Genomic DNA, 279,844 nt, shown 5'->3' with positions numbered 1-279,844 from the left:
GAGTCAGGATCAGCTCTTCCAGTGCAGGTATAACTATCTAATCTATGATTCTAGTTTAAACTGAGCATTGACAGTATTTAGATGATCCAACTCAGTATCCACGTCCTGTTAATTTCAGTGGTTCTCATAGTATTTCTTGTTATTATAAGATGGGATGCTGTGAGAATTACACCATCAAAAACTGAGAGACAGATTTTGTGGTCAGAAGGCAAGCTAAGTGCTTTACACTGATATCCATGGGTAATTAATGGGTAATCACATGAATTTGTCAGTCCCTGTCTAAAAGCAACATAGGATGTATGGAACTACTATAAATAGCACAAGGTAATTTGTTGAAACTGATAATTTTTGAGATGAAGACCAAAATAATTATTTGCTTTAGGAGGAATTTTAATAAGACAAATACTATGTAAACCTGTTTCATTACAACAAAGATACTAATCTAAAATAAAAAGATAAAATGTCAGTATCGATTGCCCTTAATGACTTAAAATTTAAATAAAATGCAACTGCTTGTCTGTGCTGAAGTAACATGTCAATACAAACACATATTTTTTTTGAGCTATGAAAAATATATCACAGTAAAAATATAAAATTAATTTTTAATTCAAAATGAAATATGAACTTCTAAAAGACTGAAAAATTCTCTTCCTTCTTGCTATCATGATCTGTCTCTCTTCCTTCAAGCCCTCCTTTGTGCCTTGTCTTCCTCTATCTTTTGCTATCTCTAGTCTTCCATGCTCACCTCTGATGACCTCAGCCCCCTTAGGGGTGCTGTGTCCTTACCCTGACTGCTTTTTCAGGCCCTCACATCTCCATACAATTTGCAGCCTGGGTTCAAACCTCTGGTGTGCTGAAATGGCTGTTTACTTGTTAGTGCTCATCAAGGGCTCCCCTCTTTGTGATCTCTGTTGCTGAGTCATCTGGTCCCTCTCGGCATTGCCTCTCCTCTGTCCCAGCTCTACTTCATTCCCAGGCTCCCCTGGTTATCATTATGACAACCCTATTTGGTGTGACACATGTGTTTGCTACTTCTCCCAACTGCCCATCTTGCAGCAGAGGTTTCAGGTACCTTCAAGAGCTGCAAATGAAGTACCTACTCCTGCCATCCAAGTCTTTGATGACACCAAATTTCAAGAAGCCTGCTTCTCTCTTCCCATCCCTGCCTTTAACTATACCCCTTTGCTTCCCTTGATGTTCTCTTGTTTGCTGGTTTAACAGTGGGATGCCCCATTTACTCTCAGTGTGCCACTGAGGCATTCTCTGCTGTATCTGCCAGGGTGTTTGTTCCACCTCCCAGCAGAACACCTGCAGAAGATCCTTGTCATCTGTCCTGGCAGGCCAGCAGGGAGGTTTTGTGTGGCTTTGTCTGCTGGGACTGCTTCATTCTGGGTCAGCTTTTAATGGGGTATGTTTCCTATGCTCGGACTCTGGGCTGTACTGAAGCGTTACAAGAATGTAGGTAACAGCTGCAGATGTGGGCATTTAAAAGTGCTTTTTGGTTTTGCAGGTTGGGAGTGTCCTTCTTTACAGGGAAGAGGAGTGACTTCATGGAATTCTTCTTTGAGGGAGAAAACTAACTAGAAGGGAGAGAAGCACTACAAAAATCTAGGCCCATGCTGTATCATGGTGTCAATACCAGCAGGAACTAACTTAACTTTTCCTAAATGTTTTAATAGATAGAGCTCTTGGTACATGTGGTGATGGGAGCTACAAACACTAACATGCTGACCTCCTTAGTTGTAATTAGTATGTTTTGAATCTTTTCTGTGTCTGTCTTTTCCTTCTTACCTATTCATTATCTATAGTAAGTGAAGGGATTAGCATGCAATTGCAGCTGTGTCCCAGCCCTTCTGATTATCACAAAGGTGCATGAAGAACTGGGCAGCTCAGTGAGATGAGTCAGACCACAGGAACCCAAGGAAAGCAGCAGTGGGATTCTTTAACTCCTCATGAGGCACATGAGAACTTGGGCAGTGGGTGAGTGCCTCTGAAGAAACAGGAACGAATGGGATGGTTGGCAGCAGTATGTTGTGCTGTTCTGTAGTGTGAGTGATCAGACAAGAGATTATTGCAAACATTCTGAGTGAAGTGAGCTAGTCATTCGTGAGACTACAGGTTGCACCACGTGAGTGATGGAAAATGTGTTTGCCACAGCAGATACAGGAGGATGTGGGTGGTAGAACAGGACTCCCGTCTTCAAAATCCCGTGCTAAAATCTGCTCACATGTAAAGCTCTGCTGTGTATGTGCAATATCCCACTGTCTTACTAGCAGAGGATGCCATCAGGGCCTTATTTCCTCATGCCCTGGTCATGGCGTGCTGGTCAACAGTTAAAATGGCTGAGAGTTCTGTGTCATTTATGCCATTGAAGCTACGTACCTTTGAATTCCTTGTGAAAATCTCTCCCTTGCAGGGTTCCCCTGAAACCCAGCACTCCTGAAGTGTTCATGAAGTACTTCTCCAGCACTCCTCCCACACCTTCATCTCATGCTGTCCAAACTCTGGGATGTGACATCTTGTCATGTCTTGTGTTTTTTCCCCCTTTGGTCCTGAGGTCTCCTTTGCACTCCCTCCAACCCACTATAGTTTATCTCCTGTTCTCCATGCAGCTGGATATCTCATCCAGATGTCACAGCCTGATCTCAGGTGCCCTAACGCTTGTAGTATTCATGCTTGTTCCAAATATGACCAAACCTCTATCATTCAAACCTGAAGCTTCTGGATGAATAATTACAGTACAGAGATATGAGACAAAAGGAAAGATTAGGAATGATTAAGTAAGATTAAGATGGTATAAAATGTGAGGAGGGAGAAAAAATAGAAAAAAACCCAAATTATAATACCCGAGAAAAAGGGAAAAATAGCATTTTAGCGATGAAGTATTGAGATGGACAAAGAAAGAAAACACATACTTGGAAATCCAAGAAGTCAATCATAAAGAAAATATGACAGGGAATGGAAAGAAGAAATCAGGAGCTAAAAGGTGGTGGACACAAACATTTAAAACAGAGATAAAGATATATCACTCCTCTGTTTTTTCAAAGCAGTCTTAATAGGCTGGTCCTTTAAAAAGAAAAGCAACTAAAATCTAAAATAAAAGCAACTCTTATCTAGAAAATTTCATGGCACTAAATCTTACTGCTGAGGTTCTGACCATTTGGGCTTATCTGATATGCACACTGTGAGTACTTCCTAGCTTCCAGCTCTCTTCTTTTTTTCTGCCCTTAAACAGTGGGAAAAGATGGTTCTTTGGCCCCTAGCAGTCTAACTTTTCTTGCCAACTACTGCTTATTGCAGCCTTCTCTCTCTCAGCTAATAATCTAAGGTATATATTAGTGTATTAGTTTGCTCCCTTCCTGTTTTCCTTTCCTTCTGTTGAGGAAATTGAGCACCATTAGAGACTGATAACTATCAGGTAAGGAGCTGCAAGTTTCTACATACATTAATATGTGCTTTTAAATCTTGAGCAAGTTATTTCTTCAATTTTGCAGTTTCTGATTATTCAGCTGGATGACACCTAGTCTTAAAAGCAACTCATGCTCCACATTCCTCCTTGAACTGCCTTTCTTTTAACTTAATATCTATTTTGCAACTATCAGATATAATTTGGTTTTGACATTTAACAGATGATATGATAGCCTAGAATGTGTTGAAAATTAAGTGCTTTGGTCCCACATTGAGAAAATAATTCAGAAAATCCTTCACAGATGTTTAACAAACACCTTTTAAAGTAACTCTTAATCTCTAGTGCATGATCTCTGCTGATGGCCTGTACCCCACAACTGGGTTTAGGCACAGGGAGGAAGTACTGCGCTGGTCATATTGCACTTGTGACGGTTTTCAGCTCATGGGGATATGATAAACTTGCATGTGATCTGCATCAATGTGGAGAATGAACAATGATTCAAAAAACTTTGGGAACTGCTCTCATAGAACTGTAGTCCTGGGAAACTTTCTCCAAGTACAGAAAAACATCCCAAAGTGAGAGAACTCCAGGCACAGAGGACTTTCTCACTCTACAGGTAACCACTGAGGACTGTACATTTGTGATGTGCACAAAATCTGAGAGAGATAAAACAGAGTATAAATTTACACTTCAGTTAGGCAGCACTAAGACTGGCATGGTAAGTTCCAGGCTTAATCCAGTGCATCAGTAACTGTAACATGAAAGAAATGTATACAGGTATTCAACTGTGAGTGCAATGGTGTACAAATTCATTAAAGATGGTAGCTTCTCTACTGGGAATTGAATACTTCTCCGTATCAGAGGTTTATTCTAGCTATATGTTAAATGCATACAAATGCTAATGCATCTATACAATGGATATAAAGTGCCATATTTTTCTCAGTATGGTCTTAAGAATACATTCTAGTACTTTCAAACTTTTTGGTTTAAAATTTATTTCCCAGAAGATTAGTTTTTACTTTTTTCAGGGGTAAGATAACATACAGCAGTAATAGCCCTGTCTCGTATGAGTTTTCTCTCCTGCTCCAAATCTCGTTCCTTCACTACCTGCACAAGTGACGGCCTAACACTCCTCTCCTGCAGGAAGAGAACATAGCTGTGCCAGAACTCTGCTCTGCTCTCCAGTGTTGTTTTTGGTATATAAGTATTTACATGTCTGAGAAGGTGAGGTGGTCACAGCCAGTCCTGGTTGTGCTTCCACCATGTTAGAACAATCTCAGGCTCATTTTGCCCGGCCTAGAATCACAAAGCTACACTTTAACTTGTTGAAAATTTTGTCATATAGGTCCATTTCTCCACAGCTTGTCTCTGCAGTCAGATGTAATACAGGTACCTTTGCCAAGTGAGTGATGCTTCTGCAAACTGCATTGCAGGATGAGTAAGAAACCTAAGCAGTAGAGGAATTACAAGGTTGTGCTGGTTTTGGCACATTCTGTGTGATAAACAGATAAGACTGTGATATCACTACGCTGAAAGAGTACTGTGCAATTTGCTGCCAGGGCAGCTACATTTAGATCTTTGAAACAGGTGGGTTATTTTCCTTCATCTAACCTAAAATTACTGAATATTTACTAAATTATCCTTAAATTACTGAACACTGAGTATTTCCACTTGAAGCATCTGCTTTTCATTCTCCAGGTTGAAACCATTCAGCTTTGTACATTCAGATTTTAAATGAGATGGCATTAGTTCAGTTATTAATGAGAACCTTGCAGTTTTCTTTCTGTATGCCATTCCCTGTGGAGTGACTCAGATGGGAGCAGAGTACATTGATTTAGCTGAAGGCCATACAGATCATTATAGATATCCAAGTGTGCCTGTAATGGGGAATTCACTCTGCAGACATGGAAGTCTGTACAAAGAATCCATCTTTCTTCTCCATAGGCTTCCTTGATGACAGGGAATCTCAGCTTTCTTAAGGTTCACCAACTTTAGAGGGAGGCATTTCTATCACTTATCATCAGATATGCTAATGGCTCTCTGAACTAACCAGCCTTTGGAAAGTTGTTCTGCTCTAATGACAAGTATCCTGGTGTTTTTGGTGTCCCATGGCAGGTTTTCCAAGGTTAACCAGGTCTTCTTTTCTGACTAGATTCAACAAAACAAAACAAATAAACCCCCTCCCCTCTGAATGATTGATGTTCTCTAAATTAAGCTGCAAAAGGAGTTCTCCAGGATGTAGCTCAGAGTGTCTGTGACCTGAGGCCAAAAGATGTTCTTGTACTTCCAGTGTGGGCAGAGCTACTTTTCATGCTGGGAATGCAGATGCTATGACACAGCCTACTGTTACTGGAGCTTCTAGTTTGTTATTCATTTGTTTTTCTGTGTTTGAAGATGGTAATTTCCACTGGGTAAGCCTAGAGATTTTAATGTGCTCTTTCGTCCATGTTCTTTGGTCGAACAAATCTCTCTGCAAAATAAAAGCGATAAACTTAACCACTGGATACTGTATTCCATTCATCCCAACAGGAGTTTCCCACACTTGTCATTTAAAGCTCAATTGCCTTTCTCTGGAAAATGTAAAAATAGCTCTGCTTTGTACTGCTGTCACGTATTTCCTTGTGCATTTTTTGCTCTATTTAAGGTACTGCTGGGTGCCTTAGCATCACTGCTGGAGCCATAGGCATTGATTCCAAGATCTCTGCTCCCCACTGCAAGTGTGCACCTCTTTCTCCCCTGCTGCCCTGTCACACCCCGGGGCTGCAGCTCCCAGCCTGTCGACCACCTCCTCTACTGCAGCTCACCTCTACAAAATGAAGCCCCGGCCCTGTACGCACACCATGGCCTCCCTCCCCTGGGGAGAAGGAAGAGGAGCTGGGAGCTGCATGCCCACGCAGTGATCTGTCAGACGATGGGGACGGCCATCTCCAGGGGTCACTCTGTGGCCCAGGGCTCTGCCCCTCTGTAGGCACTGAGCTCAGGCCCCCCGCCTACGGGGAGACATTGACCAAAGTGCACAGGGCTGTGCCAGCGTGCAGGGAAGCCACCACCAGTGATTTAGATGTACAGGCCTTTTTCAGGGCCCAGCTTTCCCCCCACACAGGAGCTGTCCCTGCTCAGGGCAGGGAAGCAGCCTTGAAGGAGCAGGCCCTGTGGCAGCACCCTCCACGCTGGCACTCTGCACACACAGAGAAGGCTGGCAGCAGTGCGGGACCCATGGGGCAGGGGCAGACTGGGAGAGGTTCCCAGCCAAAAGAAGGTACCACATTCCTTTTGGCTGTGGTGCTTGTGCTGTAAGGTCCTTCCCTGCAGCAGTCTTGGTGCTCCACTGCCTTCGCTGTGGGAGGGGAGTCCTTTACTTAGAGAGATGAGATGGGTGGGGCCTCAGGTCATTTTATAAAACAACAAGTCATTGACTCCCACGGGAGTACATCCTGCAAACATGTCTTGGGAAGTGCTGCCAGTGGAGGTACCAGGAGTAGATACTGAAAATGTGTCTCTAGAACCGCTGCCCACGGAGGTGCCGGGAGTAAATCCTGAAAATATGCCTCTAGAACTGCTGCCCACAGAGCTGCCAGGAGCAAATCCTGAAAATATGCCTCTAGAACTGCTGCCCACAGAGCTGCCAGGAGTAGAGCATGAAAATATATCTCTTGAATTGCTGCCTGTGGAGGAGCCAGGAGTAGATCCTGAAAACATGTCTAAAGGATTCCTGTCCATCGAGGAGCCAGGACTATATTCTGAAAACATGTCTAAAGGATTCCTGCCCATCGAGGAGCCAGGAGTATATTCTGAAAACATGTCTAAAGGATTCCTGCCCATCGAGGAGCCAGGAGTATATTCTGAAAACATGTCTAAAGGATTCCTGCCCATGGAGGAGCCAGAAGTATATCCTGCAAATATGTCTCAAGATTTGCTGCCCGTGGAGGTGCCAGAAACACTCTATTACATGAATAAAGGGAAAACCATGATACCATCAAATGCACTAGAGGTAAGGAAACAGCTTGAATGTTTCACTTAAGGTCCTCTGCATTTGACAGAAAACAAAGTCCTGCTTTGTGTGTTTGTATTCAAGGTAGTGTGCAAATTTATTGTCTGATGGGACTATACAGCAGTTCCTCTCCTGAAGGAGTTTAAGGTGAAATTTTCTCTTCAAGGCTGTCAGTGGAAAAAGTCCTTCTGAATCCACTGGAGCCAAAGATCTCATCTTCATGGACAAAATGAGAGAAGTCAGAGTAGCATAGTGACAGAAAAAGATAAGAAAAGGGGAAAAATTAACAAGGGGAGAAACTTTCTTCAGGGACTAATTGTCAGCCTTTTTTCTTCTGCAATTAAATGCTACTTTTATTAAAAATTGCATATTTCTGTATAAATAGCAAGATTTTGATGTGTATAATAATGTGTCAAACCCATTTTTTTGTTATTAAAAATGGGATAAGGACAGGATAGAGACCAGGAATAGAGAACTGAATTTCACATACACATTCCCTTTTTGATTCTGATTTTTTTTTATTTTGCTTTACGTTCTCTGCATTGTTTCAAGATTTGCATTTAGTTAATACATTATGTAGTACTATAGTACATTTTGCATTGTTCTATGTGCTCCCTAACTGGATGAAGGCATGTCCCTTCAGGAAGTGCTTTGGAAATAGAAACAGAACATTTCTCTGTAGAAACTCTCCTTTAATGGTGCTCTATAATGTGTTCAAAAGGGTGCACCCCATTGTAGAAGTGTTTTGGAACTTCTCTTTCCTAAAGAAGATTGGAACAACGGATTTAAAATTTTGCAACTGCAGTGCTTCACATTCTGTGTTCAAACAGAAGACATTCTGGGTTATTTTAAACTGAGGTTTATTATTGCTAAGAGCAGGAGCAAATTGCCAAAAGATCCCATTCAAAACAAAAAGAAAACCTTTTCCACTGGATAAATGTAGAGACACCTTCTAGGTATCTTACAACTGTGATGATCTTCCTTCATTTTCTCACTGAAAGGTTACCCCTGACATGGATTTTGTACCAGTGTGCACCAAAACATGTGGTGGTTTATTCATTAATCTGAGTGCGGTAACACAGCTAGGTGTAACCAACAGCCCTTCTAATTGAGGTTTCATCATAAATTATTGTTAGTTGAAATTAATTATCTATCCTGATAATGCTTCTGCTGTTGTTTTAACCTTATCATTTATTGTTTCTTCCTTCCTTTCTTCAGGATGGAAATTCAGGCCTTGGTTCCTTGGGAGATGCTGACTGGCAAAGAAGGAAAGAGGATAGTACTGGGCCAGACCAAGGTGATTTCAAGGTATTAAGAGAATTTAGACCCAAAGAGTGCTAAGAGTTTTGTTTTTCTCAAAAGGGGAAAGGGCTCAGGTAGATAAAGAATGATGGCAGCAGCTTGAGTGTTACAAGGGAAATGCCCCTAGATCTATTGCTTGACTCGTTTTATTCCTCTTATGTTTATGATTTTCATAGAACACGGAATAGTTTGGGTTGGAAGGCACCTTTAAACGTCATCTTGTCCCAAATTCCTGCCATAAGCAGACACATGTTCAAGTAGACCACATAGCTCAGTTTCCATAATTGCATATTTTATTCCACTGATGCATTTTATTTGGAACAGGCTGAATATTTAATATTTTAATGTCTCGCTTACTTGTCAAAGAAGTGAGAACTGGTGAACTTTCTGTTCTACAGTAATTTTTGTGACTGAAAGGGTCAAAAGTAACAGTGAGACATGCTCTGCTGCCATGGCTTTGGTAGCGTGACCTCCATCCTTGCAATTTATGAGGTGGTCCTGGATTATTGAACTGATCTTTCACAACTTCTGTGCTCCATCAGGAAAAAAACTGTAGCGGGATTCTGTGAAAGGAGTTATACTTGAATGTGCTAGGGCTATTTCTTTGAATGTCAGTCAAAGTGGGTTTTTTTGTTAGAAATTGCTGGGTTTGGTGGGAGTTCTCATTCTACCACTGTGTGATGAGTTTGGACATTATTTCCTATCTGTCAATGGAGAAGTTTAAGAGTAATTAATATAACAGTTTTGTCCCATGAAGTGCCTACTTCTCAGGCAGATAATTCTGTGAAAATTTGCACTGTAGTCTATGCAGACAAGTTCTATTGAGACAAAATGAAGCTGAAAATGAGCTTTGTGTGAAAGTTGAAATCATACTGTGAACAGGCAGCCCAGTGGGCTTTGTGAGAAGCTGCTTACCAAGTAGTCTGGATGCAATTTGGGTGCTCACAAATTTAAACTAATTCTTATTAATATTCACAATATTTTTTTGGTTTTTTCACATGCACTCTTCAAAATTTAGCTATTGTGTTTCCCCAGTATTAGGATTATTAATATAATTTTAAAGAAATAATGGTGTTAAAAGATTACACTGTATTTTCACAGGATATATTACATAAAAAGTCTACAGTCTTTTTGGCATTTCATCTTGCAAATATTTAGTTTAAAATACCTTGTATCTCCAGCCTGGGGAGATACTAAAATTCTAAATATCTAGGATGAAGAATTCTGTAAATAGTAAAAAGAGGCATAAAAAATTATGGATCAGGTTCTGGTATAATGGCTGTTCCTTACAAGGGGTCAGGAACTTAAAAGCATGATGAGAGAAAGAAAAAAAATTTGAGCTCCTGGGTTATAATTACTTATGATAATTATACGTATGACAAGTAACTTCTTGTCTCTATTTCTTAATCCGTCACAGTGATGTGTTTGTTTTTCTATTGGGTGCTCAGGATATAGGCTGAGATCAAAGATATTTAGGGGTCATGAAATTTCAAGGGGATGGATGTGACAGTAGCGGACCAAAAGGATCATCTGATATCTGATAACCTTCCACTATATTGGCCCTGTCTTACACTGAACGATAATTTTTTACATTATGAAATTACAAAATTCATGACAATGCATTGGTGATGGACTGAGTTGCTTTTGCATGTGGTTACAGAGTCACTGTTTTTGTCTGTGTTCAGAATTCCCCACTCCATCCTATGCACTTGCGTGATCATTATTCGGCTACATCAGCAATCATGTGTTCATGTAAAAGATGCAGATACATTTTTCTCTCCTCCTGTTGTTTTCTCAAATATTAATTTTTCATCACTGAAACTACCAGAAGACTTAAATATGAGGGTCTCTGCCTGCTCAGAGGGATTGTCTGTTAGAAACCTATGACAACATTTGCCAGCAACTGCATGTGTGTTTACACCAACAGCACCAATTTAATGCTGATTTTTATCTGCATTAAGAAATCTGTATTACTGGGGCCTTGATTGGTACTTAGATCCATGCTAAACTAACAGGGAGGGCCAGCTCTGGTGTTTCAGACATCAGTTTTTATACCAAAATATTTGAGGATTGCAGCAGGTCTCATATAATAATGCATGTAAGGGAAGGGGAGGGAAACAATTATGGATGCATAGTTCTAAATTCACCATGACCCATGTTTTAATAACACTAAGAGGCATCACATTTCAGGTCAAGTCATATCTCATTTCCCTGCCAGACATGGGCTCCTTGTTCTTGCAGGATTTGTGCAGCTGGGACAGCTGCAGTCTTTAAACAGAAGAGGGAGAGGTTAAGCTCTCACCCTTGTGCAAAGCAAGGAGGTCTTTTTTCTGCTGGGTTTTGGAAGTTGGAAGCAGATCTTGAGATCATGGGGAGAGTGGGGAGCTGCCACGCTGCTGAGCAAGATTAGGAGCAAGTTGTGACATCTGCTTCTGGTGCAGGTTTGGCTTGGTAACATGAAGGGGAGCTGAGGCAGGCACAGGGCTGGGTCTCTGCTGGTGCCAGGCTCCTGGGCATGGCCTCCTTGTCTCTCACAGGGGCCAGAGCCTCCGATCAGGAACAGCTCCAGCCCCAGGCTCAGCATCAACTGGAAAGGCAGGAGTCAACACTCCTGAGCCACCCCCAGCAGCATGCCTCCAGCAGTGGCTCTGCTCAGCTGCAGAAGCTGGTCTGAGCCCAGGTGCTTCCTCTGCCACCCTGAGTGTTGGTATGGGGTTGCCTAAAGTACAGAGTGCTGAAATTACACGTTCCTGCACACCTCCCACTTCAAAAATGAACCTCATAAAATAAAATGAGGCCACTCCTCATCAGCTCAAAACTTTGGAATATGGTTTGTCTAATATGTATTTGACATCAAAAATGCAAAACATCTGTACCTGGGATAGACCTATAAATGCCCTTGAGAATCAGTAGTCAGAAAGAGAGATTTTCAGAGTGTGATGCATGTCCTGCGGTAATGTCTACCTCAGAACGAGAATCCAGAAATGTTCAACAGCTGTTAGATGTAAACACTAACTTTACAGCTATCTGGAATTAGGTGTAAAGAGTCTCAACCCTCAGATGGTTCATGCTCAGCCTTGTTTCTTTCTGTCATATTGGTTCTACTGAGGGAGGGCAGAGCACTGTTAAAGGGCACTGGTTTTTCTTAGCATTGACTATCCTATTGCTCTGGATACAGTTTTACATATGGAAATAATTCTGAACATGCAATTGAACAGTTGAAATTTCTGAATAGACCTATTAAAAATCTGAAAAAGTCTGATTGTTAAACATCTGCAAACACTAAGAGGTGAAGGAAATGTTAACAGTACTGAAAGGGCTATGAAATTAGCCTGAGTTACCAATCAAATAAAAAAAATCTCTGCAGATTTATATAATAAGTAATATAAATAATAAACAGTGTTTTTATTTATTAAATATAATTATACATCCCTACATTTATGGGATCACTGTGCAGTGAGAGTATCCATCTTGTGTTGATCAGTATTTGAAGTTTTTGTTTTGGAAATGTCTTTCAAGCACAGTGTAATGTGCATAGTCTCATTCCTCAAAAGTTTTCTGAGTCCCATGATGGAAATATGTATGAGGAAGCAGTCATCTAAAGGACACAATTCTTGTGATCTTGCATATACCTGTCATGCTCCTGTGGATGTGGAAAAATTTCCCCTCCTGGAACCAGGGTTACTGTGGCTGTATGCCTGAAAGGGGCTTTTCCATCTGGGTGTGGGCATTCTTAATTCATTGAATATCCAACCAAGATTTCTGCTACTCCTTGTGAAAAGGTGGTCTGATTAGAAGAAGGAATGTTACTAATAAAACCCACAAAGCATACAGCTTTTGAAAAGCACTGCTGTGGCAGCAGTGATCATCAGCAGCATGCCCACGCACAGCCCCATAGCCCTCAGCTGAAGTGCCCTGCCCAGCCTGGAGGAGGTGAAGGAAGGAAGCAATTAGAGCATCTTTTCCATCGTGGAGACTGATTCTTCCTCAAGAATGAGGAAGAACTTCAGAGAGGTGGCCAAGAGCAGCAGGTCTGGGCAGCCTACCACGGGGGATCCCAGCACATCCCACAGCATCCCATGGCTGTAGCAAGCTGGGGCAGGGATTGGCGAGTGATTTTCACAGCCTGAAGCATCCTGACTACAACTGCAAAAAACTCACATGCACTCTTTAAGGATACCTGATCTCGACAGCTCAAGACAGACTTTCACACAACAACAGCTCTAGATGTACTATCAGGAGGGAACGATTTGGTCCCTGGTTACCATCTAGTTAAATTAGGACTTGGAGATGAAGAAAGGAGTGTCCTGCAACATCCTGGGAGTGATTTCATCTCAACAGAATGCTTCTCCAGGCTGGGAATGCAGGAATACCTTAGACAAGGCAAGGAAGCTATCTTTGCCAGGAAAGGCTGCTGAGCTAGTAGATGACATAGAAACACATGGAGGAATTATTACTGGGTGATTGCAGGAAAAATATGTGGATAGAGAGGAAGTTTTTTATGGGTTACATAGATGACACATGTTTTTTCAGGTTGGTGTGTAGAAATGGCTTTTTCAGCCATTGTAAAAGTAAATTGATTGTGCTAAAGATTTTTTTAAATCTTGTCTGATCTTTGCAGGATGGTTTGTGGAATAGTATGCAGTGCAGTTGCACTGAAATAGGTAATGGTACCAGCACACTGTGGCACAGTTTTCTTTGCTTCATCACAGTCTTGCACCCAGCATGTTAAAGACCACCTACTCATGAGAACAGATGGAAAACATTCCACATTTCATGTAAGAATCAGCAGCTGAGTATCTGTTTGGAGGACACCTGCTTATTGATGATGATACAGTTTTCATGTACTCAAACTGAATATGAATTTCAGGATCTCTGCATTATTCTTCTGTTAGTTTATCACTGCTTTGGAATAAATACCAGTCTAAAAGGAGCAACAGTCAAGTCTGAGAATGTGTCGATGGCTCCTGAAAGTTCAAGAGTAAGTTATTTTCTCTGGATCAGTGTTGTTGATGACTGATCTCTGTTTTGGGAAGGCAGCTACAATATTCTGCTGACTGTTCGAGCATCTATCTAAACCAAGCACCTAACACTAAAAAAAAGCTGAAAAGCATTGACCCAGCACACATTCGACTGTACTGTAGAATTGTCTGACTGGGGTAATAAGTGGAGGGATGAATGTTCATACTATTGATAGCACAAGCTGTAAAGATGTGGCTTAGTCTCTTAGAGTTTGGCATGAGTCTGTTAGATGAAGAGGCTTAAAGGCTGAAGAAAGAAAGCTACTGAGAGAAAAGCAGGTTAAAAAAAATAAAAAGAAAGGAGTAAAGAAGTAGAGTCACCCTCTGGTCTCATGGACTCTTGCCTCATCAAGGAGTCCTGCTATTTTAGAGCTCCATGGCCACTTGTGATGTGACAGGATGTATTATACAGCTAAACTAGTGGAGTAATTTACAGCAGTGCTCCTTGAGATGGATGCATGCCACACATACCTACATCTGAATATAAGCATGACTTTAAAGAGGGCTGAGACAGACCTGCAGAAGCACAAATGTTCCAGGAATGCAGACAGCCTGCATCACCAGAGTGCTCATGACAGAAAAATTTCTGTTTTCAAATTCTTACTCCTCAGCTGGGAGAAAGTGGGGATCATCCACATGACAGATGAATCCCTTACTTATACCAATGTAGTAACTTAGTATCAAGTATCATATCATGTTGTTCTTTTTTATGGAAAGTACAATAAAATCAGAAGAAGAGACTATGAGGTCTGTTCTACGTTGGGTGGAGCTGCTGTTTGGAGAATCCCAGTAAAACTTCATTTCCCTGGGACTTCAGAGAAACTAGCACTGTACACCCTACTCATGCACTGGCACCTCAGAATGCTGTACTGCATGCAGCTTTGCTACACACACATGAGCACAAGTTGGGAAGCACCAAATTGAAGACAACCTGACAATTTGCTGTGGTGGAAACCTCGTGACATAGCAGCAGTCTTTATTTTTGTTGTTAAAGATATCATAATAGGTGTTAAGTAAACAAAATAACAGAACCTCAGTCTTTTGTTTTATACATGTGTGACTGCTATTTCCTTTGTCTCTATAACTAGACCCCAATAGATCAGGTTATAGTTGTTACACTTGCTATTTAAATAATTTTCTTTTGTCTAAGATGTTACTGGAATTAATTAAAATAGCAAATCCTGCAGGGAGCAGAAGAACTAGCTAGGCCTGATCACCGGGTGAATTTACTCTCCTGATTGTCGTTGCTGCCGCCACCAGCAGGTGCCAGGACTGTCAAGATGACTGACGCCTGACTCCTGCCTTTTCCTTGGGAAACTGGCTGGTGGCATCTGCCTCTCCCCTACTACAAGCACAGATCCTGATTTCTGTAGCTTCTGTTAAGCCACTGTGGTTTTTTTGGTTTTTTGGGGGGTTTTGGGGGTTTTTTTTATAAAATTTCTGTAAATCCTTCTGTGAATCCTGTGAATCCATCTCTGAGAATCGGTTTCCCCATGCCAGGTAGGGAAAATCTGGCCAACGAGTTAGAAAATCATTGCATGGGAACCAGGAAGAAGGTGATGAGATGGCGGAAACCATCTAATATTCCTTAAAAAAAAAACCCAATCCAAGTTTTCTCCTGTCTAAGAATCACAAATTGCTTTGCAAATAATGAATTCATTGATTTCCTCTCAAGCAATGCCACTTGTCAGAGGAAGTGTTGCTGGAGCTCATCCAGGAGCTGGCAGCACCTTGTGCAATCTCTGAAGATAAATGCCTACTAGAATTTCCCCCATGTTTATACAGATCCTAAGGAACAATGAGTTTCTGCCTTCTAGGGCATATGCTGAGGTGCCTAAGCTCATTCCTGACCTGTGAGTGTGGTGATCCACCTTTACTAATTACCCAGCTGAGAAGAGGGGTAAATTAACAGGGTGTAGAACTGTATTAACATGGTTATACTGCTTCTAAAATCTGAACTAGTGTCTTTGCATGGGGTAGCTCTGAGGACATGTCCTTCCACCAGTTGTCTGCACATTTTGCAGCTTCTTGAGAACAATTTAAATAGAGGGTAAATAGATTTTGTGGGTTGAATTTCATGAAGAAGCACTAAAAAAAGAAAAAAAGCCATAGAATTCCTGAGACACGTATAAGAGGAGTGGAAACAGCAATGGTTTTTAAGAGCTCTGTAAAAAGATTTTAACATAACATGATATGTTAGAGGAGAGAATAGAGGATTCTAATCATATATTGGAAAAGCAATTTGTTGTGATGAGAGAGGCATAATTATCTTTCCATCTGTAAATAAAACCCTTTTGCTCTGTTCTCTTGAGAAAAAAATTGGTTTAAGTGAGGTTCTTCCAGCTTCTGTCTTAACATCTATTTTGTCTTCTTGTTTATAATTGTTATAGGAAGTCTCTGAAGTGCTATAGAAGTAGAAGGATGCTCCTAAATTAGAGGAAACCTGTTGATAAAAGTAGCAATTGTCAAAAAGAATGATTTGTGGGGCTCTGCTGTAAGCACTTATGCTGGTGGAAATTTTTCTAGGAGTGTGAGGAAATAACCATGTGTCACAGCCACAGGAAATGCTGATTTACTTTTTGGCTTGGTCAAAATAGCCTTTGCAGGTAGCTCTGAGCCAGAGACAGGTTTATGGAATGAGCCAGCAGGAAATTGTCTTCCTTAGAAGAAGGAGCTCACATTTATCTTCTAATAATAAATAGGAAGAGGTCCCTGCAGCCACAAAACCTGGAGAGACTTGCTTTATAGAAGATTAAGGCTGAGATATTGGAAGGGAGCAAAGGAAGTTAAGCACTTTCAATCTTCAGGGTTTTTTTGGAGGAAGGTAGTATGCTTTATTTTTCTCCAAGGGCAACCTATACCTAAATCTTTAGATCGTAAGTCCTCTGGAAACAATTTTCAGCCATTGGCTTATCTCATAGTTGTGATTTGCAAAAGCTCACATTACTGTTACCATTTTTTCCATACAATTGTAAATTGCAGGAAATCTATGTTTTTGAAGCAGAAGGCAAAAACACTTTTTAAAAGTGGTCCTTCAGGTTTATCCCATGGGAGTCCACAACAACAGATATTCTCCACAGCACTTTTTTGCAAAGCCATGGGTTGTTACTAGGGGGATTGACTGTAACTCTGACTGAGACTGATGGCATTTTGACAACTTCATCATGGTTCTCACCAGTGCATTTAATCTGTTCAAGAGACTTACTGTAGTTATGTTGTGGACTAGACTCGGCAATTTCAGAGTGAAAGGTTTTGCAAGTATCTCACAGGCTGCAAATTGTCAGGGATTTTTTCGTATATTTTCTGCTCTGATGAGCCATCTGGAGTCTCAGAGTAACAAAGGAAAAAGGCAGTGAATTATATAAAATGTTAAGACATTCTTAACAACAGGAACTTCATCTGCAAAATAGTGAGATAATTGACCCAAGTTTAACTAACTGTGTTTGTGCTTTGTGGCACCCAGTTAGTTTGCACATTTGAGTTTTTTTGCCAACAAAGGCTTATTCCCCTTTTTACTGTTCCTCTCTAGATAGAATCCTCTCCTTGCTACCTGTTGACTGTAAGGGTCATCCGGATGAGAAATCTCCAGCGAGTGGATGCCTGTAAGTATCTCCATTCTTACTGGTAACTCAGGAAACAGGATAATTTTATCTTTTATAATTTTGTAACAACCTTTTCTTAGTGTTGATGAAATAACCCAGTGTTTATATACACCAGGTATAAACCAGGTCACTCCTTGCTGCTGTTTCATTCTTTTCCCTGTGCTTTCTGACTGTTTTCAAGACTCAAATGTGTTTCTGGGGATAAGTGCTTTCTATCAAAGAAAGGAGAGTTTCTGACAGAGGTAGATGAAGGACTCCACTCCATGTTTTCAAAAACAAGGGGTAATTCTGCTGATGGGTTTGTAGCACCTTGGGAAATGGAGGTGGGAGGAGCAAACCCTTTCAACATCCTCAGTCTTGGTTCTGACAAAGAATTGAACAGGAAAAAGCTTTTTACAATCATTACCACCAGGCTAATGCCATCATTAATTACCCTGAAAGGACTGTTAAAAAAAAAAAAAAAAAAAAAAAAAGTGCTGAAGGCTGGATGCTTGGTCCCTTCTAAGGCTTCTGCAGCAGTCTTGCAGTTGTGCAAGAGTGTGAGTCACATGGCAGGAAAGTGGTGAGAAGGGAGTAAGGTGGAAAGGAAAATACCACTGTTTAATGAAAGGACATGGACTATCCATATGTGTGCTGAGGAGAGGTGTTTCACACAAAATAGACAAGTGAACAGTTTGTTTTGTTTGACTAAATAGAGCTACGTGACCACCTGTGAAAGGATGCTGAAACTAGTTTGAGAGTGAGCGGGGAAAGGAAATTATGTAACCCTCTTGAGATTCTCTTGTTTCTCCTGTTTTGCTGTGAGCAGCAGTGACTGGCTCTGTAATGTCTTGCCCATAAAGAGGCAAGAAAGATTTTCTGAGAGACAAAGATCTGGATTTACCATTCCTGTCTTACCTTGTGGATGTCACGTGTTTTACTGGAAGGTGTATCAGAGGACTTCCCTGTGTCAGAGCTCTGAGTGAGGGAGACAACAGCTGTATCCCGGGTCATGTTGCTGGGTTACATGCTCTTCACCTCCCTTCTGGTCTATGGCTGGGGCACGTGTGTGGTGGTGCAAGAACACAAAAAGGTCCCATCAGGGGCTCATCTCAGATCTTGTGCGTGTCAGGCAACAAGGCAAATAATGAGGTTGTAGAAAGAGATTGTGCAAGCAGAACTGAGGCAACATTTTGCATTAAATACACAGCTGACTAGTTTGGCTGCATCTACTCATGTAATTAAGGATTTCTTGATATGCTTTGTATCTCAAAGTACAGTTAAGATACAGGGATGATGAATCACATCATTCCAGCATAAACTACTTGGCAGCCAAACGGCCATCAGTCATTGATCTCGAATGATAAAGCCTAAATCATATGGTAGTTACAAAAATCACTTTTAATGCATTTTAAAATAAGTACTATTACTTCTAGATTCTCCAAATATATTCAAATACATATTTTTGCAGTTTCAGAATTCTTCAAAACATTATTGTCTGCATGAAATTTCCCAGATTAGCAAAAATAAATAAAACCCCTTGAGGAAACAGAATAACAACTGAAGCAACTTTTACATCCAGAGGTACTGAATAGGCTACAGTCCTTGAGAGTGAAAGTGAAATTACTGGGGAGGACACGGGAGCTCTCGCTACAAAAAGGAAGAGGCAAAGAAGGTGAATGAGGAGTCATTTTTCACAAGGACGTTAAGAAACAAGAGTGGTGGGAAGGTAGAATTAAAGCAGATGATGTCTCTCTAGACAAGTACAGTGAAATTGCTGCCAGAATCTCATTTTTAAAGCCAAACTAAGACATAAAATGTGAAATAGAGCAGGAGAGGAAGAAGGCTAGGGCCTACTCGATATTTTCCAAACAAACTTTTCCATCAGAGGATTATTTTTTTTTTACTCAGTAGGAATATGTTGATTTCTCCACAACTTTTTTTAGAAAAAAAGTTGGCAGCATTAAACTTTGTTGTTGTTGTTTCTACATGATAATGTTAAAAAGTAGAAACCAAATAATTAAGGTGTCTATTGACCTATCACAATGTATATATAATTTTTCAAGCAGTCTGGATTTTTTTCCCTCTCACTTGGACAGAAAAGCAGCAAGGCTTCTTGAACACTTTCAACAGCATAAAATGCAGCCTCCAACCAGTTTGAGACAGTCAGTAGCTGTAGGGTGAACATGGAGCAAAACCTGGTGGAGAAGGAAAGAAACAAAGAGAAAAAGGTCCTGTTATAGACAGGCAAGATTTTGCTTTTCCCCACAGGTCAGTATACAAGCTCCTGTTCCCTGCTCTGCTTGCAGAGTCCTTATCTGCTGCTGAAGGATTATCTCCATTTACTGCTGCCATCACTTGTCTCTCTCAAAAGTCCCAGGACATCCATTCTCAAAACTAGTTACCTTTTTCATTTCATAGTAGCTGATCATTTTATTGTTGAAAACTGCATCAGAGAGGTTTTCAAGATGCTAAAGTACATTACATAACCTCCAAGAAGAAACACAGTTGCCTTTTTTGTCTGTACCTGTTTGAGATATACTTCAATTTAGTTGCCTGTGACAAAGGGTAAGGGTTCACTAACTTTCTCCTGGTGCCTTTGGGAGAGAGACTTGATCCCTCTCTTTCTGTACATGGCAATTAGTTAAATTCAAATGTCTAATTCAATGAGTTCCTTCTGGAGTAAGCCTCTGCCATCTCATACAGCAGGTGTAGTTCCGCAGCTCCTTTCACAAACCCTCACAGAAAAGATCCCTGAGGGCAAGGCAGAGCTTTTGAAGAGTTTTTGCAGTTGTTCTCAAAGAGTGAGAGTTGTTCTCAAAAAGCAGCTCAGGGTTAGTGTGTGTGTGCATTTGTGTGTGCATGCATGCACACATGAGCACAGGAAAGCTTGTTGGTTGAGAAACTGAAGTGGATGACTAGAAGAGAAAGTTCTCAACCTTCTTTTTTTATACACAATATCACTGTTGTCTGTAATTTTCTTGGGACCCGTCATGCAAGGAAGAACAGAAACCACCTCCTCTTCTAGGTCATCTTATGGTCTGTACTTTCTCCCTCTCAGAAGGGAATCTTGAAGTTACATTGCTTTAGACTTTTCTACCTTTATATGTTTGGTTTTGGTACCAGTAGCTGTGGTAACCTTTCCACTGTCCTGCAGCACTGCTGCCTTTGCCGGTTTAGCAATTGTTTAGGAATTAGCAATTGTTTTGCCTCTCCCCTCCCCAGTAAGCCAGGCTGATTGCTACGTGTCCTTGTGGCTGCCGACTGCGACGTGTGAAAGGTCACGCACTAAAACTGTGAGAAACTCTGACAATCCAGTGTGGAACGAAACCTTCTACTTCAGAATCCAGAGTCAGGTCAAGGTAAGGAGCCAGAGTTATCTGCTTGAAGTAGTCTGAAGATTTCGTGTATATATCTACTGAACTGTGCCCAGGAATTGTTTAAGAGATGCCACAAAATCAAGAGCTGCTCAAACCATTTAAGAGCAGAGATGACAGAGTTCCTGTGTCTGTCCAGTGATGCTACATAGGAGGGCTAGAAAGCAAGGTCAGTTTTGAAGTTTTAGGGAAATGAGAGACTCTTATGAGTCAGTGTAAGAAGGATACAGAATCTGGGAGTTACCCAAGCTATTGTATAGCTATAGCCGATGTATTTTGTTACAGCAATTAAAATGAACTAGGCAAGAATGAATAAGCAGTTCAAGTATGTTTTTCCTAAGCAGGATGATACTTAATTTCTCAACTTTTACTCTCAAGCACATTCTCAGCAATACTTTTTGCCTGGAGCTAATGATGTCCAGTGTGAAAAGCTATAACAAATTTTTCTCCCTCTTTTTCCAGAATGTGCTGGAGCTCACAGCATATGATGAGGATTTTGCTACTCCAGATGATCATCTCCTCTGTGCACTCTTTGATACTGCTAAACTTCCACTTGATAGAACAGTGATCCTGTCTTTCAAGTCTGGCCCAAATGTAAGAGCAACTAAAGTAACTGAGAAACCGGCAGAGAGATACAGTTCCAAAATCTTTGGAACTGTACAGAGAGAATAGTTCCAAAATCTTTCTGAACCTGCCATGGATTACTTACCCTTATAATGAGTACATGAATTGCCATTCAAATTATAAGCACAAAAATATGGTAAAAAAAATAGTCAGAATTTGAGAGTCTGAACTCTTCTTTTATACTTCATAAATTATTAAAGATCATAGGACTGAAACAGTGCATTGAGTAGGGGAGGGATCTAATAGTGAGCTACCTCTGAACAACACCAAGGCCATACTGCGGATACAGGGTGAATGATGTATATATTTTTTTTCTCCATGTAATTAATAATCTGAGTAATCCCATGATTTATAACTCCCTGCCCCTTTGCTTGTGTCTACTTTCACCCAAAACGAAAGATGAGGTTGTCTCTGTGTGTATCCCCTTATGAATGGATGATGATTCACTCTATTTCTCAGTTTCCCGTCTATAAAATAGGAAAAATAGTGATTACCTTTGAGATCTAAGGAGGAGATCAGCAAAATATTATTGCAACCAATAATTTCAATATTGCCTATCAAGGACTTGAGTTTAGACTAGGGACAAAGCATTCTGTAGCTGCTTCATTTAATATCTTGTTCTTGCTTTCAGGCCAAGGAGGAACTGGAGGTTGAATTCAAACTGGAGATTGCGTAAGTGATACAGAGATTTTTTTTAAAACCGCAAAAATCATTACTGATAGAAAAATGCCCCAGTATTAGAAGTCATGCTTTGGGTATTTCTGTAAATAAGTGCCAGCCTTCTCCTACATTATTGCTGCAATCCTTGACCCCTGACTGATTAACTTGTTCTGTAGCTTAGCTGCTCTCAACAATGCACCTACCAGTTACCCAGAAAACTGTGTGGATGCCCCATCCCTGGAACTGTTCAAGGTCATGCTGGATGGAGCTTTGAGCAACCTGGTCTAGTGGAAGGTGTTCCTGCCCATGGCAGAGGATTGGAACTAGATGACCTTTGAGATCCCTTCCAGCCCAAACTAGTCTATGGTTCTATGATTTATCTAGCTGGGGACATTTCAGAAGGCTTTCTGAGTGTATGAGCATTCCTGCCTATCAATTTTTCCTTGCCTGTTTCAGGCTATGTATTGGACACAATTTTAGTGTTGAAACATACTACCTAGGTTTTAAGTGTATCTCCTGTTCTTCAGTTTTCCCTTGCAGCACTCTTTGAATCTTAGTGATTGTGGGGGTTTTTCTGCCTAACACAATCACAATGGGTTGGGAACTCTTGTAAGGATGTAAGGCTCCTTCTCCAGCATGGTCAGCCTGCCACCCATGAATCACCATTTTTGTCTTTGTGTTGCCACAAGGTAACTAAGGCATGGCAGAAATAAAGTGACTAGTCTAAGGCCAGCTCTCCTACTTCTGGGGAGCCAAGGCCAGAAGTCAAGTCTCTCCACACCAACTCCTGATTTCACCTGAATGATCTGGAAAGCTTTTGGTTTATTCATCCCCATTTAATTGATACTGGCTGCCCTGTGCCACTTTGAAACAGGCTCCCCAGGGAAGTGGTCACAACACCAAACTTTTCCGAGTTCAGGAAGCATTTGGACAATACATTTGGGCACATGGTGTGACTCTTGGGGTTGCCCTGTGCAGGGCCAGGAGCTGGACTCGGTGGTCCTCCTGGGTCCCTTGCAAGTCAGAATATTTGCATGCCAGCCAATACATATAACTGTCTCCCCAACAAGGACATACTGGTGTATCAGCTGAAATACATTTATTTCAGTGTTACATTGAGAAGAACTTGACTGCTTAAGAGGAGACTCCATTTTAGATGATCATGAGATTGCCCTGTAAAAAAATAACCAAGATACACCTTGCTCAGCTTTGCTACAGAGATGAGTCTCCTCAGAGCAGTGCTTAGTCCATGCAAGCAAAAAAAGGAGCTTGCTATGTACTTGTTGGGGTCTCTCAGACTTTTAAGGGGAAAGAAAGGGCAACGTCCTGGGTGAAGATGAGAGGTATTAGTTTAACCTTTAAAAACTATGTTTTTCATTTTGTTTCCCAGACCCGGTCCTCATGAAATGATTGCTAGTAATGGAGTGCTGGTGGTATGTGTCTTTCCCAAGATGTTTTCTTTAAATGGTTCTTTAATGTAAAGGGAAAGGGAGGGTGGAGGTTAAAGAAACCAGTAGGCTAGGTATTTTTCTTTCTTTTCTCTTTCCTGTTTAGATACATTCAGAATGGTATGTTTTATATTTACCTGTTCATTGAAGATATCCCATTTGTCCTATATTTTCCTATTTCTCATTTTTCCTATACTTCACCATACCACACACACACAGAATTTTTCTCTGGTACTAGTACTTCAAAGAAATGCACTGCTGTCTATCAGAACACGATGATAAAAAAGCTGTGAAGTCACTTATTGATAATCTACCCTGCCCTTTCCTTCCCATGGAAATGACCCATGCACTATGGGTAAGTTCTGCATGAAATACTGACTTGTCAAAAATACAGTATGTTGAAGAAGAGTGAGCACCATAAAAAAGAAAAATCAACCCCCAAAATGCTAATAGCAATGCTTCTTCAGAAAACCCTTCCTACTACTGACTCTTGATCTCTCAGAGACATAACTTTATTTATTTCCTCATTTGACCCCTTGTATTTATGCTGCTGTCTTGAAAATGGTCCTGATTTTCTTCATTTGTATATTCCTCTCACTGTGCTCAATCTTAAGTCATCGTCACACATCCAATTCCTACAACTCCCTCCAAAGCCTTTCCTTTTTCTTTAGTCAGCAGCTAGTGAGAAAAAGCCCAGAGAGGCCAGGGAATTCAGAACTCCAGGTTACTCCAAGCTGAGAGGTCCACAACTCCCCACAATGAGGATGTGATGTGTTGATCATTCTCACAAAATCCTGCAATCTGTCTTTTACAGTGTAGGGAACTTTGCTGCTTGGAAGTCGAAGTGGCAGAGAAGACGAAGCAAAAATCAAGTAAGGTTATTACTTTGTTATCTATTCACCAGTAGTTTGCATGCTTACATATTAGAAGATGCCCCTTTAATATAATGTGTTAGTGAAATGAATAGTGCTTACAGTATTCAGTGAAGTTAATGTCAAGTAGCTGCATTAGTTGTTAGAGACTCCAATGACCTCATCTAGGTATGTGTTAATAATGCCTATTAAATGCACAATAAAGTTGAAATCCCAGTTCTGTATCACAGCAGGAATTTTCAGAGTCCCATCTCTATCAGAGGAGCATCCACTTTGCTCCTTTCCCTTTAGTTCCAGCACTTTGCACTGGGGAAAGCTGTGCCACCTGCACCCCATATTTAATCAAGCTAGCACATTTTTCTGGTTAATCATATTAACATTAACATGATCTTTGTTTTGCTCCTTTAGAGAAAGAGCTTTCCCTGACTGTGAAGGGCTCCTTTGAGGGGACACAGGATGTTGTGCTGGGCCCCAATGGTGTCATCAGCCCATCATGTCCCACTGAGTTCCACTACATCAAGTATGCAGAGCCAACTCTGGATGTCATGCTGCCAAAGAAGAGGCGCTACCACCCGGTATGTTGGAGTGGCCTCAGTGATAGAGGGACTGTGAGTCGCTCTCAAGAAAGTGGGAGGAGGGAGAGAGGGTAAACCTGTTCCTGGTTTTGTCCTAAAGCATGTTGTTTTCCCAGTGGTCCTGTAGGTACAGTACAGAGACAGGCTCCCCAGTTGTGATGCTGAACTCGCTGCCCATGGGAAGGAAAACAACCATTGCAGAGGTAAGCATCACTTCCAGGGGCTGGTGATAAAGGGCTACTCAAATAGAAACCGTTCCTCATAATGTTGTCCCAGACGGCCACTACAATAGTCAGAAATATTCTGATTTTCTATTAGACTTTGAGAAAACAAGAGCATTGTTTCTCCGGATGTTTTCTCCACAGAGGCAGGTTGTCCCTGTATTAATCTCCATTAATATCCACGTGCCAGTGGAGACAGAGACCTACAAGGATGTATGAAAATATCATGCTTCCTTCAGAATATCTCTCCCTGTTTACGCAATGACTCCCCCTTTGCTTAGGGCGCAAACTGAAAGTTGCTCCTTGGGCACAAAATAGGAAGAAATCAATAAACCTGTCCTTAGTCAACCATGTATTTAAGAGGACAGTATATTGAAATATGCTGAAAATATTAGTCATAAAGGATGCATTTTAAATAATACAATGAGAATATTGATTTAAAAGAACCATCCTCTCAGAGCAAAGCACATTTTGTCACTTAAAATGAAGACTGAGATAGTGATTATTAAGAGAGGACAAAGTGTGAGCAGAAGCAAACGCTGACTTTGCAGTCTTTTAACTGTGAGACTATGGCCAGGATGTCAAAGATGTGCTGTGTAGTAGAGCATAAAGAATGGAAAACACCCAAAAAATGGTAATTCAGCATGCTGCAGAAAGCTTATGAGTAGTACAGGAAATGGGACCTGCTTCCTGAGTCTCAGAAACCTCTTATACCAGGATGCTTAATGGTTTCTGCAGCCTGGAGTGATTTAGGATCTGTAGATAGGGATGTTCCACCAATGGTAAGTGGATGCTTTTGGAATTATATGCCATGATCTCAGATATTTAAGTCTGTGATTGCCAGACCTTGCTGGGATATATGTCAAGCTCTGACCCCAAGACAGAAACATAATATAGAAAATTTAAAATTAAAATCCTGCGCATTCTTGTTTTCCAGGAGAAAAGATTTGACTTGAATGTGACAGCAAAAGCTTGGTAAGAAGTTTTCTTCTGTTCATTATTGCTTGGTTCTTGTTTTAGCTGCATGGAAATGACACAAGCAAGCATTCTCAATCTGAAAACTAGAATTGCTTATAATAAAACATAAAATACATGCACAATATATAATACATAATTAGCCTTAGGAACATTTGGCTTTAATAAGATGATAAAACATTCAAATAAACATATGTCTATTTCAGCATTATCCCTTTCCTTCTGACCACAGAATATTTTCTTTGGTCAAAATCAGTCTCTAAAATTCACAAAAAAACCTAGCTGATAACAACAACAAAAAAGAAAATTCAGATGTAAGCATTTAATTTATTCAGGAATTGAGAATTATTTTTGTTTTACTGTCAATATTCAATGGTGATGAACCTTGTATTCTATTAAGTCCAGTTATACTATATATTGAGTAGAAACTAAGACAAATTAACTTGTGGTTTGACATCTGTTGACTGGCTCATTAATATTCTTCACTAAACTAATATTCTTCAGGTTATCCGTAGCTATATGGAACACACAGAACTGGGCAAACTGGTATTTTTGAGTGTGTCTGACTAAGAAATAAAAGGAAAAAATAATTCAGTTCCCATTGTGTGCCCTCATTTACAAATAAAGTTATAATAATTTCTCTGATTTTATCCAAATCTGGTGGTGGAGAAAGCTAATAATTACATTTTTTAACTAGTTTCATAGAAATTATGGACCCAGTAGAAGAGAGACAGATTCTGTCGCTGGAAGAAAAAGCAAAGCCCTGGCATTTTACAATACCTATCCAGGCAGCTCTGACCTGATCATGACCATCTCTTGCCTATTGATGTCTCGTAGGAGCAGGGCAGGAAGAGCCAGGAGGGAGATTAGTGAGCAGAAGTGCACAAATGCCCAGGAAAATAAACTACAATTGTGGGGCCTTAATCAGTTTTCAAAATAGACACCAGTGAAATAGACACCACCACTTCTCTGGGAGAAGATGAGACTTATAATTGAGTCAAGGTTGATGTGGAACAGAACTTGAGCGCTGTCCCCTGAAGCAGCCTGTGCAAGTGTAGACACCACAGGGTGGCAGGGGTGGAATCCTGCCCGGTGACCCATCTCTGCCCATCCCGGGGCTGGATGTCACCAAGCCATGTTCCGTGCCACCCTCCCCGGCGGTGCTCGCCGCTAGAGGGGGATGCCTTCCCACTCCCGTTGGTCAAAAGAAGAATTTCAGTTCACCTTGGAAATGCCAATGAAGATTGGGTGTTATTTTAGATTTCGAATGAGAAAATAACATGTGAAATGGGAATCAATACTTTCACTTTTGACCATTTGCATGGATTTTCTGAACTTTTCAGTCTTTTAGTTGTAGACTATTTATTTAAATTTTTAAAATTTGTAACTACTGTACATTGTTTCTTCCAATTAGCAATAATTTGGCATAATGCCACTAGTTAGTCTTACTAATTGATATAATTTTCTTACTTTAAAAAATATTAAAATTATTCTCTCTTGCTCTTGTCATGTTGCATCATCCTGTTTGAATGGAAGAGTGCTGTAGATTATCTTTGATCAAAGTCTTAAGATTGATATGGGTATGTTAATATTTAATGTATGTGTCTGTTTTTATCTTAGTAATTGTTCCTGCCACCAAGATCTGGATATGCGCTTTGGGTTCAACTTATGTTCTGAAGAGATGGCGTTCCTGGGGAAAAGGAAGAGATATGTAGCAAGTGCTCTCAAAAATGTTTTTCACCTACCACATGATCTGCAGGATCGAGAAGTATGTGTGTGCTGATGGGATAGAACTTGAATCTCTAGTGCTTTCAAGTACTCCTGTAAATGAGTGGTCAGCAAAACAGGCCACACAAATCTGTTGTGCAGGTACCAGTTGGTCCATGTGTCTTAAGTACATTTTCTTCTGCTGCCAAGGTTTGTTATTTAAAACACTAGTTGCAGTCATTACCCTTCATTACTATGAATTTGGAATTTGTCATAGTTGAGATGTTTCCAGCTGATGATTCCTGCCATGCTGAGCTGTAACTGGCTTGGTTCAGAAATACTGAATACATTACACAGCAAAGACTTTTTTCCCCCTTATTTCAATTTCTCTACATTGTGAGAAATTAGGACAAACATCTTTGAGTGCTTCTTATATCTTTGGTTTCTTGCAGTTTTGAAATTCCTTAAAATAGATAAAAGTAATTTTAAAATAACTTCAAGATACTGAAAAATAACAGTATTTCTGAGGGTAGCTTAACAACAGTGGCTGTGAACTAAGTGTATTTCTTCATGGGATTGCATGCAGATTTTCATACAGAAGTAGTCAGTGTGTGTAATAAAAAGAGTGGAGGAGTGAGAGGTGCACAGAGAATACATTGTTGCTTCCACAGAAGGTTTCTTCTTGTTCATCTGTGCCTGTATTTGCCCTAGAGATGGGCAGTAATCCAAGTTTGAGTTAATCTCTGAACCCATGTTTATTCAAAGGGAAATAAAGGGTATTAGCAGTTGTTGCTTCATTTTGGAATCTTTCCTTCTGAAAAGGGAGCTGGGCTGGCTGTGGTGGCCAGACCCCACTGCAGTGTGGGATGCAATGTTGGATGCTGTCAGTGAGAATGTCCCATCCTCCTCTGTCCAACAGGTCCCCGTGGTGGCTATCATCACGACAGGAGGAGGACTGAAGTCAATGACAGGATTGTATGGCAGCCTCATGGGACTGAAGAAGTTAAATCTCCTGGACTGTATAACATACATCAGCGGGCTGTCTGGCACCACATGGTAAGCCAGCGCGAGCAGGAGGCCTGACCAGGCCTTTTGAGGGTCACACTGCATCAGAGAGTAGCTTCTAAAAGCAGACAAGATCAGGAGATTTTCTTCAAGCATCATATAAACCAGTTTCTCACTAACAAGCCATTAAATATTAGCTTGATTTGGTGCATGCTTTTTCTACGAGCAGTTCTTCATTGTTCTTATTAACTCCACATGTGCAGCAGTTAAATGTGCATATGACAATTACACTCATCAAGATGCTTTCTAGGTAAGTAGATGCTGTGGATGCCCATAGCATCATGCCTCTTCCTTTCTCCACTGAATCCCAGCTATTGTGCTCCCATTAACTTCTGAGACTGGCTCTGATTTATAACTGGAAAAAACTGCTGGACAGCGCAGTTACCGCTGCATCCTGCCAGTTTTGTGTTTCCCTGCTCATAGGACCTACTGCTGCCTAATGGCTGATTGTCCCATGCAGAGGAGGTTGGTAACATAGAGGATGATGTTAAAATAAATAACAATGGTATCATAAGATTAAGTGAATCAAGCCAAGAGAGAGCAGCTAATATGAATGAGTTTAAGGTTACGAAAAACAAGCAAAGAAAATTTATTGTAGTTTTCTGCCTAATTTGTGGTTCACAAATGTACCTATGTCCATTCCTGGCAGTTTTATCCCTTAACCTTCTTCCAGTTCTGCTTTAAAAAAAAAGGTCAAGAAGATAAAAACCCTACCTCATTCTTCAGGGCCATTTTTAAAAACAGTCATAGAAAACTCTGGAGTGTTTATTCTGCTGGATGGAGCAGCTAAACCAGAGTATGTGTGAGCAGAAGGGAATCTCTAAATGTAAACCTCTGTTCTGAAAGCACAAAATTTCCAGTCTTTTTTTGCTCCTTTTGACTTTTGCTATTTGTATTGTCCTTCTCCAGGACCATGGCCAACTTATACAGAGATGCCTACTGGTCACAGAAGGACCTGGACTCACATATCGGTGAAGCCCAAAAACAAGCAACAAAATGCAAGATGGGCTGTTTCTCTATGGATCGCATGAAGTATTACAACAAGCAGCTTTGCCAGCGGAAAGAAGAAGGATACAGGACATCATTTATAGATCTTTGGGGTCTCATGATTGAGTACTTACTAAATGATGGGGTATGATGTACATTCCATTTCTTAGAGAACCATCTGTTTTTCCCTTAGTCGATGGAGAGGAAACTGTCCATCATTTCAGAGGCTATGGAAAAAAAAGCTGAGATGAATTCTCTGTGTTAACAAAAAAGTCATTTTTAAAACTCCTTTAATAGTTTGCCTAGAAAGAAATGCATCCTCTCTGCTAATAAATTCAGTTGTGGATGCAACCATTTGAACTCTGGCTGGTATTTAAATGAAAGTGAAAGCAATCTTGGGAAGTGCATTTGAGATGCAAATTACTCATGCAAAAAGGGTTCAAAATACAAAGCAGAGTAATCTAAACAATGTGAAAACTATCTCAAGCAACCCTGACACAACTAGAATGTTCAGCAAATTGCATCCACTGGCAGGTAACTTGATATGCAAATACACTGGAGGCAAGTACATATTTTGCTTTTCCTCAGAAGCACTACTGACATGGTTTAAGTGATACTTAATTTTGTAAGTAATTTCAAATTGGCTTTTCTGTTACTTGAAGGGGTTTCTGCCCCTACAGTACAGCAGACCACTTCTTTTTCTTCCCTTCTGGATCACAGTTCAATGGTGTGTGTTTTGGCACTTGGAAAGTGGAAAAGGGTGAGTGGTTGAGGATTGAACAGAAGTATCCTCCATTGGGGGCAGAAATACTACAGTCATTAAATCATTCATTTGGGTTTATTTTTATGTAAGTACATATATAACATTATATATATATAAACAGAACATAAAAGCATAGAGAGGAATACTAGGTATTAAACAAAAGTGTGAGTTAAATAGATGCCTCTCTTTTAATCTCAGCTAGATGAGGTCCCTCTCACAATTTAACCAAGCATTTTTTCCTTTGAGCTGTGCTGACTATTTCTGTGTAGCCATTAACCTCTCCCTAATCTTGCAGAACTAGCTACTCTTAATTTTTTCAGTAGTTCATGAGATTTCGTATTTTTTATAAACCTCTTCAATGGGAATATGCTTTTTAGAAAAGAAGCTGGGTGGGGTGCAAAAAATTTGCTGCTGAATTTTAGTCCCTTTGCAAGGCTGGGCTGTGATAGCTGTTGTGTGGTAGGAAAAGAAGTTAAGTATCAACACACTCAAGGGCTTCCTTCATGTTCAGGAGAACAAGGATGGCTCACTGCGCTCCTCAGCCTAAGGAGCAGTCCACCTCTCCTTCTACTTGTCAGGACAGTACTTCCTAGGACATATAGACGTGCAGGAATAGTTGTCTTCCTCCTCATCTTTTTGTGAATCCATTCACAAAGCAGGCTGGTCTGTGGTGGTTGGTGGGGTACCTGCAGTGCTCTGTGTGCTGGAGCTGCCACCACAGGTCTTTTCTTTTTTTCAAAACCAGAAAGACCCCCACAAGCTTTCAGAGCAGCAAGAAGCACTGTGTGATGGCCAGAACCCACTGCCCATCTATGTATCAGTCTGTGTCCGGGACAGTTACAGCACCAATGATTTTAAAGGTAAGAATGTTGTTTTGGATCCTCTGAGGCTAAAATTGGCAGCTGAATTCCTGTCATCACTCTTCTCTTGGTAGCACTTGGAGAAAATAATCCTGATGTGTTAGTTCATTTTTGGAGAAATAACCATCACCTCCATGCCTTCCAATTTTAATACAAGTGTTCTGAGGAGCAGCATTTCACTATCTAGACATACTCAGTAGAAATTCTGCCAGAAAGGCCACTTTGAGAAATATTGGAATTATCCGATAATTGCTTTAATGATCAGTTATTGTTTCAATATGAAGAATGACCACATAGTTACAGTAGAGTTTGGGAAAGCTCCCAACTGAATCTGTTGCTTTTCTCATTGTTTTGTTTGTTTGTGTTTTTTTTCCTATGGAGGATCAGAAGGAGAAAAAGGGGAAGAGCAAAATTCAGATCAAATTTTTTATTGTTGAGGCAAGAAAATGGACCATTTCTGAATGAAAATGAAATTATGGTCCATGACATTTCTGTCCCAGTTTTCACTCATGCTGCAGTTATATCTGACAACTGCACTTCATTTGGAGAGAATATCCAAAAAAGTCGAGAACTAGTTCTGTCTCCATTAGTACCACACATAGAGAGTAAAACTGGTCTCTTGCAGAAAAAATGATTTCTGAAAGCTGAGTACCCATCTTTATGCATAAACAATTATTTACAGAGATAAATTAACTGTATTGGTGAAGTACTGTACCCTGGATGTAGTGTATGGAAGGGCAGAGCAAAACCACACACATGCTGGAAAACCCTGAAGTGGTGTGTGCACACGGGGTGTGCAAGGCCTGAAGCCTTGCCATGCCCCCAGTGTGCCACTTGTGCCACCAGCAGCACCACCATGACCAGCATAACTTCTCCTGCCTCTTCATTTCCACCATGCCCAAGCTCAGACACCTCCCTGGAGTTCTGCATTTCAGAGTGAGGCTTTGCAAAGGCAGCATATTAAACATGACTCAGACCAATGTATGCTCAAGTTCCCCTCTCCCCACACCTGTCTGGGAGCCCTCTAAGTGTCCTGTTGTGGCTGTATTGCAGAGTGGGTGGAGTTCACTCCCTACGAGGTGGGGCTGCTGAAGTACGGCGCGTTTGTTCGCACGGAGCATTTCGGAAGCGAGTTCTTCATGGGCCGCTTGTTAAAAAAGCTCCCTGAATCCCGCATCTGCTACCTTCAAGGTGATGTATAGCATTGTCCTGGCACAGAGGCACTTTGGAGAGGTGTAATGCTGTTAACCAGTGGGTAGATAGTTCTGTCCTAACATACTGAGCACTGCCTGCTGGGAAATGGGAGTGGTAGTTTATCCAAAAGAATACAGTAAAAAGCCCCACATATTTTTTCAGTTTCTTGTCACTGTTTTGGTAGATGAGTTGTCTGTGTCTAAGAGATGGAATAGATGAAGACCCTTAATTCTTTCATTGCAAGTAATAGCTCCCACTTCTTTGGTTATTCTTCTGATTCCTCTCTGAATACACTCCAACCTATGTCCAATTGTGATAGACTTTAAATTTACAATGACTGATGATATGGTGACACTCTGTTTTGTCAACAAAGCCACTTTTTGTCAAAAAGTGCCCTTTTGTCAATTACTCAGGGGTAATCCTGGATGGAGAAAACAGTGTACAGTGGAGCTGGAGCCCATTGCATGTATGAGCCTTTACAAACTGTGGTGTAAGATCTTGTCTTACATGCAAACATCTGAAAAGCCAGTTCCTCCCCTTGTGAAACAATTCAGGGTGTTTGAAAGAGTTACTGATCAAAGTACAGAAAAAGACAAACTGGAGAAAGGAAAATGGGGATAGGAATGATGTCTTTGTGGTGTATGTGTTATCTGAATTCTTTATTTTGCCCTGCAAGCAAATGTGGTTTTTTTTCTCGTTTACTCGCCTGACATTCTTTGCTCTCTTCACCACGCGGCAAAGCCATGTAGTAGATTAGGCACAAAGATGATGGTAGCATGACCTGAATCAGTGACATAGAAAGTTAAGAGGATTTTAAGAGTGTGGAAGTTTGGAAATATTTGTGTTAAGCCTATTAAAAAATTAAGCCAGGAGGTCAAAATAGAAGGAAAATGGCATTTTTGTGTTAAAATGTGTCCTTGTGTTCACTAATTTCTTTTGCAGGTATGTGGAGCAGTATATTTTCTGTGAACCTTTTACAAATATGGGGACTGTCCCACAGTTCAGAGGACTTCTGGAAGAGATGGACACAAGACAGAATAGATGAAGTTGGTGAGAAATTATAAAGCCTTTCATTTATGGTCATTTATTTTCCTGTGTGACTTTCGGCATTTTGTCAGCTTTGCTGAAGCTGGCAACGTAGGATCTTACTAAGAGATTGTGACTTCCTTTCACACTTAATCGAGTAAGAGGAAGAGGATAATTGGGGAAAAGCTGCTGTAATTACAACATTCACTAAAGCTCTACTGGTTCCTTCAGAGGAAGTTTTGGAGGGGTCCGACATTTCTCAGGAAGTGTTCTGGCATTACAATTCTCACTTAGCCATAGAGAACCAAGAACTAACAGCAGAGAATATGGTATTTTTACTGCCTATGCAGAGAATAAGCCTTAATATCAGTTGGTTAATCAATGTTTCCTGGGTCTTTATTTTATTACTCAGTACAGTAATTACTGCACTGGATTCATATTGACACAAAGATAAATGAGTCCCAGAGGGTATTTTCTGAAGCAATACAGAAACCATGATTTTATTGCCAAATCACTTGATATGATAGTAACTATAATTACAGACATCCTGAAAAATACAGAAATACAATGTGCAATCATGGAAACCACCAAGTCTCTCCTGCTGCACTGTCAGCCTCTTGGGCTGGCAAAGCTTATTGTCATTTCTAGAAACTACGCCTTGTGCTACATTTCTGCTTTTCACCCATATGCCATCTACCCACCCTCTAAACTACCCATAGTTTCTGTATATGAATGTATGCCCCAGGTTTTCCTGGGCTCTCTCAGTCTGCTGACTAAGCATATACTCACGTAGCCGTGAGTGACTATTGGGTAGCAGCTGTCACTGTTGCAATAGATCCTGTGGTTGCTGTTGTTGCCCATCTGGCTGAGCAGTAGGGTGTTCATCAGCCCCATTTGCTCCATGCTTGCATCTGTTGCATGTTATCTTCCTGTGAGGATATTTAACTTCTGACAGAGCATTTTCTGAATTGCATAATTTACTTAAGGTGTCCTTTTTCCAAGATTAAAGATTGCTTCTGATGAACTGTCTTCAGGCCAAAGCTTAAGGCCATCAGCAGAGCTTTGTCCAGCAGTCATTCCTTCCCCTCAGAAGAGTTTGTGTTTTCAGTGAATCATCTCAGAAGAGCCCCTGAGAGCTTCTTTGCACCCAGGCAGCCAGACAGGAATATAAGCTAACAAGCAGCTCACCAGTTGTTCTCCCCTCCTCTAGATGAAGACCCGGTGCTGCCCACGAGACCCCACGAGCTGCGGACCCGCATGTACACCCCGCCTGGCGCCCTGTCCAGCGCCCTTCGGGGAGCGCTCACCGACCGCTTCTCCGTCGCCCAGCACCACAACTTCCTCAAGGGCTACCAGCTGCACAACAACTACATGGAGAACGAGCACTTCTGCCGCTGGAAAGGTAGGTGATGGCCACTTATATTTACCTGACTTCATTTTCAGGCAGTTTTGGGGTGGGGAATTTAGGAAAGAAGCCTGTCAGGCTTGGTAGGGGATAAAAATCCTCCCAAGAGAACGTTTATGTTCTGAATAGAAAGAAGACACTAAGACTGCAGTGTTGCCAGGAACTGAAGACTTAACATTTGTATTTGTTTGCTTCACCTGAGACCTCTGCACTCCAGACTGAGAGGGTAGACTTGAAGCTGTCAGAATCAAATTTAAAGCAGCAGAGAGCAGAGTGAACATGGGAGAAAGCTTAGTTTGTCAAGGGTATACCTATAACTTCAGATGGGGCTGAAATATCCAAGAAAATACCTATAAGAGAAAACTGGAAAGGAATGGGGCTTTCTAGTCCAAAGGAGAGGGGCCTGAGTGGGAAGCATAAGTCCAAATGTATAAAGGATTGAAAAAATTTTGCTCTCAAAATCACTGACAGATAGAAGGTGAAACAATGACTGAAATGAAGCAAGGCAGATGTAGGTTAATTACTAGACATAGGTTACTGGCACTAATAGGTGTGACATGTTAGTGCAATATATTGCCTGGAAACTCAACACAGATTTTTCAGAACAGGAACTTAGGTGTTTTGTGGTGTTTCTCATGCCTGTTTGACGATGTAGTAGTGTGGCAATTAAATTAAACCAGGCCCTGGGATGGTCAGTTCCACCATACATTTCTTTTTTCAGTCAAAATAACTGCAGATATATTCTTACTAAATTTTTTTTTCTTTTTTAGATACTGTGTTAGACTCACGTCCCAACCAGCTGATGCAAAATCCTGATCAGCTGGGCATGATAGATGCTGGATTTTTCATCAATACCAGCAGTGCACCACTTTTAAGGCCACAGAGGGAAGTGGATGTCATCATATATCTAAGTTATACTACTGGATCACATACATCGGTGAGAATGTTCTTGTTACCATGTGTTTTATCTCATTTTACTTGTAAATTCCCAGCATGTAGCATCCAGAACTGCTGGTTTTATCAGCTGTTTGGTTTATAACTTCTGCATTCCCCTAGACTTTTCATTGTAGTGATTAATACTGTTCCTGTTTCTTCCTGCCATTCCTGGACTTTTTTTTTTTTGCTGGTTTATGAACATATTGAATTATTCAAGGGGGTGTCAGCATGGTCTTTTCCAGAATGATAGGAGGAGCTTCTTCTGCTTTATGCTGAATCAAGCAGGCTTCCAGATTGTGCGTAGGAACATTCATAAAGATGAGGTGATTTCTTCTGATTTAAGTTAGAATGATAAAGGGTTAAGTGGATATCAGCTGCAGATAAATTCTGGGCTGACAAGTAAGATGCTACAAGTAAAATTCAGTGATGAGCATCTGCCTGCACAAAACCCATTTCATGGAGATAAAGTTAATTAGCTGTCTTTAAGAACTGGCAGAAGAGAAGCTTGGATCTTTTTATGTCAGAAATTTAGGTTAGTTGAAAACTCACTGTTAAACACTTTGGCCTTCCTAAGTAGAAGTGCATTTTGAGAATGACAGTAGCTGTGCTACTGCTAATAAGCTGCTTGTTGGGTGAGAAAAATGCAATGCAATTTTATTTCAGCCTCATTCATTGTCTGGATAAAACTTATAAAAAGAGGCTGCTATAATTTTAAGTACTTTAGTGGAAACCTTTTACTGCTTGCTAGTTTTCACTATTAGATGGTGCAGAGTAAATAACATGGTATATATTAGGACATGATATTTTATTAAACATTTCAGGGAAAAGCATAGCCTAATACTTTTCTCAGTAAAATAATAATCTCAATTAGTACTATGCCCTAATGACTGCACAGGCAGAGATATAATTGCACATTCAAACTTAACTTTCTTATCTCCTGGCTTCCAAACACATAAGACACCTTAAAAATTTTCTTTTCTCTCTTTGCTTGCTGTGATTTCCTTCTCTAGTTAATTCTACACAATATATTAACACAGGTTCTTTCATTTGCTAAAACTAATGCTTCACCCTAAACTTCTGAAAATTGCTTCAATTTTTTTTAAAAAAAGCAGTGGCTTTGATGAATTCTTTAATTCTGAAATTGTGTTTACAGCTTGTGATTAGCAATGTGGTTACTACGTGTGGTAATTATATATAGAGTAACCCTTGAAAGGAAGCTACTCACCCTGTGGATCTGAGTTACTAACCCTTAATAGTAGATGACAATTTGTGGCCTTTAGACAATGAAGTTGATTTCCAGTGGTGACCACTTTTTGTGATCCTCCAGTCTCTAGATAAGGCATGTAAATACTACTCAGAGCAGAAAATCCCATTCCCAACAATTTCTTTGACTGATGAAGATAAGAAGAATCTGAAGGAGTGCTACATCTTCCAAGATTCAGATTTGCCAGGATGTCCAATTGTGATTTTTCTTCCCCTTGTGAATGATACCTTTCAAGAGTACAAAGCACCTGGTAAGTTACAAGTAGTGACAAAGCATTAAACAAAAAACACCACTGATTGCCTGACTCTGACAGAAACTTATTCTTTGCTGCTGGCTGTCTTTGCTCACTGGGTTCATGGGGGAGCACTTCAGATAATTAAACTTGTTTCCTCCACCCTTGCCAAAGCTATCAGGTTCGCCCATGTCTTCAATGTGGCTCTAAGACAACCAACACAGCCCATGTCTTCTGGATGGTGTTTACCTTCACCTCTTTCCCATTTGTTATCTGAAGTGTTCCTACCTAATCGCAAAAATGTTTTTCCTGTGAAAGATTATGATTTGCAGATTATTTCCTGCTGCATATATTGTCTATTGTTCAGGTATTTATTTCTATGCTTGAGGAACCATAGTGTCACATAGGAGTGGTGAGGGAGAAAGAACCTGGCTTTCAGGCTGAACTCCTGCCATGTGGGTCATTTTGGTACAGCATCAGCCCAGGGATCATTTTACTGACTGTTCTGTGTTCAGGGCCTGTCACTCCTTTTCTGCCAGGCCACCTGCTTTGTATGCCTTTACTGCAGGTTACCAGGTTGCATTTGCTCTGCTCCTTGATAGCAGGGAGGTTAAGCCCAAAATACTGCTGCTGTGGAATTTGTGTGACACAAAAATCAAAAAGACAGGGAGGGATCCTGGTGGCAGGTGCCCTGGACCTTATTCAGCATGCAGGAACTCTCAGTTTCCACATGTTTCTATTGTTCATTTCTCACTTAAATTCTATTCTCTTACTAGCAGTTAATCTTCCTCAGCTGAGATTCATAGATATCCCACTGCCCAGGGAAGGACCTGCATTGCATGGACAGTGGCTTTTGGAGTGCCCTTTCAGGCTGACATCCTTGTCTGATCCATGGCTTTAATGAGACAAGTATTTCTGAGTAAGCTGTAGATGAACATCCCTCACTTCTCCCTTGTGCCCTCCTTTCTTCAGACTCACAAGGTTCTCTTGACTAGGGTGGCGACATATGACCTGCACTGTTTGCATTTAAACCCTATGAATTTTCTTCAGGAGAAAAGTCCTGCTCTTTGATACTTAATGGACAGTTTGACACTGATTAATATAAGCATCATGTCACAGCAACAACTCTTTCTCTTCAGGTGTCAAGCGCTGTTGCTCAGAGATGGAGGAAGGCCAGCTTGACTTGACCAGCTCCTGTTCCCCCTACTGCATGTTCTCTGTCAGATACAGTGATGAGAACTACCGCAAGCTGCTGAATCTCAGCGAGTACAACATCCTCAACAACTCTCAGATGATTATGCAGGCCTTGCAGACAGCCATGCAAAGGAGAAGGCAGAAGATGTGCTGATTGCCTATCCAACTGCCTTTATCTTCTCAGAGGAGCTTTTCCTGCTCTAGGACCCAGAAGGGACATAGGTTTTTCAAACACTCACCATTCTGCACTACAGAAACTACCCCAGCTGGCGCAGTGGTATGCTGGGGTTTTTCCATTCTCAAGAAGTGGTCTCCATAAGCAAAGACATCATGTGGAAAACTCTTACTTATGTTTTGTTCCATAAATTGAGGTGTCTGTAGAACACTCTTTGCCTAAAATACTTGTTAAATTTTTAAACAGTGTGACTTTAAGCCTAACTTATTGTAATATATGACATAAAGGAAAATAATTTTTTACCGCCACAGTGCTACAGTTATTCAACACAGCCAAAACACCTACAGGCCATAAGAAGAAACTTCTTCTCCCACAATTCTGTATTGTGGAACACAAGGTGTGACCAGCCCTGGAAAACAAAGAGAACCTGAGACTCAGCTGGAAGCTGGTATTGGATCCCTGGGTCAACTCTGTTTTGGAAGTGTCCTAAAGAGCAGCCACAGAGGCTGGAAATGTAAAGAGGGATAAGTGTGTGGACACAACTAGCCCTATGATTTGTATCCACATCCTGGGCTCTCTTGGGCTGTGAATGAATCATATGTGATGGAAAGGAGCAACTTAGGAGGAAGTGGCATAAGACTTTTCACATAAGGTTTTTTTTTTTTTAAAGCAAAGGGTGTAATTTGGGCGCATCAAAATTCCCTGTTAATTTATATCAGTTTTAATTGTTTTGTACTGATACAGTATATAAAACCTCAACACTTTAATCTGAAGCATTCAAAATAAAACACCCTGGATCTTGTTTTTCTTGTTGAACTACTTCTCATAATAAAATACCATTCTTAAATTAAAAAGAAAAAATACTTGAAAATATTTTACTTCCAATAGACAATGAAAACTTTTCTGTGTTACTCAGTGTAACTGTTTAGGTCATATGCCTATCAAAAAAAATCTTATTTGTTTAGTTCTGCCTGTGCAAACTGAGTAGAAGTGAGTAAGTAGCCTGAAACAACTAGGGCCATCTTAAAACAATCTAAAGACCATGCATGGAATCTAGCACAAAAACAATTACATTTGTTACGGGCTTACATTTTTAAACTTCCTGCCTTTTCCCTTTTATTGAAGGTGCCTTTTTAAAAACTGTTCTGAACTGTGCTGAGGGTGAGCTGTAAAAATTATAAATACGTAACAACTTTTGCATTCCAGGAGCAAGTCAAGTTGAAAACACACTTATTAATAAGTTATGTGTGCCCAAAGACAACTGGGAAAATTTTGAACAAAGAATCTATTCAGTCAGAAAAAAGTCTGTCAACTACATATTATAATGTAGGACTAAAAATAACCAGGGAAAATGCTTGGGTAAGTTGAAACATTTCATATTAACATTTTACAAAACATCTTTGTTTTGAAACATAACTTCTTTTTAATAGACTGCCTACCTCTTCAGCCCAGGGAACCCAACCTGAAAATAACAGAGTTCATTCACAGCCAAATAATATTTGGCTTGTTACAAAATGACACTTTGAGGATTTTTGTTTTAGCAAGGAGCAATGATAAATTATCTTTACAAATTGGTTCAAAATGACGTTTCCAACACTTTGGTCATTTATTACGCCAAAACAAAACTTACATTTTTGTGTAGCCTAATGTTGCCAGCCCAAAGATTATGGCATAAATATTAAAGTTTGAAACTCTTTAGGTTTTGAAAGACTATGTACTTTTATTTTTTTTTTCCCCTGTGGTAGTTTCACTAGTCATAGTCAGAAATATGACAGTATGTGCTCTCCATATAATCCTGGGAATTGCCTCAATTTTTACCTGAAAACCCTGTTGTGCAAAAGTAAACACAGATTTTAGCCATAAATTCTTGCTGCCTCCAGTTCTGAAGAAATGTTATTTACATGCAGAAATTTTGTGTTTACAGTACAAGACAATAAAGACTTGTTCGCAAAATGAAAATTCTGCCTTGCTGCACATATTCAGGCATTTCAGTAATATGCTTCAGGTTCACAGTGTGAACATTCCTTGTTCCTGGAAAACAAAACTGTTTTTTATCTCGGGAAAGAGCATACCAAATACTTGCTGTGAGCATCGTGGAGAAAGGAATGTCTCTGAGACAGATTGCAGGAGTATAGAGTGAGCCGTGGTCCCTCCCTTGTGCAAGGGCTGTGTCTGATACGGATTGCAAATGTCCATGAAAAGGAGAGGTTTTTGGGCACTTATATTGTGGGAGTGAAAGCCTCAGAGGCCCAGTCCTGGTGGACAGTCTGGTTCATAGTTTTAACCTCCAAGGACATGTCATAGTAATGCACTGTCTTTAAGCATGACTGACAGATGCCAATGTTGCCAATTTTCTGTGACCTAATGAAAAATTAATTTCATGAAGCTAGAGCATTGAGCTGGCACACAGAGGAAACATGCCACGTATATGGACACATCCCTTCATGGTGTCACAAAATGCTGTACCCTATGGCAAAAATTTATTCTAGCAAATTAGCTGTGATGACTGTTGATATTATTTTGCATGGCAATGTGCAAAGGGGATCTGTGCTGGATGTGGCAATGTTTGACCAGTAGGCTCAAGAATGCTCAAGGAATGAGCATCTTCTTGCTCAGAGATGTCCTGGGGAAGCAGGGAAGCCAAAAGGATCCCTTTCCCCAGAAAGTTTTATCTGTTATGATCTGCTGATGATGCAACAGTCTTTGGCTGCCTTTTCTAATCCTCTTCCAGTGAGCTGTACCAGTTGCAATGGTACAGCAGTCAGCCATGTGTGGAGAGGGGCAGGTGTCCTGCCCCAGCAGAGGTGTCACAGCTGTGTCAAGGACTTTGGGGAGGGCAGCGTGAGGTCAGGGCTGAGTTTTGCATCTGGCTGACAGGTTTGATTGGGTCAGACACAAGCACTTAAATGCAGCTATTTTGCAGGCAGAGTCAGTCTGAGCTGGAAAACAGTGCAGAAGTATTAATGGGTGTGGAGTTAAGCTAAGGAAAGTCATTGCTTCAGGACTCTACATCTAATCACAAAAATAATAATAACAAACCATAGGAAAGGAGAGGGAAGGAAAACAATGACTTGAGGAGAGACTCAGCCCTGCTGGACCTTGGATGAGTAGATACAAACCACCATGAGTGTGCTGCTCTGCATGCCTAGACCTGGGACTGTAGGGGCATGTGGTTCAGAAAGCCTTAAACGGGTTTTTTGCAATAACCAGGTTAGTCTGAGAACAATAGTGTTTTGGTTTTTTGTTTTGTTTTGTTGTTGTTTTTTTTTTTTTTTTCCCTCATTAGCTGTTTTTACTGTAACTGCCTACTATCACAGATAACCTAAATTCAATTTATGTACTCGTGCTGTACCTTATGTGCTCTGGTAAGAGGGCATCCTTCTCTTATGTTTAGTTTTGAACCTGCCATTGGCCAGTATAGAACTAGTCACTTGGTATAGAACTAAGTGACTCAAACACAATACCTCCCTCTGCTATATAGGCAAAGGTATTTTTTCCTACCTATTTGACCACAGGATTCAGCTTCCTACCATAAGAAAATGGGAGGGGAGTAACTGGTTTTAATAAACCAGTCAGAGGTGGGGCTCTGAGTCAGTTTATAAAATAGTTGCTCACCTGCATCTGGGACATTTGAACTATTGGTGTCTGTGGAAGCTGGGAGATGTGAGATTGTATTGCCACAGATAACTGGACGTGTGTGTGAATACAACCACAATGGACCAAGATAGCATTTTGTCTCAGGTAAGAAGGGTGTAGAGCAAAGCAAGGCATCTGGGATCTCAAATGGTTGTGCTGCACATAGTGTAAAGATGATACTACTTTCTTGACCTACCATTGACTATAATGATTCTATGCAGGATGAAGAAAGTCAAGGCTTCAAGACCTCAGTATTGAAACTTTAAAAGTTATAGTAAACTACAGGAAGAAAATGAAAACTACTTGTAAAAGCTTATTTACAAGGGGAGCATTTTGAATATTTAAGGGTTTTATTAATTTGAGATATATCATGTATGCAACTTTAGAATATGTATTAAATAACACAGAGGTGTATTTCAAGGTGAAAGATTAATGACTGGGTGTGTTTATGGGAGACAGGTTTGCTGTTCCTTTAAAGGCCAGGGCCAGGAGCTGCTTCCCTTCCCCATGTGTCATGAAGGGCGGACCTTACCTGGCTGCTACGCCTCTGCTCAGGCTTAGTGGGGCAAGCCCAGCCCAGGCAGTGGCACCGGGCACCGAGGAAACCCCAGTTCCTGACAGGGCTCTACAGCCAGCACTGGCCATGGGCTCCCTGTCCCTGTGGCTCTGAAGTTCCCAATTCCCAAAGCGGATTGTCTTTAAGAGAAATGATGGTTTTTCCAGGGATAACACTGGCCCTTCTTGTTCCAGGAGCTGATTGCTCAAACCTCTCAACAAGGAGACGGAACTATGCAGCTGAATTCTGATGGAAAACAGTGGACTTCTCTTACAAAGGTACCACAAAGGAGAATTTCAGACAGAAACTGTGAACGGGACTTTCCTGATGGGTGGAGGCTGGGTGAAAACAGATAGGGTTCAGCATCTGCCAAACAATTTAATTAGCTACTGTAACCCATTCAGTTCCCTCCATGAGACACTGCCTTGCTTATCACTTTGATCATTCCACTTAGATAGTCTTGCTTCATGTTAAATTCCTAGTGTGGCTTCCTGTCCTTGGCACTTGGGGAACAATCTCTGTTTAAACAAGACTAGTATCTTTAAAAGGATGGGTTTCAGTAGGCTTTCTCTACACATCTTGCTAAAGCACAAGGACAAATTTCCTGCCACTGTAGATAGCAAGAGCTGGGAAATTATGCCATTTATTCTCACAATAGTATGGCAGATCTTAAAGTGGTTTTCAACACCTGATTTCCTGAATTAACCCCTCTTCTGGCCTCTAGTAAATACTAATAGATTTCCAAGAGCCTTCAGACATGAAATCTCTCCTCTAAGAAATGAGAGGACTATATGTGCTAGAAATATTCTTACCCTTCCTCTCTCTAGCTTGAGGCCATTTAGTAATAATTAAGAACTCTCTCTTCTGTTTTGTGATGAGTACAGTTGCTGAGCAGCAAGTGTTGTGCTCACAGTATAAGGAGCAGCCAACCTTTTCCAGATTAGCTGAAAGGAAAACCCAAAGATGAGAAAATACACCCTGCAATAAAACTCTCTACACTTCAGGGGTTGCAGCTGTTTCAGAACACACCAAACATCTCAAATTTTTTTGGCAAAACTCACAAAACTGACAGGGTTTTGGTCATTTGTTATTTATAGCTCTATGATGTCTAAGCCAAGGCTCCTTGGTCATGACAGGGCACATCCACATGCCTGAGTGTTTTGTTCAATCTGCACTGCCTTCTTGGCACATTGGGATTACCATGAAGGTGGCTCCAGGGGATTTGATCCATGAAAACTGAGTTGAGCCCTTCCAGGAATTGCCTTCTCCAAAGCCAGACACTGGCAGCATCAGTTATTTGTTCTGTAATTACTGAGCACTTTCTGTACCTGCCTCATTTCTGTGTCTTTAGGAGGTAGGTTTTAGACATTAATTCAAGTGCCCTTGCTAGTCAGATACACAGCTACCTTTGGAACCCTTAGCAGTGGTTTAACACCCTTGAACAATACATCCATTGACCTGCTTGGTGTCTTTTCCCACAGCAGGATACTTTGGTTACTTGGAGGCTGATTTTACCTATTTCTTCATTAGCCTACTTGTTGACTGCCCCCAGTCTTAACAACATGTATTCCTTAGCCCTGGCTGCCTGCATTGATGCACTCAGGTTAAATATTTGGAGAGACTTCACATGGGCATATATTCCATTAAGCCTATGAACACTGATGCACTTCACTTCTTATGAATGGACACTATTAACAGAGTACATACCAAATTGTTCTGCTCAGACAGTCCAGCTAAAATTATTGCTCTCCTTTCCTGCAGTAACAGTGTCACACTTCTTTCTCTGTGGCTCTAATGAGGTCAGTGTCATGCTTCAGGGCTGGCAATGGTTTTTTATAGTAATTTTGCAGTATGGGTGAAGTCTTTACCTGTCTTTGGCCCTGTAGTTTGCTAAGTGCCTTTTAGGTCTTTTGGAGCAAAATCTTCCTGCGGATTTATATTCCAGCATGTTGTGTCTTTTCCCCTTCTCTATGATGGTAGAAATAGTAAGTTATGTGGAAGTTATTTATTTGTTTATTTTATGGTAAAGGGAGAGGAGATATGAACTCGTATCTCCAATATGAGATCAGAACAGCAATATGAGAGGCTAAGAAGTCATACATGAGGTCAGAAACATGGGCTAATATGAAAGAGTAACAAGAAAAAATAAGAGTTTCTCATCAGGTGTAAAACACTGTTTACACTTCGTAGAAAAACAGTGCAAAGAACCTTGAGATGTGAAGAGTTTGCATACTTCCAAACTAGAGAAAAATTTCTCACCAGGAAAAGTCAGAGGTGTCCTTAGCTCAAGAGGGCAGCTGTATCCCTGTAAACGAAAAACTCATGCATAGTAAGTAGCATGGTTGAAGTACAAAGCAAAGTGATTTCTTTCTCAGATCTTAAAATTGGTTTGGGGATCAGAGGTGAGCATTTAACTCTGCAGAGTACTGTACTTTTAAAAAAGCAGAAATATGGGAAAATCATCTCATAGCCCAGGAGACCAAATATATTTAATGACTGGATAAAAGGTAATCACCACAATAATAATTTTATCACTTGAGAAAGGTCTAAAGCAGGTCTTCATTTTCTGCCTTGAAAATTTAAAAAATAAACCTTCTCCCAAGCTGGGAACAAATTTTTGCACTTTGTGCAGTCAGATTTTAGATAAGAAACAAATAAATGCTATGATAAGATAAATTCTTATATCATGCTACAGAAGAAAAGAAGTGTTTCAGTCTAGTACATTATTTAGAGATGTTAGCAGAAAAATAAATGTATTGGCCATTTTATAATCAAATGGAAAATTCAGTGAAATTGTTCCTGAGTTGGGTGTTTATCTCTCTTGATCACTTCTGTCTTCTAAATATGCTGTCTAACTTCAGCATTCATTCCTGTCTTTTGTATGTTTGTTTTTCCCTGTAGATAGAATCCTCTCTGTGTTACTTACTGACTGTAAGAGTCATAAGAGCAAGAAATATCCACCAGGCAGATGTCTGTAAGTATCTGTAGCCCCTCTCCCCTCCATGGACTAGTAGCTAGTCCTACTCCAAAAATAGGTGCTTTCTAGATTTTTTCCATGAATGGAGAAAGTTTTGTTGTTGATGTGCTAGTTCCAGCAGTGAACATGGTGTGTGTTCTCTTCTCTGCATCAGCCCTTGTTCTGCACAGAGGTGACTACATAGGTCACATCTGTGTCTATCACACACATTTCTCTGTGTCCCCAAACGGAGCAGTAAAAGCTCTGCAATCTGTTGAAAGTAAAAAGTGTGGAAAGATATCCCATGTTTTCCACTGGTGTATATTTATGTAACCAAGAATGCAAAATAGTTGCACTAATTGAGTAAATACTGAAAGATGAGAAGCCTTGTCTCAAATTTAGCTTGTATTCAAGGTTTTCTCAATGCTAAGTAATCTAAACTACCATACCCTAATTCTCTGTGTGCCAGAATTCTCAGATAAAAGCCCATCAGGTGTTGTTACATTTTCATTTACATACATTAGCTCCTCTGGCTTCTGCTGGCCTGGAACCAAAATATAAAAGAAGATTGTATCTTTACTTACGCAGAAATCGGAAAGCTTTTTCTTCATATTCTGTTTGGCTAAAATAGAAGATACCACTTTGTTTCCTTAATGCTTGCTGCATTTGTCCTGGATTTTTTTTTATCCTTGGCTAAACTGATTGTTTGATGACATAGAAAGAGGTGAAAACTCTTCATGTAGAATGTACTTATTGTATTTCTAATCACATTTATTCAAAGAAGAGTCATGTCACCCTTCCTTTTTCTCCATTCCTCCTACATAAATTGTATTGTTTATGTTGAACAAATAAGCCATTTTGTATCATATTATAACTCTTTGAAAACAAAACAATATTGTTCAATTTATTCTTTCTTCTAGAGCAAATGCTCATTTCAGATTGTGTTTGTATTTTTAATACAGTGAGCCAGACTGATTGCTATGTGAGCCTGTGGCTGCCAACTGCTTCAAATGAAAAATTTCAGACTAAAGCCATCAAGAATTGCAAAGATCCAGTCTGGAATGAAACCTTCTACTTCAGGATCCAGAGTCAAGTTAAGGTACTGAACTAGCACTTATCTGGTAACTGACCAAGGGAGCTACTGAGAGGTTTTATCCTTTTGCAAATGGACATGAGCAATTTTCCCAAGAGGCAAGGAAAGAGGCAGAAAGATGTAGAAAGATGTGAGAATAATTCGTACCCTCATGATGGTTTTGCATGCCGTGGAAGGTGATTGTCTCTCTCAGCCGTAGGTAGAATATGGCACTTGAAATGTCTGTGATTTCTTCTCATTCCACCTCATAGGTGCTGACATGGTGATTTCTTCTTCACTTCCTTCCCTTCATGTTCTTTTTCTTTATGTCCTCCCACTTCTCAGAACAGCTGACTAGAACAGTTATGCCCAGGATCTCCTTCCAATAAAACCTGACACATTTCTAAAGTCCTTTCCTTTCTTTCCCAGAATGTGCTGGAACTGGCACTCTATGATAAGGATGTGGTTACTCAGGATGACCACCTCTTCACAGTGTACTTTGACATAGCCAAACTTTCCCTGGGAGAGGAAGTCTTCATGCACTTCAAGTGTGATTCTCAGGTGAGGTCTGAAATAAGAAATAGAATAGCATGGCAAGAATGTGTTTGTTAGCTTTTCTGTCTAAAATGTTATTTGTAAAATTTTGCCTTTTTTCCTTCTTGTGAGTCAGCTGCCTAGCCACATAAAAATAAGTTGGTTTTCACTCTGATGTGGGAAAACCTCTTCATGCCTGGATCTGTAGACACACTGAAGGATTTGGTGTTGGCCACAGAAGTTCACAAATTTCAGGTGTATTGGCAAAATTGTCACTTTGCTGAGCCTGCCCCCCATCAAGTGTCAGGGAGGGTGTCCATGCCAGTACCTGATGTTTTCGTCATAGCCTATTATGACAAACCTATTAATTAGGAAGTAAAAACTCCGTGATCAGAACTAAATGTCAAACCAAACTAGTTGCTAATTATGGAAGGTGGCATGGGTGTTTAAATAAAGTCTAAGTCATGCCACCCAGCTTGGCAGTAAGAAATAATCCTGTCTTGAATGTCCAGGGAGACTTAAAGTTGTACATCCCATCTCCCAGTATGTCCTGTCTAGGATTCTCCTGTTCCAGTTCCCTTCTGGTTTCTTGTGCTTCTGTTGTGTGCAGCTCAGTGGAGGAATTACATTATCTACACACACCCAAGCTCCCCCCTGCACTTCCTTGTCTTTAAATGCCTTATTTGACAATTTCGTTCCTTGCAAAATACCAAAGGAGCAGTGTGTGGACTTCTACTAAGCTCTGGTGAAATTAAAACTTTGGCTAGCTGTAACCCAGCTGATCACTTTGAGCGCTTACAGTGGCTTGGCCATGTCCAAGCCATTTCTTTTTGTGTCTGCACAGCTACACTAGTTAGAGCTCATACTCTTCAAGCCTTTGTCCTGTATTATCAACTTTTGGTGTCTTTAATTCAGTGGGTAATTTGAGCGACTAAGTAGCCTACACCATGATCTTACTTTGCCATCCATCATCCCTTCTGTCTCCACTTTTGTTTTCCTCTTGCCTGTGCTTTCTTCCCCCTGAGGATTATTCACCACTTCACAGACCAGGCCTAAATGTCAGATTTACCTCTGTCCCAAAGCCCTCAACTTGTTGGCAGACAAAGAGGTTTTCCTCTTCCATAACTGCTTTGCATGTCACCATTTCTCTTCCTGACACCAGAAGGCTTTCACTCTCCATTTCAGCAGGTCTGAGCTGGCAGACTCAGAATGAGACAACGTATCCTCCTATGTCTGTCCCTTGGGCCTCAGCAGAGGCAGGCAAGCCGAACAATTTCTGTGTTAAAAACTCTTATGACAGCCATCCACAAACTTCCTATCAGTAGATAATCCTGAGGCTCAAAACAAACATATGTGAGATGGTGTGTGCCTCTGTTGTAAATGCTCTGCTGGTCACAAACAGTGCATGCATACCCAGACTGTGAGAATGAGAATTTGCACTATGAGAACGGCCAGTAAACTAGTACCTAAATCATTTTCCTTTCTTCATTGTACAGAGACAAGAGGAGTTGGAGGTGGGATTTGCCTTGGATAATATGTGAGTAAACATGAAATGCAACATTATCTGGAACAAAAAGAAACAGCAATTCAGAGACATGAAATAGTCTAGTCTGATTGTTCAGAGTGCATCATTCCCAAGGAATCTGTACCATGAGCTTTGTCAACAAATGGGTGAATGCCAGGACGACCTCCCATGAACTTACCACAAACTCCCACAAACAAGAACACCCTAAAACCTTTTCTTTCTCTAATATAGTGAACATTATTTAAGGCCAGAATGTTGCTGGTTTGTTATGCACTTGTCTTTGAGAACGGCAAGAGGCTCCACCTCCCTTCAAAACACAAGATGGAATAATGCACTGGATTTCTGATCCACAATCTTTATTGTTCCATCTCCAACGAAGTGCGATTTTTTAAAAAATTGGATTCCATGAAACCATCCTTGGCCTCAGTTTGGGACTCAGCATAAAATCGCTACATGATTTGGCCTCAGAGGACCTTTGGCATTTTTTTGCTGAGCTCCAGGACTGGATGAGCCAGTAGGATGACAATTGTGCCTTGACATAGTAGAGTGAGGAAACTTGTACAACAAGTCTCCTGGGACTTTTCTTTCAAACCCAATATGCATGTAAAAATATGCAAGAGGAAAATCAGGAGAAGGGTGGGGCCCATGAACTATAGTGTAATTTTAATGAGTTATTGTAAATGCATTTTTCTTTCTGTTTCCTAGTTCAGGCCCTCCTGAAACCATCATTACTAATGGAGTGGTAGTGGTGAGTGTTGTATTTCATCACCTGTCTTATCCTGTTGCCACACGTGTTTCACTTGACTCACAGTCATCAGGACAACATACCCCTTGACTGACATTGAAACGTTGCCATTTCCCACTTCATCATGACACATCCTTGTAGATGGCACCTCTGGAGACGCTGTGGCTGGAACAGCATGGAAATCCCCCATCCCAACACCCCTTTGCTATTGCAAAGGAAACATATGGTAGTGGTTTAGGTCTGAGACATCAGTGCATCAGTGAATTCTTCCTTAGACATCACTCCTCCCACATTTCCATATTGCTGAAGTGAGAGGGTTTGTCCTGTCTCATGCACGTATCATTTCACACATTCAAAACAGTGCTTTTTTTTTTTTTGCACAGGGACTTCCCATCCCTGACATTTTCTTTCTTTTTATTTTTTTGCTTGCTGATGAATTGTGTTTAAAACAATCTTCACATCTCTGGGATCCTGAAAGTGCTGTTTTTTATTTTGTCCTCATCTTCTCCCTTCTGCAAACCCTGTTCATCCACACTGTACTCCTACCTTGCCCTGGTTGTGTCCCGTTTAGACTAGGAAACAGAACATCATATTGGAAAATTCCCTGCCATGATGTATTTTACTGTTCACATCTCTTACAGTCTCGCAAAATCTGCTGCTTAGAAGTTCAGGTGGTTGAGAAAAAGAAAAAGGAGAAGAAATCAAGTAAGATTATTTCTCCATCAGCTATTTTTAACTGATGTGCTAATATTATGAGCACAATTCACTTATGTAAGAATTAAAAAAACCCAAAAAATCCAAAATGTGAGAACAGCCTTGTGATAGACTCTGTAAGAATTTTTACCAGTTACCAGTTTTGATGAGAAAACTAATCTGTGTCTGCTTTTGTGTCATTTCCATAGAAAAAGCATTTTCCTTTAAAGTGCAAGGCTCTTACGAAGGCACCCAGGACATTGTGCTGGGATCTAATCTGGTGTTCAGCTCTTCCTCTCCTGCCAAATTCCACTATGCCAGATACAAGCAGCCAACGCTGGATGTTACACTACCAGGGAAGAAACGACCTCCCTCCTCAGTATGTTACAATTAAGCTTTAAAAAACATAATAATGGCATGTAAAGTATTAGACACCATAAATAGTATCATTAATTTGCATTGTGGGCAGAGAGTGACATTCCTTACAATATAAACCTGGGTTTATTTGTATTTTTTCAGCACTCATGTGTGTATGATACAGGCTCTCCAAATGTGGAACTTCATTCCATTCCAAGTGGAGAAAACATGATCTTAGCAGAGGTGAGTGCCTGCTTTTTTGTGGGAGAGGCTGAGAAACCTGGATGTGGAAGCCTACCTCCCCCTGATGATTACCTTGGTACTTTCTGACAATGAAAGCCTGCCGAAAAAAAATACCTCAGCCTAACTGTGGTAGGTCTTTCAGCAATTAGGCCGGGTTGTGCTTTGTTCTGCTTGAATAGATGTGGGGTATCTGGATACTCCATCCTGATCTTCGCACTTCATGTTGAAGCTCTGCTCCTCCCCACACACCAGCAGGGCACCTGAACTGGCTGAGGTAGTGTCAGACTCCTGCTGACGCTGACCATGCTTTACAAAGCACTTTTAGCCTCAAGGTTAAAAAAAATTCACGTAGAATGAAAGAATCATGACTGTTGGGGGGTATAAGCCATAGAAAGTGTGGAATAAATGCTGCTGTTATAATCATAGTCCCAGATGGCTGCCTAAGAGGTACTGTTAGCAGAGATGGGTAAGGTGTATGTTATCATTATTCTGTAAACAGCAGTTATCCTCAGATGTTACTCAGATGTTACAGTTACTAGAAAACATTAAAAATTTTTGAACAATTTCCCTTTCAGTAAAACACTGCAGTCATTTTGCATAGGCTGCTGGATTATCTGACCTCCTGATTATTCAGGGCTTCTGATTTGTACCCACATTGCTAGGATGGCACAAGATAAAATTTCACCTCAGGCTGCAGGGAAGAAGCAGGTTGTCAGCATTCACATTGTTCACATTCTTGCTTTCCAGGATAAAAGATTCAATTTATATGTGAAGGCAGAAGACTGGTAAGAGACTTGGCCACTCTTGGAGGGTAACTTTTACTTAGCTGAACTCATCTAGGCTAACTCACCCTAGGCTCTTTACTGGGGAGGAGGCACTCGCAGCAGGACTGTAGGTGGTGTGACCAGGTGATGTGGGATTCACATGAGCTGGAAGCAACTGCTTGTAGTGTGGTGTAATACATGTAGATAATCCATACTGAGACATCAATACCGAAAAATTATGCATAAAATAGAAGAATAATATTACAAGTTAATTATGCTACCCAGTGTTATGCTCAGCACAGTCTTTTACCTTTTCTTTAACACTGGGCAAGAGCACAGCCAATCACCTGTCATTGTTGATTATGAAGCAGGAAAGATTTCCTACTTCCAGAAAGTATTCTGAATTCAAGAAAGTACGAGAAGTTTTTCCTGTAGTTCTCAGTTCACTAAAATATGAGAGAATCCAGATAGCAGATATCTCATAAATTAGTTGCAGGAATGTCTTTCCTTTGATTTTATTTTGATAAAAATAAGAATAAAAATAAAATTTCTGCTTAGAAATTTATCAGTCGTTTTTTCTATCCCTGTTTCATGCAGCATTATATACTTGCATGGGAGTGTAGGAAAGGGACCTTGTATAAATGTTGTATTTTGTGGATCAGGTTAATTTTATTATGTTGGGAACTCTGTGCTTGTCTACCAATAATAAAATGGGAATATTCTTTTTTCCTGATCTCTGCTTCAGCCCAGACTGCCTTGATGTGCGTCTAGGATTTGACCTCTGTGTACAGGAGCAAGACTTTCTCTGCAAAAGGAAGAATTATGTTATTCCTGCTCTGAAGAAAGTTCTGCAGGTGGAACAGGATCTGCTGGACCATGAGGTCTGTAGGGAAAACATTTAAAACATCTCACCAGTGCTTAGCAGTGAGAGCATAATGGCATAATACAATCTCTTTTTCTTCACAATTAAATTTTTTTCTGATCTTTCCTTATCTGAAAACTTATGTATACCTCCAATACTGCCCCATACCCCTGCTGTTTGTGTCCTTTGCAGTTGCTATCCTGAATTTAACCCTTTTCCTCTTACACCTTCCTTGGAAGCCAGATCAAATATTCCTTATATAAGAATGGCTTCTTCCACACTCTTTACCCTATTATTGTTATCCTTTTTGATAGTCCCTCCTCTCTTCAACCTGTGAGATTTCTTTTTAATTCCTGCATTTTCAACTGATTTTTTTTTTTTTCTCTCTTACTGTCTCTTTTGGTTTGAATTAATGTGTTTTTAATTTTTTTCATACCAAACATTTATGTTGAACACACTGGAGACAAGTGTCAGATATCTAAGCAAAAATGATCATTCCTTCTATTCCTGTTCTCCTTTATGAAATAAATGATAGGTTTTATCTCATTAGAAATCGTTGAGAAAGGAGTCTGTGCCTGGGCACACGTGGTGGTGTCAGGCTGTATGTATCAGGAGGTCTCTGCTGAGGGCTGCGGTCGGGTGCAGCTGCTGTGTGACACTGGCCCTTTCTGTCCCTGTGCTGCACAGGCCCCGGTAGTGGCCATCATGACCACGGGAGGAGGGATGAGATCCTTGACTGCACTCTATGGCAGCTTGAGGGGGCTCAAGAAGCTCAATGTCTTGGACTGTGCCACCTACCTGACTGGATTGTCTGGTACTACATGGTGAGTGGGACTGGGCAGCCCTTGGCTGGAGTCTCCCTGATGACACCAAAGGATGAAGGAGGCTGGGGCTGGTGTACAGTAGTTTAACTGTAATAACTTCTCAGCAGTCCTACTTCTTGATCTTCTTCCAAAATTGACAGAATAAAGTCTTTTCATGGGGGAAAGTCACATAATTTGCAACTACATGAAAGCAAGTGTTTTTCTAAGAATGGTTTATGGAAATTTTTTCCAGCTGTTTTGACAGGGGTAATGACTGTGACTTCAAAGGGAACAGTTCCAAAGGAAACTGAAGACAGGAAACGCTAATTTCAAATCAGGAATTTAAAACAGGAATATAAAATGTAGCTATTGCCTACCTTAAACCCTGGTATGCTTTTTTTGCCTCTTCAATATGTATTTCCTCTTCCTAGGACCATGTCAAACTTATACAGAGATGCTGACTGGTCACAAAAGGATCTCGACAAGCAAATCAGTGAGGCTCGAAAACATATGACAAAATGCAAAATAAATTCCTTTTCCTTGGAATATTTGAAGTATTACAAAAAGCAGCTGTGCCAACGGAAAAGAGAGGGCCGCAAAACGTCTTTTATAGATCTCTGGGGGCTTGTCCTGGAATCTTTTTTGCATGATGGGGTACAGTATAAAGCAGCATTTACAGTAGCTTACCATTTTCTAAAAATTTATTTCTGGAGAAGATATTTTTCTATTGGCTCTAAGAAAATCAGTTTGTTACGAAACTGTGCAAGCAAATGCAGAGCCATTTCCAAAACATTTCATGTCAGCCTTGTAGATACTCATCCACAGTGGAAATCAGGATTCTTGCTTGTGAAATTTTGAATATGTTTTTCTGAGAAAACTCCAAGACTAACATTTTGAGACAGTATTACGATTTAAGAAATGTTTTTCATATTCTGCAAGTTACTTGTTTAGAAATAACAAAATTGCAAAAATTATGGATGCCCATGAGAGGTGTTAACAAAAGGACCTGCAGAATTTTAAAAGGTCAGAGGTCTTCCACAAAGTTGCAGCATAATACAATACATGTTTCATATCAAAAGTATATCAAAAGCAATATCAAAAGTATTGCTTTCTCCTCTTTTTTTATTTCTTTCCATTTCCATCTTAATGCATCATCAAATAATCTGGCATCACATTGGATGGCTGCAGGTATTTCAGTAACAGAATACTTATGGGAATTTTGAAAAACATGGAACATTTTAGAAGATAAGCCAAGCACACTTTATACATTAGAGGCAGGAATTTTTCTGCCCTGCAAGCTTAGATGCAGAGAAAATACTGCCATGCCAATTTTTGTCTCAGTGTAACCATATTTCTGGAATCACAGAAAGACAACCACAGACTCTCTGATCAGCAACGGGCCATTGATCGTGGTCAGAACCCACTTCCTATCTACACTGCAGTCAATGTCAAGAACAACTACAGCACTCTGGATTTCAAAGGTAATAATGAGACTTCTGAGAGTCATTTGTCTTTATATTTAAGGTGGTAAATTGTGGAACAGTCTTTTTGGTCAGCCTAAAAACCCCCTCTTATTTGAAGACCAGAATCTCAGCTGATGTGTATTCATATAATACCCTTGTGGTCAGGTAAAAGTTTGACTAACTATGCAACAGACTCAAAAATATTCCAGAGCCTTCCCATGGTCATGAGTTTTCATTTGTAGCATGCTTATAACTCATTGGTATTGGTCAAAAATATTAGACTCAAAAATTATTTTGAGGGCTGTAATAAAACATTGTTCTCTTCATTCTTTTTTACAGAATGGGTGGAGTTCACCCCATATGAGGTGGGATTGCAAAAATACGGAGTTTTTGTTCGTACTGAGGATTTTGGCAGTGAGTTCTTCATGGGACGATTGATGAAGAAGGTCCCTGAGTCCAGGATCTGCTTCTTGGAAGGTAAGCTATTAAAAACAACAAATTATTTTATTGCTTGTTTTGGGGGGTTTGGGTTTTTTTATTTTGGTTGGGTTTTGTTGTTGTTGTTTGGTTGGCTTTTTTGTTTGGTTGTTTTTGTTTTGTTTTGTTTTGTTTTTTAATGTGAGCTATAGAAACTACACAATAATAAAGAACTGATGCAGGACTAACATGGTAATACTGCCAGAGAGGATAAATATATCTTTGCTGAATTAATACTCACTATAATGGATTCCGTTTACAGTAAAGTAGAAAATTCAAGGGGACTGTCAAATAGTCTTTTACACTTTCAAACCTAGTTTTGAATTTAAATACAGTATGGCTTCCAGTATAACAATAAAATTGAGGTCCCTAGGAATCCATGGTTCAGCTCATGCCACCCCAGAAGGGTGAACTTCGAGCCTATTGCCTATCTCACAGGTAGTCAGTATTTTGTACGCTCCCTATAAACATTTTACATGAGCCTTCATGCAGATTCTCCAGTGCATCAATGCGTTTGAGCACACCAGTCCCTCCTGCTCCAGAGAGTCCTAGGCCACATGTCACTGGCTCCAGTTTCCACACTGCCTGGGCAAGGTTGGGGGGAAAACAACACAGCCATCCTCAAAACATTTTTGCTGTTGACTGAAGCCAAGCATGGATATGTGTTTTCCTGACAAAGAGACAAGCTGTCAGCCTGTGACTGATTTCACAAGCAAACTTGCCTTTGACTGGCCACTCCACTGAGCAGGAAGGTGACACTGTACTATTTTAACCTCAGTCTGTGCTGGATTGTCACACATTTGCACTCCTTGAATAAAAAAACAGTGAGAACTTGTGCCCTATTGGATAACCAAAGAAATTGCTTTTCAAGCTCAAAAATGCATGGTCAAAACTGATCCCTTGGTGTGTTAACAGGCTTATTCTCAAAAAGGGAATCCTACAAAAGCAGAGATTGCAAGATTATGTTGTAGTTATGCCCTTAGAAATATAATTCCACATCAAATCTCTTGGATAGCAAACTTTCATCCTTTCTTTTTATACAAGCTTTGTTTTATTCCTAAAAATGCAAATTCCACATTAATTCGCAAAGATCTCCATCCCTATGGTACCATAAGAAAAAACTGGATGCCAAAAATAGGGTTTAAAAACCAGCAGCCAAATAAAAATGACACACCATGCTTTTAAAACAAAATAACGAGAAACAAACTTCACAAGTTCTATTTCATCACAACAGTTTGAGATTCATGAAATGTGAGTGTTTGAGTTAGAAAGCTCTTTTCTTTTACAGGCGTGTGGAGTAGTTTATTTTCATTCAACTTGTTATATATCTGGAATTTGTCCCATTCATCAGAAGATTTCTGGCACAGATGGACCCGGGACCAAATTGACAATATAGGTACACAACCATACTTCTTTTTTACTGTGTATCTATTGTTAAATGGAGATAATATGGACATATTGTTATATGTCTCATACTGCAAAGTACGAATGAATAATTTAAGAATCTCCAGTCCTGTGATATATCAGGAGTCAACACTAATGTTGGTAGTTGATTAAAATGTTCAGAAATAGTAAGATTGATCTGTAAATTATTAAGAAATCAAAATTATTTTGACTGCTTCAAGTGAGAAGTAATACAAAGAAGCACAACAGTTGTCCTTTTCCAAAGCTTGCACTCAGTCTGTTCCACAAATGTGTGTATGCCTGGAGAAGACTTTTATTGCTGTTTGACACTGTATCTTGGTTTGTTTTTGTTTTTTTCCCAAGCCCAGAATATGTAAAAGAAATGGTATTTGCTAGTAAGAGTCGCTTTTTATTTTCTGTTTTATTTGGTCACTTACGCTTGTTGATCCTTTTAAAAAGAGAAAGCGTCAGGGTTTATTCCTTACCTTGACCTCTGGGGGGCTGGCCCTGCCCCGGGCAGGTGGGATTTAGCAGCTTTTCCCCGGGCAGAGGAGGAGCCGCCGCTGGAGCCGCCGGAGCTGCGGACGCGGCTGCTGACGCCGCCCGGGGCTTTGGGCAGCGCCGTGCGCGCCGCCCTCACCGAGCGCGCCTGCATCGCCCGGGAGCACAGCTTCCTCAGGGGCCTCCAGATGCACAGCGACTACCTGGAGAACGCACACTTCCGCAGATGGAAAGGTAGCGGCCAGACCTCTGGGCCTGGGGGGAGAATAAACAAACCGAACCAAACAAAACCCCGGATTTGATATTAAACCCGTTCTCTGGGGTTGGAGGCCGGGTTTGGGCAGAATCTCTGTTAGATCAATCTGTGACCGATCATGCTGCAGGACATAGCATGGTGTGGCGTTGAGCTGTGTGTCAGTAGTTTGCTGGTGGCACTCACCTCCAGAGGCTGGGCCACCAGGTCCTTCCTCTCTTCACAGACACACTTGGTGGGGAAGCATGGTAAAACCTTCAAGAATGTTGTTAGTGCAGGTCCAAAACTGCATGTGACTGGAGCTGAGAGGGCAGAAGAGAAGGGATATGGCAAACCTCCCTTCCCCAAGGACTGTAACCAGTTAAGGCTCTGTGGATATGGTGTAAGGGTGGAAAAACAGAACAACAGGTTTTGCAGTATTGCACTTACAGCAAGAATTTTTCTTTTCTTTCAGATACCGTCTTAGACACATTTCCCAACCAGCTGACACATTCAGATGAATTCCTATCTCTGGTAGATACTGGATTTTTCATCAATACAAGTGTCATGCCACTTTTAAAACCAGAGAGAAAGGTGGACGTCATCCTGCATTTAAATTACAGTGCAGGATCCCAGATACAGGTGAGACTAATTGAAACAGTCTTTATTTCTTCTTCGATATGTGTGTATCTATCAGTTTTTAACACTTTTGTAACACTTTTATATTAGTACTACTAAAAGTGTTAAACTTTAGCATTTTCAGCTTAATGATGAAGTGTGATACATCTTCTATAGGCTGCACGTAGTTTCATGTGTTTTTCTTTTATGACAAACTGTGTTGTGCTAAGACTCAGAGGAAAAAAACCAACCCAATAACAAAAAACTTCTGTCCAGTGACAGTGTTTTTGATTAGGGGTTAAGAGCTTTTACACAAGCAGCTTAGAAAATATCTACTTCATTACTGTACTCTGAGAAATCCTGAGCCTTGAAATCCTATTTTAAGTCTTAGTACTGCTTTGTTCCTTGATCCAGGCTTTGGACCAGACCTGCAAGTACTGCTCTGAGCAGGGAATCGTTTTTCCCAGGGTAGACTTGAGTGAAGAAGACAGGAAAAACCTGAAGGAGTGTTACCTCTTTGATGGTGCTGAGACTCCAGGAGCACCAGTACTGCTATTTTTCCCACTAGTTAATGATACCTTCCAAAAATACAAAGCACCAGGCAAGTACTCAAATACGTTAAAAAGAAGGTTTACATCGTGGACAGCCTATTAAAAGGAATATATTTAATAGTCCAACTCTTGAGCTTCACTGTTGATTCTTTTCAGTACATCAGATGTTTCTGTTGCTTGAAGTTAATTTTTTTAGCCATATGAGATTTGATGCCAGGGCTGTGATGTCTCAATCCCTAAGCTAGCTATCTTACAGGTAATTAGTTCTCAGGTAGTTCTCAGGTAACTTTGATGTATCTACCAATGTGTACATCCACAGATACATACTGTAGGTGCCTTCAGGTACAGCTAAGAACTACATTGCAGACCCATGTAAGAATAATCACCCTTTTCTCTCCCCTCATCCTGCAAAGCCATTGGTATGTGCTTGAGCCAGGAACTGAGCTGTCAATTTGAATAAGAATTATTTGCTTAAAAAAAAAATTAAAGCTAAATGAGTAATTTGCACTGGGAACTCTCTCTAGAGAGACACCTCCTTTCCTTCCTTCCTCTGGTAAGACTTTGTTTATGACCAGGGGGGTTTCTCTCAGCAGTGATTTCTCACTCCTTCCTCCTAGGCCAGAAGCGCTCAGAGTCAGAGATGGAAGATGGCAAAGTTGATCTCTATGGCTGCTGTTCCCCATATTCCACATATTCCCTGCAATACTCTGAGAAGGCCTACGACCGCCTGGTGCAGCTGGGAGAGTACAACATCCTCAATAACAAAGACCTGATTATACAGGCCTTGTGCACTGCAGTGGCACGGAAAAGGCAGATAAAGAAATAATGTCAGACTAGAGAGGATGCTTTAAGTCCCTTATGAGAGACAGAAGGTCCCTTACTATTAGCCAGCAGGCTTCAAAGCATTCCTGCTCAGTCACACTGAATGGTAGTCTCAGGTGAACAAAAAAGACTGAAGAAGAACTTTTTCTCCGAAGAATTTCACCGCAGCAAATCATTACAATTCAGTTACAACAATGGAGTATGAATTGTTGAATGGTACAGAGGATGGGCAGCCACAAAGAAGAAGGTGCTAAAATTATAATAAACATTGTGTTTATTGCCCTGAGAAAGAACTTGAAGTGTTTAAGCCTGACATCTTCAGGACAAACCACATTAAAAGTATGTTTTATTAAATTGGCTTGTGTTTTGTATTTGCAAGGTGGTGCTGAGACAAACCTTTGGGGCAGGTTTGTGACTGGGATCATGACACACTGAGTGTTTAGAGAAAAGCACTTGCTGTACAGAGAATAGTGTTGTGGAAAGGGACCTGGGGGTCTGTGGCAAGTTGAACATGAGCCAGCAGTGCCCTGTCAGCTGGGAGGGCCAACTCTGTCCTGGGGTGCATCAGGGACAGCTTGGCCAGCTGGGCGAGGGAGGGGACTGTCCTGCTCTGCTCTGCACAGGGGTGGCCTCACCTCGAGTCCTCTGTGTGGTTTTGGATGTTACAAGGCAACAAGAAAGATACTAAGCTGTGAAAGAGTGTCTAAACAAGGGCATTGAAGACCATGAAAAACCTTGAGGGGAAGTTGTATGAGGAATGGCTGAAGTCACTTGGTCTGTTCAGCCTGGAGAAGGAAGAGTCTGAGGGGAGACCTCATTGCAATCTGCAATGTAAATATCTTGTTGTTTTGTCAGGTTTGCGGTTGGTTTTTTGGTTGGTTGGATATTTTTTGTGGGTTTGTGGGTTTTGGGGATTTGGGTTTGTTTGTTTTTTTTTTGATGTAGTCCTTTTAGAAAGTTAAGGTTGAAAGGTTGAGTTAGGTTAGTCTACTATTATGTACACTGAGAAACTCAGCTTAGGTTGAGTTCCTCAATGTACATAACAGTAGACTATCTACATTTGTAGCCTGCTGAAACCACCTGTGGTAACATTTAAAATTCTTTGGAATGCAGGAGATAGACTGGAATATGAAATGTTGTGCTTGATGCCAGTGCACACGGCTGGCCCATACTGAGCCTGCTGCTGACCAACACCCCCAGCTCCCTGTTCTGCAGTCCTGCTCTCCAGCCACTCCTCTCCCAATTTATACCTGTCTCTGGAGTATCTTGTGTCTTCCTGTATTGGGTTTACATGGCAAAGTGTTGGTAGCAGGGTGGGCTGCTGCTGTGGTGGCCTCTGTGGCTGCCAGCTGCATTTCAAGGCTAATGTGGAGGATTTCATCTTTGCTTTCCAAACAAGTAGATAAAGATATTCACTGTGTGCTTGTCTGAGTCGTGTCACTCTGAAGCTTTAAACAGCATCATCAGTCTGGCAGAGGGAGCAGGACACGGGGTTTCTGCAATGACAGGCCAGCCAAGGACAATAGTGCTCTGTGCAGCTCAGTTTTAGAGTACAGAGGAGAAGAAGTGTCAATGACAGGGAGGGGTCCCTGTGAAATGCCTGCCTTGTTCCTTCAAGGGAGCTCTCTGGATATAGTCATTCTTTTATTTCTGTACAGCTGAAAAGTTGTAGTTTTAATAGTGTGGCTTGTCCAGTGTAGATTCTTGGAAGATATTTTTGTAGATTATGAACAGGTTCTGTCTCTCAGCAATTTTTACTTTGCACATATCCTTCCAGAATTAAAGTCTAAGAATTGATGTTGTAGCGAGGCTGGACTGATTTTCTCATGATCAGTTCACTTTCTTACCATTGTATCACCACTGTTTCCTTATTACGATCAACTTTGTAAAATATACCTAGTTTACATCAGTCTTGTTTTTGTCAAACCAGTAGATGCAACCCTTCAAATTCTGATTATAACCCCACTTTTTCTGATGTATCCAGCTGTATCTCTGCTCTTGCACTCCCTTCATTGTCCCTTTATCAAATGCAAACTCCAGTGCCCTTCCCACTACTGCTGCACACTGAGATTAGCATTGCTTTGTTATTCTTATATTCTTACATATAAATGAGTTCCTAGATTCTATATATAGACTCCAGTTGTCCTCATTTGCCTTTAAAGGCTTCTGACAAGTTGTCTTCCCTAAGCTGGTTAGTTAGTTTTTTTCCACACTCCAGTCTTTCTTTTCACACGGGAGAGTAAATTGTAACATCCATTTGGGAGTCCTTTAACCATAACTTGCACTTCAGTGTGTTAGATTTTTACCATGGTTAAGCAGGCCATTCTATCAGGCAGGTGAGATCATTCTTTATGATTGCCCTGTCCTTAGTATTACTCCATCAATCTTTGTTCTTCTGCAAATCTGGCCATTCAGGGTGCATTGTTTATTTCCAAAGCATTCATGAAAATATTCAATAGAGTATGAGACTTGTAAATTCTTAAAAATTCCTTAACAGAAAACTTTTCAGTGATATTTGTGACTGAAGACTACTTCTGAGATCAGTTAGAGAAACTATTCTTTACCTTCCTAATATATACTTTCTTTTCACTCTTTGCATTAAAAAATCTTACTATCTTTGGACAATAGACTAAAAAAATTGTGATACTTCACAATAGACAAAAATCTGTTTCTTCATATTGAAAAACACTATTTCCTACTGACTGGCTCCCAGAGACAGCTCAGGGATTACCAAAACTGCTCATCACCTCACAAGGAACCCCAAAAAGATCTCTTTTCCACGCAGTTACCTTGCACCAACATTTTGCTATGTCATACACGTTTCTGGGAGGACATCCTGTGATTTCTTTGGCATCCTTTGCGGCCTTATTGCACTCTGGTCACTTAAAGATGGCTTCAGTAACCTGCCTTGCAAGATCAGTGCATCCATAGGACAGCACATATTTTGGTCACAGTGGCATCACCTCTATAATACACCTAAAAAAAGGCAATTAAAGAAGAATTTCTGTGCATAGTCCAAATATAAGTAATACTTTTCCAAAGTTTAATAAAGAAAGGAAAAAAAAAAAAAAAAGGGAAAGAAAAGAAACAGGGAAAGAAAAGGAAAATAAAAATAAAAATGAAAAGAAAAGAAAGACAAAAGAAAAGAAAGACAAAAGATAAATACACAGTTATATCTCTTTAGTAATAATATTTTCCAACAGCTTTCCTGTCCTTTTGCCCTGCTCTTTTATTTCCCAGCTACATGGTTCTTAAACTCTTTACTGAACCACATGGCTAGGCATTCTGTTAGCATGCAAGGGAGGTAGGTGTTTTACTTCTACCTTCATGTGAAGTCTTTCAGACATAAATTTTTACTCCAAATCTCCCCTGGTGTCTCTATACACACACACACGCACACACACATATATATGGAATTTGATTGGGTGGAACCATGTGCTGTCCAGACAGTAAATTGTACTAGTTAATGACTATCCTAAGGCCAGCTAATTACACATCAACAATCTTTTTTTGGCAAAACACTCCCTTGTTTGGTGGAGTGCAGTTTTCAGTGTATAATTGCTTTGTATGCCAAAAGTTATATATAATATAAACATGCATAGATTCACAAATGCAGTACAAAATGTTTGAAGCATAAATTTAAAGAATGTATGCAATTTGAAACCAACTCTTCATTTAGCACAGGTCTTTTCGATAGAGCATTTGGCATGCATGAATACCATCCCACATTTTAAGGAATAGCAAGAAAAGCCAGAGTGGTAATATATGATAACTGCTTTTTAGTTAGTCAGGTATTGTGTTCATTATGGCAATGGCAGCCAGGGTAAACAAACTATTGTGCCATTACTATATTCCACTTGCTACTTTTTTAAAATTGGCACAATACTCACATTCTTTCTGTAGCTCTGCAGTATAACAAGAATTAAAGTAGCTGAAGCATAGATAGTCAAGAATCATATACTGTGTTTTAGAAACTAATTGGTAAGAATGATCTCTGTTTTGTCTTATTACACGTTGTATGAATATGTGGTCATTTTCATTATTCATTGATGAAACATGTGAAGTGTCTTCTTTTTGAACATAGAATACAAGTGTTTTATTATCATTCCTGATTTAGCTGCACAATTAGTAATTATTTTGCTTTTTATTTGAAGTAATAAGTCCAAATCTTTGATAGCATTTTGCTTTCTCTTCATAAACATTTCATTTCTATTTGCACATATGAGCTTATTATTATCTTGGCGTTGTGGAAATACAGCAAATAATTAATTTTCCTTTCATGTCATATCTGTGCAATGTGATCTAACTGAGTAGGTTTTAGTTGTTACATCACATAAGGTCAAAATATCAAACCCATGTGAGAGTTTATGCAAGAGCTGTTTAGACAGGTTTCCACATGCTTTAGAAATGTGTGGCTCCCTTACATTTATTATAATGGGTATTCAGCAATGTTTGTCACTAAGAATTTGTTCTTCTTTAATCTGTGTTTTCTTAACCTGACCTAGGAGTCACGCTTGACTTTGATGTCTGTGAGTTTTGGCAGAATATAATGTTGCAATGGTGATTTAATTTAGCATGTAATAGGATGTACTTACATAGTTGCCTATCTCGATCTCCTGGAGAATGTTTCTTTCCTTACGCGTTTCTGAAACACTTCCTTAAGATGTTTTGCAATGGTTTCTTTAAAGCCTTTCCATACAGAGCTGTTGACACAGCTTAATCTTTGTGATCGGCCCTTTTGTGAGTAAGTGGCCGCACTAGATTCCTGCACAGGTTTGTATTTTGTTCAGCTGGTGCATATGAAATGATAGTGAGACTCTTTTGCTTACTCCCAAACTCTCCCACACTTGGCTCCACAGACAACAGTGAAGCCCTTTGGAGTCCCTGAGAAATGGCAATGTTTTGTTAATACCCATGTGAAGTCATGTGCATAGCACCACTGAGACCCCATCCCACAGGCAGCTGGCACAAGGCACGTGTGATAGCTCAGATGGAACAAAGCTTTGACTCCCAACAGAGCCTGGGTTTGTTAAGCAAAGCTGCTTACATGACCTGCCAGGTGCCCTGGAAAGGCTATCACTCCATCTTCCCAGTGACAACATGCTGTACATGTGGCAAGACTGGCTGCCATGCGCACCAGTTCAGATTGCACAATGAATGAGCAGGGCTTCAGCACACACGGGAGATACTGGATGCAAGAGCTTCTGCAACAGCCAGGCCTTCCTCATACAAGGAAGAAGCACAAGGAATTTCAGCACTGCAAGATGAGCTGGAGTGAGTACATCACCTAACCCTGTGTTTCCTTTTCCTCTACAGCTGGCAAATGGGATGGGAAATGCCCATAGTGGCTGTCAGCCTTTCCTCGTCTAGGGTATGACTTCCCTAAGGATGCCCTCTCCCCATAGCTTGTGTTTTCTCACCAGAACTCTCATACCAGAGACATCTGCATCAGATGTGGGCTGTGTTCTCAAAATGCACTGTTCTATTATCTGTTGTAACATAGAAAATGACAGAAAAATAAGGAATTTAATTATACCAAATCTTGAGGCATTGCTGTGTTGAAAAAGGCAGTCTCCTAATGTGTGCTGAAACAAGCTAGCTGTACATGTCTTGGCTGGAAAGGCAATGCATTCAGAAAGGTGCAGTGGCCATTTTTACACTGAGGAGGTAAAAGAGACTCTGCTTAACAATGGGGAAGGCTTGGAGGAAATGCCAGAATCAGGGCTGAATCTGTCGCCTGCATTGGTGTCCTCTTGATCTTGCCTGGGACTCTCAGTAACAGTTCCCACGGGAAATGGCATTTTTCTCCCTAGAATCAGGAAATGCACTCTGGTGATTTATGCATCAACTAGTTTTTTGTGATGTACTTTATCCTTTGGAGCTAACTGCAATGAACACTGGAAATTTAAAGCTGATGATAGCCTATGATGTCCCATATGTAAGGCAAGGATAGTAAACTCAAAGGCATACCTCTCCAGCACTTGCTGATTTTAGTAAGATAGTAAGATACCATTAACATCCTACAGCTGAAAAAGTTTAGAGGCCAGTTATTTCTGAGTAAGTTGTTTTAGCAGTCCCAACGTCTTTTAGTGTTTCACTGTAGTATCCCATAGTGAGGCTGGCAAGAACTAGAATACTCAAGACAGGGCGTGCCTTACAAAGAAAGACTAATTTAAGAAATTGATATGTAAGCTTCATAATGAAGAGGTATTGCATTTATGCATATGCACAGGTCTTCTATGAGTCAAATCAGAAGAGTGATTATGTTCTGGGAAAGAATAAACAGACCAAATAACCCTGCAAATACGAGCTACTATCAGTATTTGTCCAGGACATTAAGTACTTCTTGGAGAGTTTCTGAAATATTTTCTGAGTACACATTTTTTCTGAGTTCTGTGTAGCATATATGCAACAACAAATATCTGTACTCCCTATTTGTCATGGGGAGGAGCATATAGAGACCTTTTAAAAGCAATTTAATATTTCTAATGGTAGAAACACTCCTTTTTCTTCTGATTTTACCTTATGGTCCAAATTTTCTCCAGCCATTTCATTTTTCTATCCTAATGCCTTCATGGTTTAGTGGTAGACTCAGCAGTATTAGATTAACACTTGGTCTCAATGGTCTTAGAGGTCTTTTCCAATCTTAAAAGATTCAACTAATCTATATTTGATTTACAGATAAATATATTTATGTATACCTTTCTCATTATGACATATATATTTGTCTTGTTTAAATAAAGATTATGGGTCACCAGAAGCAACTATGTGGATCAGGCACAGTTTCAGTCATTGCCATATCAAAACCCATTTCTTGCAAGTGATATTTAGCATTGCTGTCATGGGGATTGTTATGATTGCTTGATTTCTGACTTGGACTTGAACATTTTTGCTTTTATTCAGATGGGCCACAATGTAATGATACTTTTAATGCCTGAAGCATCACACTGATGCACATTAGCTGCATTTACCTGTATCTCTTAATAGAACATGGCTGTTTGTAGTAAAGATAGTAGTTACAAATAAACCAGCAGGGCTTTCAGTGCAGCTCCCTTTCTCCTGTGTTCAGAAAGGCGGTCTGGAAGATCTGAGAGAATTGTGTGCTGAAGCACCTGATATCAAAAGTCTGTGGTACAGGGATAAGACATAAGATTCTGTAGACTGCAGAGAAGCTGTTAAAGGATGGGAAAGAGGCTGAAGAGACCAGTCATGAAGAATAATCGATAAAAGTGGAAAGAAAATACAAAATCTATCTGACCTTTTATTTGTCCTTAGCAGTCACTTTAATAAATCTTTTAATAATTAAATCTGATCCAACCCATATTTTTGAGCATTAATGTTGAATTCCTAACTCAGTTGTAGTTATAGTTTTAGAATTGTGTTTACTGTAGTCTTAGACAGCATCAGACTAGTCAGGGGGAAAAAATCATTGCAGAAAAAACCTTAAATGAGAATCTTTTCAAGGCAGAGCAATTTCAGGTGAACTGTGTCTCACCACTAGTTCATCATCTGGCAGACAGACCCCCAAATTGCCATAGTGGTGGTATCTTGGGATGTCCCAGTAAAGTTTCTTTGTTCCTTGAGCTGCACTGTACGTAAGATTTGACCACTGGGGCTCTACCCCCCAAGTCAGGAGTGCATTTCCTTAGAGTTGTTGCAGTCTTCTCCTGTCAGTCTTTCCCTCTGATATTTCCCATTTGTTCCAAACTTGTTTCAGATGCTTATAAAGCTGCTGCTGAACTACTGCACATTGCAGTCTGAGGTTTCACAGAAAACCCAGCTTAATATTATCCCCTTAATGCACCTGGACATGAGCACATCAATGCACAGCCTGTGCTTTATGGGCAGGGGTCCCAAGTCAGGCTGTCTGCTTCACCACCAGAGGGGCTTTTGGTGATCCTGAACCTGAATATGGCTGGAAGTTTGTACCAGTACTAGCCACACTGAATTTTGCATTCTCTGCCACCTTGGTAATCACAAAACTCTTCTTTGTTATTTGAATGGATACCAGAGAGGATTTTTCATTTATATGCTAATAGAGCTCTTTTTGCCCAAGGGTGTTTTGCAGCTTCACATTGCAGCAGGGTGAATCGCGTGCTAACAACAAAACCAGGCTCCTCAATGTCAGGTTCCCTCAGCACCAGTAACTTTGGAAACAAGTGACTAAAGAGGACATGCTGATTACCCAGGATTGGATTCATCTCAGCTACCTTCAAACATTCAGAAGTTAGGTGTCAAGTGTGGTCTGAACATTTAGACTTCTCCAGAAGAATACAATGTGGAGGTGTTTAGTCACTACTTGCAGTTGCAGCCTTGGGGTTTTTTTGTCCACTCAATAGAGAGAAAACACAACCAGCTTCTACTATGAATTTAACTTTCGGATGAATTAATAGTCAATTGTATCCTAAGTGCACACCTTGTGAAAGTTGTGTACTTGACTCAAAAGGAATAGTGCTTCATAGCAAAAAGCAATTTTGAACTTTGAACTAATTTAGGAAATTCAATACCAGTGCCAGCTTTGAGTCAAAGGTACTTTTGGGTACCTCTGACTTGAGCTTAAAGAACAGGTATTTCATATAGAGAAGGCCTGAGTAATTAGAAAGAAAAATTAGTTGCTAGGCAACAAGCAACTCTTAGATTCATAAGAGATGCTGAAGCCTTCTCCCCCCACCTCATTTCCTTTTGTCTTAAACGCAAAGGTACAATATGACAATGTAAATGAAAACAGGATCTCATGCAAAAAACTCACACCCATTAGCTTCCATACATTTCAGAAACAAGACCTTGATCTGATAATCTTTGTGTGGCACAATTACAAAGAAGTTATAACAAATGTTCTCATTCCTCAGTTGTGGTACTGAAGCTCTTCTAGGCACTTCAACCAGGGACACAGATAGGTTGTAGCAGAAGAAAATGTGTGTGCCTTTGTGTATACAGTTACTTTTGTCTAAACTGTTTCTTGTCACCACTCTCACAAAAAAGAAAAGATTCTTAATTATTTTTTTTTTACAAAAATGTGGGTGCTCGCATTAAATAAACCATCAGCCAAGGAATGGGAGAGGCTTGTGACTCTCCGTAAGCTATTGCTATAGATTATCTAATTCTGGCTTGAGTTGACCGGTTCCAGAATATTTCAATACAATGAAGGTGAAAAAGGAAGTTAAAAGCAAATTTTTCACTTGCATTTCGTGATGAAATAAATGTGCTTATTTCAAAAAGAAACAACAAAAAATTGTAATGTAGATATAAAATTAAACCTAAGAAATCAAACATTTGGAAAGATGGAATACTCCATGTAAGATGATCAGATTGTCTTAACTTGTTCATCTTGTAAGAACAACTTTTCCTATTGATTCCTCTGTTCACATAAGAAAAGTATGTAATGAGACCTCTAAAAGTCATTGGGTTTGTGTCTGGTTTCGGTTAGTCAAGGTCCTAGTATAAAACTCATAGCCACAGTCAGAGGGGCAGTGATTTCACATGTCTGCTCATTTCTAAGAGGAAGCAGGATGCTTTGTCATCCTATTAATCTCAAGCTCTTTCCTAAGCACTAATTTTAATCATTCAGGAGGACTTTCAATGCAAATGTATGTGTGTCTAATAATGCTTGCATAATGTCCTAGAAAAGTTAATCTCTAAGCTTCCTAGAGGTGTGCTGAACACATACAGATCCTCATTATAGTAAAAATATTCCAGCAAAAAAATGTTGGGTCAGTCCATTGAATTTCAATAATCTGTTAATAGCGTCCAGCCAGATGACTATTTCAATACAGTTGCTAAGAAATCTAGACCCTTTTTGCATCAGAAATTGATATTTTAGTTTGTGGAAACATTTAATGATTTTTCAAGGTGAAATGTTTGAAACTAATTTAAATTTTTTAAGCTGCATGCTGTATTGAATGTGAAGCCCAGAAATAAGAAAGGAATTTTTCAAATGGAAAACATTATACAAAGTGGTTTAGGGAGCAGAGAAATGTTGTTTATCATACCTTCTTTAATTTCTTTTGAGATGGAACACGTCAAGAAAAATGACTATGTACACAGAAATCACGATGCAACAACACTTTTCAGGGAAAAATGTTGCTTAAAAAGAATTCTTATTATCTTCATATGTAAATGTCCTCATTCTCATGATCATCTCTATAGCTGTTTTTAAATTTGTTTTTTGTTATAGGTGTGATCACGTATGGAATTCTGGTGTGTGCATGGAGAAAATATTTTGATCTGTTTATTAGGCTATTGCTATTCTCACTTCTAGAATATCACTAAGGCTATCTTGGGTAGACGATCCCTATCATAGCATCAGTCAGGTTACAGCTGCTACTGCATTTCCTGGAGCCCCAGGTGGGAACAATTTGGTCTCTCAGCAGGCTCTACTCAGCCACAAGACCTGCAGATATGAAGGCTCACACCTCACAGCAGCTGCTCTTTGGATAAATAATGTGGGTGGGAAATTTCCCTGTTTCAGAAATCATGGAGGGGTGGAGCTCTGACTCAGAGCAATAAAACACCTGTTCAGCAACTTCTGAGACTTCTTCAAGATTGTAAATTTGTTTCAGAAGGCACTGGCACCTGTGGAGCCTAGTACTAAGGTGCCATTCACAGCAGCTGCTTTTAATGTAGCAGTGATCTCGATGGCATCAGCCTCTGCCTTACCTCAGGTAAGTGAAAAACAGAACAGCCCTGGCAGGAGTCTTGAGTTTCGATTCAGATTTGCCCCTGAACTACAACAGGTAGAGACCCCTGTTATCCATAGGACATAGATTTCCAGGAAAATAAGATTGTCCTTTTTTGGATATTTGCAGTTCCAGGACCTAGAGTCAGAATCTTTCTATGTAGCACGGAAATGGTGCATTCATTTTATTCACCACAACGAGGAGGTGCAAATTGCCTGTTCCAGATTGGAGTGCTACAGTGGGGAATTGAAATAAGTAAAAAAAAATTTGATCTTTACTGTCTTTTTCATCCCCTGTTCTTCTTCCCTCAGCAGCACTCAAGCAGAAAATCAAGTCCCTTGGAAAATGAAGAAAGAAAATGGATGATGCACTATGTAGCTTCAAGTAATGATGCTAAGGTACTATATTTCAACAAACTAAAAATATGAGGGACTAAACCAATACCTTTTTGAGAAGGGTATGATCATCCCCCCCTGCCCCTGATTTGCTTAATAAATATTTACATGATTATGTAGAAATATGTAGAAATAGAAATATTTAACAAAAGAAAAAAATTCTTTAGATGCAACTTCTGCATAGTATTAACAACATAGAATGTGTTATTTTCGTGGTTTTATTCCTTAGAGAAATCCCTTAGTGAAAATATTCTTGATTTTCTGTTAAAATGAGACTGACTTTGGCCTTCTCATGCTATCTGTTGATTTAATAAAGCTTTAGCCCAGAACAAATATAGAATTATGGCAGAGTTGTAAAGTCAGAGCATGGTTTTTGGTGAACCTTTGGGGTTTGGTCATTAAGGTCAGTTTCCAGAAAAAATTCCCACTTTGCTCCCTGTGCACTCCTGCACAATGAAAGAACAGTTCTGGAAACGTTTGCAGGGCCTTTGGCAGAGATATAATTGCATCAAACTGGTAGAAGCTCTATCAGGGATGATTTTTGCTGCTGGCATTGTGTCAAGCTACTTCAAAGTAAAACATGGGGGCTCCAAAGAAAACTTATTTTTGATGGCATATTAAATAATGCATTATTCAAGCATCTATAGCTCATATATGTTTGGTTGGTTTGTTTTATTTTTTTGTGTAACCAGACTACCAAATGAACGGAAAACTACAAACGTTGTTTTGCTGTGTATGTCACAGCCTTATCAAACCGATCGATCAAACTGATCTCTTGTTAACAGCATGCTGGCAGCTACTACAGATGGATATTAGTGCACAAAAGGTACAAACACCAGTAGGGAGTGAAACTTGCTATGAAGGGCAAAGCAGCATAATCAAAACTGACATGGCATTTACGTGTTCCTAATTTGCTCTGTGTGTGTGTATGCTAAAACTCAGCAACAGAATGTACTAAAGCAGGAAAAGCAGCTGTTGGGGAAAACAATGACCCAATCTCCTTAGCAATTTTGTAATGATTTAATGTATTCATACTGAAGTTGTGTTTTGGTTTAGAATATTCATGGCTAAAAGCCACCAACCCCTCTTTACCTCTAACATAGTTACATTTACTAAAAGATTGGTACGATCCAGCGTATGTTTTAGAACATACATGAAGTAATAATAAAACTCCTGCGTAAAGGGGGCTATGGGATCCTTTCCACAGCTTCAATTCATTATTCATGCCATAATTTCTCTCTGCCAGATGAAGTTCTGAAAGTTCTATTTGCTGTCCACAGGCATTTAACAACAAAGACATTCTCAGACACTCTTCATTTGCCTCCTGGCTTTGAATATATCTTCTCTCATTCGTAGTAAATCTTGGCAGAAAACTGCCAAGTCACAGACTTGTCTAAACTGGCCATTTTCTGCCTCTAACAGGTATTGGGTTTCCTGGGTATCTTTTGGTAATTGCCTCAATTTTTGCAAGTCACAGCTTGCCATCTTCAACAGGACAACAATCATTAGGTTAGAAAGGATAATGTGCTTGTAGCAGATCTTGAGTTCCAGAAGAAGTAAACTGGTATAAACTTTTCTTAATGCAAATGCTCAAACATTTGCCTAAGTGCTTGTTTCAATTTGAGAAGACTTTGCATAGCTGTGTTATAAACTGAATAGTTACTGGATTTGGTTTAGGAAACATGCTGGGCCTGTGCATGGAATTTAGCTGTTGCCTACCTATAGTGCAAAGCCAAATATGCTCCACTGCTAAATTTTCAGGAAAATGTAACAACAATTCACAATTATGTGGAGCTGGTTCAGCCTGTGTTCTGATAATGCTGAGATCTTACCTCTTCTGTTTAGGATACAGCCATGTAAAATAGCCTGTGCCTTGCATGTAACTTCAAGCAATAATGATTAACTTATTTTTGAGTTTTGGAATACACCCACCCAGAAGCCAAGATATTCATTCTTTGTACCCTGATGATGAGAATGCTTTTTTTTTTTTTGGCACTTAGCCCACTTGTTGTTTTGGATGTGCTGCTTCTGTACCTTAGAGCAAAAAGTGTTAGCATTTTAACCAGACAGCTTGCTGAAGACATTCTGATACAATTCCTGGTCATAAGCTTGAGCTCATGGGCAAGTCTTGTGGTTATATGAGGCACTGGCTGCTATCTAATATGCCATTCAATTACCCAGTGTTTTATAAAAATATCAATCTTTCCACTTTATTGGATGACTTCATAGCCTGGAAATTACTGCAATTTTTTGCTATTTCTTTTTATGACCTTCACGTCTTTCATTCTTATAGAGATGGAAATTATTTGAGAGGTTAAGCTAGATTTTGTCATGATGAATTCCCCATGGTCCAACGCTCTGCACACCTCAGCTGATGTACTGTCTTGTATCACTGATTTCTTACGCTTTCACCTTTTGATCACTCTTTGACTTTTGTCACAATAGCAGCACCTTTGTATGTGCTTTCTCTTATTTCACTCGAGAGTTTCACCCTCTTATTTTAATTGAAGTTTCTCAGAAAATAGATAACATTGTCTAATTATTTCATTATCTTCTGCCATCTCTCCTCTATTTCACTTTAGATTGTCTTTTCTAATTTTTGTTAGCTTTCATAACAGCTTCTTTCTTTGGCGACCCCTTCTTGATAATGTTTTACACTGTGACTACTAAGAATTACTGATCTATTTGTCTTCTGCCATTATCTGAACTTCTCAAGCTCTTTCTGAATATCAGTGACCACCTACCTACTGATCACTGAAGTGGCCACCTATTTCTTGACCCACTTTATACTGTGCCTTCAGTATTATTATTCTGAATATCTTTTTGCAAGTATGCAAGTGGCATCATAATAAATTTGGCCATTTTATAACTTCCACAGATCCTTGCTACTAGAACTGCAAAGTTACACTTCACTGTTCCTAAATCTACCTCATTTTAATGCTATATTATTTTGTTTTCATTAATGCTTTGCTCAGTATTAAAAGATTCCCTATCATTTCATAGCCTGACTAACTCAAGTTAGTCTGGCTAGATATATTTTTACATATGTACTATTTATTGATATACTAGTCATACCTTCCCCTTTTATTGGAGATACCCAATGCAGGATCTGCTGATAATGTATTTGTATGAAAATTAAAGCTCTTCACGTATCAGTATTTGACTGAGTTTGCATTTTCTTTACTGTGCAGAGCCTCATCCTCAAACATTTACTGTAGTAATTTTATGTTACTCCTTCAATCTAACAAGACCTGTTACTACTATAATCATACATAAACTCCAGAAATTATTACTCAATACAATCTGAAATTTCTGAAATTCCTTCTTTTCTTCTGCTTCCATTCCTAAACCATGAGAGAGGGAGCCATTCCTAGACCCATTTACCCTTTTCATTCAGTCTCTTCAGTACAACCATCATGCAGCTCTCTTTCCTTTCTACAAACTTGAGCTGTTTTGATAAATTTTCCCCAACTGTGGGAACAGTTGGGGAATCATTAGAAGCACTTGTGCTGCAGCCATAGTAAGCACTGTCTATATTCTCCTTCTATTTTGCTGATATCCTGCTTGCTCTAGCTGCTGCTGGGGAACATGATGAACATGTTCTCTAAAGATGTAAAATCCATCAAGAACACGTGATTATCACAGCTTTTACAGCCCCAGATGGTCAGGCGTGGCACCTTCAGGAAGGTGCAAGGAAGGCAAAAGGAACTGGAGATAATCATCTTTGAAATTAAGGATTGTAGTCAAAACTATTACATGTTTATCAATTAGAAAACCATCCTTGGTAAGGAAAACCTCTGTTCCCACAAAGTAAGCTAGGAGTGTTTGTCCAAAGCTGTGTGTTGTATAGTGCTTAGACATTGCCAGAGGTGCTAACACTCATTCTTAATCATCTCTCTCTCATGAAAATTATTCTTTTAAAAACAAGCAAGAAAATATAAAAAGACCTGTATTTTCCCCTCCTTCTCTCAATTATCCAAGCATTGCATTAGAAGAAGACTCTTCTGTGTAGGCCTTGATTCTACCTACAGAACAACACAGGCTCTTGGTCAATAGCCAACCAAATTTGAAGCATCTCTGGTTTCTGGATTCACTGAATTTTGTCTTCATATTGGCTGCTGATGGTCATGTGTACAATTTAATGTTACTGGCTAAATTAACTTTTTCAGCTTATTTATGCCATCTTAACTTTCTTATTTATCCTCTCTTTCCACCCCTTCTCTTTGTGCTTAGATAGCTACAGGCATTAGGGGTCAATGAAGTTTGTGGAGAAAGGGCATTCTGCTGCCTATTGTTTTTTTGATGTCATGCCAAATGGAAGAGACAACTTTAGCAGAACCTTGGTTCTTTTCAATGTTTGGTTGCATTACAGTCAATACACATATTCAAAACTTTAAAATACCTCTCCTCCTTTTTTGTTTCAGCAGGAAGAAATGACACCTTACTCCTTGCTTACTGTAAGAATCATAAAGTTGAAAAATGCCCATCAGGCTGATTTTTGTAAGTACCAGGTTTTTTTATTGATGATACATCTTTCTCAAATTATTCTATCAGCCCCTGCTTGTGCTAGATACTGCCCAAATGCAAAACACAAAAGTCACACTAGCTAAGAAATTACTGCTGAAGGCAATTTATGCCACAGAATATCTATTTGCAATTTCAGAGGTTTATTTAGTTTGAAGGGGAGGTTCCCCATTTTTTATTTGATAAACTGGCTGTTTCAGGGGCTTGAAAGTATCTTAACACCAGTTTTAACACAGAGATGTTTATATAACATGTCCATGACAAATGCATAGAATATCAAGCTTACACACCAGTATACTCTGGAATACTTACACACCAGTTCCTCTTAATTCTTTGGTTGTCCTGAGCATCATGACATCAGCTGACTCTTGCCCTCGGTGAAGGTTTTTAACAGAAATCTTTTGGGGACTGTTGGTACATGCTACATTACAGCTGACATGCAAAGTGTTCTGAAAATGTGTGATATTTGGACAGCCCTTGCTTGGTGGTTCACGTTCCCAGAGCTTTTTCTCTGAGAATTTTCTCCTGCCCCTCCTACATGTGTCTCATGAACTTGGCACATCACTAATAATACAGTTTTGCATCTCCCTTTACCATACTGTTCTTCCTTCTCTTGTTTTGCATTTTCTTTCCTTTTAGGGAGATCATGATGAAGTTTGTTTAAACCATAAAATGATACAGATAAAATTTCTCACCATCTCTTTGTATTTCACTCACTTTGGTGTTTCAAGAGCATGGATGTCACCCTTGTCAATTTTCCAATCAAGTGAAGTGTTGTGTTCATATTATCTGTAATATTGTGTTGCAGAGAATAGAAAAAATATTATAGTATAGCAGACAAGTCAAATAAATTTCTATTCCCTTTGAGAGCTATGTATGTGCAAGACCTCACTGTCATTCCTTCGAACTGTTGATTTAGTTTCTCTAAGTATCGCCTTTGATCTAGAACGAAAATTGAACAAGATAAGAACTATGATTCAGCTGCTTATGCAAAGGGGTTGCACAAAATAAAATGATGCTGCATTCTCAGAAAATAGTGTTACAGCTGTAACCTCATCCTTCATCCTGATGATAGGGAGATTTCTGAGAAGTCTCACTTAATGAGATGTAGATGGTTTAAAAATTCCTGTTATCACCAAAACGTACACCCTGGAGTAGAGCTCAAGACACGTGGGCTCAGTTTTTAGCTTTGTTCATGGACTTGTTGCATAAGAAGTTTAGGCAAATTTATATATCAAAACATTCTGTGCCCGTGTTGTCCTGTCTACAAAATATAGAATACCTTCTCCAACACATTTTCTCTGTCTCCTATCTATTTAGGTGATGTGCTCATTTTGATTCTCCTACTATTGTAGAGAGATTTTAATTTAAGATGTTAGGAAAGGCCTAGAAACAGTGGGAAGTATTTTCAGGTTCCTTGTTAATGACCAGTAAATAAGGCTTGGGGACCAGCTGGTGAAGATGTCTTTTCTTTCTGTCAGTAATTCCCCAGCTATTCTGTGATCCTGTTTGAGCCTGTTTCTTAAGGATGTCATAGAATGAAGTACTGTAGACCAGGATTCTGTTGAACATGGAAGATAAACAAACATCAGATAGCTCTTTGTTGACGGAGTATAACCTACCTCTGCTTTCAAAGAAGTTGAAGTCTCACAGAAAAAATAGCATGATAGTCTGTGATTTAAAAACTTAAGTACAATTCACATAAGATATATTGTAGCTTTCAAGTGCTTGATTTTGCACTTTTATTGATGTTCTTTTATCTTAGTATTTTTATTTTAACATTCGACTGTAGTTGAAGTATCAGAAAATTAAAGCAACTAGACATGCTACCGTGTGCTCGTAAGAATAATAAAATGACATTTACCTAGCCTTTTCTCAGCAATATGATCTTTCCCCTGGAAAACTGATCTTAAGTATTTGATACAGATGCTTTCTGACTGTGACATATCTGTAGAAGACTGACAATTTTTATAATTATATATTTCAGGCTTCTATAGATTTTCAGTTTCCCTGTATCAAATTGAGGAACAAGCCACCTTTTCAATCAAGTGCAGTTGCTTCTGACTTGCTTTTTCTGCCTGCAGCTGAAAAAGCAGTTTCCCATCTTTTAGAGCTTGTGCAGTGCTCCATTCCATGATTTTCTCTCTGTTTATTGCAAGTGCAGTCACATCAGGTTGTTTGATCATAAAGTTTCTATACTTTTCTTTGCCTTACGTGACATATCCTGACTTCAGAGAACACCACTTCTGTATATTTCCACTGATATTCCTCACTGTCACATGCACCAAACTTAATCTTGGTTGGTTTTTTTTAAATATACATCTCAAGATCCATGGGATGTATGTTTCACAAACCTGGGATAAAATCCAAGCTTACCCTGAAACCTGTAAGGTTACACTTTTGCCTGTAGACAACACAAGCTGGTGAAGTTTGGCATGCAAAGAAAAAAAATTAAACTGAAACCAGTTGACTCCTCCTGAATTGGTCAATTGGCCCCTCTCACATTTCTGCTGTCACTCTTTTTCAGTCTCCTCTATACTTGAGTGATGTTCCTCTCCAACATTTGCTCCATGCCACACATAATTGGTTTCTGTCTTGTCTTACCATGCAAATGCTCTTGACAGACCTGGGCTAATTATTTTCTGCTGTACTCCTAACTAACCTTTATACCTATTAGTAATCATGGGTCAGACTGAAACATTTCTGGCACTCCCTGATCTCACTGTGGGCACTGGAGAGAAGGGCACCCAGATAAGATCACTTACACTCATCCTGCTGCCCTGCAGGCACTGAGTGTCATCACCAGGCTCCAGTGCTCTATGCAGTTTGGCTGTGAAGGTGGTGTGGGTACTAGAAAGGAATAAATAATTCCATTGAAGTTTGAGTTTTTTGCAGTCCGCACCACTTTAGCAGTGGTATTCCCCTCCTCAGTCCAAGACTGCATACAGCCTTCAGTAAAAGAATGACTTTTTAGGTCGTAAGTGTGTCCATGTGCGCCCTCTAAACTGGAAGTCAGTGCTAGTGCTTTTACAAAAGTTCATGTTTCCTAACTCAATTCATGGTGTCACTTCTTCTGCAGAGCTCCCCATATGTGGGAGGAATATCTGGTCAGGATGAGATGTCAGGGAAAATGGTGTATTAGCTTATTTTCTTGCTGCTGACACTCCTTCCAGTGACTGTTTCTCAAAAGTATTGAAAAGGAGCTGGGTGATGGAAGAGGAGGACCATGGCAGCACAGACTCTCTAACACCTTCCAGCTGCTCTCCTTAAATGAGTTACTGAGTGCCACACAGAGCTGGCACCAAGCTCTCGGCCTGGCCCACTTTCACCATCATTAGCACTTACTTGTTTTATGGCAGCCCCTAAACCTCACAGCTGAAGCTGACACCGTGTCCCTGCTCCACGGACAAACAGAGGATCAGTGAGGGGATCTGCCTCATCTGCCTGAAGCCCAGGTACCAAGAGAGGGGATTTGTCCTGAGGCGACAGAAGTGGGAGCAAACCTCTTCCAGGTCTTTAGACAGCACAGGTGAACAGACCCGCAGTTGTGTCATCCCTCCACCACTACTCAGTTCCATGTGAAAGAACAAAACTCTGCTGGACTCCACTGGATCTCACCTAATCCTGAAGACCTGAGTCAAGAGGTCTCTGTGACAGTGCTGCTCTCTGAAACTGTGGTAGCCTACATGGGTACCAGCTGATTCCACCTTCCAAGAGATGACCTTTGCTGCTGGAGTGCATGTTCAGGCTCATTAACGCAGATGGGTGAAGAGTGGTGGCGTCAGGTCTGGCTTGACGCATTTAGCCTCATGGTGCTGAGTGTTTGCAATGCTCTTACTGGCCTGCAGAGGTGAATTTGAGCCCTGTGTGCCAGTAAGAAATTACTTAGAGTGAGCTTCAGGTTGACAGATACTTTTTTTTTTTTTTTTTTTTTTTTTTTCTGAGACACAGTAACTTATCTGAGAGAAATCTTGCCAGATCAAGAGGCTTTCAAAGCTGAGGTAGGAAAGTCAAAGTCTTGGGCTGAAATGTGACTGCACTCAGGTGTATTTTCTACTGTGGAAAACAGGCACGTGTGGAAACTTTGTCAGCTGTGGAAACAAACCTGTTAATCTTAGCTGGGATGTCAGAATAATCACTACTCTCCCTCAACTGTTCCTTTTGTTTTCAGATCTTCCTTTGGTTTTTCACCTTTGAATGAAAAACACCTTGCATATTTATAAAAAAAGAGCTCAGAGACTTTGTCCTCTAAGGTCTTATGAAATTATTTTGTGGAAGCTTTTGTATTATCCCTTCAGAAAAAATGAGTTAGTTCTACAGCAGTACACTTGGAGCCTTTGCAAAACAATCATTCTCCAGAGACATTTAGGGTGATTTTTCCTACAGAAAATAAGTGCAAAAAAAAAAAATTAATGAGATTTCAGCTAGTGCAGGTAGTACTATTGGCTCTGTCCCAGGAAAGCAAGTGGTGCCAGTGGGAGCACAGTGGCACAGGAGGGAGAGGTGAAACTTTGAGCTGAGACTGCAGCAGGCACTGCACCCACTGAATCTGCTCCCGGGAGAAAATCCAACTTTTGCCACTTGACTTAGATAACTGTACTGGGTAAAGTGTTCATTCACATGGGGACTCCGTTCATCCCTGGTCAGAGACATCACTGCTTAAGCACAATAGGTCTATGAGCTTTTGTTATTTCCACAAGTAAACCACAGACAGTAATATTGTGCTCTACAAGTGAGTGTTGCACCAGGCTGCTGGTAGAGCTCTTAGCTGAGTTCAAATCCTCTCTCAGATAGCAGTAGGAGGTAAATCCTGAATACTCCTTGTACTCTACTAAGCTAGTAAGGGAAAATGTTCCCAAAGATCATGTCCAGCAATTGAGAAATGGGGGTGGTTCTCCTCCTCCTCTTAGGTGAACTGCTGTAAACTAGGATTCGAGGAGAACCTGTCTGTGCAGGTGAAGAATATTTCGCTAGGAGAAAACAATTTCTTAGTTTTGGTGTTATGAAATGCAGTAACAGGACAGATGGGATTTTGTAGTTTAACTTCACTGTTCTTATGAGACTAATTTTTCTTATATGCTTTGGTTTTCAATGTTGTAACTATCTCCTTACCTGTGATGGAGATAAGTGATTTTAGCACATGATGGTTCATCTCACATACACCTCACAGGACTGTACTCTCACAGAGTAGCACACATGGCTGTAGTTCTGGGCTGCTTCTTTTGGTCTTGTATTTTTTATCAATCTTTAGCACTAAGACGAGTTGAGAAGCAGTCTCACCATCATACAAATTAAATCAGAAGCTACAAATTGGAAAAGGACATCAGGGTCAATTAGTGCTGACTGTCAAAGAGACTGAGTTCAGATGTCTCAGCATTCACATGAGGTGACATTATGTCATCAGGGAAGTTGCAACACATGCACTGCAGTAAGGGCCTGGCAGGGCATGACACTGCTAATGAAGCCCAGCAACTGCATTACAACTAGGGCATGAAGAAAATGAAAATAGAATTCTTTTGTATTAGCTCTCAGGTAGCAATAAATAAACTGGAATGTTTTCAGTAGCTCTCTTGTACGCTTTCTTCAGTGGTAAGAGGGAGCAATGTAAGCTGATTAGTCATTTCAAGGGTTCCCATATAGTAAGGGTATAATAGCCATCATAGTATTCAACTATCCTGTTATTTTTTTGTCTGACTCTTTGCCTCACAGTTGAGCCTCAGTTCAAGTGAACTGCCACTTCTACAGAAATACATAAGACCTGTTAGGGTAATAGCACGGTAATACTGTCTGCAAAATTAAAGAAAAACATAGAAAATCACAGAAATCCTATGGAAAAAAATAACCTCTCCATAATTGGTAGGAACTGTAGATGAATTGTGGCAAAACCACATGTGGGCTATCCTTTCGTCACAGGAAGAGAGTGTACTTTGTCCTAGTTGTATCACCTCACCCCATCTTCAAGGTCAAATTTGCATACAGGAGTTACTAACACTATTATGTCATTTGTCTGTGACCAACTAGTCTTGTTGTGCAGGCTCACAAAAAGTGGCTGAGGCGTGAAGGCACTTCTGGAAATTTTGTAGTCCAGAGCCTTGCCCTAAAAAAGATTGGCTTCAGGAGGTTGTTCAGAGCCATATCCATTTGGGTTTTGAACATCTCCAAGGGTAGAGGCTTCACAACCATTCTAGGCAATCTGTGACAGTCTGTGACAGTGTGTGGCAGTGTTTACAGTGTCATGGTAAAAATGACATTTTTACTTATGTTTCAGTGGGATTCCCTGCGTTTTGGTTTGTGTCCATTGCCTTTTACCTTTCACTGGGCACCATGGAGGAGGGTCTGACTCAGACTTTTTTATTTCCCTCTCCTCTGATCAGGTATTTACACAAATTGATAAGATCCCATAAGCCTTCTCTGCTTCAGGTTGAAGATTCTCAGCTCTCTCAGCTTCTTGCCATTTTCTTTCTGGACTTTTTTGCTCAGTTCACTTCAGCACATCCTTACTTCTCTTATACTGGGGAACCCAGAGATGTGGCCTTGTCAGTGCTGAGCAGAGAAGAACCACCTTTCCAGCTGCTGGCAACATTCCTGATGCAGCTCAGGAGGCTGTTGGCCTCTCTTGCCACAAGGACACCTCACTGGCTTGTGTTTAACCTGGTGTCCACTAACTTGCCCAGATGCCTCTGCCACTCTGCAGAGCTGCTGTCCAGCTGGTCAGCCCTCAGCCCATCCTGGTGCTGGGGTTTTGCCTCCTTATGTGAAGGACTTGTCATTTCCCTCAGTGAACTTCATGAGGCTCATGGTGGCCCAGTCCTCCCACCTGCCCAGGTCCTTCTGAATGGCAGCACAGCCTTCTGCTGGGTCAACCCCTCCGCTAAGTGTGGCTCCACCTGCAAGCTTGCTGAAGCTGAACTCTGTCTCATCACTCGTGTTGTTAATGTGGATGTTACACAGCCCTGGCCCCACTATCAGCCTCTGAGTTAGGCCAGTAGAGACTGTACTCTGTGCTGCCAATCACAATCCCTTGATCCTGGTAGTTAAACCAGTTTTCGATCCACCTCACTTTCACTTTCCATTTATCTATCTTGTGTTTCATCACCTTGACAAATAATTGTCCATAGTTGATTTTGCATAAATATTTATGAAATCAACACACATACTCAACAGTAATTTAGAAAGTAGTCTCATGGAGATATTTTGCAAAAGAAAACACTCCAGAAAACCAGTAAATTTCAGATAAAAGACTAACAAAAGACATTCATAAGTGCTTCAGCTGTCCATTCATGGTTGTCTGAGAGATATTGCACTGTCAGCTTTCTCAGTTCTATCGCAACTCTTATTTTATACAGTATGTGATGGAAAAAATGGAATTTAATATAAGGGCAAAGCATTTTGGTTTTCAAGACCATTTTGGGTTTTTTTTTAGGAAAATGAGGAAAAGGAAGTGTGCCTTTGCAAGTACAGCAAAAATACAGAAATATGTCCTTCCTGCACCCTATGATAATTAGAAACTAAAAGGGAGAGAAATTATGTCTTAAATCAGTTCAGAAATGTTAATTTCTGAATTACATCCAACCTCATCCTCTTTGGCAGTTTTGGAGATGCTGGATTCATGGTTTTGGAGCACTTGACACTGGCAGTTGTATGTGCTTCAATGAGAGGAGGGATGGGCCAGATATGCTGATACCACATTCAGTTCTTGGCGACAGGCTCTGCAGATCAGAGACAGCAGTACCATTTATCAGGATGAGTTCATCACAGCTCAGCAGGCTGTCAGGCAGCACAGGGAGGGCAGAACTTTCAGATATCAGACAGATCAGCAAGCACAGCCCTCTTGCTCCTAGTAAACTAACTATTATACAGGTAATTGCCAAAGTCAACATATTGTCCAGTCACCTCCATTATGTTAAAATCTGAGACTCTGAAATGTTGTCAATAGAAATCATTTCAAAATCATGCAATCTACTACCTTCTAGAGAGAAAACTCCTGCCAGTGCCAAGAAATTCCTTCAAGATTCAGCATGAGGTGTTACATGGGGATCTCCCTAATTGACAGGCATCCCCCTCTGAGGATGTCCCAGTCACAGGGTCTCTGGATTTCAAGCAACATCTTATTTTTAGGCAAAATATCCCAAAGCAACATATCCTGAACAAAGATATGGGGTTGAACTTGCTTTTAACCTTGAGGAGCTGGCTCAAGACCAGAACCATGCTTACAGACCATAGGTGCTCTTCTCCCTGCTCATGAGGTGGTTCTCTCTGTTGACTGCCACGGCACTAGACTCTTTTTTTTCCAAAGCCCAAGTTCACAGAACAGGATAGATCAACCCTTCTAGCTGCCACTGGAAAAGTTCCTGCCCAAGGTCTGAGAATCTCTTTGGTGTCCACTTAGTTCAGTGATGGGAGATGGTGAATTAGAGCAAGTGCAGCCTCACTCCACTCCCTTCATGCACAAGATGCACATCCTTTCTGCCACTTCGCTTTTCCTGGGAAGAGATGTGAAATAGAGATTAAATTCCAGGTCTTTCAGGCATCAGAAAACACCAGGAAAAGGCTCCAGTTCCTACTGAGCTCCTGAAGCAGCAACTGTGCTGCTGCTAGGCCTCTCCCTTCCTACCCCGCCTAGGGAGACGATGATCAAGGTCACTGGAATAATTAATTTTCTGTCATAAAGAGTTAATAACCAGGTATGTCAGACATGCACTATCTGAATCAGACTTACCTGATTCTTTTGGTATTTCTCATAAAGTTAATTTGCTACAGAGACAATTTATGCACAATCCTTCTCAGGGTCTGAAGTTAATGCTGTGCTGCCTTTGTCACAGTTTTGCCTGCCAAATTTTGTTGATATGGAGCAATAGAAGGCTCTTGAATATACACACTGTTCTATTTGCTAGCTAGGATTGTATTTTTTCTTTGAATGTATAAGATCATGCATAATTGTTTGAATACACTGCTTATTAAAAGAAGTGTTGTGATGAACAAATTAATTTTATCCAGCAAGCTGTGTGATTTCTATCTTCCTGATTTGGCCAATGTTTATCAGAAAGAACTGGCCATCTCTCACCCATGTTGAAGCTATAGGGCATTTCAGTGTCTCCACTGTTTGTATCATGCCTGCTCTGCCAGCTATTTTATGCCTATATTTCTACAGTAAGCCAATCTGATTGCTATGTGAGGCTCTGGTTGCCAACAGCTTCAGATGAAATATTCCACACCAAAACCATCAAAAACTGCAGAAATCCTGTGTGGAATGAAACTTTCTGCTTCCAGATACAGAGAAAAGTCAAGGTAAACAACCCAAAATCTCTCTTTTTTATCTAATCTCTTCGCAGTGTCTTTCAGTTTAGCCCCAAACCCCTAAACTAGAAATGTCTTCTAGTGCATTTCTGAGTTTACTTAAAATTCCCCATGCAAGCTGAAGTAAAACAATTCTGGCTTTGCTGGAATCCAGTTTACTCCTAACTGATAGTTATTATTTATGTATGGGTAATGAGAGCCTGGCTTCCTTGGGGAAGACTGATGGCACACATGAGAACTGAAATGAAAATATAAAATAACACTGTAACAGAAAAACACATCTTTTTCTGAAAGGACATGAAGTAATGGCAGGAGATAATGCCAAATTCTAGTATGATTAAGATCTTTACTCAGTTTGCTGCTAATAATTCAGCTACAGTCAAAATACCTGTTAACAGGTGGCTGAAAGCAGAATGTCCAAGGACCTAGAAAGGTGATTATTGATTTGAAGTCATCTCTATTGCCCCTGCTGTGAATGTGAAGCAATGTGGGACTTTGGCCAATCCATATTCATCCCTAGAAGACTGCATTTTTTATGAGATCTACTTCAAAGCATAACAGCTGACCCGAAAGAGATCTCAGGTCAGCTTTAATTAGTAAGACTAAGACCTGGCTCTTTATACTTGCTTTCTTACTCTTCCTTCTCACACTTTTTCATCAATACTTTTCTATTTCCTCCCTATAAAGCAGACACTAAGCCTGGAAAGCCTGCAGAACGTCATATTTCTTGTGTCATGCATGCTAGTGAACTGAATATTTTTAATTTCTTTTCCCAGAATGTTCTGGAAATTACTGTTTCTGATGATGACATCATTCGTGATGATGACCGTGCAATTGTGCTTTTTGATGTGGCTAAAATCCCCCTTGGGGAAAGAGTTTTTAAAGCATTCCCACTAAACCCAGAGGTAAGGGCATGGTCAGACATTTAGTACAGCTTGATGTCCATTCTCTCCCTACTGTTTAAAAAGGTGTACCGTCTCTTTGGGTTTTTACCACCAGGATCACCTTAGCGGTAAAAATATAGCAAAATTTATTAACATCCTGGAAACTGCACATCAGTGACAAAACAGATGGCCTTCTCAAATTCCTGTTGGTTTCCTTTGGCGCAGGTCATGGCCAAGTTCCCAAGCCCCAGAGTACATGCAATTTTAGGGAAGCTTTGCACTTCCAATGATCTGATAGAAAGTAACAGTTTAGCTAATCCTCACAAAGACAATAAAAACCAAAGCAATGCAAGCACAGGGAAATGCCCTGTTTCCACAGCATTTTCCTGAACGCTAAGCTTTAGCATATCATGTTAAGGACATGGAAGCTGGCAGAAAAGCACTTGTGAAATAGGTTTGTTCTGGAGATTTATAAGCACCAAACACCCTTCGTCCTGCAAGTACAATTGGAAACCTTTCCTTGGGGAAGAAAAAGCTGCCTCTGTCATTTCATACTGACAATAGTAAGTACAAACTAGAGTATTTTTATTTATTAAATGCAAAGGGCACAGTGCTTGCAAAAATTAAGGTCACTTTGAAAAACTCTGCACATGCCATTTGAGACAGCTCCATTATTTATTTTCAGGGGAAGGAGGAGCTGGAAGTTGAGTTTGTACTGGAGACCATGTGAGTAAAACCCCATTATTATTATTATTGCAACGTGGAATTATGCATTAGTGCAGGGAAACATTTTGTAGATCCAGTATTGCCTGCCTTAATAGCCAGAGACAAGTTTTTCCAAACTTAATATGGGCATTAAAAATCCTTGTATGAAAGGATAAATTCCATGATGTGGAGAGGAGTTGAGAATTTTTAATTCTGTGACTTTCTCTTAAGAACTTTGTCTTACACAGTTCAGCGTTGGCTGATAAATCCTACTGCAGTAAGTCTGCAGATTTACTGGAGAGTGTTCTCTGGAAAAGTCATGGCTGAGGAGAATGTTGCTAACCTGTGTCATGCCTGTGCTACTAAGGCTGTTGCAAGGACTTTCCAGGCAACTTACAGCAACTCTGCTGGGTCATTATGTGGCATTTAGTGTGAAGGGTGCACACTTACATAAATAATAATAAAGAGTAAAGAAAATAATAGTTATAAAAATTTAAATAGTTATAAAAAAAATTAAAAAATAATAGCTATAAAAAATTTAGGACACACTGAATGTGTCCTGTTTAGGACACATTCAGTATCCAGAACTTTTATATTGTTTATAAAATACATGTTATTTGTTCTTGTTTGCCAGTCAGGGTCCTCCTGAAACCATCATCACAAATGGGGCAATTGTGGTAAAGTAACATTTTGTTCTTTTATATTCTTTCCTACATCATTCTTTACCATAGCTGACTCTAATATCAGTGAGGGAAGCATTGCAAGTCTCCATTCTTTAGTGATACTTTCTCTTAGGAGCTTTATCTTTAGGAAGACCAGCAGGATCTAAGAGGAGCCTTCTTACTATTATCATCTTCCCTTGTTTTGTCTCCATCCATTGAAAATGACAATATGTTTAGCATAACACCATCTTCTCATGTAACAATAAATTAATTCTCGCATTCACCGTGTCGGGCAAAAGTGTCCAACACAGCTGGCCCTCACATTCAAACAATGACCTTTCCTACAATGATTCTTTCAACATTTGCCAGAACTGGTTATGAGGTGGCTGGATAAGTTATCTAATTCTCTGTCCTTATCACACCTACCGTAGTGTCGTGAAGAAGCCTGTTTGGAAGTTCACTTGGACAGCAGGAGGAAAAATAAGCGTTTTTCAGGTAAGATTGTTACTTCTTAAAATAAATATTGGTGATTTTGCTGTCTCTATCAAGGCCTGGACATTGCATCAGCAAAATACTAAGGCTTTAATTGATCACATTTAAGGTGATTTTTACAAAATTTGCAGTAGGGACTGCCACCAGTCCTGCAGCAGGTATAGGTTCAGGGGTCTCACTTCATGGAGAGTCTTGTGTCAGAATAAAAACAACTAGAATCAGTTGCTTATACAGAAAGTATCTAAAACCCAAGCTGAGATTCTGCAAAACTCTACTGCAGTACTGCTAAACTCTGAAGAAGCTTAATTCCTCAAGTGTTATAGTCCATGGCATTAACTTTGCTCAGAATCTCTGTCACTTTGACTTACGCATATGCACAGAAACACCTCATTTTTTGCAGGGGTTAGCCACTCAGCAGCTGGCTCCTGCCTGACCCTGGTCAAGATTCAGAATCTAGAAGTTCCTCTGCCCACATCCCCTGAGGGGCTGGATCTGGTAGGCAATCTCAGAGCATGCATAATGCACACTGGCAGGATTAGCTAAACTATTCATATAAATTGGGTCATCTGCTGCAGAGTCAGATCTTATTTTAGGGGACTGAGAACTTCTTCAGCTCATTATTTGGCCTGGGATGAGGATGATTTACTATGCAAAGTACCTGGTTGTATTCACTGTGTCATGATTAAATTGCAACAGAAAAGCAGCAATCTAAAATTCAGTGCCATGCACGTCACATTTCCATCTGACTTCCTGCTCAGCACATTATAATGATACAGTCACCTGAAATGTTTGGGGTTTGGATCACTTTTAGAAGACAGCTTTCCAAATATAAGAGGAAAAGGAATTTGTTCAAAGCTACTTTTTGCTTCTTTCTCTCTCTCTTTTTTTTACAGTTATAAGTAACCTTGTGTATGTGTTTTATCTCATTGTTTTAGAGAATGAGCTAACCTTTACAGTGAGAGGATCCTTTGAAGAAACCCAGACATTTTCAGTGGGCTGTGACTCCCGTTCCCCTCTCCCAGATCCCACTTTCTTCCACTATGCCAGATACAAGCAACCCTCCCTGGATATTGCACTCAGAAAGAGGACAAAGCTTCCCACCTTTGTACGTTACTCCAGAACATGGTAGACAACACAGACTGTTCTATGACCTGACATTTACATGTGAGTAGGGAGCAAGAGGAGAGCATTTCTGTTTTAACCAAAAAGCACTCCATGCTCCTTTTCAGTGTGCTTGTATGTCATGTGGACCAAGGAGGAGAAGTGTCCCCTTGACAATTCCTCTGAAGTCACTCCCCTCCGAGCGGGAAGTAGTTGATGAGGTGAGTGTCTGCTGGCCATGGGGAATCCTAGGCAAGCTTTTTGAAATTCTTTCTGATTTGCATGAAGCCGAAACCAAGGGCCACTTCCCTTTATACAGACACAGTTGTTTTCTAACCTCCCTCCAATCTAGGGCAATACATAGTGAAGTGAATTATTCGGAGCAAAATAAAATAGGAAATCAAGGGAAAAGGAGGAAGAAGAAAAATATCCAAGCTGTTGTTCATGCTGCTTGTACTGTCCACATACTTAACCAGGCTGGAGGTGACTGGGAGCCACTGAAATGGAGTGGTGAGGCTGCAGCCTGGCCCACTGCCCCAGGAAGCAAACCCCAGCCACACGTGGGGTGCTCAGCCTCTCTGGCTTCCCCTTGTGTCTGAGGTTGTTGTATGAGAGGCTCTGGTTTCAACACCCATCTTCAGTGGTGGATCCTTCCAGGGAGGTGAACTGTAGCACTGCAGCTCTTCTGGTATTTATTTGTGTGGCTAGCTAATTCCATATAAGCTACACTGAGTTTTATGAGAGAGATAACACACAGACTACAGATGATAGTGCACTAAAGTATTAGTCTATTAAATCAGTGCACATCTCTCGTTACTACTGAAATATTGAGATCTCAGTTTTTTGAGATTCTGAGTTTTGTAGGTGTAATGATCACCCAAAAGATCTGTTTCAGTCTGAATGGGGAAAAGAGACTATTCTAAATAAAATATCAATATTCATTATTTCATGTTTTCAATTTTCAGCACAGAAAATTTGATTTGCTCCTTAAAGTGAAGAAATGGTAAGACATCTGTGGGTTTCCCCTTGGTTCTTTGTATTTAGATAGTTGTAAATCAAGTTCCAATCCCTTTGCTACTGCCTTTGTCCTGAATGCTGGTCCATCCTCATTTCAGACTATGAAATAATATGCGCTCAGTACATAATGCAAAGATTTTCAGCAACAGTTTTTGTAATGAGACAGGGAGTTAAGAAAAGGTTTTATAAAGAACACACCAATTTTCTATTCATACTGTGCTGCAATCAATATTACATGGTAAAGGCCACTGTAGACCTGCTGATACCTCTACTATTTATTGTCAAATGCAGATTCTCAATAAAAGCAAAATTTCAAAACTAATTGAAAAAACCCTTTCTGTTTCCCAAAAGGTACCTTTAACTGTTTTCTTCCACTAAAAGATCAAAATCACAGTGCCTGGGTACTCTAAGATGTGAAAAAATTTTGAAATAGTAAATGTACCTGCATTTATTGTTTTAATGTCTACTCAAAGAGGTGAATGCAAATCAACTCAATGAAGTGATTGTTTATTTCTAAACCAAGGAAATACACTGCATGTTTTGGAATATTGTTCAGGCCTTAGTAAAGTTTATAAGATGGATATGTTACATTATGTACTATATTGTAACAGAAGAGTACCTCCAGAAAAGCAGATGCTTTTCCCACCGTACTGATTATTTTCAGTAAATATGCTTTGAAATAAGCATACAGTTTACAGCTGTCATTTAAAAACTTCTTCCTTAGAACTCCTATGCAAGATTTTCATGGAAGCTTTCAAACAACAAATGTAGTGCTCATAAACATCAAAAGAACATCTGATAATGTAAATCTACGACTTTAGTAGAATGTTTCATGGGTATCAGTGGAAGTTTGCATTCTAAAAGCCACCTTTGAAACACTGCCCTCTGCAGGCTTCTGGATTCATGTCTGAAAAGAAACGGCTGTTACTTGTGCTATATTTAATTCCAGGCATCTTTGGCAGGGAGAAAAAAAATCCCTTTCAGTTCAAAGACATATTGACTCTTTTTCTCCAAGAACAAACCAGAACATTTAATATCTTCCTGCTTTGCTTTATATAGATCTGGTAGTGAAGACATATCTATTTATGGAGTAAAGCAATTAAAATGCCGGATTAGACTACAAATGTGATGTATGATACCTGATCCTTGTTCCAGCAAGGAAGACCTAGATGTGCGCCTGGGGTTTGATCTGTGTGTCCAGGAACAGGAGTTCATTTGCAAGAGGAAGAAGGTAGTTGCAGCTGCTTTGAAGGACATTCTCTACCTGGAAGAGGAATTGCAGGACGATGAGGTATGAGACATAATTATTCTCTGCTTTCTGCACAGATGAGTGCCAAAATATAGCATTGATGTTAACTTTTGTTTGGAAATCTTGTAGTTTCGTGTACAAGCTACACATGAGTTCTTTTCTCAGTGGCTGACTTCTTTTCTCTAATCTAGGGAAGAAATGAGTACTCATCATAAACATGAATAAAAAGCCTGTGGCCCTGAAGCTAGAAGATCTAACCTTGTGTTCAGAGGCAGTCTGCCCCATAACATAGGGAAGGGCTGGGTGTTCTCAGAAGGCCAAAGTTTCTTTTTGGCCGGATCTGAACAGTGTATTCAGCACTTCATTCCCTCATGGTTAAAACTATCTTTTTTATTTGGTTTATCCTTTGTGCCACCATTTAGGTTCCTGTTGTGTGAGCACAGCATACTGCCAAGCTGACTTCATCTGTTCAGCATATTCTTGCTCAGTAAACAGGGTTGATAGCAGAGGTTTTAAGGCAGGGGAAAAGTCAGGTTTCTTTTTTTAATAATGCACCCATATCTGGAGTGGGAAGCCTAAACTCAAATGCAGACATGATAATTTTTTTCTTGTTTTGACCTAAAGTGAGTTCAGCTGTTCTTGCACAGCTGGACCTTTCAGGCACAAGACTCTGCCTTTAAATGCCAACACTAAGCCATAGGTCATTCCCTTCCCCTCAGGTGCAGAGCCCATACTTCCCTGCAGAACATATAGTCTCTCTGTATTCTTCTGATTTGTTCATTACGTTCATCCACTCCAATGCACAGTAGCTGTTTTTACTGTCAAAGAAGCAAATTCATGTTTATGAATTAATAAGTCTTTTCTAAGGCTGCCAGTCCCTGGATTTCTGTATGACCACCGAAGCAAGAAATTGCAGATCACTTGCATACCTAGCACTCTAGATACATATGTGGTGGGTGGAGTGAGCATGGTTTCTCTTTTCCTCCAGCAACTTTAAAAGGGAATGGTGTCACCAGTCTCTGGTTTCAGGGGTCCTGAACTGTCCTGTGCTCTTTAATCTTTAAGTCGTGACATTTCTAGTATGGCCGGTGGAATAACTGTACAATAGTTTCAGCAAACTTCAGGAAAAGAGAAGCTATTACTGCTCACATGAAAAACGTGAGAGAGCACTGATATTTTCTGTTTTATTGTATCTGATAACAATCTGATTCAGATAAAAGAAGGTACCATTTCCTCTAATTTTTTGCTGCTCTGTGTTAATGATTTTCAAACAGAGCACTGAAAATGTAATAATGGATTTCATGTTCTAATGCAGAGCTGCTTGACAGAGGAAAACATGAAGTGTTTCTTTCTCCTTACATGCCCCATTATTAATTCAGGTTTTTCTTCGCATTGGACTGGTGGAATATTTTTACTACTTTATCAGTACTGTAAGTTTCTCCTTCTAATCAGAGATGTCTCTGTCCCTTCTCAGACCATGTCACTAAATGCACGTATTTTGGGATTGAACAGGTACCTGTGGTGGCAATCATGACAACAGGAGGTGGAACCAGAGCTCTGACAGCCTTGTATGCTCACCTCCTCAGTGTGCAGGAAATGAATGTCTTGGACTGTGTCTCATATATCACTGGTTTATCTGGAACAACATGGTAAGACCAAGATAAGAACACAGGAATTTTTCATAATTGACATCAGGGAGTGATCTTGAGTTATATGATCTTAACTGTCAAGATATGGCTTTCTTTTTCTGCTGTGGCTTTTTTGTTCTTGTTGTTTCTTTCAGTGGGTATTTTCCCTCATTGCAATTAATTAAATATATGGATACTACCAAACACATGGTGTTTTGCATATAAATGAAGACATAATACACAAACCTCCAGAACTTCCCAAATCTCTAGAACTTACTTCCCAAATCTCTTCAGAACTTACTCTTTTCCTTGTGGTTTTTCATTTGGCTTTTTTAGGACCATGTCAAACCTCTATGAAGATCCTGAATGGTCCCAAAAGGATCTCAAGGAAACCCTCAATGATGTCCGAAAGCATGTACTTAAAAACAAGTTTGTTTCTTGTTTTGCCCCTGATCGTCTGAAATACTATTTGGAAGAGTTATGCCAGAGGAAACAGGAAGGACATCAGCTGTGTTTCACAGATCTGTGGGGACTCATCATTGAAACCATGTTACATGATAAGGTACCATAACAGCACCTTTCTCTTCAGATTTGAACATCTAGTGAATACAGTACTGAGGAAAGACAGTAAATCAAAAACTAGTTGAGATTGGAAGAGACCTTTAAGAGTTCATCTTGTCCAAGCCCAAGCAGGACTAAAAAGGGCCAGATACCCTGAACCAGATATGGGCTTTGAATATCTCCACAGCTGAAGACTCCACAAATTCTCTGGGCAGCACATGCCAGTGTTTAACCACCCTTATGCAAAAGAGGTTTTTTGCTTGTTTGTTTGTTTTTCATATAGATGCCTAAAGCATGTGCCTTGGCAGTACAATTCATCATGTTTGTGGGCTGTATTACACAGATCTTGACATCACACCTGGTACAGAAAGGATGGGAATGAAAGATATAACGGGAAACTTACAGTATGAACAACTTTTAATTTATTCCTCACAGAATCTAAAAGGGGCTTACAAGAAGCTTGGAGAGGGACTATTCACAAGGACATGTAGTGGTAGGACAAGGGGGAAATGGCCTTTCGATGAAGGAGGGTAGGTTTAGATTATGTATTAGGAAGAATTCTTCACTATGAGGGTAGTGAGGCACTGTAAAGTTGGGGACCCTTTTGAGAGGTCGGGCTGAGTCATGACTTTCACACCAAGGCTGTGTTCATGTCGCACTGACGTTTATTTTTTTCTCTTCATATTTATTCTCTTGCAACTTTATTGACATTACAAGGCACTTAAAAAATGTACACACTTGCTGCCTTAAGGAGGCTTCCATATTAACACTATAAAACTACATATGAACACCCGTTAGAACCTGGAACACCTTAAGGGAGAAAGGTGAATTTTTTTTCTGCGCCACAACCTGAATTTTTACTGCGTCACAAAGGCCCACCGGTTCTGCAGGCCAAGGGCCCAGTCTGGAATTGCTCACCTTATTCCAAATATTTCTGCAACAGCACTGGAACATGTTCCAGAGAGGTTGTGGACTCCCCATCCCTGGAGATGTTTAAAACCAGATGGGTGTTTAAAGCTCAGATGGGGAACAACCTGGTCTTCTGGAAGGTGTCCCTGCCTATGGCAGTGGGATTGGAACTAAGTGATTTTAAAGGGCCCTACCAACCCAAACCATTCTGTGATTCTGTGAATTCACATGTAAATATTTGAATGAAAATTCTGCTGTTCTTTTAAAAGACCTGCCCAATGAGGCAAGGCAAAAGAAAATCACAAGCCCAAAGACAGTATCTCTGAGCTGTTAATAAGACATCACCTTGCAAGCATTTCCACCAAGGGCCATGTTCAGGTTACATTTTAATCTTCATGATTATTTCTTTCCCTCTAGGCCATTTATACTTTAGAACAGGAAGATATTCCCCCTGTAATATGATTAACCCTACACACATCCACATTTCTATTGCCTGGTCACAGCACAGTGGTAGAGACTCCCTGGGATCGTGTTCAGCAGGAAGCTGTGAGTGTCCCCACAGCTCTGTCCCCTGACCAACAACAGCCCAAGGGAAGCCTGGTGGCACTGGTGGCACAGCCATCCTTCCTTGGGCTGCTCTGGTGAGGGGAGCACCTGCAGCTCTGCCTGTAGGAGCACATTCACAAACCTTGGTTCTGTTTCCAAACCATCCCACTCTTTCCACCCTGCCTGAGCTCTGCAGCAGAAGGGCCAAGGCTTGCTGAACATTAACTCTGCATGAGCCTCATCTCTGTCACAGGTCTGAGACCTTTCTGGGCAGTCAGAGAAGGGTTTACTCTTTCATAATGAAATATATCCTGTCAAGAGTGCTTTTCAAACATTCCCAGATATCTTTTCTGAAATCAAAAATGTGGATAACGGCATTTTCTCCTTACTATATTCTTTCAACATATGAATTTAGGATTATTTGTGTGCTGAAGTGTTGGGGCGGGGGAGGGGCAGGGATGACAGCACCTTTCCTGAACTAAGCAACTGGGGAGCATCCTAGTTGGAGTCATGCATGCACTGCATTGTCAGAACCCAGGTTTAGATGAAGTGGGAAGCTCTTTGTATCATCCAGTTGTCCTCAGTTACTGTCATTCTTCAAAACAGGAGGACTGCCATAAGCTCACAGATCAGCAGCAGGCACTAAATCAGGGTCAAAACCCTCTGCCCATCTACCTCTCTCTCAATGTGAAGGATAAAATCAGCGACCAGGATTTTAGAGGTAACAATACTCCAGAATTTCATTTAACATTTAATCCCAGTTGGGGTCAAATTAGGATTAGATGAGGATATCAATTCAACGTACAAATACTCTGAAAGGCTAATACACCTCAGAGGGGAAATTCAGTAGTTAATCTTTTGAAGACCTTAGTATTCAGGATCAAAAGCAGGACAATAGAAGACATTATGCACTCTTTTAGAAACTGTCAAAAAGTTTATAGACACATAGAGATGTAAGAGGACAATTTGTTCTGCATGTTCACCACTGTGAAAAGTACTGTGAATAAATGCCTGCTTGCAAAGTGCAATAATTAGAAACCAGTCTGCCTTAACCTGGCCAATATCACGTTTTATTAAAAGAATTTTGCCTCTGCTGCTGTAATCAGTCTGTCTTATGCCTTTTCTTTTAGAATGGGTGGAGTTTACCCCTTATGAGGTAGGATTCCCAAAATATGGCGCCTTCATTCATACAGAAGATTTTGGCAGTGAGTTCTTCATGGGCCATCTGATGAAGAAAGTTCCAGAATCCAGAATCTGCTTTTTGGAAGGTGATTTGTTATTCTGAGAAAAAGTAATATAATACAATCTGCTCCTGCACAAACCCCTCTTCTGAAATTAAGCAGTTAATGTGTTTTTATCTGCCAGGAGCAGTATATGGTAAAATACCAGAACGGATAACAGGTCACAATCTGCAGGGTTTTCCATTTTCTCTGTGATCTTATTAATCTAAACTGATTAATTGATTTAATCTGTGGTTATGCTCACTAACATGAGACCTTTGCAAAACATGTATGTGTTTGTCAGCATCAAAAGTTGTGTATCATTGCTGCTAAGTTAAGTCATCAGTTTCTTCTGCAGTCTGAGAATGCCCCTTTTTATCTACAAAGTTCCTGCCACATCTAGCCCTGATTAATTCTTAAGATAAAATTTCCATTTCAGAGTGCAAGCAGGTCGTAATATTTATCTTTTTTCCTTTCTTGCATAAAAAAGTGAAAGCAGTAAGGAAATCTTTCTTCCCTTTGAGAAATCCATCTCTTGCCTCATTGCTCTTTCTACTTCCACCAACTGCAGAGAGGAAAAAGGAAGTTTCAGGGGTTTTTTTGAGAAGTTGAAACTTTTTGCTTGAGTGGAGATTTCACTACAGCTAATGGTGAGGTGTAAGGAAGCAACTTAGAATCTCTCTATCCCTGGCTGCAATTTCAGATAAGGATTCAGGTCTTCTCTTCTGTGGCCAGAAATGCTGTCAGGTCACCACCCCCTTTCTACACCTTGGCACTTTCTTCCTACCTTCTCTAGAATGATTCAGGGACATTTCTGCCCCTGTTCCCTGACATGTCCAGTGACACAGTTTTTTGAAAGGTTTACATCAAATTACTTTGCACTCCATTTATTTTCTCTCAAATACATCCTGTGCTACAGGGATCTGGAGCAGCGTATTTTCCTTGAATCTCATGGATGCTTGGTATATATCTGTCAATTCAGAAGACTTCTGGCACAAATGGACACGAGACAAAATTACTGACATAGGTAGGTTATTCTTATGTGATTATTTTATTTTATTTTATCTTTTTTTCCCTCTGTGCTGCTATTCTCTTATTGAATTTTTCAAAGCCCTTTTAGAGCATTCTTTTCAGGAATTTCCATTATCCACATGTAAACCAGAAGGAAATTCATGCAGCGTATTAATAAGGCAATTATTTCAGTTGTATGTGAAAAGAAACCAGAGGATCCATCACGGAAAAATAAAAATGACAGTGACTCTCTCATGAGATGTTTTCTGAGCATGAGGGTAAAACTGGAGAAAAAATCCCTGTAGATGGAAGAAGCTCACATAGCATTCCACAGTCTTCCAGCTCCTCTCTCTGAAGTTGAAGCATCAGAGAAACCAAACAACATCCTTGCATCTCTGAAGTCTACAAAACATTGACACAAGCTTCAGTACTACTGGAAGTCATTCCAAATTAGTCATAAGGATGAGATTTGCAAAACATGATACAAAATTAAGAAAGATCTGCAAGGTCAGGTTACAAGGACAAATACACAAGACAAACACATTACAAAGAAAAGATGACAAGGAAGAGACGTATTTCAAAAAGGTTTACTTATTTTGTCTTTTGTCCCTACACTTGTAAGGGAGTAATTTCTCATTGTTTAATGAAGGATTTTGTATTTGCTAGTGAGGAGCAATAATTATGTTTGTGTGGCTGAGAGATTGTTATTGTGTGGCTTTTTATGCATCTGAGAGAGAAAATGTGGCATGGAGTAGCAAAGATAAGTGCAAGATATTTAATGGACAAAATCATAGCAAAGCAAAGAAATTTCTAGTAGGTGAGGCGGACTCTTTTGCAGTACAAAGTCTTTTTGACTATGAAGTGAGAAGAAGAAAGGGATTTTTCAAAGCTTAGCTAAAACACATGAGATTTGTAAAAATCCTGGAAGCAAAAAGAGAAAGAAGTCCAAGTTTTCCAAACATATTAAACCAAAGGATGACTGCACAGGATGACTTCAACAGTGAAACCACATATATAAACTATTATTCTTTCTTCTGCAGATGATGAAGCCCTATTCCCTACAAGACCAAATGAGCTGGAAACTCGAGTGGTTTCTCCTCCTGACAGCTTTTCAGAAATTTTCCGAGATGTTGCAATGCTACGTCCAGCAGCCTCAGAAATCCATAATTTCCTGAAAGGCCTCCAAATAGACAACAACTACCTAGAGAGCGAATTTTCCAAGTGGAAAGGTATGGTGGCAACAACCTGCTTTGAGTTATAGTTTAACCATCCTTGTGAAAAAGAAACAATCCTTAAAAAGTTATCAAGCTTTTTGTTTCATTCTGATAGTATTTGAAGCTGTTTGTCACTGAAAGCTAAAATTTGGTAGCAGGAGGCTTCAAAATAAGTTATTTAAAAAAAATCATGGAGTCCCATGACTGATAGGTGAGAAAAATTCCAGTTAGTCACCCAGCATATGTCTGTCCCAGCCAGCTGCTGCTGTGCCTGTGGCATGGCACTGGTGCTACCATACACCGTCTCTTGCCTGGCCAATGCCCAAGAGATGTGGCAGGGAGCTTTGTTTCCTGTTATGTTTCTACTTCTAAGTAAGATATAACCTTTGTAACAGTATTCCCTGTCATCCAGGTAGGGAATTCTTTTGTTCAGTCTGGCACCAGATACTCCATGTAAAATTGTAGCTGTGTGCCTGCTCTCATAGTGAGCAAGGCACCCAACATATTTAGTCATTTTACTGTGTTGAGAGTGTGAGGTGCCATTTTAATTTGTTTCATAATAACAGTAAAGGAAAAAAAAAAAAAAAAAAAGCCCACACCCCACGCTAGTCTGGTCAGAGTCACACACAAGATTAATTAAGTCTATTCTCCTGAGCCTCAAGTTAATCCCTTTTAGTCAGAGGAAAGCCAAAGAAATTGCAGAGTAAAGAGTGAAAAGAGGAAGTCAGATGAGGAACTGAGAAATGACTGAACTGCAGTCATCAGTCTAGGTCTAGGACCCAAGAAAAGTTGAAGTCCCTTTTTGTTAACAGTAGACTTTCCTCACTTCCCTTGCACTGGGCACCTTCTCTGAAAAACGTGCTTCTTTCCTAGACTGTGAGCTGGACTCCCAGCCCAACCACCTGACAACAGCAACAGACTACCTCATCTTGATTGATACTGCATTTGCCTTTGCTACCAGTTACCCACCCCTCATGAGACCAGAAAGGAAAGTGGATGTCATTTTGCATTTCAACTACAGCTCAGGTTCACAGACAGGGGTGAGTCTTGCACATTCTTTTTCACTGATTTCTTTGTTTCATCACTGAATTCCCAGAGCAGCTGATCCTCTGCTCACAGGAACTTCTGTTTTTCCCCAGTATCTGGGAAGTGTTGATAAGTTTTAACAGTTTGCTGTTAACTGGGGGCCACATATCTTTATGGAACAGTACAAATGTTATCAGGAAGTCATAATTTAGTAAATTGTACCCACCCATTTTTACTTGTAAGTAGTTTTGGCTGATTTGCAGGCAGTCAGAAGAACATTTTCTAATATTTCTCAATGCAATCATACATATTCCTATGCAAGGGAAAATGTACCTTCAGGACAATATAACTGCAACAATAGAAGGGTTTGATGCAGAAGACCAGATATGCAAATAAATGCAACAACAGTTTGTGTTTAAGAATGTTAAATCAGAATAAAAATTATCTAAAGGCAACGTTTTAATAGTCAAATGTGAAACATAGCCAATGTAGATTTTCAAAGACAGGAATGTGGATTTCAGATCCATTTCACTTAACTCTGGCCTGCCAAGTCTTGGCTCCATAAACAACCTATACTTACATCGGGTAAGTACCATAATCTGTCAGAACCTGACTCTTGCCCCACAAATATTCCCAGAGAAATTAGATTATGGTCAAATTCAATGTTCTTCCTACATGTTCTGATGTTCTCTTTTGTTTTGTTTTTCTGTTATGGCAACAAGCCCCTGAAAGATGCCTCTAAATACTTCGCAAAACAGGGAATTCCTTTCCCTACAAAGGTGCCAGATGATCAGGAAACTCCACATCTGAAGGAATGTTATGTTGTTGGTGATAAAGAGAGCCCAGAAACACCGATCGTGATATTTTTCCCTCTAGTAAATGACACCTTCAGGGAATACAAAGCACCTGGTAAGTTAAGAATCACCCATCACATTACCAGAGCCAGTGGCCACTTTCTTCCTCTTTTTTAAATGGATAATATCTGTTTTCCAGATTATGCTGTAATAACATACTTGAACTCTCTTTGCTTAGAGCTGAACCATATCAAGCAACTTAAAATATATGATTTTCCTGGACAGTAGGGAAACATGTGGGATTAGCCTTTGACACATATTTTCCTCTTCATTTTTTTTTTGTTTTTGGCCTTTCATAAGCAGATTGAAGTTAATTGAAGAAAAGAATATTCTGTTTATCCGCAGTAGCAGAAATTAGCAGGGGTAATTTCCTCTCATACTCGTCATTCTCTCCTGTTAGAGAATGCTCTAAGGAGTCTAAGGATTTCATTGTTTAAAATAATTTCTGGGCTCACAGTTAGGCAGATAACCTTGAAAACAAAAGTATGAACTAGCAAAGTGATGAAAATGTAACAGTGAAGCATAGAGAAGTGATGAAAGTACAACACTGAGCCATTCCAACAGTGTCTGTTCACTTTGAAATTTAAAGAGCTTCAACAGCAACATTGCCAGTCACTTCTAAACAGATGAATTCTATGTCCTGGTACCATATCCCACATGCCATTATAGTCTCTTACTGCTACCAAAGTCTCAGTTACTCCTTCTCCAGATGCTAAAATTCCTAATTCAGATTGTGAGTTCACTTCGAAGCCAGTATACTTGAAAGTCGGAAGTTCTAGGTTAATACATGGTACATTTGATTTAAAACCAAAACAAATGCATCAATTGTATCAATTCTTATCATTATCTTAAGTAAGTTGTAAAAAATACTATGGTACTTTTCTTTTGCTGATTGAGTTAATTGTCCATTTGAGGAGAAAAACTGTGGTTTTTATCCATATTCAAATAGACTAAGGGTATTTATGCATGTACACACATCATTCTACTCCAACTCTCTCCAGTGATCAGGTAAATGAAAGGTTGCTTTCTGCGGTTGCCATTTGTCAGGAAAATTAAAGAAAGAAGAAAAGAAGAAAGAACTAGAAGAGCTGAGATTTAGCTTCTGTACTTCTCTTCTCTTTTGTATCACTCTGTGGGGGAGTTTGCTTGCCTTCTTCCCTCAAGAATTTCCAGAAATGAGTGATGTCTAGCCTAAGTCAGTTACCTACTATCAGGTGTACATCTGATAATGTGCAGATGCTAAATGTCAATATATATTACCAGGGAGTCTAAAAAGGGGTGTTGCTAGGTATGAAGGAAATTACTTTGAAGACCTGCATGATATCTGCATATTGCATACACTTGAGGCAAGCTTGTGTTGCCCAACCGGTTCAGCTGGTAGCTGCAAGACGAGACTAAACAGGAAGAGAAAGAAGGAGGGTCCTTGTCATGCCCCCTCCAGCAAAGTGTCAGCTGAGCTGGCAGGAAAGGGCTCTGTGCAGGCAGTGTGTTTGGAGGACTGACACCTTGCAGCTGTGACCTGACCTCCAGAGCAGCAGGATGGATGCTGCAGAAGGTCCTGTGAGGCTGGAAAAGGGTGTCTGCCCTTTGTTAGTGACAGGCAGAGATCAGCTGAATTTATAGGCCTTCAGTACTATAGGGCTTCAGTACCTAGCCCACACCTAAATTTTACAGCACCTGAAGTTTTAGTACAGTCTCATGAACAGGCAGTTTTTCCATAGGCAGCTCATCCATCAGCTTGTCCAGAAGGGGAATTTAGAGTCTGGGCAGTGAACAAGTAAAACTGACATATTCAAACTGGTTAACTTCTGCACTGTTAGGCTATTCCATAATCAAGTAGAAAGGGAATTCTCTGTCTCAGACTTAGACTGCTTCAGCTGAAGACAGAGTGCTTCTGTCTGCATAGCTGAGAGGAGTACATCTATTGGACTCTGAGAGATCCTTCAAGGAAAATCAGAACCCTTTCATCAATGTTGTTAGATCCGTGTTGGTAGAGAAGATTCCTCAAATGCATGAGGTCCTGTCAGTGAGATGCTGACTTTTCCCACTGCCTGCCTCCCCTCCATGGCTCAGTGTGACTGTGCAGGGTGTTTGTTTGCTATAGTAACACCCTCTTGGCAATGTGGTGGTCTCTCTGGAGGCTGACAGAAAAATTCTCATGTTTCTGATAGTCTCTCTGACAATACTATCTACCATTTTTGGGTTGCTAATGCTCTCTTTCCCTCATGCCAGCTGCCAGAAAACCAAAGGGTCTGTGGAAATTATGGGGAAGCATACAAATGTATGTGAACCTGGTTTCATCTGGGAAAGAGTTAATTTTCTTCCTAGCAGCTGGTATAGTGCTTGTTTGGGATCTGGAATGACAATTATGTTGTTCTTCCTCTTCTGTCCCATTAAACTGTCTTTATCTCTCCACTTGCATTTTCTCACTTTGCTCTTCTACTCTCTTCCCATCCAAGTGGTCAGGGTGTACTGAGCAAGCAGCTGTGTTACTTAGCTACTGGCTGGGGTGAAACCATGACATGGATTACAGGATCCACAGCAGTGGATCTCCACATCCTCGGGTCTCTGCCCCACAGGCAGGATCTTCAGCCGTCATTTAGCAGCCAAAAGCACATAGTGGAATCCAGTAATCTTCAGAATCCAACAAAATTCATTCACCTCTGCCCTTCGAAGAATCCATTTATTCTATGTACTAGCAGACAGATAGAAACTCAGCCCGCTCATGTACTGTGTCTCATTGGTGCAGAGTTGAGCAAAAAACTGATTTAGTTTAGGGTTGTGATCCACTATTTGTGCATGCCTGAGAAACACCCAGACCCTAATGGGTTTTTTGCAATTAACCAAGTCCTTGCTTCTCTGTTAGGTGTGAAGCGCAGTCCGTCAGAGATGGCAGAGGGAGAGGTTGATGTTGCCAATGCCTGTGGCCCATATTACATAAACAACCTGAGCTATTCAGAGGAAAATTTTGACAAGCTGGTGAATCTAAGTTACTACAATGTCCAGAACAACAAAGATTTGATTCTTGGGGCCTTGCGTACAGCTGTGGAGCGGAAAAAGCAGCATAAGAAAGAGCAAGCGCTGCAAAAACCACCCGATGGCTGCGGCACGCCTGTGCCTGACAGAGAGGGAACCCAGCACTTGGCTGACTGCCCGGCACCGGGGAATGTGAAATAAACTATCTATGACTCCTGTTGATGAAGAACAAAAGGGATCTTATTAGGAAGCGAAGAAAAGCCAAAGAACGCTAAGAATAGCACTTCATTTGTCATCAAAAGTGTTCAGCCTGTCTGTCAGTGGAAGGAATAAACTCAAAAAAAACCAGCTCTTCCCTAATGAACTAATGTGCTTCCCTCGTTGACAATGTCAGGAGCACAGCTAGGTGAGGCTGTGCTCCGCTGCATTTGCAGAAGTGACCTTCCAGGCCAGGGCCAAACTGTGTGGACAAGGAAGTGTGAGGAAGTTTACACTGTTTGTGTTGTACCTGTGCTATAGAAACAGAGGATTTCCAGTCCAGAAATGCAGCAGAGAACAAAATCCATTGTCTCTCTAACAAAATCAAGAAAGCCATTCGCAAACTAAGCAATCTTTATGTGAATGTAAATAAATATTACATTTATATAATAAACCACTTCTTTTGAGTAGGAGTTACAGCAAATAAATAGTTTTCATACCAAATACATGTTTTGGCCACTTATTTCAGGTGCTTTTCCCTCTACTAGCAAGACAAAGATGACATGCAGACATTTCATAGTTGTTGAAAACTTATTAAAGAAGAAAGTATACCTGCTCCAGACCTAGATGTAAGCTAGTTCAGGATCCTGGGACCTCTTCAGTTTAGGATTACAACTAAGACCCATCTCTACAAGAACCAACTCATGTTAATTCATTTTAGCAAGCTGGATATAAATGCTGCTGATAATACCAAATGTTCTTGAATATTGATAGTATTTAAGTGTTTGAGACAATTACATCAAAAAAGACACAAGAAACACAGACAAAGCAAAACTAAAATTGTATACCTAATATCACTCATGCAAATGTGATTTTTTAACATGCTAGAGAGTATGGCAACTGAAGTTAATAGAACATCAACTTTCAAATTTCCGATGCTTTGGTTGTGACATAAACATGTCACAGTAAGCAGTCTGGGGGTTTGGCAATGGAATCTGTAAAAGTCTACATCTATTCTTCTTCTATTTTTTTAAAATTCAATGCTATTGTTTTATTTATTGGACATCTTATATCCACAATCCCATGTTTCCTACAGGCTTCCCCACTCCTCAATTCTGCTGTAGTATTCTTTGTTAAGAAATCCTATTACTGTGGGCCAAAAATGGAAGTCTCACAAATTCATTTGCTCTCAAGGTTGAAGGTCTCCTGCAGGTAGTGCACAGAGATTTAACCTTCTGCTTGCCACCTAGGTCAGTGAACATATACTTACATGTTACAGGAGCCCATAGAGCTCCTGGACTGTATGCCCAGAGTTTATCTCCCATGGAAACGAGAGAGCAGAGACAGCAGTCATGCTGATGAATGCTGGATCTCATCACAGCATAGGACGAGATTTAGCCAGAGGGCACAGCCAGACCTGGGAATTTGGAAGCACTCCCAGGTTCCCATGTGCAGTTAGAGCATTATTGTCTGAAGGGCAAAAATTATTTCACCGACAGCAGGAAGCATCTAGGCAGGAAGTCTGAGGACAAGCAGAATGAGGAGTGTGAGTGCAAACACTTCCCTGCCCTTCCTGCTGCTTTCCAGCAGACACGAAAGGGTCATGGAGAACAACAAGCACTTTACCCCATTTCAAAAATCTTTCATGAAATAGTTACTCAATATCTCAGTTTTCTATGTTCAACAAGAGTACAGAGGAAGATGCCAGGTCTGATCAAGGAGGTGAAACTGCTTCCACACAAGGTACTAATAGCTAAGGAATCTGCAACAGATTGCAACAGATCTGCAGAAAAAAAGAACAGGTGGAGTGAAAGGCAGGGAAGAGAGAGATGTAAGAAGTCAATGCACCTCTCTTCTATCACAAGACTTAGAAAGGATGAGACAAAACTAACAAACAGCAGGTTTAAACAAATTGAGTAGTTCAGCACAAATGTAATCAAGTTTTCTTGTTGATAAAATTTTATGCATTCAAAAAACTGATTGAGACATCACTGGAAAATTTTTAAGGACTGAAAAAACACAATGGCTCTGCATTTGCCTCAGTCCTGCACTGAATCATGAATTCCCAGAGACTTGGAGGACAGTCTGAGGCAGTATCATACCTGCCCTGTGAGGTATGTGAGCTATGTAAGGTTGCCCAGTCACTAAATACTGGATTTAGCACCACGGTCAAGGGGGAAAGGGACCTCACTCCACACTACAGTACTTAGGTTTTCCGCAGCTCAGATATTTTTGCAGACAGTTAATAATTAGGAGCAATCAGACCTCTAAAGATGTGGTGATACAAGACTAATTTAAAAGAAATTATTGAAGCAAAATAGAGAAGGTGTAAGTAATTACAAGGATAACTACATATCCATTAAGCCATAGAGAAAAGTAATGACAATTAAAGGAATACAAAACCAAACTATGAAAAGGAGATTTTTAAAAATGAGGAAATCAGTCAGCAAGACCCTGTGTGAAACGGTATAAAATCTTTGGACTCAGCATGGAAATTGCAACAAAAGAGTTGCAAAATATAAGCACAGCCCTAAATAAAATACAAAGCAAGGAACCAAGAAAATGCAAAGTGGTTAAATGGCCAGAACTGAGCATTGTTAAGTCTAACAGCTGTTCTTTGAGGAACAGCATAGAGAGGAAGGAGAGGAAAAGAGCACATCTAAACCTGCTGATGTATTTAGAAAAGACCTGGACCATACCGAGAAAATGCAGTATTTAATATGGAAATGAGGATGAAGAAAGGTACATAGATAAAAATGTGAAACGGTAGATGTCCTGGACCAGCAAAAGGGGATTTAAATTATATGGATGCTGTGAAGGAGTCATAAGTGTGTCACACAAAAGGTACTTTGTAATATAATGCTTAAAAACAGTTTCAGCAAAAATTTCCACTCCTTTTCTTTTAACTGAGATCCCAAGGTTGGTTTTTGGGTTTTTTTGTTTTGTTTTGTGGGGTTGTTTGTTTGTTTGTGGGTTTGTTTTTTTTTTTGTTTTTTTTTTTTTTTTTTTTTTGTGTGTGTGTGTGTGTGTTAGTGAGCATAAACCTTAATGTCAAAGGACAAAAAATTACTTGCTTTATTGATTTCCCCAAGGTTGTAGTGAAACCGGTGGTACACTTGGTTAAAATCTCCTGTAAAATCAATGGGCAAGGTGATCCTCCTGCGTGGCCTCGCCCAATGCGGGACCTAAGGCTAGAACCAATGGCCGTATCTTCTACCCACGCCTCGCAGAAAGATTTCCATGCAATACTAAGATTTCTCACTGCGTTTAAAACAGTTGCCTGATGTCGTAGCTAAACACCACGGCGCTTAGTCACACATTTCTTTTCCATCCAAAGACAGCAACTATCATCAGAAAAACACGAAAAGCATTTGGGCGATTCTACATTCAGATCGGAGCTGTCAAATTGTTTCCGGATTTCATGGCAAGGGGCTGAGGTTTCAGCGCAGACGAGCAGCAGGTACGATTAACCTCCAGAGGCGGACTTGTGGCAAAATAAAATAAAATAATAAAATAAAATAAAACATCCTCGGATTCGGAAAAAACCCCAGACCACCTTCCCCTCGAGAAAACCCCCAACCGCAGCCGTCTCCACGGGCGTGTGCCGCAGGAGAGGGCCCCGCCCGGCCCCGCTGCGGCACCGCCTCTGGCCGGGGCTGGGGCGGGCCCGGGGCTGCGTGCGCGGCGGCGGCGGCGGCGGCGGCAGTGCGGCGGGACGGCGGCAGCGGCGGGATGTTCAGCTGGCTGGGGAAGCAGGGCGGCGGGCGGGAGCGCGGCGGCGGCGCCGATGTGGTGCAGACGGTGACCGGCGGGCTGCGGGACCTCTACCTCCGCAAGCTGCTGCCGCTGGAGGAGCACTACCGCTTCCATGAGTTCCACTCGCCCGCCCTGGAGGAGGCCGACTTCGAGAACAAGCCCATGGTGCTGCTGGTGGGGCAGTACAGCACCGGCAAGACCACCTTCATCCGGTAGGTGACCCCCGGCGTGCGCGGCCCCGCCCGGCGCCCTGCCGCCTCGGCCCCGCCGGCCGCTCGCTCGTCGCGGCTCATCCCCTGCCCCGGCTGGCGCTGCCCGCGGCAAATCCCTCCCACGCTCCGGCGGCGCTGCCCGTGCGGGGCCCAGCCGAGGCCGGGCAGGTGACGGGCGGCCGGAGACACTCCCGGCCAGCGGGGCTTCCCGGGAGCCTCCGTGCCGTGCGGGGCAGGGTGCGCTCCCGACCCTCTTACACGCTCTGTAGCTCGCCGCTTGCTTCCTCTTCAAGAGCATTACTCTGTTTCATGTTCTACTGAGAACGCGTAACCCCGTTCTCTACTTCCTCCTAGTGCTTTGAATCTCTATTTTATTTCAAAGGAAAACCGTGATAAAACCGACTGTAATGAGGGATCATTTAACCTGATCTCTTCCACTTTCTTTCTCAAAAGTAGCTTAATGCACAGATTGGACCTGATCATAGAATAGTATGATGAGAATCATCACGATTCTCATCTCTGGTGATGAGAATCATGATGAGAATTTTGGGCAAAAAACTCGTGGTATCTGGAAAGTCTTCCCTTCCATGTGCCTTTATTTTGATCAATTGCACCGAAGAAGCAGTGTCGCTACTAGGCAGCTTAACAGTGTTGTTCCTGTTGTAGTATCTTCTGTCTTCCCTGTATTCCTTATTTCTAAGTTTCTTAGTAACTCATTTTTAGGAAGCTGAAGCATATGTCAGATAAGCACAATACTACGAATCTGTACATATTTTGCATATGTTTGCGTTTTCCTCTCACATGCTCCTTACAAATCAGTCTAAGGTTTTGCCCAACTCTGCAAAAGACACTGAGGAGTTGCTTCGTTCACATTTTGACCTGGTTATTTTTGGAGTTCATTATAGTCCTTTTGTAAAATTTACAAACATTTATCTTTCAGTCCCAAAGATTACAGGCAGCCTTTCCATAATACTGTTTTCTTCTGGCAGTGCAAAATACCTACCTCCCCTCTGCACTGAAGAGCAATATTTACCTTTAATCACCTGAGAGCTTTTCAGATGTTTACAGAACTAATCATGTGTCTTTTCAGGTTTTACAACTAGCTAATTGAAAGCATGAGGTTGAACATGGTTTCTTTACTGATTATTACTGTATTCCCACAAACACATAAGGAGGTGTTGCTCAGAGGAATATTTTAAAAATAGAAATAGGGTTGTAATTACAAGAAAAGAAACCTAGTTTCAGGGTCTCCACAGACAGTCACAAGGCGGTATGTGGGAGAGGGGTTGTTGCGTTGGATTTTTCCAACATTTCTCTAGGCATACTCATTCATTTTCTTCATTAAAATTACAGTTGCCTTGTTAGTCTGTATATATTTCCAGATAAATGTTGTTACTTGGCTTGTGGGTTAAGGGATGGGGAGAGCACAGGTAATGCAGAGGGAGGCAGGATGGTCCCAAATATGTGCCCACCAGAACTTGTTCTGCCTGTCAGCAGCTTTGTTCTGTTATTTGCAATTCAGAGAAAACTCTGTGTCCTGCTCCTGAAAGAGTTTGCCTTGGTTGAGGACACAGGTTTTGATTTATGGACATTCAGCTTTTCTGTCCTTTAGAGCTACCCATATTTGATTGATGTACAAGTCAGTATTGTGCTTACAAACATTAATATTCCTTGCAGTGCCTTATGTGTATTTTTTCTACTGTTGCTTTTTGATTAACTTGTTATCACTGTAACAATGAAATAATGAGCAAAAGGGTTGATTGATACTAATGTACAGTCTGAATTAGAAAAGTCCTATACTTTATCACAGCTCCTGTGAGCTTTTTTTTTTAGCATTTGTCAGTCTTGGATGAAGATACCCAGACAATTTTGACAGATGAAGTTTTCAAAGATGCTTTCTCCTGTGTTTTATTAGAGCACCAACTTGATGCAAGAGGTGACTTCTATGTGCTGTGCCCTTCCTTTTACCCTCTTACCCCTTTCTGCTGTGCACATTTTAGGTAGCTTGTAGAGCAGTTTAATCTTGTACAAAGTATTGGAGAAGACAAGAATTGACTGTAGAGCCCAAATCTGTAGCAGAATATCTTTTATTGCTTCTAAAGGCTTTTACTATGATCAACATTCATTACCTCAGTGTTCTTTCTCTATAGCATAGATAATAAATTGGCTGAATCAGCATGAAAAAATGCTCCATTGAAGATGGGCAGCAACTTAGATAATAGTGTCACAGTGACTGTAACTCAAAGTCCAGTTTAGAGGAGGAAAAAAAGGGCAAAAAAAGAGAAGTTCATGTATACTGTGTGCAAGACTTAAAAGAAGACATGGGAAAATATTGTAGTGTCCAGGTCTACCAGAAAGAAAATTTCCCCTCTGGTGGGCTGAATCTCCCATGGAAAAATGTCATACCCTCTCAAGATTGTTATAATCCTATATTTATTATAGATTACTTTTCTTAGAATGGAGTAGCGCTATAGGGGATTTATTCCTCTAAACCTTTTAATAATCAAACACTATTTTAAGTCTTAAATAAATCATTAAAAACTACTTAAAATACTTTAAACTGCTTTTTGTTCTTGACTTCATAGGAGGGCATGTTAGGTCTACCTAAGTGTTTACTATTGGGTTTATGTGTGAACGTAACAATTTTGTTTAGCTGTCAGATATTCATTTGGGATTTACTTTGATTGAGACGTTATCGTGAGACCTTCACATTTTCATACCTCTGACACATCCATATCCACCCAGTTCCTTCCACGAAGTCTTAATGGAAAACACTGATGTACCAGTGACTAAGTGTCCCTGGGGATTGAGATATGCAAACAAACATTTCCAGGTTTCTTACAGCTCTTATGTTTTTTCACTCAATGCTGTTTATCCGCTTTGGCACTTGGAACAATGTGGTGAAACCAGTCATTTTTGCTGTCTAAGCTGTAGTGTGGTGATAGTTTTATTCATCTATTTGACAATGCCGACAAGTTTTATTCACGTATTTGACAATGCTGACAATTCAAACAAATACATCCAAATGTTAATGCTTGTCCAGTTGTGTTTAATGAAGTGGGAGTATGGTGACAGCCAGTTCTTATCTTACATGCTTGGCCTTGCAGCTTCTGTAATTTTCTTAATTTCTTGTTCCTGTTTTAGAAAAACAAGTGGGAAAAGGAGGGACAGGACAGGAGAATTGTACTGTATAAAAAAGAGATAGGAGGCAGTCAATGCAAATAGGTAGTTTCTTTCATTCTGTTTTGAAAATGTAGGAGGCCGATTTTTTTTTTAAGAACTTATCAACCTGAGACAAACCAGAAGTAAATTCCTCAGATTACCAGGCTGTGCTTTTACTTTGCTTGCAGGTATTACTCAGATGTTAAAAATGGTAAACTTCCTGCTATTTAACTCAGCCAGAGCTGACTTTTGTGAAAGCACCCTTTTGTATGCAAAATGTCTTGAGTCTGCAAGTAGCCTGCGATCACTTGTGCAGCTGCATCTATTTCTTTGAGAGGAGTGGGAGAAGTGGGAGGAAGGTCCCTCTTAATTTCTTTGGATGAAAGCTGTAACTTCTTCACTAGCTCTGCATGAAAGCTTTGAGTTATTTAGAGCAGAGTTCTTACACTAAAGCGGACATCTGCTAGTTTTACTGTGTTAAAAAAAAAAAAGGCGGAATATTTGGTGCAGTAATTAGTATGGAGGTGAGCAGCCCTGTAAAGGAGCCATGAGTTTATCTCCCAGTGCATCACAGGATGTCCCTGTTCAGTGCTGCTCTGTCCAGCTCACTTGCTTTAGTGCATTAGTGTGGCCTAGCTAATGCATTTAGACTTCACATGATAATGATTATCTTCAACTGTGAGTAATCTTTTCTATCTCTGGAACTTTGTAAACTAGTTTCCCATAGTCTGGCTATACATCTTGCAGAGGAACATAGATGAACGTTTATTGGCAAAGCTGAAAGGTTATAGCCCAGGTAAAAACAAAGAGAGAAGAATCAACAGGATGTCTGTTGTTTGATCTAGACTGTCTTTAGGGCATTGGCTATTTTTAAGCATTCTTCCTGTGAGCCTTTTTGAACTCCTCCTCTGCTGAAAATTCCTGAGAAGAGCATGTAGTTGTAGATGCTGAAAATCCATGTATTTCCCTGGGCTAATGTAACATTTGGTACAGAAACATTGGCAGCTTTTCACTTTTAAGGAGATCACTCCTACCTTTTGTATGGGTAAAAGTAAAAGTGTTCTTTCATGCTGAGAAGTGTGATACTGGGTGTTGTGGCTTAGTCCACCCCACAACTCCAGCCAAGCACCACAGAGCCACTCACACCCTGCACCGTGGGATGGCGGAGAGAATCAGAATGGTAGGAGTGAGAAAACTCATGGCTTGATATAATGACATTTTAGTAGGTACAGTAAAAGCATCATAGGCAAGGCAAAGCAAGGAAATCATTCACTACTTTCCCTGGGCAGGCAAGTATTCCCAGGAAAGCAGGGCTCTATCATATGTAACAGTGACTTGGGAAAGAGAAAGTGCTGTAATTCCAAGTGTCTCCTTCTTCTTTCTTTCCCTGTCTTTATATGCTAAGCACAATGCCATATGGTACAGGACATCCCTTGGGTCAGTTGGGATCAGCTGTCCCAGCTGTCTCCCCTCTTAACTCTTTGTCCATAGGGTGGGGTGAGGAGCAGAAAAGGCCGTGATCCTGTGTAAGTGCTGCTGAGCAGTAATGAAGACATCCCTGTATTGTCAACACTTTCCAGCACAGATCCAAAACACAGCCACATAGTAGCTATTGTCCCAGCCAAACCCATCACACTTGAGCACAGCCAGTGCTCAGGGAGAGGTTTATTTTAGTCTGTACTCACTCTTGATTTGCAATTGTAGCCAATCTTAATGGAAAATACCTGTGCTGCAAAGTGATCCCTGTGTCTGTTGAATAGTTGTACCAGGCAGAGCGCTGTGGCTGTTGGGTGGGGCTTGGTATTTGGAAGGAGGTCTTGCCTTCCTGGCTTGTTATCGCTATAAAAACCTGGTTTTTAATGCTGCCTTTATGACATCAACTTGGGAGTATCATTGCAGTTAAGTAGCATTTATTCTGGCTTAGTCATTTCCATAAATAGCTAATCTGAATTTGCACTATTGAGTTCAGAGCATGAAAAAGAGATGTTGGAAATCATGAAAGATACTCCATCCATATTTTTAACTCTTTACATGTGCAGCAAATTCATGAGCAGGTCATGAAATTACTTTTTTAGGCATATGAAAGACCATCACCACTGAATTTCCATAATCATGCTGTAGTTTATGAGTTTACAATAGATGGCACTTACCCTGTTACCTTGGAGGTGTCTGCTCCTGCATTTAGATCCCACCATGTAGTTTTCCTTGACCTGGTATGTGGGACTTCACTCTTGTGCATTTGATTCAGTGTATGTTCCTTATCATAACTGCTGCTCTTGGACCATCTTCTTCTATATGTTGTCTGTCACCTTATGAGTTGCTACTTCTGTCAGCGGAAGTCTGGGAATGACAATTTCTATCAAGAGAAGAGCTTATTTACAAGTCTCTCAGAGACCCTTTTTTTAAAAAAGAAGGACAAGGAGTAAAAGCAATGTTAGAAATAAAACATTTTATCATGGCAATTTAAAACCCTTATTTTAGAAGATAAAAGTATAATTGATACTTCAGAATCAAAGCCATGGATAACTGCAGTCTGGAAATTTTTAGTGGCTCCTGTGTTTGCCTTGGTGTCCTGTTTAAGAGAACTCTGGTCTGCAGATATTTTGTGAAGAAGTGGGAACACACTTTGGAGTTTCATGTGTTCTGCTGTTTGCCACAATATTTGAAAATCCTGGATTTCTAGGAAGGGTTCAACTGGTGACCAATTAAAGGAGTTTTATCTTAATTTCATTTAGATCATTTTATTATCTAATTTATACAGTGAGGGATCTCCTGCATTTTATAAGTCTGTGTGAGCAGAGAGGGTTTAGTGTTTTTTTCATTTGCTTTTGGAGAGTGGTCAATTTTATTTCCCTGTTACATTTATTACCCTGTGCATTGAGTACAGCTTATTCTAGAGATAAAATAGATTGACTTTGGCATGTTCTAGCATGATTGTTCTTATGTTCCTCCTTCTTCACAAGTTTTAGTATTGATATTTTTGCAGTTACTTTTTTTGAAAGCAGAAAGCTACAGGAAATCTCATGTAAATAACTGTGTATGTTCCCTGATCATAGATTGGGTTAGTTTGAGCCAGTTTGCGAATATGTAAACCAGTTTGAAATATGTAACATATATTTACTTCCTCAAATTCAGCTTCTATGCACTGGATCTATAAAGTTTGTGAATGCTTGGATACTTTATTTGAAGTCAGAGATTGTTCAGCAAGTATAGATACCATGTAAAATGCTTTTTGCAGCAAAAGCAGCCAGCAAGTCCTCTCAAATCAGTATTGATTTAAGAAATTATAGCAGAATAGGCATAGCACTGTTGGATTAAGTCCAGAATAAACCTTCATAAAAAGAGCAGTTTTAATATAAATTTAACAAAACTAGTGCTGTCATTGTATGCAGAACCACCATCTGTGCCTGAAGGAGAATTGTCATGTAAATCCAGTTTTGGTTATGTACACAATTAAATTGCACTTGATTAAAATTGTATTGGTTTGGGGTTTTTTTTTAAGAATTGCAGGGTGGCATTGGAAACACTTTGTTTTAGTCTTGAGCGCCAAGATGGTGCTGTTGTGACTGAGAATAATAACACTCGTGCTTTAAAGTTAAGCAGTGTTGTCTGTGTCTCTGTGAAGGATGGCAGTTGTCACAGAATGTGTGCTAGGGGGAGGTTTGCTCAAAGGGCTTGGGGCTGCTTTTACATCGCACTTGTAGTCCATGAAGGGATGCAGACAGGCTTTTTATGTAAATAAGTGCGCTGGTTCCATTAGGTTTTAATACTTAAATACACACTTAATTCATTTCAGACCCTGTTGTCTGGAAAGTCAAAGCTTGGCTCTCTGAGTATGTGCTGTCTGTCTTCTGTCAGTTGACTACTCAAAGGGAGGTATAAGATGGTTTCTGGTGGTATACCACTGCCTGACTTGATGCCTTTTGGAAGTACTTTACTCTTAGGCCTAAATTTCTGCAGATCTGACTTAGTCAACAATTAATTTATGATGTACAGGTCAAAAAAAAAAAAATTCCTCACTCCCAAGCAGATAAAATTTTATTGTCTCATAATGGTTCTCTTTGCCTCTGATAGGATGAGTTAAAGTTAGTGAAATCAAACCAAGTTGATTAAAGATCTGTCAGCCAGCTGAATCTGCTCACATGCAGCTTCAAACCATTCCATTTTTGTACCAGCAACACTGGCATAGGCTTGAAAACACTCAGAAAAGCAGACGTATTGTAGTGTAACCTACAGCACTCAGATCTTTGGTAGAAGCATCCACTTAAATGGTTGAGGTGCTACAGTTGAGGGAGTGCTTTCCACACTGTGTTTGTAAAGAGATTTACTTTATCCTTTTACCTAGATGTTGTGCAAGACTAATTCAGTTCTCTTCCTCCTTCCCCAGTTAACAGAAATAATAAAATGCAGGTAAATGTAATCTTGCTCTTATAGAATATGCATATCCTTGGGAATTTCCAAGTAAATTGTAGGTATTTGCTTTTGCCATGGATTCCAATCATTCATTCTTTCAGAATATTTAAGTATAAATATGGGTCTTGTGTATAAATGCATTTATGTATTTTCCACCTTCAGATACCTGCTTGAGCAAGACTTTCCAGGCATGCGGATTGGTCCAGAGCCTACCACAGATTCCTTTATTGCTGTAATGTATGGAGAAACAGAAGGAAATGTTCCTGGAAATGCCCTAGTTGTTGATCCTAAGAAGCCATTCCGGAAACTCGGCCGCTTTGGAAATGCGTTCCTGAACAGGTGAGATCATCTTGCTTTCTCTGTTCTGATGATTACACTTGAATTTTGGCATGTTGCAGCATGGAATAGATGTTCAAATACAAGCAGGAGTGATGGCAGTTCGGGTGAATTAAATAAAAAAGGCAGTACTAGGTAGGGTGGCATTATGATAGAGGTACTCAGTTATCTGAATAGAAAATAGTTGTTACAACCAATTCACAGAAAACTGTAGAAATGATCCACTGGGTGACTTGTTTGTGAGGCATGACACCAGGCAGAACTCAGGATAAGTTTATGCAAAACTTCTACTCAAACTGATAGGTTACTAACTAACCTGTTAAAAACTATCATTCAAAAAAAAAAGCAAACAACTATTTTCCCTTTGGTGTTGTCTTTCTCTTGTCTGCTGATTTCACTGGATATCTTGGGATAGCTATTTAAAATTTTGAGTTGCTGGGATATGTAAAAAGACCTAGAAGAATGGAAATCATTCGAATGTGCCCCATGGATAAAATAAAAACTCAAGCTGCTAAGTGTTTATTATCAACTACCTGGCTGTTCAGGTACTTCCATAGACCAGGGAGATAGTGTTAGCTTCTGCTGTGTATTTGTAAAAAGGGAAGAGATGTTCAGGGACTGTGAATATTTTGGTAGTAAACTTAAGCAGCATGCTAAATATTTCCAGTTGAAAGTTACTAATAACTCCGTTCTCATTGTCTGAGCAATCACCTTGTTTTCTTCCTGTATTTGATGGTAGCTTGACATGGAGGCCTCACTTTGCAAGCCAATTAATCTAAATTGGTTCTTTTTAACAATAAACTTTCCTGTTTGGCTGATAAATACTGGCGTGCGTGTTAAAAGTTCATCATGTACAATTTTATCTCTTGCTGTGCTTACTCAAAGAAGAAAGTTTATAGCTGCTTACAGTTGGCTTGGCTATCACTTCGCAGAGATAAGAATATGTGCTGTGGGAAGCTGTAGTCAAGTCCCATTGTAAGTAATTCTGAGATTATTGGCTAAATTCTGTCTTCCAGATCACTATTATGTTTCTCCCTTTCCTCGCCTTCGTGCTCTCTCTATAAAAAAATAATATAATACAAATTATATAAATTGTATTTTGCATAGCATTCAAATATTTGCACAGAACATTTAATAATGGTATGTGTTTGTTTGTACGAGTGGCGGTATAATTTTATGCCTCAGTCATCTAGCTAGTTGTGTCAGGTTCCAACTGTTAGGCAAGCAAGATCATGGGCTAGCTAAAAAGATGTACTTTCAAAGTAACTGACTAAATTATTCCAGTTCTTTTGGTGACTGTGGTATTGTTATATTGTAGTGCTGTGAGCACCCTTATCTTCCCCAACAGTCCCACTTATGTGTTAGTTATTCACTGGAAATCTAGGGGCTTATCTTTCCCTAGCATTTTTCAAAACTTACCGGCTCCTTTCTCTTTATGACTTCACTTAGATGAAACTGTCTTGGGCTTCAGTATCATTGAGTTCCTACTAGGTTACCTGTAATCATAGTACATATTTGACTTTGCTCCCCTCACCCCTATATTTTTTGAAGTTTTCCCACTCCTAGTGTTTTGTTTTATGGAGGAACTTAAGGCTATGAACACTTAGACTATGAAGTTGAGTGCCCTTTTCATCCAAGTGTAACAATCCAACTGACAGGAAACAGGGACTGAGGTAATGGAAAAAATGAAACAAACGAGAACACGGTATCACAATCAAGGCTTGTACTTAATAATTAGCTGCATTAATTTATTGATGTTACCTTGCTTTTGTCTTTTTCCATGACCCCTTCTAATTGTACCCTGTATCTCTCTGCTTGTGGGAGGTGTTCTTCTATTAACCTCTTACTTATCCTGTATACGTTTTAGAAAAGCTGGGGAGGAAATAGAAGGGGGACAGGACCCAGTGTGCCCTTCAGTACTGGTGAGGGAAGAATACTGCATTGTACCAGAAAAGCACATAAACAAATCAGTGCCGTTGAGAAGAAATGCATGGTCCTAGTCCATTTTGATGTGTCATAAGAAATTACAATCATCTCGTTCATACTGTTTTTGTAACACTGTTCTTTAAGTTCGTCATTCAGGTGGATATTATGTAGTTCTGTTTTTTATGATGCAGCACTTATATGACCTGCATGAAGTGGTATGCTAAGAAATAAGTCTCAGTGTGAAAAGAGATATTCAAATACCACTATCATTACAGTTTTAAGTTCTCTAAAATATTAGTTTGACGCAAGACTTTTAACCCATCCTTCATCTTTATCTTACGGACATATTCTAAAAGCTGACAGGCAGTTAATTCTGAGTTCATGCTTTTATTTCCTATGTGGTTACCATGTACTTTTCTCCTTCCATTGCCACTAATGACTACTGCAAAGATGGCAGTGTCTGCATTTCTGAGGCCTGTAATTCTCTATTTTCTCCCATGGTCCTTTCCAGCTGTCCCTGTTCGGGTGGTGCCTGAGTCAAGACACTGCTGTATTGTTGCTGTATTGTTCAGCTGGCATAATGGTGCCTTTCTTCCCATAAGATAGGTCTGGAAACATCTTGGTGATACTGAACAAGCACTGGGCTTTCTAAGGTTGAATGAGAGTAATAAGAAAAAATATCCATGAAAATCCAGTCTTCACACTTCCAAATTTATGCAAGCTGCTTTATGCTGTACATACTAGAGATATAAGTATTTTTGTCATGGTTCACGTGATTAAATGTATTTTTTTGTCACTTATGCACATTCACTGTGCTTCCATGGAATGTGTTTGCTTTGACATAAAAAAGGCTTTAGGTTTTGGCAAGTTTAAATAATGTGATTTTCTCAAATAGCACCTCACTGCTCTTTCAAAAATATTTCTTAAGCTAGTAGAAAATTAGCCCTAGTGGAAGAGTTGATATGAGGTAATTTCTACAGCTGGTGTCCCACTAAAATGAACAATAAGTTTTACATTATGTTTACATACCGTCAGGTTCTATCAGGTGTGGATGGCTGCTGTTTCCTTGTGCCCTTTGGGGTTTCAGGGAGAGACACAGGTGATGCTGCCATTTCTGTTTTAACCAAGAAGGCACGCTGTGTGCTTTTGTTAAAGGCTCTTTGCTACAAGGTCTCTTGCAGAGCAAGGTGAAGTGAGGTGCTAGGACTTCTTTTCTCCCCAATTTCGTTTGAATAATTTGTACTGTATGAAATAGCATCTAGACTTTGATATAGTTTACATTTTGTATCTGATATTTGACTGGCTGACTCAGATCATCCAAGGCCTTAAAGGTCTTGTTTGATCTTGGCACAGCTCTGATTTGCTGTCCGTGATACCTTGTTTTTTGAGGCAATGTGCTTTGTGAAGCCATAGGTTGATGTAGGGCAGCCGCATCTCGGAGCCTGAGGCTGCAGCTTAACCCTGTGTGGGGCAGCCTCACAGGAGGAGGGTGGCTAACTCTTTGTGCTAGTTAGTATCTTCAGCTGCTCCCTGATAAGAAGATTAAGCTCTTATGCAAATCTCTTAGATTGCAGATTGTGATGAAGGGCAGTGAGGTTCTTCAGTCATTAACTATCCCAGAAGCATCATTGTAGCTTGCATGTAACACACCAAGTGTTCTGCAGGGCTCTGAGTCCTCGTGAATTATTTATTTTTCCGTAATACCACCATTGAATTTGCCTCCTGTTGCTTAGGCAGGAGGTTATTGTTTAGAGCATACTGTGTGTAATTTGAACTCTTGCTTCTGGCAGTGTGATCGTTTTGGCTTTGTGGGAGAGTTTGTGAAAAAAATAGTGGTGTTTTTCACTGTTTCACCACTCTCCAGCTAAAGAGAGTAGTGGGTTAGGGACTAGGGATCACTCAAACACTGCTAAAGCAGGCAAGAGGGAGATGTGGTAGGAACTGGAACATAAACATATTGTCAGTATGGCTTTCTACTTGCTCCACTTTTCAGTCTTTGAATTTGGGCATAAGCTGGCGTACATGAAGATTTTTCTCTTGCGTGTACTGATTTTTGTCCTAGCAAAATGGTGGTTTGATGGAGTCTTTTTAATGTTGCGTTTAAAGCCCAAGTTGTTAGCTCTTGCAAAATTTGAATTCTTACCAGCACTTAGATGTACAGTTTTACAAGGTTTCCCTGTGTTTCCTTTATGAGAAGCTCTTTTCATAATTTTTCTTAAACATGTATGGTTGCAAAACAGAGCGGTTTTGCCAGGATTCTGAAACTTTCTTGAACATCACTTGAGTCTTCCTAAAATCATATCTATAATGGGGAGCTCTCAAGCGACAGTCTGTGAGCTAGAGCTGTTGTTAATGGATTTTCTTCCTCCTTTCCTGCAGGTTCATGTGTTCTCAGCTACCAAATGAGGTCCTGAAGAGCATCAGTATCATTGACAGCCCTGGCATTCTCTCTGGAGAGAAGCAGCGCATCAGTAGAGGTGAGTTGCAGAGCTTTAGAGTAACCAAGCTCACTGAATTTTTTCTACTCTACTGGACAAATCAACAGCCTGATCTTTGGGGAGCCTGTTTTAGTGGTACTGTATGGTGGTCTGTCCCACACTTTTGTACTGCAAGCCCTGTACAACCCATGCTTTAAGGCTGGATGTTGGCTTTGGGATTTTTTCTCTTGAAAGCTGGTGGGGGTTGGTATTTCTGTCATCCTGCTGCTATGGCTGCAAATGGCTACAGTTGCATGGTCTGTTGACTAATTAGTGCTTTGTCACTCCTGAGAAAAAGCCTTGTTTTCATAATTTTAATTGCATTCCATGAAGTTATAATGACTCTTATATACTACTGAAGTTCATGAATGAAGAAATATTTCATAATAGCTGTAGGTTGGTCATGTCTGAAAAATTTGGGGGTGGGCCTATAAATAAGGTGGGTGTTTTGTGGGCACAGTTGCTAGAGCTGCTTCTTCAGGTTGCTCAGTCATACCATAATATAATGCAGTCAAAAGAGGAAGTCAAATGGTAGAAGGAGAAAGAGCAAATGAGATTATTTTTAATAATATGAAAATTCTGCAGAGAACTGAGCACTGTTTATCAAGCTGTTTTAAACATTAGCCTGTCTTGAGAAACTGTTTAAACAGAACAGTATAATGTAAACAACTCTTTTCCTTGCATTCTTCAGCTGCATTAAAGTGCATGTCATTTTTCTGTGGAGTTGTAAATGGTAGTGGTGCAGGGTGTGGCTTATTCTGCCCTCTGTTTTCAGACATTTGCTTAGAAATGGAAACTTGTGTTTCATGTCTCTGTCACAGGAAATAAGCAATTCTTTAACATATCACACCTGAGATTTTTTGAGGAAATCCTGGTACCAGCACAATATATGGCAGCTGTGGATCAATAGTCTTTATAATAAACTGACAGAATAAGGGACTAACTTCTCAGGACTATAATCTAAATTATGCTTACCTAGTAAACTGGTCTACCAGATGCTTCTGGATTCTTTGTTCAGTGATGTTTTGTCCTCTATATTACTCATAGTCATGTAAAGCATTCATCATGGGGAAAGTGTTGGACTTTCCTTTATGTGATGTGTTGGTGAAGTAGTAGAGATGAGCAGCATGAGAGATCTGCATCTTTGCAGGGAAAAGCTTGAATGTTGTGGAACCAAAAAGAAAACAAATACTGTGCGTTGGAACTCTGATTTTAGACAGAAAAAAATTGAGTATATAACTAATAATCATTAGTTTTATAATAATTATAATTAATGATTATAATAAAATAATCATTTTAGTCCTGAAAAAATCTGCTCGTAGAATGTCCACAAAATATTTAGATCCCCAAAAATCGGTGTTGGTCTGCTTCTCCATTGCAGATTCCAGCTCCCTTTTTCCTCCTCAAGTTAAAACTACGTGCATCTTACCCCTTTTTTGCTTGTTAAATCAAGAGTTTGCTTGTTAATCAATGTGTTTGGCAGCATTCAAGTATCTGTAATAGTATGGAAGCGAGCATGTAATAAGCAGAAAATGAGAGTATCATACTATTATGCCACTGAAAAACTGAGCAGTTGTGTAACCAAATCCAACACCACTGGTAATGCTGTGGAAGTCTCAGACTTCCAAGTACAGGACAGAGTTGTGTTTCACTCCAGGTTATGTTTCACTGTGGTAGTACTGTGTTGTCTGAAGGACCATGAATCTTCACTACCATCTAGAATTGTGATTTAACAAAACATGACTCTTTTCCCCTTATTGCTCAGAAACTCCTTATCCTGATGGTATGTGCCTTATCAATTATTATAACCTAGCTGGCCTGCCCTTTGATATGATGGACTTTCACCTAAGTTGATGTAGCTCAGTGATTACCTCAAACTCTTACCTGTTTCACAGGCTTTAACTTGATTAGATTGCATTTCATTAATTTTTTCCATGTGTTAAAGATTGTCTTAAATGGGTGCCTTGTCACAGTTCTTTGATCCAAGTGTGTTTCTCCTGTATGCTGTTAGGTTTAATTATGTTTAAAGTGTGGTTCTACCAAATAGGAGGTTTTGGGAATTGGTTTTAGAGCACCGTTCTCTCAGTGTCCCAGGCTTTGAGGGCAGGTTAAATAAAGGTTTCATATACTTAGGCATCAGCATACAAGAAGTTATCTACAAGTGCCTAGGCATTTATTGCATGCACATATTCCACACTATCATGATTAGAAATTACTACACTCAACCTTGGCTGAAACACCGCATAGTCAGATACGTTTCCTGTAAATGGCTTTTGGGCTGCTTATGCAGTTTGCATATAGGTGGTTTTTGTGGAACACAAACTTGACTTGTCCTGTGACGCTGCACACAGCAAGGTTTGTCTGACAGGCTTCCTGAAGGAGTCAGTCTGACTTAAACATATTTATACTCTAAGTCCAATTTAGTATGTTTTGAAGTTTGAGTTGCTTTGATGACTTTCTAATTTATTGTGTGCAAATGTAAGCGTGGTTGTATAAGATGTTTTCTGCTATCCCTGAATGTGTCCCTGTCAGGCAGGATTCTGCTTTCTAGAAGTTTACTTTGTGTCTAACATTTGTAAGCTGCAACTTTTTGTATTTAAAATGTTTGATGAAAGAATAACATTACAGGGCCTCAGTGTAAGACTTTGTATCTTTGCTGTTGGTGGTTTTTTCCCCGTCTCACTAGCTACTGCTTAACTATTTTCCTATGAATGAATGTAACATCTGTATAATACTAAAATTTGACAGGTATCACTAGGAGTAAGTTGAAGCCTTCTGAGACCAAAAGTGTACTCAAATACTAACTTTCATTTTAACACGCAGGAAAACAGTAAAGGAACTATGTAAAATTAGAGGACATGCACTATTTCCCAGCATGCTCTATTTTTAACTCTGGAAAGCATCCAGGCCACAGATGAAGGAGCTGATTTCTTGAAGGGTCAAAAATATACACAGAGGGCACCATTCAAAGATGTCTCAAGACACACCTTTCCCGCTCCTGTTGTCAGCAGGAGGATGTGCCAGAAGCTTCCTGCCTGTCAGTTCAGGGACAGTGTAAGTGGCTGTAGGAGAATGTGCAGATGTCTGCCAGCATTGTCCCCTGGTCAGACAATGCCTGTCCCTGTTCTGCTTCTGCAGCATCACTGGTGATGTTCACGCCCTTGCAGACAGAAATGTCTGTGTAGTCTGCAAGATTTGAAAGGCAAAATAAGTGTCTGGCAGGATGTAGGGAGGAACCTCTTTTAGGAAGGGAGGGGGTGTTTCATTCATGATTGAGTGATGTGAAGGCAAGTGTTTCAAAAAATAGGGGAAAGGAGTTCAGGGGAAAATAGATACTGTTTTTTTTTAAAAAGCAAAAAGCTCACAGTACGTACTTTGCTGTTCCTTACTCATACTAGATGAGTCACATCATGCCAAACCCAAAGCTGCATCACCAGTGGTGACTCTGCGGATTAGATGTGTCACTTCTGAGTAGGGAGTTCCTGAATCCTGTTTGCTGTGTGGATTAGGTACCAGCTGAACCTGTAAAAAGCATTTAGATGGGTGCTATGAATAGCTTTCCTTTATAACATGATAAAGCTTGTTTCAGGTGATCAGAAAGGTCACTGCTCATGTTCTGTAACCTGCCATGCCCTCAAAGCCATCAGCAATGCAGTCACTACTTGTAAATTGTACTTCTTAGTCTGCTGGGGCAAAAATAACAGCAAGTGTTGCAATGTAAGGAGAGATGAGTATGAAAAGGGTTTTAAAATCCAAATACTTCTGGTTGCTGACTTGCACTGGAATGCTGCACTTACACCATTTACCTTGTTAATTCAGATAAGCAATGCTATCAAAGTGACTAGTATTGGCAATGATGAAGGGAGATTGTGATCAGAGCCCCACAAACAAAAAGTCCTGTTTAGGACAGTCCTGGGGGCTGTGCTGGAACTAGATTCCTGGAAAGAGGCAAATGTGGGTGTGAGACAGAAAAAAATGGCAGTGATAAAAAACAAAAGGTGGTAATAGCAGCACTGGTCCAAGGAAATGCAGGATACAGTTATCTTGACTTTGCTGTCCACCGACACTGTCCTCCTGAGTAATATATTTCCTTTTTGTCCCCAGGTAGAGGCTGTTACCCTCTTGTTCTCTATCCCCAGCCCTACCTTCTCCAAGACTCACCTTTCGAATGGTAACAGTGTGTTCTTCCTTCAGGCTACGACTTCTGCCAAGTCCTCCAGTGGTTTGCTGAGAGGGTTGACCGAATCATCCTCCTTTTTGATGCCCATAAGCTGGATATATCTGATGAGTTTTCGGAGGCCATTAAGTCGTTCCGGGGCCAGGATGACAAGATTCGAGTGGTGCTTAACAAGGCTGACCAAGTGGACACACAGCAGCTGATGAGGGTCTACGGTGCACTGATGTGGTCCCTGGGCAAGGTGATCGACACGCCGGAGGTGCTGCGGGTCTACATCGGCTCCTTCTGGGCCCATCCTCTGCGGAACACGGACAACCGGAGGCTCTTTGAGGCCGAGGCGCAGGATCTCTTCAAGGATATCCAGAGTCTGCCGCAGAAGGCTGCTGTGAGGAAACTCAATGATCTCATTAAAAGGGCAAGGCTTGCGAAGGTAAGAAAACAAAATTGAATGAGCAGTCTCTGCTGCTCTCAGCGTGTCCTTTCTTAACCTTCCCAGTTTTTCTCTTGCTGTAAATTGTGTCTTTTTAGTGGAGTTTTTAATGTTGGATTGAATTGTCACTTTTTCAAGGAAAAGATAGTCACTTGGGGAGAAAGCTATTGGTAGCAGACAGGAACTCTAATTTCCTGTGCAGTTGTCAAACAAAATGCATTTTCCTTGAAACACATTTTAATGTGAACTTCTAATCAAAAATTAAGAGAACTTGCAATTCCATTGGCATATGAATAGTTGTTTGGGGGTGTGTACCACTTCCTTTGTTGGCTTATTTAACTTTTTGAATATGAAGACAGACTTTCGTGGTTTTTTGGTGGGGTTATTTTTTGGGGCTGGAGGCGGGGCTGTTTGTTTGGGAATATTTTTGTGGCCTGAGCTTTAGGGCACTCTGTAGAAGTTGCTTGTTTGAAAATTCCATTTAAAATCACAATGGTGTTGTGTTAAAAGTTGCTCTTTTCCCAGAGCAGCCTCAGATCCAGTCTGTTTTGTAAATGTTGGCAGCATTTTTCTCATTTGTTACAATCGTTTTGGTGTTGAGGGAGTGTCAGTCAAGTAATTTTTAGATATTTTTATGAAATGTAAAATAAAAATGGATAAAGGCAAATACAGAATGCAGTGCTCTTAGGAATATGCTAGACAGTCACGGAAGAGGAATAAACTGTTTATCTGCAGGAAAGCAGCAATGTAATCCAGTGTAATTTTTCTGCCTTCCAAACTGTTCTCATAGTACTAACAGTGAAAAATCACTTTTTACAGCATTCAGTGTAGGGTTTCTTTTACCCTGTTTCTGTGCTACCTTCTTCTTAATGTTTTCTAAAGTACTTACAGTAACTAGAAAAACTAGAAACAAAGGAAATTCTTAACATGCTGTCAAATTTGGGCATTAGACTTTTTTTTTTTTTTTTTTTTTTTTGGTGTTGTTTTTCCTTAGGTCCTGTGACTCACTATCCCATTTTGAAGATGGGGACTGTTCTTATCTACAAGAAACACATGTGCATACTGGCAGACCTTAGGCCACGTAGAATACACATGTGAAACTGTTAGCGCTTATGAATTATAAACATACTCTTCTGGGTTTGATAGAAATACTATTTTAGACATAAGATCCATAAAATTACTTACAATTGTTTACAAATACTCTGAAAAATACCCTTATTGAATCCATTCTGTATTTCTGGAGAAATACTCATATCTGTACTCTTTAAAAATTTTCATGGATTTTTGCTTCTTTATGCTGGAGTTTTTTCTCCTCTATAGAAATGTAAATTTATTTGCCATTAAAATGCATACACTCTTTTTAGATATAAGGAAGTGTTGCTGTGTCAAAGTTATGAACTTAAGATGTCCGCATAAAAACTGGCTACATCATTTTTCTTTCAAAAGCAAAGTTTTTTTTCTGTTTCCTCCTTAACAAGTAAGAAAATGAATGGGAGAGCAATTGCCATGTGCAGACTGTGTAAGGTTTGTGTAGAATGCTATAATACACATTTTGTCGTGGTTTGGTAGGTAATTAAGTATTATACAATGCCAAAGCAATCACTTGTTTTACTGATGCTTTTTAATGGTAGTTTGTCTTCCTCCAGTCTTCAAAATTTCACCTGTTTATTGCTCAACAGTTTGATAGACATACCTAATTTTTAACTCTTTCTCTCTGTGTGTGAAAATTTTAAGTAACTTCTGTTTTGTGGACAGCTACATTCTTTTCTAATGAACAAGGACCTCAGTTATGTAAAGACATCCTGTTGTGGAGGTCATTTGTCTGCCATGGTCCTGGCCAGGTCAGAGCTTAGGAGAGCAGTTTGGTAAACATCAAATCATGGTAGCCATTCATTACTCCTAAGAGAAGGCTCTGCCCTGGTGCCTTCCCTGTTGTGTGCAAAATGAGTATCAATGTCCACACGATGAGCTGGATAGGTGAACTCACCTCAGTCGGGAAGTGCAACTACTGTTTCTGTTCTGGAGCCGATCACATGCTCTGTGGCCAAGTAGATCCTTTTGGTGGGGAAAGCTGGTGGGAGAGTGGCAAGGGGGAAGAGATGAGTGGTTCAATTAGAGGCATAAGGAAGGTGGGCAGGATGCTTTTTTTGATGGCAACACAAGAATCAATGTGTTTAAAGACATCCTAAATTAATGTCTTTCCCTATAAGCTAGAAAGGCTCAGCTTCTCTACCTAGAGCTTCACAAGGCAGCCATGGCATACTGCTCCCATTGGAGCTGGCTGCTCTATCATCTGCATAGGTGGCTGCATATAGACTACAGGTACTCACTTTTCTGTGAGTAAATAGATAGGAATGCAATATCACTTCAAATAGATAGCCCTGCCACTTGGGTTACTGGAGGAATTGTCCCATTGATTCTCACAATGGGTGGTGAGGCAAATGAGTTACAGATCATATGGATGGACCAGTCTGGCTGGAGCTCTGTGAATAGTGTCAGGAGGTAGGGTTTGGGGTCCTGCTTTTTCTCTTGCTGTTGGTCCTCATAGAATGCATTCTCCTTAAAAGAGCAAGTGTGCATCTGTATTTCTTTGAAATGTGTTCCCTTTCTCTCTGCCCCTCAAAGAAATGCTGAAAGCAGCAACAGCTAATAATAACTAACTAATAGCTAACTGTTCATGTGAACACACAGTTCCAGAAACAGTAGTTGATAATATCTTTTCTGGTTTTTTGTTTTTGTCGGTAAACAGTAGTTTTGATTTCAGTTTTACTTCTTTTTAGGTTCATGCTTATATCATCAGCTATCTGAAAAAAGAGATGCCCTCTGTATTTGGGAAAGAGAACAAGAAGAAAGAACTGATCAACAAGTTGCCAGAGATCTACATCCAGCTGCAAAGGGAACACCATATTTCAGCAGGGGACTTCCCTGAAGTCAAGAAAATGCAGGTAAGATGGTAGATTACCATTTCACTGAAATAACTCTTAAGTGTATAGCAGGATTGCCAAATTGGAAAAGGTAGAACAGAGTATCTCAGCATTGCAGCTTAGGGTCTTTGGCAGTAGAGCAGTTGAAATGACAGTCATTTGACTGATAGGACATTAGAGTGACTTGGAAGTGGTACAGACCAAAAAATAATGGTAACTTGCTTAGAGAGCATTCACTGATACAGGCCTACATAAAGAATATGAAGGTAAGGAATCTGACCTTCTGTCCTTTTAGTCAGTACTTTGTCTCTCCTGGCAGAAAGTACTAAAGGCTTTGTGCAAATAAAATGGCAGTGAACACTCACAGGTTAAGGGTCTTCTTATTTTGAATCCTAAATGTGGTTATATTTATCATTTTTGTAATGTATCAAATATTTGTGTAGGTGAAGATATCCTTAGTCATAAGTTCGTTTTTACTCTACTCTGCTCCTGTTTTTACTGGTCGTGTTGCCTAGTGAGTAATAAAGGCAGTGTGTTACTTGAAAAGTTCAGCTTAAAACCTCTTGCCTCTAAAAATAGTATTTTGCTTTTTTCCTGTCCTGTTAAGATTGTATTCTGTGAAGGAGAGAGAAGTTCTTGCTTTATACTCACAACTAATTTTTAAATACATTTTGTCTCTTCCTCTTTTGGACTTTCTGCAGTCTTTCAGCCAACTTTTTGTCACGTTCTTGCCTATTTTTTTCTGTTCTCTGATTTGAGATGAACTGCTTAGAAAATATCCTAGGGAAAAACAACTAATGTTGTGTTAGCAGTGATTTCAAGTATCAGTTGGCAATTTTTGTGTCTCAGATCATAGGCTTCTTAAATGGCCTTTGAATTAGAGGGCAATTCAGCTTGAAAGCTGAAGAACAAGAGATCAGGAGCCTGCAGCTTGCTCTGACCATGGGCTAGTCGTGAGTGTGATGGAGGATGTTTTCCAGATGAATCATTCTGACAGTATATGTGGTACACTTGCACAGCTAATCATCAGGAGTGATGATTGGCTGATTATCTATGGGAAGGCACAAGTTTCTTTCATTAACTAAAATATTTAACCTGGGAATCAGCTATTGGCATGAGATAGCAAATTATAAATGAAGCACGAGATGTATTTTAGCTAAATTTGCACAGGCAGGATTGTTGGAAGGGTTTCATGAGTTAGGCTTTGAAAGGGGATTTTGTGGCAAAAATTGACTCTCTCTTCTCTTGCTGCTTTTGTTTGTAATGCAGAATGAGAAATCTGAATATTGAAACAAAATTTGAATAAAACTCTTTCAAACTTACAGTACATGTCAGTTAAGCCTCAGCAGCAGATGGCAGCAAATATATGCAGGAGAGATCAATCACCTCTGTAATGAGCAAAATTGTGAGAAAGCAAAAGTGTGTGAAAACAAAATTGTGTCAAAACAGATAGCAAGTTGACCTTTGCTTCCTGAGATTTATTGCACTATATAAATTTATTCTGTTCGGGTGCAGTAAATCAGGTGATTGAACCTGAACAGAGCTGTTGCTTGACTGGTTTTACCCCATGCTCCAGGTTTCTTGGCTTCATGTCATGATCATTTTGATACGTATAGAAGAAGCTCTTTGAGGTGATAGATGGGGTTTGTTAAAGCAATTTAACATCATTTAACAGAAGAAGGGAGGTGGTAGTAGTGGTGATGTTTGGGTTTTTTTAACCTTTTCTACTGTAACTTTCTCTCCCTGGCAAGAATTTTGCATTTAGAAAAAAAATAATAATTGCCTAAAGCATTTTTAGTTTTCCTATGCTGTGGAGTAAAACATGCTTGGGCTTGTGTTGGAATAGTACATATCACCTAGGTAAACATCTCACTGGTGTTAGTAGAAAGAAAACTTCACAAATTCTGCAGAGACCATCTGACTTCATGAGTTCTGGCAGTACTGCTATAAAACACTGCTGCTGTTACCTCAACTCAGCTTTTCTTTATTGATAAAGGACACTTCTTCCTGACCTAACAACAACCAAGAAGTCTAATCTATAAAATCAGATCATTCCTGCAAACATTTGATTTTATTTTTAACTTTAAGCATTTGCATAAGTGCTAGCAAGACTGAGGACTTTCTTGCATGCTTTCTTTGATGTTTGGAAAAAAATCATCAAATGGAAAGTTGCTGGGTAACATTTATCAACTGTTGTGGTTTTATCCACTGCACTTTGAAAATTGTATTGCAAATGTAATTTAATAGACAAACTCATACACTGTTACAAAATTGTCTTAGTGTGTTTGATCAAATATAGTGGTTGTATGGTTCATATGTGTCACCTTCTCCTTCAAGAGGAGTTTAAACTATAGAAACAGCTTTGAAAGATACTTATTTTAATTGAATTGCTACTTGATTATTTTAATTTGAAGCCCATTCTTTAAACTTTTAAGTGTATTGGAATTGTTTTTAACTACTGTCACTTGTCATTCACAGGAGCAGTTGGAGAATTGTGACTTCACTAAATTTCATTCTTTGAAACCAAAGCTAATTGAAACTGTGGATAACATGCTGGCCAACAAAATCGCCTCCCTGATGAACCTAATCAGACAGGAAGAGAGCAACATGCCCACAGAGATGGTACACGGTGGAGCATTTGATGGCACCATGGCAGGACCTTTTGGCCATGGATACGGGGAAGGTGCTAAGGAAGGGGCTGATGAAGAGGAGTGGGTTGTTGCCAAAGATAAACCTGCTTACGATGAGATTTTCTACACTCTGTCACCAATCAATGGCAAAATATCTGGGATTAGTGCAAAGAAGGAGATGGTGACTTCTAAACTACCCAATAGCGTCTTGGGGAAGATCTGGAAACTTGCAGACTGTGATGGCGATGGGATGTTGGATGATGAAGAATTTGCATTAGCAAAACATCTCATCAAGATTAAACTGGATGGATATGAACTGCCTGGCACGCTCCCTTCCCACCTGGTGCCACCGTCTCACAGGAAACCTTTCCAGACAGCAGAATGAACAATGCAAAGAGAAGAGTGAGGATTTTGAAAATCCCACAGGAAATGTGTTGAAAATACCAAAATTTGAAGTTAAGCTTAGATCCTTAAACCTCACAGCACATTTCATGCACGCTGAAGTTATGAGCGTGGCAGCAGGGAAACATTGGTGTCGCTGTCCCTGCTGACCTTCACTCAGACATGCTTATCACAAGTGCCTTATAATAGCTCTGTCATAAGGTGAAAATGTTTTTGTAGCCCTGTGTCCATGTCTTGCTGCTGTTGCAACCATAAAGCAGAAAAGACCATACATAAAAATTGCTGACCTTCACGAAATCTAAATACTTATCAACCCTAAGTGTCTCCAAACCATTCTAAATAGCACACTGAAGCTCAAAATGTTAAATTCACCTGCCTATGCAAGGAATATTTAGATGCTAAAAATGTACTTAAGCCATTGAGTGAATGTTAGCATCTCTATAGTCTAGGAAAAGGCTGGTATAAAAGGAAATTCTTTTTTTTTCTTTTTATTATTTAATTGGAGTTAGAAAAAGAATGTGGAGTTAGAAAAAGATTGATGAGGACAGTCTTGTAAATGCTCAGAATATGAGCAAACTTGTTTTAAAACTTTAGAATCTAGCTGGAACTGCAAAATACTAAAATTATTTTTTGATCTGTCATTGTGTCTTATCTGAAGAACATCTTCTTCAGTTTTATGCAGCACTATATATTCAGTATTATCATTAGAAGAACTGAGATCTCCTTTGTTTCCTGGATTTATAATTTTATTTGCGGTTTAAGCTTAGCTCCTCTGCAGACAATGAATCTCTGAATGGTTCAAAGTGACAGCAGAATGGTTTCTTAAGCTAAAAACCCCATGTTTGCATTGAAATTAAGCCTCACTTTCTGTTCAGAAAAGGTATATTGCTCAAAGTCAACCTCTTCAAAGCACATCAGATTGTCTTGGGGTATTTTCATTGGTATTTAATTTCTATTTACAGCTGATTATACAGTTATGTCTGTTTATTCTTTAATATATAATATATTTAAGAGAAGTACATGGGCAACATGTAGCTGACAACCACAAAAGAGATGAAATTCCCATGGTGGCAGATTTGAAGGATGGGGAGGCTAACAGGAACTGTTACATTGACTGTAATAAATTATAGACTCATTCCTCCAGATATTACTCCTTTATTGAAAATAATCCATGAAAGGAATGGATGCTTAGTAAACATTTATTTCCCAACAACACACAATCGAAGTTGAACATGCTGTCTGCTTACAACTGATTTTTTTCAGTACCTTAAAAGAAGACAAGTCTTTGGCCTTGTGAACTTGGGTCTTTCAGGGAGGGCCAGTTCTTTCCTAAAATCAAATTTGGCAGTTGGTTCTGGTCTGTGTGTATGAGCAGGAATTGACTCATATTCCATTTGTTATAGAAAAGACCCTACATATCAAAGGTACTGTAGTTTTGAGCACTTTTTTGTTACGTCTCAGTACATGACAGCAGTAATGCCTTCTGAAACAGAGCAAGCCAAAAAGTGCTTTAACATCCTTGCAATAGGGGTGGGGAGGGAAATAGTTTGGGTATTGTCTCCCAGTTAAGGTTTTAGTCACACTTCCATGTGCGGTTTTGTGGGTGATCTAAGAAAAGCTTCTTTTTTCAAATCATATATTTGTAGGTTGTCAGGTTTAATACTTCACATCTTTCTGGACCTCTCATCTTTCCGCATCTGTTCTATTCTGAGGTGCAATTTCCATGAACTTTGTCAGGGCTCTTCCATGGGGAAACAATGATGCTATTTTAAGTAATGGCAGAACACCACTTCTACCTTGCCAGGTTTCTGGGCCTGTATCAAGGACTTAATTTTTTTTTTTTAAATCCTTATGTGTTTTCCCTGTCATTCAAGCATACCAACTTCATTTTTGTTAGACCTAAATTAGGAGCCAAATTAACCTTAGTGCATCCCTGTGCACTTCAGTAAAGCTGTGAAACTTTATGCTGAGTCTACCTGTGTGACTGTACATCTGCAGAGTAGCTATTTCCTATGTAATTTATTTTTGATTGAAGAAAAAATAGTCTATAGATATTGCAGGTGTCAAGAAAAAGAAAAAGGCTGCAGAAGTAGTACCGTGTGTTTGTTTGTGGGTAGTGTCTGCAGTCAGTACCACTTTATACACTACTGACCAGTTTAATACTAGTGAGTGGCTTGATCAGGAAAGCCACCAGGGGAAAGAATGCAAGCTAGTGTATTGTGACTACTGTAGTGTAGGCAAAGCTGAGAGATCTGGGAAGCAGCTGATCTTCTGACTCTGCCTTACCTCACTTTGCAGCAGCACAGGGCTGCAGGGATGGACTCATGCTTGAGTTCCCACCACATGTAGCTTCCAGGGGTGATGCTCCAGATATATTGGAGCCATGTGATCCCATGCCATATCCTCCTTCAGTGAGAAGAGCAGGATAGTTTCTGTGGTTTTATTTTGTTTTTCTAGTTTCGTTGGTAGTAAAATAGAGAACACAGTCTTTTCCTCAGTCTCTGTGACAATATGCTAACTTGGTCTTAAGGCAGACGAATTGAAATACATCATTTGGATAAGTTAAAATATTTTGCCTAGATGGGGTTGTAGTATGTTTCTTTGTGTTCCTGTAGAATTTGGAAGATGAATGCATGAAGCATGTATAGGAGTAGAGGTGGATTTTCTCTGGCTGTCTGGAGAAATAGAAGTGTTTCACAGTCAGTATCCACAGCTACATAAATATATTTCTAGGTATGTGGTACAGTGAACTGGCATCACAACTTAGGTGATAGGAATAAAGTACATTTCATGTGAAAAAAATGCAGTTTCTTGCACAACTAAACTGAGGGAGTAGGTTGCTGTTGCTCAGGGGAGGAATCTCTTCTCACTACGTCCTTGCAGGTCCATAGACCTCCCCCATTTGCCTTTCTGGCTGTCTGCAAGCCCATTCAGTTAAACCACACACAACTGTTAGGATTATGTTCTGTGGAGTTAGTGAAGGTGTGTGTTAAAAGCATGAGGAATGAGTAGGATTGCCTTCTCTCAGGATAGTGTGCTCTAAGTAGTTGTTGGTAAGAGCAGTATGAGGTAATCTCTGGTGTTCAGTTTGTCACTTATGTCTGCTGAATAAAGGTGAAGATGTTGGATTGGTTGGACATTTTATGCCTAGGATTCTAGTAACGTTTTCTGCAGGATCATTCAAAGCTGTCTGTAACTCTTCCTGGGAAATCTGTGCCCACTGATGTAACCTACTGTCTTAAACTAAAGCAGAAACTGCTGCTTATCTTTTCTCCAACTATTCCACAACACAGTTTTAATTTGCAACCCTAGTTCTATTCCTTCAGAAATTGTGGGCTTTTGTTGTAGATTGAAGCTGAAAATGAAGGGCTACTGTTCATAATAACCACAGTTCAGGACACTGAGAGACTTAAAGGCTATGACAGCTTGAAATTGGAGAGTTCACAAAGATTTTAAGTCAGGGTGAGGTCCCAGTTGTTAATTGGCTGTGGTGTGAATTCATGTGGAACCTGGTCTCAAAGCAACACATATGTGGTCCCTGACTTTCAACACTGTTTTTTGCCAGCACTTGAAATGCACCCTCTTTTTCTTTCTGTCACTTCCTTCCCTTCACAATGTGCACTTGTTTTGGTGGCTCTTGAAATTGTTGGATCTCAAGCAGAGTTTGAAGTGTATGGTTTGATGGATATGTGTAACTTAGCACTGAGAGAATGATCATGAACTTCATTTTCTATTTCACATGCTCATCTTTTCTAATATTTTTGTTAAACACTGTTTTCACTTAAAAGGCACTCTTGATTTTTGAGGGAAGGCTTGATCTGTGCAGTGTGCTTCAGTTTGTCCAACTAGGCAAGCAGAGTTGTAAGTTCATTATTGTTGCACTTTCATTACACAGTAAATTCTTTACAGATACTGTAATATATTTTAATCTGCTTTGTAATCATTTTTAGAAAGCACTGATAAAAAATTGCTGATTTAATAAACTAATATTGAACTACCTGAGATTTTGGGTTGTGTGCTTCTTTCTGGAAAATAATCTTTCAGTGATTGGAATTTTGTAATCCTGCAACTTAAGAGTCATAGGCAGAGTTGTTATTTGGCAAGCTGCTGATTTTCCCACCTCAGTTTATGTATCCATAATAGGTTCTGGCTATTTCTTTTCTGTGCCCTTGAACATGTTGCTGAAATTACTGCTTGTGCCAAGGCTTGATTCCAGAATTAAATTTATCTGTAAAGAATGTTAAAAACTCCCACAAACCTCCAGCACCTCTCTGTAATTACCATGTTATACCAGAATGTAATTTTGGAGCTTCCTAATGTCTAAATGTGGAAGCTTTGTAAAGTCCAAGTGTGGAACATAAGTCTACAACTTCCTCTGTGGATTGGAATTTTGAAACTTGATCTGAGAGGTGGTGCTTTTAACTTGGGGGGGGCAGTAACCTTAAAAAGTAAGCGTATATTGAATAGCAGCTTAACAAAAAGCACTTTGATGCGTTTTTCCCAAAAAATCCAAGGACATCTTCCACACCATGCTGCGTACTACTTGAGAATAACCAATGGTATCAACAGAAGAACATTCATTGTAACATTGTGCTGAAATTAATTCCTCCTCTCCCTCTCTTTCTCCTCTGTGCACACATCTTACTTGAGGCTTTTCCAAAGGGTATATCTGTACCATCAGGATACTACAGTTCAGCCATTGCTCCTGCTGTGGTCAAATTTCAGCTGCTATTGAGCTCAGCAGTTGCAGTGTTGGCAAATTGGGCTGTTTGGCTCCTGGTGCCATATGTCACGTAAAAGCAAGTGTTTCTCATGCAAACAACATGTGGGTTCCTGCAGGCTCTGTAGATCTTCAACTGCGGCAATTGCTGGAACTGCTCCTTATTAAAACTCCTTATAAAAAACCAGCTCCTTATTAAACTGCTCCTTATATCTGAAGAAGGTGAGGTCTTAGTGTGGTTTGGAGGTGGGAGGGGTTGCTCTTTGGGGTTTTATTTTTAGTAGACTGTTGTTCTGCATATTCCGCATTTAAGACATTTCCGACTTTGAAAAAAATTACAGCACACTTCAGCAGTTGTTCTCTCTAATCCACAATTCGTATTTGGATAATAGGAAAAGTAGACAAGTGTCCATGCTACCAGTTTGTAAGTTTTGCAGTAATTGTTGCATCTAATATTTGGCAGTTTTAAACTGTGAAACATTCCTGTTTTAACTCCAGTGGCAGTACTAACCTTGGAAAGTAAGAGTACTAGTGTGCCACTTAGTTTCTCCAAACCTTATTTACTCCCATGTCTGGTGCGTTTGTAAGGTCTTTGGAGCAGACACTGCTCTGGGTTTCTCTGATCTTGCCATGCTGCAAGTACTAACTGTGAGTGCAGGGGACCTTTTGAAGGCTTGGCCCTTGAGCTTGTCTGCATGACTTGGGTAGGAAACACAGGAGAAATACTTGGCTGCCTTGCCCTGCTCAGAGAGGTGAGCAAATGCATCTGCTGATAGTGCCTTCTTTTGCTCAGGGATCACAGCAATGAGCTGGAAATAAATGTCCATGCCAAACAAACACCTGTTGTGATCAAAACACAGTTAGGAAGATGAGGTGGTTTTTCAGTAGTATGTTCAGAAGTCTTGAATCTGTGCAGCTTTTCTGACCTGAGGGAAATATGGATGGAAACTATGGTTTTGAGGCAGACTCCTCTCTCTTTTCCCATTGGAGGACTTCACGCTAGCACAGATAGCGGGCTGTGCCTGGTGATAGACTGGACTCAGTTTCTGGTCCAGTGAATGCTGGAAGCTCACTAATGCCATATCTAAGTTGTTTTCCCACCTATTCTTTTCTCTGATATGGAGCTTGTCCACGTTCTTTCCAAAGTCTTCCTAGCTCAGCAGCCCATATTCCTCAGCAACCCTTCATTCTGGAGCTCTGAAGATTTAATTGTAGTGAAAGTAGCTCATGACTGGTATGTATCTCTCACCAGGTGTTCTATTTCAGATATACTGTAAGATTTCTATGTTCACCATTTTTCGATTTTTGAAACAAGGAACTGCTGTAACATGCTGCTCATGCTTAGTGATTTTCTTTTCAGATAATCCTGTGGGTTTTTTCTCAAAATGCATTATTTTGTGTCTAGTTCAAAAAGTAAGAAATTAACAAACAGTGTAAGTGTAACCAGTAAGCTCAGGGCTTGGCAATTTTTGCCTACAATGGAAAGTAATTGCCATTTTTATTCATTTTGCATTACTGGGTCTTAGCTCTCATCTGCTAAAACTTGCACCTTTAATGTTAACTAACTGTTGCACATTTTTGTTAAACGTTTATACTGTGTTTTTGCCAATGAGCCATTCCACATGATTGGACATCTTCACAAGGAAACTGGGATGGCTGGGCTGGTTTACAGTCAGTAATCTGTGGGTCAGGGCAGTGGGGGGACCAAAACCAATACCATGGTGTGCACTGTCCCTGGGGGTAGATGCAGTGCTCTGGCACTAAGGGTGCTGGGAGCCACTTCCATATGTGAATCCCAGTTTTGTTTCATTTATAAATGGAACTAAATGCTTCATCAGTCTGATATAAAAATGACCCCCTAAAATATAGCTGTGAATAAGAAGTTTCACTCTCATGCAACAGTCTTCATTAGTAGCAATGAAAAAAAATGGAAATATCTGAATTAAATTATAAAAAATACACTAGTTAGATCTGGCATTACCAACGCAGTGATTTCTAAGGCCTAGTTTCAGTTTGACGTTCAAAATATTAAGGCCATTCTGTCACTTGAAACCTTTAATCTGTGTTTGTATGAAATGGAAAGAGACTGAGACTTTATGCCATGTGTTGATCTCAAAAAGCCTTTGAAGCTTTTATGTTAACTATTTGAGGTTCAGAAACAGAAGGGAAATTTCAAGATAATATAAACAGCTCCAAGGAGAAAATACGTTTAACTCGTGACTAAACAAGCAAACATATATTTTCTTTTTCAAAAAGATGACTGAGCTTCTTCATGCCAGGAAAAATAAATCCATCTGATTTTGCTTTAAGCTGTCCTCTTTTTCAAATGCAGTGAGGGGCTCCAGCTCCTTTGGATGATGTAATCCGACTGTTCTGCTTGAGTTCGGCTCCCTGTTGATGTCATGTCACTGCTAGCCAACTATTCAAAGAGAAAAGCAACTTCTAGTTTCGACTAGAGCATGAGGAGGCTGAGGTTTGTAACAACCCAGCATGCCAGGATGCCGGGTTAGACCCTCCCAGGCAGAGCTCAGCTTTAAGAGAAGCTCCATCCGCCGTGGACCCCGCTGCCTGCAGGTGGGTGGCACCCCGGGGTGGCTGGTGACAGCGGTGCTGGCACTGCAGGTATGTAGGGGGCAGGGAAAGGGGCGTACCTGGGGGTGCTGTGCTGAAGTCCTTTGGGAAAGGAAGCTGCGAGAAATACGTGACTCTTTTGGGACAAAAGTTCAGCTGAGAGGCCTGTGAAAGCAGAGAATCTGTGCAGACTGAGCTGGAGGTTGTCATGCCTCTCCTCAGCTGCTTTTGGCTAACTCCTCCCAACTTTTCTTCAGCTCTAGTATTCCGCTCCCAATGGAGTGAACAGCTTCTTGCAGTAACTTACTGTCTGCTCCTCTCCAGTGTTCTTGATATCCAAAGTACAGTTCCTCTGTGCCACAGTGAGGTCTAAGACTATGTGTAATGTGTGGTTAGGAATGTGGTTAGATGTGGACAGAAAACATTCTGGGGTCAGGGTTCAGCTCACCTGTGTCCACACTAGTTGATGAGACTGAACATCAGCTTTTTCCTGGAGCTGGGGAGGGTGGCAGAGGGAAAAGGGCCACCTGTGGGACCCGGATTGCTGGCCCCAGGCAGCAGAATAATTTCTGTGCTTGCCTGGCACACTGTGAGCTACAGGACTGTAGCCCCGGGAGTACATAGCCTTTATACCCCATGGAGTCAATGTCCAGATGTTTTGAGACTTACATGTGGAGGTAACACGGCTGGAGACACAGTGGAGGATAAAGGGCTGAGCTGTCATGCACATTTTTACATTTAACATCCTTACTTTCTTTGAGATTTGGGGAATGTTTCCCTCTCCTTAGCAGGGATCAGTGAGGATTTTCTCGTACCTTCAGAAAGGTGTGTATGCAGGGCTTACGTAATGGAGAGTGCTGGACTGTGCCAGACCTTTCACCTGAGCCATGTGAATAGACTCGGCCCCCCGCAAGAGCAGGCACCCGTGTGGTCACAGGGCTTTGAAATCGGAGCTGGCTTTGCTCAGTGGCTGTGCAGGGCACGGCTGCAGCAGCTTGGTGCAATGAGGGGCTAGTTAAAGTACCCGGGAAGGCACCTGCACTGAGCTGTGTATGTGTGTTCCTCTCTGGCAGACTCCTCCATCCCCTGGGCAAAGGCAATGACGAGGGGAAGCCAGTGCTGCTGCTGCAGAGCACAGCCTGTGCTGCCCTGGGGAAGCTCATGGTGATCATCCCTCACTGGAGATCGGGGTGGGAGTGGTAGCAACAAACTCAGCATCTGCAGCCCGGTGACTGTCACTTTTATGCTTTTTATGTCAGGGGAACTAAACATTTCTTCCCATCTTAGAAAGGAGTTGGGAATTCACATGCATGCTATGAGAGGAGGACAATGATGACATTGAAGAAAAAGAATTCAAATACATAGAAATAAGTGTCATGTGTTTCTTCGATTTACATGGTGTTCCAGGAGTGGAGGAGCAGGGGGGACAGGCTGGGAACTGTGGAGTTTTGGGGCTGCAAGACAGGCTGCTTGTGTCTGATCTCCACAGTCTCCATTTTCCTCTTAAGCAGGACAAAACTGTGGGGAGATAAGGAAGGGTGGTAAGACATCCTAACACATCTCACTGACGGCTATTTTGTGAAGGGGAATCTGGCATCAGCATTCTTCCTGTTAGGAAACAAAGAAACACATCTGCCAGCATGGAAAACCACTTCAGGGTGGAAACAAGGCAAGGGAAGGGTACTCTTTGGGTCCTTCTTCCTGAGGTCTGTGGAAAGGTTTCCTTCTCTGCAAAGGCAGCAAGAGAGGGCCCATAATTAGCCTAGACGGGTGATGATTTTCCTGATCCCTCCAGGAAACTGCACACAAATATTGTTGTGCCCTTCCTCTTACTTTGTTATGATATAAATAACTGAGGAAATGGCTTTATTTATTGCTGTCACATAAGGGTCCACCATTTAACTTTGAACTTTATATAGATATTGAGGAGTTAGTGAAATTTTATACCATGTCTTGGATTGCCTTGTATCGTCATAAAAAGCAAAGACAGTGATTTGCACATTTAACCATATAGATAATAATTAACTCGCAATAGGGGAAATGCCTGCGTCCAGGACCAATTCACCCACTGGTCCATTGCCTTCTATTTGAAAGGAGTAAAGACATGTTTTCAACATGCACAACCTAACCAGCCTGTGCCAGATTTAAACCAACAGCTTACAGTGTTAGTTGTCTAGTCCAGGATATAAATCCAGGAATTTGGGGGGAATATTTTGAGAAATACCTGTAATATAAATACTCAACTTATTTGTTTTTAGCAATTTTATGTAACATTATATATGATATTTCTCTAGTGTACATATGAAGACACAGAATCTACTGATCAAGTTTTATCTATCCTGAGTTTGGGTGGGTTCCTAATTTCTGCTTATGTTTCCTCCTGTGCCTTTTGGAGGCTAGCTAAACTACATGTACTAAAAGGGAAAGCACTGCTATTCCCTTACCTCATCTCTAAGCTTGACATCTTTCCTTACAGCCTCTGATTTCAGATGCCTGCCCTTTTTCCACTACTGATTCCCAGCAGCAACTTTCTGATTCCTGGCAATGATGCCAGGTAAATGCACCCTGTGCATGTGTGACCTTGTAAAGGCCAGAAAGGACTCACTGCTATCTATATAAGTCACCAGAATTATTTTCCCTTTTGTTATTAATGAGAAGCCCATGAATAGGAAACTTTGGAATCAGCTGGCACTGCCAGCTTGACTGCAGTTTGCCCTGCCAGCAGCAGGTATCTGTGCACAAAAACTTCCTCAAAGCAGTGCTAAGCAAATTCCTAGCACTTTACAGTTTCAACTTCTCATTTGCTGTGTCTCAGTTTAACCACTTGGCTATCGCTCTGATCTTTGTACTCTCTGCTGTCCTTTCATTTCCTGAGTCCATTGTCAGGTTCAATTTTCTGTGTAAGAATTTCTTTAGAAGGGCAGAACCTCCAGTTCAATTGTGCAAGATGCTCATTACCAAGCCGTCAGAGCTATGTATGACTTTTCAACTGGTTTATAGCAATTTTGGTGACATTCGTATGTTATTTTTGAGCGTAAGAATTGGACAAGTCCTATAACAACCTTTACTCATTGTGTTCTGATGGGTTAACTTCTTTCAGATCAGATGAAAGGTTCATAGGTAGATCATAAATACTCGGTCTCTGTTCCTGAAATCAAAGGTCACTCTGCATTAAAGCAGTGAGGTGAATGTAGGAGTGGATCTAGTGGAAGTCATTCCTCAGAAGCAGCTGCTGAACATCAGAAAGGGCTTCCTCCAAAACTGGGTAAGTCCTTTTTTCTCACGTTCTCTGATCTTTTCTTTTCTTGTAATGTACCATTATGACTAGATTTGGCTCCTAGCACTGTTTATGCATCCTGCAAATGCAGATAATCTATTACAGATCTGTCTTTAGGTAATCATCTACCCATACAGGGAGTATTTCCAACTTGATGAAACAGGTGAACTCTTGTGTGAGGCAACAGCTCAACAAATAAGCTTCCTTTGTCCCTAGATTAAACTAGGTCCAACATTATTTGGGGTGTTTGGGTAGCAATCCTTAAAAAAAAAGGAGCCTGCAGGTGTTCTGAGAAGCATTTGGCAAACTCAGAAATGGCATTATGATGTAGGTTACCTATTTGGGTTATTGCATGGGAGCGAGTTAATATTACCTCTCCAGCAAGGAAAGGCAATGCTTTGAATATCTGCTTTTCAAATAGAGAGAGTAGGCAGTGCTGAACTAGCCCACAAGATAAGAAAATGTTGAGAGGATGTTCTCCATAATTCTATTTCAGAATCTGCTAAATTCTTGCTTTCATCAGGCTTTCATCAACTGTCATAACTCTTTCCTGTATTGTTGCTGAACCATCAGGCTTCAGGGCTGTCCCTGTTCTGAAGAAATCAAGCATTGAGGGTTAAGAAATACCTGCCCCAAAAGGAAATAACAAAAAATGCAGTAAAAAGAAATAATTGTTTCTGCACTTTCCACAGCTTACAATATTATCAAATGACAATTATTTTTATACTAATCAGAGCATAGAAAACTATCAGGCAATGGATTTCCAATTTGCAGTGGCTGCTGTTGTTAGTTCCTTATTGCTGTCTTCTTATGCTAGGACAGATAAAATTTTCTTTCCCAGTATTTTATGTTTTATGAATTAAATGGGTACAAGACATGTGTTTTAAAAGGGTGAGCTCAAGTAAGTTAAAAGTAAAATTGGTGGAATTAAAGTGCAAAGAGTAAGCAAAAGGAAATTAACATATTACACTGGGTGTGGTATTGCATCTTGTACCTGTTGGTGCTGGGTTTCCTATATACACTGGGCATGTGGCTGTTTTTTGTGGGTGGCCTGGCAGATCTCTTCAGCACTCAGCAGCCTACTGAGGTTTCTGACTTCCTAGGTGACCATGGGCACCGAATATGAAAAAGATCATATCAAAAAGCTGCAGGAGCAGCGTATGTCCATGCAAAAGAAAACCTTCACCAACTGGATGAACAATGTCTTCTCCAGGAATAATGTAGGTAGCTTCTTCAATTTGAAGCTTTTTTTCTGGGTTTTGTTTTATTTTATTTTACTCATTGTATCCTTTTAATGTTTTTTTTATTTGGAGGGGCGGTGGGGGGGCGGTGGTTCCGAATGTTGTCACATGCAAGCAAGGAAGGATTTGACTAATCAGAGTACTCCATCCTCTATCTTTTACCTCACATCTGTCTCCTTTGTCCATATTACCAGTCTTCTCTGAAATCAAGGTTCATTTTGTAGACTGTATAACCCTATCATATTTCGGTGTCCGTTGTAAATTGGAGATCCTCTCAGACAAAAATCCTTATTTGCTTCTTTTTCCTGTAAGTAAAATATCTGCAGATGTCAGGGTTTCCCCAAGCAATGCTCAATTTTTAATTGGCTGGCCGAAAAATTCAGACTTTGTGTTTTGCCTGATCAGTTCAGTTTGAGTTGCTGCTCAAAGGATCTAAAAAAGTAGCCTTAATTTTAGCAGTTTCGTGCTGCCATGTAAGTACAGACCAGTTTGTTTTCAGTAACTCTCACACTTTAAAAGTGCTAGTGTGCAGTCGATTTGTGTGTGTATGGTAATGCCAGCATATTCCTGTCTCCAGACTGACTGCAGATGAACTTTCAGGCACAAATGATGTAGCTGTGCACAGAAAGGAATGACATCATCCAAAAAAAAATTCTTTTTTCTAGAGTTTGTAGTAGATAGTAATGAAAATGGATGTTGGGGACTGCAAGCAGGACCAGGCCATTGGGTCCACTGTAGCTCATCACCATGTTTCAGTAACAGATGTGTTTTTTCAGTGTAATGTTTTAAGTTTGTGAGTCATACAAAGGCAGCTACAGAGCACAACAAACTTTCAAATTTATTTTTCTTAATGGGAGCAGACAAATCGCAAAGCAGTTGCTTGTTTTGCCACCTGCAGAAAGCTAGGTTTTCATGGAGTAGGTAATTAGTTCTGTTTAGCTGTAGACATATACTTTCTCATTTCACAAATGCCTTCAAGTTCAGAGATAAAAATGCCAGCCTTAAGTTCCTGCAATGTATTTGTTCACGTATCATAGAAGCCCGTGAGAGCTTTCCACACCATATACGGTAGAGACGGCTCAGAGCTTATCTGGGTCTTCCTGGCAGTGCAGTCCCAGCTTTCCAAGGCACACTTTGAGGTGATTGGATCATACTACAGGACACTGAAGTGCTCTCAATTACACTGTTGTCTACTTCAAGTCTAGCACTAAAGATGCTATTGGACTGAATTTGTTAAGCTATCTGTGGTTGGTATCTTTATGAGAAGAATGAGGCAACAAAGCTATTAAAACAACAGCTGGGTGAGACATAAAGCAGATATATGAAACCTATCTTTTTTACAAATTCAAAGTGAACTATTCTTCGTTTATGGAAGTGTCACAGAATAAAACAGCTTTTACTTTTTTATTGTAGTTCATAGTCAGAATTTTAAGTTTTATTTAATATGCAAAATGAAATAAAGTTGGCAATTAAATCAGGAAGGGTTTTTTTATGGAGATAATCAGTAGAGCAAGATGTAAATCCTTGTGCTACACGCATTAGATACTTCAAGACTCTCTAACTTGTTTTTACACTTTCAGTGTCTTTTTCTTTCTCTGGAGAAAAGATTTCTGAAGCTAAATTAGTAACTGATCAGAAATTAGGAGATGCATGCCTGTTGTCTGTCTTTTTTCCCCTTAACATATAAATATTCCCTGAATTTGAAAAAATAATAGCTTTGGCTCCCTCTCCCCCTCTCCCCCTCTCCCCCTCTCTCCCCCTTCCTTCCTTCCTTCCTTCTTCTCTCTCTTTCTCTCTCTTTTTTTTTTATGAAATTAAGATTATTTACTATAATTTCAAAATCACAGTAAATTGTTCTTGGTGTTCTTGGGTGTGTGATAAGATTTAATGTCACTTCTAGATGGCCAGTGGCATAAGGCCAAAAGGAAACACCTAAAGCAAGTTCTTGTTAGAGTCAGAGTACAGACTGTGTCATGTTGTATCACCTAAGCACTGGGTGACCTCATTACTGGCAGCAATAAAACACATTTTTGTAAATGATTCTAACCTTCCACTTAGTGTGAGACTCTGACTAAAAATACAGAGACTTTGGGTGGTAGTGCAGGTCCAAGCAGGACGTGACAAACTTTGTTGAGACTATGGAGTAAAAGATGAGTCATTGAATGGGATTATCAACTCAACTTTTAAATTAAATGCACAGCTCAGAATAAAATTATTCTGATAAAATAAAAGATTCACTTGAATTGAAATAAAAAATGTCAGCATTTCCAAAAGGTTTGATTTTGAAAATGCTTTTTTTTTTTAACTTTTAAAAATCTGCTTTTTTCTTTTTTACTCCATTGTGGGTTTGTCTTTTTGTTTGTTTGTTGGGGTTTTTTTAACTTCAGACTACTTTCATAAATAAAGTAAGTTCTCCTGCAAACCCATTTTTTCTGAATTAGGACTCACCACTCTGTGTATATACGCACTGTCCTAGAGAAGACTCAAGAAGGTGGTTGGTTTTCATTTTAGAAGTAGAGGGGTCTCTACTGGTGCCAAAGGTTAAGCTGCAGTCTGTATTGTCTGGCTGGTCTTTATAGGTAAAGATTGAGATAGTGGACATTTACACAGACTTGAAGGATGGCATCTCTCTCATGAAACTCCTGGAGCTGCTCTCTGGAGAAGCCTTACCCAAACCAAGCAGGGGAAAGATGAGAGTGCATTTTCTAGAGAACAACAGCAAAGCCATCACATTTCTGAAATCCAAGGTAAGTTAATATTGATATTAGAGATCACAACCATTTATATATATTATTTATTAATTATGGCATCATGTTCATTGTAGTTTCCCCCTCTAGTACACCATAATATATCCTCTGAAGACAGGCCAGGGATTTTTTGAAAAGAAAAAAATCCATCAAATTTTCATTTCTTTTTTATTCCAGTAAGCTGTTCTAGAAACAGCTAATATTCCTCTCCTTTGGAGGAAAGAAATGTGTTTCTTTCCTCTCCCTAACCACCTGTTTTCAAAAAAAAAAAAATTGGAACTTTAAATCTTTGAGGCCACTATCTCTTTGCCAGACTTTTGCTGAAATTCTTCATGAGCTGATATAGGAGCTTGCAAGTCTGTGGAATAATGAAAAGATGTAAAAAATAAACCTCTTTCCTTAAGAAAATGGCCTGAACACCCTCTCCAGTAGCAGTTTGTTACACTGAGACACAGGCACTTTTATATTGAACAGATACTGTTTTATTAGCAGGTACAAGTAAAAGTGATTGGTCCTGAGAACATTGTAGATGGTGACAGAACCTTAATCCTGGGCCTTATCTGGATCATCATACTTCGATTTCAGATTTCATCTATCAAACTTGATAAGGTAAAACTGTATCTTTGTCTTTTTGCTTGTGCAATTGAATCCATGGGTTTTTTCTCAATTTGATGAAACAGTGACTTGGAGATAGAAAGAACATTCATGTTCCTCACTGTTGCCCTGTTCTACATTTTTTTTTATGGACTTCTGACTTTATGTCTGATTTCTCTGTCAACAGTTCTTTCTAGATTTGAGTTCCATAATGCTGCTTTGTTCTTTCTCTGAAGAAGCACATGCTTTTAAAAATTATTAAACGTGTACTCTAATAACATGAAAAAGAAGATTCTATAAAGGTATTATGAAATCAAAGTCAATAATTTCTAGCAGTAGACCTGAATACATCATATTTTGTTTCTGAGTTCTATTTCACAGCTAAGGAAGCAAATAAACTGAACTTTTCCTTCTGCCAGATTTCCACAGACATTACAGAAGAGAAACGTTTAAAAAAATTCGGCACCTGCATTTCACCTTACAACTTCTGCATTCATTCAATTCACTTATTTTTAGTAGAAAACTTCTGTTTTCATGTTAAATCTTTCTGCCTTTATGGCAGATACAGTCTTTAAGTCATGACTTTGAGGACATCTGTGAATTGAACAAAAGTAATACAAAGTGATCTCTGGGAATATAAGTGTAAACTCACTAATACTACTTTCATATACTTTCTTATATTGTTGACATGGATTTTTCTTTTCCCCACTCTCTTCACAGGAAGAATTTGGAGGCAGAGCTGATGTTCTATTTGCCAATGAAGCCTTATTACTCTGGTGTCAGCATAAAACTGCCAGCTATTCCAATGTGAGTGTAAAGGACTTCTCCAAAAGTTGGAATGATGGCCTAGCCTTCAATGCACTCATACATGCTCACAGGTAAGTTTTGATGGATCAGTTCCAGCAGAGTTGCTCATTGCTGTTTCTAGCTCTGACAAGAGTTGTTCCAGGGTCTGAATTACAAGTTTTTGTCAAGAAACAGTCAAATACTCTCTGCGTTTCTCACTGAAGACTCTTCTTTCTTCAATGGATATTCTCTCTCTCCTTCTTAGAAGGAAGGACCTAAAGGTCCTGCTTCATAACAACTTTAGTTAGCTGTAGCATTGAATTTGCAGGGGAATATCACATATCTGAACAATACTGTCCATTTGGTCTTAGCCCCTGAGTCACATTCCCATTTCTCTTACTTTAAAATAATTCTTTTAGGCACTAGTTTTATTGTATGAACTTCTTGAGTATGCATATCTTCTGGTTCTGTAATAGAGTAAGCAACTTCTCAGTCTCTTTCTTTCTCCCTTCTCTGCCCCTTGGAAAAAGGGTGAAGAAAAGAGCCAAAAGCAGGAGAGAGAAACCACCTATGATAACCTTGAACACTTCTTTGTCCTCAACAGTTCTGCTATATCTTACATGAGATACCGTCACAGGATTTTGGAACTTCCTCAGTTGGGAGTCACCTCCCTTTCCACAAGTGCCTCTCTAGTGGGCTTTGGTTTTCACCCATTGGGGAAGAGGAGAAATAAGGGTAGAGATTTGCTGGGAGTGGTAACTCAATTTCATGGAAGACAGTTCTCTTCCTGCCGTGTAGGCAAGGGGCAATGCTCTTGAATGGAGTTCAGGGTCAAAGTAATTTCAGTGTTAATGTCACATAACATTAACAGTTATGTGACTATTAACTTAGTCTCATAAATAGTTTATGGTTTATGATCTGGAAGAACTTACTACAAACATAAATCTTCCTTCGTGTCCCTGCCCTCTTTTTCTCCTTGCCCAGGCCTGATCTTATCCACTATAGCTCACTGCGGCAGGACCAGCCCATTAAAAACCTGAACAATGCCTTTGATGTTGCTGAGAAAGAGTTTGGAATCAGCAAACTGCTTGATGCTGAGGATGTGGCAGTGCCTTATCCAGATGAGAGATCCATCATGACTTATGTGTCACTCTATTACCACTACTTCTCCAGACTGAAACAAGGCCAGACAATACAGAAGAGACTTAACAAAGTAAGTGCATTGCTATCTTTGGAAGTTATAAGTTAAAAACATAAAGCTAAATTTCATTTGGAAGTGTGGAGGGTTTGTGCAAAGCTCAATTTCAGGATCATTTGAACCGAATTAAAAGGCACAGCCATCTGAAAGACGTTGCACCTTGAGACTTGTATCTGGCACATGTACACTCTCTGATCTCCAAGATGGTTGCAATTATCTTACTGGAAATCAGTCCATTTTTGACCCCCAGTTTCTGTTTGAGAACTGGTATGGTTCCAAGGCAGCTTGTGGCATAATCTCAATAATATTGGGAGAAGATTAAGACTAGGCAAAAGCAAACCTTGTCATCAATTTTCTCATTTAATAGGAACCATGATCACTGATTTCACAGGAAATCAAAATCCAAAGTAGTTCAATGGAACTACATTGGATTTTGATTTCCTGTGAAAATCCTCATCCTTTCTTTCTAACTCCTTAGGCAGAAAATGAAAAAACCACAAACAAGCAAAAGCCCAAACAAATGAAGCAAAACCAAAACAACTTAATACCACCACCACCACCACCAACAACTACTATAATTGAGAGAATGCTAGCTAAATTGGCTAAATTAATTTTTTTATTATTTTTTAATTAAATTTAGCTAAGTTAAGGTTTTTTCTGTTTCTACATATGCTTCACCTCACATAAAATCATGGGCTATATTAGAAATTACTTGCATCCACATGGAAAACTAAAAGAATTTTGTAGCTGTTCCACCGAAGACCGCTTCCCTTGAGAGAATTTCTCTTCTATCTCTAGAGAAATCTGTTCTTGCTTTGACATAGCTCCAAAAGAAATAGCTTGTAGAAGACCTATGCATTCAGGATGGTATATGAACATCTGGACTCAGAGATCTGCCTGTGCAGTTGACAGGGGGAGTACATTGCTTAATGAGAGGCACAAAAATCCAGACTGAGGCTTCCCTGGTGGTGACAGGGTAAAAAGGTTTTGCAAAGTAGGGTTTAGTCAACTAAAAATGTGGTCTGGGGAAAGGATTATATGATCCTGTAACATGGCTCCCCACAGCACCAAGTCTGTTAGTGGGGAAGGAGTGTCTGGAGTATGCTCTTTGTCAGAAAACTCAATGTTAGGTAGTCCTGCAAGGAGCAGGGAATTGGACCTGATGGTCCTTTTGGGTCCCTTCCAACTCAAGACAGATCTAGGATTCTATGTCTTAGAACAGCATGTTCTCCAAGAAGATGAGTTAGATGAGAGCAAGACTTGAAATTCAGTCAAAGGCTGGGCATCAGTGAGGAGAGTAGGCAGTAGGACTTCACAGCTCCATACATGGACCACTGGATTTTGGCCAGGAGACATTATTTATCTTTCAATCAACACAAAATAGTCCTTGAGTCCACATGCATGTATTGGATGAACTGTAAGGAGCAAGTAGGCCATAACTTTCATATTTTATGAATAAACAGTTTGCTTACTCTGTCCTTTTTCAATTCTCATTGTGCTCCACTGCTTTTACCATTTCTTCATGTATCTTTATTCTTTCTTTTTTTTTCTATCCACTTACCTGCTTCTTTTTGTCTCTTCAACTCCTTCCCTATTTTTAGCCTGTCTCTAATATTGCATTCCTGTCCTCCTGCTTTTCTGACACACACAAACATTCAGAAGGAGAAGGAAACAGATGTTAATCTCTTCATGTCCTTAGTCTGCTCAAATAGCTGGCTCTGAATTTACTAATAGGATTGTGAGGGAAGCCTGAATGTGCCAACTTAGCTCAAACTAAGTGTGTGACCAGGATGGCAGAGAGAAAAAGCTTGGGGAGGCAAATCTCTCTCCTATCTGAAGTGACCATGCATTTGCTAGTATCTTTCAGCAAGAACTGGGTATGATGGCAGAAAATACAGAAGAGAACTCTGATGTCAAGGGCTGCTATTCCTGCACAAAGGTTGGAGCTATTTTACTCCTCTTACAACACTGCAGCACTGAGTCATTTCGAAGTGCACTTTCTGGTAGGCAAAAGCAGATCACCACTTGGAAGGACTAGGTCTTTTCTCAGTGCCATCTCCCTCACTAATCTGCCCAGCTGGGGCAGGCAAACTCAGCAGAATGATAGAGGCAGACAACATTGTTCAGCACTAAACCTGACATTTGCAGCAGTAAAGATCTGAGTCTCTACTAAGTCAAGGGGCAGAAAAAAATAATGTGAAGTAAAAAGACAAAGAAGGAAGAAACCTAAAATGGAAAAAAAGGATGATTTCATTTTAGCATCTTTTGTTTCATTAGGGAATTAGTTCTCCAGTTTGCTCCAGTATTTACCTGGACTTTAAGTAAAGGCAAATCAAGCCACAAGTGAAACAGATAAATGTCTTCAACTTGGAAATTAGTGTTGAATCAGAGTTAATATCCTCACCAGAGCCCTGTTTAGCCATGAAACATTTTCTAGTAATTTTTATAAAGAGAAACAGTTCCAACTGAAGAGATTGAGAAGGGCCTGTTGGAATACAGCCTGCTGCCTGCATGTGAGAGAACCAGGATCTTGTCAGATCATCTCCTAGGATCCTAAGTGGTGAGGCTAAGAGGATGTAATAACACATTAGGATAGAATTATTTGGGGTTGAGGAATGAGACTGGGAAAAAAAATGGGGTTTTTTTGATTGTGAAAACAAAAAATGTGACCATGCTGTTTATTCCCAAGTATTTTTTAAATAAAAACTGAATTGAAACATTAATTAATTAATTAATATTCATTTATCTGTGTTTTATGGAAGGCTGTTCTAGGATTTCACCTAGCCTCAGCTGTGACAGCTATCACCATATCAGCATAAAAATGTGATGACTTCTGAAGACACTGCTTTCTGTTCACTCACCTTGCTCCATTCTGTTTCTTATGGGGCTTGTAACTTTATATTCCCATCACAGATTGTGTTCTTCCTGATGGAGATAGAGGACTTAAAGCTTCAGTATGAGCAGATGGTCTCTGACCTCCTGAAATGGATTAAACAGAAGGTGGTAGAACTGGATGACCGTCATTTCCCCAACTCCCTTCAGGAAATGTGGCTGCTCATGGCCAACTTTAAAACCTTCCGCACTGTGGAGAAACCCCCCAAATACCAAGAGAAGGGAATGATTGAAGCCCATCTCTTCAACATCAGGACCAAACAGAGAGCCAACAACCAACGGCCATACTTGCCCCCAGAGGGGAAGATGCTGCAGGATGTGGAAAAGCACTGGATCATCCTGGAAAAGTCAGAGCACAACCGGGGAAAAGCACTGCAAGCGGAGATGCTGAGGCTAGAAAAGTTGGAACAGCTAGCCCAGAGGTTCCTGAAGAAGGCAGCCCTGCGTGAGTCCTACTTGGAAGACATGAGGAAAGTGATTGGCAAGCAGGACTTCTGGCCAGAGAGCGTGGACAGGATGGAGGCTGCCAGTAAGAAGCTGGAAGCCATTGTGGCAGATGTACTGCCCAGGAGGGAACGCTTCACAGCCTTGGATGAAATGGCCACCATTATTAGCCAGGAGAACTATCATGGCAAAGATCAGATCTTGCAGAGGTGAGGGATGGCTGAGAGATTGTGTAGACGCAGAGGTCAAAATTACTTGAAATTCTGGGGTGTGGTGGAAGAAAACTAACTGTAACTGTGAATCTTGTCTTTGCTCCTCATGAGTAGAACTGTCAGGAATTTCTTCTACCTGTAAATAGTTCCAGCAGATAAGGCAAACACTTAATCTTCTTCAAAATTCTAATTTTTTTCCTTGGATGAGCAAGGGCTCAGACCAATTTAGGGTGCAAAATGTTTTTAAGACCTTTTTGTTATGTATGAAAACGCACCTACAAGCTTCTACCAAATATCGTATCTGCCACCAAAAAGCTTAGAGAGATACTATTTTTTCTCCCAAATCAACATATTTCTATTTCAGTCTGCAGTTTGGGGAGATACCAATCGGTTAAGGCACAGTATTCTCAGATTTACTCCATTTTGGAGCATATATTGAGAAATTATAAATGCTTTGATTATCTCAGGTTATCAGGTTATCTCAGGTTATCACAAATCACCCGATTTGTGAGTATCTAAGAATGCCATACAAGTAACTTCTCTCATGGTATTTTATTGTTTTTCTAAATCTAGACAAAATCAAGACCTTATGTGAAAACTCAGGAAGCCAGTTATAAAAGAGTAAATCAAACTATGAGTTCAATTGTGACTTATGATATGGTTTAGATTAATACTATACTTTAAGCAGCTATTTAAAGAACATTTCTTTGTTTCCAAGCCTTTCCACTTTCCAGTATCAAGCAAAAGCACTGTAGCAAAAAAAAAAAAAAAAAGGTGTTTTAGGAACATCCTTAAAAACAATGTCTAAATTTTTAAAAAGTCAGTACAGTTAATGTGGTAGTCAAAATTCCTCTAATTACACTTTTTTGACCTCTTTTGTGTTCCTGGCCTGTCGTCTTACACTGATGTCAAGAGTCATGTGTAACCCTCTAAAGCTGCAAGCACTGACAATCCTCCAGTGCTGCCCAAAACCTTTGGTCCAAACTGGTAATTTCTTTCTCTTCCTTTGTAGGCAAAAGAGTATTTCAAAGCAATGGCAGGACCTCCTGGATCAGCTGCAGAGACGAGAGCAATCTGTGGGAACAATGCAGGAAATTCTGGGCCTCCTGAGGGACATAGATGCCATTACAGAAGAGCTGAAAGAGCTGCAGGTACTGAGCCCTCTCCAGCAGCACACGACTTGCAGTGCTGCCAACATGTGTCCCCATGTTCCAGGGACTGGTTGGTGCCAACAGGAGATAAGTCTGTCAGCTACAGAAAAAATACACAGTTTTTACCTAGATGCCTAATCGAGCATTTCAGTTCAACATCACAGAAAACTACACAAGGTAAAACAGGCTTTGCTATAGAGGGTTTCCGTAATCAGAAAGCCAGGTATCCTATTACATGGAATGTACTACAGGTTCAAGTTACATGGTAAAATAAAGATGGGAAATAATATTTACTAAATTTACGAGTGCAAAAGCAAAAGTGGAAGAAACACACCTCCTGTTTCCATTCCACATAATTCTTTTGAATTAGCTTCTAGAAGTACTTGCAGTAATTTTACAGATGGGAATTAGCTCAGGCTTACAGGTTTACAAGCTCATGAGAGAGGAAAGTTCCACTGTAAATGCATAGTGGTTGCTTTAAGCAAGAATTTCCAGCTGTCACCAGGGTGTCAGAGCACAAAGTCTTCTCTTCAGCATGAGAAATATCTGGGTTCATATTGATTTTGTAATGGAAGAAAGTAGGTTTAGGTACTTTGCCTTGAAGACAGAAAAATCTTCATGACAATAGGTTGCTTTGTACCCAGGCTGAAAGAGTTAGCATGCTATATGAAGTTGTGAATTTCAAATTAAAGACAGGAATTATAAATATTTCTATCCTAGTGTTAGTAGGTATAGAAGATCTAATGGTAATAGTGTCATTGGAACAGCAATAGTCTGAGAATATGGGAAAAGATTGGTAAGGAAAGATAGTACCCTAGGATTAATAATTGTATTCATTAACACAACTAGAAAGAGGACAGACTGATAAACCCTTCTCATCAGTCACCAATTAAGTACTATGAAGTACTTATTTTCATTATTTGCATAGACAAGTAGGCTCCTCAAATTAAACATTGCAATTAGAACATACCATAGAATGGGATATTGTGGAATTCTTCAACTACAGATTGTGACTCAATCTGCCTACAGATGGTTCTATAGCAAAAGGATATTCATTGCACCCACAAATTTTGAAACCTTGAGTGCCTAATCAGAGGAAATACCTTAGATGCAAAAATAGATGCTTATTTGATGAGACCATTACTTGCACTGCAGCAGATGGAAAGTCTGGATTGTTGCCATTAGGTGGTGGAATTGAAAAAATGTATATAATTTAGTATAATTTTTTCTAAATAGGCAGCTTTTTTGCTTTACCTAGCTGACATTCTTGGACATTTAGAAGCTATGGGAGACAACAGGAGCCTTTCAACTAACTTATTTGTATTGAGACCCTAAATGCACTCTCTGAAAATGACGGTTTTTTTCCTTCTCATTTTGTAGGTGCTAGTGAATTCCCAGGACTGTGGGAAGCAGCTCCTGGAAGTAGTAGATTTGCTGCAGAATCACAACTTGATTGACTCGCAGATCTCTTCCTATGATGGCAGATTAACACACATCACCCAGAGGACAGCAGAAATCAGCAAGGACAGCACAGTTAAATCAGAATTGCTTTATGCAAAAGTTCAGATGCTTCGTCAGCTGTACCAGAACCTCACAGCTCAGAGCAAGTCACGGTAGGCCTGTGCTTGTGACTCTTCTTCCTGATTAGGATGCCCAATCTTAACTCTTTAATCAGAAGGCATATCTTCCCAGCATCTGAAATTTTTCCATTTCTCCATTTATAAAGACATAACAAAAGCAACTTGAGTGTCTTGATTGCAATTGACTGAAAGCATCACTCGCTTTCCTAGATGAAGAACAGCTTCATTCTCAGCATTTATTAAAACTTGCTTTATGTCAAGTCTGAATAGCAAATGGTTATCTTCTCATCTCCTGGAGAAAGAAGGAAATGTAATTTTGTTTCTTTTGTCTTATTCCATGAATAAGTTAATATATGACGAAGAGGAACTAAAGGCATTCAAATTCTGGATTTTTAAATTTTTCTTTGATTACTTTACCACTGTCTTGATGGAATCCTAATTCTGACTGTCACACACTGTTTACTTCCTTGGTTCAGTAAATCTCAGCTAGAAGAGGCTTTGAAGCTTTTTGAATTCTTCCGTGACTGCAAAGAAGAAGAATCATGGATCTCTGAGAAGTGGAAGCTGGCAAGAATGACAACATTAGGGAAAGATGTCAGCCAGATCACAGCCTCTATTCAGAAGAACAAGGTATCTTACTTTGCTGCTGGTGCCTTGTCTCTGTATTAAAGCAAGATTTTAGAACATCAATGTCTTTCAGTTCAGTAATTGCAGCACTTACATAAATGCTGTCAAACTAATCCTTATCTCAAGTATCGTGACCAGAGTTGGAATTTTTTAAAAAAATGTGTAGGTGCAGGCATTTTTTCCCCAGAGAAGGGAAGGAAAGGGTAGAGAAGTAATATGCTACATACTGGACTAATAGTGGGGCTTCTTGTTAAGGCATTGGGCTCCTAATTACGTTACCTAACATTTAATGGGTAATAAAAAATGTTGCTAGTTTCTGTTTTTCTCACCTTCTTTTCCTGCCCAAGAGAGATGAGGGTAAGGGGGAGAGGTGGTGAAAAGAAAAGACATGGGGCTCTTGGAAGTGCATGCTACTCTGGAGTAGCAGATAGTAGGAGCCACTTCTCCCTTGGCTGGTGGGGAATGAGCTGTGCTGACATGTCTCCTGTCCTTGTGCTAGGCTCTTGAAGCAGAGTGCAATTCACACAGGGCCGTATGTGCCGATGTGATGAGGAGGGGCTGGGAGCTCAGCCAAAAGAACCCCACGCGCCAGGACGACATTCTGAGGCAGACAGACAACCTCCAGAAACTGTGGCAGCAGCTCCAAGATGAGGTGGCAGATCGCAAAAGCCGCCTGCAGGCAGCAGCCCTCATCAAACAGGTAAGAGGGTTCTGCTGGGGTCTGTGATGTGTGGGACACAGATGTAGTCAATTCTGCCCCATGCCCCCATGTGGAGGACAACAGTGGCAGGAAAGACTTCATCTGTTGGTCTTCAAAAAGATCCATGGCAGTGAAGTCTCAATCCTCTGCAAGCCAGACACGTAGGAGATCTGAGCAGCTGGGAGATGCTCCAAAGGTAAAAATGCTAATGGAAATAACTCACATGATAGTGCTAAGGCAGAGTCTTTTTAGAGGGTGGATCAGGTGTGACATATTTCAAAATGAAAAAATATTCCAAAACCACCAACAAAAGAAACATGTTCTAAGATTTACATTGACCATGAACTTCACAAATCCTGAAAAGTGTTTGACACTTCCATGCTGACCTATGAGTTTACTTCCACAAATATTCATACATAGGCAAATAAAGAATTTGTATAAAAGCAACATTCTTAAATCATATCACATTATCCCAGGTATTCTTATTCTCTTCTTCTTAAGATTTTGCTCAGTCTGTTGTTTCCATGAAATGTTTGAAAAAAACTAAACAGCTTTTTTCTTAAGAAAGTCTAAATTCTCTCTTCTCTCTATTAAGTTTGACACCACTATCGTGTTTATTTTTTTCTTTGTCCCCCATTACTATGGGTATTCTTTTTTTCCTGTTGTACCTTTATTCTATGTCTCAAAATTTTGTTTTACCCTTCTACATCGTACCCAGGCAGATTGCAAATTCTGGAAAAAAGTTAACTTCTGTTGTAGATCAAGTTCACTACTTGTTCCTTGAACATTTAGAAAATATCTGTTGGTATTACATAGTGATGCCTATCAGTATCATACATTTTGGGTTCCTTTTATTGCTGCTGTTATGCACCATGAAGTTTTATCTAGTTAGGAGTTTTCAAACAGCTATATAGGCAATCCTTGAATCTCTTTACTCACTGTAATTCTGTGAATTAGCTGTGTTGTGAGCATGAAATACATCACGAGTTTAGAATTACCTTATCCATAGCTTTCACAGCATCTGGAAGCAACCTTATGGCTACAGACCTAATGGAATTTCTCCTTATTCATAATTTTACAAAGAGGAATGAGCAGGATATGATCCTTCCAGGATGAATCCAAGTGTTTTCCTCCCTGCGTTCCTGCAGTACTTCGCTGACGCCGATGAAGCGAACTCGTGGTTGCGAGAGAGGCAGCCGCTGCTGGCCAGCAAGGACTACGGCAAAGACGAGTCGAGCGCCGAAGCGCTGCTGCATCGCCTCTTGCGGCTGCAGGAGGAGATCGCAGCCTACTCCTCCGAGATGCGGCGCCTCAAAGAGCAGGCGGACATCGCAGCACAGCAGGCTCCAGCCGCAGTAAGTGGAAGAGGGATTGTGTCACGTTGTGTTAAAGAATGCAAACAAAATGGGTGTTCAATATTTTTTTTAAAATTTATTTAGCCCAAATAGAATATTCCAAATTAAGTTTTTCATTAGAATTGAGGCAAATTTTCAGGTGAAAAAGATGTTCCTTGTTTACTCATAGCACACCTAGTTAGTATTCTTTGAAGTGCTAGAAATGTTCTCATCCATGTTAGTTCCCTCTACTGGTTCTCACAAATATTCTCACCCTTTATTCTCATAAAATTATTAATTTCAGTAATCTCTGAAAAGGAGACATTTAATCAAAACATCCTTACAGATTCTTCTGGTACCCTAATGTAGTGAAGAACTATCCCACAACTCCAGGGGTAATTCATACCATGCCTTATTTTTAAGGCAAATGAGATGAAGTCAACCCTCTTTGTCACTGACTAGAAAGGGAGCTTTTGACCTGAGATCAGCTCATTTAAAATCAGAATTTAGGGGAGATGAAAGAATGGCACATTTCATAGCTTGCTTCTTTAGATGTTTGTATTCACTCAATGTTTTGCACAATAAATTTGAGAGCGATGGGCATCACTTGTGGCCTTTCCTTTACCTCATTAATCCAACATTAATTTTATTAGAAAAATATTTTATTGCTCTGCTATGAAATGTGAAAAAGCACGTGACAAGGTGGTGTTGATGTACAAATAGAAGTATCGATTCACTAGGGCACTCACAGATTTTGAAACTGGAAGTGTTCAGATACTAAAACATCACCACGAAGAGAACTATGAGCACAGTCAATTGCCTTGCTCTGTTGGCACTTCTGAAAATAAAAAAGCTCCTCCAACCAAATAACTTTGATTTGTGAATAAAATGAGAATTTTTAGTGAATCAATACAGTTTAAAATGAGTTGAATTAAGCTTCCTCTTTAAACAAAACCAAAATGTTTTTCAGGTTTTTTTGATTCTTTTTTCAGAATAAAAGAGTGGGAACGGTTCCCCCAAAATACTGTAAGTTTTTGGTTTAAAGGGTCAGAATGCTGAGATTTGAACTAGGAAGTCAAAATTTTCCTTCCAAGTGAAATTTTTTATCCAAATCAAAAATTTTCATCCATTGATTTTGTTAAATTTTTCTCAACAGATGACACAGAGGGAAGCCCCAAGTGACTTAAACCAAAAGAAAACTAAGCTACAATTCAGTCGAACCTGGGCGACATCTGAAACTGCATTCACTGGAACCTCAAGTCTGGATGATCATTTTCTTCCAGAGAATATCTGGAAGACCCAAGAAGAAATAGATTCGCTCTATGAACATCTGCAGAGCATGGCTGAGGTATAATACCCGCTTCTGCTGTGCAGTTCATGAAAAAGCCCAAACCAGTGAAAACTGAAATTGAGTGCTTTGCTGGCTTCTGCTTTTCAGTTCAATAATGTGTGTCAATTCTGTTAATTCCAGTAGGACTTTAAGCCTTGAGATTATCACTGAAGTTTTGTATCAAAACAGATTTTATATTGGCAAATTTCCCATCTACATTCCAGTATTTTTAGTCCAGGAAGAGCAGATTCTTTTGTCACCTTTCCCAACATTTTGTGTAATCCTTTTTTTCTCCCCTTAATGTTTGCTTGTTGTAGGTCCTAAATCACTGGGGTGTCTTGCCTGACACCAGAAAAAATAAACTGTAACCTGCATTTTGTTAATATGCTGCTCTTCACTCACAGAGCTCTAATCATGCCCTAAACACAAACACAAACACGTTGTATGTGACTTTGACATATTCTAGAGACAACTGCCTTATGTCTTCAGCAAGCAGCAGCAAGTAGCACAGCAGCCTTCCCTACTGTCCAGAGGCTGGACACTCTCCAAATAATTCTCTTATGCTTTTAAACCACTGTTACTCTGGGAAGAAGTATTGTGATCTTAAAACTTCATGTTCCGATCTCTTTCAGCACTGTCTGGGAAAATTACTAAGCTACCACCTGTGTATTGTAGCTTAAACAGAAAGTTTTTCTGTTGCTTCAAATGGTGAGGAGTTATTAGAACAATAGTTAAATCTTCATCTCTTTTACAGAACAGAAAAAAGGCTCTGGAGGAGATGATTGGATATTATCGCTTCTGTAGCTCTTGTGAAGAATTTCAGTCATGGATGAGAGATAAAGAGAACATTTTCCGCACTCTTCAGCCTCAAGCAGACAATGTAGAGGCCATGCAGCAGAAATATCAGGTACCCCATTTTCCTCTTCACACATGACAACTTTTAAATCAATTTTTACCTTAAGAGAAATTATAAAGTTGAGAAATTATGCTTTGAGAGCCTTTTCATTCATTTCAACTTAGAGAGTCATACACAGACCAGATATTTCTTTTGTACAGACTTTGCCAAATTACTGAAGCTGATGTGACTCTGTCCCTTTATCTTCCTACCATGAACACAGTATCCTGTACAAATATCTTGGTACACAAGGACTCTTTCTGTGGCTTCTGATACACCACTTTTAAAAACAAATTACAAAAAAAAAAAAAATCCATCAGTGGATCCCAGTGGAGTGAGACATACTTTCACAGACATAGTGTGCACACCAGGGAGGTCAGGGGGCTGCAAGGGAGTTTTGTGCATGGGTATGCATGGAGTCAGCAGGCAGGCAAGGGGAGAAGCCAGCCCTGAAAGTGAGATATGAGTAGATATCAGAGATTACTGAGAATTGTGTCCACAGAAATGGAAAAAGCTCATGTTCTTCATTCTTTTATTTTTCCATTTTAGAGATTTTTAACTGAACTGACTGCAGGCAAAGGGCAGCTGGAAGACATTGAAAACTTAGCTGCTAAATATGGAAAGATCAGTCCCAACAAATATTTTGAGATCCAGACTTGGATGGAAGAGATCAACATCAGGTAAAAGTGCTACTGATGAGCAGAGGATTGTCTAATGGGGGTAATTGCAGAGCTGACCATTCATATCCCTTCTAGACAACAGTGCCACCAGCAGGAAAGGGGCAGCCCTGACCCCAGTGCCATGTCCCCAGGAATGAAGGGGGCTCCTGACACCAAATTGCTTAAACTGTAGAAATTTGTGTGTGCATGTTAAAACACAAAGTGAATTCGTCCGTGGGTGACAGTGTTGTATTCAGAGTAGTTCAGCAGCACTGCAGCTGATTTGGTTACTTAAGCATCAGGGTGAGGACACACTTCACAAATCTTGAAAGGACCATCAAACCATGTTTGACTTCACCAAGAGTATTTGGTACCTGTTGTGAATGTATTCATGCTACCATGTCACTCAGTGGCCATAGTCAGGCTCTGATTTTGGCCATGGTTGTTTAATTGCATCATGGTCAGAATGTTCTGGTCACCTGAGCAGGTCCCCTTGTTTGAGATGACACTGATATGAACTTTCATGTTATGAAGGAGTGCCAGTGTTCACCCCCACCCAGCACATTTAAGTACTGATGAAATCTTTAAACAAGATGTTTTCTGAACAGAGGACAGATAAAGTTCATGCATAACAATGGCAATAAATTGTTATCTCACTTCAAGATGGCAATCCATGGAAACACTGAAGGAGGAGAAAGGCTCTGAGCTGATTGGAGTGGCTGATGTGAGGACATTTCTTCAGGACTGTCAGAGCATAGGAGTGCTACTGCAGGACAAGATGGTCCAACTCAGGGATCTGGAACCAGGAAACCTGCCTGCTGGACTGGAGTCAGACAAGCGCAAACTGTACACAATTGAGAGAGAGGTCCTGGTGACAGAGAGGAAAATTGAATACTTGAGGAGTGTTGCAAAATCGTAAGGAGCCTTCTTTTTGTTTTCACTTTCTTTTCTAGTTCTCTAAGATCATGCTGGAAATTATGGCTATAAAGAGAAACTTTTAAAGCTTCTCTTTCTAGAAATCCAAAGAGCTCACTTGCCTGCTGGACTGAGCTGATTTGAGTGTGGCTGGGTGACTGGGGAGTTGTTTCTTTCCAGACTTCATGGTTGTAGAAGGAGGAATACCACAGGATTGTTTTTGGCTCTAAAAAAATTATTTCTATTAATGTTAGTTACCTACTTCAAAATCTGGAGGTATCACTTAGGTCCTGAAAGAGGGTAATCAGGGGAAGCAAGAGTGATGGTGGGAAAATAGCAGATAATTGTGCACAGCAGGTCAGATTTGAATTATTAAAGTTTTTTACTTCTTTAACTTTTCTATACATTCACAATGGGAATAAGTTATCCCAGCTGGTAGATGGGTTCCGCCGCTTGGGACCCAGAGAGCCACAGCCACCCCAAAGGATGTCTCGCTAGAAACAGCTCCTTGGGGGGTCAGGGCGCTCCTCAGCTGGCAGAGGGGCTTCTCAGCATCGGGCAGAGCAGTGATTTTTCAGCTCAGTGATTTCAGCTTTCAGTGATTTCAGCTCAGTGCTCTCAGCTCATGCCCTTGTGAGTTAGCCCCTCTTTTAGCCGGCCATGGTGAGAGAGAGAGAGGTCTCGTATGGAATTTCCGCAGGTGGTACTTTATTGCAAGGGTACCAGCGAAAGGGTCCAGGGACGAGGAACCTCTGCCGACCAGAGGAAACCCAGGGGTTTTTATGGGACACCAGGGTGGGAGGAAAAGGGTACAGAAGCAATCAATTGTAAGAGATCTACATAAAATCCCGAGGGGGCTTGTGGGTCTCCGGACAGGTTGCCGTGACTAGAAGGTTTGTCTTTGTCTTAGGGGTTTTGGGTAAAATTGCGAAATTCTTCCTGAACTCCTCAGCTTGGCTCCCTCCAGGGCAAAGCAGCCGGGGCTCCGCCCACTCCCACAATAAGTTGCCTTAGCTGACTTTCTTTTTAATGGAACTCTAAATATGCAAATCCGTTCCTTTTAAAGAGTAAAATCCATTACTTTTAAAGAGTACTGGTTGAAGCTCTAATTAAGTGTTCATACAGTTGAATGTATTTTATTGAAGGATCAAGGACACCAACCCTGCAGAGAGCAGGGCCATCACCGAGCAGGTAGAAAACATGGAGAGGCTTCTGGCACAGCTCAAGCTGCAGATCCAAAAGAAGCAGGACATTCTGCAGTGGGCCCAAGACCAACAGTCCTTCCTGCAAGACAGTCGTCGGCTCCTGCTGTGGGCAGAGGGCATGCGGGAGAAACTGAGCAGTGAAGAAATGGGCCTGGATGTGGCATCTGCAGAGCAATTGCTGAAGGAACATCAAGACCTGCTAATAGAAATTGACTCTCAGAATGAAAGGTAGAGAGATTCTGGCAGGATAGGCTGAGTGGGGTGATATGACAACAGTACTGTGAAAATGAAACACGTAAATCATGTGCATGAAGGTGATACCGAAATTTTATTCACATGCACTTGAACATTAGTGACAAAAGGAGACTGCAAAACCTAAAATCTGGTCAGCTTTTGCATACTTATCCTGAAGGCTGGTGAAGAGGGAAGGAGGAGCTGTATGTTTGCAGTAGTAGAATTCCACAAGCTCTCCTGACACTCTCAGAGAGTGACATCTGTACTTTATTCCAGGTCTCCCATTCCTTCTCAGGCCTTATGCTTCCATTTGCCATAACTTTCTGTTTTCCTTTTGCACTCATGAATTTCCAGATACTGTTGGCCTTCCTTTTCCTTTTAATGTGAGAGCCTGCTTATGTGGGTATTCAGTCCAGATGGGGAAATCCTCACCTCCATGCCTCCAGCATGTATCTCTGAGCAATAGAACAGCTCCACTTTGTAGTGCATAACCTGCAGGGAAAAGGCAACAGGGAGGGAGGGAAACTTGGTGTGTGGGCAATGCCAAGAGAGCAAAGAGCTCTGATGAAAGAGAATTCATATTCCCTGATGCCACGAGGTCTCATTTTTCCTTTTGGCTCTGGGAAGATTTCTGCAGCTGGAAGAGCTTGGACACAAAGTAGTCCACCAACAACCCAGTAACAACAGGAGCAGAGATGTCCACGACACCATGGAGAGACTTGCCAAGGAGAACAAAGAGCTGGTGGAAATGTGGGAAAAGCGATGGAAAAGGCTGCAGGATGGCCTGGAATTGCAGAAGTTCAATAGGGAGGGAGACCGTATCAATGCAGCCCTCTCTGGCCATGAAGCCTTCCTCCGTGGGGATGACCTTGGGGTATGTACAGAAGCTCATGTTGTTTTCTCCTGCTTCTTCTCCCCTCCAGGCAGGAGCAACAATCTTCATTACTAGATTTGCTTCTTCATTCTTTTGATCACGACATTTCCATGCCTGGGAACTAGACTTTCAGGATCTTACTAACATTTATGTGTTCTTCCTCATCTTAATGAGAACAAAGCTCATTGTCCCTCAGAAAAAAAAGAAATTAAAATACCTAGGGTTGTGATTTGTTGCTATTTGTACATGTCATATGGTTTATATAAAATTGACTCATCCATTAAAAAATGTTTCAGCTTAAACATAGTATTTTTTTCAAGTAAAAATGTAACCTTATTTTTTAAAGAGCTTTTTCTTTCATTAATTTAAGAATATTAAGCATATGAAGCAACAAAACAAATGCAGGCAATATTCACAAAATCAGTGAAGATGGAGGTTGTGGTCCCTGACTGCCTTTTACGTTCTCAGCTGAACCCAAAACATTGATACTTTGGGATCAGCTGAATGGAATAAAGTTTTAGAAGTCGGTCTTTTTGTATTGCATACCCGTAGATGGGCCAGAGTGCTGGCTAAATTTAGAATGCAGATTTTCTTAAAAGGTGAAAATGGAACCATAATGGAAACATAGAACAGAGAATCCAGATATGAAACAGACCTGCTGCTTGTTTGTAGCCCTGAACATCCTTGGGCTTATGCAAAATGTTCACTGTATCTTCTGCCTCAAAGATAAGGAGGAAAGTAGCATCCAATATTTTTTTTAATTGCTACAGAAATAATATGAGCAAGAAAAGTCTTGATCAAATTTTCATTTTCAAATGCAGGACCATGTAGATGCTGTTCGAAGCCTGCTGAAGCAACATCAGGAATTTGAACAACTGCTGGTGGCACTGAAGAGACGAGTGGAAGCACTCAATGAAAATGGGGTGAACCTAATAGAGAGCAGGCACTTTGCATCTCATGTGTGAGTCAAAACCCATTCCTTTTCTATTCAGCTTTAATAAATGATTCAGTGTGATCAGGTGAAATGAAATATTTTCTCTGAGGAGAAATCAGTTGACCTCCAATCCACAATTTGATGGATAAGGGAGTCAAAAGGAATTCTTTTAAAAAAATGTATTTCCTGTGCTCTTAGGACAAATGAGCTTTAGGTTAAAAGTGGCATTTGGCAGAACATAAGAATAATTTGTTTTGTGTCATAAATTACATACAGTGATAAAACTCCCCTAAAGTGAACTCTTTGAACACCTACAGAAAAGTAATTCCTTAATTTATCAGTATCACATATTAGAAAGACAGTTTGTTTTTAAAAAGTTACTGAAGTCCTCACAGGAAAACTCTTCAGGAGCAGCTCCTTTGTGTTTTTGTCCAAGCTGAACTGTTACCTGTAATTCCTTTTTCTGCACTAGAACCACTAGTATCTAGTGAGGGGACCCCTTTGCAATCAAGAATTAGAAAAAGAGGGTTAGAATGGACCTCTTGGTTGAGAAGACCATGTTCTTGTGATCATAAGTGAGAATGTCTTGAACGCTCCCCCCACCCCCCCATCTACAAAACTGCTCTCAAGGTCTGATTTCTTGCCAGCACTACTACCATTAGAAAGCCAGTCCAAAGCCTCATTGCATTTACACCAAAGAAGAAATTATTAGTTAATTGTAACTAATATAGCAATACTTTGGAACATTTGGGGCAGAGGGAGGTCTCAGTGTTCCAGTGTATGACTGCAATTCATTAAGGTGACACAGCCATACAAGAGGAAAATCCAGAGCAGCTGGCAGGCAATACCTGCTCTCCAGGTGAGCCCAACATGGTGATGGGACCAGGCCATACATCCCTTCTTCCTGTCAGCAAAGTTGTAGAAACTAGATTACATTTATATCACAGTCATGACTGCAGGACAAACAAGGGGAACCAATATTAGTACAGCATTGGACTTCCTGTTTTTCTTGGTAGTATTGAAGAGAGAATGGCCACTCTCCGGAGAAGGTGGGAGCAGCTGATACAGAGCAATGCCAAGAGAAAACAGAGATTGTTGGATTCCCTACAACTACAGGTAACTGATACTGCAGATTTCGTTAGGCATCGTGAGTTTTGAATTTTGCGCCTTGTCTTAATGTGAACCAAAAACTCAAACCACTGAGCATTCCTACTGCAGCTCACTTTCTCTTTGGCTGTGGGACAGAGCTTCATTCTCCAGGGAGCAGATGATGCACTGGCGATAGAACTTATGAAGCTTTAATCATAGAAAATTTAAAAAAAAACAGAAAGGAGATTCTAAATGAAAAATATCAACAGAATGCTTTGTCAACTGGTTAAGTTTATTCTGTTCATTACTTACTATTGTTCTGGGCCTTAATTACTTAGTATAGTTAATGTAAGTTTTGGCACCAAACTTAGTTTTCCATGCTGAGATACAAAGTTATACTGGAGGATTGGTCCTCTTGGTTAAAACATATTCTATCAGCAATGCAAACCTTCAATGGCAATTACAAGCAACAGATTAGTAAATGTGGTAAAGAAGAGACCAAGAGATATTATGATGACTTAAAACCTCATCTATAGTTCAAGATCATACTTCTTCGTTAGTTAAATCAATTTAATCCTTTTTTTATTCTGTAAGGAGTTTAATCGTGATGCTGCTGAGCTTTTGATATGGATGGAAGAGAAGTACAAGATTGCATCAGATGAATCCTATCGTGATCCAACAAATGTTCTACGCAAGCTGAAGTGGCATGAGGCTGCTGAGAAGGAAATGCTGGCTAATGAGGAGCACTTTACAACACTGATAAAGGTGAAGGCAGCTTTGGAGCTAAGTTTTCCATCTTATACCAAAATTCATATATGCTGATCTGCTATAAATAAAGTGGTGCACTGTGTTTCTCCAGAAAGGAAATCAAATGATTCAAGAAAACCACTATGCTGCAGTTTCTGTCCAGGAGAAGATGTCAGAGCTTCAAAAGAAGTGGAGGGAATTGTATGGCAAGATGATCGAGCGAGGTGACAAACTGAGACAAGCTGGACAGCAGGAACAGCTCATGGAACTGCTGCAGGTCAGGAAGTCATGAGGAACAGATGGGAGGGATGGCTTAGAAGCCTGGTTCCTCCATTGTGTGGAGAGGGCATAAAAGAGCATACCGTCAGGACAGAAGTGGTTTTTAATGTCTCCATTTTATCTACAGTCCCAGGAAAGAAACCCCAATATTATGCTGTCCAAGCTCACTTCAAAGTTATGGGCACAATAGCAGTGCCAGCAAACCATCAGGCTGTTGAACTCAGGCTCAACAGTGCATCTGTGTGGCCATCCTGTACTGGGGAAACAACCCAAACTCTGTAGGGGTCAATGCTGTGCAGACATAGCTGCTTGCCTGCAGGCAGTCTGGGGGCTGCAGGCATGGCACTCTATTAAGCACACCATCATCCAGTCAAATTTTATAACAAGAACAATATGCTGTGAAGCTGTTTTGAGACCATTATGAATGGAACTGCTGTTGTCTTATAGCTACAATCCAAAGTCTTTTAAGATTGTTTGACTCTTTTATATTATGTTGCTGATGATATTTTAAAGAGGCTGTTTTCAGTGATGTGCTTTAGTGTCTCAGAGAGAAGAGTACTCAAAAATAGTTCACAAAATATTCCCAGAAGATATCTCTTAGAGACATCCAGCCATCATATTACCAAGAAAGGACAATTGTATTTAAAAATTGTGTCCAGGAAGCTGTCATAGAAGGGGGTGACTGAAAGAAAATGTTATTAGAAGGACAGCATGAGTATGGTGTAATCTTTTCCTGGCAGGATGCCAAAAAGAAGATAGAAAAAATTGAGAAAGTTCTTCAGGAATCTGAGACAGGCCATGATTTGCGCTCCAGCCGTGATCTGCTCAAACAGCACAGACAGCTGGAAAATGAGACACATGAGCTGGCAGAGAAAATGAATGCCATTGTATCTCATGCAAGGAAAATGGCCACCAATCACTTTGACTCCCAAAGGATTCTGGATGAAACTCAGAAATATCTGAAAAGGTACTGTGTCCCTCTGTTTTTTGTCTCCACCCACCTCTTGTGACAAATAGCATTTTTTATTCTACCTTCTGAAAAATTCTCTTGGTTGATTAAGTTTAACCTATACTCAGGAATGATTTCTCCTCCCAGCTGGAGCACAACTATGCTTTGATCTGCACCTACACAACTGCCTGTTGACCCACCTCAACCTATATGATTGAACATTGCTCCTTGCCAGTTGCACTCCTCCTCTAGTCCCTTTCTTATCCACAGCTCATCCACTGGTTTGTAAGAGGCACAGTGATTCAGCATTCAGTATATCATAGTACCCAGGACAAGCCTAAAAGTGTAAATAATTTTTTCTCTGCTTACATCTGGTGTTATCATATAGGTCCACCTGCCAAGGGATCCTTGTACGTGCAGCCATGTACTAACCATTGAAATTAGTTGCAAACTTCAGTGTTTTGAGATCTTCATAATGGTGCTGTAGCCTAATTCCCTTGGCAGAATGAAGATAAAGCTTTGTTTTAACCTATATTTAATGGATGACCCCTAGGTTTGAGTCTTTGCAAGCACCTCTTTATGAGAGGCATAAGTTGCTGGAAGCTGCCGTGGATCTTTATGAGTTCTACCACTACCATGACATGGAACTGACCTGGATCAATGAACGCTTACCTATTGCCCATTCCACCAACTGTGGGAAGTCCTTGGATGTGGCTCAAAATCTGTTGCAAAAGCACAAGGTAACTCCTTTAATCAAGTTCTTTATAGCATGGTGACACACTGCACTTCACCTCAGCCTACAAACCTGCACCTGCCCCTGCACAGTCAAAGCTTCCAGTGAGTACATTCACTGATTCTGGCTCTAGTCCAGCTAAAATGGTTCAGTGGATAGACACAAATCAGCAGAGTGGTGATGATCTTCAGAACAAATCTGACATTCCTGTGAGAAATGCAAAATTTATTATATTATGGGGTATTATTAATCTGAGAAATCTCATAGCTCTTCCCATTAAAAGAGGATAAAAACTAGTGTGTTTGATACTAAATAGAAAAAAAAGGAGTAAACAAAATAAAACTATTGTAGTTTTATATTTATGGCATCATTATACATTCAGTCTTGAGGTTTATGCATTCTGGATTTTCTAGGAGAAAATATAACAGGCATTTAACTATTATCTTAAATCTCTATAGCTTTTAAAATTGTCTGAACAAGGTACAGTCACTGTATTTATAAGGAGAGGTTAAAAATTGATTTCTGAGGAATTTGATTCTTTGCAGCAGCTCCTCACAGCCAGAGGGGCACCTCAGCTGTCCTGCACCACAAGCAATGCTGAATTTTGCAGCGCCCTAATTGCAGGTTTCATGAGAATGGTTATGAGACCGGTGGGGTGAATTTGTGGAGCAGTAGTCCAATAGTTTTCAGGGTACTGATGACAATGGCTCTCTTTGCATCATCATCCAGCTCCATCATCTTGGATATTTTATTTTTCCATCACCAGCTCAACATTTTTTCTGATTCCCCCAGGTTTGTGCCTCATCCTGTGTTCTGCTCCATCTCTCAAACCTCTCTGGCTGCTGGACAGGGGAAGGGGGCAGGACATGGTAAAGAGAGGCTTTGGTGTAGAGAAGCTAAAAGGATGTGTGCCTCTTCCTTGCACACCTTTCCCTCCTCTCTCCATGGCAGTACCAAGAGCAGAGCATTATGTGAGTGGGGCTGGCACTGATGACCAAGGCTGTAGCTGTGGTAGAAATAAGACAGTCCTGGTATCCACCTGCTGTACTCTAACCACTGTAACCAGCTGCCAGTTTTGCTTAGGATTACTACACAGAATTTGCTTGTCCTCACATATCTTGCTTTATTCCTGTTTTTTTCTTTTATCTCATTCCCAGGAGCTGCAGGCAGAAGTGAATGCCCACAAACAGCAAGTCCAGAGGGTCCTGGATAAAGGAAAGACAATGATTGTAGGCCAGCACCCATCAGCTCAGAAAATAAGTGAGAAATGCCAGGAGCTTGTGACTGCCTGGCAGGGCTTGGAGAAGTCCTGTGATGAAAGAATGAAGCAGCTGCAGCACTCAGTTGGCTTCCAGGAGGTACAAATTAAAGCAAAGGGCTTACATAGTGGCTTCTTCAGACAAACAGGAGCACCAAAGGGTTAAAGTGAATTTTAAAAAAGCTTTGCTGGGACTGGTACTCTTCAGCTGCTTTAGGCCAGCCTCATGGGAATGGAGGTCTGGATTACATAGTTGAATGCAGCCCCCACTCTCAACCTGCTGTTTTGCAGGATTCCCTTGGATTCTATATCCATCCCATATGGCTGTGCACAGAACACACATTTCTCCTAGCAGTAGCTTCTTTCTCTGTGTCTTTACACAGTCTCGGGCTTTGACTTATTAATGTAAAGGGTTCTAAAGTGGCCCTTCATCCTGTAGAATTATGACATGCAAATCAGAAAAGAGAGGATTTGTTGTGCTATCCATTCTTCATCTGTTTCATGCAACAATTTTCCAGGCAATAAAATGATACTGAGGAACAGATAACATTCATTCACTCACAGAGCAAGATAGGGATTTTGGCTTTATTCCTTTCTATAGGCTTCTGGACCTTCATGCTTAGCCTGTTAAAAAAAAAAAAATTGTGTGCAAATATTTATATCGATAATCCAAATTTTCTGTGATCAAGTGGATCATGTAGGAGTGCAGTTACTCCGATAGCACATGCAGTTTTGTAGACATAAACAACATTTTCATGGAGTTCACAGGCCCAGCTGAAGTATGTTCCCTGGGCTATTTGATCATCTGGCCTTTATTTCCTCTGTATATGAAAACACTTGTCAGTACTGTAGATTTTATGAAGCCTGATTCTTATAGTGATTTGAACTTCTCAGGCAGAGGAAGGAGAAATATCCCACTGATATTATACACTTACTTATCCTGCATTGAAATCTTCCATCTGTGACCCCTTCACTATTTTATGATTTCACTGAGAACAGTGAATTAAATATTTAATAAAACATTACAGGAAGCCTTACAGTGCACCATCTATTTAGAATTTATTAGATTTTTTAAAAAAATGTCATTAATGTTTTGAAAGTTGAAGCTCATTTGTTTTCTCCTTAACTGATAGTTTTTAATGAATATGTCAGACCTGGAGGCTTGGATAGCAGAAAAATACCCACTTGTGACAAGCAAGGACTATGGTAAAGATGAAGATGGAACACTGAAACTCATCAAGAAACATAAGGTATTTCTCTGATTAATTTCTGTAGGCTAGCCTGATCTTTTGGTATCTCTGCAGTCATAAAATTGTTTGTCTCATTGGTAGTTGAGTGCCCAGCCATCTACAAGGTATTTTGCACTGATATATGTCTACATATGGATAGACTGATAGAAGAGATCAGTGCAGTTTACTAACCTGGTTGGTAAAATGCAGTTTGTAGAAAAGGAGGATGGTGAATATTCTCATATTCTTCTGAGGCCAAAACTGACTATCTGCTTTTCAGTTTCCACAGATGCATGCAGAAGCCTTGTAATTTTTTCCTAAAATCAAAAAGATACAGATGAAGTATTAATAAAGAGTACTTTTCTCTACCTGATATTCCATCAAGGAAATATAATTGTCTTTACTCATCTAATTTGTTTGAATTTCTGTACAAAAAAAATTTTTTTTAAAAATGTTGCTAGAAAATAACCTAAAATTGATCAAGTCTTGGAATGTCATGTCCTTCCCAGAAGTATTTCTCTTTCAATCACTACATCCTAGGCTGTTCACAAAGAGTGGCTATCTCAGACAACTGACTCTTAATTTACTGTTTTTCTTTGTCAGGCACTGGAGCATGAGATTGCCATTTACCAAGATATGTTGAAAGAACTGAATGAAAGTGTCCAAACTCTTCCTCTTGTGGGCTCCATCCAGTATATTGAGGTTGATGCACCAAAGGAACAGGTTCATTCAAGACTCCAGGAGTTACAGGAGCTAGCAGCAACAAGGTATAAACCAGAACTTCCCCTCGGATCCTAGATTAGATTCAAAGCCCAGTGAAAACAATAAAGGATATCTCCGGTTACTTCACTGGAATCTATATTCATTATATTACAAATAAGTTATTAATTATAATTATAATTTTATTAATTTTTAATTTTACCTTTATAATTCTGTAATTGAATTATATTATCTCCTCTTTTCACAATTATATTTAGGAAAATGCTTGTTTCTATATTAAATTTCTGTGCATTTACAAGCTTTTCATTTTACTAAATGAGACTTCTACAATTTATTCAAGGAGTTTTGCTACATATAAAGGATTTGATACCTACAAATTTCCTCTTTACCTTTAATCATCCCCCTGTAAAGTGACTTGAGATGTCAGATCCTGGCTTGCATTTGTGATATTTAGAATCTACCATCAATAGGAATAAATATTTTTAGAATGTTCCCTTAACGTTACTTGAAAATTACTTGATTTTTACAAGGGAGACAATAATGGACATGCTTATTTATATGCTCAGTGACCGTGCTAGTGTAGGAAGGTTTTTATTCTTGAATTAATAATTTACTTTTAATTTCACTTTCTTTCAGTTATTATTACAGCAAGATATATACAGCAGGACAGTTGGCTTGTACAAAGAGTTTTAACTCTTCTAGTTTGTTTTCAGAAGGGAAAAAAATGCCTGAACATCTTAGATTTTCCCCCCACAAAGCTTCACTCAGAAAAGGAAGAGGGTGCTGCAAGCAGAAAAACAAATAAATGAATCTGAATATTAGAATCATTAAACCTAAAGAAAATTCTGGTATTCTACCTTTCATTTTTAATCTTGTTTACAGTTACTTTTAGAAAGACAAATAAGGACAGATCTGGAAAATAATGAAGTGTATTCTTTGTCATGGAAAAAAAAAAACGCAGCAAAAGCAATAATGACAAACCCCAACCAAAATCAAAAACAGAGCAGAGAAAGAGCTCAGATAGGCACAGTGCTCTTCTGAGAAATTCAGCTGAGATGAGCATGACCTGGCTGACAGCTGTCATCCTACAATCATAATTTCCAAATCTGAGAAATAGTCAGCTCTTTTGTTACAGGGAAGGAGTCTTGATGGTGAGAAGTTTTGGAGATTCATTGGAAGAAATTTACTGGTTACCCTCCTCTTATATTATTAATTATATTATCTTGTCTCCTTCCTCCAACAGAGGGAAGAAGCTTGACCAAACTCTTGTCTTGCATGAGTTTCTACGAGAATATGAAGATCTGGAAGACTGGATCACTCAGCAGAAACAAACAGCCAGCTCTGAAGACTATGGAAGTGATTATGAACATGTTTTGGTGAGCTTTTTGAGTAACAGATAAAAAAATCAAATAAACAATATGTAGTGATACTGCAAACAGATACTAAGGTTGTCCTTGAAAACTTAAAAGACAGAATAAGAAATAATTATAAATAACTGGAAGATGGGAAGAGAAAAGGGTGAAGGGGATGGGAAGGATTGAAGAACAGGCAGCATTGCATCCTGTTACAATGAGGGCTGAGCTGTCTGAAATGTCAGCACCTTCAGAGTGCAAATCCTTTCTATTCATAATAAGTAGATATTTCAGTATGGTATCCATTTAAGATTTGTTCTGTTGTTTTTTTTCTTTTAATTGTGATTGCTGATATACAGACCTCTCTAGGTACACATCTTCACATGGCATAGAAATCAATCTAATGTCAACCTGTTACAAATCACTAGCCATTGAGAATCTTAATTTTTGTAATTTATTTCAAAATAGCTTTTGTCCTAAAAAACTGACTACATTATCCATTTACAGTACTGAATAGACATTTGCATTCATTAAGTAAAAACACATCATTTCATGACTGAAATTCACTGTACATAGAATGCTTGTTTCTGTCCTCAGTAAAAATGTTTCTGCCTCCCATCCACATCACAAACCTCATGTTTTGCTAAGAGTTTGAAGCTCCTCATGGTCTTTGAAGGTAAAATCCAGTTGTTCTCTGTAGTTTCTCCATCTCCAAGTGTTATCAGCTTATCATCTGTTTCTTGGCTGTGTTCTGATAGATGAGCAGGTATGTTTGGAAAAAGAGTACTCAAAAGGGTTTTTCTTGTTTTCCCTTCTAAAGCAACTTTGTGCCAAATATGACACGTTCCGACACCAGTTGGAGGCATCTGGGAAAAGAGTTGTGGCTTTCCAGCAGCTGGCAGACAACTTGCTGAACCAAGGGTATTCTGAGTCCTGGGAGATTCGGCAGATGCAGAAACAACTAAGGTAGGAGCCTTGTGTTAGGTCTAAAATGCTTTGTCCATTCCATTTGCTATTGAGGAGGAGGAATTAACAAGAAACTAGGAAAGGATAAGGCATGTCCTTATGCAATTCTCTAATCGCAAACTAAGTGTTTTACTCACTGATACAGACTTGCTTTCAGCCTAATTTAAAAATAAACGTCATCTACTTGCTGTTTTGCCTTCTTGTAAGTTGCTTTGGAGGTGCTTTACCAGGTCAACTTCCTCTGCATTTTGAAATATGACCACCAGCTGAAAGGCTCAGAGTTTAGATGCTTTTTATTGCTTCTTATTTTTGAGCTTGAATCCCATGACTCTTCTGCAGAATAACATTAAGATGCTCTGAGCTTCTTCTGGCATCAGTCCAAACTGGCCCAAACGAGAAGTGCGTCTGCAGACAGTTGTGATCACCACGATATAATACAGTTATTAAGCTATTAGAGAGTGTGAAATGCCACATGAGGAGTGGCTAGGGCCACTTGGTCTGTTCAGCCTGGAGGAGACTGAGGGGAGACCTCATTACAGTCTGCAACTTTCTTGTGAGGGGAAGAGGAGGAGCAGACATTGATCTCTTCTGTGTGATGAGCAGTGACAGGACCAAGCTGAATCTGGGGAGGTTTAAGTTGGATATTAGGAAAAGGGTTTTCACCCATAGGGTGGCTGGCCATTGCAGCAGGCTCCCCAGGGAAGCAGTCACATCACCCCGGCAGAGTTCAGAAGTGTTTGGACAAGGCTATCAGACAAATGGTGATTCTTGGGGTGTTCTGTGCAGGGCCAGGAGCTGGACTTCAATGATTCTTGTAGGTCTTTCCAACCCAGGATATTCTATGACTCCATGACTCAGTCCTCCAAGTACTGCATATAAAACCTGAAAAGTCAGTTGAGGGAGGCACTCTTAAATAGCACCATTTCTTGAAGTTCCTGGAGCAAACAGGGGGACAGATTAGGGTGAGAGAAATGCTGCCATTCAGAGAATCCCTCCAACAGAATTTAAAGGCAGGAATTAAAAACTAAGCAAGAACAGGGGGTTTTATCAGTCTTTCTTCTGTCCATTGGTCTCCTTTATTCCTAGTTTAAATGTTTTACATGGTTCTTTTCCCCATTCTACCTCGAAGGAACTCTTGGGAGGAACTGTTGGAAATGACCAGATTACGAGGTGAGCGGCTGAGAGATGCTGAGGCGATTCACAAATGTTACCAAGATCTGACAGATGCTCTGGCCCATATTGAGGTAAAAACAAATAGGAAAATCTCATATAATGCAAACTTTATTTCAGCTTTTTCTATTGAATATTCTTATGACTCAACATTCTTACTGCTGACTTCAAAAGAATTCTCAGTGAGAAACCAGTGTGATTACTTATACCATTAAAAAAATCTGGGTAATCCTTAGACATTTGACTGGTTACTTTATGAGAACCATTGATGAAACCAGGTGGAGCTGGAGTCACTGATCTGTGGGAAAAGCTGAGAAGATCAGGGCTTTAACTAAGGAGCCTCACAGTGCAATGCATACAGTGATGTTATTTGCAGTCATCAGGCCTAGGAAACTACTGCCTTACCATGGTGGTTATTTGTACAGCATTGTAGTTTTTTGTGTGCTGAAGAACTCTACTGTGAAAAAAGCATTTGTTTGGATTACAGCCTGGAAGGCTGTCAGGAAATTATGTGACCTGACATGAAAAGCTGAGCCAAAAATCTTTTCCTCTCATTCCAGTGCCCAGTACTGGCAATAATTTATAACAGTCCCAGCATGAAAACTACGGGGCAGAAGTCCCCCCCCCAAAAATCTTCAGCCTTCTGTTTTATCTGAGCATCCTGAAGAATTTCACAGAGAAACCACATCCTTTCTGTAATGAGAGGTGTGGTTTCCCTCATGCAAATGTTTACAGAAGGCAGTGATCCAAGGGGTTACACTGTTTGCAAGGCAACAGTGCTTTGTTTGATTACATGCGATGAATTTCCTACTTGTTTGTGCTGGCAGGGGCTGCCCTATTCAACCATGTTATTCCTGTTTTCTTCCCCTGTCATGAAGAGAAAATTAAACGGAATATTTCACCATTTACCAGCTGGGATTTTCAGAACCTGGTGCTTATTTAACTTCAATGATGAAGTGGTTAATGCTGAGACAGTGACAAGTAAAGGTTCAGAAACACTTCATAGACCAGCTGTTGGTTTATCCTCATGCTAAGTTTGGTCCAGGCAGCTACTACACCTTTCTTGCATTGCATCTTGTTAATAGCTTCACACCAGGGAGGGAGAGCAGTCATCTCCTCCATCCCTTCCTGTGTACCCTGGTCAGAAGCCTGTCAGGGAAAGCCTGTTCTCACAGGAACACAGTACTAGAAGATCTTGCTTAAGTCACAGGCTCCAGTGCCATCATAGTATAGGCAACTACAACATGCATCTCCTTTTATAGCACCTTACCAAGACGCATTGTTGGTATCCCAAACTAGCCTGTGATTCTGTTGCAGAAATGCAGTTCTTCAACGGTAAGAAATGTTCTGCTAATTTTCCCTAAATTGAACTGGAACAAATTTCTAATAATTTTACCGACAGTGCTGTCATCCAGCTGAAATGCCTTTTCTTTTTGCATGCATTTCCAGTGCATGTCTGGGTAACAACTAAATCCCTTCAGAACCTTTGCTGAATTAAAAAAAAATGTTTAAGTTTCTATTTATGTAGTGGTCTCTCTATTTCTCTCATCTTTACAGTAATCTTTCTTGTGCATCTATAACTAAAATCTTATTGAAAGTCGTTTCACAGGAAGACCACCTGTATCTCAACCACCTGTTACTTGTTAATGCTACTTTTAAGAATTCACTGTCACTGCAGTAGGTATTCAAGATTGATTCCCAACATAAAGCCTGTAAGATATTTTCTTGTATTGTCTGATCAAGGAAAGACATAAACCTTCATGCCTAACAGTCCATTTGAGAAATTTAGCCATTAAGATATTTAGAAGTGAGTTACAAGGAGAGATTTTTCTGGCTTCCTTTTAGATATCATAGTTGAGTAATTCAGAATGTCCTCAAATGTGTGGTGTGAGTTACAGTACCCAGTATTATTTAATGTAGGCTTGTAGTGAGTTTTGCTTGGAAGCAAGAAAAAGCCAAAGTTTTCTCTGATTTCCTTCTTCTAGGAGAAGTCCAAAAGCATTCCAGATGATGTTGCTAAGGACATGACAGGTGTGCAAACCCAGCTCCGGAACCATGTGGCCTTGGAGCATGAGCTCTCTGGGAATGAGCAGCAGGTAATGACAGTCATTTTTGGTCTTCAATGTGCAGCTAAAGTTCAAGTTTCCAAGAAAAGCATAAAAATAATTTGGTATGTGAACCAAATTATTACTGTCTCTCACAGAAAGCCTGGAAATCTCTATGGATTTTCCTTAGTTTTCTGCATTTTTTATATGTTCAAGGTCTCAAAAAGTAGGTAATTAAAGCTTTTTAAATAAGGCACATACTGTAATAACTACTGACTACATTGAAGTGATTCACAGGGATATTTTTGATCATGGTTTGAAATGTAGGACTATGCCAGGCTTTTTGATATGCTTATTGTCTTCTTCAAAGCATTCCAAGTGATTACAAGGAAAAATCCAGAATCAGTTTTACGCACAGAGAAAAATAAAATTGGTACAAAATGGACTGTGAGAAAAAAGGACAGGGCTCACAATACAAATACGTTAAAATTTTAGCTCATGAGGAGAGCTACCTTGTATATGGAAGATTCAATAGGCTTCAACAAACCCATAAAACTAGTATGAGTTTTCACTCCTTTGTTTGATACTTGTAATAGTATATACAGTAGTATAAACAGGGTAAAACACAGCATGAGTTATACTGAGGTTACTGAACTTATCCCAGTATTAGTTATCAGTGGTCTCAAATATTTTGGCCTTGGGGCAGTAACATTAGAATTGATCTTATCAGTTTCTCATTACTCTTAACTATAAAAATGCATGAGAGATGCATGAAGAGAAGGTAGTCACAGTTAAGCTATATGGTCAACAAGGAAAAAAAAAAGGAATGGTTGGCTATTACTTGCATTACAATAGCTAATATAATGCTACTTTCATTATTCATATAATAAACTGTATAGTAAAAACAGAAAACAAATTCTGCCTCCAAAAAATCCCTGTTGTGATGAGCCTTGGCAAACACTGGATGTCACTATTACTCCATAGAACAGACACTATAGAAGTTTTTGTTTAATATGAGAAAAGTTAAGCCAGAAAACGTTGCTTGAATTGTATTTTCATGTACAGAAAATATAGCCTTTTTCAGAACTTTTCTAATATAAGAAGGATCTCCATGATGCTCTCCTTCTTACCCTCTTCTTTCATCCCCTGTGGACAGCTGCAGGAGCTGATCCGCTCTGCAGACCATGTGCTGCCCCATTGCTCCAAGAAGCAGGTGGAAGACCTGAAGGCAAAGCAGCAGGCAATAGTGACCAACTGGAAGGCCCTGAAGTCCAAAGTGGAGCAGCGCAGAAGACTCCTGGAACAAGCCTATAAGCTTTATGAGTTTCAGGCACATGTAAGCACTTCTGCTCTTTGTCCCTCACTACTGAAGGGAAAGGTTGCCTGCAGTGGCTGTGAATCAGAGGTGCACTTCCAAACTGGAAAAGGCTGAAAGTGCTCTCAGTGTTATCAATCAAGCTTTTAGTGCTTGTAGATATTTTAAAAGGTGTTAGACAATAAGGATCTTTTTTATAGGATAAGGATTTTTTACCTTCTGTAAGACTAGCAGCTTCTATACAGAGGTGTAAGGAATAATTGTCAGCTGTCAGAAGAGGCCACTGCTTTGCTGGAGTAGCAGTAATCTTTTCAAAGACTTTGCAATTTCACTGAGTAAGAGTGGCAAAAAGAGGTGTTGATCTCCCATTTACAATGCACAGAAGTTTGTTCTCTCTCTCTCTCAGGGCATGAAATAACCCTTGGTTAACTTACCTCATGGAATGTATCGAGTACAACTCACTGTTTTTTGCACTAACCTCTCAAGCTGCTCAAACAAGTGACACGGATATATCAGCATATTATCATGATCAGCAATGCACAGTAGCTTTGTCTCCAAAGAGCTCAGCAGGTTGCTGATCTGTGATTTGCCATGGAATGTTTTGCAAATGTCAGTAGTCTCAGTGAAGGCACTTGAGCTACACCCCTGCAGATCACTAGATTAATGGTGCAAGCTCTGCAGGTGCTAAACCAGCAAGAGTATCCCTTTAGATCATGAAGGGAGTTGCTAATGTAGGTTTCAAGAATACATTTACACTTTTTTATTCTTGAACTGTTCCAAGTGTAACTATTTTGTCAATTTAAGATACTTCTGGTAGTTCACATTCTCCTTCCATTTTTAGTGGGAAGCAGAGAGTGTTCGGAGTATGTTCACCTGGAAAAAACTTGCTGCAAGTTTATGTTGTTGTGATCTGTGCAACAGCATGTAAATGTTCTCTTCTTTTTAACATGAGAGGTATCTGCATATTCAATTAATCCACTTTAAGTCTCTTATAAGTGTTTAAATCAGCATTATCTCTCATATTCTGTAAAAAGAAATATTATAGAGTTAGAGATAACCTATATTTATAGCAGTTTGGGCATTTTGAGGGTTTTCTTGGTTTGTTTTTTAACTGTTACAAGTTTCATTATCATGTGCAGAACTGTTGATGGGGAAAATTAGTGTGATTCGACTGGTGTAGGTGAAAAGTTGATTTGCCCACTGTCTTTCTAACGGTATCTAGGAGCAATAGGAAGAACAAGGCAAACTTTTAGAATGTATTCTTCTATCATATATTAGATTCTAGAAGTCTTCAGCCTGGAGGCATCTTCATCAGGAGGTGGATCTTGGTGGATTTGATCATTAAAATGTAGCCACTCAGAGTTCACTTCTTCATTGATTTACTTCATAGGTTACATCATAAATTTAGTTTTTGGCTTCAGATAGAAAATGTAAAATTGTCCCCATCCTGTGGGGACAACAATTTTCATTACTGGATTGATGTAAAACGCCTTTGGTTTGAATTTTGTCTGAAATGTGTGATGCATCCTGTGATCTGAATGACAAATCTATAGCTCATTTCTCACTCTGCCAGTGCGTCCTTTGATCTTCATGACTCTTAACATCATAAAACAAAATCACAAAGCCATGTGACCATATTCTCAGTGACTATGCCTCAGGCAACTCCCTGTCTCTTTGATGTCAGGCTGATGGCAAAAAGTATTCCAAATGCTCTCAGTTTTCACTTCCTTTTCTGACAATAATTCCTGGAGAAGTGGAGAGCTGGTTCTGCAATTAGGTATGCCTGTCTTCGGCCCAGATGGGACAAGGCAGGATCATGCAGCCATGGCTAATAACAGTAAGAATTTCAGAAACTCTAGAATAGGTTAGAGCAGCCTCGTTGCAGAATATCACCCAAACCACTGAATGCAAAGAGGCAACTTTGCTACCTTTCCTCTTTCAGCTGTGCCAAGAAGTGCACAAACTCAATGTTAGTCACAGCTGTTCAGTGTAGTTTTTTTATCATGTTGTTCATATGTGGTCCGCAGGGCTTTTTCATTACACAGTTATGCACAGATTGAGTGAAACAAAGAAACAAAAAAATCAGTTTCCATAAGCGATAATTCTGCACAATCATCTAGTGTATCTCTTACACCCCATAAAGATTTTAATGTGATTAAAAAGCAGAGCTGGGCCTAAGTGACAACATACAGCACAGCAGAGGGCTTCAAATCTTCCATGAAACTTAGTCAAGGAAGGTGAGTGCAGACACAGACTCAAAGTATTTCTGAATGATCTGAGGCTCTTATTCTGAAGTTTGTGCTAGGATCTGCACAATCAGAGTCAGGCTCTGATTAAGAGTTTCCTGCAGACTAATACCTACTCTATCCTTAAATATTGCTGGCAGTGGCAGGCCAGTAACCTCTTATTGGCTCTTGACTTGTTCCATTGCATTATATATCCTGAGGCTTATAGATTTTTTCCAAATGCTTAACTCAAAACCTCAGGGAGTTTTAGACATTTGTGCCAAGGGCAGTGTCCATGTCTACAGTGACATCCAGCTGTGTGAATTAATTAGTTCTACAAAAGGAAATTATGCCAACACATATGCAGTACCATGGGCTCCTTTAAAAGGACCACAGTCTTTTTAAAGACTCATTTAGTAGCTGTGTTCACTGGCTTTTAAAAAGCAGCATCTTGGCTTTAAAGCCTGAAGTCAGGACTCCAGATTAGCTAGTTTCAATTTTGTGGTGCTTTTCAGAATTTTTTTCCTGGCTGTCTTTACAAGGTTTTGATGATATGAACAAAAATGTATGGGTAAACTGGAGCAGCCAAGAATCTATTTCCATTACATAGTTTCCTTCAGTGAAAATGCCAGAAACTATTAAAAGAGAAAATTTTTAGTTTTCTGCAATAAAAAAGAACTTTTCTTCAGCACTTACTATAAATCATAGTATTTCAAAACACATTTTCTAAACCTGAAAGACTATTTACTACCTAAAAATTGAATCAACTAATCCAGACATAGTTAAACTATAATAAAATTTATTTATCACATATAATCCCTTGTATATCCCTCACAGTCCTGTTTTTACCAACTGACACGTAAGAGCAAAACTCCTACTGCAGATTCAAATGAAATGCCTCAAGTAAGTGAGTTTTGAAGGTATAGAATCAAATGGACATACAGAAAACAGCAAATTATTTTTACTTGCACAGTTTTCTTCCATCACAGTTAAAAAATAACCCTCAGGGATTCATTATAGCATTTGCATGCTCATAGTTGCTTCAGACATTCTAAGTTATTGCAACTATATTTATTGGTTGATCAGATTTTGAAAGCAAACTAGCAGGACATACTTCTTCTTCCCAATCTTAGTCCTATAGTTCCACAAACCAAGAGCTGAATCTGTATACCTGATATGCTTATGCAACTTCTTCTGACCTGTGCTTTACCCTTCTCCCACTTCTGTTAGAGTGCATTTGTTTTTCACCTGAAAATTTTCACTCTCATTTTAGAATATGTAGATAACCTAATTTTCAAACAGACTTGTATTAGCCAAAGCTTCCACAGAAATGTAGGATAATAGTGCTTTATCCCTTATGAAGGAATAACATCAGAAAATACTTTTTAAAAAATGGATTAAAGGGCAATAAATTATATGCTGTCACTGATGTGACAGGACAGTGTGATTATGATTATGGTACTACAAACCATGTAACACAGTATATAGGAATTCCTGCAGTTGGAATCCACCCTTATAAAATTCACAGAAGTACTGCAAGGACTAATGAAGTATTTTATTTTTCTATTATTTTATTACCTACAATTCACTTAGAGTTGAAGATTTTCCTGCCCGCTAACCTAAGCTTGAGCCCTAACCTCAATTTTCATATTTTCTTGGGTTCCAGGTGTGGGACTACTTCTTATGGACAGCAGAAATAATAAGGGAAATGAGAGCCAAGGAGTCTATTCGGGACATATCTACCAGCAGCCTGAGACTCACCCAGCATCAGCAGCTCCTGGCAGAGATTGAAGCACGAGAAGAGAAATATGATCATGTTGTACAGTTGGGACAGGCCCTCTTGCAAGATGAGGAAATGCCATCAAAAGAGGTAATTGAAACTCCTCTGAGTTCAGTCATATGTATTCAGCACTGGACCCCAATATAGCTATGATTCTATATGGTATCACACTGTGAGGTACAAAAACGTATACATTTACTTGTCGCCGCACATGACCCACATTTGCCTCAGTATGTTACCTACCTTGGGCACAAAAACATCTGCTCCATTTCTAACTTCAGCAGCAGACGTGTGAAGGCCTCTCCTGAAAGTCCCCTGTAGCAAAGCTGGAGTTTTTCAAGAAGTTCTGTGTTCTGAGCCATGGAATCAATTCTACCAACTTCCCAAACTGGGTTTTCACACAAATGCTACACTTCGTATTACAGTGGTGTCCTCACACCAGAACAGTCTGGAGAAAATCCTGCCAACCAAAGAATGAAAACACTCAAACATACAAGAGAGTTTAAAGATTGATTGAAGCATTTCCTGTAGAAAAGAATTACACTAGTAAAATATACTCCCTGGAAACGAAAGATTTAAATCAAAATGTCAGTTTACTCAAGACAAATATCTTCTAAGATTCTCACAGGATTTCTTTCTTTTCCAATACCTACCAGTTCATTTCTGCCCTGATAATTCATTAACATGTCTCTTGAATACCTTAAGAAAAATGCAGAGTTTGTGCAAGTTACTCTCCCATCTATCAAGCTATTTCCTGAAAATTTGCTGCATATAGCACTGTATGACTATGGTAACTAGAAATCTTGCTGACTGTAAAGTCCTTTGCCTGTAGAAAAATCATTCAGGGCAGGCCTGTGGATATACAATATTTGAAAGCTGAAATTATATGAAATCTAACCTTGTGGCATGAATTCACTGACTAGAAGAATATGCTGTGTTGATAATTTATATTTTAGTATCTGTCACATAAAAATTTGAAGCACTATAATAGCACTCTTAATGCCTAAAGATAATGAAGAATTAGGATCTGATTCTAGAAGTCACACTTGAGAAAGAGTTACCTTTCTTTTCTCTTGGTTTGGATTGTTGTATATGCTATGAGAAGCACTTCTCCATCACAGAAATGAGGCACCTCTGATATCTCTCTGCCCAAATAGTAGGGCTAGAACTTGTTCTACTTTTTTTCTGTTTAATAATTTTGCTGCAATTTTAAAGGGATTATCCGCCACTCCACCTAATCCTTTCTTTTCTCAGTTTGCCCAGATCATGGGATATAATGACTAACACAAGTTTTTAATTGGAAATTTTGTTCAGATTCAGCAGAAGCTACAGGCTTTGTTGGAAGAGAAGAAAAATGTATACAATGCATGGAAACAGAAGAAGGAATGGCTGGAGAAAATACACCAAGAACAAATGTTCTACAAGGATTGGGATCATCTTGACATGCTCCTGAACTCACAGGAGGTGAGCAAATTATAAGCTTGAAATAAGCAGTTAAAACTCTTCAAGCATGTAAACTCCTTCAAACTAACAAGGGCACTACTGTTTAACTATAGCTTGAAATCCCTGTGCCTGTGTACAGACAAGACAGTCTCTTTTATTGGTATTGTTTGCATTGCGGTATCACTTGGAGACTGTAGCAATGAGCAAGAAGCTCTCTTTTCTTATGGGGCTTAGGTGTTGGACAGAAATAAATAGACAATCCTTACCTGAAAGATAATTCACTGCAAATATACATAAGAGGGGACATACGAGCATCACAACAGAAGAGGGAGACAAGAGTCCAATATTAGTCCACTTTACAAACAGATCTCAGCATGCCAACTGCTTAATCACTGACTAATTTTGTAGGATTCAAAGAGAAAGGAAATTGTAAAGAGGGTTTGAAGGGAGTTTACTTTGTAGGTGTTGCTGAAATTCTCACCTCAGGCTGGGAGTTATGCTGGAAAAATTCAACTAGTGGAAAATGGAAATTGGCAATGTGAGTTTTAATACAGGAAAGTGTATTGACTTCTCAGTTCTGCAAAGGCATTGATATGAGTGTGTAGAACAGCAATGAAAGAATTTGTAAGGAGTATTAACTTCTGTTAGATGCAGTTTTGGAAAACAAACTATTGAAAAAGACTCTCTCATGAAAAAAGAAGGCAAATATAATCAATGCAAGGAGACAGAAGGATGTTTTTATTATCAGAATTTTGCAGCTCTTGAAATAGATTTTTTTTTCACCATTATTGAATTATGTTTTGTCTTTCTTGCACTTTCTTTGATTCATGTAACTATTTTAAAAGGTTCCAATTCAAGGCCTGGTATTTGCTATTACAAGACAGAGTGCAGTCACTCTGCAAATTCATGAATTGATAGATTGCTGCAGTTGTGCTGGGACTTGGCATGCAAAACACATCAATGGGTTGCAGGTTGCCAAACTGAAGGATTGATGCAACACTGGAGGAGGTTGCACCTCTGAGTCATTTTTCATTAAGGAAAAATAATTCTTAATTCTCCAAAAACCACTGACAGCAAAATATAATGGCTCTCATTTCGCACTGAACTCTGTTTTCCACCAGCCCTTTGCCACTGGCACTAAATCCTTTTGGAAACTGACACTGAGCAGTGCCATATTGTGATGCTTAACCCTTTGTGGCACATGGGCCTGGAGCTTTGTGCTACTGCTTCCTTGAAGGAAATGCATGTCTGCATAATTCCTTATAATTGGTTCTTTTGGTAAGTGTGACCTGCATTCTGGAGTTTGTGACATGAAGCAGAGAGTTTCAGGTTTTTAGAGTAAAGTATGACATAGTTCTGCCCACTATTTGTTGCTTATATAGCAAGTTACATGACTTGCATTATATCTATCTCAGTTCCCTGCCAAGCAGTGGTACATCACTGTTAAGCTCCTGCATAGGAGCTTATCAGGGAAAATTTAAATTCTACAAAAGTTTGGCCACTGTATTTTTTCTCTTTTCATCAAATTGATATCAGCCAACACAGAGAGGCACTATCACTACAGCATCTGCTTTGCTATATGTAATGCAGGGGTAAATGTGTAGGAAGCTACTGTGGGTAGGTGATTTTTTCGTCCCTCAGTTGCGAGTCCCAGTTACAAAATTATTCATACATGAAAGGGTAATGCACCTGGCATTTCTGGTATGGCACCAGCACTCTCTCTACAGGTAAATGGCACTTAATACTACTTCTTTGTTCAGATAAATTTGCCATTGCCATGGGCTGTAATGTAGACTGCCACAAAAGGGGTGAGTGTTCATCAGAGGGGGGGTAAATTCTCCTGGTGGGATCAGAAACCCCAAGTTTCTTCAGCCAGAGCAAAGCCTGAGAATGAGGACTGTGACCTACAGGACCACGAAGTGCAGTTCTGTTATCAGAATCTTTTCCCCACAATATCCTCTCTATGAAATTCCAAGGAGTCTGGTGCTCAGTTTTCCTCACTCACATTAAGCATCCAGAAGGTGGAACAGTGAAGTGTGGATACTTGGCTGCCCCTTCCAACAGCTCTTCACACAGACCACACTTTTCAGTCAAGCTGTCTTTTGCAGCTGCCACTACCTGCCATGTAGATCAAAATAAAAAATTTGACAGTGGAGTGATGTTCCTTAGTCACTACTTGGATTTCACTTTCCTGCAGTTGAAGAACTCTTGGAAGAGAAATCTATTCCTTTTGGATTGAACTGTTACTACTATATAGAGTTTAAATGTGGGTGCATAGCGATACAGACAAGCAGGATGATAGGAAACCAGTTTTTTCAAACATGTTTTTTTAAAAAAAAAACTCAGCCAGGGCGTCAGCTGAAGACTCTCAAACCATTTTCCCAATGGGAATTTCATCATTTGCTGCTTTCAGAAAGGACAAAAGAAAACACATATTCAAGAAGGATTCCTATCAGGCAAACAAATAGGAGCAATCTCTCCACCCTTTGTGTTTCAGTTTCTTCTCACTTTTCCATTTGAGTCAAGGCTCAGTTATGTGTATTTCATTTCTTATGTCTGCAAAATGTCTGTGTAAGGAAGCGGGTCATCACTTTTCAGTCCTGTTTTGCCAGTACTTCATATGCCATAGACCAGAAGCAAGAAACAGGGAAAGGAAGAAGGTAACAGAGGAGTATTTTAAACTAAGGACTACTACTGAGAATTGCTCTTTCATTTGCTGTCTGTGCCACTGTGGACAGGTTTGGCTTTAAGCCAGCACCTTCTATTACATCCAAGTTACTTAAGCCTTCAAAGGATTTCTGTAGAATATCATCTACCATTGTTCTGTGCTAAAGAAAATAGAGCACATGTGGAGAAAATTAGGCAAATACCTATCTTTTAAATTTATTTTATGAATTCAGTTGTGCCATCAGATGGAACTTCTGTGGGGTTCTCTTGTAAGAGCTGCAAACTGAGATCTCGTCATGCAGAATGCCGACAATTAACAGCTGAAAAAGGGAAAGAAGGAAAAAATCATTTTTGATTTGAGCAGAAGCTGTGTCCAATACTCTCTACTCTGTTCTGATCTTTTCACAGCAGCAGATCCATTCCTCAGGTTAGCTGCTTTTCTTTTTTCCACAGATGAAATAACAGCGAGTTTGCAGGCTGTCTCTGGCAGGCACTTTTGGCTCCCTCCTACTCTGTCTGCAGTCTCACTGTCAGAACACTCAGGGAGCAGAGCCGTATGCTCCGTAATTTATCTTCCAGCCCATCCCACACTCATATCACTTTGCAGACATGACAAGAGGTGGTAGCAGTTTTAGAAGAGCTGAGATTTTTTTATTTTGAATGTGAATTTTTTTTGTTCATACTTTTCTTCCTGGAGAATGTTTATTCATCCCTCATTCCTTTGCTTCAGAGGAAGAATGGAAATTTCTGGTGCCAAAGGAAAAAGGATTAGGGTTTGATTTTAAGCTCGGGGGAAAGGCAAGCTTCTGTGGCTTTGAATTTTGCATCATTTAGGACTAAGCTTCAGAATGTCATACAGGGACCATCATTGCAAACCTTCATCTGCAACCTACGTCTCCACTGTGGAAGTGCTGCTTTCTTCCTGTAGAACAACCCCACCTCCTCCTTTTGAATCTGCTGTGCAGGACAGGCCTTTTCAAAAGACATCAGTGCCAGCTTGGCATCCTCCCACTGGTCAATCAGCTGCCGAGCTTGCTCCAGGGAATGCCATCTCACCACCCAGCAGTGTGTCTTACTGTTCAAGGCTAGACGTCATCCTGGCGCACACAGACCAGAGGAAAGGTTTTGGGAGCACTAGCCACTGCATCAGTCCTTCTGATGAGACATCCACGTGTTCTGGTGCTTGCAAGGATCCTTGGGACCATGGAGATGAGAGGTCTGGCACTCAGTCAACATCTGCATCTTACAAGCAATATTCAAAAAGAGAAAAAAGTGTTCATGATACTTCCCCTGGAAAAAGTGATCCCTTGAAGCTTGCTCTATCTTTGCCCTCAGATGTTTTTTCCTGCAAAGCTCCATCAAGCTGGACATCACGCCTAAACATTGATCTGTCTGCTATTCCAGCTGCTTCTCTGCTCCGCAGCAAAAATCTGCATGCATCCCTGGAACCTTGTGATTCACTGCCACACCAAGGCTGTACCCAGTGCAATGTCCAAATGTCAGACCTCCACACTCCAGTGAAGCTTTACATTTCAACATGCAGCTTGATGATAAAGCCTTTTAGAGCAAGTTCCCATGGAAGCAGTCATGCTCATTCAAGTCTGCTCATGCCACAATTAGAGAAGGTGCCTGAAACTCCGTCTGGTCTTCCAACACAATCCCAGAAGCCAAAACAAGGTTTCACTTCAGGTGGGTCACCAGCCCTTCAAATCACAAGATTTCATGTGGCTTCCTGCAAGTATCCTGGCCTTCCCCAGCAGACTTTATCCAGAGATATATGGCTGTCTCCAGCTGTGGTGACTGGAAGAGAAAATTCAACTAGTGGGAATGAAATCATGAGCAAGGATTTAAGTCCAGAGCTGATTGTATTTCAGAATTACACCTCATCTAGGCCAGAGTTTAGAAAGACTCCATGTGATGGTCTAACACCTGTTCATCACAAGGTTTCCAAAATCACCTTGATACTTGCCACTCCATGGACTGCTATGCCTATCCAGGTGGTAAGAGAATTTAGAAGAAGCCCAAATCCAACAGTCTTTATCAAAGCATTTGATTCAGATAGAGCTGTTTCATCCTTTCACCCTGTGGAGACTGGGGCTGGCCTCTCTCTGTCAGTGAACCCTGTTAGCTGCTCAGGATTGCTTTCTAGACATTGGACAAGATCTGGTTTGAGGCTTTCCCAGGAAACATGCACTGTAAAAAGTGTATGCCCTGACAACCTTGCGACAAACATACCAGCTCACAGCACAGCTTCAACTCACAGAGACACAGAGCATCCAGGGTGTCCATCTATCGCCGTCAACATTGCATCCTTTGGATCTGGGAGGAGAGTGGTGAAGATTTGCATTCCATTCTAGGAACATCTGCAAACAGGAGATCTAGGTTGTGTTCAACCAAACCATATGGATTTCTTTTTGTGTGCATCCTGCCATGGTCTAGCTTCCTAGAGATGACTTGCAAGACAATGAGAAACCTGCTTGTGTTCTGCTGTCACCAAGGCTGCAGCTACAGCTTGATCCATTCCCAGTGAAGACAAGGACTCTGCTCTAACCGAGCACTTAACAGGAGTTTCATTTTAACCATCAGAGTGCTGTTGGTAACACAGCACACAACTGCTTACATACTTTCGTGGCTGGGCCATAGTGCTCAGCACTTTGAAGATTCAAGAATTCAGAGCCAAGAGCTTCTTCTCTGTTAGGTTGGACTTGATGAAAGTTGGACTTGATGATCCCAAAGCTCTTTTCCAACCTAGGCAATTTTGTTATTCTGTAGTCAGTCTGGCAGCTAGAAAAAACCCTCACTGTAGTTTTTCTTAGTTCTTTTCTGTTTCAATGTTTTCATTTCCTTACTTGTCAAATTATGCTATATTTCTAAATGGTTAATTCCTGGGTTTGTAACTTTAAAAGTAAGGCTTGCTTTCAAAAGCCGAAGTATTTAAGTATGTAGGAAGAAATCACTTTTTCCTCCCTCTTAGAAAAGGAGAGGTACCGCCCTTTCCTGAGGGAAACAAAGGGAATTTAATGTGCACTGCACATCAAATTTGGATATTCCAGCAAAGTTCCTAGCAGTGAAACTATGGGGAATTTTAGAGGAATTTTTTCAGACAATGTTTCATAAGTAAATACATAAATGATGATGTATTGGTGTAAGATTCTGGTCTAACACCTAATGCTTACAGGATAAAGATCAATACTGCGAATTTTGAAGAAGGAGAAAATAGGTGTGAGGAGGCAACCATGGCAGTTATCAGAAAAACACCAGTTTTATCTCTGTGGCTTTTTCCAATGTATATGTCCAATAACAGATAAGTATATTCTTATGCCAAGGAGACAGCAGACAGTGGGGGAGGGAAGGAAATTTTAAACACATTCAACATTAGAATTTTGCATATAGTGAATGTGAGGTGGTGAGGATAGATGCCAATAGGACAGAGATGTCTGTGAGATAGAAAAAATATATGCTTTCTTTTTATAAACAACTTTAGTGTGTTTTATTCCTCTTGTGGTTATAAAAGTTTCAATTTCACTGAAATGAAGTGTAGTAGAACATTTTTGTGAACCTTATACAGTCACGGTATCAAGACCATTTACTTACTTTGCTAAAGCAAATTTCAGATTATTTTCATTATTGTTTCTAGTATTTACTTTTATCACAATTAAGTCAAATCAAACCTCATTCTTCTCTGTCTTGGCAGATGGTTTGGGCTTGCTTATATGCTTTAAGTCAAGGTTTTTAAAACTGAAAATGATTCAGACTTTTAGTACATGGTTAAAAGAGAAAGATTTTCTGTGGCATTCCTCCAATCTCAGCAGCAAGCCCATGGCAGGCAGTGACGGGCAAAATCTGTGGAGCTTGTTATACTGTGAAGAGCAAAAGCAGACAAAGGAGGTGGATTTGCACAAATACCTAAAATATATTTTATTCTAGAGAAATAAAAACTGCTCTTCTTGGAATACAAATTTCTTTTGGGGCTGTGTCATTTTCTAGTGCATGTAAATGTGAAGCTGTGGCATTGAGAGAACATAGCTATCCTAATGACTGAAATGTTTCATTCAGTATTTCTCCAAAAGCTAGAGCTGGCAGATGCTGTCACATAACTGTGTAAATACTATTGGTTTATTTTAAATTATTTTTTTTAAATTGGACTTTGCTTTTAATTCTGCATTAACTTGTATGAAAGAAGTCTTTCTGGCAGCAACTATGCAATTAACTCAGAAATAAGGAAAAACTCCAGTTCAGTAGGATTAAAACTCTGTTTGAAATTTTATTCCAGAAAATCTCAGAAATCTCAAAAACCATTTTGTGGTTTTAAGCATCTTTGGAAGTCTTCACTTGAAAAATAATTTGTTTTATAACGTGTGGCCAAGTCTTTCATGCTTTTTGTGACTGAATGTTAAATTCCCAACAATGGGCCATGATTCCTAATAGAAACAAAATTGAAAGAAAGTTTATACCTGATCTACTCTGTGGGAGACCCCAGCAGGTTAGCTGAGGAGAACTGTGCAGTGTTTTGTATTTGAAATCAATGTGTCTCGTTCAGAGCAGGAGTTAGGAGATCTGTCTAAAAGTACGCCAAAAAGGGAGATAATTGGCGACAGGCCAGTGTTGTGGCATGGGAGCCAATATTTATTCTGCTTTCAGACTGGTATAACAAATGCTTAAATGAAAAAAATGTTGTGGTTCTGATGAGAACAATGGCTGTCCTAAGATTTCTGTGTAAAACACAAATGGAAAATGTTTACCTCAGCAGCCCTCCAGGCAGCAGCACCATTGGTGCTACAGGGGCTGCTCTCCTCTGAGCGCATTGCCATTGCCTCCCCTGTAATGTATGCAGCCACCTCCCTTTGCAGAAATTTTCTTCCTGAGCACCAGTTTTCCTACTCAGCGTCAAAACTTTGGTTGCCAAGAGCACTTGCATTGACTTCTACTTGGAGGACTTAGTCCAAAGCTTTCCCACTTTTTCCCACTGCCGTAACATGCAAAAGAACTGAGCTTTCAATGCCCAGAGTCATTTGTGCTCAGTGGATTTCTGTGGGAGCTGGGCACTGAGCTCTCCAGTGGCAGCTGCTTATGAGTCACCAGCCCACACCCCTGCTCTCAGACTTCTCTGTTCTCTTTCTCTAAGGAAAATAACCACCTTTACCTGTCCCTTGCCTTTTTCTTCCATCAGAGCAGGAAAACTGATAGGTGACCTTTTCTATCAGTTTCACTGCTAACAGGTACGAAATTGAAGTTCTGGAGGTAAATCTTTTTTGACTAGAAATGGTAGGTAACACACAAAATGGATCAGGAAGCTACAGAATTTTTAAAGCAGTGTTTAAAAAACCAAAATAGAGCTGCAGCATATGCACCTATGTCTGTGTTAGCAGCAGTGGTGTAAAGACAGATGGTAATTGTAAGAGGTTTAATAAAGCATTACAGTAGATAGACCAGGAGCCTACACATTTTTATTTAAAAGAGCAAACTAAATCCAATAACCCTCTGAAAAGGATCTCTTTCATCATTTCATGTACTTGATGAGTAGGATAGATCAAAGGATTAAAGTTTGAATGACAGAGTATGCACCTTCTGGTGTGGGTTGTGTGTAACTCACAGAGGCATAGCAGAGACATTAATGCATTTCTTTAGACATTCTGGTGAATTATGGGCCAGACTTACTATAAACTTAAGCCTGTTGTACAGTGGCCTTTCTCTCTTCTTAACTGCAATTACTGTGATGGGAATGGATTAGCACAAAGCAGTTTGAAAATCTGCCTGGGCATGATATTTGTCTGTGCATTTTTCTCTATACACAAAATATTCACAGCCCAAAAATGGGCCAGAACATCAGGCCAAGTCTGGCTGTCAGTCCTCTTATCCACAGCCACCAAGGAGGCTGAGTGGTGGCAGCAGTAAAAAAAGTCCATCGAGCAGCTGAAGGTTAAGCATCAAAGCAAAGTAGTGGCTGAAATATGGGGCTGGTCCAGGGTGATCAGGGCAGGATCAGTGCACATCAGTGCAGCTCAGGAGGGACTGATGTCCAGGGCTGAGTCTCAGAGAGATTCCCACATGAGAGCAGGGGTCCATCCAGGACCTGTTAGTGCAGTCAGACCCTGGCAGTGTGGATTACCCTGAATATGTGCTCAGACTTGGGGAGCCTCTCCTGCAGAAGATGCCCTATGGGGTTAAGCAGTCATCCAGAGAATTAACATTATGGCTGGTTTTCTAAAGCAGCTGTCAAATAATATATTTTCCCTCTTGTAGAAAAACACCCTGTAAGGGTGCTACAGGACTGTGATGTTTTGCAAAGCAAGATTGATCTCTCTAGATATTTTTTTTTCCTGTGCACATCTATGGCTTAAAGGCACAGATTTACCCGTGTCCTTTACTACTCTTTTACAAAATGTTTAGCAGTTGTGGCATTTCACTGATTCTGTTCTGTTTCTTTTCTTCATCTTAATTCTTTCAACTATATAATTGATTTCAAGTTCTTCTACCATCTCTTAATTGCACTTTATCCAAGCAAAGTTGCTGGTTGGAATTTCTCATCCTTGTCCAAAGACTTGTGATTCCATGAGCTCACAAAATGGATCACACATTACACACTGCTGATAAACGCAATCCCTCACAGCAGTTTGATTTCCCAAAGTCTGTCCATCCACAGTCACTTCAATGTGAACCTTATCCATGGGTAGTCTTTGCTCATGTCCTATCAGAGCCTGTAACTGGGGATTTTATCCTGCTGTTGCCTCATCACTGAATGAGAAAAAAGCCTGTAGGCAATTACATCCAATGAAAAGGAATAAATTCCTGTCAACCTGCAGAAAAGCGTAGCTTTTTCTTGAAAATAGATAACTATATTCTCTATTCTTTTGCATTTGGCAAAACTGAGTATAACAGAATATATGGGACAATAATTGGACATTTTTCTTAACACCAGAACAGAGTAAGGGAACACTGCAATGCCTCTGAGACATGTGTGAATTAGTTGGAAAATGTGCACACTTGCACAGTGTTAGAAGGTGCAGAGGTCAGATTCCTTAGAACAGCATTTGTTATTTGGGGCTAAAATCTTTCTGCATCAGAGACTGGCAGAACAGGCAGTAAACAGAATCAGTGCAGGTAAGTTGGAATGATGGCCTGAAAAAATGACAGATGTAATGCACTTGGTACAGGTGCAGGCTATGACATCTTTTCAAGAGCAATCAGCTGCATATGTACAAGATGAGGACAAGCTGGTCTGACACTGTTCTTCTGAAAAATTTCTGGAAGCTCATAGTGAACTTGAGTTCATGGTGTTGTATAAAAGAAAAGGACTATATACAGGCACATGCTGAAGACTGCAGCTTGAAAGGCATTCTGCTGACTTCATAACCTTCACTCTGGCAGCCTTATTGCTTATTGACACTTGTTACATCAAGGCTCAAAATAAGTAGAAATGGAGAAAAACCAGAGAAAGCAATAAGAATAATCAGAATCAAAAAGACATAGATGTTGTGGAATGACTGATCAGATCACTCTAGTTTTAACCTAGAGGAGACAGAAACCCCAGAAACCAAAAGGTCTACAAGCATGCACAAGGCTGACACAAACATAAAAGGAATGATCTCCTGAGTGTGAAGAAGAGGGCAGTATGTAACTAGGTGTATCAAAAGCCACGCATTTTCAGGCTAGATGTTTGGAAAATTCTGCTAATGATGGAGGCAATAAAGCACTGGTTTAAATTGCTCAGGCAGGCTGCAAAGTCTCTGTTATGGGAAATCTTCCAAAAAGGAATCATATGGACATCTGTCAGACATGAGAGTGATCTTGCTTGGGATTACAAGGATGGCTTAGACCTCTGTAATTCACTGCCATGTGACTTAGCGACTGTGATAAGGACAGACAGTCACTTTCCTTAGCCAGACCTGTTAATGCTTCTCTTTCTTGCTCAAGAATATGGACTTTATTAATTAATTCCTAGCTTCTGTTGCCCCCTGTTCCTTTTTTCCCCTCTCGAGTGTACTCTCAGCAGCAGAGTTAATACCTCTTCTTCATTTTATGAATTAAGATTATGTGACAATTAATTCACTAAGAAAAATAATAAACTCTTTTTATAGGTTTATTTGAAAAGCAGTGACCTTGGAAGGTCTGTAGATGAAGTAGAACAACTGATAAGGAAGCATGAAGCTTTTGAGAAGCTTCTGGCATCACAGGATGAGAAGGTAAAAAAAAAAACATTAAATATTCTACCAGATAGAATTCCATGAGATAAAATTATATATATACTTTTTTTTAACATGGTAACACTTTGAATTGGTGGCAGGTATGAAATGCCTAATATGCTTGAACAAAAGATAAAATGGGGAAGCTTAGGGATATAAGAGGCAGAGCATTGGAGAGCAACTGTCAAAACAGTCCATGCCCAAGTCCTTACAACAGATACGAAAACTGTTCAGTAAGCAGAATAGGAGGACTTACAAGAAGAAATATTTAAAGCAGGCCATATTGTATTATGGATAACAGAAGTTTCTGCTTTTTTCATTGAAAAATGATGACTTTTAAAGCAAGTAAAATAGAGCAGGTATTTTACAAAACACAGTAGGTATTTTGACCCTAAAAACACTTGTCAGATTACTTAAATATGCGTTTGGTATGCAACAGCTGTACCAAATGGGCAGCCTCTCTGCACCTTTGGAACAGATATTGAATTGCTCACCTATGTGTAAAGGAATCTGCCTGGCTGGTGGCCACTGCTGTAACTCACCCAGGCTAGGGATAAGCTTAAATCTGTGGCTGTGCCTGGGCTCCCCAGAATGAACTCCCAGGACTCTTGCCAGCTCCCTGCCAGACTGATTTCTCATTTTGAGAGCTACATACAGCTGGTGTCCAGAAAGCAATAAAATTTGAGCACTCATGGATGTCATGCTTGCTCCATGATTCCTTGCACTGGATAATTGGTGGCATTGGGACACCTGAAGTTACAACTTTAATTAATTTATGTAGCCAGGATGCACCATGGAGTCCAGTGACAGTAATGTCATAGATGTAACACATTGCAGGGTGAGGGGGAATGCTGGTTATCTTGTCCCTGATGTTCTTGGTTCATTACAGAAAAAAAAGATAATATTTTAGCTATGAAAGTAGCTTGATTTTTGTTTCTTTCACACTACTTGGAAGCATAAAAGTAATTTCAGGTCTGTTGCCTCTTCAGATGATTTCTCTTCAAGAACAGGCAAGCAGGTTGGAAAAGGGTGACGGATTGGAAGGGCAAAAGATTCAGCACAAACTGGATATCATTCATAAGAGGAAGCGTCAGATCAAGGATCTATCCCAGAGCAGGAGAGAAAAGCTGCAGACTGCTCTTCTTCTGGCACTTTTCTACCAAAACTTGGAAGAGGTAAGAGGATTTTAGTCTGGGATGGGAAGGAACCAACAGAGGAACCGCCTACCTCTATTGGATGAAGTGCTCACTCTGGCCAGACATTATTAGGTGGATGAATGATCTACTCTGCTGTGGCAGTTCCTGCCACACTCATGCAAAAGGATGATTTAATGCCAGTCCTATTACTATATTATTGTTGTGGCATTGTGCCCATTACAGCCACTTCACTCATCAAAAGTTCTGCTGAAATAAAACAGTTGAAAGGAAAACTGCAAGCCAATACATGTTTTTCCTTTGGTGGGAAAGAAAATGTATTTCAAATCAGAATGGACACAAAGTGGAAAGTCTTATGGCCTGGGCAGCAAGCTTTATTAGTGGGTGTTCATTGAGGGCCTTGAGCTACTGTGGACTGGCCTCTGCAGAACATGCTGGTCTCTGTTTGTCTCCTGTTCTGGCCGTACTCCTGTAATTGAGTAGCTCTGCTCTGTCACTGCTGTTGGAAAGACAAACTAGGTCAGCCTTTCAAAGGGCAGCACAACAAATGTGACTGAGAACTGTGCCGGCAAAAACAAGAGCACACAAACCCAGGGGCACATTTTCAAGCACTGTTGCTCCTCTGCTATCAACTTCTGCTGCTGTGTCCCATGGAACGCCCTCAATGATTTACAAAACCAGAGCTATGCTTTGCCTTTGCCTTTGCCTTTGCCTTTTCCTTTGCCTTTGCTTCTTTTTTCTTTTTTTTTCCCTCCTCCTTTTTCTTTTAATAAAATTTATCAGAAATTATTTATATTACTTTGTATTATTTGGTTATACTTTTACTATCCCATGATGGGAAAGTAGTGAAAATCCACTGGTAATGGCTTGACCACATTTTGGGCTAGCAGAAGGGAGTGGATGGACTGGATGGTGCATTGCACAGGGGTTGTAATTTCAAAGGAGCAATTTCCCAAAATCCTCTTGGTAGAGAAATTGTTAATATCCTTCTAGAAATACAATCAATCCATTAGATAGGAACACTTATGCATTTCTTTCCATTTCTCTGTCAGTGCTTGGGTTGGAGTCCCCCTTCAGTCTTGAATCACACACTTAGAGCACAAGATTTGGCCGTACATAGTGAAGAACCTTTCCCTATTCTCATCTGCTTTCTCCATATAAATTCAGCCAAGGGTTCTTTGGGGAGTTTTTGCTCTCAGGTTACGTGCTCATTTACCTCACCAACCTAGAATCATTGCCTACTGCTGTAGAATGTGAATGTCACCAAGGAGTTAAAACCAAAAATCTTACAGTAATATCTTTCTTTCTCTTTGTTGGATAGAATGCATTTTTTTAATTTGATTTTAATTATATTCTGGGTGTGTATAAGTTCATGTATGAGAATAGTCCCCACAGAAGTGTTAAATTCAGAGATGAGTTTTGAGTTTGGCTGTGAAATCAATGTGGTCATTGCTTCTTCTTACTTATTAAGAGAACAAGACACATAGCTCGGGTCCCAGTCCCCTGAAAACTCTGTCCTCTGTCCTGCAAACATGTTAAGGAATTTCTATTGATCAAACAGATTTTTTTGTGTCAGCAGAAGTTAGTGAACACTGTCATCATTAAAATTCTTCTAGTTACTCTCTAGAAGCAATTACATAGAGAACTACACACATTAGTACAATGACCCACAATAATTAGCTCAAGAGATCATGTGCAGTTTACAAAATAAAACTCACCTTTCTACTGTAGAAATATGGTGATTTTGTCTCACACAAGGAAGTGAGAGAGACTTACAGACTACCCTATTGTCTAAAACTCTGTGGCTCAGTGTTAATCTGGAAGGCAAATGAGACAGTTGCTACTTAGAAATATGTGTATTTAAGTTATAGCAGAGGGAATATTATAAAGTTAAAAGTTTTGACTTCTAAAGCTGGCTCCAGTTTTAACACTGACTCTGAAACTTGCTCATGATATTAGTAATACTTCCTTTCCCTTTCACCCTTTGCATCTTTATCTCAGGGGAATGAGAGAGAGAATCATTTATAAACCCAAATATTGACTTGTATTATTTGGTTATACAATCAGTTGCTATCTCTAGATGTCTGGAGCAGGCACATGCCTTTATATGCTTTGCATACTTCTGTCATTAGAAAAATCAGTGTAATTTACAGTTTGTACTCATGAGGTTACAGTAACTGATATTTTGAACGAGTAAGTTTCTAAACTGGTAGCGCCTACATTTTTTATGACTCCCATAGAAATAAGTCTGATATCATGCCTATTCTGAGCATAACACTAGTTTTTCTGTTACCTTCAATGAAAGGAAAATGGCTGTCCAGACAGCTGTTAAATCTTTCCATAGAAAAATTTTGGGAAAACAGATCAGTTTTGCTTCACATCTGAATGTGGGCATGAGGCCAAGAGAAGGATCCCTCACTCTCCAGAACCATCTTAAACAAGCCTTAAAATAAACCAAGGCACTAAGAGTGCAGATGTTCAGTCTATCACTAAAGCCACTGCTTCTAATTGAGAAGTAGGAGAGAAATTTCCCTTAAAGTCCCTTAATCCTGGGTATTGGTTTGTTTCTCATTCCAGTTGTATGGATGAGCCTCACATTCAAATGAAGAGTCACTTTAGTGACCCTGAAGCACGAAAGTGTGGCTGGGAATGGGAGAAGGCCATCGAGGAGGGTGTTGGAAATTAAAGCAGCACATGACAATGTGTAGCCCTGGGCAAGTTTGACGTGGCTTGTTTGAGTCTCTAACTGTGCTTTGGAGGGAAACGTTTTCTGGAGAGCATATTGCTAGCAAAAGCTGTTTTTGTTTATAGAATCTCAGCAGCTGAAAAGACATTTCAAATCATTAATTAACAGAGAAAATCCCTCAGCTGACAAGTCTTGTGTGCACGTAGTGCACAGTTCCACAAGGACAGCCAAGATATTTTGAAACTAATAAAGCTGCCCTTCAATTTGCAGCTCTTGTGTTGTCAAAACATCACATTACTTCAGTGCTCTGAGGACAACAGGATCAGTTACAACATTATGTCAAGTGTTCAGTTCCCAGTGTTTTGATGGATAGAAAATATTTCCTTCAGTGCAAGGGCTAAATTTCAGCAGAACTTAAAGAAAATTGTGGAAAACTTGCTATCCTATTCTTCATTTTATTCTGCATACTTTAAAATCACCTTAAAAATTATTTCTTAAAAGAAACACATAACTCTTGCTTTGTTAGCTCTCACAAATCATCCACTTTTCTGAATATGATATTCCTGACCAGACCATTTTGAATTTTGTGAAATATAAAGGCAAACACAGTTGTATTTCCTTTCAAATAAGCTGACTAGTGCCTGGGCCCCATCAGCAAATCTTTATTTTTGTAGCATTTTCCATTTAGGTCTCACAACACCACTGACAGGAGGAAATGTTAGTGCTATTTTATAGATGAGGCACTGAATTCTAAAGAATCTTTACCCAGTTTGCAGGCAGGTCAGTGGCAGAGATACGAGATGAAACTCAGAGCCCTAAACCCCCAGACTCAGTGTTCATAATTCCATTTTAAATGCGTGCCATGTTAAGGCTCAAGGATTCTTTCTACATAATTTAGAAGACTCTATAATCTGTTAATGGCTTGTGATAAAATCTGAGGTATTCAAGGAATTTTTCATTACTCCTGTGGTCAGATAACAATTAGTTTCATTCCTACCTGCTTTTAACAAAATAGAATAAGTTCAGAAAGTGGAGATGCACTTCAGCTGTCAGCTCCCACCCAATGTATCCAGCCCAGGTACAGTCACTTGCAGAGACCAGTGACATATCCTGGGAGGAGGCCTCAGGACCCCAGGAAGTTGTGGTGCTAACTCGTGTGCCTCTCAATGTTACAGGCAGAAGATTGGATCAGAGAGCGCATGCAGAAGTTAGAGGATCCTTCCATACAAGACCCCAGCAATCTGCAGGACAAGATGAAGCTGCTGCAGAAACATCAGGTCTTTGAGGCAGAGATTCTAGCAAATGAAGAAATCATCACGGCTGTTAATAAGGTGACCTCTCACTCTGTTAGTGTTTTGACAGATTATTACTGCTCATCCAAAGATGGACAAATTGATGAAATGTGAAGGAAGAGTAGCTCAGTCATCACTTCTGCGTCAATTATCCTATTGGTGTGACAAGAACCCAGTTGCTTTCCCATGGAAATGTAAGGCTGTTAATTTACAACAGAGGGATATTTTATTTGCTCCTTTCAGGGAGCTTCCATCTTCCTTATGGCCTAAATGGGAAAATATACAATGACTTCTTCCTTGCCTGAGATGATTACTCCTACAAAAGACAAATAGGATTTCATGCCAATTTGTGAACATTCTTGTTGTAACTGGGTGAATCATATAGCTAAAGGGCACAGTCATCTGTAATACTTAGTGCTCCCATTCCATGGATATCTTTCTTGGCAGGAAAATATTCAAATCCCAGTGTTCTGTGGTTCTAGATTCCCTCCAGATGTAAAAGCTTTCCAGCTGGCTTTATCATTTGGGTGATAAGAATTTATGTTAGTAATCTATTGTTCAATCCAGGTTAGGAAGGTGAAAGAGTCCTCCTAGAAAGGTAATGCAATGTGGCAATCCCATTAAAAATGGGACAACTTTAACTTCTAATATCTTCCTCTGAATGTGAAGAATGGAGAAGCCCTGGTGTCAAAAGGCCACCCAAAATCAGGAGAGATCCGTCGCCAAGTCCGCATGCTTCAGGAGCACTGGGAGAAGTTGAAGAGAGCTGTTGCTGCTCGTGGAAAGATGCTGGAAGACAGTCGAGACTTCCTAGAATTTCTCCAGAAGGTGGACCAGGTGGAAGCCTGGATCAGGGAGAAGGCAAGTGGATTTTAGTATTTAACACAAGCAGCACACTAAAGACTTGTTATTTAGCAATGACATTCTGATAAATGTGTCATCTTCCAGGATATTTGCCTAGTGATTTTTGGCTGGAAGAATCAGGACGTGTTCTACAAACAATATGAAAGGGGTGACTGAACAAATTCTATGGAGTCTGTCCATAACAGAGTCAATTGGGTGGTATTAGCACATCTTCTCATGTAAACTGTGCACAGGAAGAGTTTGTGATTATTTGTGGCCAACTCATGCGTCTCTACTGAGACAGAGAAATTAAAGCAGATTAAAATAGGAGAGACTTGAAGACTTTGGCAGCTGGCCTTCACTCCCATTGTATGGCAAATCTGAATGTTTCTCTTCGTAGGGGTGAAGGAAGAATCACTTTCAGTCAGAGGTCAGTAATAGAGCCAGTAATAGATCAAAAAGGGAGTTGGGGCCAAGTCTCATAATTATCTAAAGATCAGAAGAGACTGTAGGTTGATGATTTATAAACGTCACAGAACTTACTGCATTGGGAGTTGCTCTGTTCTTGTACACGTCACCTAAATATTTGTCTGTTTGCTGCTTATTTCCCCAGGAAGTCATGATTAATGTAGGTGATGTAGGAAATGACTATGAACACTGCCTGCAGCTCAAGAAAAAGCTGAATGAGTTCCGTGGAGCAACATCAGGGGTAAGAGGTTCTTTTCATGCTCATGTCTTGCATGGCTGAAAGCAACAGGTAACTTTTCAGTCCAGTTAGCAAATACAGTTCCAGTGCTCAGAGGAGGTGTAAGACCAAAATGATAAGAAGCATCACTACCTCAAAAGTCGTTTTAAAAGACAGAATTCTCTCTTTTTATGACTTCATCTTTGAAGATGTCTAGGCAGAGCTGTCAGCCACTCATTACACAACCTAATATTTCAGACTACATCAAATGACTGGAAAACTCACTGTGTGAGCCTGAATTTGAGCAGATTTTCTTAGGTTCATGCAAAGTCACAGTGATTTCCACCCAAAAGTCGTTTAAAAATGTTTGTTTCAGCCATGCTTGTTAGAATCTGAGAACTGATCTGGACCTTCCATGAACAAGCCTGTAAAAAAAATAATACTGTTTTCTCTATTTCTATCCTTTATTTCTCCATTTTTGTCCTCCTGAGGAATGCTCTCATTCTCATACTTCTTCATCAAAAATAAGCATGTAAATCTGGGGGCCTCTGTTTATACAGCACATGTGGTTACTCATGAATCCTAACATCAATAACCAGACATTTAGTAAAATAGAGCAATGGTTTACGCTTTGGATAACAGCCATGTGACAGGACAGCTGCACTCTTCACCTTTCAGTGCTGAGATCTCTGTCCCTCTCTCATGATGCTGAGTCATGCCAGCTGTCTCTCCTGCCCACAGTGAGACGTTCCAACTTAGGCACCAAATCTGGGGAACAGGGGCCTCCTTGTAGTGTGTTCAGCTCCCACCATGAGAGCTGTGAGGCCATATATGGAGGGGATGCATTTGCAGCAACCTCTTGTTCTCTCTATTTCTGTGAACTGCTACAGATGAGAACTAAGATCTGTGGGTCACACAGGAAAGAGTACTGTCCTTATTTGTTAGTCTGGAAATCGGGGGAAAGGTCTGGAAAGAGAAGTGTTAGGAGTTTGTGAGTGATGTTTACTCTAACATAGTCTCCTAATATTCTTTATCCTTTGTTTGCCTTTTATCTTTTTGTTGATTCTTTTTATGGCAGCCCCCATCTTCTTCTTTTGTTGCCTAGTAGCAGAAGAAGACAATCCTATTCTGTGCAAAGTAGCAGTGTAGATATGCCTGACACCAGAGAAAAACCCCTGAGCGCTCTATTCCAGAGCCCAGCAGCATTTCGTGACAGCGCATTCACACTGGATTTGGATAGACAGCCAAATTTTTTGGCTTCAGCACCAGTGAATTAGTAAATTGAAGAGACATTCATTATACTCACTAGCTGATTGTGAGACAGGGGATTGAGCAAGGGCTCTTCTACAGCTTGTACCAGCCAAAAGAAGGATAATTAATAGGGCAGAAACAACCCAAAGTTCCAGTCAGCATAAGCCTCTGAATAGGAATGTTTATCCATAAACTAAGGTAGATCTTACGTGCCACTCTTGAAACTCTTGGTCTTAGACACTATCAGCTTGTAGCCACTGCTCCTGTAACACTCTGAATGTGACTCCTGCAGATAAAAAGCTGGGACAGTCATGCAGTTATGCCCTGATAGCTGATGCTCAGTTATGCAGTCTTCCTAGGGTAATACAAACAGTGCACAGTGTGTGCATCCATCCAGCCTGTGTTTTCCCACTAGAAAAATCTGAGATCAGGATAAGGAGTAATCATCCTGCATTGATAGCTGCCAGACTTTCTATTCGCTGTGTTGCTATTATTTCCCAGGAGAGGAGGCTGCAGGGTTTCTGAAGAATATCTGACTGTCTGCTGGTTTCTCTCATTTACTTTATGGCTGTGTATACTAGGAAGGCACATATGGAAGCACAAATATTGGAATGGATGCAGCATAAACAAAACACACAATGGAGTGAATACTTACATTAACAGTGTGCTGGCATCTTGCAGCTGTGCTTCTTTCCAACAGTGATTGTCTCCCTGCTAAACTTCTGATTTATTTGTCCCAGAAAAATAAAGAATGTTTTTGAATCTTGGAGCAGTGTTCAGTGTTGGCCATCTGTAGTGCTCCAAAACAAAAATTACCCCACTGCACTCCAGATTATATGGGCAGTGTGCAAATATTATCCATTCTATTGCATGGAATGGGAAGCAAATCTCCTAGAAGACCTAGGCTTGGAAGACAACACAGTGGCATAGGTGGTCTGGGATTCCCAAGGCTGTATGGATTTTGAGCCTGTTGTCTACAGTACAGAAGGCACTTAGGACAGAAGCTCATCTAGATAAAGCAGCCAGTAGGCCCAGGAGCCCATGGGTCACTACCTGTCTGACAGAGGAACAATCTGTCACACATCAGCTGTTCCACCGCAGCCATCTATGGAACCAGCAACTGCATCTGTGTTTCTTCACCAAATGAACCCCTGCTGGAATATCTGGCTTAGAAATGAGGGTCTGAGGGCCCTCACATAGACCAAGATAATTGTTACATCTAAAGCCATTAATTTTCTTTCTTGCCTTTATTGTCAGGCACATGGTAACAACAGTAGTTGTAGTAGAGCAAACTCCATGTGTCTGAAGAGTTAGTGAGGTAAAACCCTTTCTTGCTGCTGCTTGTGTTGATTTTCACATCTCAGTGGAAAACTCAGTCACAAGCAATTTAAATGCGTACCTTTGTTCCCTTTCTCACTTTACAGGAGTCAACAGTGGATGATGCTCACATCAGGACTATCAATGCCTTGGCCATGAAACTGGAGAGACAGAACAAGGAAGAAACAAGGACAATCTATGAGCGCCGGAAGCAGCTCAATGAGAAGTGAGCATGATTTCAAATGTTCTGTGTAAAGCAAAAACAGGAAGGGAAAATTAGGTGTCTTCGGCTGAGATAAATGAAGGAGTTGGAGTATTTGTGTTCTTCTTATCACCACTACCAAATATTAGACACTGGAGTTGTCTTTCCAGACTCCCAGAGCAGGTAGTTTAGAAGGATTTTTAATCCAGAAGTGCCAAAGCCTTGGAGTTTCTGGCCTTGGAGTCAAATACTCTCTTCCACATCACTTGGCACACAAGATTCATAAAGCTCAGACCCTTCCATCTATTCACACAGTTGTCCTGGTGAATTGCCTTGTGCTTTTGCTGCTCACAGCCCCCATCTAAGGAACAAACGCATGAAAATATCGATTGTGAGATTATTGACAGTTTAAGGAAAATGGATCAATTTTTAGCTTTTAACCCCCATGGCACCTAAACACATGGAATAAACACAACCAGATAGTCTTCTCAGGCTAACACTTTATCCCTGTGATGAGCCCCCTATTATGGAGAACTGGGAGATCAATACCTGATGTAGTTCAGCAAACCTGTGGTTTTATTTGAATATGAGCATCATGAAACTCATTTGTGGAAATCCTTACCTCTGAAATACACCTCTAAAATATTATTTCCAATTAAAGGTGGAACAGTTTTCATGGTAACCTGAATGCATACAGGAAGAAGTTAGAGGGAGCCCTAGAGATTCATGCTTTAATCAGAGAAATAGATGACATCACAGAAAGAATTACTGAGAAGGTAAGTTTTCCAATTTTGATTAATTGAAATGGAAAAATGGTCTACCAATCTTATTCATTCAGAAAATTGAGGTAAAAGTGCCGATCTAGAATTATAATTTTGATATTAACAGAACAAAAGGCTATATAAAAGCTAATTATTACATCATTGTAAGTAATCATATTTATTTAATTAGTCAGTAGGCAAATGGTACTACTTACTGTCACAAGACTTTTGGCTTGAAATTTTTATAACAACTTTTAAAATGTATTTTTTCATTTTATGGGATTTAATTCCTTATAATCCCAAGAGTAAATTTTATCTTTTATATTTGCATAATGCATAACCTGAATTTCTGTGCCACAATTTATTGGGAAATATTTTTCTGGTTTGCTATATGAAAAAAAAAAAGAAAAAAAGGAAAGAAAGGAAGGATTGAGAAATGCAGGGAGGCACACCTGTCTTTGTTTTACGTGTGCCAGAGGCACCTTAAGCAGGATTATGACTATTCAAAGAGATGTACATTCTTGTTTCAGCTCTGTAAGGACAGCAGACAATGTGCTCTATTGATATTTTAAAAGACAATAAAACATTCATATGGCAATACAAAGAGGTGAAGGAGGAGGCTCTTTGAAATAATTAAGATACACATCCATTTGTTTGATGTCATCTTCACCATTTGCACATCCCATTGCCCTCTCCAGAGTGTATTGATACAAGCACTGGATTATGGAAAAGATGTGGAAAGTGTGGAAAACCTGATTCGAAGACATGAAGAAATGGAGAGAGAAATCAGTGTTATTAAGTCCAAAATGGAGGTAAGAAGTAGGAAAGTACAAAGGGTACTGAAAAAATTTTGCTTTTTTTCTTGAAAATATGGTGCAAAAATCATTGTTACTCTTCAGATTGATTAGCAGGAATTTTCAGCAATGTAAGTGCAACATAGATTTTATCTCATGCAAATACTGTGCTGCTTAATCCTACTTTATCTTATTGAATATTATTCTTCCTGATGCACAAAATCTAAGAAGAAAAGTCACTTTTTAACACTATCTGAGTGTCTGGGCCTCACCTACAAGCCAGATCAGACTGTCCTATACATTTTGGAAAGATGGATTTCATCTTTCCCCCAGTTTCTGTACTCAGCTGAACCAAAATCTCAACTCTATTTCTGTTCAGAACTTAAATGCAAACCCCATACTGCACGTAATTTCCTGACATAAGCATCAAACACAGAAATTCTAGGTTATAATTGCCTGTCTGATCCACTCCGGCTTTTGTGAAATGGTCAGTTTGTGTCATCGAAATTAAATTGAGCATTAAGTATGGATTTAAGCTCCTTTATATTTGTATATTTTTACTAAAAAGAAATATATCCTGTTGGACCACAGTAGTAGAAACATCTCACATGAGAACATCTCACATTTTTTCACTGTTGGCTAGTGTTTTTCCTATAGAAAATATGAAAAACGTTTTCTTCACAGCAGTATACAAACAGTGACAATATGTATGGTACCATCAACACTGAGACTTTGTTAGCTAATTCTCATGTGAAAAGTGGGTGATTATTAGAAGGCGTAAATAAGGCTGTATGGGGGAGATGGGCAAGGTTTGGGCTCTCTGGTATAATAACTGTACTTTTTTGGCATATTTTCTGTTCTGCATAATTAAAATTCTTCATTTTCATCAACTTGATGGAATTTTTCGAGAAAGTTTTCAACTTTAAACCTGGGTTGATGAGCATTTATTACTGTTCATCAGACTGCTAATGGAAGTTACAATTAGCACTTCATTTTCCTATCCATTTGTCCATATTCTGCAAAACTGTTTTCTAAATTGTAAATTAACCTTTGTGCATGCAAAGCAGTGCACAGAGATCTTTTTTCACATGGATGTTTGCTCACAAATACGTGTATTATTTTCTGCATGTTACAATATCCTTTTGTATATTTGGTTACTGCAATTTAATTAACTGCCTTTGAGAGCTGGGGTCTTAAAACGAACTATTTTTCCTGAAAGGCAAACTCAGGTATGAATAAAACTATTTGGCATAAATTTACCCCACTATAAATCTCTTCCCAGCCACTGGAACTGGAATCTTTCCGCCTTTCCACAAGGAATCCATCCATAAATGACAAGCTGACTATGAAACAACAGGAGATGAAAAACAACTGGATACAACTCCAGGGACAGGCCAAACAAAGGTGAAGGCTTAGAGTTGTTTGAATGTGTCTTAGCAGAAGCAAAGCTGCTCACTAGGGTCTAAACCCTACTTGCCAGAGGTCTTTTAAAAGTATTTAAGGATTTTTTACAAAGTTTACACAGCCAGTTAACACACCTGCATTGGAAAAAGTGAGACTTGATACACAAAAAGTTCCACTGATGTGACTTTAGGAAAACTAATACAACATTTTGTGGTTTATCCCATTAAATAATGTCACTAAAATGCCTTCAGACTCTCAAATTACATCTATCATAAAACCTTTGTGGAAGACTTATTTTTGGATGGTTCTTGAAGATTATTTTTTCTCAAATCTTTCCAAAATCAGAGTCTTAATCCTGATCTGTTTTCATCGCTGTAAGCAACAGATAAGAAGGCTTTTTTACCTTTTTTATGCTAATGAGCTAATGATGTAGAAAAATTAGTAAACATGTTGTCTCCAAGGCAGTGGGCATCTCCTGTGCTTTTGGTTAACATGAGGATTGCTGGGAACTGTAAGGGAAAGCTTGAATTAATTTCATTTGGCTTCTGTTAAGCTACTTTTCTCTGCAAATGAGGAGGGAGAGGCAACTAGATAATTCCATGTCAGATAATGCTGAACTGCACCTTTCATGGCAGGAAGGAGAAGCTGGCAGCCTCATACCAGTTGCAGAAATTTAACTTGGAAATGAAGGAGATCCTAGACTGGGCCCAAAACACCAGAGCTTTAATGGAAGCAGGGGGACTCCCTAAAAGTGCAAATGAAGCCGAAAGTATGATTGAGGAGCATCAGCAGAGAAAGGCAAGTATCTCCCATGGTTCCAATTGCACACACTGGGAATCTTTCTGTGTGCACAGCATGCATCTGTCAATAATGTGGTAAAAAAAAACTGTTTTGAGTACCAGGCAGGGGATAGAAGTCACCTACATACTGACAAAACTGTCTCACAGGTTGTTTTGGCAGCTTGTGTCTTTGCAAAAAGGCCCCCAAACCCCATGAGCTCTCACCTGTACTGCTGCCAAGCCTGATGGTGAAAAACAGGCTCAGTCTCACATCATGCTCACTGCTCATCTCTTTATTCATATTGCCAAAGAAGTTAATGCCAGTTAATCCTTGCTTCGAGCTAGATTTTTTTTATGTGAACTTAATTTACCTGAGAAGAAAATAAAAACAGAAGTTTGTTTCAAACAGCAAAGTAAATTGCCACTGAATGGTGCTACACATTCAGTTATGGAACACTTCATATCCCAGTAACAATTACCTTAACTAATATTTTGGTGGCTAATTTGGATAATACTTTTGGTTTCTTTTCTAAAAGGAGTGACATTTTAATTAATATTTGAAAAAAAGCCAGTATTTTACCTTTTTCCAAGAATCATAGCTATCTTTCAGCTGTTGTGCTACATTCTCTTTGCAATTATTTTACTTCTAAAAATCCCGTCCACAGAATAATTACTAATACCCAGTGCTTTGTATGTTAGCACAAACAGTTTATAGATTCTGGTTAATTTTCTAAAACCTGAATTGTGTATGACGTACCTGAAATCCCCTCCTTTAGAGTCACCCATTTTAACAACAATTTCTTAAATCACTTAACAATGGTTTTGTTAATAATTCTTTGTCGTATTAGAAATATCACAAACCACTGATGTAGTGTGTTCCCAGTCTAAATGGTGGCAAGATCTAAGTCTTTAATATCTGTTAGTCAAGGAGCCTAAATGGCTCTAAGGAGACAGTCACAGGGACAAGGAGGAATTGTTCTTATTAGAACAATAAGAACATAAGAACAATAAGAGCAATAAGAACATTTCTTATTAGAAAGAATTATGTTCTTATATTGACTTAACTAAAATTACAGACAAGGCAAGAAGGAAGGTTTTTTCATCCTGGTTAGTAGCTCAAGCCAAAGTTCTTTAGGAGAGACTAGAATTGAACATGGGACATTATTGTGAATTTTAATAATATTTGAATTACGATTTCATAGCTGTGTTATCTATGGTTGGGCAACAATGCCACCCCAAAAATCTCTAAAAGCAGCAGTTCTAATTTCAGAAATTTAATAGTACATGCCATAGTGTTTAAGGCAGTTTATGAGTTAATACATTGTATTTTTGCAGTCCATAGTTGTTTTCATTTTGAAATTGCTTACATTAGAAATCCCACATTCAGTTTGCAGGGGTGATAATTGCTTTTTATGCTTTCATCTTCAGGATTCAGTATAGATGTATAATTCATTCCTCAGACCAGGTGAAAAAGTTAAATGTATTTCATTTTAACAACACAAAATCAAGTAAAACTGTGTCTTTAATGTAAAAATCTCATGGTAACTTATTTGTCAGGAGAGGAAAAATTCTAGGCACTGTTTCTTAAAAGAACCACTTCAATGTAGGAAAACTGGAGGATGATATTATGGATGTTTGAAATTGTGTTCATTTATATCTCAGCATTTTCTAATATGTTTGTAACTAAATCTCAATTTTCATTTGTAGGAAAACAGTTGTTCCTAGAACAATAAAGTCATTTATTATTTACATTTATCCTCTCTTAGGCAATTCCATGCCTTTCCAGTAACATAGCTCAGAGATGAATGGTTTTCCATACAAATATTTATGCTGGAAAGTTACAGCCCAAACTCTTCCCCTTAAGGCTTGTATTCTGAACAACTGGCTTTTCATAAATCCTTGACACCAACCTCAGTAATGTATTTTAGGAGGAGATTGAAGCCCGAGTGGAAAGATTCAATGCTCTCAGTGACTATGGTAAAGAACTTGCCAATTCTGGTCACTATGCAACCCCTGAGATTCACCAGGCCCTCTCCAGACTACAGCAAGCCTGGTCTGAACTGATCCAAGCATGGAAAGAGCAATATATAAAATTGTTTCAGGCACAAGACTTACAGGTGAGTAAAATGACATTCAAGAGAGAATGCACATGCCACTGACAGTTTTTCTTGATATAAACAGCAAATTTTTGAGATGGTAGGATGAAAGATGTTCTAATAATAACCAGTGCTTAATCTATATTTCACTGGTTTCTGGAAGACATGCTGAGGGCCAAGCACATTCCGTGGTGACAGGACTTGGAGAGACTTTACCTCTACAAATCATAGAAATTTCTGTGGAATGTGTGCTAATGTGTTTTTCAAAGACTGTAAAACTTAGTAAAATTTGGTCAAACTCTTGTACATCTGGAGAAAGACAACATACTTAGAACACAGCATCACTACTCTTCCAAGTTCTATAGCCTTCCCAAAAAACATGGAGCCAGACAAGTACTTAAAAAAAAAAAACTGAAGAAAAATTTAGCATGGATGGAATAACGTACTTTCTCCTGGCTTTTTTTTTCTCCTACTAAAAGAATTATGTTGGCTGCAGATTTCCAGAAATACTTCCCTGTAACAGTCATCTCACTTTAAAAATTCCTGTTCAAACAGAGATTCTACAATGAAGAATGTCAAGTACTTTAAATAAGACCTGGGATACTAATCCCATCTAAAATCATCAAGTATATGAGAAATTAAATCTTATGGTATGGGCAGTTTCAATGCTTTTTCATGTATTAGGTTAATTTTTGAAATAACATTAAAGTTGGGTTTTTTTCAATGTACCTTGCTGAAGTCAGGTTAGCTTCTGCTTTACAGCATTTCAGCATATTTTCATGTTTGTGACTGTTGGGTTTTTCCCTATACAGAAATTCTATGGCTACGTGGAACAGATTGAGAGCTGGCTCAGCAGCAAAGAGGCCTTCCTAGCTAACGAGGACTTAGGGGTATGTGCTCTGAGAAATTACAAATTTTTCTTACAATAAGTCTGGAGGAGAAGGGACTGTATATACTTAGGGGTATGTGCTCTGAATCTTCCTGTGCTCTTTCTCCTTCTGAACTTACTGCTCTGCCCTGTTGGTGGTTTAGGATCAGATTTCTTTCCTTGATACTCTACACAGGATGGAAATCTCAGCCCTAAGAGTAATGAAACAGTCCAACTGCTCTGATTATAACAGGAAAATGAGACTGCATAGAAACACAGAACTCTAGCATGGTTTGGGTTGGAAGGGATCTGAAAGACCATCCATTTCCAACCCCACTGCCAGGGGTGGGGACACCTCCCACCAGCCCAGGTTGCTCAATGTCTCATTTAGCCTGGCTTGTCTTATCTGACCCAAACACCTTTGCCAGCAGTGTGCAAATCATCACTGCTGTCACTGCTGGCTTACCCAGGGTAGCTTTAAATTACCTACCACAGGTATCAGTAACACTGCAATAACTGAGACTGCGGACTGATGCATGGGTTGCCAAAGCTGTTCAGGATGCTGGATATACATTCTGACACTTAGCTCACCCTACACCTTGCAGAGGCAGTGCTACTAAATTAGTTGCCTCTGCAGGGGCTACAAAAACATGTGAGTTCAGTGTATTTACAGTCCCTTCATCACGGTATATGAGACTTAGAAGGACTCATCCAATCATATTTAGCTCAGCAATCTGCAGAAAATTACTCTGAGTAATTTCCCACCCAATGACTCATGTAAGCACTCAGAAGTTCAGTGTTTTTTCTGACCCATTTGATGTGAGTTTATTACTTCCTTTAGAAGAGTGGAAAAGCAGAGTTTACTGAGATAACATTTTGACACCACTGGTTCTATAATTAAAGTGCAGAGGGGTGTTGAAAGGACGACTCTGAGTTATTAAGCTTAGGATTCACAAGCATTAGTGTTTGTGTTTCTCTCCAGATTAACTGTAATGACAGACTCCAGCCCTCAAATTCAAATCTGGATCTGAGCTCTTCCAAATTCCATGAGTTGAAACCAAGACTCTAATTTTAACCTCTTTCTGTGACATGTTTCACTTAACTCTGATTTCCATTTGGCATCCCATGTTTGCTTTCAACACGACATCTGTCTTAAGACTGATTTAAAATTGGGGGCTGATGTTTTAATTCTTGAGAAATTATGTGTTCTATGCAGCACAAAAATATGCACAAGAAGCTAAGCATCCAGCACTGAAATAATGGCCTCAGACCTTACATGGAACATTGTTTAGGTCCCAAGTGTCAGATCAGTGCCAATCAATTCCAAAGAAATACATTTTTTGACAGCTAGTTTGCAAATGTGGGGTAAATGCCATTTACCTTCTGGATTATCAGTGTTTTGGATGGAAAAACTCTGACTGAAAGCTTCCCTTTGTTGAATTTTCTCCAGGACTCAGTGTCTAGTGTGGAGAGCCTGCAGCGGAAACACACACAGTTTGAAAAACCCCTGGAAGCCCAGATGGAGAAAATCGATGAGATGGCTTCATTTGCTCAGCAGCTGACACAGAATAAGCATTATGACTCAGAAAATATCAGCAACAGATGCCAGGCTGTTCTGAGGAGGTGAAGTCAAAGCCTTTCCATGTCAGTCACCAACCTCTTCTGCAATGACACCCCCCTCCTGTGATCATTATCTTTAAATTATTTTAGAGAACTATAAGCTGATTTGCATTTGCTCAACTTTGTGCTTTGCACTGTGGTCTTCCAAAATTTGCCGTATTTCATTAGGAGACTTCCAAAATATAATTAGCAGAGGAGCAGTGGCATTCAGAAAAAGGCAGTTCCTCTGTAATTCTGTGTTCTGGCATGGCCTTAGGGACAGTGCTGCAAACAGAAGGCCTGCCATGCCATTAAATACTTCATTATCATTAAATACCATCAAGAAAGGTCATTTGCTAGACAACTGCTTTTCTCTGCTTTAATGGGGTTGATCTTTTAGCCCCACTCAAATTATCCATTAGGGCATTTGCAAATTTTCTGATCAGGTCTTGCCCTTTCATGTGAATTACTTTATTCCTACTAGCAATTTGCATATTGTTCATCGTAAACAAGAGCTAAAGTAAAAGCAGTTGTATTCACTGCTGTGGCAGATGAAAAGAGCTGCATAAAAGTTATGAAAAGAGACTGGAGGTCCCTTATGATCCCAGTGAACATACTGATTTATTAATATTGTCCAATTTGAGATGATTTTTTAATATCTCACATCTGTATTAACATGAATAAAGTGCTTCATTTCATTTCATAGAAATCTTTCCTATAGTGTCCTAGGCATCTTCTCTGACAGTCCAGATCAAGGGGATCTGTGTATTATGGACATTTCCCTCCTAGGGAATGCAGGATTAGATCCTGTGTGTTTTAGAGGCAGAATTTGAAAACCCTTATCTATCTAATTCACTCTGTTAATTTTACTTCCCATATCTGTCTTCATCTCAGAAAACAGAGACTATTGGAGAATGCCGCTGCTCGCAGACATTTGTTAGAGGAATCAAGGCTTCTGCAGAAGTTCCTGAAGAATTCTTTTGAGGTACAATTACACAGGACTCATAATATTCTTGTTTCTTAAAACATGGTGTGCTGCATAGATCTGAATCCCCAGACAGATTTTCTGTGAGAAAAATCAAGGAACTGAGCCTGGAACGAGATGATACTGGGAAAGACGAGGATAAGACTGAAGGGATATTCTTTTCTTCTTCCCTCTCATCTAGTCTAGTAGACAAAAGATCTTTGGTACTTTGGACAACAGCAAAATACAGAAGAAATAAATGCAATAATAGGGAATGTGCCACCATTAAAAAAAAAAAAAGAAGAAAAAAATAAATTATTTTTTTATGAGATGCTGTCAATGAGTTAGAAATAGGGAGATCTTTGTCTATGCTTTGTGCACGCTCCTCCATGAACACATGTGCCTATGCATTTTCTCACTGCATGGGGACTATCTGCTGGAGATAGTTCCCTTTCCAGGCATGAGTGCTAGTAAACAAATGTATAGGGGTGACTTCATGAAGGGCAGGAAGAGCTTAGGGAAGCAGAACCTCAGAAAGACAACTCATTTTGGTCCCCACTTACCAGTTCCCTGTTTTATACATATAAGAAGAGGGCCTGGTAGGCTGGAGCTGAAGAAACTGAAGAAACAATGAAGATTTTGTTTACTTCTGTTCTTCCCTCCCCTCAGGTGGCTGCCTGGATTAACGAGAAAAATAGCATTGCCCAGGATGATAGCTGGAAGGATCCAAGCAATCTGCAGACCAAACTGCAGAGGCACCAGACTTTCCAAGCAGAGATCATGGCCAACAGAAATCGTCTGGACTCCATCAGATCAGTGAGAGAAGCAGGGTTTTGGGCAAGGGTGGGCAACTGGCATGAAAGACTCTGCAGACAGTGCGAGTTACAGTGATCTCCAACAAGGGAGGAGGAGCCACTGTCCTCTCACTGGCATTGTCCATGCTCTTTCTGACTATACCGAGAAGCTTATTCTTTTAGTCCATCAAGAATTTTCTGTGTCCATCTGTTTCTTCACCCTCTCTCTCTTACTATCTCGTGTGAGCTTGCTATGTATATTCACTGAGCATGCGATGGAAACAGATGGTGGCCTGCAAGAAAAGATTCAATCCACTGGCTTTAGGGACATCTCTCTGAGTGAATGCCACTTCAGAGATATCTTTGTTTCTTTCCAACAGAGAACCTACCTGATAGGATGAACAACCTTAACAAGTCATATGAGATGTACCCAACAAAAAGGATAGAGTTTTCAAGTGCATCCTTTGCAGAGACACACTAGTAGGCGAGATAAGAAGGAAGCCTGACAGGATTTGTCAGATATTTGACAGAAGCTGTGATCAGATGATGTTTGGAAGGACAGACTGTTACATGTTAATTAATTTTATTTCCAGCACAGTGCTTACTAGATGTATTTTCCAATAAAGTAGATTGCTCCCTCCAGATTCACCTGCATATTAGAAACACCTCCCCTTTTCTTTTTCCCTTCCCTTCCCTTCCCTTCCCTTCCCTTCCCTTCCCTTCCCTTCCCTTCCCTTCCCTTCCCTTCCCTTCCCTTCCCTTCCCTTCCCTTCCCTTCCCCTGTTTGCAGGCACAAGAGGGGGTTAAAGGGAGTTACAATCCTCAGTAAAATTATCTGGTTTTAAAGACTTGTTTGCACAATCTCACATTATTTCATGATGCTCAACTCATCTTTGTTGGGAATAGTCCTAGTAGTTGCTCTTTACACCTGGTAGAGCAACTTTTGCTTGCTGTACCTCTTGCTTTGCTTGCTGTGCTTTTTTCTGCCCTAATTTCAGTAAGCCTTTTGTCTTTATTAGATTTTTCTCTGTCTCTGCAATCCCTCCATCTGTTATATCAGGAGGTAAAGGTTGCAACTGGCCCGTTACATAAGAGTGCCAGTAGGCTTTGATTATGAAGGCAAAGTTGATATATTCTGGTGTTCAGCAAAGGAAGAATACGTTGACTGTTTCTTCTGACATAGGAAGGGGAGAAGATGCTCCATGAAAGGCACTATGCCACAGAAGCCATTCTGTCCAGACTACAAGAAATGGAAGAATTATGGGAGGAACTGCTAGCAAGTTGCCAGGATAAATGGACCAAACTGCAGGATGCTTATAAGGTAATGCCAATGGTTACAGGGATGCCAGTGATTGGATGTTGGTGTCTTTTCCAGAGGCAGCATGGCTGCCTTGCTAAATGTCTCATCTAGAAGTGTGTCCTGTGGTACATTGCAACCTGATTCCTCAAGACCATTACTGCAAAGAACCTACTGAGTGTGGGTTGACTGAAGGGAATTGGCAGGATAATTGGAGATCCCTATGGAGGGAAGAGGATTTGTAGGCTGGGCTCCATTCCACTTTCTGCTGCTGGCTTAGATCAAGATTCCAGAGAGAGATACTGAGGAGAAATGTGTTTACTCTTATGTGTCAGCTCTCTGCATCTGTCTCAAGGGCATCTTTTTTTCAGAACATTGAGAAAGAAACCTACAGCTGCTTTTCATTCTTCTAGCTCCAGGAACATGAATTCTCATGACTGTGAGTTATGCTTGCCTAGGCAATCAGAAAATCTTTGGTTATAAAACAGAGCTCTCCCTTATTTATTTTTTTTAAGGTGCTATGCCCATGATCTGCATTTGTGCAACACAAGTAAGAAAAGCTGTTGACGTTCAGTGCATCTGTTCTTGTCTTCACCATGACTGAATTCTCTTCTTTATTTGCACCACCATTATATATGGGAGGAGTTGACTGAGCACTGGGAAGTTGCTCTGTGTTTGTGTGCAATCCTTACCAAAAGTAACTGAGATTTTTACATCATATTATCTGTCCTAAAGGTTTAAATGATCTTTTCTTCTTGCTTGTTCTCAGGGTCTTCATTTTCAGCGAAATGTAGAGGACACAGAGAAATGGTTGGAAGGTGTGGAAAATGACCTGAAAGCACCATATAATGACAATGATCTGGTGGTTTTGGACAGCCATCTGAAGAAACAAGAGGAGCTGGAGGAAGACATTGCTGCCCATAGGGACCGGCTGCAAGAGCTTGTGGTCACAGCTCAGCTGTTCCAAAAGGAGAAACATTTCCTTGCTGATGAACTAGAAGAGAAAGTGGATGAACTGGTGCAGAGGTGTGTGAATGCCTGCCCTGTGCCATCTTTTTTCTACTTTTATCAGCTTTCTTCTTTCCTGAATATTGTTTTTCTTTCCTTCTGTACACTATTTTGAAATTAGTGTTTTGCATTCATTCCTTATCAATCGGTAGTCCTCACTGGATTGTCCTTAAAACCCACAGATACAAAAGGCTACATGATCCTCTGCAGGAGAGGAGGGGAAGTCTGGAGGCAAGCAGACTTCAGTACCAGTTCTTCCGAGATGTTGATGAGGAGTTGGCTTGGGTCCGTGAGAAGCTCCCCATGGCTTCCTCCAAGGATTATGGCAAATCCCTGGCAACTGTTCAGAGTCTACAAGAAAAGCATCAGGTAGTGTCATGTGACAACCATTCACAGTCTTTAGAATCAAATAGAGAACACTAAACTCATTCTATCTCTAACCAACTTCATCTGCTGTGCTTTGGCTAACAGGAGTCAGGATGCCAGGGATCACTTTTATCCTTTTCTTTTTCAAGGATACATCCATGACTTGGCAACATGCAGGATGCCATCCTGCTTGTCATTGCAGTGGTGCAAGTACCAGACCACACGCTTTCTGTGGACACCATCAGCTTTTTCTGTGAACTGAGTTCAAACCCTGGCCTTTTCAATACAAAATAGATTTGACAAACTTGTACATATTTTCATGGGTTCTTTAGTCCTGACAAAATGCTTTCAAACTCAGTAAGTACCTCCAAGAAAGCTCATTGCTCAGATGTGTCAAGATGAACTCCCAGGAAAACATTTTCCCCAAAATTTTTTTCTGCTTTGATGGGAGGGAGTGAACAGGAAGTTACTATGCTATCTGACCTTCATTCCAGTGGTAGCTTTCAAGACATCTTGAAATATTTCACAAGGTTTAGATAGGCCAACAAAGAAAGCAGTGTATGGAATACTGTTATCTCAAATACCAATAAATACCTTCCTGATAGTTCTTTATTAAAAAGCACTATCTCTGCAAACACAAGGTGGAAGAATAAATATTCCAGCTAAGATCTTCCAGCAGTCATTGGTACTTAATATTAATATTAGCATATGACATCCATTTAAATGCCATGTCAAGTGCCTTTAGGGGAAATCTGTGCAACCTGCACCAGGATTGGGGAAGACAGGAGGTCCTATTAATTGCCAATGTGTGTGATGTACACAGTCAGAGAGAGAGAAAGCCCAAGCATCTGGTGCAATCACTGTAAAACAGTAAGAATGAAAAGCTTGTTTCAGCATGATTAAAAGTATAAATGTTATTTGTGCAAAAACTCCTAAAATTTATGAGCTCTTTGGCATGGTAAGAAAGTAATTAGGTTCACGGAAGAAAAGAATGCTTGAGCTGAATTAATCTGAGAAAATATTTCAAATAACTGAAGGAACAGAGGAGATACTGCTTTAGGCTATGATTATTTTTTGTTAATTGGCTAAGTCTCAAATTTTTTCAACTAACTGTGAGAGTGTAAATCAGTGCATAATAAAATTCTCTGTCATTTTACTTACTATTCTTCTGGAAACAGGATTAAAATATAAGCTTTTAACTCTCAACGTGTTATTAGCTACAGCCTCTGCACCTTCCTTTTAATGTTGGTTTACAAGCAAGCAAATGTCAGAATTAACATAACAGTCAAGAACTGAATATACTGTTAGTTCCACCCTCTATTGTTTCTCCTAACGAGCCAGATTTGCAGAATTCATTCCTTGGTTTGTTACCACAAAAGAGATTGTGTGTGAACTGTATTAATCTAAGGAAAAAAAAAAAAAAAAAAAAAAAAAAAAAAAAAAAAAAAAAAAAAAAAAGCTGTCTTCCAAAACAGCATTTACACAGAAATATGTTATGCCTTCAAACAGCTGCTTGGCTTGGAACAGATACAGTGTTGCTTTTCAACAACATCTTGAAATAAATAGGGGGAAGTGAAAGGCAAGATTATAATCAGAGCTCTTTTCCAGCCAAGTTTGGCACTTAAGTTGGAAAAGCAGCTCTTCTCCTCATAGAGCCCATCTCCTCAACCAAAGTTAGCACTGGGGTCTAACTCTGAACCTGTTTATTCATAGCTATGAAATTAAACAGAACAGTGGTAAAATTGAGGGGCTTGTTTGTGCTCAGGGTGCTCAGGCACAGACAGCCAAAGAATGCATGTATGCTCACAGGAAAATCTCAGCATGGGCCTTGCCTACCCAGGGGAGAGTTATATGGCTTTAAAATCTACCAGTCTTCAAAAATTAATTTCAAGTAAAGCCTTTGAGAATTGGTTCAGGTTGTTTTCTTCTCCCCTTGTCCTGTTGGCTGCCTGGCACTTGTGTACCCGCAGTGTTTACAGTGGCTGCTATGCAAAGGTGCATCTTCTACAAAAGCATTGGCAAGTGATAAATAATAATGTGCAGACAAATTGGTCATTCTTCTCTAGACATGTTTTAATTCAACAAATGCCATATAATGCAATGGAATTGAGTATATTTCAGTGGAATCTAGAAATAAGAGGTTTGTGATTAGAATCTTTTCCCTCCAGACTATGAGGTAAACATACATTGAAGTTCAAACTTCACGCCTAAATTTTATTTCTGTGATCAGCCCTTCACCTCAAAAAAAGTCCTCCACTCCACTTCAAGCATGCACTCAGACTTTGTACCTCTGACCACCCTTTGTGAATAGAAAACAAACTTATAATGGAATTGCATAACTACATTATCTGGAATAAAAGTTCTATAACTTCAATTTTTGGTCTATCATTTTACTCTTTACTCTTTCCAGAACCTGGAGAATGAGATATACAGTCGGGATGCTTTGACCAAAGCAGTGATCAGTACAGGACAGAAACTGGCGAGGGGAGGTCACTCAGCCTCTCGAAAGATTGTAGAGCATCTGAAGGAGCTTGAGACATCTGTAGAGACCTTGAAGGCAGAGGCTCAAGAGAGGAGACAGAGGCTTATGCAGTCCTATGAGGCCCATCTGTTCCTAAATGAGGTAAAGATGGATCCTGAGAGATTTATTTTGGCCTTTCTTTTGTTAAAACAACTGACACATTGTTGAATGGATGTAAGTGCTGAGGAAGAAGCAGAATTCACATTGCCCTGATTTTTCATGTCTGATAAACATGGATACAGTGGAGAAATGACAGTTTTCTTCCCAACTAATCACAGTGAGTAACATGTAACTACAATTACTGGATTCTGGGTACACATTTTTTGGAACAGTGTCTGCCATACTGCATTAGAGGAAGACACCTAAAGTGCTCTCTGTTTTCACTGATGTGTCAGTGCACCACTGCTTTCAGTTTTCTTTGTCTTGACCTAAATCAAGCCATGTTAAGGCTCATCCCTGTATTTTGTACAGCTGCTGGAGGTGGAGGCATGGCTGGCAGAGAGGAGTTTCATTCTGGAGACCTCTGATTATGGGAAGAATGAAGAATCCACACAAGTTTTGCTACGTAAACTTGAAGCTACCAAACTGGACATGGATAGTTTCAGGTCGCGGATTGAGAAAGCACAGGAGACAGGGGCCAGCTTAATAAACAAAGACAGTCCAGAGAGGTAGGAAAGTAAAAAGAGGTTTCTCCTCCAGGTCTAAATAGAAATGCCCAGAGAAGGCAAATACAGGAAAGTTCGACTATGTTTGATGGTTCATTCAGAAATAAGACTTCAGGGATCATCCATCCCTCCATCATCATCATCACACACACCAAGCTCCTCAAAAGCTTAATTATTTTTTTAGTGTTTTCATGAGTTGTTGTGGGGTTTTTTTGGATTTTTGTTTTGGTTTTTTGTTTGTTTGTTTGTGTTTGTTTTGGTTGGGTTTTTTTTTTTTTTTTAAGCAACAGACCAATTAATGCAGATCAGCTTCTTTGTCCATTGTCTACTCCCAGGAACTGTTATCTGGTTCTAATTTACCACAAATGTTCAAAAACACTCTGCTTGGGAAAGGAAATTAACATTCCTGATAGTTCACTGTTTTTCACTGAAAGTTTATTTTTATATCTGGGGAAGAGGAAGGGAAAAGAGCAGCCATTTGAATGATATACTTTAATTTCCTGAGCTAGCTGGCTTTAATGGCACAGCATAACTCACTCCATGATGTTATCTGGTTTATTCTGTATTTTAAAGGTGTTGCAAATTAAACCAGTCAGAAAAAAAACAGTGCTTAAAAATAACAGTAAAACAAAGACGTACCTTCTGCTTCTTATTCTTTGCAGTTCAGTAATACTTTCAAAGCTCCAGGGAATCCTAGCAGACTATCAGTCTCTCCTACAGAAGTCTGACACCCAGAGAAAACGCCTGCAAGAACAGTTCCAGCTCTATCAGTTTGAAAGAGAATTCCAGCTGGTGGATGCATGGCTTTCCAGTAAACTGTCTGTTGCAGAGTCCAATGACTATGGGCAGGACCTAGATGATGTTGAGGTAAAAGTAAAAGGTGTTGCATGTATTGTGTGGCAAAGCAGGGATATATTTGCTGCAATTTTGTGTAGCTGCTGACAGTAAAGCATTTTACAGTGACAAAAACTAAGCAGAGCTGTTATCTCTACAGCAAGAGCTCAGGCTGGCTTCTGTCTGCTTTGACAGGCTCACTGAGGTAGCATCCTCCAACAGAAAGTTAGATGTATCAGAAAGTTAGCTTTTCTTGGAATAAGGTGAGGTCAGCACATTTCATTGCTTGCCCTACTCATAAATTTGACAGGACATAAAATTTTTGACTATGTCATAAACACTGGGCTGCAGTATTCATATCTCTTGCTGCTGATTTGAAGGATAAATTTCTCTTTGGGGTGCACAGTGCAGAGAGGTATAATTAGTAGTGTCCACTCCTCCTAGGAACTGCTGCATATGTAGACAAGCTCTGTTCATTAGCTTTTGATCTGGGCAACTTCTGCTTGTCAGGATGTGGTTAATTTTTCTCTGTGACATAGAATTTTAAAATATCAAGAAAACACATCTGTTTTTCTGACTCCAGATCATTTAGATTTACCAAACCATTTGCTTTGTAGATTGCAGTGCATAGCTTTTGTGCTATACAGAGCAGAGAAAGTGATTCCTTCCATCTCTCTCATCGAGGTAGGCAGAAATTGTATCTAAATTTGTGTCCCCATTTATTCTGCAGGTGCTGGAGAAAAAGTTTAATGATTTTAAAAATGAGATGAAACCTCTGGGACATTCCAAAGTTGTCTCCTTAAATGAATTTGCATCTAAATTGGATAAGGAAGGCCACAGCAAGATGGATGTTATCCAGAAGAGAACTAAGCAAATCAATGAAATGTGGGAGACACTATGCAATGCCATTCAGCTAAGGACAGAGGTAGGAAATGCATGAAAACTGGGGCATTGATTTCCCTGCAGTCTCCCATGTCCTTTCTTTCCCAAAGCAGTGCAACCAGGTCATGTTGAACACACAAGGTTTACAGCACTACATCCTGTTCAATTTTTTCTAGATTCATTTCACTTTATAGTCACTGCTTACCTGACTGTTCCTAGCAAGGCTTATACTTGAATGATATTTATCAGCTCTGAGTAATTGTTTTCCTTAATTCACTGCTAACTCTAATTTCCTGAAAAACAAAGCCAATCCAGTTTAACACCACTAACAGCAGTCTGGCTCTGCCACTTATCAGTCTCTTTCTGGAACTATTTATTTAGCAGTTTGCTAAATTTGATCAAAATTCTCCGGGTTTTTTTCTGAGTTAGCTACTTGAAATCAAAGAAGGCATATGGAAGAGAACATGATGGAGGACACAGAGCCAACCCCCTACATTTAGGCAGCAGTTAGGTGTTAAATATGCTCACTCCCTCTCAGGAAACTGCAGCCACAGATATATTTGGAAAAGCAGAGGTGACATACAGAACTCAACATTTTTGTTTGTTTAAAGGAGAATATATGAATGACATCCAATGTCCTCAATTCTTCTTTTTTTTTTCACTACTGTTGCATGACTCTTGCTTATGAGGTAGTTCAAGCCCAGTATTGTCTTTTAGCAGAAATAAATGCGTGACAATTGTTACTATAGAGTTTGACTATAAACTAGTATCAGAATATTTTTTTATACCTCTCATTTCAGAAAATTCCTTTTATTTTCACAGTTTGCAGTGTAAACCTTTATTCCAAGAAGTGTTTTACTACAGCTTCTGTGGTGTAGAGAGCCACTTTTGGAGGGTAACTCATGCTCTCCATTCTGATCATTCTTCTTATGTAGGGAAAAATTGCCCTTTGAAGACATCTATTGCTTTCCATTGTCCAACAGAACTTGGGGAAATTAAGTTAAGACCTCACATTCAGGTGACTCAACAGGGAAGGTGTTTCAGTCCCTCTCAAAATCCCCAGTCATCTTATACTGCATTATGGCATATTAGGGTTATGTTTTTTCGTGTTGAAGACACAAAATGCTGTAGAGTATTACCATTGAATTACTTCTTTATTCCAGAACCTACAAGCAGCCCGTCAAGTTCACCAGTATGACCACGATGTGGATGAAGTAAAGGGCTGGATGCAGGAGAAAGAGGCAGTGGTGGATATAGAAGATTATGGGTATGACCTTCCAGGTGTACAGACACTTCTCAGCCATCTTGAGGGAGTAGAGGTAAGAGGGTCTGTGATGAAGCAGTAGCAGAAAACCACAAATGGCAAAAAAAGGAGACTGATTCTGGACTGATGCCTCTCAAGGGCCTTGCTTGCAATGTAAATATATTGCACCCTTAAATATTCTTCTTTCAGAGAAGAGAGCCTTTTCCTCCTGTTTTTAACATTGGTACATTACATTATTAATGCTTTTGCTTTTAGGGATAACCTTGTCTTCGAAAATCAATTCCAAGCTGTTATTATAATTGCAAAGGTGTCAGCTGAACCATAGGAAACTTCAGCTCCACATTTACCAAAATAATCTGTCACGTGTCTAGAGAAGTTTCTTTTATGTTTGATGATAAATAAGGCATTAAAGGAAAATTGGGAGGCATTCATACTCCCAGTCTCTGTACAGCCAGAGGGCAGAAAAAATATGCATCATTGTTAAATCCGCCTTTGATAGAGCTAAGTAGTGACTTGGTCTTACAGTCCTCTCTGTCTCTGTTCCAGCGAGATCTAGGAGTCATCATGAAAGAGCTGGAACGGATTCGAGGGGACGCTTGGCACCTCAGCCGCACGTACCCTGAAGTTAAGGAAAACATCATGGATAGACTCACAGATGTGGATGAGTGCTGGGAAAACTTGGACAAAAAGTTTCTGGAGAGGAAGGCAAGACTGAGCCAAGCTGAACAAGTCCAGCTCTACTTCAATGACTGCAGGGAGCTGATGTATGTACAGGCCCCTTGAGTTTGGCAGTGGGCCTTATTTCTTGTCTTTCCTATAAAGAATTTTTTAAATTACACCTGTTATTATTTGATTCCTGCCCCAGGTGCTCTGCAGCTTGCTTTCAAATATCTTTGAATAACAATCTATGGCATCTCCTGAACAGCACTTCACAGCATTTACCAGGTATCAGAGGTGACCATGAGGCCTCAGCACAGTGTGCACGACAAAGACACTTTTTATAGACTAATTCCTAAACAGTGTTGGAGAATTCCATCCCTGTGGATAAATTTGGTAGTTTCACAATTCCAATTGAAAATACTGTTGATTCTGTAGTAAGGTAGTCTTACACAGTGAAGTGATTTAAACACCTGCACAGACACCAGTGCCCCTTTTTCTCAAAGTCAAAGCAGCCACATTAATCTCCTAGAACAGGTAATGAAAAAGTTCACCTATGACAGGAGTAGAAATACAGAGACAGTGAATACTGACTATTGGACATTTGCTATGCTAAGGGATAGACCCTTAGAACTCAGGTAATCATACATTATCTTGTGCCAGTTGAGAGTTACGGAGTAGAAAATGTTTCTTAAAAAGTATCTATCAATATGCTACTTTCCATGAGTGCTCTTTGTGCATATGAAGTACTTTTGTGTGTGGTGGTAAGGTTTTGATGGGCATCTGAAAGTCTCTGTGTTGTGTAGCCTAGGCAATTGCAGTTAGTTCTTTCTGAGAATTGACACAATGCTTTGGTACATGCAGATCTACATCTGTATTTTTAATAGGCTATGTATGGAAACAACACTGGGAATATTATAAATCACCCAGATGTTTGAGTAAACCTTCATCAATGTATTTGTACATTGCTGTGGTTTAACCTCCCAGTCAGCAGCTAAGTACTTCTAAGTACTTCCACAGCCAAGCCACTCATTCCCCCCTGGATTCTCAGTGGGATGGGGAGGAGAATCAGAAATCAAAAACAAACAAATAAAAAACCAAATTCATTTGTTGAGATAAGAACAGTCCAGTAATTGAAAAAAAAAGTAAAATATAATAATACTAATGATGAAAAATAATATTTAGAAAAAAAAAAAAAAAAAGGAAAATTACCCTCCAAAAAACTATTAATGTACAATTCAATTGTTCATCACCCACTCACTGGTGCCCAGCCTGTCCCTAAGCAGTCATTGCTCCCTTCTGACCAACTCCCCCCAGTTTATACACTGGGGATGATGTTCTGTGGCATGGAGTATCCCTTTGGCAGTTCAGGTCAGCTGTCCTGGCTGTGTTTCCCCTCTGCCTGGCTGTTTGTGCACCTCCTCACTGGGAGAGCCTGGGAAACTGAGAAATCCTTGGCTTGGGGTTAGCACTACTCAGCAACAGCCAGAACAGCAGTGTGTTGTCAACATCACACATGTTCTCATCCTAAATCACACATGTTCTCATCCTAAATCCAAAACTCAGCGTTGTACCATCTATTAAGAACAGAATTAACTCTATCTCAGGAAAATCAGGACAATATTAATATCTTCTGTGAGCAAATAAAAGTCTGTATACATGTATCAACAGCCATGGGCTGTGTGCATTCCCAAATGTCCAACAGAGTCAGATTAATTTCCTTTTTACCCTTTGTCCCTGTTCTGTAGGGCCTGGGCCAACGAGATGCATGCTCTGGTGATTTCGGAGGAGCTGGCAAATGATGTCCTGGGAGCAGAGCTGCTCATCAAGCGTCATGAGGAATACAAGCGGGAGATAGAGAAGCAGTGGCTGAAATATGAAGAAATGCAGCGGGCAGGAGGTGATCTGATGAAGAATGGACATTTCATGTCTGTAGAGGTGTGTTGAGAGAGAAATATTTTACAAGCAAGAGTGAACAAAGACGTTAAATGGACAGGAGGTGCAGCTTTGTCTCTCAGAACAGAAGAACTGAATGGGACAATCAGGTTTTTACTATTAAAAGCTATGTATTTCATGTGACACATAGAAAAAGAAGGCACATTTTAAAGTTCTTATGCTACATCACAGTGCAATCACCTTGCACTGCTGATGTCCCTGAGTTCACCAGAAGAGATCTAATTCTTCAAAAATGCCCAAAGGGACAAGAATGTTAAAATTTCTCTGATTCTGTTATCCGCGTATCTTTGAACTTTGCCGAAGACATAGTCTGTAGATCTAGAGATGACACCATCAAAATAATCTTTAGAATTTCTGTAAGATTACATAACTTCTGTTGTAGAAAGAACAAGAAAACTTTCCACAGTTGAAGTTTCTCCATTGTTGCCTTGCCATATGTGCATGCATTTGTTAAATCTTCTGGTTCTCTCTAGTTTTGTAGTACAAGTTGCCTGGGTATAAAATTTCATCTTGGGAAATCAGGTGGCAGAATATTTGTCATACAGTATGTGGAATATGCCTAAAATACATTATCTAGCTACACAATTTCCATGCTAAATTAATTCAAGTAGGAAAAAAGAGGACTCAGACATCTTTTCTAAATTATGCTAACACCACAAAATTATGTAGAGGTCGTCTTCTAAATCATGAAGGCAGATTACATGATAGTTGACTGTCGTGTAAAAGTCTGCTTGGATTTTTCAATTCCTGGCATTACAAATATTCTTTTTCTAGATTGAAGAAAAACTGTTAGAGCTGTCAGAGCTGATGAAGAAGGTAAAGGAGAGCTGGGACATGAGGAAAGTGTTGTATGAAGAAAACTGGGAGATCCAATTGCTCCGCAGAGAGCTCGAACAAGCAGAAGCGTGGCTGGCTGCCAAGGAGAGCTTTCTTTCAGATCCCTCCTATGGGGTGAGTAACAACCATGCAGCATTACTGAACACTGTGTGCCTCTTAGCATATGCAGAGGGCCTGGCTCAGGCATCAGCTCAGGCCTGAAATTAATCACAATCTCAACAGCAATGCGCCCTTGAGATTAGAAAGGGCAGGAGCTCTGTCCTCTTGCAGAAGTGAGCCCAGGGCTGTTGCTGCATTTGACATGGTGATGGGGTCCTGGAGATGGTGGCTTCCAGCGGGTGGTAGAAATCTTGGAAGAATTCCAGATAATTTTTTTCACATAATTTGCAGAAGGTTCAACCTTCCCTGTCTTGCTGGGAGCCTGTTTCAGAAGGGGTTTTCCCCACCTTGCAGGAGAAAAAAAGGGGCTATTCCCACCTTGTTCTTGCCATTAAGCAGCAGAATGTTTTATACAGACAGCTTGAGAGCTAGCTTGTAAATTCCTTTATAAACATAAGCATCCATGTTTTCATTTGTTTAGTTTGGGTTTTTTCTTGTTGACTCTCTTTTGATAATTTATAAGATTGAAAACAAAGTCATGAACTTGGGTATCAGAAACTAAGCAGAGGACATGAAAGAAGTCTCAGATGCATTTGTTGTAGGGCAGGAACAAACTCTGTGTCTAGCACAAGCTATAATTGAAGTACTCAATCTCCACATAAACAGTTATAGCTGGAAGCCATGGTACTACGTGGCCTTGCAGAAAAGTGAGGTTTGGTACTTGAGCTCTCCTTCTCCTACACAGCAGACATACTGCTAAATACAGACTTTTTTAAAAATGTAAATTCAGATTTTTTCATACACTAACAGGGGTTTAGACATCCAATTAAAAAATTTTCAGAATCCTCACTTGGCTAAATAGAATGGATCAATCTGAAAATCTTAGGAATAATCTCTTCTGATGGACTTGATTTCGGGCTTCTGTATGTTTTAATTTTTCCATTTAGGATTCAGTGTCTGAAGTAGAGGAATTACTGAAGAAACACCATGATTTTGAGAAGATGCTTGCGGCACAGGAGGAGAAATTTGCTCAGCTCAGCAGGAAAACTAAGGTGAGTAGTAGGAGACTGATGAGCTGTGCATGAAACAGAATGATGTGGGTCATTAACTGTTTGAACATCACTCCATGTAAGAGATGGGGTAAATGAGTAACCAAAGATTAAATACTTCGAGCAGAGCAAGACCTTTATGTGGATCAAAAGAGATCAACTAGCTTGAAAAAGCTGTAGGGGAGCTGTAGGGGAGAAGTGGAAATTTTCTTCTACCAGGACCAGCAAAAAGGGTGTGAAGAACAGGGTGGGTGATCCCTAGCTACACAGATGGAGAGATTTTGCTTCATATAGAATTCCAGCAGGGAGCTGGAGCCCCCTGGAAGTGAAAGAGGATAGCAAAGGGCTAAAAATAAATGGAGACCAGGGCACAAATAGGCCTTTTTCCTTCTGGCTTAAGATCGATGGATTGTGTTAAATACCAAAGATATTAAAAGATATTCAGTGAGCCTCTCAGATTCTCTTTCATTGTGGGAAAGGTTTTTTAAATTATTTTCCTGAAATAACCAGAAAACCATAACAGTTGTGTTTGACTTTAAGCTGAAAATTTATCAGTCTTTGGTTCAGTGATTTGCAAATCAGCTAAGTGAAGGGATGAATGGCCTTCCCTCCAAAATTTTTCATGAAACAACCCTGGATACTCAATGTTCTCACAGGAAACTTAAAGAAGCAGTGCCACAAGAAAAGGAGCACAGTTTCTCCACAGGTTGTAAAAAAACCCCAGGTTCCAGAGAACTTAGTAAGGGCAGAATTCACAATATTTGAGGTTAACTGCCACTAGGACTCATGATTTGGGGAAAAAAACTAATGCTTAGCTTATAGCATTTAGATTCAGATCTAATTCTAAGAATGCCAGTGAAGGTACAGGCCTTAAGATTCAGTGCCAGGAGACAGTTTATCTGAAAAACTGTTCCTGCTTAAAAAAAAATATCTTAGTAAGTATTTATGAATGCATGAAGGTGATTTTAAAAAATGTAATACTGCTGTTCTACAGAGAGAGATGAATCTTCTGAAACAAGTGGACACAGAAGAAAGTGAGCAGAAGGATAAAGGCAAAATTGTACGGGTTCCATCTCTGAGAAGAAAATCATCTGACAAAAGGAATCCACCACCAAAAGTGACAGAGATAAAGAGCACAACACCACTGCCACCCACACACAATGTGTCCTGGAGGGTCCCACTTGAAACTATTTTCTCCCCAGTTGAAAAATCTCCAAGGTTCCAAGAACTCACTTCCTCAGAAGTCCCTGAAGTGCTGAGCAGCAACAAAACAGAAATGAAAGCTGAGACAAGGCTCGGTGAGATTGTCACTCCAGCTACGCCAAAGACGGTGGGTCCACAAGCTGCATCTTCGGAAAGTCACAGTTCTTTAGACTCTCCTTTATCTCCTGCTCCTAGAAGCCAGCAACAGAGCAGCAATTTGTCAGAATCACAAGCCACAGCCCACATATCTCCTCAGGAAAAAGGTGCTGTAGGCTCCTCTTTCTCCGACCTGCAGACCAAACTAACAGCAACGCCGCCCGAGCCTGGACAAAAGTCACTGGATAACTCACCCAACTTACTTCTGTCTAGCTACTCGTGGGAGAGATTAAAGAATACATCTACGGTAAGTGCCAGAAATATCTGATTCCCTACTCACAAAACCACAAGCCTGTGCTAGTTAAAGTAAGGCAGTAACAGGAGGATCTGTGTGAAATTCATAAAGAGCACCATACAGTGGGCATTCTGGTGGGTACACTCCTAGATTCAAACAAGAAGCATTTTATGTGCCTTTGCAATTCAAAGGCTTTCCACAAAGACAGTTGACTTAAGCAGCTATGTACAGCTTAAAACTACTTTTAATTTGCTAAGCTTTATAGCCTAGGTCTTAACAGCTCTATTGGTTTCTGGTTTTCTTTTCCTGAGCTAGAGATTGCTCCTGCTGCTGAATACTCAGCAGAGCACCTAAAACAGATGGTGTTTCATAAAGAAGATGATTTACCTGCACCCTCTGTGTGAGGTGTTAGTGCTGAGTGTCCACTCTGTTCAGAAGTCAGAGAGGCAGGACTTCATAGCACACTTGTCAAAGAGCTGACGAGGTGCAAGACTAGAACAACAACTGTTGTCTCACCCTGGCAGGAAATTCACTGTGAACTCATTAGCAGATAAAATTGTTTCCTTTTGCTCCTCTGCTCTTCAGAGGAGAACGTTTGTCACATACCCAATTGTACCAGTACAACACTATACATTGGTGTAACTCAATAATTGTGAAGGTGGTATGAACAACTTAAACAATTTAAGTTGTAAAATGTAAGTAATAATATTTTAAAAAATAGTTAATTAGCACACTATGATAGAACAAATTCCATAAGTAAATTGTTTGAGAAGGATTTGAATTATCTTTGTTTAGGTGATCCATCAAAGATATGATTGCAACCTAGTGAGGATTTCTAGCTGTGCCACCCAATGTAAAGGCTAGAGGAACCAGAGATCAGTTTCTTTACATGGAGTTTATCTAAAAGAGACATTCAGAAATTTAGTATAGGCCTAAGGGTCGTTTTAAAGTTAAGTAGAAATGTTCTTGTATGTCTCAGGTTTCTGCAAGTCTCCAGAACATGGAAGGTTTCCTAGAGAAGCGAGACCAGATCCTTCCACGAAGACAACAGGTAGAAATAAATGCCATCACTCTGGTTATTTCATTTTTCCTTGAATTATAGTCCAGATCTGGTCTGACTTATTCAGGAAAAACTCTTGCTGAAGAGGAGCTCAGTAGTATGGGTTTGCTTCTGCTATCCCTAAAATGCTTGAGGAAGTGTCCACTGGCTTTGGCAGTACCTGAGATCTCAGAGAAAGAGACAATGGAATTTTTGCCCGTCACAGGAATCACGCAGAACAGGGTCTGTCTACAGTTAATGGATTTACAAACCAGAGTCTAGGCTATATGAACATGTTAACTACAGTTTCCTAATTATAAACAATATATCAACTGGTTTCAATATATCAGCTGAATTGGGGGAAAAACCCAAATAAAACTACAACAACATCAACAACAACAAAACACAAAACAAAACAAATGCCACCACAACAACCAAAAAACCCATACCACAAAAAAGCCCTAAAGCTTTGTGATCCTCTAACAACTTGTGATAGTTTGTCAGCAGTGGAAGCCTTCAGTCTCACGCTCCCAATATTTGTAACTTCTAACTGTGCTAGAACAGAATTCAGATCCTGCTTGTCTTTGAAGAAATGGTTCACTAATTACTGGTTTGAATGAAACTAAATCTAAATTCTTATCCTGGGAAATAATACCACTGCAAGTCAGTAGCCTAATGATCATGACAGGCCAGAAAATTTTCTAATATTCACCACCCATCTGCAGACATCAATGCTTGGTGAGTGTTTGCACATAAACAAGTCGTCTCCGATTATTTATCCCATAGAATATTTCCTCTGAAATTTTTAACTTGAAAGACCTCTTTTAAAAAGTGAATCTGGTATAGACTCCATCTTCTGGAAGAGAAATTTAGTTTTTCTTCACTTCTAGGGCACATAGAATTTAGTGTTTAGAGACACTGAACTTCCATCAAGAAAAGTTATGACTTACCTTCCTCAGAACTGTTTCCTTACTTTTCTCTGAATGACCAAATTGTCAACTTCATTCACTGACTTAACAAAATACGAAGTTAAAGAGCCTTCGTCAAGAAGAGTCTCATGGCACTAGGCTAAGTTGGGGGTGGAAATAGCTGCTGCTTTTGCACATTGTTCAGTACTATTCCACTGGGGTTAGCTGAGTAAATGAAGAAGAATTCAGCAGCCACATTAGATAGTAACAACACACTTGATAGAAGTAGCCTGTGCCCAGCAGGCAGGGGCCAGTGTTCCAGCTAGGGGAAAATGTGGAGTTTTAGTGGCCAAAAATTAGACAGAACTTTGATTATCCATCTTCAGTGATGTTGCTGACCTGATGGTGTAGAGCTTGCTTGAACCAGGTTATGTCATTTATTCAATTCTGACTCTTAGAGACCCTGTCTTTGAATCACTCACACAGAAAGTATAGCAGGTTCTGGTTTTCTAAAAGATAACAGTGACTGTGAGAACTTCTGTGATCATAATACCGACAGATCCTGACTTCCTGTGGAAGTTGCATGTGAAAGATTTCACTACTCTTATAAAATACATACTTCACAACTTAATTTTATTACCATTTCTATTCATGTAGCCACACTCAAGATCTTGGAAATCCTTCTATGTAAAACTTGATGGATTAAAGCTTGATTTCTATAATGATGATGAAGAAGCAACTAAGGTAATTTGTTTTTTTCATCTTTCTAGGAAACTTTGTATCTATATATGTAAAAATGAACTTTAAAATGTCACCTTTGATTTGGGGCTGGGGTGATCTTCAAATGTCAGCTGAGTGAAAATTCAGCAATTGTTAAACTGATGCAACGAAAACAGACTCATAAGCTTCCAGAAATTTTCAAAGATACTTCTTCTAAGGTATATCTTATTTAAGGATTGCCTTCAAAATATAATGCAATCATCCATGGTTCCTCTGTGGTTTGTCCAATTCAGTGATCCTAGAATTAAATTTAGAAACATAAAGAGATGGGTGTGTAGCCTGCCTTCAGGATGGTATGGAATTGAATCCTAGCAGAAAGGACACAGAAGATATTTTGTTTTAATTATATCCTCCTTCAGAACATATCCACAGTCCTGTCCCTCGACATTTCTGGTGCCAAATGTGAGAGGCTGGTGAATTACAGCAGGAAAGAGAACGCCTTCATGCTGCGGTGAGTCTTACAGAGAAGGTCACAAACAAAAGCCTGTGCAGCTCCCTGCCCACAGTCACCTAAGGCTGTATGTTGTTAGGAGGCATAACTGAAGTGTCTTACAAGCCCAGAAGGAAAAACTGAATAGAATTTACCTTTTTGTATCCTTATTTACAGCCTGAGAGATGGGGCAGAGTATTTCTTTGCAGCACCTTCTCAGGCACTGATGGAGGACTGGCTGCAATCACTACAGAATAATATAGGTATGTTCTCACTTCCTTCAAGAATGAGCTGTGCTTTTAGCAAGTGATGGTAGAAGAGAAAGGAATGACAAGATATCCTTAGTTTGGGGCATTTTGAGCCATCCTTTTCACCTCTGTAAGAAAGCAATACACGAGTCACCTGCACTTTGTGATGTAGTGACCTGGCAGAGAAATGCTGTCCAGGGTGACAAAGCTGTCCATCAGTTGTTCTGTGGCTAACACTGGGTTATTCTCTGGTAGGGGTGTGGGGCTATATTCGTCCTTTTATTAAGGACCTGCTTTGGATTTGATCAACAGCTTTTCTTCTGAATCTAGATCTCTTCTGGACAGCTCTCTATGTTGTGGCGTACTGGGAAGGAAGACATAACATAATTATAACTATGATGGGTAGAGAAAATTGTTATGGACCCAGAAGCCGCAAACTCTACCTCTAATGTTACTTTTTTTTTTTTTTTTTTTTTTTTTTTTACTCTGTAGGACACAGTAACAGATCCCATTCTACAGTGACTGCACAAAGTTTCATTTCAAACACAGAGGCCTCCCAGAAAAGAGTGTGGGACTTTCCAGACAGGGTCTCTGCTGAAAGACTAACCAGCAAAAGCTCACTCGTGAGGTATGGGCTCTGTGCTGCAAAGCTGAACCAATGTCAGTGCTGTTTGTGCTCAGGTTGCAGTCACCTACCAAGAGACTGCCCTGAGGTTAAAAAGTCCTGCTCCTCTGGAAATACACCTTTTAAAGGTATATTTTTGTTAAGGAAATACCTTAACTAAAGGTGTATTTCCATAACCCCAAGGTCACTAATGTCACAAAAATAACATGGGCAGCTGGAGCAAGGCAGTGATTGTCCCTCTGTACTTGGCACTGGTGAGGCAACACCTCTAGTGCTGTGTTCAGTTGTGAACCACTCACTTCAAGAAAAATGGAGTGCCTCCAAAGAGCAATACAGCTGGAGAAGGGTCAGGAAAACAAGTCCTACCAGGAGAGGCTGAGGGTGTTGGGGTTGTTGAGACTGGGGAAAGAAGGCTCAGAGGACACGCAGGCGAGGAAAATGCAGCCACAGGCAAATTCAGAAACCTGGTCTGTTTAAATCAATTTTTCTTGCATTTGGAGTCTGTACAAATCTTACAGGCTATGATGTGAAATCCTAGTCTCACAGCTTGGGCAAACTTTTGCTGCTGAGCTAGGCACTTAATGGGTCCTTACATATATAGAGAGACTTGAACTCCTCTATATTATACCTGATTTTCCAATCTTGCATTTTGTTGGTAGGAGAACACCTTCTTTCAAAATCAAACCAGAGAGAGAATCTGCAGAATCTTCCAGAGATTTTAAGGAAGATGGACCTACAGTGACACGAGCCTCAATCACCTCGTGATTCCTTTGGGTTCTTCTGGACTTAGCTCCACTTTGGGGAATGGGATATTTTGTATCTTGCAATATTTGTATGCCATCTCTAGTTGCTGTGGGCACAGAATGTCATGGAATTAAAGCTCTAAGAAAAGAATCAGGTTTACTCAGGTATCCTGGAAATACAGTGGCATCGTAACTCATTCCTTAGAAACACTATGAATTGAAAACCCTACGCCTAGAAAAAAGTGGAAATAAACCAAAACTGCTTCCATCTCCACTAAAAGCAGGAAGAGAAAAATGACATTTGCCTCAATGAATTCCAGACAATTATAACTTCCAGACTTAACTCAGGCCTCTGGAAATGCATTAATATGTTTTAAGTTAATCACTTCCCTCTGAACTTCTAAAATTATGTATTTAATCTCATGAAATCTTTAAATATAATTAAACAGGATTGCATCTGGTATACTTTTGTTTGTACAACAACTTTGTCATTTGCCATTATCACCCAAGTGTTATCTACTCCAAGATACTGAACCAAAGGGCAGGGAGACTTTTAAGCCAGACTGCTCAACTGAAATGATTCTGTGAGACGGCAATGGTGACAGTGAGCAGATCATGAGGTGCAAGTTGTGAACTAACTACAGCCATGTGCAAGTAGATTTGCAGATACCAACAGAATAGATTCAAGAGGCTTGGGTGGTCTGTGCAGCCAAAGGTAATGTTATATACTTCCTACAGTGCTTTGTGGTCTCCACAATCTTTACTTTTTACAACACATTAACCAGTAAATCTCTATTTGCCAATTCTTTCTGGATGAAGTTACCAGGAAAAAAAAGTCCTGCAGTGTTACTCATTTTCAATGGAATCTGAAACTTAAATAAGGCATGAACAATCAGTGTTTCAGTGTAAAAGGAGAAGAAAAGTAGGATAGCAAGGAGGAGGAAGTCTACTCCCCAGACAGCAAGCTTCACGTGCTAAGGTATGGTGTAATCATGGGAAAGAATATATATTTTTCCCCTACTTATCTTTGTTTCTGAGCCAAAGAAAAGTTACCTAGCATGAAGCTTGAGAGAAATGATTTTTTTTTCCCCCAGCACAGTGTAGTGGCTGGCAGATCTTCCCTGATAGGTGGAAGCTAAAACTTCAAAGCCTTAACTCCTCTCACAAGGACTTCAGCCTTCAGCCCTTTTTATGCAGTCTGAAGTATCGCTCTTGCTCTCTGCTTGCAGTCCTCTCCTCTGCACTGACTACTTCTCCAGTGGTAGGGGAGGGGAGCACTTTACACTGAGTTTGTGTAAATACTCTATTGACACGTGCAATATCTAGTTAAATTTGTGTTCAGTCTGATTCAAATCGGTCACAGACATCCAACAGGTGAGCTAATAATTTCTCTTTTGTTTGGCTAATCCATCTCTCTCCTCTGTCTACCCCAGCTGAAGCTGCTGTCTGTCACGAAAAACAAAAAACTCAGCACATCAAAGTAATGGGAAAATAATGCGTTTCATTATTGTTGATAATTTTAAACTGATTTAAAACAAAACAAAAATAGCTTCAGTATTTTAAACTTACTGTTTAATTGAACAAAGATGATCCTTGCCTCTGGCGCAGTAGAGCCGCCTCATCATCCCACCTTTTGCCATTCCACTGAAGAGGGGTTTACCTCAGGAGGTAGATTTTATTCCAGGCTCTCCATACCTTTGTAAACCAGAAGATCTTCTCCCAGATTTCTTCCATTCGATCTTGAAACCAGTGAATGCCCTGTGAATAGCTCAGCAGGCATTTAGCATAAGCTCAGCAGGGAAAAAAACCTTGTCTTGTGTTTAAGTGCATTAAGACTTTCATGGATCTGTCATTCTTTTGCAATATTTTATTTTTAATTAATATATTATTAAACAGATAAAAGACACAAGCAAGCAATTTCTATGAAGGGCAGATAATAGTTATAAGAAGCGTCTCATTTCCTTTGTGTTCGGCAGCAGATAACAAACTCTGTATTTGTGGGGGTTTGCCAGTAAAATGTTCACCATAGAGCAGTGATCTGGGGTGCATTTTGGATGAGGTTTTTGGTAGGAATGTATTCATCTTCAGTGGTTAAGCAAACACAACATCAGACCAGCAAGGCCTGGTTTATAAATATGGCACGTGCCTTTTTCAGTGAGATCCAGAGCTTTCTCCTGGAAGTGCCTGCTTTGGTTTGCATGCACTGTTTTCAGTCACAGCAAAAGTTGTGGTACTAGGCCAGGCAAGAATGGTGCCAAGGGGAAAAAAAAAAAAAAAAAAAAAAAAAAACCAAACCACACAGCCTCTGAGGAACAACCACACAAAATTCCAGAGGTCCTTAGACTCCATGTTTACCCTAAAGGGAACAAGGACCAGTCCTGAGCACAGGTCAGCCTTATGTCACTGAAACTACACCTTATATTTCTGTGGTTTTGGGGCACTGCAAATCAGCATACTCTGCACCAGAGCTCAGGAGGGCTCTTGGGACAACTTGTGCCAGCCACCACCTCCTACAAGCTGCACAGGCAAGACTGTACAAGGTGTAGGTCCCTCCAGCCTGCAGAGTTCTCCAGCAGCCTCTGTCCTCACAAATGTCCTCCAGGTCCTCCTGCTACACCATCAAGCCAGCAACTCACTCCTTCCAAGTCATAGAATCATAGAATCGTTTAGGTTGGAAAAGACCTCTACAATCCAGTCCAAATGTTAACTCAGCACTGCCATGTCCACCACTGAACTGCGTTCCCATGTGGCACACCCACATCATGTTACAAAAAAACAAAAAGGGAACCAAAATGAAGCAAAGAGGCACTCTGATGGGCAGTGATACAGCCCTCACATAATTTCAGGCTCTGAAATGCAAAAATATATTTTAAAAAGCCATTATCATTTAAGGCTACAGGAGCACCATATGGGGCACCAAGGACATGAAGCGGCACATGCCTGTCTGTGCCTCTGGCTGCAACATTAGACAGCAGCTCCCAACCTGACTTTAAGTGTTGGCAAAACTTCCGATAACAGTTCTAGCAAAGTTACACCACTTCCCCACCCACAGCTCCCTGCCATCCTCCTTCACTCCCTCTGTAACAGGATTTAACAGTCCCTCAGAACAGTAATTCCCCACCAGCTGTGGGTTACCTGAAAACCTTGCAGTTTTGTGGCTCCTTCACATTTTAGTGGGCCTTTCTATTTGTATTAGCAGCACTGTGACTGCACCAAACATGCTACAGTCATTAGACTGTGGAGAATTTTGAGAGAACAAGTTTTCTCAGTGTGGCTCAGCTGCCTCGCTGCTGGGCATGGGCTGCCAAGGTTCACAAGGGTTGCACATTGCTCTCTGTAGCCCATTAACACAACAGGGATCTATTTTTGCAGCAGCAGAGCTTTCCAGGACCAGCCAGAGGAGCATGGAAATGATGCACACCTGTTGTGACAGGAAGAAGAATTATAAAAGGAAGGCCTCATAAAATCAGGCCTGCTCTATTAAATTAACATCAAGCCTGTCATCTCTTCTAAGTGTAATTAAGCAATATTCAAGTTCCCATGCAAAAACAATCTTGGTATGAAAGGTTCATTAACACAACAACATATTCTTGGGTTGAAAAACAAGTGCATCTGTGTAAACAGTAAGATCTGTTCCATAAGAACCCATAAAAGAAAAATATAAACAAGCTGAATCTTATCAGGTGCACACAAATCACCTTCTCACCAAAAAATATAGTAAGAAAACTTCCAGCCAATAGGTGCTGCACACAAGGTCTGTGAAAACTGTATAAACTGTATAAAATAAATTATGTGAATAAAGAATTGGCTTTTCCTGCATGAAGAAAATGGAGTCTCAGCTAATTTACAATACACGCCTTGTGCACAGAGCCATATGGGCTTGTATATGCCACACAATACTGTGCCAGGACATGCTGCTCTCCTATGAAAAGTGAACAGATCCAGCTGGATCAACTCTCAACTCAAAATGGCTCTCTATATTTTGTCTTGCAGCCAGTATCTGATTAGTTCTTAACTTCACATTAAATGAATCCCACAGTACAGTTGCATTCCAGCTGTTAAGACTCCTCGGTTCTGGGCATTATTCCTTAGCTCAGCAAGTACAAGTATTGCTGAGGCTTAGCCATTGCCACTGCAGCAGAGGCAGCATTTAGTAAATGCAGGCTTCAGGCAACCAAGTCTTTTGTAAATGCTCTCCCTTTGAGCTTCAATATTGCCTGTGTATACCAAAAAGACAGACCCTTCTTTCTCATTCTTCATCTGATTTTTGATTTCAAGTACAATTAATTCTAGATCTCAAGCAACTTTCCAACACAGAAGAAATATATAAGATTTTCCTTGGAAGTCCTGATGAATATGCTGCATTTGAAATAAAAAATCCAGAAGCAGATCCAAATCCTTCAGTGTGAGGAAGTCTGCAAACTTCTCTGACTTTCGGTGGAGCTCTGTTTTATATTGCTCAGCATCCTTCCCTATCATATTTTTAATGTAATAGAGGGCTATAAAGATGTTCCAAGCTTCTAGCTCAAGACAAAGTCTCTCACTGCATTCCAAAACAAATGAAAACCAGGTGTCATTTTCCAAGTATTGTCCACCAGCAAGGAAGAAAATGGGTGTCCTATTTTTTTTTAATTTGTGCTCTATTTTATGTTGCACCTATTAAAAATACTTTGCCTGTGATGTTAGGGATAGAAGACTACAAAGGGAAAAATCTTCCATGTATGAAAATACAATGGCTCTGTACTCAGTGAGTTACATTGTCCTACATTCAGTTTATGGACAACCAGCTTATGTCTCAGTCATGATCCCTAAATTAAATGTATTTGAGTGTAGGGTAATTATGCCTCTCAAGCTTCTGTTACGAAAAGCTTGTTTCAGACTTTTGACATTTTAATCCATAAAGGCACTGCTGATATAAATCAATACAATCCCTTGTGCTTTATGCAGAACTTTTCCTCCAGCCAAAGCTCAAAAAACCTGTGCTCACTCACTGCTGCTACCGCCCTCTCTCTTGAAATGTAACTGCCCCCTTCGAGGCAGTCTGGAGCAGCGTTTCTGTGCCAAACTCTTGCAGGGAAATGGAAAAAAGGAGTAACTTCCTAAATCAGCAAGGGGAGTCAGCCAGACAGAGTGCAATTGTCTACACTGCAGTTTGGCTGCTGTTCACATATATATGCCTGACTTCAAAGCTGAGCCCACCAATTCAGTGCAAATTCTAGTTGCTCAGCCTGTCTGAAAATCTGGACATCACTGAATGCAAATGGCCAGGACTTGATCTGTAAGGAGGTATTGAGAGGACACTGGCAATGGGCTCAGAGTTGAAGGGACAGGCTCATACAAAGAACTATCACCACCACCATATACTGCAATACGAAGGAGTATCCTGGGAGGTCTCTGCTAACCAGGACCCTAATTTCTAAACAAGACCACATTGTGAGGCTCATGTGGGCTGAAAATGTGGGGGAAGGAGATAAAATAAACCCTTTTGAAAGCTAGGAGCTTGAACACGGCAAGGTGAGAAATGTACAGGTTTCCTCAGTTTTCTGCAAATAATGAACACTGTGATGTGTTGTAATGTGACTGTGATTTGCTGCAATGTGCTGCCATAGCCCTCAGTGGGGAACAATGCAAAAACCCAGCCTAGGGGTATCCAGAGTAGCTGGAGAAATTCCCAGTCCTTCTGCTTCTCCTTCGTTCTACAGCACTTCTGATTGCCTGGAGGAGCAGGTCTTTGTTATTTAGGATGTTGTATTTGCTCAGGTTCACAAGTTTATCAAAATTTTCAGAGGAGTAGATCAGCCTTATGAGGTAGTATGGCGAGCAGTTGTTCTCCAGATTTACTTTGCCTTCTTCCATCTCCGAGTGATCACGCTTTACCCCTGCAGAGAAAGACAGAAGCCATCACAGTGAGATCAATCTGGAGTACTATCACACAGTGTTGTAGGGGACTGATCTACTTGGCAGAACCCGCTGTTAAAAACAGCCCCCAGGAAATATGCAAACCCACTCCACAGCTTGAAAGAGCTGTTCCTGGTCAATTTTCCCAGCTACTCCTAATTCCCCTCCTGCTGAAGCTCAGACGTGGAAATCCCTCAGCAGAGCTGGAACAAATTCTTACATTCCTCCTTGTCCTGCCCCTGCAGACATCATTCCTGGGCAGCACACCCATGGGTCCACATCCTTTCCCAAATCCTGTAAGTCTGACTCTCAGACAAAGACACACACCTGGAACACTTTTCAAAATCCATGATCTCCCCTGGATTAGTGGTGACAAGTGCATGCATGTCTGCCAGCTAGAGTGAGTGGACAGCCTAGTACATACAAGGAGGCCTTTTGATGCTAACCACACAGGACTGCCTGTTGCAGAGTGCAAAGGGACTAGAACATCCTACATCAGACTCCAACCTGGTCTCAGGTTATGCTTCTTGGAATTGGCAACATCCATACTCCCTGTTATGTCAATGCTTTTGCTTAAAAGGACCCCCTAATTACCTGCACCAAGGATTTTGGCAGTCTCATATTTACATTTCCACAAAAATTTTAGCTACACTTCTTTGCTGGGTTTTTTGCCCATCTCCTTGCAGTCTGAACCAAATATACCCAAAACACTAATGTAATGTGAGATGACTATCAGCAGGGCTACAAACAGATGGCTGAGATATTCCTTATGATTTCAACTAGAACCTCATGAAAAAGACACAAGAATTGTGCTTGAGACACAGCAGGTGTTAGTCTAACCTAGTGGTTTCTGAACAGTGTGATCTCAGGGTGCTAGGCACAGGCTACCACTAAAAGTGGCTGAATTAAAAATATCCAATCTTGCTTCACTGAGCCTCACAATGCTCAGAGAGATGTTTTATCTATGCTGTCCACACCCAGATAAAGCTGCATCTGCCTCAAGCACACAAAAGCACAGCCTGTAACTGCTGCACTGCCAAAGTGCACTTCACAAGTTGAGTCCTTTTAAAATTGAAATAATTAAAAACAAGAATTAAAAATAAGTTCCCACATTCCACAAGATGTCTCTCATCCCCCTAGAAACAAAAAACTCCACTGTTAAACTTGAAATCCATGAAAGCAGGTTGCCAAGGAGCCCCTCCTCCAACCACCCACATCAGTTGCTGGTTGTCAGTTTGATGGATGAATCACCAACTGCTCAGAGATACGCAGGTGAGTGTCAAAGCTCACCAGCTTGGGCCTGGAGCAGAGAGAATTGGCAGCAGCTGCTCTGCTCTGCAGCATCTCATCTATTTTTCATTCAGTGAGATTCCAAAATCTTCACCTGCTTTACCTGCCACCCACTGCTCAATGGATGGATCTCACCACACATTGTCATTTGGACCATTTCCAGCTTCCACTGAACAAGCCTAGTTCCTTCTACAGAGTATCTCCTCTTTTCATCCACAGAGCTTCTGAATGTGATTTTCTCGATTTAGCTCTTACTGTACATATTCACTGAGCATCACTGAACATCCTTTACTTTTTGTAAAGTACCTTTACTTTTTGCTGCTATTCCTATCCTTCCCAAATGCTCCCTCAGAGACTTCCATCTTGCTCTGGTCCCACTCAGCGTCCCAACAGAATTTTGGGTAAAGCTAGAAGGAGCTCACCCCAGGCACTTGAGCAGTGATACCTGCACATCCCAGGCTGGCCCCACATCTCTCTGCTCTGTCTCAGCTCCCACCAAGCACTAGATGGAGCCTTTCCCACCACAGCCACACATGCTCCCCCCGCCCACGTCCCTGTGCCCAAACCTGCTGTCCCTCAAGGCCTGGGAAGGAGATTCCCTCTGGACCTCCACCGCCCTCTCCACCACAGGGAGCCTGCCTGGGGAAGGCAGAGGCACAGGGCCAGCCCTAGGGCTGGATGGCCCAAGGGCCAGCTCCGGCTGCAGCTGCTGCTTTCTAACCCACAACAGGTCCTTCAGGAGGCCCTTATCTCCCTGTTCCTACAGCTCTCTGGGCCTTTCTTTACTGTCTCTCTTCCCAGTGCCAGAAAGGCTCCAGCAGTGATAGGAGCCATCTGCCACAAGCAGGGTTGGAAGAGGCAGTGTAGCATTGAGCTGCCCAGGACTGTGTCATCTGTGCTTTCCAAGTGGAGAACAACCAGCAGGAGTATGGAGGCTGCTCTTCTTCCTGCCATCAGTGGACACATAACACATACCAGGGGTAGAGCACAGTGCACAGTTCTGTTGACTACATTTACCTGGCTCCTTGAATTCCTTAAAGGTGTCATTCACCAAGGGAAAATGGATTACTATAGGTGCTCTGGGGTCCTCTGCATCCGCAAATATATAACATTCCTTTGGGTTCTTCTCTTCTTCTGGACTTAGCTCCACTTTGGGGAATGGGATATTTTGTATCTTGCAATATTTGTATGTCATCTCTAATTGCTGTGGGCACAGAATGTCATGGAGTTAAAGCTCTAAGAAAAGAATCAGGTTTACTCAGGTATCCTGGAAATACTGTGGCATCTTAACCCATTCCCTAGAAACACTATGAATTGAATGTGTAGTCCAAAGTAGCCACAGTACAACCTTAATTTTGACCATCACTCAACATAAGTCAGACAATGCCACTTCACACCCTCTAACACTTTTCACAAGCCCAACTGAATGACCCAAAGTCACGCTCAAAATTCATCATAACAGACCAGGAGAGGTCACAAGCATGTCTCCAGCAAACAATTGTTACTGCAATTCCCCGAGGATTCTAAGAAGTATATCCTGTAATTCCCAACAGAAAAAAGACCCTAAGAGTTTCTGTAGTTCCATTCTTGAAGGAAGTTTCTTTCCTCCTTCAAGGTATGGTGATAAATGATTAAGATTTACTTAAAAGTTTTAATAAGAGGAGTTTTACTCTGCAAGGAGCAGAGTAAATTAATCTCCTCACCTTGAACACATGCCCCAAACCGTAATCAAGGGATATAATGACATCTACATTCCTCTCTGGCTTGAAAAGTGCTGCACCGCTGGTGTTGATGAAATAGCCAACATCTATCAGACAAAGATATTTCTGCAGTGGTGTCAGGTTGTTAGGGAAACCATCCAGCACAGTGTCTGAAAAACATTTTAATATAGTTAGTGGTGCATTTTTAGGAAAGGAGGAGTGAGTAATTCTGTCTGTGCTACATGCTAAGGGGAGTTCCTTGGTTACCCTCAAGACCAGAGTCCCCTCCCTCCACAAGATGAGCCCACGAACACGGCCTCAGGAGCATGTCCTTCAAACTGCAATCTGGACACACCTGGCCTGTTTCCACACTCTCCCAGGCACACTCACAAAGGCAGGCTGTGGGGCAGCAAGACAGAGGACAGGTGAGACACAGACTCCACTGACCTCACAGCTGCTCTGGGGAGTCATTTTTCACAGAATACAGACTCCAACAGATTTTTTTCCCCTCTAAGAACTAGGAAAAATGCAAACAACAAAAACAATTTCACAGTGTAGCAGCACAACTAAAAAATGCAATACATCATTGCACTTTTGCATTGCTCTTTTTTTCCTTTTACTTTCTAGGAGTTAGACTCCTCTCTCAGGTTGAAAAGCCTGACTTCAACTCACTTTCAGTGATCTCATATAAACTATCTTAGCCATGCTGTAAAAAAATACCACATCATGCACACATCACCTACAAACAGCTTAAAATACTGCTTGAATTAATTAGACCTCACATTAGTGCCAAAAGGTGATTACACCAACAAGTTAAATTCTAAAGCCAGTTTCTGATAGCTAGACTCTTCTCTTCTAGCAACCTCACCAGCTTGCCCTGTAGACAGTCAGTCCCAGGATACAGAGAACATTTTGCCATAGTTTTAAATATCAAAATACTGGGTTTAAGAGTGTTCCTCAAGTTAACAAAATGAGGTAGCAAAGCCCAGAGCAGAATACTTGAGCCTTAAATCATTGTGTTCAGGCATTTTAAGAAACTGTTGATCACAGAAATGCTATCGGTAAGTTCCAGCATTTCAATTCATTCAATCACTCTGCTCCTTGGCCTCATTCTGTAGTGTTGATTTAAACCATGCAGAGTAAATCTAGCTTGTTCCATAGCCTGGAATATTTCACACCAGCTTGAAGTAATAATTCATAATTTTTCCATTCCCTCACTGTCAATTTTTACAAAACATGCTTATTTTGGCATTCAAAAGTGCTGAGAATTCACAGATTCAACTGTAATAAGAGACATTTGCTTGCAGTCCCTCACAGGAGAAACAGAGCATACTTTTATTTGGCCCAGTGAACATTTTTAGATGAAATTCCATTACCCCTGTTTTCTTATCACAGAGATGGAACTTTGCAGCATTTATTCATGGCTGCATATGTGAACTAGAAGTAGACATTTTTCTTGTAAGAATCTCTTCTTCCACCCCACATCCAAACAGATATTTTAAAGAAATCCTATCTCAGAAATACCCTTGGAAGTGTGAATGCTACTGTAAATGCATTACCCCAATTCCAGACTAGTAGTTCAATTTCTTATCAAGGAAATTAGGCATTGAAAGTCTTGTTTTAATATGTCAGATAACCTGAGCTGCAGGGAAGCCTTTAAAACAAAGCTCTGTTCTCAAGACTTCATCTACCACAAGACTGTCATTTCTGCTCAGAGACCTGGCACGTCTTCTTACTCCTGGGTTAGCTTGATCTTACACAGACAAAAAAATAAGATGGAAAACTTTCTAATTTTTCCCACTCCAGACTTTCAGTTTCCCTTTTCCCACTCTGGATTTCATGCTTTCCACATATTTTACTTTATTTGTAGAATATCTACCTTGACATAGTCATCAGTGTTCTTATGCACACTTACTCAAAATCCTCCTTGAAATCTGCTTCTACTCATTTGTCTTTACAAAACTCTCAGCAAATAAAAGGACAGTGATGTTTCTTAACCTTTACTGACTGACAATTTCATCCTTCATCCACCTTCTGAAGCTACTTGCTTGCTCCTTCTCTCACCCACCTTTCCTATGCTACTTGGTTTTTAGTCCTTTGTTTTCCTAGAGCAGACCCTTTCAGGACACAGACTATTTGATAACTGAACATTTTAACAGTAGATAGCAGAGAGTGGGCTTTGCCTTAATCCATAGAAAAGTACCACCATCTCTCTCCATTGTCAGCAAACTGTGTAGCAAGGGCAGAGAGGGACAAAACACATTGGAACTTGCCTAAAATGGGATAGAAAATGCAACTTGCCAAAGACATGGGCTCAGAGAAGGCAGATTAACCTCAATAATGTGGGGTCCTCCCACATTGCTACATCTTCATGGAATAAATGAAGATGCTGAGATTACAGGAAGGTTTCTGATGCAGAAAACCTCAGCTCCATCACCTTGCTATCATTTCACAGCTTGTTTCATAGGTTTTGAGGTGAAACTATTGCTGTTTACTCTCCCTGCCTACAAAGCAAAGGCCACAGAAAACCAGTGTTCAATTTACACATCAAGTCTCTGTATCTGTCTGTTTAACATTTACAGTCTAAGCCTTTGTGATTTTAATTTTCTGTAGTTGGATTTTGGTATTTCTGTTCTAAGGGTTTAAAGAGAGGTCTCTGGATGGATAATTAATTCATCAGCCAGAAACACCAGACATATGGGTAACCACATCCTTGCAAATAGTCCTTTCCTTCATCTGATCCACATAAAAACCTGCTATTTTATGCTTCTGGTGTAATCTTTGTTTCTTGACCTCAAAAGATTCTGCCCTTCCTAAATCTTTTGACTACTGTACCTATGCAGAGTGACAAACTTCCTGAAGAAAAGCATTCCTTGACATAAATTACAGGTATCTTCTGGAAGTGAAAGAGTAGCCCATGGACTAGTTCATTTTAACCTACTACCCTAAAGAAACAGACACCATGAACATAGGTCCAATTCAGCTAATTTCCAAACCCTAAAACAAATATGAGTTTTCCAAAGTCTTAAAAACAAAATCTGAGATGTTACCTGCACAGTGCAGCTAACTCTTTGTTGCAGTTACCTTTCCATTCAATAAATTTTTTCTGATGGATATAATCCTTATGAAACTCTAAGCCTCTCAGGAAGTTATGTGACTTTCCCAGTAGTGGACGCTTGGTCATAATGTCCTGAAACATTTCATACAACTTTCCTGACAAACAAGATGGAGGCTCGATAACAGTAACGTCTTCCTCAGGAGAATGTTTTTCTGAAATAGAGAAGAAACTATGAAATAGAGAAAAAACCAACAGCAATATGCCCTGCCAGACACCTCTGCTGGCTAGCTGCCCTTGTTGTCTTCCTGTGGATCCCTCTAATCCCTGTTTCTTGCAGGCTGCTAGAAAACATGTGCACATGGCCCATGTAATTTACCAAAGAGAGATTCAGTTTTCTTTAAAGCAGGAACAGCTTTTGTGTTTTACTCTTTCAAATGACATACTCACTTTGTAGTTTTGCCCACAAGTAAAAGCCAACTTTCTCCTCTGCAGTTACAGGCAGAGTCATTTAACAGACCATGAGGAAACTTTAAATGAAAAACATTTGTAGTAACATGAAGCATGCCTCTGGGGAAAAGAGGGAAGAGAGAGAGAAGAGAAAAGGACATAGCAATCATTCTGATTAAAATCATGCTGGAAGATCCACAGTGAGGCAACACTTCAGAAAGTCTTACCTATATCTACCATATCCTGGGACCATCGTTCCCAGAATTCATTTGAATTTGAAGACCAGTACAAGCCATCCAGCAAATTCCTAGTAAAGATGTTTGTCCAAAGACCTGCAATTCAAACCACATGGGAAAAGTACTGCACTACCACATATTAACCACTGACTATTGCAAAGATCCATGCTACACACTATTAGCCCACCCAACCTGACCCCATCATGACACAATTTAAGCAGCAGGTCTCAGAGAGCTCAAACATAGGTCTAAGCACTTCAGTGCTCTTTTTTAGGAGGTAACTACACACAGAACATTCACTACATAGTACAGAGTAACAAAGTAAGACATATCAGTCACCTAAATGATGTTGTAGAAAGTTTTAGAAAGTTTCCTGTGTACCTGTGAGAGAAACTAGGCTTTGAAAGCATGGTGAAGCCATGTAGGCATAAAGGCATTCTTTAAACTGATTTATTATTTAAATTGATTTAAGACTCATTTTTTCCTTCCAGGCATGTTTTTGTTTCTCTGGAGTGCAGCTGGTCCAGGTTCAAAATAGAATTGGCTCCATAAATGAGTCTGCTTTTAGAAAAGTAAGAACTATCCTTTCTCATTAAGCTCTATGCCAGGTACTTACGTGAGGAACAAATTGAATCTCTACAGTGAGTGAAATATGGGCATTTTTCTCCTCTACCCTTGTTTTGGTATCAAAACTAAAACACTTATAAGGATTTAAAATCTGCCTGGGACAAATGGGTTCCTCTGACTAGCTGTTTCTTTCCTTTTCTTCACCTTTGGTGGCAAAATGGCCAGTCAAAGTAGTTGTTGGAGGTCAAAAGGCCTCCTTCAACCTTATGAGCAGAGAAGATTAGTGACACCATCCTCAAGCCACAAAGCTCAGGTAGCTCCTGCCTTCGTGGTTTGCTCTAGATGACATATTTTATTCTCAGCTCCTTCCAATTCTACCCTAGTAATGCTTTGTCTAGAAATACAGTTTTTGAAGTTGAAGAGTTGGAGACTGATCAGGGAAGGAATGCTTATTATTTCCTCAACTTGCCTCTTCCACCATCTTGTGTGGTTTATACAATAGAACAGGAAGCATGCTGCAACTTTCCCAAATCTACCCAGGTGAAAAGGGGGGACAGGAGGAAAGAAGATACACAAAAAACAAAAGTATATGAAAGGAGTAAAAAGCCCATTGATTTAAGACCTAAAGCAGATGGGCTAGAAAGGTGTGTTGTGCCTGTAGCTAGCAAATATCACACTTTCTACAATGCTGTGATTAACTCTATAGCACTGCTCTGTCACCTTCCAGATAGCAGATCCGAGATTCTGGCAGCTTCTTCACTCGCCTTCCCATGAAGAACTCGCTGTCAAAATACTCTGAAGGAATGGAGACTCCATATTTTGGTATGGCCACTTCATAAGGAGAGAAATCTGTCCACTCTACAAAGAATTTACATGAGGCATGTTTGCTGCAATAAAAATAAAACCCCAAAACCTTCCCAACAATCTTGCTTGTCTCAGCAGCTCTGTACTGTACAAATCCGCACATTTGTACTGCAAGCTGCATCGTCTACTTCCATACAAACTGAGAGATTATTTGCAACTAAAAGGAACCAGCTTTTTCTACTCAGAGAAGCTCTAACATTAAGTTCAAATGCTTAGATAGCTATTTGTATATAAAGATTCTGGGTTGCACTTGCCTCTCTATATCAAGAGCGTCAACTGGACTTCATGCAAAAGTGGTGTGAATTGCAAGGAGTGACTGGCACAAAAGCTCTATTAACCCAAAACTGCCAGTTTACAAGATATAACAAAGCAGCCTGAAGGCACACTAGAAATTTTCACAGTGTGGCATGGATGTGCAGTTTCCTGGCTCAAGCTGTCCTGCACAGGCATTACAGTACAACAGTAGCTATAAACATAAATAAACATAAGGACTAATTGCTTTTCCTTCCAGTATCTACTGCTTTTAACACCTTTTGATGAATGTGATCTGTGTCCATTCAAAGGATGTCATATCACATTCATCACAGCAGTCATACTCCACTCCGTTTTCATACCCTCATCAGCGTCATATTTAGGAAGTGACAATTACATTTCACAGTACCCCTACAAACTAAGGAAGTATCAAAGCCATTTTATAGGTGTGGCAGGAAAAGATCAAATGATGTACCCACACTCACTCAAAATGTCTGTTGCAAAAATAGAACTTTGCCACAGATTTTTAATTCATGTCCTGTTTATGGCTGAGAATGTTATCCAACTGATGTGCTTTCTAACCAACACCCAGCAGTTTGCAAAAAAGACAAACATTTTACTAAAATAAATACTGAGTCAGGGCAAGCAACAAAGGTATTCCCCTTTTTTTCCCCACACATACATGCCTCCCTTCAAATCCTCTTTAACCCATACTCAGAATCAGAAGAAACTCCAGAAACACTTACCTCTAAATTTGAAAGTACCAAACTTTTCCTCTTTCACATTGAGGACTGCATAGAAAGGCAGTGGGTTTTGTCCATGCTCCAACGCCTTGCGCTGGTCTGTGAGTTTGTACTTTCTTGGCTAATCAGTGAGATAAAAAATCACAGTAAACCTCTTAAACAGCATAAGACTGGCACAATCTACCCAAGCAATGCTTTAAAGATTGATAACAGATATTTTACAACACAGAGGAGTATGTAAGTCACATTTTTGCAAGAGACCTTTTCCTTCACATTCCTGCACTTTCCTTCCTGCTTGCCTTTAGGGTACCTAGTAACTTCTTCATTAGAATAGCTATGTGCCTTGACTGCCTGGATCCCACAGATCTTTACTAAAGCTGAGATAAATATTCACATGATGACAGATCACTCTAACTTTTAAATGTCAAACTAGAAACAGACTTTCAAAATCTGACTTTTCAGGGATGCTATGGGGTGGGAATTCCTCAGTTTGTCTAGAAATTTGCCTACTGAAGTTGCTAGCTGTGGGGAACCCTAGGACAGAGGTCTTCAAATAATTATCTATGCTGGAAAATCCTGGCTAGGGGATCCTCTGTCACAGTTTACAAACCACATTGGGATGGCTCAGTCTCTTTGGATTTGTTACACACATTACATCGTGGCCCCAAAGAGTAAAGCTCTAAAGAAAGTAAGTGGCTGCTTCCCAAATGTGTGGTAGGACCATGTACCTACCTGCCCATGTAAGAACATCTCCTGAACAAGTGACCACAGAGTTGTAAAAGATGGCACATGTCCTGCTTTTGCCCTTTCAGCAAGTTCCTTGTGGTAATACTTCAGATGGTCTACAGACATAAGGTTGAGTTTGCATTTTGTCACTTGTTCTTTTACTGCTTTAAGTGGCCCCTCCAGAGACTTCTGTGACCAGTCAGCATGCTCATACAGGTCTGCTAGGGTCCTAAGGAGCAGAAATGTTAGAAAATCACCCATTAATTTAGATTATTTTGGAAAATTGATACATTTATACACTCACTTTAATCAATGAAAGAGAATCAGTGAGCCTAAACTGAAGTCATAATGGAGAGCCAACAGTAAGAGCTTCACGAGGGAATTATGTTCACTTGTTAACAATGTAAGTCTTTGAAAGAGATGCATCTCTCACTGTGTGGAAAAGGAGTCACAGCCATTCCAGTTTCATTTTTTGTACGCACCATGTTGAGCCAGAAGCCCCGGTGAGATAGGTGACACAATCCAACAGATTTAGCTTCTGAAGAGCTAAGAGGTGGCCAAACATAGCTGACATTGCTCTGAGACCTCCGCCTGTTGCCATAACTGCTATTACTGGGACCTGTCCAAAACACAAGTATTATCCTCAGGAAGTTACTCCCTTGCTATTTGGAAAAGTCTAATTGCAGCTCTCAGAATTTCCTCAGCAGATTTATTGGAGGACAATGAATTATATCGCCACTTAGCCAGTCTGTACCAGCACCTCATTGAAATTAACCTCCAGAGACTTTTAACCCCAATGCTTGAATGAGTTTGAATATGCAGCACTTTTAACCTTCCCTCCTACCTTTGCTCTCTATAATTTAGAATAGACAATGATGTGATGTTGTTATAAACAAAAAATTGCAATAAATGCAATTAAAATGAATTAAGGAAGTTTTTCGAACTCTGCTGATTCTTTGGACAGCATTCATTTAACAAACATAATTCCAGTAAGAAAATAAGTGTTCTCTTAAAAGGTCACCCTGGATCTTGGCAAGAAAACATACTTCAGCTTGTTATAAAATGTTCTAATGTTCTTTCTTTAACACAAAAGATTTTTACTTTTTTTAAGAAGTGTTCTGAGAATGAAGAAAGAAAAATGCAAGCCTGAAGAAGTGACATTACACTGATTTAATAAGTATTTATGTGAGATTAATTTCCAATACTCCTGTTTTCCTGTTGGTTTGGGTTGCCTGGCTAGGCTGTATCTAACACAATGCCTCATATCTTGCTAACTTGCAGCACCATACTGTTGGAAACTTTGTCTAAAGAGTGGTATTATTACAACCTTAGAATTTGACCCATTGAAAAGACTGGAAGGACGAATATTTGAGCTGAAATTTTACATGAGTATGGGGTATGCCAAACTGAGAGCCTCTGCTCTGCTGCCATTCAAATCGATGGGCGTGTTATCAACATCCAAATGTTACTAGAAATTTCAAGGGGAGTTGTGCCAATCCTAATTCAATAGACCCACACCCCATGCTTGGATTCCAAAGCACAGACCTCATGTCCATGTAGATCCCTTTCCAGATGAAGAACCCTTTTCAGAGCAGCAGCAACGACTCTCTTTCTCTTATGCAGGAACTCTTGCTCTCCTTGGCACAGATCATACCCTAAGCGCACATCTAGTTTTTCTGTACTGAAACATAAATCCAGAGGCACAGTACTGCTGTTTAAAATGTATATGGATCTATTTTCAGCAACTGCAATCTAATGAATGCAAAAAAACTTCTGATTCCTTGTTCTTATTTATACAGAAATGTATGTTTCATTTGCGAAGAAATCAACTTCTTTGCTTCTACATCCTCTCTTTATTGTCTAAGTGTAAGATTTACTCTCAGCTAAGGATAATAAATATGAAAAATAAAGAGGGGCTTCTGTGATTTTCAGTAGCTTTGTATGCTGAATCCTTTCTATTTCTGCTTCATATGATTTCTGAGCAAAGGATGACAAACCTAACAAAGTCTTTCATGGGCATTTGTACTGCAGATTTATACATAAACTGTACAGTGAAAAAAGATACTCAAATAATTTTTGTTTGTTTCTTATCTGACACATTATTTTACAATGCAACATTTTGTCTTCTCTAGTTTATACTTCTTTTTCTTGAGATCACCAGAGTGTGTTTTATTGAGAGAACATGTGTCATTCAGGTAATGTATGGACTCTGATGTTTTGTTATTTCAAATTCTCTTTTCCCTCTGCCTTCTTATGCCCTTCTTGAAGAAGCCTCCAGTCTTAGTCTTTGGTTCTTTGATGCAAAGGACACTCGGTGACTAAGTCCCTCACCATTTGAAACTCTCATATTTTTTTTGCATCTTGGTGAGACTCCTTTGCCCCAAGGACATTTAGCTTTGAATTGTTGTGGTGACTCTTAAATGATGACTTAAATATTGCTACATTTTGCCCCCTGTTTTGTGCATTCCTTATATCTAAATAAAGGATACTCTGTTCTGTATTTCACAATTCAAAGAGCAGTAAAACCTTTAGAGAAAAAACTCAAACCAGTCATCTTACCAATCATTTAGTTGGAGGTACAACTGCAGTGGCACATTCTGTAAACAAAGAGCAGGAACATGAATGGTGGGATAAAGAAAAGTTTTGAATCCATATTTTCAGTGCCTCCTGAAAAGCCCCACCACTTCCACCCTGCATACTTTTTGGTTGTTGTTTTGGGGATTTTTTAAAAATATTAGTATGTTAAATAGTGAGGGTTATTCTACTCTTCTTTCCAGACATAAATTATGAAACACTTACATGTCTTACGGGAAGAGTTACTTTCACTTTGTGTCCAACAGGGAGAAATTTCAGTGGTACCGTTAGGGTGTCACTTAAATTGCTGTTGTCATCTTCCTTGTCAGAAACTTTCTATACAAAACAAAAAGCCTGGGTTGTATTCACAGAACAGAAACAATGCAGCTCTTTGCTGTTTTGGTCACACTGGAAGTAAACAAGCAGTATGAACCGTAGCACTGTGTAGTGCCTGTTACCTGCAGCCTGACTTTTAGAACTGGCTCCCAAGCCTTCACGCAATGGAAGTAGAAAGTATTGATGTCCTCTGTCGTCTTCTGTGTTCTCTCATGAGATGCAGGCACCGTAAGCACAAGATTTTTACCCTCTAGTAAAAACAGGCTTGTTTAGAGAACAATACTGCTGTTCAGGCAAAAGAGCTAAAAGAGCTGGCAAACTTTCTGCTGGAGTAATTTTCTGTGGTAGCTCCTCTGTGAGCTACCCCACCAGCAAGTGTCCTACAGCACAGGACATGGTACTCCTGCCTTTACCCTCACAGCTTGGAGTGTTCCCAGAGTCAGCACACTCTCTTACTTCTACCAGCAAAGTCTACTGTGTCCAAACTTGATAGCTCCAAAGAAAAGTCACAGAGATCAATTCAGAGCATTTCAGTGCATTGCATTTTATTATTTAGATCATATATCACTATCTATATATAATTTAGAACACTCTTAGTTGTCTCTCTACTCTAAAATGCCTTCATCTGGATCTGAATGACTATAATAGGGTTGGTTTGTTCATGTCCTCAGTTCACAGAGAAATTGCCATACCTTTCAAGTATTTCCTGCTTTCATTAATGTCCACATGCACTTCCAAGCAGCAAACCTCACGGGACTGTAAAAGGCAGGAATGAAAAAGGGTGAAGGAAGCAAATAACACATCTGCTGCAAATAATGAAACATCATGCAGACAACCACCACCTATAATACAGAGCCAACTCTACTGGTCTCAGTGTTGGGAGCAATCCAAGAGAAAATTCAGAGCTCATTATTCAAGGACAGTAGCTCAAGTTGCACTGCTTCAGAGTGTCAATACAGTGATGCACTAGCAAAGATTGTTAACATACTCAGATTAGCCCAAAATCAGAAAACTCTGTACAACACACTGGTGCCCAAACATATATATTTAATAATTATTTAGGAAGTGTGAGGGAAAATATTTGGTGATGAGTTTCTGTGTATTGTGGCAGTGATTAGTCTACAAAGCATCTTCTTATTGGCCCTGACATAGGGAAATCATGGATTTATTCCACCCTACCCTCCTCCTGAATCACTCCAGTTCACCTCACCTCATGCCAGGACAGTTTTTCAAGTCATTTCAGGAACAATGCATGCCAATCATTGCAACTCTTATGCCTCACACAGAAAATGAGGGAGGAAATAATAGAATATGTGTTATTTTGCCTCAGGGGTATCAAGGGCTAGCATCTGGGAACCATGCACAGGCTTGGAGGAGTTGGCATGAAGTACTTGGTACTCCTTAGCTGCTGGGCCAGCCTGAGGAGACAGCTAATATACCACAGGCTGACTAACACCAAAACAGGGCTCTGTGTTTCAACAACTAAAATAACTCTTCATTAAAAACCTCATTTCCCAAAAAGCTGTTACATTAGATACCCTTCCAGTCATAAGCGCACTGAATATCTACTATTTATTGTCTTCTACAGACCTTTTATAATGTTTGTTTTTCCTGCAAGTGCCATGCTGTGTAACAAGAAACACAACGAGTTCTCTTTGAACACCAGTAAGTAAGGGGTTCTGCAAGAGTAACAAACCACAGCTTGGCAACACATTGACATCTGTAACAGCTGAGGACTTCAAGAAATACTGCTTCTGTTTTTTTTGTGGAGAGGGCAACAGCTGAGCTGTAACAAAAGGGCACTGTCTCATATCTCTGACTTTAAAATGCACACCATGCTCTTATCTATCACAGTAGGTTGTGTTCTCTCTATAAAATGGGGGGAAGAGGAGAGGGACAAAATTAAGCAGATGTCACTCCAAGATAAATTCTCCTGTGAACCTTACCACTAAGACATCATTGGTAATGAGATGCTCTGGAGGGCCAGGACTGAAAAGACAAAAACAAGTAACAAACAAAAAATGGTGTGTGAATAGCTGGATCTTGGTGTGTTTTGTTTAGTTTTTTAAATAGCAGTTATATGACCTTTCCTGCTTAAAACTGAATAGAGGTAAGTTATCACAATTTGTTTTCTAAAAGGCAAAATACATGATGCCCTGCTAAGTATGTGAACCAAAATACAGCAGCCAAATGAAAATAAAGACAGGAAAGCCCATAAAAATACTAATGCTTAAAACTGTGCTCTAAGTTACAGCAGAAAAAGGCATATTGGTATATGTGGAATCATGTCCTGCTATTAACAAATGACCATATGACTTGAGGAAAGCAAAGACTACTATTAATGTGTTCTGCAAATGTTTATAAGGAAAGACATTTCTGACTAGTTCAAGTTATAATTTATGGATGATCACGAATGAATGGCAAATAAGAATTAGCTCCCACTGTGCTATATGTATGACTGCAAAACACAGAGGTAAACAATAAAAAGTCTTTGTCCCAAATATTTTACCTTGTAAGACCTTAGTCTGTCAATGAATGGATGTGGTTATTTAATAATATGAGTAATCTGTAGAGTCTCCTAACAGCATCTTTCACTAAGGCAAACATTCCAACACCCCCATGCTACACATAGCCATAAATGCTTTCCTATGTCTGAAAGGGCCATTGCAATGGTGTAGTACATAACCTTTGTATGTCCAGGGCATTCTGCAAAACACCATTTCCAGGCTTAAAACTTCTATTTCAGCTGTAAAATGTATTTAAATAACTAGGTTTAATTTCCAAGGATGGACATTGCCCAAATGCCTTATAACTTAAATGGTGAAATATGTTTCTCTTATTTCTAGTCTGAATCCAGTTACCAAGCACCGCTTCTCCTTCTGACCTATTATATATCTGACTGCCACTGCAAATGCTTCCACCTTTGCAGGAGATGATTACCATCATCATACATGATACCATCTCTTATGGTACCTCTCACAGGTAAATTAAATACATTTTCTTGAGTTTCACTGTAGGAGAAATTACCAAGAACACAAGTGATTTTTTAATGAGTTTACTCATATTTAAGAATAAGAAGTCTTATTACAGTTCCTTCTCCTGATCATGAAGTAAGCCAGTTTTCACTGGACGTTGTTGTGGGGCTTTTTGTTGTTTTGCTTTTTGGTTTGTTTTTTTTTTTTTTTTTCACTAATGCTAAACTCAAATATTCCAGAATGTGTAGTTTATGGGGTTCTCTTCAACCAAGCCTGTGACAGGATTTAAAAGACAAATGGAATTTATCTTACGGGACTTGTTTTCCTCCAGACAATGCTGATTACCACTGGGAGGGGCATGGTCTTATTTTCATTATTTGTTGATTGTATGTTTTTTCAGTTTAACTAAGCTATTGCTAAATGGGTGACTTTTCTAGTACTACTTACATAACCCCATTGTTATAATAATACAAGACAAGTTTTATGGTCTCTTAGAAATTCCACAATGTTCTAGACATTGCTCACTTAATATCAACAATTTGAAGAGCACTCACATTAAGTTTCACATGGATCTTAAAAGTGTAAATGTTATCACATTGTGACAATTTTATTACATTTCTGGGATCTAGATATACATGTTCAACAGAAGTTTAAGATTTGTATGAAATATACTGAAAGGTGGAATTAGCTAGAGAAAATAAAGCTTAAAAAAAGTTTGAAACTTTAATTTAGGTTCGATACTGGGACAAGGAGCTGGAAGAACTTTCTCATCCTCTGAAATATCATTACTCCCTGGCAGAGTGATACTTTTAGTTTAGGAATTTTACTCACACTCTTTCCATCCAGAATTCCACTTCCAAACTTTCCCATTTCTTAGAGCAACTCTCTGTCTAAAAAGAAAATGGTAAAATAAATATAGATTAATGAAGGCTGCAAGAATTTGGCAGCACAGACACACCTAAAAAGCACTTCAAGGCCTGAAGTGCTAATAATACCAATAAAAGTTTGTTGCTGTGTCTTTCCAAAGCTGAAATTGCAACAGAAACCACAGACTTGTGAAAGGCACATAAGATAATAATCTCCCATTGTGTGTAGAACTATACATATTTCCAAAGATACAATCAGAGAGAGAGAGCGTGATTGAAAAAGAAATACAATGGCTCTCTGCAAGATAATGCACATGGGGAAAGGCATTGAAGCCCAGCAACAAATGTCACTAAGGCCAGAGACATTTCCACATACAAAACATTTGAATCACATTTGAACTGAATCCAGAAGAGATGAATTAGGCAAGTGACTGAAGTGGTTATTGAATCATTGTATTTCCCAGTGACTCACCCACTGGCTGAGAAGTGTACAGCATCAGCCAGCAGGGTCACAAGGAAAATCCATGTTAACAGCTTTCAGCATGTGGGAAGTAGCTGCTTTTATGGACTGTCTCATACCTGTAATGAGTGTGTAGCAACACCTCAGACAAGCCCAGGAGTTGTCACAGACTTATCCCAGCTTTGTTTACTGGACAACTCTCTTTCATGGGCTCCTTAATAAAATACCAAAGATGTTAGCAGGACAGACATTCCTTTACTATGGGCTAGAGAAATCTCAATCAATTAGAAGGAAACCCGGCATAACACCAACAGGGGAAAAAGCCTGAAAGAGTAATTTAATTCAAGTGATGAGTGATTTTTTTTATGTTTTTAACAAATAAGTTGTCATTTTAGAGGAAATTTCTCCTAAGCATGGCAAAGGCGGAATAAAGACGAAAGGTAAGGAAGTATTTACTTGGATTCTAAAAGATAAAAATTACTATTTACAGATGCTTCCTATTAAAATATATTGCCCTCAGAGAGTAAATTCAAACTCATTTTCTGAATTTCTAAAAAGAGATTAATGAAATCACAAAAATACAACACAATTATATCTGTTTTGATGAGGTATGGATAATGATATATAAGACTACCTGTTCATGAAGATCCAAACCCTACTTAACATGGAAGACAATGTGAACAATGAGGTCTCACCGATCTCTCCGTGTTTTCAGCCCTTACCTCTGATTTCAAAGCAAATGTCTCCCGGAATGTCTCCCCAGGTCTGATTCTAGCAACATTAAAAAGAACTGTGAACTGCATGTCATCTTTGGTGAATGGATCTTCATCACACACAGCCAATTCTAAAATGTTCTGGTGGTAGAAAAAAATAAATAAGAATACTTATTGAGCTTCTGTTAGACAGAAACAAACAAAAAAAATTATAGATTTTTGCAACTGTTTCACTAGCAGAGCAGTAAGAATAAAGAAGCATATCCCTTCCTTCAGGAGTATGCTAATGTAGAACATTATTACACCAAATCTTGGGAAGCTTGTGAAATGGAAAACTGCCTATAACAGTAGTTCCCACTCTCCTGAGAAAGAAAATATGCCAGTCCTCTGCACCCCACTGATAACCCACCCAAAAAATACAGTTTCTTCATTCCCAAAGTTTTTTCAAATTCTACAATTTAGGGAAGGATTAAATTTGTTGTCTACATTACAGCAACTTCTCTACTCTTCCCTTAGAACCAGTGGAGGGAAAGCCCTTTTGAAGTTAGTCATGCCAAAATGGCACAGAAGTATGCTACAACAGTGCTTATTTCACCCGGGTGACAAAAGAGGGAGTCTGGACTAGCTTAGATACAGGCATTTACATCTCCAACATCTGTAAATAGCTGAGAAAGACACTTCTTATATCTACTGTTCTGTACAGACTAGTCTGTTAAAGAAAGCATTTTCTTAAATTATTTAGCATCGTTAATCAATATGGTGTGTACTGAGAATTCCCAGCTATTCAAATTGGTGAAAATTCTATTTTTTTACTACCTCAACGTCTCTCTGGATCCTGAAGTAGAAAGTCTCATTCCAGACAGGGTTGTCAGAATTCTTGATGGTTTTGGTCTGAAGCTTTCCAGGTGAAGCAGACGGCAGCCACAAGCGTACATAGCAGTCTGATGCAGTCACTGCAGCAGAGAAAAATTAAAAAGCTGATGCCAGTGTTATAGATGAACAATAGGGTTAGGCCACAATCCTGGAGATTAATAAATAGTGCTACTTTTTCTTTCTAATTAGTAGAGATCATCATTTGGAAACAACTGAGGAAAGCCATCTAATTCCTGAGTAACTACAAACTGCAAATGTACACATGCACACACAAAGTACACTACTAAGAGCCATGTTTGCCATGTGAAGAGAAAGAGGAAAGTGGACTATGCCCATTGACCGTTCCTCAGGCATAGTTCTTACAATCCCAGTCAATGATGTTAAAAAGTTAAACTGAAACTACAGCTGGTTCCACAAAGGGCTGTTAGGATGATTACAGGAAAGGAGAATCGTATTACAGCAAAGATCAGAGTCTGGCTTGCTCAGTTGAATCACACAAGCATGCAGAGGGGACATAATGGCTGTCTAGAGGTGTTAGGCACTAGGCAAGATGATCTGTTGCAGCTCAAGGCCAGCGTGGGCCCAAGAACTGGAGGGCACAAGCAAGTTGGAAATCTTCATTTCACTTCCATCCTCTATTCCTTATGGTTAGTGTGGTCAGTGACTTGAGCAGCCATCCTTTGGGGAGAGCCAGGGTGGGGAGGTGCATTTACTTTGTGAAGCTTGACAACGGTGTGAAAGGAAATCTCCAAGGTGATGTCTTTCAGAGCTGGAGTCAGGACTTGATGGAAGATTTCTACTGCAGCCCGAGATGCCTAAATACTTCAGACTGGTATCAAGCAGTGAATAACATTGCCCCGCAAGGTTTTGGCACGAAAGTGGAACTGTCCCTTCAATAGAGTAGATAGAAGAGATCATTGAAACTCAGAAATACAGGCCTTGTCACACTAACAGCTTTCTAGTGTTCACCTCTGGATGGTGCTACACGGCATTTGCCACTGGAGCACAGGAAGCCTTTGGCAGGGAGTTATTCAACCAACAGGGGATTCACTCCCTCTGGTCTCCCTCACATCCAAGCTCAGCCCTGCATGGCAAGGTACAGATGGTCCCAGCTGTAACTCGAGTAAATCATTGCAGAGTGCTGCTTGGTTTTTGCTGAGTAATTTTTCGCTAGAATACACAGGCCAGAAGTTTCAAAACTATCAAAAGGCAGCTCACTGTCTCTGTCCTAACTGAGGAATTCACTGGAGACCTCTACAAAAATGGCAGCTGAATGGCTGGTCCAAAGCACACCTGGAGAAGGAGACATAGGAGGCTGTGAAGGGGAGATGATGAGTTAAAGACACTTGAACACAAAAGTACGCAGAGAAGTTGTGTTGCCTGCATGTTCAGTATGGGCTTGGAACTGGATCTGCAGGGGTCCTGCTTAACTAAAACTATCAATCTAATTCATTGTGACTGGTCATCTGAGAACAGCAAATGCCCTGAACAATAAGGTATTTCAGAAGGTATTTTAGACGGCTTAAAATTCTCTAATTTACCTTTGATTATTATGTATAAGTGGTGCATTTCAATAAAAGGTCCCTAAACTCACAGCCTATGTGGCAGAATTCCTGCCCAAGCAGATTCATGGATTGAGGTGACTAATGAAGTCTACCTTCCCTTCTTGGCCCAGAAAATTTATCTGGGTGTCTTGGTTTTTACCAGTTCTCTGAAATGCCACTAGAGATGTCCTCCAATCTAATGATACCTGAGACATTTGATCTAATTATAGCCCTGGCATTAGTATTTCTACTGCTGTGCTTTACGTAAGTTTCTTGCACACCCTCAGAACTCAAGAATATTGCTCACTGTGTAAACTCTGGAGGTGACTAAAAGCACAATCAAACCACAACTCACACAGGTCTCTTGACTTGATGTTCTTAGCTTGTATGATTCTTACAGAAAGCATGTGGATGGGGCAAAACTTCATCTGCAGAGAAAACAAATGCAATAATTTGATCAGCTCAGAATACAAAAAACAAGATGTATTTTGAACAGTACAGGGGCCAGTGTGCCCATGTCTGTTTGAAGTGAGGTGACCACCCTCACTTCAAATGGAAGTACACCATGCTGAGATGAAAACACAATGGCACACTGGGTTGTTTGCTAAGGAGCTCGAGTAAATGAAGACAAGGAGTGAAAACACAGGCTCAGACAATGGCATGGAAAGCTTTCTTACTCACCCCAGAGGCACTTATTTTCAGGAAACTCGATGTATGTATGGCCACAGTGATGGTTGTACTGTCAACACACCCCAAGGGTCCTGTGCCACCCCTAGGGCAGAATGGGGCCCTTGGAAGGGGATATTAGGAATTGCAGTTGCCTGCCCAGGTCATAGCACAGCTGACCTACCTAGGCCAGGACATGGTACTTACCAAAAAGTTTATGCGCCAGAAACTTCTGACTTTGTATCTGAACTAAGGCTAAATCTCTGTGATGCTTGTAAGTAGGACAAACTCACCAAATGGCCCTGCTGACTTTGAGGGAACAGACACAGGCCCAGCAGAGACCCTCTAGACAAAATAAAAACTGCCCTGCTTTGCAGGTATGATATCACAGAATTCCATATCATTATGTATGAAATGAAAAACAGTTAATGGCAATGGAAGCACTTCCCTTCCAGACATGACATTTATTTCTATCACAGGCAAGCTATCATTTTAACGCTATTTCAAGTTACTTGTTCCTAACTCCTAACAGTTAAGCTTTCCATGCTAAGCTGTTCAGAAAATACTTGCCATTTTCAAAAGATGTTCTGATAAGCATGAATGAATACATATATAAATGTAACAGTCTTAATTGGTTTAAGAGGCAGGGAAAATCCTTACATAATTTTGCAAATTAATACATTAAATTTCCTTTTAATTTTCTAGTAGTATGGGGGTTTTTGGTTAGTTGGTTGGTTGGTTTTTTTGCATGCCATACTAGCATGGCTTGTCAACAATATTAAGTAATAATAACATGTAGTTCTTACAGTTCCACTACCACTAATAAATTAAAACTTAAAGCTTAAACTACCAACTCAAATATTATCTCTATTTGCCTAAACAGGGAATCTCATTACACTGTCACTAAATAATTAGACAATTCAATTTTGAAAGTTAGCAACATGACTAATTTTCCTGACAAGGAAATTATTAACTCTATAGATACAAACTGCTGGGAAAGGAGGAACCTCTCTACAGAAAGATTCACTCACTACAGTTAATCTGAAATTCTTTTAAAATGAGGTGCAGACTATTGGACATGTTTATGGGAGATGAGAATAGCCTGAATTCAGTTTCACTCAGGTGTGTTTAAAGGTAAATTACGTTACATAAGATAGATATCATATGAACTGTGAATTAACATGTTCAAATAAAGGCCTCATATTAAATTTTATAATGTCACTTAGAAATTACATACTTTTTAAATTCAGATTAATATTTAAGAGCAGCCTTGATCAGACAAACTCTTGTTAAACCTATAAAATCACATTAGTCTGTCTCTTGGCATGTATAAAAATGCAAAGCAAATTTGTTCTTGTGTGACAAGAACTCTTTCTAGTATGTCTTCCTCCAAATTTAAAACTGACATATTTGAAACTTTCTTAGTTTAATGCATTGTGGACATTACAAGTTCCAGTTGTGACACTTTCATATTATTCCAGTTGCCTGCTGAAAGAATTTAATTTTCCTGTGCAAATAGTTATTTAACATAGAACTACCAGCTGGAACACTCACAAAGCATTCCTAGTGGTTTTCCTTTACGTGAATTATTGGATTAAGCAAACAATTACAGAGGTGACTAGTTTTAATATGTTAATTCTTTGTCATTTTGTAATCAACCTCTCCCTAGCTCAATAGAAGCCCAAACCATTCACGGAATCTGCCTTCACTGAAGAAACAGGTGCTGACATAAAATTTGCTTTGAAACTTCTTGTGATGAAAATTTCCTAACTGCTTATAAAAATGGTGCATCTGCAGGTCATTTTCAGAGTACTCTCAGATGTGACAGGTCATGTTTTCATCCTCTGCCACTACAGCCAGAGTGCCTCACTCCTCCTCCCTTCCCCTTCCAACAGCAATCACTTTCCTTAAACATGTCAACATTTGTCAAATGATGGAAACATCATCCAAGATAACTTTTCACTCCTCCTGATTCGATGCAGCTTAGTCCTGGTGTTGTTGCAGAATAAAAGGCAAACAGATTGAGATGGGAAAGTGTGGCCATAATAAACCCTGAGGGCTCTCTAAATCCCACAAGGAAGACAGAAACCATCCCTCTCCCAAGACTGCAGTTACTCCAACCTGTGATAACCATTCAGAAGTGGGCTAATTCCTTTTTTTCCTAGATAAAGGCAGAACTAATTTTCTTCAACAAAAGTCCAGAGCAGACTCCTAGGGTCTGATTTGGATGCTCTAAAATAACATCTTTGCCTGAGTATGTTGGTACTCAAAAATATCCTTCTACAAAAAATAATTACAATTAGAGGTACCATTTTCTATTTTTATAACATGAAAAGCAACGTGTAACTTTGCAATTAATGCAACCTGATGAACACAGACACCCTATCCAGACATCCCTTGACAGACTTGCAGTTGTATTGGTCTCGCTGGTTTTCATTCACTTCCTTGGGAGAAACATGGCTTCTTGTACAGGCATGCAGAGAGTAACAAAACTCCTCTGTAAACATCCAGAGTCAAAGGCAGTTTTCCCAGAAGTACATATTCCTATTTTTGCTGGGAAATTCCTAGTGTAACACTGAGGCCAACAACAGAGCACAGGATTCAGCTACCTGTGTATTGCTGCATCCTAAGCAATAACACTCCAGGCCAATAAGTAGTAGCATCTCCAGAGAACCAAAGCAAAGGCTAAAACTTGGGGGAAAAAAGAAACCAACAAACTTCTTTTCACATGACAGTATTTAGCATTGAACTGTATTTCTGTACTCTCAAACCAAGCTTTGAGAGAATAATTTCTGTTTAAAATACAGAAGAGTCAGCAATCAGGAGATAAAATTGGCAGGTCAGAATTGCCACAGCTGTATCAAACCTTAACAGACTGAAAATTCACATCTGTTGTCACCATCTCATTGATTGTAATAATACACAGTCACTGACTTCCTTTCACAGGAATGTTGATCACCTTTGGAAGGACACATAAATCTCTTGTTTACAGGCAGTTAGCCACTTAAGGTTTCATTCCAAAAAAGACAACTTTGAGCATAAAAAATCTCTTCAGAGCTCATAAATACTGAGGAGCCTACCAGTCTGTGGATGGCAGTAAAAGAAGAAAAACCTACCAAGAGCTCATGTGTTTGATTTCAGGCTTATTGCCCCTCCATGTTGCTACTAGAATAAGATCTCATGGCTACCTCCACTAGAAAGTCAGTACCCTAGGGAAGTTTCTGCAGCCTGGGAACCCCGTCCAATACCTGTTATCTCTTTCTCTTTTTTGTTTTTTTAAATAAGTCCTTGGTTTGTACATGTTGGAAGGGTGATTGGAATGTCAGTGTTTCACCCTCCCTGCACTAAGTTTAAGCAGCTCTCTGAGCAGAGTTATCACTATGGGATAACACAAAATTATATTAAGCTTTAGATGAGGATTTTGCTGTCTTCTGACATCTTGAAAATAGCTGTAGTATTTGTTACTCAGCTTCATACATATGTTTCAGACATGAATAATTACCTTTTTTCGCAGATTAGTTCTTTCTCCAGCGGTGTACTAGAAGCTGCACAATATCTTGCTTACGAGATCTCACACCAAATGTAATTATTTGCACATTCTTACCATTATTTTATGTTGGATACTAAAGGTTTGGTCCAACTACAACTTGACAATTTACCAAAATGAGATTAAATCTATAAATGAATAAACTATAAGAAAGCTTCATTACTAGCCTGGTTCTAAAGCACTCTCCTCCACATAGGTCCTCTAACATCTAGTATAGGCTATTAGCTCTTCCATCAGTGAGAACACTGCTAGAAATTTGTCTTTCCAACCAGCTGCCTACTTTCATTAAAATTAAAGGGATGAAAAGTTCTAGTGGAATAACTGATTGACTGAAGAAATACAGAAAATTTTGAGAGTTTCATTTTGCTTGGGAATCACAGTTGTCCCAAATTTTATTATTGGAAGTAGGACACTTTGTGAGGAAATCTAATTCACCTTACAAACATATACTGTAATTTCATGTAATCACCGATGGATTACTTCAGGAATCATTGTGGATTTGGGATCTATCTCCTGTTCATATGTATCAGTCACCTCTTCACATGTATGAGTGGGTCCCTTGGGGCTTTGTATTGACAAAATTTCTGAGCATTTTACCAGATGAAAATTATTCCATAGTCCACAAAATAAAACTTCTAAAGAGGGATTATTCTTGTTGGAGCAGAAGAAAAGACCTTGTTACAAATACAAGAAGCTGTAAATTGGTACCAACAATCATTTCTGTGTCGATTTGGTAACTTTCTTAAGTGCAAAAAAATTACTTTAGAGAGATTAGGAGGTCTTCCTAGATAGTTTGAAGTATCCACACATTTCTAAACATGTGGGTTTTTTAATGTAAAAGAAAAAAAACCCGTACAAAACCACTCTGTTCTTATTTCCGTATCTATCCACCAACTTACACATACTGAAACACATGATTGCCTGACACAGCAGCAGAGCTACCTGCATACTGAATTGATCTCTTTCCTTGGGAACAGAAGCTTTCTGATCTGAAACTGTACTTGCACTCAAACCTTTTGGCAGTGGTGCTTATTAACCAGGAGTCTGTCTGTACTCACAGAACAGCAGTTGCAGCACTGGGATGAAATGCAAGAACTTTGTCATTGAAACTTTCTAGATAAAACCTTCTAGATACCTGAGCTATCTACCCATCTATCAGCTCCAGAACTGTCTTATTAGATACAAAATTGACTTTTAAGACTGATAGATAATATTAATATCTACAATAGAGTGATACCTCTGGATCTAACTGGTAGATGGACCAGATATAAATTTTATCCAGAAGGTACATGACATTTACAATTTCTTTTATTTGCCTGAATATTTTTAATCTATCCCTTATAACATCCCTTCAAGCTACTGATATTTTTCTAACATTTAACTTTGCCTGCAAATATTACCATGGCACAATTAATGATATCTACAGGCTGTAGCATGTAACATTGTTTCTCACTATATTCTAAGCCCATAAATGCCCATATTTCTTTTATTTGTTGCAAAATTCGATGAAGCATTCGATACATAAAAAATTATAATCTGTAAATAATTCATTCCTTGGATTCAGACACCAGGACCATTTATTTTTTAAGATATACACGAGAAAAGAATTTTCAGCTAATACTTCTGCTAATTTATACTAAAAGCCACCAGTTAAAATCTCTGAATGGAACTTACTATTAGAAAACTCAAGTCCAGACATGAAATACTTCCAGTAGAATAGCAAACGCTGTAAACATTACCTTAAAAATAGCTAGATCTAACAAGCCAAAGAGCTCATTAGATGTCTCCCCTGCAGCTAAAGTAATATAGATTATGCTTTGTTGCTAGATAAAGCAGTTGGTTTATTTCATCTGGAGCAAGCAATGAACATGTGCTACCCAGAGAAAAGCACGCAGGAGGGCTAAAGCACTTTCATTTTACGGGAAGTCTTCAAGACCAGCCTCCTCTTGCTTCATGGACTTCACTCCAGCACGTACACCACACCATAAAAGCAAAGTGCCCCATTTTCTCTGTGCTCTCACTGAAGCTCACTTACATATTCGTTACTGTGAGGTAAAAGAGGAGAGCAGTCAGTCTGCAAAGTTCAGGATGCCCCTGCCACAACACAGCAGCCTCTGCATCCCAGCAGATGCATGGAGGAGGGAGTTTTCTCAGGAGAGTTGGAGCAGAGAGGCCCAAGAGCAAGGCTGACATAAAATGTCACAGCGAAGTGCGGGGCTGCCACTCTCTTACCTTGGCTGGTGGGCTCCCCATGGCACGAAAGATGGCGGCAGTGAGGAAAACCCCAATTTGGTTAGCAGATCTGTCAGCTGACAAACACGCTGGCAGCTTGTTGTGCTGAAATAACCTGAAGGACACATATAATTTATACAGGCACCGAGCTCCACCCTCTGCCTCCTCTGTGTGGAGGAGAGCCTGCCTACATCTGAGGGGGAAAAGATCTGCAATGTCAGAGGTGAGCAGAAAGGCTGACGCTTTTATTATTTCTCAGAATTTGATATTGACCCTACATGCTCCCACCAGGTTTTTGGGTTGATTCTGACATGTTCAGAAAGTCTTCCTTCACTCCCATCTCTTTCATGTATCTAGTCAGCAGTTTAATTTTCAGTAGTTTTAAGTTTTTCCACAAAATACTCCAAAAAAAAAAAAAAAAAAAAAAAAAAAAAAGAATGGAGAACCAAATCTCACCTATTACAGTCCCTGTTGGGAGCCCAACCCACTTCCAAGCACTCTTTTCAACTTTTCCTACAATACAGACTCAATCTATTCCCAACATATGATTGAGAATCTTTCTGACAACCAGTAAATCATGGATCCTCAATTGGAAGTTGACCTACTGGCTGATCACCTGGCCAAGGCACAGATGCTGCTGAAATTTAGATAAATATTGGCAGAGAAAGGGAAAGCTGCATTCCTTATGGGCTTTTCCCCTCTATCTGCTTCTTATACGAATATGAAAACTTGACATTTCCCAGCTTCCCCATCCTGTTTCCCCATCAGCTTGCTGTTGACAGTGCTGGGTCCTAAGGCCTCCCATGAAGAAGCAGAGGCATGGCTTCTTCCACTTCTCTGTGCCTACTGTGACCTGCTGACAGGGTGCTTGTGAGGACATTGCTCGAGGCAATCTGCTCTGTCTGCACCTTAATCCACACTTGCAATTTCATGGTGTACAGACCCAGACTTGGAAAAGGCCTGGAGGCCACCCTAAGTTTTCAGTAAGGTATGTTCTCACTGCAGCATAGAAGTACCAGATAAGATCAAGCCTCACAAAACAGCCAGTGGACACCTTAAACTGATGGAGAATGTCAATAGTTAATTTCCATCAAGTAATACTTAAAAATTTGGCTTTTGACAAGAGAAGAAAAAAAAATTATAATCACAATAGTTGTTTAGGAAAACAGGTTTAGCTGAAATCTTTGGCTTCAGATTTTTCACTAAACTCATGTATACACTGTGGATCATCGACTTTGTAAAATATTTTCCACACAAAACTGCCACCAGTTAAAATCAGTTTTAGGCAGATGCTCCTGGGCTTCTGCAAGTGACAACCAATCACTCAAATTGACATTTCACAGATTCTGCTATGGCTGGAAAGGCAGCCACCATGTTCACCACCAGTGAGGACCAAATGCACTAGGTTCAAATCTTTGAAATACTAAAAAGAAAGATATCTTGAATAAAGGTCTGGTATTTACATGCAGCAAATCAAAGGGCAGCTACAAAACTCATGGAAAAATCCACCAAAACTCATTTGAAAGCAACGTGGAATTCAGAGCAATTAACTATGCAAGCCTGCAGGACTCCTGCAGTAACACTGTTATAACAGCCTCACTTGGGCAGTTTTATAGGACCAGTTAAGACTGCAGTGCACACATTCATCTTCTTGCTTCCATGGACACAGGAGTCTGTAACATCCCATTTCCAGAGATAAGGAAAAAAGCAGAGAATAAAGGAAAAAAAGCTCTTATTCAGAGAGGAATAAGAGGAATAATTCTTGGTTTTCCATTTTTGTATTGCTGTTGCAGCTTTGATCAGACATTCTGCTCCTATAGTGAACTGAGAGACCAAAGCAGTACATTGACAAATTTACCTTCTAAAAAGAAGGCAAGTGGAAAACCAGCCAGAGAACAATGAACTCCACTCAAAGAGTGGTATGTTTGCCTGGAAACAGAGCAACAAATTAAAACCAGAAAAGCTGCAGCAGGGAGACCCACTTAATGGAACAGGAAAGAAGAAAAAAAATCCCCAGAATGCTTTCAAATCAAGGTGCAGAAGTTATTTTGGAGAGCTGTGGAACTAATTTTTCCAATAACTCTTCCAAGAACTTAATGTTTCCAGTAAATCAGCATGGTCAAAATACATTATACGTTTTGTTTCTTGTCAACAAGCATGCTCACAACTACTACATCCATTTCCTCCTGGACATCAGGGCTTGCTGCAGACATAAAAACCGTACAGCATGGGGAAAGTAAGGCAAGGTCAACTGTGCAAGCAAGGAATGACAAAACTAAAAGGTTAAACCTGAACCAAAGAGGGCAGAGCAGAATATGTTAGTGAACTAGAAAAATAACCAGGCAAAGCCTTCAAGGTGGTACAGAAAGGTCACCCCCTCCCCTTTTTAGAGGGAGGACATAGTTCATGTGAGGCTTATACTAGTGCAGTTAGACTCAGAAAATAGGATACTGTACCTGCAGGATCAGATTGTAAAACACTGTTCAGGAGACAAATAGAAGGGATATTCTAGAAAGATTTTACTTATTAATTAGGGCAGTCTCATTCCACATTTATGACCGAATCTTACTTCTTTTCCAAACTACTATTAAGAAAGTACTTGGAAAAAAGCGGGAGGAGGGCAGGAAAGAGATAGAAATATTAGCATAGTGAACACATAATCACAGAATAATTATATGCGGTGCTTTATTGAAGAGTTATGGGAGTCGGGGTACAGACCTAAATCCAACTCCAACAAGGGCTCAAAAAGTATACAGTTTTATACCCTTTTCATTATACAACTCTATGTTAGTCATTAACCCCCTCATTTTTCTATTGTATACACCCAAGCATGAATTTTGGTAAATCTCTTTCCTTGTGATTCCATGATTCTGGTTTAGGATAATAATAATATTCAGCTACCAACAATCTTTAAAATTATATAATATATCATACCATGATTAGGTATAATTTCACCCAGCCTAGTAGGGAATAACTTTATTTCTAAAGCTTATGCATCTAAGTACAAATCGTTCTCATTCCCCCTCCTCCCTGATTACCCAGGCAAAGTTATACTTGGTTTGGTTAAAACAATAGCATGAAACAACATCCTGGTTGCAGTGAAGCTGAGGTTCTATTCCCCAGCTTTGTAGCCACAGAAATAATTTTTAACCCTATACTACCAAAAAGGCATATCAATTTACACTGAGGTTAAATTGCTTCATACACTACCTGCTGGCACTTGGTTAATGCACAAAAGAGACCATGTGAAACAAAATCAGAATGGAAGGAATGCAAGCCCATGCTGCAAGCTCAGCATGAAAGAAATAAAAATCAATTAATATAGTGTTCAGCTACATGAAATTTACCCTGTGGGCTGGTCACTAACTGCCCCTTGCAGGAAGCTACTGAGCTGCCAGAAACCAAGCAGTAGAGTGGCAGCAACTCCAAATGATTGTGAACTGGACTATCCTACTGGTGGCATAAACTGAAAAGCTAACAGGGAGAGAACCTACAAAAGATACAGAAGTCTCATTTCGTAGAGATCATTATTTGCCCCAGCAATGGCACTGTAACATTTCAAACTCAGCTTAGGTGGGGAAAAACTGCCCTCACTGAGGCACTGTCTTCATAGTCCTTCCACCCTTGGTCCCAACAGCTTCATTGAGGAAGGATGGCAGCTACCAAAGCACTCTCCTGTAAATATAAAGCTCCCACAATTTTGTTTGAGAAAATTTTTTCATTCATTCCATAAAAGCTTTTAAACAGAGATAAGTGATGGGTCTTTCCAGGGCTAGATGCAGCCACACCACTGAGTAGGTAAGGTGGAAAATTGTGCATTTTGAGGAGATGTATTGTTTTGGCAGACAGAAACAATGGGAGATGAGAGTCACTTTCTTTTTTGCCTCATAAGTCAGGTTGCAACTTTTTCAGCTAGGCCAGATTAGGAAAATTATAGTCATCTAAGAAAATAAATTTGCATAGTCAAATTCAAACTAATTTTTATAATGTTCTCAAAAATTGAGAAAAAAAAAGTAATTTTTTCTTTTGCTCATCCACAAAATTTTTTCCATATTTGTTTTTTTTAAACCACTGTAAAAAACTCCAAACAACAAAAACTTTATTTAAATCTATGTCAATTTTTCATTCAAAATTACCATGTGAAACTAGGAGCCATAAAGCAAGCTTCAGAAATACTACATTTTGGACATGTAGCACTTAATTTTGAAATATAAGCTTTGTAATTTTTCATTGTTTCCTCCTTGGCCCATTCTGAGCAAACAACACAGAAATTCTGAAATTATTTTAGATCTTTGAATACTTTCCAAACAACCATTTTCAGTACCTGCTGTTAATTAAAACAAAATACCAGGTTGTCTATCTGAGCAGCAATCAGGTGATAACATTTGTAAATGAACTGTCCTTCTGGCTATCAAGATCTATCCCTGTTTCAGAAAAGTAAAAGGCGTTATATCATCTTACCTATCTTCTGAACCACTGTTATCTTAAACAAAGACACCATAGAGTAAATCCAGTATCACTGGCTCTTTTTCCTGGCCAGAGTAAGAGAGCTACTAATTTCCTTAGGTGTTTTGCAGGTGTGGTTGTAAATATGGCAAGATAGTGATCTTTGCAGCTTCACCATGGGAGGAAGCTGCTTATTACTTACCTGGGGTATCTGAGGACTGCAGTGTTACCTTTCCAAGACACGTCAATGTAAAGCCACACATTGAAATCTGCTGTGTTTATGTTTAGAAATTGTTCCTTTATTTTAAACCAAGTGACTGCTGAGCACCTAATTGAAATAATAATTGAGTAAGATATTTCAATGTCATTCCACTCAAGCCAGTTTCTCAAACCTTTATCTTTAGATCTTCTTCAAATAGTCTGACACTGATGTCAGTATAAAGTTGCTTGTGCAAAAACCTCAGAAGAGTTAGGTAAGTATTACATTTCACCACTTGGCTGACAGGAACACTTGACTTATGGTTATGGTATTCAGCTTCAAATTACCAAGAGAAGTGTTTCTTTCTTAGTTGCCACCTACCTCTCGTATTTATTTTATGGTCACTTTTTTAGAATCAAGAGAGTAACTCTTGCTTTCTATTATTGTTTTTCACTCTCTATGCCTACAAGTTCTTTGGGGCAGGATCTACTAAGGACATGTTTGCTACTGGAAGTTATTATACTGGGCAAGAGTAATTAAAAAACAAAGGTTGCAGTGACTGTATGACACATACAGCAGCATTTCCTTTCTGTTTCTGTCCAATCCTCTTTCAATCCTGTATGTGGCTTTTTTTAAGGTCTGACCTTTACCTGAGCACAGCCCTTAGATGATGGCTGAGAAAAAAATACAAGATATACAATAATTTATTTCAAATAATATGGAAGTCATTAAGGGTTCAATTAATGCATTCCTGCCAATAACTTACTGTCTAAGTAGCCCTCCAAGAACAGCAAGACTAAAACAGTAGTAGGTATCCTCATTCTGCTATTCTGTAGGTTGGTATTGCCAATGGGTAGGCTTCTTAAATAAAGCTAGCATCAGCCAACCTATGTCCTGGCCTAGGTAATCTGGAAGATTTTAGTGAAGTGTAAATATAGGAAAACCACTGAACTGAGCAAAGAGGCAAGGCTAAGAAATATAGAAACAGCCAATTCAGGGGGAACTGAATGCATTCAAGTATATCACCAGTAGCTCTGGAAATATTGTAGCAGGCACACTGATCACTAAGAATAAGTGGATACTGACACAGAGTCCTTGGTAAGTATCTGAAAGTGCTCAAGCCTTTAAAAGTACCTAATGGCAAAGTTTCACCATTGCAGGAGGAAGTCGAAGAGCTAGCTGTTGGTAAAACAGGAGGTTTTGCTCCAGTCCAAATCCCAAGCTTAGAAAGCCCTGCTCCTACTTCACAGTACTGGCTCTGGAATTTTTCTGGCTTAACATAAAATTGTTACACTCATTTGAGGGGCTGAAGCAACAGAAAACTACTCTTCTCCTTTTCCTGAGGAATTCCCAGGGCTGTCCTTCTGTAGTGGCATGCAGCCATTACCTCAGCTTGAGTTCAGTAGTGGGAATCTGACCATGGACAAGCAGCACTGTCTGTAGAGCTGAAATGAGTATCAGAGGTGGAAAACACATCAGACAATCCAGTGCACATTCCTGCAAGTGGATCATTACAGTCCACTGATTCCACTACCAGAAAGTCACAGGGCTTTTCACCTCTTTATAGACGTCTTGGAATGTTATTGAAAGATTGTAAAATTTGAAAACTGAATTTTTTCCGTTCTTCACTGATGTCCTTTTTTTTTTAAATAAAAAAACTCTAGACATTGACCAAGCTATATGAACAATTTAAAACAGAAAAACCAGAGTTTGACTTAGTCATTAGGGTTATTATGAGCCTTGCAAGCTTATTTACAGCAATTAAGAGGCTTGTGACTCACTTCTGGTGGATTATAACTTCTGACAGCAGAAGACAACTTCAGGGGTTCTACAGAAGATTAGAATACAAAAGTTCCTTCTGCATTGATGTTTATGACTCTAGAAAATAATTCTGATGAGAAAAACTTCTCACTTAGGTGTGTGTCTCTTTTTCCACTCAACTTGTGCCATTTCTGTGACAAAAAGAAGTCAAAGTTTTCCTAATAGGGCAACTGGGAATTTGCCTTGCTGAAAGCACTCTCAGCTTAATTCCAGTGGTACAAAAGCAGCTTTCTGCCCCCTGCTCCCCTTAAGGCAGCAGAGAAGCGCTAATGTGAGCAGACAGCCTGACACTTGAAACACAGTGAGCATCTCTGCTGGTCTCAGGAAAGCTGCTCTAACGTATGCCAAGGCAGAGTCATCCACAGAGCCAGATATTATCTCTGAATGTCTCTGTGTATACATATTAGGTCAGGGTTAATTCCTCTGTTTCATAAAACATGACACTTGCATAACACTGCAATTTTAAATGCTTTTGGTCTAGTATAAAAAATATTATTACAGGCACAGATCCTTTTTAACCTCTCAACTTATATAATACCTTGGGAATTCTGAAGCTCTGAAGATTTTTAGAAAGTGCTTCTAGAAACCTGATAACCTAGAATAGGAAATCATACCAAAGCCAAGAGAAATGTATAGCCTTCAGCATCTCAAGGAAATAGGGTGTTTTTAACTATAGGCCTCCCACAGTCGTGGTCTATGTGGCAGGTAAGACACAATATGATCAACAAGAGAAAAAATTTTTGTGTAGGTCATGAAAAGCATTGAATCTGTTCAGAGCAGAACATTAAATTAGGCTACCTATGCTGCCTGATTTGGCAGAGGATTCCAAAGGCCCAAAATTAGACCTCATGGACCTATCCAGGAGGAGTCTGAGCTGAGGGAGATGCATTCACTCAGAGACTTTAGCTTCCAGGGGCAGAGATCTGATGGAAGACAAGATTTCAGATGATCACCTCTCCCATAAACAGTTCCAGGAAGCTCACCCACACACAGCCTGCCAACGCAGCAGAGCACAAACCACTACTGGTGTCTTCCCTGCAACACACACAATTTGTACTCTGCAACCCTTCCCCATGCAATAGACACATTGCAAAGTGGCAGAGCCCCTTGCTTTGTATGATTCAAATCCACTAATTGTTGGTCTTCCCTACTGTGTAGTTACACACATACTGAATGCATTTGTCAGCCAAGAACTAGCAAGCAAAGGGTGAACCACAAAAAGGTAAAACGTCCTGCACCAGTGCTGGGAATTAAATGTTCATCCCACAGAGGAAATTATGTTGGCACTCCTCCCTAAAAAGATTTCACTCCCTTACATAAAAAAGATTTTGAAACATTTCTGGGTTGATGCCTGAGCTGACATGTCAGGACCTTGCCCCCACAGCAGCCTCCTGGGCATGCTGGGAGCCTCACAGCTAAGAGATCTAGGAAGCTGGAAGCAAAGGAATTGACCAACAGCCTAAGAACATCTAATGAGCATCTCATTCACCTGCTGACCAGCCTAGGGGGTAGCCCCTGGTAAGTGGGAGAAGCCAGCAGTGTCCTGTCATCACAGAATGATGGGTAGCCAGAGGAACAGGACAGATGGGTCAGCAAGGTGTACAAAAGCATGACAACTTTCCAAGCAGGTTTCCATGAAGCAGGAGAACCAGCCAACCCAGCAATACAGAATCCAATCAACATTTTTAAACAGAGAAGTGTTGCATCAGAAAATGCATGATCAGCTCTGTTCATCAGACACCGCTTCCTCACATACGCTAAAACTGGGAATGGGAAGTATCTGACTATTGATAACACACCACATATTTCCTCCTCCTCCTCAGACCTGATACACAAACAGCTGACAACATGGACAGATATGTGGAGCATGGAATGTGCAACAACTTGTGCAACAACTTGCTTACAGTAAAAAGAGGAGAGGAAATATGATTTAAAATGGTAACGTATCCCCTGCTCTTTGACTCTGTAATAAAAACTCTATGTAAGTTAGTGAGAAATTGTGTGAAATGAAGTTATCAATAGCCAGTTCACCTGAGATCACAGAAACTGCTTCAAGTCAGAGAAAAAAGAAGCTAATATTATTTAAAAAAAAAATATTCTGTAGTAGAATACACCTTCAATTTATGAACACAAACACTGTGTACAGACACTCTCAATGTTCAGAGAAATTGAGGGTATTCGCCATCAAATGTCGGTGTTTTAGGAGGCATCAGTTTACCCAAGGTCCAGAGAGCATCTAAAGGTCCACTAGCCATGGCATAGATCAGAAATGCGTCCCACCCTATGAATTAATACTTTAAGATGCTTCTTGTTCCACATAGGGCATTGTTTAACCTTATGTGGCTCTGAATCAAATTAAATGAATAGTTGCATTACATTATTACAGATGCAGCTAAATGCTCTTCACTTGTCCCACGCAAAACATCCTTCATCTCTGGGGGGAATAACTTGGGAGTCAGAAAGTTAATTAATGGTTTCACATGGCACCAGGGACAGTCTGTAAGTAGCAGTGAGCAGGAGAGCCTAATTTTCATTCAATATACTCACGTACTAGGAAGTATATATTAATAACTCCAACAGAAGACACTATGGTCTCCATTACAAAACCAGGAAACAAAGATACTGTAAAGCGATTTGATACTTTCCTAAATAGGAGCAGATCTTAACAGCTATTAACAACCCCTTTCATCCCCAACATTTGAAAGAAGAACTGTACAGATGAATCCATGCCAATCCATTTCAGCCTCTAGCGACAGGAATATCTATTTGACATCTTAATTCTAGTTCTGGTCATGATCATTTGATCATCACTTCCTTCCTTCTGATATACGTAGTCATCGCCATTATGTGGTCTGTCTGTGTCAGGACAGGGTTTAATGAAAAACATTCTAACAACAGAGCATCTTGGGGCTCTTATTGCTAGCTGTGTAGAGTCCAGCACAAGTAAAATCCCCATCCCTTGTACTCTGTCTACTGTCCCTTGCCACTCCAGATTACTGAGGGGAGCTAGTCAAAATTCAGCCAGTCAAAAAAGAACCCATAGTAAAATGCTCAAAGTTCAAAGTCATGTCTTTGCTGTTGGAAAAGATGTGCCAAAAAGATTAAGAGACATCTTCCTGATCTGCAGCTACAGGTAATTCACTACTAAGCACTGTCTTGTGCTTAGACAATTCCAGTTTTCTGCTATCCATTTATTAGTTAACACATGCATTTAGAAAGCCAAAAGCTTTGATCTTCTCTGATACTTGCACACATTCCTCTCAGGAACAGTCTACTTGATATTAATAGGATAATTCAAAGGTAAAATGGCACCTCAGGTGCACCAGTGCTTGATGAACTGGATCACAACCAAACAGACAAAGGAATATGCACAAAACATTAGCCCACTTTCCCCTCTCTGCTCCCTGTGAAAACCAGATGTATTACATTTTTTCATAGGTTTAATTATTGTTAAACTCCTGTTCCTTTACTTCTATTTTTTCGTACATGTTGGTGTTTGTGTTGGTGTTCATGCATTCAATTTAGACTACAGATCTTTTCTGGACCAAGGTCTACAGCTTATCTAGGAACTTCTATCACTTAACAAATCACTTCTCTCTTGACTTTTTGCAGTGCCACAGTACCATAAATGCCAATAAATTCTATTTCTGATCTTGAAACCTGTGTTAAAGCTAAACTATGTATCCTTCCTCCTACACCATCCTTTCACATGGTGACCTCTGACTTTTCTCAGCCTCCACACCACATTTCATCCCCTGCATGACAACTAAATTTAAAAGAAAACTGGATGATTCTCTTTTATGTGTAACTCAAACATGAGGAACTTAATTCAGGCATTACTGGGAAAAATGCATACATTGGGTAGGTCCAACTAAATATTCATGGATGTCTTTTGTTTTAAAAATCTTTTTCTTCCATATTCAAGATTTTTCCTTATATATCAAATATATTTTAGAAACCTGTAGTTGACCTATATCCAGAGGGAGTGATAGTCTCTCTGATTCATAAAAAGCTTCAGATGAAGAGACAAGCTGTTCCCATTATTCCAAGAAGACTCACTTTTTAACCTAACAGTGTTAGCAACTAACACTGAAATACCCTTGGCACTGATATACAGTGCACCTCTTCCAAAAAATATGGAGTACAAGAGCTTCCCAGATAATACCTTGCGCAAGACAAGCCATAAAAATTTCCTCAGAAGGAGCCTTGGTTCCAGGGCCTGAGGTTCATAAAACCACAAGGGGAGGAAACACCTATCCTTCCCGTTTCACAGCTCTCTTCCCTGAGCAAACATTTTGAAGGCAGTTCCTGGAGACAAACCTTGAATGATTTCCTCAGCCAGTTTCCATTTCTTACTGGTATTCCTACAGTAGAGGCACCAACCCCTCATTTGCATCTCATCTGTGTCAGAGGGTTTCAGTCTTTCCTGTTTATAGTTTATATACCATCACGGCAGCAGTGCCATTAGGATAATTACAGTTATGTTAGGACTCCCCTGCACACTACTAGGAGACGCTTCGTGTCTTAGATAATGAGGTCAGCAATTTCCAAGATTTGCAGGACAAGGACAAATTGTTTTGGCAGTATGTCCAACTTACTCCCAAGTTTGACCTAGCACCTTCCCCTACAGGGGACCCCCATCTGCTCTTCTCCATTACTGTTTATACCTTCTGCTTTAGGCTCTTTTTCCTAGGACGAAGCGTACCATATTTTATCCTCTTCAAAAGCTCCCACACTGAAGGCCACCACCAGCACAGTGGCCAATGGAAAATTTTCCAGTTAAGATAATCAGAAGCAAGGGAGAGGGGGAAATAGGAGAAATCACAGGCCAAAGTCATGTCTGAGAAAGTTTTTCTAAATAAACATCAGTGGAACATACTTGTAGGCTGGTTTTACATTGCAAGTAGCAAGAGGAAACACAAAATAATCTGCTATTCACAAATGTACACAACAAATGGACTCACAAACAGATTTCCAAACCCGCCTGTTGCACTGTTTCTGCCTCTGCAAGGAACAGGACATCTCAGCTCTACTGCAGCTTGTGAAATCTGACAGTCCATGTTTTATTTAGCATTTAAACTCAGGTCACATTCAAAGCCAGACTAACACAGCTAATTCCTCAGTTCATACCATTGCACTAAAATTAATGACTGAATTTTCAGAGCACCATGCTTTGTAGACATAATAATTATAAATATGATTTGACTATGCACGTCAATTGAAGATACGGCTGTTAAAACAGACATATTACAAGTGAATTCCTGGTCCAAACAGAACTGGTAGTAAAACTATCACTAAGAAATAGGCATCTTAAACCAGCGCCATCCCTCTCAGCAGCTCTACAGAGAGCAAGCTTCATACAAAGCAGAGAAGCTGGCTTAGGGAAAGCATTACAACTAGCTAATGTGCTAACCAGCAGAACGAAGCACCATGCACTCTCCATGGGTGTTAAGCCATTGCCAGACATGTATGCTTCCTATAAAACAATAATGCAACCTACGCGGACTACCGGGGTGTTAGCACAGGGCCTGCTACTCCAGGCTCACTTACCACTCACAGAAGAAACAGTGCACACCAACACTCAGCACTGCATGAGACTTTGCAGCCTTTTGACACACCCTGAGCCAGATACCATCTGCTTGGCTAAGGCTCGTACTGTATCTGTACACAACTGTTTTTCTTACTGTTGCTACAGCCATACATTATGAAACTCCTTAAATATGTAGCACATTGGGTTTTGGCATGGGTCTCTTAAGCAGGTGTGTTGTGCAATGCATTCCTCAGAACCAGCAGGGATTAAACAGCATTTTGTGGGTCCCAGGAGATGCAGTTTATATTGCTTTGAGCACAATAAGGCCAGGTTTCCTCTATTCAGCAGAACCAAAGGCTGTTGCAAATTCAGATGCACAAAGACACAAGGAGAAAAGAAGAACTATGACAAGTTTAGGATGAGCCCAGCACAGACGAATTAGTAAATTTCTAACTTGGAACAATTTAAGATAAAGCTTTCTATACAAGCATGTTCCAAAATGCAGACATCTGGAGAAAAAGTGCTCCTGGGCTAAATTTTTTCTGACATATTTCAGAAAGGTAAAGGAAGCTGAGAAAGATGTTTTGTGCAAAATATCTTCCTAAAACTCCCCCACTGGGAAGCTTTTGTGACCTTTTCACTTTGCTCAAGTGTCTCCTTAGATAATACCATATAGTTGGGATACTTTGAAAACTTGGAGTTGTTAGGCTTTATTGCTAGAGGGTTTGGTGCCTCAAAACACAGTGACACCATGTGGCCAACCGCTCAGGATGGAAACAATGTACTAATGGAAAAGGCAGTGTTCAATTTCCTCATTTTTCTTGGCTTTACTGAACTTGTCTTAGGCATGCTTGAAACTACATTAACTAGCAACAGTAAATTAGGTTAGAATCTTCACGTAAACAGGTAAACAAAGTCAAAGCCAATGACCATTTTGGAATTCAGAATATGTTCAAAAGTCTAAAGTCTGCAAAATTGTCCAGTAAAACCTACCTGTAAGTTCAGCAAGTAAATACCCATAAGAACAGTTTGCACGTATGTTAAAACATCAGATTCACCTGGCAGATATGAGCAACTTGTAGAAATATGACTCAACATTCTCAAAAAAGCACATCTGAAAGTTGCACTTAAATATCTATGGTTTAATTCTGCAGCAGTATCACAAAAACCTGTAATTAATTTTGAAAACGGAGATGTATTTTCCTTGCTCTCATGGCTTATTTTTCTTCCAAATAGATGCAAATACCCCCACTTATTTTCAGAGATATTTCTGTGTTAAGTATTTAAAGTCACAAGTGGGAATATTGCTGCTAGGAATATTTCTCAGTAGGTTTGTTATCACTCTGCATTATATAATATGGTGAGTGATGTGATGAATCATTTCTCCCTCGCACAGTCCTTTTTCCCAAATGAGGTGCTGCATATTGGAAAGGTTCAGCTTATGACAAATGGTAAGAATGACCAAAGAATGTCTCTTTGAAAGACAGACATACACACAGGTAGTCAAATAGGCAGATGAAAACTGAATACAGAATATTTCTCAAATAGAAACAGAATAATTTATTAATTAGCTCTTCACAGGGAATATATTCATTCAGTAGTACTATCAAAAAATTAACATTCATTAAGAAATGTGTATTTTGAGGCAGCAGTCAGAACACTTTGCTCTCAAGAGCAGAAAGGAAGTGAAAACACAACAGTATGACTCCCAGTTGTACAGGCTTTGTTTTGCAAAGTCTTTTTTACTGATTAGTTAGATAACATGCTGGTGTAATTTTTTCCATTCTGTATGGAACTCCTGAGCAATTTATGTCAATGCTATCACAGTTCATCTGAATGTAAATGGAATAGGTTCATTTGAAAGGTGATCTAAAAGGCTTTTCACCTACAAATATAATAGTTTCACCTCTATACATAGCAGTTAGAGCCTAGGAAGCACCACCTAATCAGATACAGGACTTTCTCACTGTTCACAATAGGAGTTTGAGTTGAGGAAGATTACTGACCTGACCCTTCAAATTTTGTCACCCTTACTAGTGAGATTATGCTGCCATCTTGTGACCTGTAAATTTTACTTAGCTACGTGACAGAATTTTTCCCCTACACAGGGAGGACAGTGTACATGACCTCCGTGGTACAGAGGTGCAGTAATGATGCTGTGAGCAGCCGAGCCCTCTTTTATATTGTCTCTCCTTAGCTTTCTTATCTGCCTCTCATGGGCTGCACCTTTCAATATCAACATGGTTCCTAAAGGAAGTGCTGTCCACGGACAGGCCTGAGCAGAGAGTAGAGGCAATCCTGCAGAGGGGACGAAACACACAGTTTAAAGGACTAGGGGTTTGCAATAAGGGCTACAGAATGTCCCCCTATTGTGAAGAGAATCATATGTTCCGGAAACACTCACTTAGCCAGCAATTGAAAATTACAGTAAACACTGGGGGAAAGAAAAAAAAAATAAAATAAAAAACACCACATATTCTTTACAGCTGGGAAGCATTATTATAAATGATCACACAGCTTTGTACATAGAGGATAAAATTTTCCTTTCCATCTTCTCAAGTGTAAAGCTTGTATGCTTATGGTAACATTTTTCTTGCTTGAAAAAAAAAGCAGTGTTAAGATTTACTGTATTCTAAATCTAAATATGGTTGTTCTATCTGGTCACATTAAATGAAACAGCTGTATGTCAAATGGTTATGTTGTTCCCTAAACAATACAGACTTCAGCTACGCAGTGACACAGCATTTTGAAATACCTGAGAAAGGGTCAGCGTGGCTGCAATCACACTGAAAAGCAAGCTGGGATCCTTTCTCTTAGTAACACCTCATTCTTCCCTTATACCCCAAACAAATGTGTTTCCATCGGGGTGCACTCCTGCAGCACTTCAAACTGAAGACACAGAATCAAATCTTGAAGTGCTGGCAGTATGAAATTTGTGGCAGGGCAGGAGCAGGCACATACCAGCAACAAAAAGGCTTGAGGGCTCTGAGGCAACAAGGCAGCTGCTCTGAGCTCAGATCCATTGTTTGGGAGAGCCCACAGGCAGCATCTA

The 279,844-nt window shown here is 40.0% G+C and overlaps 6 protein-coding genes across 6 annotated transcripts; 5 read left to right on the top strand and 1 right to left on the bottom strand.

The window, feature by feature from the left end:
* The first annotated feature begins 6,851 nt into the window (after nucleotides 1-6,851).
* Nucleotides 6,852-38,843, top strand: LOC136362576 (cytosolic phospholipase A2 epsilon-like). The gene is made up of 21 exons (XM_066321244.1): nucleotides 6,852-7,400; nucleotides 8,619-8,708; nucleotides 17,253-17,325; nucleotides 20,530-20,666; nucleotides 21,144-21,275; nucleotides 21,937-21,977; nucleotides 23,356-23,398; nucleotides 24,228-24,285; nucleotides 24,694-24,860; nucleotides 24,977-25,063; nucleotides 26,019-26,056; nucleotides 27,677-27,824; nucleotides 28,683-28,819; nucleotides 29,738-29,960; nucleotides 31,324-31,438; nucleotides 32,492-32,629; nucleotides 33,575-33,682; nucleotides 34,869-35,060; nucleotides 35,834-36,000; nucleotides 37,327-37,513; nucleotides 38,635-38,843. Exons 1-21 carry the CDS (start codon nucleotides 6,852-6,854, stop codon nucleotides 38,841-38,843), a joined length of 3,039 nt encoding a protein of 1,012 aa, XP_066177341.1.
* Nucleotides 38,844-43,244: 4,401 nt separating this feature from the next.
* LOC136362577 (cytosolic phospholipase A2 epsilon-like) lies at nucleotides 43,245-60,012 on the top strand. The gene is made up of 20 exons (XM_066321245.1): nucleotides 43,245-43,334; nucleotides 45,958-46,030; nucleotides 46,975-47,111; nucleotides 47,514-47,645; nucleotides 49,115-49,155; nucleotides 49,849-49,891; nucleotides 50,530-50,593; nucleotides 50,791-50,960; nucleotides 51,101-51,181; nucleotides 51,929-51,966; nucleotides 52,691-52,826; nucleotides 53,495-53,631; nucleotides 54,042-54,264; nucleotides 54,977-55,091; nucleotides 55,413-55,550; nucleotides 56,839-56,946; nucleotides 57,504-57,689; nucleotides 58,163-58,329; nucleotides 58,720-58,906; nucleotides 59,474-60,012. The coding sequence occupies exons 1-20, from the start codon at nucleotides 43,290-43,292 to the stop codon at nucleotides 59,680-59,682; spliced, it is 2,430 nt and encodes an 809-aa protein (XP_066177342.1). The 5' UTR covers nucleotides 43,245-43,289; the 3' UTR covers nucleotides 59,683-60,012.
* A 10,462-nt stretch (nucleotides 60,013-70,474) lies between these two features.
* Nucleotides 70,475-103,327, top strand: LOC136362578 (cytosolic phospholipase A2 epsilon-like). Its single transcript, XM_066321247.1, has 20 exons — nucleotides 70,475-70,752; nucleotides 75,174-75,249; nucleotides 84,425-84,561; nucleotides 85,347-85,475; nucleotides 86,140-86,180; nucleotides 86,794-86,836; nucleotides 87,253-87,316; nucleotides 88,249-88,418; nucleotides 88,543-88,635; nucleotides 89,380-89,417; nucleotides 90,587-90,722; nucleotides 92,193-92,329; nucleotides 92,645-92,870; nucleotides 94,931-95,045; nucleotides 95,455-95,592; nucleotides 96,464-96,571; nucleotides 97,596-97,784; nucleotides 98,643-98,809; nucleotides 99,518-99,704; nucleotides 102,516-103,327. Exons 1-20 carry the CDS (start codon nucleotides 70,525-70,527, stop codon nucleotides 102,824-102,826), a joined length of 2,733 nt encoding a protein of 910 aa, XP_066177344.1. The 5' UTR covers nucleotides 70,475-70,524; the 3' UTR covers nucleotides 102,827-103,327.
* A 3,158-nt stretch (nucleotides 103,328-106,485) lies between these two features.
* On the top strand, nucleotides 106,486-133,670 carry EHD4 (EH domain containing 4). Its single transcript, XM_066321243.1, has 6 exons — nucleotides 106,486-106,791; nucleotides 114,529-114,705; nucleotides 119,008-119,105; nucleotides 123,300-123,712; nucleotides 126,493-126,657; nucleotides 129,115-133,670. The coding sequence occupies exons 1-6, from the start codon at nucleotides 106,556-106,558 to the stop codon at nucleotides 129,649-129,651; spliced, it is 1,626 nt and encodes a 541-aa protein (XP_066177340.1). The 5' UTR covers nucleotides 106,486-106,555; the 3' UTR covers nucleotides 129,652-133,670.
* A 7,675-nt stretch (nucleotides 133,671-141,345) lies between these two features.
* SPTBN5 (spectrin beta, non-erythrocytic 5) lies at nucleotides 141,346-232,692 on the top strand. Its single transcript, XM_066322180.1, has 68 exons — nucleotides 141,346-141,456; nucleotides 144,057-144,224; nucleotides 144,714-144,833; nucleotides 145,539-145,696; nucleotides 146,589-146,817; nucleotides 149,716-150,347; nucleotides 151,363-151,501; nucleotides 152,882-153,114; nucleotides 153,558-153,711; nucleotides 154,208-154,408; nucleotides 155,557-155,763; nucleotides 156,899-157,090; nucleotides 157,827-157,979; nucleotides 158,517-158,647; nucleotides 159,290-159,541; nucleotides 160,687-160,974; nucleotides 161,608-161,854; nucleotides 162,676-162,815; nucleotides 163,805-163,904; nucleotides 164,472-164,642; nucleotides 164,737-164,901; nucleotides 165,644-165,870; nucleotides 166,406-166,592; nucleotides 167,743-167,943; nucleotides 168,977-169,093; nucleotides 169,676-169,839; nucleotides 171,036-171,168; nucleotides 171,965-172,110; nucleotides 173,240-173,354; nucleotides 175,266-175,376; nucleotides 176,482-176,661; nucleotides 180,532-180,735; nucleotides 181,960-182,109; nucleotides 192,834-192,938; nucleotides 193,928-194,113; nucleotides 197,954-198,109; nucleotides 198,740-198,935; nucleotides 199,531-199,622; nucleotides 202,274-202,392; nucleotides 203,030-203,144; nucleotides 203,828-203,941; nucleotides 205,206-205,327; nucleotides 205,963-206,125; nucleotides 208,035-208,223; nucleotides 209,015-209,092; nucleotides 210,521-210,693; nucleotides 211,564-211,654; nucleotides 212,303-212,449; nucleotides 213,611-213,748; nucleotides 214,494-214,750; nucleotides 214,915-215,101; nucleotides 217,509-217,721; nucleotides 218,091-218,287; nucleotides 218,947-219,151; nucleotides 219,849-220,043; nucleotides 221,164-221,319; nucleotides 221,811-222,028; nucleotides 223,670-223,859; nucleotides 224,652-224,828; nucleotides 225,761-225,865; nucleotides 226,857-227,468; nucleotides 228,436-228,507; nucleotides 230,061-230,147; nucleotides 230,543-230,634; nucleotides 230,791-230,876; nucleotides 231,354-231,489; nucleotides 232,146-232,244; nucleotides 232,452-232,692. Exons 1-68 carry the CDS (start codon nucleotides 141,346-141,348, stop codon nucleotides 232,525-232,527), a joined length of 11,670 nt encoding a protein of 3,889 aa, XP_066178277.1. The 3' UTR covers nucleotides 232,528-232,692.
* Nucleotides 232,693-237,017: 4,325 nt separating this feature from the next.
* Nucleotides 237,018-258,821, bottom strand: LOC136362574 (cytosolic phospholipase A2 beta-like). Its single transcript, XM_066321242.1, has 20 exons — nucleotides 258,707-258,821; nucleotides 257,521-257,697; nucleotides 256,751-256,887; nucleotides 255,944-256,075; nucleotides 254,727-254,785; nucleotides 252,867-252,909; nucleotides 251,613-251,676; nucleotides 251,043-251,170; nucleotides 250,810-250,920; nucleotides 250,570-250,607; nucleotides 249,556-249,691; nucleotides 248,493-248,629; nucleotides 248,017-248,239; nucleotides 247,288-247,405; nucleotides 246,146-246,283; nucleotides 244,850-244,954; nucleotides 244,202-244,387; nucleotides 241,121-241,287; nucleotides 240,435-240,621; nucleotides 237,018-238,108 (listed from the first exon to the last, which is right to left on the bottom strand). The coding sequence occupies exons 1-20, from the start codon at nucleotides 258,777-258,779 to the stop codon at nucleotides 237,870-237,872; spliced, it is 2,598 nt and encodes an 865-aa protein (XP_066177339.1). The 5' UTR covers nucleotides 258,780-258,821; the 3' UTR covers nucleotides 237,018-237,869.
* Between the last annotated feature and the right edge of the window lie 21,023 nt (nucleotides 258,822-279,844).

The sequence above is a fragment of the Sylvia atricapilla genome, chromosome 6 (genome assembly GCF_009819655.1).
Source record: "Sylvia atricapilla isolate bSylAtr1 chromosome 6, bSylAtr1.pri, whole genome shotgun sequence".
Lineage (NCBI taxonomy): Eukaryota > Metazoa > Chordata > Aves > Passeriformes > Sylviidae > Sylvia > Sylvia atricapilla.
This window is presented reverse-complemented; position numbering and strand designations above follow the sequence as displayed.

Excerpts from the sequence above, each read along its gene's own strand:
- LOC136362578 (XM_066321247.1), top strand. The coding sequence starts at position 70,525 with ATGGTGCATTCATTTTATTCACCACAACGAGGAGGTGCAAATTGCCTG. Across the intron at positions 84,562-85,346 it reads AGATACAGAGAAAAGTCAAG|AATGTTCTGGAAATTACTGT; the intron begins GTAAACAACCCA and ends TTCTTTTCCCAG. Across the intron at positions 88,419-88,542 it reads GGACAAAGCTTCCCACCTTT|TGTGCTTGTATGTCATGTGG; the intron begins GTACGTTACTCC and ends GCTCCTTTTCAG.
- LOC136362576 (XM_066321244.1), top strand. The coding sequence starts at position 6,852 with ATGTCTTGGGAAGTGCTGCCAGTGGAGGTACCAGGAGTAGATACTGAA. Across the intron at positions 25,064-26,018 it reads GGAAAACAACCATTGCAGAG|GAGAAAAGATTTGACTTGAA; the intron begins GTAAGCATCACT and ends CTTGTTTTCCAG. Across the intron at positions 31,439-32,491 it reads CAGCACCAATGATTTTAAAG|AGTGGGTGGAGTTCACTCCC; the intron begins GTAAGAATGTTG and ends GCTGTATTGCAG.
- LOC136362577 (XM_066321245.1), top strand. The coding sequence starts at position 43,290 with ATGCAGCTGAATTCTGATGGAAAACAGTGGACTTCTCTTACAAAG. Across the intron at positions 43,335-45,957 it reads AGTGGACTTCTCTTACAAAG|ATAGAATCCTCTCTGTGTTA; the intron begins GTACCACAAAGG and ends TTTTCCCTGTAG. Across the intron at positions 55,092-55,412 it reads CAGCACTCTGGATTTCAAAG|AATGGGTGGAGTTCACCCCA; the intron begins GTAATAATGAGA and ends TCTTTTTTACAG.
- SPTBN5 (XM_066322180.1), top strand. The coding sequence starts at position 141,346 with ATGGGCACCGAATATGAAAAAGATCATATCAAAAAGCTGCAGGAGCAG. Across the intron at positions 209,093-210,520 it reads TAGCTAACGAGGACTTAGGG|GACTCAGTGTCTAGTGTGGA; the intron begins GTATGTGCTCTG and ends AATTTTCTCCAG. Across the intron at positions 217,722-218,090 it reads CCCATCTGTTCCTAAATGAG|CTGCTGGAGGTGGAGGCATG; the intron begins GTAAAGATGGAT and ends TATTTTGTACAG.
- EHD4 (XM_066321243.1), top strand. The coding sequence starts at position 106,556 with ATGTTCAGCTGGCTGGGGAAGCAGGGCGGCGGGCGGGAGCGCGGCGGC. Across the intron at positions 106,792-114,528 it reads GGCAAGACCACCTTCATCCG|ATACCTGCTTGAGCAAGACT; the intron begins GTAGGTGACCCC and ends TTCCACCTTCAG. Across the intron at positions 126,658-129,114 it reads CTGAAGTCAAGAAAATGCAG|GAGCAGTTGGAGAATTGTGA; the intron begins GTAAGATGGTAG and ends TGTCATTCACAG.
- LOC136362574 (XM_066321242.1), bottom strand. The coding sequence starts at position 258,779 with ATGAAGTTTTGCCCCATCCACATGCTTTCTGTAAGAATCATACAAGCT. Across the intron at positions 256,076-256,750 it reads GGATCCAGAGAGACGTTGAG|AACATTTTAGAATTGGCTGT; the intron begins GTAGTAAAAAAA and ends TTCTACCACCAG. Across the intron at positions 250,608-250,809 it reads TAACTCTTCCCGTAAGACAT|AATGTGCCACTGCAGTTGTA; the intron begins GTAAGTGTTTCA and ends CTTTGTTTACAG.